This window comes from Mesocricetus auratus, unplaced genomic scaffold (assembly GCF_017639785.1).
Source record: "Mesocricetus auratus isolate SY011 unplaced genomic scaffold, BCM_Maur_2.0 Super-Scaffold_100033, whole genome shotgun sequence".
In the NCBI taxonomy this organism is placed as follows: domain Eukaryota; kingdom Metazoa; phylum Chordata; class Mammalia; order Rodentia; family Cricetidae; genus Mesocricetus; species Mesocricetus auratus.
In genome coordinates, this window is record NW_024429213.1 from 11104046 (window position 1) to 11337438 (window position 233393).

The 233393-nt window shown below is 38.5% G+C and overlaps 2 protein-coding genes and 1 pseudogene across 6 annotated transcripts; 1 reads left to right on the forward strand and 2 right to left on the reverse strand.

The window, feature by feature from the left end:
* Positions 1 to 43848: 43848 nt before the first annotated feature.
* Positions 43849 to 146933, reverse strand: Otc (ornithine transcarbamylase). Of its 2 annotated transcripts, XM_040733691.1 has the most exons (11): positions 146805 to 146933; positions 144257 to 144387; positions 101570 to 101708; positions 99602 to 99683; positions 86099 to 86186; positions 68350 to 68503; positions 59175 to 59297; positions 54193 to 54246; positions 53956 to 54105; positions 50764 to 50901; positions 43849 to 44032 (listed from the first exon to the last, which is right to left on the reverse strand). In XM_040733691.1, exons 2-11 carry the CDS (start codon positions 144355 to 144357, stop codon positions 43973 to 43975), a joined length of 1089 nt encoding a protein of 362 aa, XP_040589625.1. In that variant the 5' UTR covers positions 144358 to 144387; positions 146805 to 146933; the 3' UTR covers positions 43849 to 43972. The 2 variants fall into 2 exon arrangements, with proteins under 2 accessions (XP_040589625.1, XP_040589626.1); XM_040733692.1 differs by lacking the exons at positions 144257 to 144387; positions 146805 to 146933 and adding an exon at positions 114326 to 114488.
* On the reverse strand, positions 124412 to 125141 carry LOC101832921 (annotated as a pseudogene).
* Positions 146656 to 203051, forward strand: Rpgr (retinitis pigmentosa GTPase regulator). 4 transcript variants are annotated; one of them, XM_005080572.4, is made up of 18 exons: positions 146656 to 146901; positions 150336 to 150461; positions 151176 to 151268; positions 152956 to 153018; positions 153913 to 154071; positions 156110 to 156259; positions 157648 to 157806; positions 160725 to 160880; positions 163925 to 164049; positions 166302 to 166484; positions 167512 to 167680; positions 172667 to 172764; positions 177899 to 177964; positions 179423 to 180286; positions 189836 to 190048; positions 191502 to 191559; positions 195053 to 195141; positions 199148 to 203051. In XM_005080572.4, exons 1-18 carry the CDS (start codon positions 146760 to 146762, stop codon positions 199352 to 199354), a joined length of 3120 nt encoding a protein of 1039 aa, XP_005080629.1. In that variant the 5' UTR covers positions 146656 to 146759; the 3' UTR covers positions 199355 to 203051. The 4 variants fall into 4 exon arrangements, with proteins under 4 accessions (XP_005080629.1, XP_012976327.1, XP_005080631.1 ...); XM_005080574.4 differs by lacking the exon at positions 179423 to 180286 and having other exon boundaries at positions 146670 to 146901; XM_013120871.3 differs by lacking the exons at positions 177899 to 177964; positions 179423 to 180286 and having other exon boundaries at positions 146673 to 146901.
* Positions 203052 to 233393: the final 30342 nt, after the last annotated feature.

Genomic DNA, 233393 nt, shown 5'->3' on the forward strand with positions numbered 1-233393 from the left:
TGTAAATGTTTATTATCTACCTCTGTTCTTGTACTTTACATTTCTATTCATTAGTTTTAAGAATTAAGAAAATATGAAAACTTGAGAGATGTCTCAGGAGCTAAGAGCCCTGGCTACTCCTGCAGAGGATACAAGGTTCATTCCCATGATGTACATGGCTGCTCACAACCATATGTAACTCCTTTTCCAAAAGATCTGAAGCCCTTTATGGCTTCTGTGGGCATTAAATACACTTGTGCTACACAGACATATGTGCATACAATATAACCATATACACAGAATAAACTTTTTCTAGTTAAAAAACAGAAATGGAATGAGAAGCATCTCTTGGCTCACTGTCTTGCTGGGCTCTTGCAGCTCCTTGGATCCTCAATAATAAAGAGAATGTCACAAAGAGTTATGTCCTACATGGCTGAAGAGTTAGCTTATGGTAAAAGCAAGCTGGCATAAAGAAAAGCCAGACTTACCCCAAACACATACTCCAGAATATCTGAAGTTGACCTATACTTCATCTTAATACTAAAATGTACATCCCAGAGGCAAGAATAAGATGTGAATGAGACCTGTGATGTGGGAAGTTGTATGTAAAAATACATGTAATAGAGAGTTCTTGAGAATGGTCATGTAGTGCAAATGAGCCCATTGGCCCAGTGGCATCAAAGTCTCATCATATACACATGGCCCTTTGAGCTATTCAACTCTCTCTTACACCAGCCCATTTCACCCCTCGTTTGAAGCTTTCCTTTTCTAAACCAACCATCTCTGCTTTTACTGCAATTGTAAATCTCGGTTTAATTTCTTTTGTGTTCCAGACACAAAAACCTGGAATCCTTCAGGCAGTACCTTCTGACCCTTGATGTCTTCTGGTATCACTCCAATGAACCAAGACACAAGAGACCAGAATTGAAAGCATGCATGTGCAAATGTGGTTTGTCAATAAGTTTTTGCCTGTGGGTTAAAGTACTTGCTAATCTCAAGTAGGTTCTATTCCTTTTCTGGGTTTTCATTCTGAAAATTTGAGCTATACCTCTGTCGTGTCTGTGATCATCTCATAGTTGCAAAACTTCCAAAGAAGGCCACCAGGGATAGAGCTGTTTGCTCTCATTAGCAGGAAAACAAAGCTCTGTTTATTCCTCTTGCTACTGCCAGGGGAACCTTGGTTTAATTCCAACACAAGTCTTGGTGTTGATTTCACACAGAGGGATTACCTTGAGCATCTGTGAAATTTCAAAGGCAGCCTCCTAGGAGCCATCTGGGTCAACGCCTTGTGACTAGGGAAAACCGGGTATACATAATACATTATAAATTTCTCTTAGCATGTGATTAGCAAACAGTTGTGGAAGAAAATCATAAATAAAATACCAATGACACATTCTTATTTACTTAGAATAGAGTATTGCTTCTGCACATGGTCCCTAACAATGCCCCTGTGTATATTGCTGACCTCCCATTTGATGGACGTTCACTCATGGAAGAAGATGCTGCCAGAGTTCTATCCATAACTTTTTCAATTCCTTTATCATCTTCATGCTTCTTAGTTCCCTGCAGATATACATCTCCAATAGTCTGAATCTCTTAATTGGATTGTTATTGGCAAAGAGGCATACATATAGCTTCATGCTGTCACCTTCAACTACTCTAGGAATTCCCTTGATCTTTTAGGGATTTTGACTCAAGAAAACTCATGAGGTATGGCTTGCATCATAAGGGAAAATAATTCGGGGTTAGTCAGCATGAGGCAGGGTTAGAGTTGTACTAAAAATTAATAAAGGGGCTGGAGCTATCGCTCATCAGTTAAAAGTGTGTCCTGCTCTTCCAGAGGACCTGAGTTCAGTATGCAGAGTCAATGTCAAGAGGCTCCAAGGGGTCTGATGCCTTCTTCTGACCTCTATGGGCACCTACATAGCCACCTACTTGCTCTCTCTCACACATATTTAAAAAGGAAAGAATAAAATCACTGTCAAAGTATAAGTGTGGCCTTTCCAAGAGAGATTTGCAATTAGGTGCTTTAGCTTTAGTCATACATACCCATTTGGTGGCCTTTACAGTAAATCTCAAAGGGTTGTTAAGAAACTTTGCCTCCTTTCTAAAGACTAATGCAGAAGTATTTGATGTCATTACAATCAGATAAGATAAAAGCAGAACCAATTAAGTTTTCACAAAGGTGTTCTGGTGAAATTTCCAGAAAAGTGTAGATTTTCAGCTTGGAATGGAGAAAGCTCATAAACTATAAGTTGTTATACTGGAAATTTTGCTTCTCAGGTGGTGAGAGGCTTCAATCAGATTTCTGGTTCCCCATCTTTTGGTCCTGCTTGCAGATGAGCACCCTCAAGTGGCTAGGGCTTGATTTGCCTTGAGAGAGAGTCTGGATCCCTGAGGACTACTCTTAAGAAAACAGTGTCTGATGGTGAAGAGAATAAACATCCCAGATCTCTTGGTATCAGCTGGATACAACACTAAAGTGCATCTCACATTGTCTTTGCAACTCTCCTGAGTCCAAGCCAAAGCAAGATTCCTTGGACTTTTTCTTGCTCTCATAATTCAGGCTTCACCTCCTTGTCATCTTCTCCCCTACCTCCACCAACATGCTGCATTTTAGTGCACATATACCCTCATTTATTTCTACAGGAATCTGTGTCTTAATATCAGCCCTAGTAGACTTAAATTAAAATATCATTTACAGAGCATTCCAACCTCTAAGATCCCAGAGAGATGGATTGCAAAAATTGGCACAGAAAAGACCAATCAGCCTATGAAAACATTTTTTACAATAACCACGACAGAAAAGTGTATACTAAGACTATATTGAACTACCTACCATCTACTCCCTTGTGACATTAAATTCTATTTCCCCTTTATTGGACAGCCTCTTCCCTTAGTCATTTTTGAGCTACCTAACAGCTGTAGAGATTCTAAATGAAGCATACATATCAAAAGCTTAAAAGGAGAAACTAGAATAAGAGGATTAAATGGGAGTGGAATAGAAGGGAAAGATAAAAGAGGAAATATGGGAAGACACGACTAACATGAAAGGCCTTTTGAAAAGCCATAAGAACCTACTACTCTAGAAACTTTCTCACTGTATAAAGAAACTTAAATGCTATTACCATACAATGGGGGTGACAATGATCCCAACTATACATCGTATGCTGCCAACTGAAGCCCTCAGTACTGGGAATGAATTACATCTTCTCATGTAATTGGCCAAAGAAGTTCCAAACATCACAAGCAATTGCAAATGCTATTGATTACTCTCCACAACATGATGGTAATGCCTTATTACTGAGGACACCATTTCCTTATGTCATTGAACATGGATGTGATGGTTTGAATAGATATGGCCCATACAGATACATGTGTTTGAATATTTGGCCCATAGGGAGTGGCACTATTAGTTGTGACCCTGTTGGAGTAAGTATGGCTTTATTGGAGGAAGTGTGTCACTGTGAAGGTAGTGTTTGGATTCTCAAATGCTCAAGCCCAGGCTCAGTGGCTCACAGGCCTAGGGATCCAGATGTAGAACTCTCAGATCCTTCTGCACTGTGTCTGCCTGTGTGCCAACATGCTTCCTGCCATGATGCTAATGGATAGAACACTGAGTAAGATGATGGGGAAACTGAGTTGGTGGATTACTAGAAACTTCAATTCTACCGACTACCTTTTATGATACTAATAGGTATCTATTGGAAAAGAAAAGTAATCAATATCATTCAGCTACAAACCATGTGACCTTCAACAGCAACCTGCCTGAAAAATATACTGGTTCAATGGTGGCACAAAAATTATTGGAGTTACCTATCACTTTTTGATTGGATTTAAGGTCTACTCCATGAGATAGAACCCATACCTGATGCTACTCAACTAGCTAAGAATTTGAGACTAGATAGGCCATGGGCCCCAGAAGAAAATCTAATGCTATTAGCCTGATGAATAAACATAGCAATAAAATGACTTCCAATGTCATATTGCTAACTACCATTGATCAGTGCTTCTCTCAACTATCATCAGAGGTATGGTCATTAAAGAGACCAACAACTTGGCAATGTGAAGTGAGAGACCCTATAGCACTCAGATTAAATGGGAAGTCTTCATCACACACACACCCTTAAATCTCAAGGGTCTATGTGGAAGAGGATATGGGAAAAGGGTAAAAGCCAGAGGTAGTGGATAGCCTTCTAGACACAGCAGGGCTGATGCACATGTGAACTCACAGACTGTGACAGCATGCACAAGACCTGCACAAATTCAAGCCAGCCAACATTTCAACTTGGAAAGGGGACATGAACACAAAATCCCACCCCTAACCAAGAAGCTATTTGCAGTTGATAGCTGCTGGGAGAGGAAAAATCAATTTTCTCCAATATGGTATATCAATCACACTCCAGTGAAAACCTCGTGCTCATGAGCTTGATCAGCACTAAACAGACTCCATGTTTGTTTGGTTGGTTTGACTGCTGTGTGTGTGTGTGTGTGTGTGTGTGTGTGTTGGTATGTTTTGTTTGTCTGTTTTATTGGTTTTGTTTGCTTTTAAATGATTTTAACACAGTATTTTTATTGGTTATTTTGGAATTTCACATCATGAACCCCGATCAAACTCACTTCCCAGTCCTCCCAGGTTAAGCCCCTGCACTTGAGACCCCATTCCCCCAAAAGAAGAAGAAAGAGGAAGAGAAGGAAGAGGAGGAGGAGAAGAAAGAGGAAGAGGAGAGGAGGAAGAGGAGGGGGAGGAGGAGGAGGAAGAGAAGGAAGAGGAGGAGGAGACAAAGACAAGTCCAATTTGTGTTGCTCATACACTCACTGGGGCATGTTCAAACTCTAGGTGTCCAGACTCTTAAAGAAAACTGAGTCCTTCCACACCCCTATCCCATCAGAAGCCATCAGTTGTAGAGAGCTACACTGCAGTGCCTTATCACAATCTTTATTAACATAATTATTATTGCTCCTTTGGGAACTTCGCATCATGCACCCCAGTCCCACTACTTTCCCAGTCCCTCCATATTCTCTCCTTACCCTCATAGAATATTCCCCCCAATTTTTAAAAATATTAAAACCAAAACTAACAAACAGAAAATCAATTCTCTCCTCCATCTTTCCTGCATCTCCAACACCTCTTCATTCATCTTAGTGGCACTGGGAGCTGTGATGTGTCACTCAGTGTACCCTTTTGTACAGTCAGCTTTACTTGCAAATGATCATTGCAATGAGTTGTTGGTCTGGTACAAGGTCTCTGGTTTCTTGTACACCATCAATGCTGGACCCCCACTGAAGCTCTTTTCTGATATTCTACTGTTGCTCCAATTATGGGAATACTTCAGTTATTGTTCTGTAGGACCAGTGCCTTCACATGCTCTGCAGGTCATAGATGGGGTCAATGTTGAGGAGGGCCAATTCACATTGTCTATGGCATCAGTACGTGCTACCGATCCCAGCATAGTCTCTAGTGGCAGTACAGACTATGGATAACAATAGGGCCCTCTGCCACAGTACAGGTCACAGACACTATCAAAGCCCTTGACTGCAGCAGAAGCTAATGACATCAATGTGGCCTCTGGTGGCAGCACAGACCAGGGACATTTGCAGGGTCTTTGGTGGCAACTTGGGCCACAGACATCAATATGGTCCCCAGCTTAAGTAGAAACATGGACCCAAACTTGGCCCTTGGTAACAGCACAGACCATTGACATCAACATGGCCCCAGATGGCTGCACAGGCTACGCATATCAGCATGGCCCCAGCAGCATCATGGTCCATTCACATTAACATGGCATCTGACAGCAGGACAGACCAAGAACATCTACATCCAATCACCCAGTCTCATCCCCAGCTATAGAGCAGACCACCTGCTGTTATCTCCCTTTCCTCTTCTGATGTCTCCCTTTCCTCTCTGACCCCATCCCCAAAAGATCACACAAAGACTTTCTCCTCCACCTTCCTTTCTCCTAACCCATCCCAGTATCCCAGCCTCTAACACCAGCAGGCATTCCCTGGGAACACAGCAGCTGAGCATGACAGGGAAACAGCTAAGTTAACAGAAGACCTCTTCCACTCCTTCCTCTCCAAGCCCAATCTCCATTCACAAACCTAGCTCTGCAATAGAACACCATTGCATCCTTCCTCCCCCTCTGCCCACATCTCCAGTGGATCCCACAGACCTTCTCCCCCTGACATTCCTCTCCCAAGGATTGCTTCATCCCAGCCCCCAACTCCAGCAAGCACTCTCTGCTAACCCATAGGCCATTCCTACCAAGAAAGCAGGTAGGCTACCTATAGATCTTTCCTCTCCTTGTAATCCTCTATATCTAACCCTCCAGTCTCATCATCAGTACTATAGCAACCTTCTGAGATGACCTCTATTCACTCTCTCCCCCATTCCAGGGAGACAAAATCAGCAGATCTTGGTTGAACACTCTGCTCCCCTCCCTCCTTCCCTCCCTCCCGTGAACCCGTCCAGAACCCCAGCCTATGCCCATTCCTAAGGGTCAACTTCCAATACTCAAAAGCTAATGTTATCTGGAACACCCAGTGCCCACAACTATCAGATCCAAAGAAAATTTCCTACAAGGCAATGCACAGCCATATCACTCTCAAAATCCAGAGAGAAAACAGAAACCAAGGAACAAAATATCCAACCAACAAAGACAAACCTAGGTATCAGCACATAGACTGATAATCATATCAATCCCAGATACCTAGACATCAGCATCAGAAACCCAATAAATAACAGTCAGATCAATATGTCTTTACTGGAGCCCATAAACCCTACAACAGCAGGTCCTGAGCATACCCACATAGCTGAAGCACAAGAAAAAGACCTTAAAGCCACCTGTATGAATATGATAGAGGTCCTTAAAGAGAAAATTAATAAATCCCTTAAAAGAAATCCAGGAAACAAACCCAAAGGAAGGAAATGAATAAAACTGTTCAAAACCAGAAAATGGAAACAGAATAAATAAAGAAACTCCTGACTGAGGGAATTCTGGAGATGAAACATTTAAGAATTTGAACAGGAGCTACAGAGGCAAGATTCTTGAAGAGAATACAAGAGATGGAAGACAATCTCAGGCATTGAAGAAGATATGGACACATAGGTCAAAGAAAATGCCAAATCTAAAAATTCCTGACACAAGTCATATAGAAAATATGGGGCACTATGAAAAGACCAAACATAAGAATAATAGGTATAGATAGTATAGACACTAAAATCAACAATTAATAAATGGGTCCTCATGAAACTGAAAAGTTTCTGTAAGGTAAAGGACACCATCATTCAGACAAAGTGCCAAACCACAGAGTGGATTTTTTTTATCAACTCCACATCTGGTAGAGGTCTAATATCCAAAATATATAAATAATGCAAGAAACTAGATATAAACCCCCAAATAATCCAAGTAAAATTGTGTTATAGATATAAACAGAGAATTCTCAATAGAAAAATCTTACATGACTGAGAAACACTTGAAGAAATGTTCACCATCCTTAGCCATCAGTGAAATGCAAATCAAAACTGCTTTGAGATTGCATCTTATGTCAGAATGGCTAAGTTCAATTACACAAGTGACAGCTCATGCTGAAGAGGATGTGGAACAAGGGGAACACTCCTCCATTTCTGGTGGTAGTGCCAAATTGTACAGCAACTATGGAAATCAATATGGCGGTTTCTCAGAAAATTGGGAATTGATCTACCTCAAGACCCAGCTATACCACTCTTGGGTATACACCCAAAGGACAATCCATTCCACCAAAAGGATGCTTCCTCAGTCATGATCATTTCACCTTTATTCATGACAATCAGAAACTGGAAACAACCTACATGTTCCTCAAGACAAGAATGGATAAAGAAAATGTGCTACACTTATACAGTAGAGTATTATTCAGCTGTTAAAAGTTATATCATGAAATTTGCAGGTGAATGGATGGGACTGGAAAAAAGCACTCTGAGTGAGGCAACCCAGACCCAGAGAGGTGAGGAAGGACACATGGGTCTCTTTTGGAGGGGGAAATAAAATATATGTTACAGGTGGACTTTGGCAGGTGGGGAAAGGGATGGGAGTATCAGTTGGGGATGGAGAGGGGAGATCTGGTTGAGGGAGGGACTGTGAGGAAAGACAGTTGTAATTGAAGCTCGTTTAAGGGATGGTATATACAGTTGAAAATTCCTAAATATTTGAAGGTGATCCTAATGAGGTTACCTAACAATGGAAGATACTGAGTCTCAACTGGCCATCTCTTGTCACCAAATGAGGCTTCTAGAACGACGGCTAGGTTGCAGTCAATTGAGTTGTTGTTTTCAAGGGAGTACTATGGAAATCCTCAAGCAACCCAGGCTATTGCTAAGACAATGGTTGCTCCCTACAAACTGACAACAGGATCCCATTGCTACAGATACCACCCACACAACCAATTAAACATGGAGAAGTGAAGCTGGTGTCTACATGGAGCCTGCTCCCCTGTGTCTTTGGTGCCAGATGGCACTCTGCAGGGTACTATGAAAACCAATAAGCCACAAAACCTTTGACTTACAATCTGTTCCGACTGCAAGATATGATAGGGCAATGTGGCACAGAGCTTGTGGGAGTTGCTAATCAATGTCTGATTTGACTTAAGACCTAATCTACCAGATAGAACCCAACCCTGACACTTCTTGAGTGACCAAGAACTAGAGACTAGATTGCCCAGGGACCTAGGGTAAAATCAAATACTACTCATCTAAAAAATGTAGTAATAAAATGACTTCTAATGATATTCTGCTATACTCATAGATCAGTGAGTTATCCAGTCATCATTAGAGAAGCTTCTTCCTGCAGCAGGTGGGAGCTGACATAGAGATGCACAAGCAGACATTATAAGAGAGAGAGAGAGAAAGAGAGAGAGGCAGAGAGACAGAGAGAGAGACAGAAACAGAGGCAGAGAAACAGAGATAGAGAGTGGAATATTCAGCTCTAAAAGGGATATCTCCATCAAATCCCTTCCCTCAGAGCTCAGGGAACTGCTGGGGTCTGGTCTGTATCAGTCCTATGCTCCAGGTGTCATCTGTTCCTGACTGATGTTTTTGGGGCTGCAATAGGAACCAATCAAAGATCCCCGGGTCTGATGTTGAGTGGGGGAGTGTAAATGAAGGAAGGCCTAGTTACCCAATGACGTTAAGGAGTAGACAAAAACACCTGGTCATCTCAGGAGGGCTCCCAGTGAATACTGGAGACCATGGTTTATTCCAGCATCATCTTAAATTGGGGGTAATGGCAGAAGATAACCATTATTATGTATGTATAAAGGGCTGAATGGAAAATATTTCCTTTAATCCTAGAGATACTCCTAAGCTGCACGTACTCAAGCTCTCAGATACTTCATACCAACAAGGTCACTAGTCTTCAGGGTGGACGTAGGCTTGCCCAGGGCTAGGTCTGTTGTTACACAAACTAAGAGCCATTCCTCACAGAGGCCAGGCATCTAAAAGATAATAGGAGTTCTGAGCTCCTAGGATTTTGTGACTGAGCAGAGGCATTTTTCTGAAATATTATATTTGGGCCCCTACAGGGAACCTTGTGGAAGAGGAGACAAAAAGATTGCAAGAGCCAGAGGGTATAGAGGACACCAGGAGAACAAGGCCCTCTAAATCAACTGAACAAAGCTTATATGAACTCACAGAGACTGAAACAGCATGCACAGGGCCTGCACAGGTCTGCACCAGGTCCTCTGTGTATATATTATGACTTCCAGTTTAGTAATTTTATGGTACTTCTGAATGTATAAATGAGTAGGTCTCTGATTTTTGTGCCTTCTGTTGGGGCTGTTTTCCTTCTGTTGGATTGTTCTGTCCAACCTCAATGTGATGATTTTTGTCTTATCTTTTTGTATTTTCTTTTGTCGTGTTTGGTTGTTATCTCTTACAAGACTGTTCTTTTCCAATGAGAGACAGAAAAGAAGTGGATCCAGAGGACAGGGGAGGTGGGGAGGTACTGGGAGGAGAAGAAGGAGGAGAAACCGTAATCAGGATATATTGTGTGAGAGATGAATATTTTTTTTCACTGAAAAAAAAACCAACAGAGAAAGAACATAAAGTTGAGTGAGCAAGGAGATGGAGGAAGACTTGGGGAAGGAGAAAGAATATGATCAAAATGCATGGCATAAAATATTTCAAAACATAATTAAAAAATATAATTTTAAAGATAAACAAATATCACTTGGGCGTGGTGGCTCTTTTGAAGCACCAGGGAAGCTAAGGCAGAAAGAGTGCAACAAAGTAAAGACCAGCATGGGCTATGTAGTTCCAGTCCAACCAACGCTACAGTATAAGACTCAATCTCAAAAAAAATAACGAATTAAAAATAAAGTAAAAAGAAATAAAGAAAACCTCACTGCAATACTACATGAAGGTAAAACATCCAAGGTTTGACAACATACTATTTTGGTGAAGTTTTGTGTAAATAGGCATCCCCATCAGAACTGTTGGAAGTATAATTCATTTGAAAAATTTCTAGTATCTTAAAAACCAAGCATGCATTAATGTTTTGATGATATAATTTCCCTTCCGTGAGAATTTATAAAAATACAGGATGGAATTTACCAAATAGATCATTTTATTGTTATTTATAATAGCAAAAGGTTGGAAGTAACTAAGTACCCTAAAGATAAGACTGGTTGAATAAACCACAATAATTCTAAATAACGAAATATACGTTTACATTAAAAGGGGAGAATGTCTACATATTGCTCTAGAATATTAGTCAGGCTAATTGGCAAACAAGCAAAATGAAGGATGCTTTTTACCTTTGACAAAAGAAAGGTCTTGGAAACACTTATGTGTTTTCCTTTTCAGTAATACAAAATAGAGGGAAATAAAGAACTTACTATTTATATGAGGCAGGCAGAAATATATTGGAAAGAGCAATTAAAGCTAGAATTCTGTGAATGCAACTTGTCCTGTAGTTTCGACTTTGCATTATATAATTGTTGTAGAAAAAAGACAAAATTAAATTAGAATAAGAAACAAAGCAACCAATAAAATGTAAAACAATTGTAACCACACATCTAATTATAGCCAGATTGGGGCATAAAGCACAAGTGACTTTAAAATGTACCTCTTTTAAATCAACATTTATTCCTTGAGAAATACAGTCTGAAAACAAATAATCCCAAGATCAATATTACATTTCACACAATAGCCTTATTTCAATAATAATATTGTTATTTCTGAAACTTGATATGCAAAGTAGGAATATGTTACATGATACGTATGCCATTAGGAATACTTTTGATGTAAATTTATCTTGGATTGGTCAGTATACCTTCAGAATTATCTGTAATTTCTAAATATATACAGAGTTCTGAATTCTGTTCATTGAAAAAATATAGAAGCAATGAAAACCCAGTAGGAATGAGAATCCGCAATGGCCCAATTATGATCTCTAAATAGTATTTTCCAGAAAAAGAATCAGGCCTTCTCAGAGTAATGCTTGCTTCCAAGTTTGGAACATAAAATGTAAAGGGAATTTGAGGCATTACATTGTCCCAGAAAGCAAGAGAACTATCAAAGTGTTTTGGGATCATGATGAAATAGCAACAGCATGAAGGAACTGCCATTGATGACATGGGCCAATTTGAGCATCAAAAGAAGTAATGGAGCATTCCAGATACATAAATAGTTATGGGTTTGTAAGTTTTGAAATGGGAAGAGCTTCTTTGGAGGACCCTAGACCATCAATACTATTCTGAAAATTGATAAAGAAAAACAATCAATGATTTTTGATATTTCTTATACAAGCCATATTTTAAGAAGCTTCACAGTTAAGAACAACATACAAAAAAGAATCATCATAAGATGTCAAAATCATTAGGCACATCAACCAATACCTTAACCCTATGTCATCAGTAAAGACATGTCACAGAATAAAACAGCAAGGCACTGTCAAATGAGATAGGTAGAAAATAGTTTAATAAAAGGACTGCTTACCAAATACTAGTGCTACTTTTCTCATTGCTGTGACAAAATACCCAGGAGAAACCATGTAAGAAAGGAAGTATTTATTTAATTCCCAGTATCAAGATCTAAGTCCATTATGGTAGAGAAGACATACTAGCTGGGGTGGTTCAGTCCACATTGAGAGCATAAAGCATAAAGCATCATATTCTAATAAGCAAGAAGGTGCGACCCCAGACTGAATCAGAGACAAATATTACCTTAAAGAACTACTTCTGGAAACCCTCCTCTGCCAGTGAGGCCCTATCTCCAAAGTTGCAAGACCTCACCAGATAGCAACACTGGGGAGCAAGAATTGCAACATATGCATGTGTCCGGGGCATTACAAATTCAAAGAAAACCTATAAGGAATAATTATGTGTCTTAGCATTCTGATGATTGAGTCTCAGTAACCCAATGCCTAAATAGCAGAAAGGAAGGGCTACATTGCTAGAACCTAGACAGAGAATGACAGTTGTAAGAGAACATCACCTGGTGGGTGTCGTACCATTTTGTAGAGAAATTTAATCTAGGAAGGATAGAAAGGAAAGGAATTATGCTTACGAGAGAAGAGAAACTTGGAAGAAGGAAGGAACTCACTGTCCTGGTGTGTAATCTTTTTTTTTTTTTCTGCTGAGAAAGCCAAGAAGTCTCAGATGTTACTAAAAGGCTCATATGGCCCATGAAGGCAATGTAGGCTTTCCAAAAGGCATCTTGTCAAAGACACTCTTAAATTGTGTTTACTTAGACTCAGATAACGTGTCCCTGAAGACAGCTTAATCAAGAATGTCAAGAAGGGTAAACAAACTGTGCTAACTAAGGGCCAAAGTGACATATAACCTGAGGACCCTCTCTCTTTTCTATCTTTAAACAGTGTTCCTCATAAATCCATTTTACAGCTTTGTGAATGAAGAAAAATTCTTTAACTTTCAACGTTGTAGCAAACTACTCTCTGAGGGCAATCACTGAAGATATGATGTGCGAACCATCCACATCCTGTAAAGACAGTCGCATGCAACGTTTGTCTCGAGAAGCCATGCTCAAAGTGATGGATGTGCTGTTTTCTTTTAGGGTCACCTTTCTGTCTCTAATAAAATCCAGTTCTGCATTATATTGGCTTATCCTGATATTCATTTACTCATCAAGGTCACAAATCCCAGCTTTGACTGAATGGAGATTCCCTAAGGAGAAAGGGAACTCTTTAGAAGATTGTGGAGGTCAGGTCAACACAGAGTGGAACTGTGCCTCTGCCTATATCATAATCATTGCTAACAAAGAACGCAAGCACCTAGAGAGATACATACTCTCTTCTCTTTACTTTTCAGTCATATGTACATTTCTACCAATGGACAAGCAGGGGCTACAGCCCATTTAGCACCTGTTTAATAGGCATAAATGAAAGAAGCTATGCAATGATGCTTCCAGCACTCCAGACTCAATTCTTCTGCTTTCTAAAGACAAATTGGAAGGCCTGAAGGAATAGCATGGGGATGATGAGCCACAGAACATGTAATTGACACACTTAAGTGTTCAATTTCTAGCACAAAGTGAAAGGAGAAAAGGAAAAGACAAACAATATGAAACCGGTTGGTGTTGCAATCAATTCTATCAACTTCCTCAGATTGAAGGTTACAGTGACCTTGTTTTTGTACCTCGTCAACAGCAGGCAGACTAAAACACCTATAGTGAAATTAAGGAGATCTGGACAATTCTGAGCTCCGGGGACTCCAGAGAAAGATGAAACCTGTGGCAAAGTCTTTCTTGTTCTCAAACACTGAGGTTTCGCTTTCTTCACATCTTTTTTTTTTTTTGGTTTTTATGAGACAGGGTTTCTCTGTATTGTTTCGGAAGCTATTGGTCCAGCCTGGCCTCGAAATCACAGAGATCCGCCTGCCTCTGCCTCCCGAGTGCTGGGATTAAAGGCGTGCACCACCAACGCCCGGCTTTCTTCACATCTTTGTCCCTCATCTTCACCAGCATACAGCTTTTCCATGTTCCTAATCACAGGCCACATTTTAAGTAGCACATCTCCAGGCCAAAGAAGCTATTCACATAGTATTTAACAGAACAGTGAATTGGTAGAGATGAACCTATGAACAAATGTAACATAATGTACAATACATTATGTAGGTAAACACAAAACCTAGTTCAAAATGTTATAGACATGGATCTGAGTTTGGAGGAAGTCCACTGAAACTTCCAGGATCTTGTATCCCAAAACAAAATTCATACCAGGTCTACACGTTTAGAATAAAAATGGAGATAGTTTATTAAGGAAGGGAAATTATTCCTGGGAATGAGAATGGAGTAGTGAGCAGGGAAAAGGCATTGGTTCAAAATGTGTTGAGCTACAAAGCTCATGACTTCATGACGCTTATGTAACACTCAGCTCTACTATTTGCATATTATGGTTTGTTTGTTTTCCTGAATATGCTCTATCTGATACACACAGCTAAGTAGGGAAGGGTCTTCAGTCTTTCTCTGCAAATTGCCTTATTTTACATATTAATTTGTATGTTTCTTTCTCCAGTCCTTATTCTGGTGACATAATAGCACATGAACATATTTCCCTAAAACTTCACCTACTTGTATAAAATGACATATGCAATTCACAAAATGCCAAATAAACTATACTTGTATAAAATGACTTATGCAATTCACAAAATGCCAAATAAACTATTTAATGCATGTGGACTATTAGGAATGATTTTTAATTGATAAAGAAAAAAGATATGCTCAAATCAAAATTTTCTGTTTGTTTGTTTTGCAAGATGCATTGTGAAATTTAAAAAGAAACAAAAGACTCAGCTGGGCTTAGAGGTACGTATCTGCAATCCCAACACTGAAGGGGACAGACAAAGGAAGACGGTGAGGTCAAGGTCTACATGAGATATATGGTGAGAACTTGTCTCAATAAATCTGGGAGGGAGGGAGGGAGGGAGGGAGGGAGGGACGGAGGGAGAGAGAGAGAGAGAGAGAGAGAGAGAGAGAGAGAGAGAGAGAGAGAGAGAGAGAGAGAGAGAGAGAGAATTTTCTCATAGCTATCATCATGAATAAGTGAAGATTCAGAAAACTTCCAACTCAATTACTGTTGGATCTCTGGCTGATCAAGTAGAAACAGGGGCTATTATTATTACTAAGTGATATGACAAAAATGAGACTCATGGAAATGCACTAGGAACAAGTTTTAGATGCATCAACATGTAATTTTACAGGTAGATAGGAGCCTGATCATAGTGGGATAGAGTTTTGCTTCTTGAAACATGATGGTTTCTGGCCATTCCCCTCCGGATTTCCTCTCGAATGGGCTGTTCTCTTGTTGTCTTCTTTCTGCCCCCAAGAAGAGAATTCTGAAGACAGATTGGTTTGAGAGTAACTGTGTTAGAAAGCCAAAAGAAAGTGTTGAAATGAAGTACGTATGAAAGAGTTTCATAGATGTGTAAGAAGTGGATTGTTATCATCAAGTGTTGATGGAAAAGAACACTTTTGGGGTTTCCTTGTATATGCATGAAGAATAAAAAATTTTAAAGAGGATTGCCTAGAACTACATGCTTTCTTTTATGGAGTGAAATGTATTATACAGCTCACCTATTGTAGTTCTAGGAAATGGGCTCCTTTAAAGACAATGCCATGTGATGAATTATTTTTATCAATACTAGCTTATTACTTCCCTTAAGCCAGAAATATAAACTAGCAACATTTGGCTTGTCCTTATCAAAGTGTACATCATTCAAAGTACCTTCTACACCAGAGCTACTGCATCTTCTTTTAATAATGTTGAAACATTTTGCCACCATTCACCGAGGGAAGGGTACATCAGGGTTGAGGTGCAAAGTGATACTGGGCACTGCACCTGATCTGCAGCAGATCAATCAGACGACATTTGAAAAAGAAGTGCAGTCAGTTACACTTTGCTAAAACTTTTTTTCAGGGCATACACAAAATTAATTTGAAGTGAAGCTTGGTGGCACATACCTGTAAATCCCAGCATATGAGATTATGAGGCAGGGGTATTATGATGTATGGCCATACTGGGCTAAAATGTAAGACCCTATGTCTAAAAGAAAAGCTTTAAACCTATTTTGAAATTGTAAATACCCATGTTGGAGGGTCTGTACTTACTTTGTTTTCTCTTAAGAAAAGGTATATACACCCCTCGCCACTCACCACCTACTGTGGGTGACAAAGCTGGACCTGGGGTCACAAGAGTGGAGGAGCTAACTCTGCCCCTCACTGGCTGCAGCATTTGAAAGAGCAGCCATCGCATCTCACCTGGGCAACACAATGGACCTGACCCTGTTGACGGGGACACAGGTGATCTGGCCCCTTGAATGTGCATGGGAGATCCGACCCACCACTCATCTGGAGTGGGAGAGGGATAGTTGCCTTCCTTTGTCCTCCACCTCACCTGTGGCAGGTGAGAAAGATGCCTTGAGGTCAGGAGAATGGGAGAGCTGGTCTTGCCCCTCACTGGTGGCAGCAAAAGTGAGGGCAGCACATTAGAGCTGACTGCCCAGTTAGGTCTGAGGATTTCCTGTCTCTGCCACACATGCAACACCATACCTGTGTGTGTATGTGTGTGTGTGTGTGTGTGTGTGTGTGTGTGTGTGTGTGTGCGCACACGCACGCATTAGGGATCTAACATTAGGTCTTCATGTTTGCCAAGAAGCAATTTGCTGACTAAGCTATCTACCAGACATCACTGAGTTATTGCCTCCTCATAATAAAAGAATCTTCACAGAATTCTTAAATTTGAAACGCTGACCTATGAAAGAACATCAGACAAGAACTCAGGATTGCCCAGGAGGTAGTGGCAGGCAGGGTAAAGGTCCAATCTCCATGGAAAGGCTTTGTGGAAGCCTCTAATGGAGCTGTCAAAAAGATTAAAATCTCCTTCTAGAACACCTCATGCCAGCCCCAAGGTCTGGATAGTACAACTCTTCAAAACAATGGAATTCAGTTACTGGTATGTTAATTCATCACAAAAGTAAAATAAAGCTCAATCTTAAAATACTCAGTTTGAAAAACATTCCCAGTTGCTTCAAGGTTTAACTATCAAACACAAGTTCATGAATTTAAAAACTCTTGTTATCACAATTAATTTTCCCAGAACACATTGCATCATCACTCATGTTCCATGGTTGACACAAGACACGACTGTTCCTGGCAGCACTGATCTACTCCCGAGAGGATGTTGATAAGGTACTCCATATGGAACTTGTCTTCTTCTTGGCATAATGATATGTTGGGCAAAGAACTGCCCTTGCCTTGGCTTCTGACAGTAAGCTCACTGTCTATTCCAGATGAGCATGACACAAGGAAAAGAGACTACTGAACCTTGTCAAGTCAGGGTAGGACAGTCTTTCAAAATTTCCTGCTTCTGAAAATGGTCTGTCAGACATTCTGGACCTGTAGGCTGAAGTGGGATGTCCCCAAAGATGCAGAAGAACTTTGTGTGACTGTTCAGTCAGCCAGAAGTCTCTGTTATTTCTACAGATTTGTAACTTGCTTACAATGCACTTCCAGTTTACTTAGGTAATATTATATCCTTCTGTGGTCTTTGGTAGAGCTGAAGATTAGAAGTTATAATTATGGTTTCATTAGTTTTAAATTAGATATAAAGGTTTAGATTCACAAAGATATGATAGATGATAGAGTATTTTCTTTAATTTTGCTAAATACAAATAGACTAAATGTTGTAACTGTAATTCTTGCTTAATAACCATTTTGTTATATGTGATTTTACTATTTTAAAGTTAAAACCTTCCTTTTTAATTAGACAGAAAAGGGGAGATGATATGCGGTGTCCTTCTGTATGCTATGAATATATGTGTGTTGCTTTTATTGGTTGATGAATAAAGCTGATTTGGCCAATGGCCAGGAAGAACAGAATCAGGCAGAAAATTCAAACATAGGTATGGAGAGAGAGAAGATGGAGTCAGGGAGAGGCCACATAGTCACTGGAGAATCCAGATGTGATGTAAAAAGTCACAAACCTCATGGTAAAATATAGAATAATAGAAATGGGTTAATTTAATTGTGAGAGATAGTTACCAACATGCCTGAGCCATTGGCCAAACAATTACAATAAAAATGTTGAGAAAACAACTGCACAGACCTCTTTATGTTTGACCATTGTAACTCTGACTTGCTTAAAACTTAAGCGACTTTCCCCCATATAAACATTACAAAACAGAGAAAAGATAAGTGACACTGTACTAGTTTTAAAATGGATAAATTTAGACGTTAAAGATTAGATGCTTGATCTAGGGACACTAAGGGGGATTGAATCAATTCAATCACAGTGCTAGCAGAGACTCCTAATACATTTTTGTTGCAAAGAGAATGAACATGAATTTTAGCCACTGGAGCAAATAGCTATGAGCACAAAATAAGGAGGGTTTCCACTAGTGTTCTTTTTTCCAGAAGCCTCTTTATCCCCAAATATTGCTACTAGTGCCAAAATGTTTCACAGAGTTGTCTCTCTTAATTACAGGCCATTTATTCCTTTCTGTGCTTTCACAAAAACACTTCACTTCTTAGAATCCAGATCGCAGCCTCACCTTTCTTCCACCCACATATGACCCTAGAAAAGTCATGCAGTCAGTTACATGAAACTGTGTAGGCATCTGGAGGGGTTAGGCCATGAAAACACCATAGAGTAATATTTTCCCTTATCCTTTTCAAATGCATTTGCGAATATTTGAATGTGTGACCAGATATGTGTAGTGTTTGCATGTGCATGTATGGGCTCAAAGAAAACCTCAATCATCACCCTCAGAGAAGCCAACATGTTCTTTGAGACAGGGTATTTCATTTACCTGGAGCTCATCAATTAAGCTGAACTGGCTAGCCAGCAAGGTCCCAGAAATTCTCCTGTCTTTGCCTCCCCAGCTCACACTGCCACATTTGACATTGTAACATGGTTCCTAAGGATCAGAATTCATCCTTGTACGCACAAAGTGAGCACTTTATGGACCAATGTAGACCTTCAATGCTCTACTTCACTGTTTTGAAGACCAAAAACTCAGGAAACCTTACCAGAAAAAAATGGGATGGGATAAGCAGAGCATATGGAATTTGCTTGACACTACCCATATTTTATTATGCTGCAAAAACTTGGGATAATTTATAATAATATATACATGAATAATTATGTCAAATAGATGCATTCTGATTTAGCACTGCCACTAATAAGACGGAAGGAAGTTGCCAGTCTTGAAAATCCTCTCCTATGGGGACCAGATCTATTCAGTAGCTACCATGTCCACTCTTCCAGCAGAACAAAACTAATGTCATAGTAAATGTCAAGGCTGGTGAGAGAGAACACATTTTACATATATAAAATCCTAACTGTCTAAACTCTGAAATGTATGTATTTAGTTTTCTTCAGAAGTGGTTCCCAGTCATCTTGCCTTGTTACTGTGTTTCATATTTAGGATGGAGAAAGCTTGTGCCTTTGGTTTTGCAGTCCATTTTTAGAGAAACTGATATCACTACAGTCTTGGATGATGATGGGAGAATCTGTAGTCCTCTAACATATTATCTCAATAAGTTAATATAAGGCAGATTGTTTCTCTAGCTTAATTGCTTCTGTGACATTCTAACCAGTTCTAATTGTTCATACAAGGCTGACTTTGTTGGAAGGGTGACCTACCTGGTCAAAGGGAATAAACTTCCCTTTGGGGGGAAAAGTTTGGAGGATAAACTTCTTCCCAGCATTGACTCATTTTCTAAGATGCTGTAGTAAAGTGTTATCTTGCCTAGGGATTTAGCAAGAGCTGTCTACAGCTTGCTTAAGAACTCTTCCATATTCACTTTCTGGTTCTTTCAAGACAGCAATGCAAACTTGGCATCTAGCCAATGGGCCATCATCTGCTTTCTCTTTGTTGTAGACTTTTAAGTACATAAAACAATACATGAATTTCAGATCCTCTGAGAAAGAATTGACTGTGTAAGAGATTTATTTAGAGAAACACCTTTAAGGAAAAATTGGGTCAGGGGTAGATGTGATCTAAGGGAACCCCTATAAATCCATAGGCCAGATCTTCCTCCACGGTCAAACTCAGAAAGAGAAGGTTAGTGAGATGAATTATAAGCCTTGGGACTAGATTAGACTTGGATCTGAAGTCACTGTTTATCCTCTTCTCCTCTGCTAGCCCTTCTAATTTTCCATCACCCTGAACCCTCATCCACACAGGTCTTACTGGCTTTACCAAGTAGTCTGACATAAGTTGTCTTTCGTACTTGAGTGCTTTAAGTCTTTGGTGATCACACCCTCTGAGGCTAAAGCACTACACTTGCTTGTTCATAGTCATCCTTTGGCAAAGGAGTACTGAGAACCATCCCAGTGTATCACCTGGGTAACACTTGGACCAGAAAAATGTTGTCTTAGTATATGAGAACTGGCCACAAAGGGTTATGAGAACAACAATGGGCAAAAAGATACAAATTACAGATTTTGGAACTTAGAAATAAAAGTGTAATGTGGGTATTAGCAAGAAGCTTACATAGCATTTAGGATAAATGTGACTTTCTCTCAGCCTTCAGTCCCCTCCAGCCCCTGCCCTGTACTTGAGGTGAGTAGGGGCTTTGCTCTGGGGCCCAACTCCTTACATCCCCCTTCTGCACCTAGACTGGACCTGCCCTGCCCTAAGCCTGGCCACACCTCAGTCTTCTGTCCCCTCCTGACCCAACTCTTTGCCTGAGGTAAGTAGGGGCTCTGCTCTGGGCCCCAACTCCCAACATCTCCCTGCTTCCATCTCCCTGGGCATGCTCCAAACCTAGAGTAGACCTATGCTGCCAGATAGGACCACACTGAGTCTGGCCACACCTCAGTCTTCAGGCCCTTCCAGTCCCTGCCCTGTCCTTGAGTCTTCAGTCCTCTCCAGTTTCTGCCCTGTGCTTGAGAGTGTCTCAGACCTAACTGTACCCATCGTAAGACCCATTGGAGTATTGGACCTACTTGAACACACTGGAAGAGATCCTTAGACCCAAACCCACCAGGAGAAGAAGAGACCCCATGAGCTCCCACTGAAAGAAGGGATGGGAAAGCAGCAATATGAAAAGACAGTCAACAACAGAAAAACTAGTATGACACCACCAGAATCTAGAGACTGTACACCAGCAAGACCCGAACATATCAACACAGATGAAACAGAAAAGAATGACCTTCAAAAAAACCTCATGAAAATGATAGAGGCCCTCAAAGAGGATATGAGAAAATCCCTTAAAGAAATGGAAGAAAAAACCAAACCAAAAAGTGAAAGAAATCAACAAATCTCTTAAGGAAAGCCAAGAAAAAACAATCAAACAGATGAAGGAAACAATTCAAACAGTTCAAGACCTAAAAACTGAAATGGAGACAATAAAAAACACAAACTGAGGCAATGCTGGAAATAGAAAAACTGAATAATCAACCAAGAACTACAGATGCTAACCTAACAAACAGAATACAAGAGATGGAAGAGAGAATCTCAGGCGCTGAAGATACACCAGAGAAAATAGATTCGTCGACAAAAGAAAGTCTTAAATCCAACAAATCCTTAACACAAAATATCCAGGAAATATGGGTCATTGTGAAAATACCAAACATAAGAATAATATGTATAGAAAAAAGGTGAAGAAGCCCAGCTCAATGGTGCAGAAAACATATTCAACAAAATCACCGAAGAAAACTTTTGCAAACTGAGGAAGGAGATGCTTATGAAAGTACAAGAAGCTTACCAAACACCAAATAGACTGGACCAAAAGAAAAAGTTCCCTCACCACATAACAATCAAAACACTAAACATACAGAATAAAGAAAGAATATTAAGAGCTGCAAAGGAAAAACACCAAGTAACACATAAAGGCAAACCTATCAGAATTACACCTAACTTCTCCATGGAAGCTCTGAAAGCCAGAAAGTCCTGGATAGTCGTTCTACAAATGCTAAGAGATCACAGATTCCAGGCTACTACTCCAAGCAAAACTCTCAATCACTATAGATGAAGAAAACAAGATATTCCATGACAAAACCAGATTACACAATACATATCCACAAATCCAGCCTTACAGAAAGTTCTAGAAGGAAAACTCCAACCCAAGAAACTTTACTACACTCAAAATAACATGGCAATAGATAATCTTACTTTACCGTAAGTCAGAAATAGAGGAAAAACTCACACACAATACCACCACCAAAAATGGATCCAAAGCAAACAAGAATCAACAGTCAATGGTCATTAATATTCCTGAATATCAATGGTCTTATCTCACCTATAAAAAGACACAGGCTAACACAATGGATACGAAGTTAGAATCCATCCTTCTGCTGCATACAAGAAACACACCTCAATTTCAAAAACAGATGTTACCTCAAGGTTAAGGTTTGGGAAAAGATTTTCCAATCAAATGGACATAAAAAGCAAGCGGGTATAGCTATCCTAATATCTAACAACATAGATTTCAAACTAAAATTAATCAAAAGAGATGAAGAAAGTCATTTCATATTCATCATAGGAAAAATCCATCATGAAAAAGTATCAGTTCTGAACATATATGTCCCAAACACAAAGGCACCCACATTTGTAAAAAAAATTACTAAAACTCAAATCACATACCTTCTTCTCAGCACCACATGAAACCTTCTCTAAAATCGAACACATACTTGGAAATAAAACAAAACTCAACAGATACAGAAAAATGGAATAACCCCCAGTATCTTTTCGGACCACCACGGCTTAAAATTGGAATTCAACATCAACACAAATTGTAGAAACCCCACAAACACATGGATATTGAACAATGCTCAATTAGATTACTACTGAGTAAAGGAAAAAGTAAAGAAAGAAATCAAAGACTTCCTAGAATTCAATGAAATTGAAGGCACAACATATACAAACTTATAGGACACCTGAAAATCAGATCTAAGAGGAAAGTTCATAGCACTACGTACCCACATGAAGAAACTGGAGAATTGCCACAAAAGGTAATTAACAAAACACCTGAAAGCTCTAGAACAAAAAGAAGCAAACTCACCCTGGAGGAGTACATGCCAGGAAATAATAAAATTGAGAGCTGAAATCAATAAAGTAGAAACAAAGAAAACAATAAAATGAATCAATGAAACAGAGTTCGTTCTTTGAGAAAATCAACAAGATAGTCAAACCTTTATCCAACCTAACCAAAAGACAGAGAGAGAACATGCTAACTAACAAAATCAGAAATGAAAAGGGGGACATAACAACAGACACTGGGGAAATCCAAAGAATCATCAGGTCATACTTTGAAAACCTGTACTCCACTAAGTTGGAAAATTTAAAGGAAATGGATGATTTCCTGGATAGATATCACTTACCAAAATTAAATCAAGAACAGATAAGCAATTTAAGAAGATCTATAACCTTCAAAGAAATAGAAGCAGCCATAAAAAATCTTCCAAAAAAAGTCTGGGACCACATGGCTTCCCTACAGTATTCTACCAAAAATTCAAGGAAGAGCTAATACAAATACCCTTCAAATTGTTCCACACAATAGGAGCTAAAGGATCACTGCCAAGCTCTTTTTATGAGGCTACAGTTACCTTAATACCCAACCCCACAAAAACACAACCAAGATATAGAATTACAGACCGATCACCCTCATGAACATTGATGCAAAAATACTCAATAAAATACTGGCAAATCGAATGCAAAACCACATCAGAAAAATCATACATCACAATCAAGTAAGCTTCATCCCATACGAAAATCCATCAATGTAATCCACCACATAAACAATCTGAAAAAGAAAAATCACATGATCATCTCACTAGATGCTGAAAAATCCTTTGACAAAATCCAACATCCCTTCATGATAAAGATCTTGGACAGAGCAGGGGTAACAGGTAAACATAAAAAAGCAATATACAGCAAACCGACAGCCAACATCAAATTAAACTCAAGGTGATTCCTTTAAAATCAGGCGCAAGATAAGACTGTCCATTCTCTCCATATATCTTCAATATTGTACTTGAAGTTCTTGCTAGATCAATAAGACAACAAAAGGAGATCAAGGGAATACAAATTGGAAAGGAAGAAGTCAAACTTTCACTATTTGCAGATGATATGATAGTCCATGTAAGTGACAATTCTACCAGGGAACTCTTGCAGCTGATAAACACCTTCAGCAAAGTGGAAGGATATAAGATTAACTAAAAAAAATCAATAGCTCTATTATATATAGACAATAAAGGGGATGAGAAAGAAATCAGAGAAACATCACCAATTACAATAGTCACAAACAACATAAAATATCTTGGGGTAACTCTAACCAAACAGGTGACAGAACTGTATAACAAGAATTTTGAGTCTTTAAAGAAAGAAATTAAAGAAGATACCAGAAAATGGAAAGATCTCTCATGTTCTTGGATAGGTAGGATCAATATAGTAAAAATGGCAATCTTACCAAAAGCAATCTACAGATTCAATGCAAACCTTATCAAAACACCAACACAATTTTTCACAGACCTTGAAAGGACAATCCTCAGCTTTGTATGTAAAACAAAACACCCAGGACAGTCAAAACAACACTGTACAATAAAGGAATCAGGAGGCATCACCATCCCTGACTTCAAGCTGTACTATAGAGCTATACTATAGAGCTATAGTCCTGAAAAGAGCATGATATTGGCACAAAAACAGACTGGTAGACCAAAGAAATAGAAACGAAGACCCTGCTATTAACCCACACACCTTTGAACACCTGATCTTTGACAAAGAAGCTAAAAATATACAATGGAATAAAGAAATCCTCTTCAACAAATGGTGCTGGCATAACTAGACATTAGCATGTAGACGACTGCAGATAGATCCATACCTATCACCATGCACAAAACTTACGTACAAATGGATCAAAGACCTCAATATAAAACCAGCCACATTGAACCTCTTAAAGAGAAAGTGGGAGGTACCCTTTAACAAATTGGTACAGGAGACCACTTCCTGAACATAACATCAGTAGCACAGACACTGAGATTGATAATTAATAAATGGGGCATTTTGAAACTGAGAAGCTTCTGCAAGGCAAAGGACACAGTCAACAAGACAAAATGACAGCCCACAGAATGGGAAAAATATTCACTAACCCCACATCTGACAGAGGACTGATTTCCAAAACTTACAAAGAACTCAAGAAGCAAGTCTCCAAAACACCAAAGATCAAATTAAAAAGTGGGGTACAGAACTACATAGAGAATTCTCAATAGAGGAGTCTAAAATGGCTGAGAGACACTTAAGAAAATGCTCAACATCCTTAGCTATCAGGGAAATGCAAACTCTGAGATACCATCTAATTCCCTTCAGAATGGCTAAAATCAAAAACCCTAATGAAAGTTTATGCTGGAGAGGATGTGGAGAAAGGGGAACAATCCTCTACTGCTGGTGAGAATGCCAACTTGTGCAACCCCTTTGGAGTTCGGTATGGAGATTCCTCAGGACAATGGAAATCAGTCTTTCACAAGACCCAGCAATTTCATTCTTAGTTATATACCCAAAAGATGTGCACTCATACAATAAGGACATCTGCTCAACTATGTTCATTATGTTCATAGCAGCATTATTTGTAATAGGCAATCTAGATGCCCCTCAACTGAAGAGTGGATAGAGAAAATGTGGTACATTTACACAGTGAAGTACTACTCAGCAGAAAAAAAATGGAATCTTGAAATTTACAGGCAAATGGATGACACTAAAAGAAACCATCCTGAGTGAGGTAACCCAGTCACAAACAAACAAACATAGTATGTACTCACTGATATATGGATTTTAGACACGGAGCAGGGGATTGCCAGCCTACGGTCCCACCGCCAGAGAGTCTCGGAAGCAGGGAGGGCTGTTAAGAGACATATGCATCGTTACCTGGAGATGGGGAACGGGACTAAATCTCCTAATTGGATTGGGAGCAGGGGGAGGGGAGGAGAGAGGGATATAGGAGAAAAAGAGGGGGAGAAAAGCAGGGGAGAGGAGGACATGGGGGAGCAGGAAAATTTAGTCAGGGTAAGAATAGACGAGAGAACGATAAGAAATACCACAACAGAGGAGCCATTATAGGTTGGAGGAGAGACCTGGCACTAGTGAGATTTTCAGAGATCTACAAGAATGACATCAATAGGCATTAAGGCTACCTTAAATACCCTCCCCTGATAATGAGATTGATGACTATCTTATATGACATCATAGAACCCTCATCCAGTGGCTGACAGAAGCAGAGGCAGACGCCTACATCTAAAAATTGATCTGAACTCCTGGAACCCAGTTGCAAAGAGGAGTGGTGAGCAAAGGAATCAAGACCTGGCTGGCAAAACCCACAGAGGCAGCTGATCTAAACAAGGGGGAACACATGGACCCCAGACTGATGACTGAGAGGCCAGCATGGGACTGATCCAGACATCCCCCCTCCCCCGAACCTGGGTGTCAGGGAAGAGTCCTCGGAAATCTATTGGACCTTGGAGAGTAGATCTTCTGTCTGGGATGATATGACAGACTCCAAAAATCCCTCATGGAAGGCCTCACCCTCCCTGGGGAGTGGAGGGGGGATGGAGTGGGGTGGGAAGTTGGGGGAATTGGGGGTCTGGGGGAGAAGGGGATGGAGAGGGAACTGGGAGAAACACGTGTAAAAAGTTTTAAAAAATGTGACTTTCACCTGAGCTGGGATTTTATCTGACTTATTTATTTATCTGATTTATTTACTTACTCAAGATGAAGTAAAAAATATCAGGTACATTCTTGGTGCTGACAGCAATGGATCTGGCCATAAATTTCCATATACCACTGGCATGTTTTTATTTATTTACAATATGTAGGAAAACTAGGTAAAGGGAAAAGAGCAGGGATGCCCAGATGTAGTCATGACAATAACAACTCAAGATCACTGCAATCAGGTATAGCTGGATACAAAACACATCGTCTGTTATTGGATAAAGCCAGCCCCTCTTTCTCTTGAAAATAAGTTTTGCCTCAACTTGCTTAGTTCCCAGTTGGTAGAGCTATTTGTGAACAATTGAGAGGTGTGATCTCGTTTTAGGAACTGTGTCACTGAGGTCTCAAAAGACCATGCCAGGCCCAGTCTCTCGTTTCTCTCTCCCTCATGTTTGTGGATCAGATGTAACCTCTCACTCTCAGCTACCTATCCAGCATCATGCCTACTTGTCTGTTGCCATGCTCCCCACCAATGATCATGGAATAGCCTTCTAAAAGTGTAAGCAAATCCCCTATTAAATGCCATTTAAAATAAGTCTCCTTGGACATGGTATTCACAGCAATAGAAAACTAAGACTTGCCCCTTTTATAATAACTGTCTCCCAATAACTCAAAGAGTCAGTCTATAACTACCAAGGAATCCCCCATAAGCTGTCTCATACCCACAATGACACAAGAACCTCCTGTTAAAGTCATCCTCCCAAGGTTTCAGCTACTTTGCAACAGCATCACCCTAGGGACTGATTGTGTCTAAAACAATAGCACTTGTTCAGTTCTTATTTTACACGAGACTCTTTGCATATGAATCCATATTCCCTGGATGGGGATGTTGGGTGAAGTTTGGAAGCAGGAAAGACAAATTTATGTTGGAAAATGTATTCTTTGGTGTGAGGACAAATTGCTGTCCCTTACAGAAAGCCCCTTTATTGTCAACTTGAAACCAAATGACTAGGAGGAAGTGCTATGGGCCATGTCTGGGGAGTTCAGTATGGGTCACTGTTGCTAACAAGCTGACCATTCAGAAGCATCTTTAGCTAGATGAGCCTTGGAAAGCATTACTGGCCTATTTCTGCTACCATGAGCACTCTGTATATATGTCCATTGTGCTGGTTCTAAATGGTGTAGAAGGCTGTCTTAGTGGCCAAGACACTATGCCTCTTAGGTGACACTTTCTGTGATGAGTGCTTAGTGGTGAATATTTTTGTATGGTGCAGAAATCTTTACACTCTGAATTCACTTTCTTGGGTCTCTCCACCAGCCTCTATTCCAGAACTCCTCTTTTTATCAAGCTTTTTCCTTGGCCTTCTGATCATGTGACTTGAAAATATAGTCAGTCACCTATTAACCTATAAACACTGTCAACATAGCCTACCACTATTCCCCTACACAACGTATGAAAAATGGAACTACTTCAGTTCCACGTGTTTCGATTTTCCCTTCTAAATATCTTTCAGGCTACCAGCTATCACCATCCACCATTTACAGTTTTCACACACATGTTGAGCAGATCCATCTGAAAACAAACCAGGAGCTTTATTCTTCTCATTCAATTACTTATTTGTGTAAGACTCCATTCCATGTGAGTATAGGTAAGAGGCATAGGGGAAAGTAACAATATACTCCACAAGGGTGACATGAGAGATTGGTGTACTTGCTCATGCAACTTGTGTCCTCAGGCTTCATTCAGGCTCCATCCTGGATGTTTTATTTCCATAGTAAGATGGATTGACATTAGGCCTGCCTGACTTTCTCACCTGGTTTACTACAAAGTACCCACTCCTAAGAGGTAGCTAAAGGTACATTATTATTTGCTACCCATTGTCAAGTGTTCTATCTTTGTCAGAACCTAGTAATATACCAGGGCCTGTTTCTTAAAAGACACAACATTTATTACTGTAGACTGCAAGTCCTTCTGCATACTCTTAAGACTTTCCTTGCTTTTTCTCCCATTGGATTTTGAAATCCATGCTGCATAGTTCTCCATCACTGACAACTGTAACACCATCTGTTCTAGTACGTGACTGCACAGATTTGTTGGTTTGAATTTATTTTTCCACTGGAAAGTGCAGCCCATTATATCTCTGTCCACTCAATTCCTCTATTGGGACATTTTCTCAAGTTTCTATCACTGAAGTCTTTTGCAACTGATCAACAGCCTTGTTCCAGGGGTTAATTATGTCCTGTCTATCAGTTAGTACAATGTCCTTTTGGGGAAGGGTTCAAGACAGGCTTTCTTTGTATAGCCCTGACTGTCCTGGGACTCACTCACTCTGCAGACCAGGCTGACCTTGAACTCAGAGGGATCTGCCTGCCTCTGCCTCCCGAGTGCTAGGATTAAAGGCATGCACCACCAGCACCAGGCTGTACAATGTCCTCTTTACATACTGTATCATAAATGCCTGAGTTCCAATTTCACATCCTACTTCTTATATCTCATTCTATGCCTAGTACTACTTGCATGGTGCAAATTTTACATGAACAGACATTACAGTGGGATTAACTGCTCAAGATATGTAATATGAACAGTACCTATTAGGAAAGTTGAGAGGGAACCAGGAATAGCTGGAGGACACCAAGCATATCTGAAAAAGAGAGCAGTGTAAAATAGAAATAAAGGAGAGGAAAACTAAATGTAAACACCCAAGACTGAAGTCCAGTTCCTTTTGTTTGTTTGTTTTTAACTTTTTGAAATAATGTTTCTGTTTGCCTTGGCTGTTAAGGAACTCACTGTGTAGACCATGCTGGCCTTAAATTCACAGAGATCCATCTGCCTCTGCCTTCAGGGTGCTGGGATAACAGGTGTGCGCCACCACTATCTGGCACTCACGGAATTCTTATGACAGAGTTAATTAGAGTATCATTTTTGGGGAGCAGTCCATGGGATTATGGCCTTTCCTGAACTTGGTGCTGGATTTTAGAGTACAAGGGTCATCAGTTATGTACTACTCTAGGAGTAGACATGGCAGGTGCGTTTTTTGGAACTTCCATAAAAGCTTTGATTTCCTTCCCAGGCAAACACTAATATATATGTAAAAATGGTTAGGATCACTAGGTCCATATGTCCTTTTTAGAACATTTAGATCCAGTATGGGGGTTAAAAACTAGTTTTCACAGATTATTACTGATCTCACTGAGCAAGCATAGACTGATATGAGCTGAAAGATAAACATCTTTTTAAAAACTAGTGTTAATTCTTGCTGTTGTTTGAATTTGTGTGCTATTCCATATGCCTACATTAGGCCTACAACCCCAAGGTTGTTGTATTAGAAGATTAAGACTGTAGAAAGTAACTGGGTCATGAATACTTCTTTCTCCTGAGTGGACTCAGTGCCCTTATAGATGAGGATTCAGACATTCAATCCAAGTCCTCTGCTATGCGTTGACACAACAACAGGTACTATCTTTGAAGCAGAGAGTATACATCAATATGGCGGTACTTTCATCTTGAACTTAAAGATTCCCAAACTGTGAAAAATAAGTTTTTGTTATTTCTAAATCATCCAGTCTATGAGATTTGCTATAGCAGGAAGATGTAATAAGATACTTCAAAATGTGAATAGGCTGTTCATTAAAATGCAGGGAAAGGCTACATATTCAATATGAGGTGCAGTGACATATGTTGCAGGAAATTGGAGTACACTGAATGGGTGTCACACAGGAATGTCAAGTCAGTTAGTCCTATTTCAGAGATAATTTTGACAGAAAACACTCTATTTGTTATTATTATTATTATTGGTTTTTCAAGACAAGGTTTCTTTGTGTAACGCTGGCTGTCCTGGAACTTGGTCTGTAGACTAGGCTGGCCTCGAACTTGCAGAAATCCTTCTGCCTCTGCTTCCAGAGTGCTGGTATTAAAGGCATGCACCACCACACATGGCTTTATTATTATTTTTGTTTGACAATTTAATTGAAATAGGAAACAGCACATATTTTTCCATCTTGATCTTTGCTGTGCCCTTGTAGTCTGTAGAGCAGAAATTCGGTGAGTTGATAAATTGCCAAGGGTTCAAACCTCATTATTATAACTATTTTAATGTAACTATTTTAATCAAGTGGGATGACTTAAACACAATTCCTTTCAGATAGGCAGTTCAGTTGAAGCAGCAGAGTATAATACTTTTCTAAATCTAGACAAATGATGAATGTTGATGACTCATTTAGTTCCTATACTTTGATTTGGGTATCTTAATATTTAAAATATATAGTTATCTTTATAAATGTAAGTGAGCTAAAATGTAAATACACCAAATCCAGAAATGGTAAAGAAACAGTTCCATAATTTTTGTCCATATAGTCATGTAACCATCATCCAGAATAACTGGAATAGATAGATCATGGAAGAGATGTATGTTTAACACTGCTGATACTGTCAATAGTTCAGCACTGTGGCTACAACAATATATATTTCCATTGTTAAAGTATAAGAATTTTAGTTGTAAGCCAGGCAGCAGTAGCAAATGCCTTTAATCCAGCACTCAGGAGGCAGAGGCAGGTAGATACCAGTCCTACAGACAGCAGGAATTTTAATTTATTTCTTTGGATGTTTTTGTCTCTTTGGGTGGGTATTGGCCAGTTTTAGGTATTTAGGTAAGATCTACTGGATTGGGATTGGTTAGCAGACAAGTGCTCTGAGAGTTCCTTCACTTGGGACAGTTACATCCAGCTACAGAACTCAAACTGTGATGTGGATTGCTTTATTTTGTTTTACTATATATTAAGACACTCTTAGTGTTTTACAATTACAGATGCCATCGTATAGAGGCCATTGGACATGATCCCTGGAAACTGAAAGTCTACTGCTGAAGCTTATGTTGTGTAAAACTGAAAATAGTCACTTCCAGGACAAAAGAAGTGTTCAGGACAAGAGGAAAGAATAGATTATGTTTTTATTCCTGAGAACAATTTCCCATGCTTCCTTTACATAGCTATAATTTCTGATATTTAAAGGCATCATTATTTGATTACGAAAGAACTTGGACTTTTGTCAGATTAAAGAAAACAGAGATGTTCACTTAAGTCGTAATGCTGTTATTGAGCTTTTACTGATGGAAGAAGATACTAGAAAATGGAAAGATCTCCCATGCTCTTGGATTGGTAGGATCAACATAATAAAAATGGCAATCTTGCCAAAAGCAGTCTATAGATTCAATGCAATCCCTATCAAAATTCCATCACAATTTTTCAAGGACCTGGAAAGAACATTAATCAACTTTATATGGAAAAACAAAAGGCCCAGGATAGCCAAAACATCCCTATACAATAAAGGAACTTCAGGAGGCATCACCATACCTGACTTCAAGCTCTATTATAGAGCTATAGTCCTGAAAACAGCTTGGTATTGGCACAAAAATAGGCAGGTAGACCAATGGAACCGAATCGAAAGCCCTAATTTTAACCCACACACCTATGAACACCTGATTTTTGACAAAGAAGCTAAAACTGTACAGTGGAAAAAAGAAAGCATCTTCAACAAATGGTGCTGGCATAACTGGGTAGTGGTATGCAGAAGACTGCAGATAGATCCATGTTTATCGCCTTGTACAAAACTTAAGTCCAAATGGATCAAAGATCTCAACATACATCCAGCCACACTGAAACTCTTAGAAGAGAAAGTGGGAGATACTCTTCAACGAGTTGGTACAGGAGACCACTTCCTAAACATAACACCAGTGGCACAGGCACTGAGATCGACAATTAACAAATGGGACCTTCTGAAACTAAAAAGCTTCTGTAAGGCAAAGGACACAATCAAAAAGACAAAAAGGCAGGCCACAGAATGGGAAAAGATATTCACTAACCCTACATCTGACAGAGGGCTAATCTCCAAAATTTACAAAGAACTCAAGAAACAAGTCTCCAAAACACCAAAGGATCCACTTGAAAGGTGGGGTACAGAGCTAAATAGAGAATTCTCAGTAGAGGAGGCTAAAATGGCCAAGAGACACTTAAGAAAGTGCTCAACATCCTTAGCCATCAGGGAAATGCAAATCAAAACAACTCTGAGATACCATCTTACTCCTGTCAGAATGGCTAGAATCAAAAACACCGAAGACAATTTATGCTGGAGGGGATGTGGAGAGAGAGGAACACTCCTCCACTGCTGGTGGGAATGCCAACTCATACAGCCTCTTTGGAAATCAGTATGGAGATTCCTCAGGAAAATGGGATTTAATCTACCACTAGACCCAGCAATTCCACTCTTAGGCATTTATCCAAATGAGGCAGGTTCATACAACAAGGGCATCTGCTCCACTATGTTCATAGCAGCATTGTTTGTAATAGCCAGAACCTGGAAGCAACCTAGATGCCCCTCAACTGAAGAGTGGATAGAGAAAATGTGGTACATTTACACAATGGAGTATTAGCAGAAAAAAACAATGGAATCTTGAAATTCGCAGGGAAATGGATAGCACTGGAAGAAACCATCCTGAGTGAGGTAACCCAGTCGCAAAAAGACAAACATGGTATGTACTCACTCATATATGGATTTTAGATATGGATCAGGATAGTGCCAGTCTGCACTTCCACAGATAGAGAGTCTGGGAAACAGGAAAGAACCTAAAAGATATGCATATATGCATAGTACCCAAGAGAAGAGGATGGAGACAAGATCCTCTGAATGGATGGGGAACAGGGCGAGGGGGGTAGTGGGACCTGGGAAGAATAGAGGGGGTAAAGAGGAAGGGAGTTGGTCATGGGGGAACAGGAAGCTGAGGGGGTGGGGGTAGAATAGGGGGAAGAGGGAATCATAGGATCGAAGACAGATCAGGCACCAGAGTGACCTCGAGTGATCTAAAGGTATAACATCAATTGGCAAGCTAAGCAATAGTGGAAGGACCACCTCGAATGCCCATTCCTGATAATGAACTTGATGTCTATAACTATCCGGGAGCCTTCATCCTGGGACTGATGGAAGCAGAGGCAAACACACAACTAAGCACTGAACTGAACCCAAGGAACCCAGTGACAGAGAGAGAGGAGTGATGAGCAAATTGGCAAAGAATGGGCTGGCAAAACCAGCAGAGACAGCTGATCTGAACAGGGGAGTGCTCTTGGACCCCAGACCGACAGTGGGGAGGCCAGAATGGGACTGATCTGGACCCCCCAAATGTGAGTGTCAGTGAGAAGGCCTGGGCAACCTATGGGGCTCTGAGCTGTGGATCAGTGTCTATCCCTGGTATACAATCTGTCTTCATGTGCCTATAGCACAAAGAGAGATGCTCTCTCAGCCTGGACTCTTAGGGGAGTGCCTTGACCCTACCAAGAGTAAAATGATAGACTCTCGACATCCCCTATGTGGAAGGATTTGGCAATAGGGTGGGAGGGAGGGTGGAAGGGGAGTGCGGGAGGAGGGGAGGGAGAGGGAACTGGGATTGACATGTAAAACAAGCTATTTAAAATTAAAATAAAAAAAAGAAAGATAAAAAAAAGATTGACTTTCCCTGCAAAATCTATATGGTATTACCAGATCAACCTTGATGCAACTTTACTTTGATTGCATATTTATATTAGACCAAAGCTTGCAGTAAATAAATGCAAACTTGGTACTACCAAACGTCCCCAAATGCTTCCACACACAAACCCCCCAAATAAACAATGACATTCTTTTTCACATATTTGCTCACATTCCTCTCAACTTTAATATCTCTTTCTTGTTCCACTCAATTTTTGGCAGCGACTGACCTATATTCACCCACAGACTTATATTCACCCACCCACCTTCCTTCCTTCCTTCCTTCCTTCCTTCCTTCCTTCCTTCCTTCCTTCCTTCCTTCCCTCCCTCCCTCCCTCCCTCCCTTCCTTCCTTCAGTTTTTTTTGTTGTTGGTTGGTTGTTTAACACAGGGTTTCTCTGTGTAACAGCCCTGGATGTCCTCACTCTGTAGACCAGGCTGGCCTCAAATCCAGAGATCCACCTGCCTTTGCTTCCCGCATGCTCAGATTAAAGGTGTGTGTCACTGACACCTGGCGTTGACCGGTTTTCTTATTGACTTTAAAGGTGGTAGCTTTCCCCTCCTCTTGATACTTACTATATTTCCAAGTTTCATCAAGCAGACACTAATATTTACAGAGTGCAAGGTAACAGAGTAGATTTGAAAATGAATGCACATTCCTTAAGTTGTAAGAAGCCAAAATATAAGACATAATCATGGATATTTCAAATAGGGAACAAGGATACATTGTTAACTTTTTAGCATGTACTATATAGCAAGCCATGAACTAAGTATTTCCTTTGTATTTGCACGTTTATTTCTGTAAGTAGGCACAATAATTCCCTATTTATAGGTGATGGATTTGAAGCTTTAGGTCTTAGCAAAGGTCATCAAACCAGTAAGATGAGAGGTGGAATTTGAACAGCCCAAATTCTCATCACCTAAGCTGCCTGTAAGAGGGAATAAAAAGGTTCGAGTTCAGTTGCCTCATGAGGAAACCAGAGTGACATTCAGTGTGTTGAAATAGTAATAAAATGGTGAATAGAGAGAAATGGAGAAGTGTGTGTGGCAAGAAACACCAGGAATATTGGGCCTCTGAGTATGCCTGTGAGAGGCTATCTTAATCACATTGGTTGATGTGGGAAGACTCAACGTAAGTTTGGTTGGACCATTCACTGGGCAGAGGACTCTGGATTATATAAAACAGAGAAAGTGAGTTGAGCACTAACCTGCATTCATCATTCTATTTTTTGATTGTGGACACAATGGGACAAGCTGCTTCAAGTTCTTGCTGCCTTGATTTCCTCATCATGATGGACTATGTGTTAAAATACACATTTTCTCCCTTAAGTTTACTGTCACAATACTTTACCACAGCAACAGAAAAACAAACAAAGGCTGAGAACTAACACAACTAGAGTGAAATATAAGTCAGGAAAATGTTAGTTCTAGCATCATTGTCTCCCGCCCCCCCATACTCTATTTATAGACAAATTCATTTAGATTTTATCTTGCCTCAAATTTGGTAAGATATTTGTTTTTCGGTTTAAATCTGTGGAAATGCTGTTCTGTTTTATTGGCTTGACAGCAGTTAAGTAGACTTCAGGGGCTGTGTCATATCAATTAAATAGTTAAGAAATCAAAGTAATCATAAACTTAGCATATGGTGCATTAATTTATAATGACTAAATTTTATGATACATAATGACATACTTTTATGATACATTGACTCAAAACGTTCTTCACAGAACATTTCTAATAGATAGGCCCTATTGATGCTCTCTAATTGAATGGAAAATAAAAACAATACTTCTTCCATTATCCTGAAATGTCAACATTGGTTCAATTCTGACAGACTTCCCAGAGTGTCTCTGTGTTCATTTCTTCCTTGCTCACTGCATTTCCACTACGCTGTCCTCTCAGATCTTTGAAGAATACAATTCCTCTTTCCATCTCACACTAATCTATTCACTATTTTTCCCAGCTAGAATTCTCCTCCTCTTTATTCTTCACTTAATTATATGGGAATCAGAAATTAAATACTTTAATTTCTTTTACTGACCTTAGTTAAAGAAATGTGATTTTTACAACTATATTTAATGAAAAGACTTAAGGGGAGATAATCTTATTAGCACAAGTACTTTGAGAATTAATTTGAAATGCCATGCTGGTTGTTAACCTTATCAACACAATGGAGTGAATTTCAGAGTACATTTATAGTCTATTGAGCATGTAAAAAGACCCTATGAGGAAGATTCCTGTGTTATTGGTTGCTTTAAATCTTTTTACACTTTACTCTTTGCTCCCAAATAATTCACACACAGAGTCTTATTCTTACTTATGAATGCCTGACCTTTGCTTGGCTTGTTTCTAGTCAGCTTTTCTTAACTTAAATTATCTCATATACCTTTTGCCTCTAGGCTTTTACCTTTCTCTATTTCTGTATATGTTTGCTTTCCTTCTTATTCTGTGTCTGGCTCTTTGATCTACCAGATTTCTCCTTCTATTTATTCTCTCTGCCTGCCAGCCCCACCTATTCTTTCTCCAGTCTTTCTATTGGTTGTTCAGCTCTTTATTAGGCCAATCAGGTGTTTTACAAAGGCAAAGTAACACCGCTTCACAGAGTTAAACAATATACAAGAATGTAACACATCTTTGCATTAGTAAGCAAATGTTCCACAGCATAAATGAATGTAACACATCTTAAATTGATATTCCACAACATACCTCTTCAGGTAAAAGTTTTTAAAGATGTACAATCTATCCCATTTTTCTTAAAAAATATAGCTTTACATGTCTTTAAGCATATTTAAATCTGTTCCATATTTTAGATATGTGATCAGAATTCAATTTTTTTATTTTTGTTTTTGATATTATAATTTATCATTTCTCCCTTGCCTTTACTCCCTCTAAACACTACCATACAGTTTTCAATGTTCTGTCTCAAATTCATGGCCTCTTCTGTCATTAATTGTTGTTGCATATATATATATATATTAAATATAACCTGTTCATCAAGTATAAAGTTATTTGTATGCATGTTTTCAGGACTGACCTTTTCATATTGGATCCAATTTTAAAGAGACAAATCTTTCACAAAAATATTTTGTGTTAAGACTTGTGTATATCCAACATAACCATTTATGCTGAAAACTTCTATTTACTAAAGGAAACTGTAGCTGTTAAATAAATAATGTAAAAATATTTTTGTGATGAGAAATGCAATTCAGGCCTGGAAAGATGGTTCAGTGGTTAAGAGCACTGGCCCTTTCTGAGGACTAGGGTTCAATTACCAGTACCCACCTGGCAGCTCATAGCTGTCTGTAACTTCAGTCCCAGAGGATCCAATGTCCTCTTCTGGTCTTCATGTATACTAGGCATGCACATGGTGTACAGATTCACATGCAGGCAAAAATCAATATATGTTTAAAGAAAGAAAGAAATGGGCTCACCTAATAACTCTGAGCTTGCCAGTCCTACAGGTGAGCCTTCAGCAGAATAGCATCATCTCCAAGAAAACTGGCACAATCTCAAGTTGGTGTCATCACTCCAGATTCACTTTTATTTTTATACATATATTTTTATTTAATTTATAAATGATCTTATTTTACATATCAATCCCAGTTCCCTCTCCCTTCCATCCTCCCATGGACGCCACCAACGCCCCCATCCCAGCTCTCATCCACTCTCCAGGGAGGATGAGGCCTTCCTCCTTGGGAACGGGCTCCCAAATCCATTTGTGCACTAGGGATAAACACTGTTTCCACTGTCAGAGGTCCTATAGATTGCCCAGGACTCCTAACTGACACCCACGTTCAGGAAGATTGGTTTGGTCCTATGCTGGTTCCCCAGCTGTCAGACTGGGCTCTGTGAACTGCCACTTGCTCAGGTCAGGTATTTCTGTGGGTTTCCCTAGTATGGACTCTACCCCTTTGCTCATCACTCCTTGATCTCTAAAACTGGATTCCAAGAGTACAGTTCAATGCTTAGCTGTGGGTGTCTGCTTCTGCTTCCCATCAGCTACTGGTTGAAGGCTCTAGAATGGTATTTAAGGTAGTCATTAATTTCTTTATAGGGGGAGGGCATTTAAGGTACTCTCTCCACTACTTTTTAGATTCTAAGCTAGTGTCACCTTTTTTGAGAGGCTAGCTCTGGCTACTACATTTCAAGCAGTACTTGTAAAAATTTGGAAATCATTTTGTAGCACCATAGTGACCCAGACTCTCCCTTCTTCCACAAGTCAGAACTCCCTGTGGAGGGAGGGGAAACTGCAGTTAGGATGTAATGTATGAGAAAAGAATAATTAAAAGAAAAAGAAAATAAAAGAAATAGAGACGCCCAGGCCTCACTATAGATTAGTAGAACCAAGTTTGAAGATGAGAGTCAGTGATTGTGTGTTGTCCAGCTCTAGAGGATTCTGCTACATCATCAAATGAACAGACTACTAAGTATGCCAGTGCTATCCCAGAAAGGCATAGGGCAGAAGCACTCAACAGTTGTAAAGATTATCTAGCAATGCAAGATCACCATAGTAATACATCACAAGTACTCCATCAGTTAGCTTATTTCTGCTACACTGGAAGGAAGTACATTGGTCTCAGTCATTTCCCATCTAGGTGATACATTCCCTGTCATGGATTTGAACATTTGAGAGGAAGGAGGTATTTGCTATTACTAATATTCAGAATACTGATGTATGATGTTGGTAACTGAAATGCTTATTTCTAATTACAACATTGTCAATATTTATCTAATGGTCTCTTCTTACTTCTTCTTTGATGCCAGAAGGATGAGTAGTACAGTATCCTCTACATCCAAAAATATCTCATTCAAAGACATCTTAGATCCAATTTCCTGGAAGCAGAGCCTGGGATGGGAATTCTGGTGTAAGCGATGTACTGAGTAAGCATTCTCAGAAGAAAGGAAACAGATTAGAGCAATGAGGGGAAGCATATGTTGGTTACAGTGTGGCAGTGAATGTGACTTCCTGGCTAAAAGTTCCCTGAATCCTGAGAGCAGAACTCGAGAGAAATGGGTAGCTAAGAGCCATTATCAGAAAACTGTAACAGCCAGGGATGGGGGAGGTGAGTGGATAAATCCAGGTAAAGGGATCCAGATGGACTCTCACCAGCAATTATTGTATGGATATTTTTGTGACTGTTTATAGTTTTAGATACTGTTGTCTATCTCTGCCTCATGTGAGATCTCTCCTCCTGTCTTGCCTCTGACGTCACAGAACCATAACTCTGGACCGGCCAGTTTCCTATTCTCAGCCATATCTATGGATAAATCAAGCCAAGTATTTATATCCTAAACAGTTCATAAAGGATTGCTTAGCCTGAGAATCACCTTTCTCAGTTGAATATATATTAATTTTAGAAACACTTGCTATTTCTTATTTTTTCCCTGTAAAATGAAGGTATATAGTAAATAACTATTAAATACTGTTCCATTCTTTTTTAAACAAAATTTTATTTAAATTAAAAACAATCTTATCTTACATACCAATCCCAGTTCCCTCTCCCTTCCAGCCTCCCATGTCTCCACCAACCCCCCATCCCACCTCCCATCCATTTCATGGGTGAGGCCTCCCATGGGGATCATCAAAGTCTGTCACATCATTTGGCACAGGGTCTAGGCCTTCCGCCATGTATCTAGGCTGAGAGAGTATCCCTCCATAGGGAATGGACTTTCAAGGTCTGTGCTCTAGGTATAAATACTGGTTCTACTGCCAGAGGCCCCATAGACTGCCCTGGCCTCCTAACTGACACCCACATTCAGAGAACTGGTTTGGTCCTATGCTGGTTCCCCAGCTTTCAGAATTCATTTGCATGATAGTTTTTGTTCAGAAAATAGTTGTTTTATAAAAAACATGCATTAAAAACTAAATCTAGTATTATTGACAAAATCAAGCATTAGTAAGACTGGAATGTTTTAGTTCATGACAGGGAATCCCATACCATTTGATAGGAACTATGATTCTTTTATCAATAATTGACACTACTTTTTCTTGATAATTTTAAAGAAGAATTTCTTTATAATATCATAGAACTACAAAGTTGATCCTCAAATCTTTTTTTCGATGATTTGTGTAATGTATACATGCGACACAAAATCATCAAATGTCATAATTTTTCTACTGTAGGCTCTTAAAGAACACAACAGGAAATGAGGTGTCGTATCAAAAACAATTGCTGCATTATTTCTGTGTGTCTTGTCCTCAAGTGCAAGGTGAAATTGAAAAACTTCCTGAAGTAAATTGTAGATGGCTGATCTACTTACCAGAGGATACCAGTCTTTTGTGTTCATGAAAATAAAGCACCTATTCAGGCATATGTAACACTGAAAAAATGCCCTCACTGAGGGAAGAAGTTCCAACAGCAACAAAAAAGGCATTTCTCCTTGCTAAAAAAGCCTGTAAAGGCAACACAGGATTGTCACTGAGGCACAGATTAGATCTCAACCTTGACTTAGACTTTCCCTTGTGGTATGGCACAGAGTACAAGTTGCACAGCACCAATGACATTTCTGCTTACAGGACTCCTTGACTGACTTTCCATTTTCATTATGACTTGTCATATTTATCAAAGGTAACAGTCCTGAAGCACTGCCGAGTCATGCTATCTCTCAAGATGTGACTTGAAATCATCAATGAAAACAAAAATGTCCTGAAGGAATGTGTCCTGGCTATCTTCTTAATCAATATGCATTCTCCACTCTTATGATCATATGAGAATACTTTCCCTGGAAATTTAGCAACAGAACAAAGAATCCCCAGCATGCTGACTATGGTTCCAGGGTTATGTGCCATTACAGTTTGAATATGAACTATCACTCTATGGACTCATGTGTTTGAACAGTTGGTCCCTAATAGGTGGCATGTTTTAGAATGCTGTGAAAGTTACAGGATGGAATCTTCTGTGGTGATATTTTGTTTATACTCTAACAAATAAAGCTTTCCTGAAGATCAGAGGACAAAGGTAGCCTCTAGTTAACCATAGAGGTCTGGAGGTCTGTACATACAGACAGGAAGTGAGATAACTGAACAGAGAGAGGAATATAGGCAGGAGGAGACAGGAACTTGGTCTCTTTTCACTCTGAGGATTTCATAGAGCTAAGAGCTCTCTATTGGCTGGCTGCTCTGCTTCTCTGATCTTTCAGCTTTCACCCCTTAATATCATCCAACTCTGGGCTTTTATTATTAAGACCTACTATAATTCATGTTACAAGTTTCACAGATAAAGGTGGGTCACTGGTGATAGGTCTTAGAGGATCATAGCCTGGTTCTATGCCCACCCTGAGCTCTTTGATTCCTGAACTGTCCAGATGTGAACAAACTTCAAACTCCTGCCACCATGGCTGAGTATTCTGAGATGCCTTCTCAGTTGCACCTTCAGGATAATAAACATCTGTTTGAAGTTGCTTTTGTCAGTTATTTTTGTCATAGTGATACATGAAGGAACTAATACACATGCATAAGAAGTACAACATGGTGTCGGTTGTTGATCATCTGGGAAGCTGTGTCTACCCTGGGATTTTACATTAGTCAAATCATTAGACTATGTAAATTAGAAATATCTGACATTAAATTATTTTTATGAAAGTAACTAAAGATTGATCACCAAAAAAATAAAACACTACTGATGATTCCTTCCCAATGCAGAAATCACTGGAGGGCAATTAAGTATGCTTTTCTATTTCCAGTGTTACAGCAGAGGCAGCTTGGAAGAAAAAACTCTTTGGCTAGTTTTGCTAATTAAATGGATAGGGTTTCTTATATATGCCAGCGACCCAAGGGTCACTGTTAGAGTTTTGTTAATCTTTGGAGTTATAGTAGTTATATAAAGGGCAGGTAGAACAAGGAGGAAAGTATAAGAAGATAAAAATAGCATTGAAAAAAACTTGAAGGTCAAACTTTCTTCTTTCATGATTTTTTCTGATGATAAAAATAATGCTTTCTGAAAAAGAAAAGTTTTCAGAGCTAACAATCTCTTTCCATTTTTTTTAAATAGAAGTTAAATCATGTGTAACAGAACACTTGGAGACTTCTGAGGAAAAACTAACTACAGTTTTTACCAAAGAAAATGATTTTAAGCTATTTGTGGTTTAGGAACAACACTAGACCATATGTTTGACTCAGGTAAAGTATGAGAGGCCATCACATGGGAGACCACCTGACTCTTAGAAGATATGACTTTGTGTATATGTACATGTGTTTCTCTATGTGTGTGTATGAATGCCAAAGGTCAACATCTGATGTCTTCCTCAGTTGCTCTACACATTATCTTTTGAGATGGGTCCACTCACTAAATCTGGTGATTACCTACTGCCAAGATTGACTGTCCAGTGAATTCTGAGTATCAGCCTGGTTCCACGTCCCAGTTCTGCCATGGCCATGTTAGGGTTACAGAAACACAAACCACATACAGCTTTTTAAACATGGATTTGGAGATCAGAATTCAGATCCTCATGTTTGTGTGCTGGCAGGTACTTTACCAACATTGCCCTAGCCTCATTACTTTTAATGTAGTAGTTTGAAGGAAAGCCTTCATAGTCCATATAGTTAGTACGTGCCGGTTGAATTGTTCCAATATTCTTTTCTGAAAGAAGATATTCCAGTAAATCCCGTCCTATTTCTCTTTTAAGTGCTTCCAATAAACTTTAATAGATGTGAAGGTCACTTTTGACATTTGCTGGAAAGTTTGATATTTTTCATGATAATATAGAATAATGTTTTATTGTATCTACATTGTAAATCTAATTTTTTATTCATCTCTTACTTATTTATTTAAGTCATAAATGTCTGTTAAAGACTATCAGTCAACCAGACTGAAAACGTTTTTAAATAGAGAAGGACTATAAAGTAAATTAAATTATTTGGTCCTGTGTAAAATTGCTATTTAATAGAACAACTACCTGTATTATTTAAGAACTCAACTAAAAACACTTAAAATTATATCATAGTCATTTGAAGACACAATTTTTAATCATCCACAAAGGAGATCTATTCAAATTGTGATGATCCCAGGCATGGAGAAAATGGCAAGCTAATATACGGCAAATCAAAGATTTATGGAAATAGTCAATGTGTGTATGACTAAATTTGTGATAAATACAGATGTGAAAAATTAAATTGCTCCTCCGGAAAAACCAGAATCAAGGGAAACATCACTCTCTAATGGACCTGCATTCTTGGATGGGCAACCCACAGCTTTACCATATGCTAACAGAGCTTCTTTCCACTTGTAACGTGAAGTTGTCAATAAACAGAAAGATGTATGCTCTTGAAGGGCTCCCATCTTCCCATAAATGACTGCAAAAATACTTCCCTATGGTCAAGTTGTTATTTTTAAAGAATTTCATTATTTCTCTGTGACTGTTTGACTTCCTTATTTGATTGAAAATTGTACTCTATTTGCAGGCTGTCTGTCATTTAATTTTCTCTTTGGTCTTAAGGCCCATGAATTGACTGCCTGGCAAATGTTTATTTATAAATGAGCACGAATGATCATTTATTAAGGTAATAAGCATAGGTTAAATTTAGTGAGTAAGACATTATGCATTGTAAGTGTAGTGCTTTATGCTTAATAGAAGGAAATGTGTATGATAATTAATATGATACCCAAATGTAATTCAGAAATTGTGAAATAAAGAGTGAGCTTAAACCCACTCAAGCAGGATATTAAAGTGTCTTGACACTTAAACTAGAGGCTTCAAGAAAATCTCACAATAACACAGCAATGACACATGTTACTCATATCATGTATTAGGGATTTGTTTGCATTTTAAATTCTTCTCTTTTCCCATAAACTGACTTATTCTGTTGCTAAAGAGCAGTGTTGTTCTCTTGGCATCCATCACAGGGCTAAAATTTTGGCTTCTGGAGCACAGGTGAGTAGTCTGTCAGCAGGGACACCATGACAGCCTGGGATGACATAATAAAGAGAAAGAAATGGATAAGCATTAGCAACACTCTGCCTTAGGACCTAAAGCAAGAGAATTAGGTTTCAGTCTCTCACACCTAGAGTTAAACTATGTTTTCCCAAGGACATGATAAGAGAATAGTTCTCAACTGATACTCATTTTCGTTTGGACAAAAGACGGTTCTGAGGGATTAGACATACCCAAATATATTCATAAGCACCATGCTTACTTAGGACTCATTCCAGGTCAGAGACTGAAATGTGGAGTCATGGTGCTCACATGATTGGATGTTCCAGCCAGTAGTTGGAACATGCATACTGACTGGTACTGGCTGGTTTACAGTCATATAATCCCTTCTAGCTCCATTCCTCATGTTTACTCTGGTTTGGCCACTTGGAACCTAGAGAAGTTTGGGAGAAGCCATATGTAATAAGTGTAAACAATTCAGGCAGATAAATAATGCCTGGCCTCTGAATTTTTGTCCTCTGGAAAAGAGGGCTAGCTTTATAGACAAGAGTGTAACTTGGACTTGGGCTGTCAACCACAAATAGTTATTGTCAATTTTACCTTACTTGCCCCAATATCCATGCTAGTGACAGTAGAAAGTTATCAGAAACAATAATAGTGAACACACACACACACACACATCACACATCAAGTAATTTTTTGGATACTTGTCAGTATAGCATACTAAATAACTTATTATCTGTCAGTCAAAAATATTTACCTGCCACTAGGCTAGATGATTGGGTGAGTTAGAAATGAACTTTCGTGTATTATCTTATTTAATACAATGACCTTCTAAGGTGGGTGTCTGTCATCATTTAGAAATGAAAGAGCAGATAGGGCAGAAGTGGGTTTAAAGCTGAATTCTCCGGTTCTATTCTTTTTTGTATAGTTTTGGTGTTTTGTCACTTTTTAAGTTTTAAAAACAACATTTTCCAATTTACATACCAATCCCAGTTGCCATTCCCTCCCCTCCTCCTGCTACCCCCTCCTTCCCCTCAGCTAAGCACTGGGCTGAGCTCCCAGAGTCCAGTCTAAGAGAGGGAAGAGCAATAATATGAGCAAAGGGGTCAAGACAATTTGGGGGAAATGGGCATAGGTGGGTGACAGTAGTGTGGCTTGGACAATTTGTATGACTACTGGCAGTGGGAGCAGGATTTATACCTAATGCTTGAACTGGTTTTTTGGAGCTCATTCCCTATGGAGAGATACCTTGCTCAGCCCAGAAACAGGAGGGAGGACCATGGTGCTGCCCCAAATGATGTGACAGACTTTGTTGACTCTCCATGGGAAGCCTTACCCTCTCTCAGGAGTGGATGGGGGTGGGATGGAGAGAAGTTGAGGGAAGTGGGAGGAGGAGAGGGAGAGAGAACTGGGATAGGGCAGTCTGTGGGGCCACTGGTAGTGGGACCAGGATTTATCCCTAATGCTTGAACTGGCTTCCTGAAGCCCACTCTCTTTGGAGGGATACCTTGTTCAACCGACTCTCTTCTTAAGAAGCAATTTTAGGGCAGAGTAGTGGTGGTGCATGCCTTTAATCCCAACACTTTGGAGGCAGAAACAGGCAGATCTCTGTGAATTCGAGGCCAGCCTGGTCTACAAAGCTACACAGAGAAACTCTGTCTTAAATAAAATGATAAAAAGAAGCATCTTTGTTGCCTCTGAATTACATTATTCTAAACTTACTGTGTAAGTGTCCACAGGCTCCAGCAACAATACAGTGTTGTGTTTCAAAGAAGATTACCAAATATGCCTTAACAGATTTTGTTTTAATTGTGGGTATATGTATGCATCTCTGTGTGGGCATGTGCATATAATTGTACTTATTTGAAAGTACACACAGAATCCAGAAGAGAGTTCTGAAACCCCTGGAGCTGGAGTTAGTAGGTGGTTATCAGCTTTCCTTTGTGGAAGCTGGGAACAGAACTCATGTCCTTGGCAAAAGCAGTATGCACCCCTGAATGTACTTTTAATTAGCTAGCCCATGATGACTGGTTTCTGTACTTGTTATCAATTTAAGACCTTTTATATTATATGAAGTGGTAAGATACATGAACCACAAATAATGAATATAAGGTGCAGTTCTTCTGAACAGTTGGTGGTAAAAAGTGGGTTCCTCCTTGCTTGTCCTGGGAATCTCTGTGCTCAGATAACTCTTGCCTCATTAAATCCTCAAAACCATTGAAATCTGCTTCTTTTTTTTAGCCTCAGTTTTTTTCATGTGAGAAAATTTGATTAAATGAAGTTAAGATATTTCCTCAAGATCAGAGAACTAAATTTAAACCCAGACCAGTATCATGCATTGCCTTTCGAGAAAAAAGTGCTTCTAGTACATATTTAGGATATGTTGCAAGTACTCTTCTAGACATAGTGTAGAACATCACAGACCAGGCCATTATTCTTAGAAATTATCACTGTCTCTCATTTCAGTAGAAGAACAAGTAATAGACGAAGAAATAAAATATACAAGGTGTTACTTTTAGACAATAAACATTTAAAGTAGTTAAAAGGATGCCGAAGAATTAAGTAAGAGTGGATGACAGCCTAGGGAGGTGTTGGTAAAGAGAGACACTGATAAAATGGAAAAGGACCCAGGGAGGCCATTCTAGGACAAAAACATGTAACGGACAAAACTGTTTTAGCTCTTCTAGGGGTTATAGGTCTGCAATTTCAGTTTTCTTTTATTTCTTATAGTCATACAACATGTCAAACTGATCTTCACACACACAATTAGAAATGGGCAGTGTTGCTGGATAGACTCAAATTAAAAATTATACTTACATACAGATGTCAGCTAAACAATACTTTTTCTCTTTATTATAAGTATACTGTATAGAATATATTTATATTAAAATACATTGTTCATCTGAAATAGCAATTTAACTGGGCATAGTGCATTTAATCTGCCAATCCTAGCTTGGAGAGAAGTGAATGATTTCGAGTACTGTGAATTTTTTCCATATATATATATTATTTTTAAATTTAAATTTAAGTTATAAACAAGGTTGCTTCACATGTCAATTCCAGGTACCTCTTTGTTTCCCTCCCCTCCTCCCATGCCCTCCCACCAACCCCCCCAATATTCCCTCATTTCTCCAGGGAGGGTGAGGCCCTCCATGGGGGTGTCAATAGTCTGTCATTTCATCCAGGGCAGGGCCTAGACCCTCCCCCAAGAATTCAGAGTGAGAGTGCATCTCACATTGCTGGATGGGAGTCCAAAGTCCATTTGTATACGCGGGATAAATACTGATCTACTGCCCAAGTCTCAATAGATTACCTAGGCCTCCTCACTAACACCAACATTCAGGGGGTCTTGATCAGGTCCCATGCCAGATTCCCAGACATCAGTCTGGGATTCAATAGATAACCCTTGTCAGGTCAGCTGTTTCTGGGGGTTAAACCAGCCCAGTCTTAACCCCTTTGGTCATAAGTCCTCCCTCTTTGTCACTGGATTTCTTGAGTTCAGCTCAGTGCTTAGCCATGGGAGTCTGCCTCTGCTTCCATCAGCCACTGAATACAGGTTCTGTTTCCCAGACTCTCTGGCCATGGGATTGTAGGCTAGCACTCCCCAGATCTATGTCTAAAATCCATATATGTGAGACTACATGCCATGTTTCTCTTTTTGTGACTAGGTTACCTCGCTTAGGATGGTTTCTTCTAGTGCCATCCATTTGCCTGCAAATTTCAGGATTCCATTGTTTTTTTCTGCTGAATTGTACTCCATTGTGTAGCTGTACCACATTTTCTCTATCCACTCTTCGGTTGAGGGACATCTAGGTTGCTTCCAAGTTCTGGCTATTACAAATAATGCTTCTATGGACATAGTGGAACAGATATCTATATTGTATGAATGTGCATCTTTTGGATATATGCCTAAGAGTGGAGTTGCTGAGTCCTGTGGTAGGTTTATTCCCATTTTCTGAGGAATCTCCATACTGATTTCCAAAGTGGCTGTACAAGTTTGCACTCCCACCAGCAGTGGAGGACTGTTCCCCTTTCACCACAACCTCTCCAGCATAAATTGTCGTTGGTGATTTTGATTTTGGCTATTCTGACAGGAGTACTGTGCATTTTATTTGCAAAGGTTCCATACTTAAGGACCCTCCAGATAACAATACTATTAAGTATTTTCATTTTTAAAGGAGTTTCTTTAGGTTACTTTAGTAGTATGGGTTAAAAAATATAGACAGAGGGAAAAATATACCAGGAGTTTTGCAAGTATTGCTTTCTTACTAATCACATAAGAATACAAAACCAAACCTTCTGGAGAGGAAAGGGTGTCTTTTATTAATGTTTTAAAGTGAAAGAGCCTAAAAGTCTGTGCACTGTGGAGAGAATGATGTGTTCAGGAGAATGCTGGGAAAGCATCCATGGCAAAGTACTTAGTGTGGAGGTCTTAAAAAGGAACTGAATGAGCACACTTCTGCTTAAAGATCTTATACCTTCTAGGAACAGGCTCTACCTTCTGTGAGCATATACCTTCTAGTAGTCATTGTATGCATCTCAGACATGGAAGCAAGGTCATATCTTTTCTTCTTCCTTCCATTATGATTTTAAATGAAGTTAGATAGTAGAAAATCATTCCCCAGTGTGGAGTTGTTCAATAGAACTGTCTGCAGTGATGAAAAGACTGCCTTGCTATCTAATATGCTAGCCCCTAGCTCCATACAGTATTGAACACTTAATGTGGGTTTTGAGGTTAGTTTGACCGAGAAATTGAATCTTCAATTTATTAAGTTTAATATAAATTTAAATAGCTATGTGTACCTAGTGGCTCCTGGATTAATAGAACAATTGTAGGGTATTGTCCATTTAGAGCATTCTGTCAAAATTATCACAGCGGTGCTGAATCTAAAGGCCATTCTAAACAAGCAGAGAAGAATTTCACTGCCTGTAAAACAGGAATGCAGTCTAGATGATCTCTCAGGTCTCATTCTGCTTGCAAATGTTCTGCACTTTGAATTGTAACAGGCTGTGTGAGGGTTGCATATTATCCTCTCATATTTTCATTTCAAATTCCCCAGTGCCTGGCAGAGCATTTGGCAAAGCTTGGAAGCTAACATCATGTGACTGAAATGAACAGAACTCCAATGGACCTCCAAATCCTGCAGCATAGCCACAAGGAATACAGCCATGTGCTGCCACCTTTTCAGCATTCATGTCAAACTTCTTAAATAATCAGTTATGCCTTAACTGATTTATTTGGATCACCTTGGAACTTCAATTGCCCTATGATTAAAATAATGTGTGGCTTGGGCAGTATGTGAAGCCACTGGCAGTGGGACCAAGATTTATCCCTAGTGCTTGAACTGACTTTTTGGAGCCCATTCTCTATGGAGAAATACCTTCCTCAGCTTAGATATAGGGGAGAGGACCTTGGTTCTGCCTCAATTCATGTGCTAGACTTCATTGACTCCCAATGGGAGGCCTTACCCTCTCTGAGAAGTGGATGGGGAATGGGTAGGGAGATGGTGGTGGGATAGGGAGGGTGGGAGGGAGAGGGACTGGGATTGCCATGTAAAATGAGAAAAGGTTATTTTAAAAATAAACAATCAATAAAGATAAATAAATAAAATTATCAATAATAGTATTTCAATGATAAAAAAGTAGAGTCAGAGGGGAAATTTGACTGTCTTTTCCTAAGGTGAATGTTGGAGAGCGTCCATTTTTTATTTTTTTATCATCTAGATCTTTACTACTCAAATGGTGCTCCATAATACAATGGCACCTGAGTTCTCTAGGTCTTCATTAGAAATACCAACTCTTCAGCCCCATCTCAGAACCAGTAAGTCCAAACTCACCTAGCAAGATACTTGATGAGTGAAATGAACATTAAATATTCAGCGACTAGCCTAGATGACAGAGCAATTGCAATTTTAGCCAAAATAAGTGTCCCGCTGTTCACTGAATATTGCAAAGCAGTTTTAAGGCTGATATTTCTTAGCATATCGGTGACAAAGATGATCAATGGCTTCATCTGAAAGGGACTAAAATTTGACCTGAATTTTGGAAATGTTCTGTACCTATAAACACACACACACACACACACACGCACGCACGCACACACACACACACACACACACACACACACACACACGGTAAAACTCAAGCAGAGAATTACAATAATTTGGTTAAGGTATCAAGAAAAGAACAATAAAGGAAAAGATGAGAAGAAGGAAAGAGTAATTTTTGAATGCCCATTTTACACCAGGAACTGAATTAGCTTCACTGAACACAGACAAATTAAAATCGAAAAATCTGTAACACATTAACACTTGGCCAATAATAGTAGCTCCTTCTCACAGCACTTAAAATTTTGATTAAAATCGATGAATTTGGAAGGGGATCAATTTTTGTTCATTAAAACATACTATGTGTGCTAATAAGAATTACTGACTTATGAAGTTCCTGAGCAAAAATAGATACTAGGCTGGCAAAATGGCTCAGCAGGGAGGAGCTGAGTTTGGCCCCCAAGATCCACATGGTGAAAGTAAAGAACTGACTCTTGCTAAAACCTCTCCTGGCCTCCAATTACATGCCATGTTAAGTGTATGCCATCCCTGCACTCAGAAATAATTAAATAAAATATAACCTAATAATACAAATAGATGCCATATGAGCAATCAGTACAGTTGGATAGACTTGGTTGTTTATCTACCCGAAATCCTGGATTAGCCAAGTTGCAACCACACTTAGAGTCTCTTACCCTGCCCCCCCTTTCCTTACCATGATTGTCCACTTCCTATTTTCTGCCTCTGGGAACACTAATGACCGTGGAGAATAAAACACTTCATCATCCACTTCTTCTGGCTTCCTAGGCAAGCAGTGTAAAAATGTCCAGTCAGACGCAGCGACTTTAGCAGTCTAAAGAGACAGGGATAAGATCACATTTTAAGTATTAACATATATATATATATATATATATATATATATATATATAATCTTCTTCAGTATTTAACTGCGCATTTGTCCTGGCATAATGTTTCACTACAAAGTAAAGGGGCAGAGTGAAGCTCTAAAACACACTAGGGATAAAGAATTAGTACCTTTAATCTATGGCACTTTTGAATTGGGGAGATCATCATGCCAAGTTAAATCAGTAATTCACTTTTCTGGTATTCTGTCTAGCAGGGTAATGGACATTTTTAGTAATGAACTCTCCTAATATGCAGTTGATAGCAAAAGTTGCCAATACAAGGAAGTTACTCTGATGCAATGGTATTATATTTTGAGCCTTTTTCAAATTACAAGTTTCAGCATTTGATGCATACTTTTTCACAGATTAAAATAATTTTGAGGAAAGCAGTGAGGTAGGAGTACATTAAAAAGGGTTCTGAAAACTCTGCACTAGTTATTTTCCTCCCAATTCAAATTCGCTACCACTCGCAATTTTTACCCACAGTTAATTCCCCAAAGTACCATTCTCCCATCCATTTCCGTTTTTCCCTTATAGATTCAAAACTATATTGCCTCATGATTTCTTACCTCAAAATTACTGTCTTTGTACGGAAATTTTATTTCACTTTTAAGTTGAGAATAATTGAGCTTCTAAACTACTGGCAAAATGAGATTGAGTAACATTTATACTTGTCATACATCAGTAAAATTATTATTCTGCAAGCTTACAGTACCAGAATCAGACAATCACCCAAGGCAACAGGAGGCAAACCATAGGTAAGTTAAAATAGCTCCACCAAATATTTGAAACATATATGACAAAAGATTAACCACAGTGTACAAAACCTCCTAAATACAGTGATAGAAAACAAGTAAAGATATGATAGCAATGTAAAGACATAGAAATGGAAATGACCAATAAATATGAAAAAGGCTTAGCATAATCAGAAATAAGGCAAGTTTTAAAATGACAAGATACTATTTTATCTTTAATTTATAAGATACAAAATATAAATTGCTAAGATGTATGGAGAAAGAACAATAATATTCATCTAGAAGAGTTTAAACTATTCACCCTGTTGGAATGAACATCAGTGGGATTTAAAAAAGTATATAACACATCACACAAAAATTTTTCCTTCAGAAATGTATGATGGGGGTTCACACCCATGAGGAGGAGTGGACTGGGGATGGGCTGAGGGGAGTCAAGGGGGGTGGGAAGAGGGGTGGGAGAGAGAATTGTGGTTGGAATGTAAAATGAAATTTAGAAGAATAAATTATAAAATAATAAATAATTAAAAAGAAATTATTCTCTAGTAACATTTCACAAAGAAATATGAATAAGGTAGAATTGTTTGAAACTAGGATTTTAAATATATAGATTAATATATAAATAGGAATAATTATGAATAAATTATCATTCACTTGTACTTTGGAATTTTATGTGCAATATAAAATATCTAAATAGAATTAACATTTGGAATTGAGTTTTGGCTGGAAGGAAGTATCAGGGATACTGGTGATGTTTCTCCATCTAGATGCTGGGAATAAATCCACTTTGTGGAAGTGGAATCATCTTTTTACTTAGGCTTGTGCTTTCTTCTTTACATGCATGCTGTTCCTTCCTTCAAAAATGCCCAGGGGTTGGAGAGATGGGACAGCAGTTAAGAGGAGCCAGGTTCCATTCCCAGAACCTAGATGGTGGTTCACAACTGCCTATAACTCCAGCTCTAGTGGATCCAATGCTCTTTTCTCATCTCAATGGGCATTGAATGTAAGTGATACACAGACATACATGGAGGTAAAATACCCATAGACATAAAATAAGAATTTTACAAATTCAAAATATCTAAATGAATTGATAAGAAAAATCTAAATTTTGTCAAGTGAAAAAAGCAAGTGAGAATAATATGTCTAAGTACCATGTATCAAAAATCAAATCAGTATTCATATATAAATAGGCAAACATATGTAAATGTGCAGAAAATGACTGAAAAGAATCATATTATATAATAGCTATTTGTGAAAATAACTGCTGAGAGGTAGAGAGAAAGAAAAATAATCATGCTGTTTACAAAAGTTCTTAATGAATGAAACAGTTTTGCTGTGTTTTCCAAACTTCCATTCTATTTGATATGTAATGTAAAAAATTGTTTCTGTTACTTTATTCATACTTTTTCTGCATTTGTACAATCGTTTCTCCACCCCAGTGTGCTCCTGTGATTTGGGGTTTGCTTTCAACAGAGGTCCTCTAAGTGTGGCCCTCAAGTAGCAGAATTGCATCACCTAGGAATCAGATTGAATACAAATTCTTATGTGCATGATCTACTGTGTCAGAACCCCTGGGGTTGGGGCCACCCAGCTGAGGATTAGCAACACAGGGGCCATTCTGATGATTGTTCAAGATTGATGGAGGCAGAGAGTATATGGAGGAAGATCTAATTGAGTGATGGAGTTCTTTGCCTAACATGAACTAGGTCCTGGATTCTATTACAAAGTCCAACACAAAAGTAAGGGTTGAGGGAAGGAAGAAGGCAATCAGGAATAAAAGATTGATATGCAGCTTTTCTGATCTTCCCGGTAGGCATTAGATTGAAGTGGTGTCCCTTAGGGATCCCTAGGGAGAGTTTGCAAAGCTATCATAAATTTAAGAGACAGTAAATAAAAGCAAGAATCAACGTGGCAAGCACAGTTATGGGGCTCTCCTTATGGGAGAAATCTTAAGAAACTGTATGTTCTTGAAGAACCCAATGTTTCCAAACTTGCACACAGTAAAGCATTTTGGGACCTCTATTATTGTTAGAGGGGGGAATCTTAATTTTCTCTATAGCTGAGGTTTCACAAGTGTTTTTCCAAAGGATATCACTAATGTTTCAGAGGAGGGGGATCATTTTGAGACGCAGTGAGTTCTTAATACGGTATGAAAGGCCAGTCTACCATCCCTAAAACGAATGAGTGCGAAGGTGGTTCTAGTCTTTATGAATGCAATTAATGAACCTTCAAAGAAGCAGCATTTTATACCTTCATTGTAACCTGGTAACCCTGGAAAGCCTTAAGGCGCTTCTTCTTCTCTTCCTCTTGTCCCATACTTATCCAAGTGTCTGTAATTAATACATTGCCTCCGCGTGCTGCTTCCAATGGATCATTTGTCATTGTCAACTTGGTACCATTCTAGCATAGAGAAATTCACTGGTTAAAAAAACAAAAACTTCATGGGAAAGTGAAAGTCAATTCAAGTATTGTAAGTAAAGAGCATACCTCCTTGGCATACTGCTCTGCCAGCTTGACTATATTAGGATCTGGCTCATAACCCTATAAGAAGAAAAATAGCTGTTATTTAGGCAATTAGATAGTTTAGTTACATATGACACTATTATATCATTTACCTACCACATATCTAATGGCTTAAAACCAATTAAAGCTCAAGAACAGTCTCTCTCTTTGCTTTTAAAAAGATGTTGCATGTTCCATGTTCAGTAGAGAACATTAGCTTGCGTGCTGTCTTCTGACCTTTAAAAAGGCAAATAAGTGTTCCATATTTCCTGTACTGTCTCTGTCTTCCTCAGGCGTAAAGACAAATATAGAGCATGACATTTTCTACCTCATGACATACCTCTCTTTGACATTTTAATGGCATAAGAGGGTTAGGTACATAATTGTACAGCGTAGTGCATTTTTATCTGTGCCTTTGTGCACATGGCTTTTCCTCACCCATTCCATTAACAATTTTTTGAAGTCTCAGTTTGAATGCCTGCTCCCCAGAAAAGTCCTCTGTGACCAAGCAAGCTAAATACTAAAGGACTCTTGCATTACTCTTTTCCAAGGGAGTGTGACTTGTTTTGAAATGTCATTGATACATGTGTTTAGAATTATTTGGAGAGGTAAGCAAGTTGCCTATAAAGAGGTACTCATTCTTAGAATTAAGTGATTTTGCATCCTGGGGGTCTTGTCTACTAATGGACATTCTGCGAGCAACAAAAGTGGCTAAAGATATTGCTATGCTGTGATGAAGAGCTTTCCCCAAACTCTTGTCTGTTTTGTACGTAACAGTGTGAATTGTTTAGTACTTGCTTCTTATGTCAAAGCTCATTAAGAGTCTCCAGCCCCTCTGGCTACATTTCCCCACTGCCATGTCCTTTAATTCTTCTCAATGTCCTGTCACAGGCAAGCTGATCTTCTTGGCGTCCCTGTACACATTTGGTCCCTTTCTGTCATTCCAGCCTTTCAACTTTGAACACCTCCTTCAGGTGAGTGTCTTCCTCAGAACATGTCAGCTCACGAACTCAAGTTGCATCTCCAGTTCCTCAATATAGCACTGTGTCTGTTCAAATCCCACGCTTATGATTACCCTCCTCCATCATCCTCAGTTTTGAATACTTAGCATTTATTATGAATCAATTTTTATACATGATTGTATAAAATCATGGATTCATGATGAATATTGTGATATCCCCTTCACACCCCCACCAATATGGATAATCATGATTAAAGGTCTTACTATTCTCAGTTGCTATGGCGGTGCCCGAAGGTGGCCTCATCTGTTAGCCCCCTTGGGACACTGACTCAGCTACAGAAGATCACCTCACTCAAACAAACATAGCCTTCTAGAACCCCATATATTCAAGGAGTGATTGATAGGAAGATATGAAAACCAGAGCCTCTCTGCCCAAGTTCAGACAGTATTAAGTGGCCATTCCATATAGAAAATGCTCTGTAGGTCGACTGAAACTGTAGGTTGGGAACCACATCAGCTTCTCCTCCTGAACACTCCTGTGTCTTTACTCAACCCTTTTCCACAATCATTTATTTCAAGGACATATACTGTCATGGGAATCTTATATACCCTACACACTGAACTCTCAGATTCTGCTTTTCAAGAGCCTCAACTTGTTATAGGCATGCTCAGATTCATTCATTTGAAAGCTGGCTTCTTTAGAAATACTTATCTATCACAGTTTGACCATCATCAAATTATGGAGGATAGAAACCACCAAGATATTGAATATGACAGGTGCAGACATTTTAAAGCATGTTTTGATATGCTCACACAGCCATGAGCTTCTGGAATCTGGGGTTTATAGGGACTTGAGGAATGTAATTAATAAAGGTTTGTGAGTTTGGTAACAAATGTTGTGAACAATCATACCAGTAAACATGAGTAAAGAGACTTGTATATTACACCAGGTGCCTACTGCTCTGAAAATGTAGTCTTCCTTCCAGAGAACTGGTTTTGGACTCTCTAAGAATAACTATTCTTAGAGGAGGAATTGTAAGTACTTAGACACTGGAGAGAGAGACTCTCTTAGGCTTGGAAATTAGGAAAACACTCAACCTTGCACAACCCTAGCCATGATATAGAATGCAAAGACAGATTCTTCTCTCGTGTCTCAGTTTTTAATGCTAAATCCCCCAGTGACTTCTACAAAAATCTTCGAACCAAATGGAGAAGATGATTAAGAAACCTAGTCGAGGGCTGGAGAGATGGCTCAACTGTTAAAGGCTAGGCTCACAACCAAAAATATAAGAAACCCAGTTGAAATATTCACTTAGAACAATGTTAAAATGCATTACCATTGCTGGCTTATGGAATACTGATGCAAATCATTGACAGAATAATAATTTTTGAACTTGTAAGTTATTCTTGGATGAGGCATGAGGAAATGGGTAACTTATCACTGGAAGCTGTTGTGTTTCTTAAATTTGCAACAATTCTCCTAGCTTTATCTAGGAAGGAAATAGTTCCACTAACAAGCAAAGATTTACAAATTGATGGAACAACTTCTGCACTATTAGACTTAACAGCAAGATTGGTTTTCGTGGTTTTTGTTTAGAAAAACACACCTTGCTGTAACAAAGATTTAAGTTGATTTTGGTATACTTTCAGTGAGTTTCCATAAAAGAACAATACTGTAATTACTCTATAATATTAGAATTTTTCTTTTAATGTTGACATACAATATAATGTTTAATCTGCATATTTCTTCAAAAGAATGCAGCCATTCCAAAATCACTTTACAGGAGGGAACAAGTATTGTTAGTGTGCATTGTTACTGTAAAAGCAAATGCAATCACATGTTGCCTTAATGTGGAGCCCTTCTGCATATCAGTGTTCTAGTGAGAGTGTGTTCAAACATGCCACATCTGAGTTTTTACTTCAGTGCATGCTAAATGAAAGGAGTATGATGATTGTTGCAAGGGTCAACTCTCTGAGTCAGTAAAATTTAATGTAATAGGAGAGCTTCCACAGCATGCTATTATTGCACGTGTTTGCCATTTGTTCTACAGTAGGACAGGTACATTTAGGCAAATAATATCCTTAGAAAAGTCATGCACTAGAGACAGGGCATAACTCAGTGACAAAGTACTTAGGTAGAATAGATGAGGCCCTGGTTTTGATCACATTGCAACACACACACACACACACACACACACACACACACCAATGGGCAGAATGTAAATTTATTTGGAAACGGGGTCTTTGCATATATAAGGACTTTAGATGAGGTCATGGTAAGTGATAGTAGATCTAAATTTAATATGATATTATTTTGAAGACGAGGAACATTGCACATAGAGATACATGGACACAGAATGAAGATGATAGAAGAAAGGCTTTTAATTCAGGAAGAAGGCAAGTAGCAAATGGAATATGGCTGTGCCAAAACCTAGATTTCAGACAACATATTACTGTGTTTTTGGAGTCACCCATTTGTGGTAATTTGTTTTAGTCACTGTAGAAAACTAAGAGAGAAGGATGCATTGACCCAAATTGACTCAGCTAGAAGAATAGAGAAACTGCTAAAGTGTTTTGTGTTAACTTGTTTGGGATTTTAACAGGCCATGCAAGTATGTTTCCACCACAGAACAGAGCTTGCAGCTTTTTTCAGAAGGCCACTCTCTGGCTACCAGGCTTCTCTTCTCACTGTAAGTATCAGAGAACTTGCCACTCCACTATGCCTGTTATCACTCAGCAGTAACCGGTCCAGAAGGATGGAAAGCTACTCTCATGCCTCCATGTTGGGACAATTCTAAAGCACACCTTACACCCTGGAGGTCACTTAATGTCAAGTTAAGCTTCTTTCTATTGGACTGAAAATATCATGATGCTAGGAAGACCAAATCATCCTGGTTTTCCAAATACTCTTGAAATTTTAGCAATTAATGACTCTCACTTCCAGAAATACCTCAGGTCTAGGGAAGCCAGGATAGTTGGTCCCCGTAAATTGTACCCTTTTTTGATTCTTCCCTTTCCCTGATCTTCTCCTACTAGTTCCCTGTAAGTTTCCTAAATCCCTACCAGGGATATGTTAGGAGGAAACTTAGCCTAAAACACTGGTCTGGTTTGGTTTGCGTGAAATGTGCATGAGATACTCAAGGACTGGGTGCCTACTATTCAAAAAATTCAGTTAGTTATCCTTATGCTGTCATTCATGTCCTTGGAAGTTGATAAATAAATGTCAAATTCAAAAAACAGAAGCAGAGAGAAAAAAATCGAAGTCCCCCTACACTCATGTCAGAAAGAGCCACAGGTGTGACTATTGAGAAACAGCAAACATCCCCTGGGGAAAACAATCTCCCTTTTACCTCTACTATTGAACCTTCTAGAGGCAACAACCATTACCATTTCCTTATATAGCAAGAGTTAAGATATGAAAGCAAGGATTTCCTATACATTCTATGAAAGTGTATAATCAGTATAGGATACATGTAGGGATAGTTTTCATAGGCACATGAGACTCAGATTTAAAACTCCCAAAAGACCCTGGAGATGAGGTTTGAAATCTTAAGCTGGATACCAACAATATGTCCTTCACAGAGGACTGACTTTTTTCTTTCTTTAATTTTTTTTAAATCAAATTGCTGTATCGGAGAGATTACAGAACCATTTCCAAGCACTGAGGATCTTACATTGTCTGCTTTTCACTGCATTTTTCAGACTGTGTGATGATAGATAATACACAAAAATGCCATTCATCATAATGACCAGTATTAGGGCATTCAAAGATATAATTTGGATGTGCTTTTATCACTGACTCAAGGAATAAAAGGCATCAGCCAAGACTAGCTTCCACTATAGAAATGGAAAATTGAGCTCTTAAGAAGCCAGATAGCCATTCAACAAAAGTGTTCCTCATATAGCTTAAATTGGGTGGCCTCAGCTATGCTGTCCCTGATCACAAGCTTTGGGTAATAGCATCTGATCAACAAGAAATTTCTTTCAGGGCAGAAAGTTTTCCTACCTTTGGAGTAGCAGCTTGAAGGTGCATCCCAAATTTTGCAGCACTCATCATGATGGAGTGCAGGATGTTGTTCCCATCTCCTATCCAGCTGAGGGTAAGGCCTTTGAGAGAGCCATAGTGTTCCTAAAAAACAAGAGGTAAAGTGGATTAGCTACGGGGAGGAAACTTTTATGGAACAGTTACTAGAGTTAAGATAAAGGAAACAGTTTTCCACTCAAAATAAATGCCTTGTTGGAATGAATAAACTGTATTTTGCACTAAATTAAATAACATGAACTACAAAACAGTAGTTCAAAATGGTCTAATATCTTGATCAGAAATCCATCCCCTAACTGGGTGGAAATCCTCTACTCAACCTAAAACCACCCTGGACAAGAGAACAGAGAATAAACAGAACCAAGGAGCAAAATAACCATCCAACAAATACAAACTCAGAAGTCAGCACCTAGACCTATAATCATTTCAAACCCAGATGCCTAAATGTCAGTGTAAGAAGAGAGCCAACAACAGGCAAGGCAATATGTCACCACCAGAAACCAGTTATCCCACTAAAGAAATCCCCGAATATTCCAGCACAGCTGAAACATAATCAAAAGACCTTAAACACAAATTTATGAAGATGATAAAGATCCATGGAGAGGAATTGAACAAATTCTTTAATGACATCAAGGAAGGAACAAACACAAAATTGGAGGAAATGAATAAATTCCTTAAAGAAAGTCATGAAAAAGTTTAAGTAAAGTTTAAGTAAATCAACAAAATTGTTTAAGACCTGAACATGAAAATAGAAGCAATAAAGAAAACACAAACTGAGGGAATTCTGAATATGAAAAAATCTAGGCAAATGAACACCAATAGACTACAAGAGATGGAAAAGAGAATCTCAAGCATTGAAGACACGATAGGAGAAATTGATATGTAGGTCAAACAAAATGTTAAATCTAAAAAATTCCTGACACAAAACATCTGGGAGACTGTGAAAAGACACAATGAAGAATAATTGGAAGAGAAGAAGGAGAAGTCTAGCTCAAAGACACATAAAATATCTTCAACAAAGTCATATAAGAAAATTTTCCTAGTCAAAAGAAGAACATACCTATAAAGGTATGAGAAGCTTAAAGAACAACAAATAGATTGGACCAGAAAAGACAGTCCCCTCAGCACACAATAATCAAAACTAAATACATAGAACAAAGAAAGAATATTAAAAACTACAAGAAAAAAAGACCAACATATAAATGCAGACCTATTAGAATTACACCCAACTTTTCAATGGAGATCCTAAAGTCCAGAAGGGCCTGGACTGTAGACAGACATTGAGTTATTTTCTGCAGACTCTACGAGGCCACATATGACATCCTAGACTAATATACCCAGCAAAACTTTCAGTCACCATAGACAGAGAAAACAAGATAGTCCATTAACAGGTCAAATTGAAACAATATCTATCCAGCCCTAGAACCAGAAGGAAAACTCCAACCCAAAGAAATTATCTACTCTCATGAAAACACAGGAAATAAATATTTTCACACAAGCAAAACCAAATCAAGGGAAGCATGCGCACATGTGTGCATGTGTGTACACACACCACCACCACAACTATCACCACCACCACCACCAAAATAACAGAATTAACAATCACTGGTGATTGATATCTCTCAATATAAATGGACTCATTTTCTCAATAAAAGGACACAGACTAACAGAATGTATTTCAAAAACAGGACTCATCCTTCTGCTGCATGCAATAAATGCACCGCAACATCAAAGTTAGACATTACCTGGGAGTAAAGGGATGAAAAAAGATTTTTCCATGCTAATGGACCTAAGAAAGAAGTTGCTGTAGCCATTCTAATATCTAACAAAATTGACTTCAAATCAAAATTAATCAAAAGACATAAGAAAGAAAATTCATATACTCACACTTATCAAAGGAATATTCCAAGATGATCTTTCAATTATTAATGTTTATTCCCTGAACACAAGGCCACCCACATTTGTAAAGGAAACAATACTAAAGCTTAAATCACACATCCAGCCTCACACATTGAAACAAAGTTGTTCTTTGAGAAAATCAACAAGATAGACAAAAAGAATGTCTAAATTAACAAAGCCAGAAACAAAAAGAGGGACATAACAACAGATATCAAATAAATCCAAAGAATCAATAGGTCATACTTTAAAGACCTGTACTCCACAAAAGTTAAAATCTAAAACAAATGGATGATTATCGTGATAGATAACACTTACCAAAGTTAAGTAAAGATCAGATAAACTATTTAAATAGACTTATAACCCCTAAGCTAATAGAAGTAGTTATTAAAAGCCTCCCAAACAACAAACCAACCAAACAAACAAACAAAAAACTGAGACAAGACAGTTTTAGCACAGAATTCTACCAGACTTACAAAAAAGAGCTAAAACAAGTACTAGTCAAATTATCCTACAAAATAGAAACAGAAATAATTTCGCCAAATTGTTTTCATGAGGCCACAGTCACCCTGATACCTAATTCACACAAAGATTTATCAAAGAATGAAAATTACAGAACAATTTCTGTCATGAACATAGACACAAATATAATAAAATACTTGCAAACCAAATTCAAAAACACACAAAAAAAGATCATCCACCACGATCAATTAGGCTTCATCCCAGAGGTGCAGGGGTGGTTCAACATATGAAAATCATTCAGTGTAATCCACCATATAAACAAAGTGAAAGAAAAAAAATGATCATCTCATTAGATGCTGAAAAAGGTTTTGTCAAATCCAATACCTCTTTATGAAAAACATCTTCGGCAGATTAGGGACATACATAAACATAAGAAAGGCAATATTCATATTGCAAGAACTTTGAGTCTTTAAAGAAAGAAATTAAAGAAGACATCAGAAAATGGAAAGATCTCCCATGCTCTTGGAAAAGTAGGATCAATGTAGTAAAAATGGCAATCCTGCCAAAAGCAATCTACAGATTCAATGCAATCCCTATAAAAATATAAGCACAATTCATCACAGACCTTGAGAGAATAATAATCAACTTTGTATGGAAAAACAAATGACCCAGGATAGCCAAAACAAGCTTATTCAACAATGCAACATCTGGAGGCATCATCATCCTTGACTTCAAGTTCTATTACAGAGCTGTAGTCCTCAAAACAGCTTGGTATTGGCACAAAAATAGACAGGTAGACCAATGGAATCAAATTGAACACCCTAAAATTAACCCATACATGTATTAACATCTGATCTACAACAAAGAAGCTAAAAATATACAATGGAAAAAGAAAGCATCTTCAACAAATGGTGCTGGCATAACTGGGAGGCTGGCATGTAGAAAATGCAGATAGATCCATGTCTACTGCAATGTACAAACCTTAAGTACAAATGGATCAAAGTCCTCAACATAAATCCAGACACACTGAACCTCTTAGAAGAGAAAGTGAGTGGTACTTGAATGAATTGGTACAGGAGACAACTTCCTGAACATAACACCAGTAACACAGAAAGTGAGGTCAACAATTAATACATGGGACCTCCTGAAACTGAGAAGCTTCTGTACAGCAAAGGACACAGTCAGCAAGACAAAAAAGCAGCCCATAGAATGGCAAAAGATATTCACTAATCCCACATCTGACAGAGGGTTGATCTCCAAAATTTACAAAGAACTCAAGAAGCAAGTCTCCAAAACACCAAAGGATCCAATTAAAAAGTGGACTACAGAACTAAATAGAGAATTCTCCTTCAACTGTTTGAGTTGTTTCCTTCATTTGTTTGGTTGTTTTTTCTTGGTGCTCTTTAGATTCTTTGAGAGATTTGTTTATTTCTTGAATTTTCCCCCATTTCATGGATTTTTTTGTTTGTTTTTTCTTCTATTTCTTTAAGGGATTTCCTCGTTTCTTCTTTGAGGGTCTCTATCCTCTTCATAAAATAATTTTTAAGTTCTGTCTCCTGTGCTTCGTCTTTGTAGTGCTTTTCAGGTCTTGCTGGTGTTGGTTCCCTAGATTTTGGTGGAGTCATGTTGGTCTTCTATTGCTGAGTGAGCTCTTATTCTGTCTTCTTCCCATCTCTTCTTCCAGTGGGTGCTGGTGGGGTCTTTCCATCTCCACTGGTCTCCTTCCTTCCTGAAGCTGAAGCTGGGGATGCAGACACTGAAGCTTAAGCTGAAGCTGGGGCCTGGAATGGCTGATGTCATTCCTGTGTGGGCAGATCTTCTAGACACCAGGAGCGGCCCCGGAAGATCGAGGGGATGGGTGTTGGGCAGGGGATGGATTCTCAATAGAGGAGTCTAAAATGGGCTGAGAGGCACTTAAGAAAGTACTCAACATCCCTAGCCATGAGGGAAATGCAATTCAAAACAACTCTGAGATACCATCTTACTCCTGTCAGAATGGCTAAAATCAAAAGCACCAACTACAGGTTATGCTGGAGAGGATGTGGAGAAAGGGGAACACTCCTCCACTGCTGGTGGGAGTGCCAACTCGTACAGCCACTTTGGAAATCAGTATGGAGAGTCTTCAGAAAAATGAGAATCAGCCGACTACAAGATCTAGCAATTCCACTCTTAGGCATATATCAAAAAGATGCACATTCATACAATAAGGACATCTGTTCCACTATGTTCATAGCAGCAATATTTGTAATAGCCAGAACTTGGAAGCAACCTAGATGCCCCTCAACTGAAGAGTGGATAGAGAAAATGTGGTACATCTACACAATGGAGTATTATTCAGCAGAAAAAAACAATGGAATCCTGAAATTTGCAGGTCAATGGATGGCACTAGAAGAACCCATCCTGAGTGAGGTAACCCAGTCACAAAAAGAGAAACATGGTATGTACTCTCTCATATATGGATTTTAGACATAGATCTGGGGAGTGCCGGCCTACAATCCCACTGCCAGAGAGTCTGGGTAACAGAACCTTCATTCAGTGACTAATGGAAGCAGAGGCAGACTCCCACGGCTAAGCATTGAGCTGAACTCAAGAAATCCAGTGACAGAGAGGGAGGACTGATGAGCAAAGGGGTTAAGACTGGGCTGGTTTAACCCCCATAAACAGCTGACCTAATGGCTGGGACTCCAGCATGGGATCAAGACCCGGTGAATGTGGGTGTCAGTGAGGAGGCCTAGGCAATGTATGGGGCCTTCGGTAGTAGATCAGTATTTATCCCTGGCATACAAATGGACTTTGGGTGCTCATCTAACAGTGAGAGATGCACTCTCACCCTGGACACTTAGGGGGAGTGTCTAGGCCCTGCCCTGGATGAAATGACAAACCATGGACAACCCTATGGAGGACCTCACCCTCCCTAGGGAAAAGAGGGGGTATAGGGGTAGGTGGGAAGGCATGGGAGGAGCGAAGGGAAAGGGAGAGGGACCTGGGATTGACATGTGAAGCAATCTTATTTCTAATTTAAATTTAAAAATAAAAATTAAAAAAAGAAAGGCAATGTTCAGCAAGACTACAGCCAACATAAAATTAAATGTAGAGGAACTCAAAACAACACTACTAAAGTCAGGAACAAGACAAGGCTGTTCATTATTTCCATATAGTACTTGAAGTTCTAATGAGAGCAAAAAGAAAACTGAAGAGATCAGGGGGATACAAATTTGAAAGGAAGAACTCAAAGTATTGCTATTCACAGATGATATGATAGTGTACACAAACAAGAGGAAAAATCTAGCAGGGAACTCTTACAGCTCATACATGGCTTCAGTGAAGTAGCTAGATACAAATTTAACTCAAAACTATCTGTAGCCCTCTTATATACAAATGATAAATGGGTTGAGAAAGAAATCAGGGAAACAGCACCCTTAACAAATAACCACAAATAATATAAAAATATCTTGGGGGTAACTCTAACCAAGCAAATGAAATACTTGTAAGTAAAAACAGTCAAGTCTTGAAGAAAGAAACTTAAGAAGATACCAGTAGGAAAGATGACCCATGCTCATGGATCAGTAAGATTAACTTAATAATAGTAGTCACCTTACCAAAAGCAATCTATAGATTCAGTGCAATTCCCATCAAAATTCTAGCACAGTTCTTTACAGCCCTTGAAAGGAGAGTACTCAATGTGTTATGGAAAAACAAAATAGACAGGATAGCTAAAACACTCTTGAACAACAAAAGAACTTCCAGAGGCATCACCATTACTGATTTCTGGCTCATCTACAGAGCTATAGCAGTAAAAGCAGCATGGTATTGGCATCAAAACAGATAGGTTGATCAATGAAATGTAATCGAAGACCTAGATGTAAATTCACACACTCATTAACACCTGATTTTTGATATGGAATACAGAAATACACAATGGAAAACAGAAAGCATTTTAATAAATGGTACTGGTCTAACTGCATACTGGCATGGAGAAGAATGCAAACTGATCCATACTTATCACCCTGCACAAAACACAAGTTCAAACAGATCAAAGACCTCAACATAAAACCTGATACACTGAACCTAATAAAAGAGAAAGTGGGGAATAGTCTTGAACACATCGGCACAGGAGACAATTTTCTGAACGCAACACTGATGCCACAAGCACTAAGATCAACACTTAATAAATAGGACCTCATTAAATGGTAAACTCTGTAAGGCAAAGTGCATCATCAATAGGACAAGACAGCAACCTACAAAATGGGAAAAGATTTTCACCAACTCTACATCAGACAGAGGGCTAAATCCAGTATATATATTTCAAGAAACTAGACATCAACAAACCAAATAATCTCATTTAAAATGTACACAATGGGTTACACCTCAATCATTTCATTTTAAAATAATAAATAAATCCAAAGTAATTGCTTTAGCACCTTAGAATTTGTCATAAGTGTCTGAAGACGGGGCTTACTAGTAAAGTTCTTTCCAAACATGAATGAGGCTAAAGGTCCCATCTGTATCCAATCCCCAATACCACAAAAGAAAAAGTGATAAAGTATTATGATGAAACCCACAAAGACAGCTTACCAGATAAGAGGGAGCTTTGAATCCCAGAATGATGGCTTTGAGGCCAACAGGGGACTGATCCAGACTCCATGAATATAGTGCCAGGGAGGAGGCCACAGAAATCATTGGGTCTTGGGTAGTAGATCAGTGTTCACCATGGTTTATGAATGAGCTTTGGGAGCCCATTCCAAATAGAAGGATGCTCTCTCAGCCTGGACACATGGGGAAGGGCCTAGGTCCTACCCAGGATGAAACGACAGACTTTAGAGATGCCCCCAAGGAGGGCCTCACCCTCCCTGGGAAATGATGTGTGAATTTGGTGGGGGGCTGTGGGGCTGGTGGAGGGACAAGTGTGGAGGGGTGGGAGAGGGAGCTGGGACTGACATGTGAATCATTCATGTTTCTAATTTAAATAAAAACATATATTGAGAAAAAATAATTGGTTTTCAGTTTTGTTTTTTAAGTTTAAAAATATTTATTTTATGATTTATTTTATGGAGGAATGACAAGCACATGCTATAGCATGTGTGTGAGTATCATAGGACAACTTCCAGGGTTAGTTGTCTCTTCCACCATGTGGTCCCCCAGAATTGAAGTTGGGATTGGTGACAAATGCATTTACTCACTGAGCCACACCACCATCCCCAGTTTGTCTTTAAATTTATGTAGGCTTAATATATTAAAAAAGTTGAACATTTGTAAGATCAAAAAAGGAGAAAGACTAATTTGGAGATCATGGAACTACTATGTGGCTAAGCTAGGATGTGAAGCCAGATTCATGTCACTTAGACTTCATGCTCTTAATAAAATGTTCTTTATTCACCAAAACCCCATTTTAGTGTCTCCGTGGTAAAAAAAAAACAACACTGCCCAGGGGTCAGCAGGAAACCCTATGATGAACAGAACAGCTCACCCCCACCCCCAGTAAGCTCATGATTTAGTAATGATAAAGTCCCAGGGAGAAACATGAATCCATCTAGTGTCTATATATAAGGTTTCACCAAAAAACCAGCAACTATCCATCTGACATCAGTATTCCGTCTTCTCTGTGTGGATCTTGTCTTCATTTCTGAACAGCATTTCTTTTTGTTTGACCTCTCATTTCAATCTTCCCAGCTTATTCAAATGAGAAAGAAGATTAGCTAATCCTGTTTGTCCTGTCTCCTCAAAATCATCCAGAAACAAAGAAACCCTGATTGTTGAGAATCCAAGAGACAAAAAAAACCATGTAGTTTGGCTGTGTCTAATCAAATAACGTCAACATTAAAAGTTATTCAAGTTCCTGGTGTGAAAGCACACGGCTGAATAGGACCCATAACTCTAGAACAGCTACATATTCTTCATTCTCTTTGTAATCAATTTATAAAATGACAGACGCTTCACTCTTTTAATTACTAACCATTTATAGACCATCTCAAGCATCTGCACTGAACTCCTCTGATCTTCATTTCTAAGTTACAAAGTCTGGTGAATGTAGGATCACTGCATTAGTTACTTTCCACAATGCTGGGATGCAATACCTGGCAAAAGCAACTTAAGGAAGGAATGAAGGCTCATGGATACTGTCTTTCACTGTGGGAAAGTCAAGACAGCCAGAGTTTGAAGCAGTGACATAGCATCCATAATAAGGAAGGAGAGAGAAAGATGAATAACAGTATTTAGCTCACTTCCTCCTTTATTTTCCACTTCAGGATCTCAGGTCATGAAATAGTACTGCCCATAATTAATACGACTCTTCCCACCTCAGTTGACCTGTTGTAGACAGTCACTCACAGAAATATCTAGAGGCTTGTCGTCTGGGTGATTCTAGATCCTACCTACCTTCCAAGTTGACAATCTTACGCAGCAAAAAGTAGTGTCAATTCTACATGTAATTGCAACCTTTATTCATCAACTGTTAAATGGAGCAAAGTGATTGAACAGAAGATGAAAGTGAGGCTAGAAGGGCATTGGAAATGGGATTGAGAAGAAAAGGATCATACAATCTGTTTACAGCAATGCACGGTTTTCTGCATCTATAACACTCACATATATGCAATAGTTATTTCTCAAGATAGTGAGAAGCAGTGCTCGCTTCAACGGTACACAGAAGATTAGCGTGGCCTCTGCACAAGATAGTGAGAAGTAATTCATAATAATGATTAAACATCATTTAAGCAAGTAGTTCTACTTGATGATATCCAGGAATTATTTTTTTCTGCTTTGTAAAGCAAAGAAATACACCAACCTGGAGTGTGAGGTAGTCAGCCAGGATCTGGATGGGATGATACAAGTCTGAGAGTCCATTGACAATTGGAATGGATGATTCCTTAGCCAGGATGTCCAGATCTGATTGTTTATACACTCGAGCTAACACTGCATCTGTCATGCTAGATAACACACTGTGGCAAACAAATAAGAGAGATTCTAAGCTTAATAACCCCTCCTTTAGTACAAGGTCCTTAAATATATGAATAAGTACTAACAAATGAAAATGTGTATTACACACCTATGAACATGACAGATTGAAAAGCTAACACTAAACATATAGTCATTGTGGAAAATAGATCTTGTTTCAACCACATCCTATCCATTGATCATGTTACATTTTTTTTGGAAATAAGACATCAATTTGAGCCCCCCAAACACAATGAGGTATAATGAATGAATGCCAGTTTGTCAGTTTACCTCAGTATAAAGGGAGAAGACCAAACAGGAAGACATTCATAGAAACATTAATGACCTGATATGTGGCTAATTTTCTCTTACATTAGCCCATGGGGGGTGGATTTTCACTGTTTCCATAAAATATAAAGTATCCATGTAGCAGCTGTGGAAACACACATACAAACTGTCCTACAAGAGAGAACCTGCTGTATAGGAAACCTTCCACTGACAGACTCTTGATGTCATACCTTCTGCATCTGCAGCATCAAGGCCAAGGCCACCTTCTCCACAGCTGTTCTGCCCAATGGCTTAGTTCAGCACAGGGGAATGGAGCTGGACTATTTAATCTTTCCTCTGAGGTTCCCCATTGCCAAGGCAAGCATTTTTCATAACTACGTTGCTACCTGGATCTCTTCTACTTCTGCCTAAGTCTTCTTCCTTACTTTCTCCTGTATCCAGGTCAATCTTCCATGGGTGTTTCCTCTAATAAATGTCTTGCATGGCTAATTCCATCTTGGAATCTGCTTCAGAGTAGACCTGTACTAACAGCTCAAAATGAACTCTGGTGCTAATACAATTCAGTTCAATCATTCCCCCAAGATTCCTTGCTTACAGCAACAAAGATTGAAAAATATACCCACATATAATATAAGCATTTCCTAAACATTTTGATTCTTTCAAATGTTTGTAGACTGTTCACAGCTATGATTCCTAGACTTCCAGATGCTTGTTTGAATCAGCAAAGTTTCTAAAAACATCTGGAGATCTACAAAATATCTCCAACTCCCTGATTAGTAACTCAAAGGTATTTGAAATAAGTAACTATAATGTATTGTTACCCTTCCCTAATAAAGCAGAGAGCATTTGAAGACAAAAATGTGTGGGGATTGATCATTAAAATCTGTAAACTGAGCTGCCTGAAATTTACTTTATTGTTTTACTTCTTTTAAAAAATTTTGTTATGGATGGGGGCTTTTCCATAATGGGAACTCAGGAGAGGAACCCAAGTAAATTGTAGCTCTGAACTACATAAGTAATTCTGTATTATAACATGAGATAGGTGAATAAAAAGCCACTTTATAGTTTAGGCAATATCACTCCCCCTCAAGGCTCAGGGACCATTGCAGAGGAAAGGGTTGGAGAGAATTGCAGGAACCAGAGGTTGGAGAATACCAAAGTAAATCAGTGTCCTCTGGAAATGACAGAACCACTTCACCCATGAACTCACAGCAGCTGCCCATAATTAAGGCAATCAACATTCTATCAGGAAATAAGAATGATAGCCCCTACCACTGAGGCTGATATATACAGTTTATGGCTTCTGGGGGAGAAAGGGTTAATTTTCTTTAGATGTGGTTCCTGGTTCCTGATTCCAGTGAATAACACTATCCTGAGAGGTATATAGGCAGCACAAAATGAATTCTGCGGGTATTTTTTTTATAATGAAACAAAAGTTGGGTATTAGTTTGGTAGGTGGGGTGGATTTTGGAGGATTGGGAAAAGAATGAGGTGTAATATTATCAAACATATCATATTAAACTCTTAAGGAATCAATAAAATATTTTTAAAAACACATAATATCTGTTATCCTTTGGTGGTGTACTAAGACAAGGCATTTCAAATCTTGCTCCACACGAAAATAATTTATTTTTGATGCTCACTCTACGTAGTATATATTATGTAAGAAAAATCAGAATTTCTAGGGGATACTCCTTTTTGATCAGTGTTTTTGTTTGTTTAATTTCCAAGGAAATCTCAATTTTAAATTAAAGTGAAAAGCAAAACTAGCACACGGTTTTTCATATTAATATTGACAGCACCTGGACCCTTAGCGGTGACAAAGGACCTCAGAGTCCACTGATGAAAGATGTCCACTGTAACTGGATGTCCAAGTCCAAATTCACACATTAAAGTTGAGATTCTTACTAAAAATGGAATGAAAGCTACCATAGAATCCTAACAAGTTAGGGGAAAAATCAAAACTAAAAACATTATTCTGAGGTAAGATAAGAGCCTGTAATAAATGGTAGAGAATGCTTTCTGAGTAACTTAAAATCAAAAGGTATCTCAAATTCTCTGAGTGTAGAATGATTCACTAGTAAATATTTCCCAGTAAAGCCTTCTGCATTAGAGCAACCAGCTAACCCAGCTACCCACAGATCTGATGAGCTGAGTCATTTTTGAGCTGTACTTTGTTGAGTAAGAGAATTTTCCCAGATATAGGGGATGACTTCTGAGTCCTGTAGGTGTTTCAGATAACCATTCAAAGTTTAAGAACCAAGGCATTAATAGCTATGTTAAAATAATTTTACATCTGCTTTCCCTTTCTGGGGAATCATAATGCAAATCTTCTTCCCAGTAGAATGCAAGTTTCTAACTCTACTTTGGAAAAGTAACTCAATGAAAGTAGACAACTCAATAAGATCTGAACCATAACCAACTAGTAAGTTCATATTTAAAGATAATCAAGTTTATGATACCTATAACCTTGTAAGAGGAATGTAGAAGTATGTGTGACCTTACATATGATACTTTAAACTTCTTTTCACATACATGACCTCTTAAAGTGTATACAGATGCTACCAAACCCAGAGACTTTATACCTAGGTCTCACCTCTTAAATTTTCATCACCTCCTACTATCCCAGCAGTTTATGATTCACCAGTGAATGTGTTAATCTACTGATGAGTCACAGCATTCATGACTCAATCACTCCCCCATGTCCCACATCTGAACATTTCTGTAATACTGACTAAGCCATGAACCTTTTGGGATATATCAAATCCAAACCATAACAACCCCTGTGTGAATGAGTAGCCAGGCATGGAGAAGAAATATATATGGTTTGAAGACATATGTGGTTGAAATGACAGGACAATAGCACTGGGCATGTTTATAGATTTGGAGCAGACAAATACTGTGTAATATATCTTGGGAGGATTATACTCTAGAAAATTCTCTATGCTGTATGATCGCAAAGAACCTGAGAGTGGAATCTTGTAGTTACACTACATACCAGCCTTCAGAAAGCAAAATCAGCATATGCAGTATTCCAGCTGTTGAGCCATTTTGGAGAGGTATGAATGAATTTATGAAATGTCTGCTAACATATGCTCTACAAGTTTGATACTACAATAAAGGAATGTAAAAAAAATAGCTTGCAGAAAGAACTGGGAGTATAAACCACAAAACACCACCACCAGCACTGAGGGAAAAGTCAGGTATGGTGGTGCACACCTTGAGTACAACACTCTGAAGGTTGAGATAGGAGGATCATCCCCTGTTCAAGGCCACAAACACACACACACACACACACACACACACACACAGAGAGAGAGAGACAGAGAGACAGAGAGACAGAGAAATAAATCTGCATTCTAATTTCTAAAGCAGGGTACAAATAAAACAATCATTTGGGATAATCTCTTCATGATCATGCATAGTTCCGCATCAGAATAGAAATTTGTAATGAAAAAATGGTACCCTACCCTTATAGCTATTCAAATACAAGAAAGAACCTGGGGTATTCTGGTAAAGTCTCTCTTGTGTTAAAACAGAGGGAATGGGAAAACAGCATGATATGATAGACTGGAAGGATTAAGATTTTATACAAACATTAAGTATTTCCATTTCAGCTCAGTCAGTTACCACAGGCATCAGTACAGAAGCTGTTATTTTTGTTGTTGTTGTTACCTAGATTCCTGCAAGCATCTTTAGCACAAAGAATTTGGTCTTTAACACTACTCTATTTTTTTCAAAAACAGACAGAAAACCATTAGAGGATATTCAATTCAATGTCCTTGGCAGGATAAAATCAGAACAGGTCTGTAACATCACATTATTGCCAGGAAGCAATAGAGGCTTTTAAATGGCAAGGGCACAGCTGATGAGGAGGGAGTCAACTTAAAGGAGCTTCCATTTTCTATCTATAATTATTGATAGCAGTAAAAGTTATTAAATGAAACAAGTTCTATTTGTAAAAGGCAATAAATGGCACTTGTAAGAAATGGATTAATAGGAAGAAAAGCTACAAACATAAAAGAGAAATATGAAAGAGAAATGAATTATTACCTCTGCATTTAAATTTATTTAAACAAGTAGGAATACATAATGTATGCATGTTTGTATTTTCAGATAGATATTTTATGGGATTTTTGTTAAATATATTTTCTGGATATTAAGCATATATCTATTATTTTCAATATGCATAATCCATAACAAGTTACCATAATTTATCAGCAAACTGTCTCTAGAAACAGTAGAAACTTTTCCAAGAATGTGACCTATCTGCATTTGAGGCTTTGTACAAATAGAAACAGCAGAGACCCCATCAGTTAACTTGCACCAGTTGTCATGTGACTTCCCATAGAAATGGGATAGAACTGTCATTCCAAAATAATGACTTAGTTAACTGTCACTCTTAAGTTTCAGATTCATTTTCCTGTTTCTCTGAAGGGGAAATCTTTTCATGACTTAACTAATTCTAACCCAATGCAAAGAAACAAGGTGTATACTTTAACATATTGAGAGAGGACAAGAGTGATATATTACTAGGCCGTGACAAAGGGTCATGTCAGAAATAAAAGGCAAACTTCAGAATGGGCATGAAATATAATAATAAGGATCTTGTGGCAAACAGAAAAATGGGTTGCAAAGATACCCATGTTCCAATTCTCAGAACCTTCACAAAATGAACTGCACAGATATAATCAAAATAAGGACTTTGAGAGGAGAAAATTCCACTGGGTTGTACTCAATAGAATGTCAGATGCCTTTATAAGATAGAGAAAAGACATGAGGAATGGAAGAGAATGAGATGGTGAGAGGTTTGGAGATGAGCTGAAGGATGTGGGCAATCTCTGGGAGCTAGAAAGGGCAAGAATTCAAATCTTTCCCAGAACATTCAGAAGGAAGCATCTCTTCTAAATTTCTGACTCCCAAATAGAAGTTTGTTTTAAAATTTCATAAGCCATGACATTTGGGACAGTATGTTAACAAAGCAACAAGAAACAAACAGCCCCATGACAAAAGTGAAAACTATTGTGATAACAATATACACAGCCCAGTTGCCTACAAGTGGAGTTCAACTCACCTTGAGCTTAGCAACCAGTTCTCATTAACCAATCGGAATCAAGCGCTTAACAACCCATATAAATTGTAACCCTGTGTTCCTGAGATTATTTTTTTCCTTTCCATCCTGGCCAAATTATTTAAACCCTGAGAGGATGGGAAAGCATGTACACCCCAAATAATGCTTAAATTCCAAGACTGTGAAAGAATAAAAAAGAAGGTATAAAAATAAATAAAATAATATCTCTGAAACTAATAACATTACAGACTGATTTATCATCAAAGTATTAGCTGACTCTGTAATCAACGTGATATTTTTCTGTGTACATTTTCCTTTGTAAAATGCTTAGAGCATTCAGGGGGATATGAAATGTTAAATGTTGAAATCACGTGATTAAGTTTGCAGTCAACACTGAAATGTTTGAGATGTGCTTTGTTCATTTATTGCACTTCTTACACATTTGATTGTATAAGCAGTATGGATCTTTTTTCTGTTTGTAATGCTAGGGATAGAACCCGGGACCTCATGCATGCTATACAAGGGCACTACCACTGAATATACAGTCAGCCCTTCCATACACATCTTTAAAGAAACACAAGCCTGAATGCACATTAGAGTCACCAGGAGGGCTTGCAAAGCACCATCGACTCTATTTCTCATTCAGAAGGTCTGGTTTCAGATCTGAGAGTTTGCAATTCTAACAAGCTCCCAAGGGTTGCTTATGTTTTGCTTTGGTAGCCACATTTAGAAAGAAAGTGATTTACAGGAATACATTTTGTATTCTACTTAAAGGATTGGAAAATGCTTAAGAAAGTCATGTGGTTAACAGACTGGACCATAAACAAAGAATAATGTAAGGAATATTGCAAAAAGGAAGTATGTCAAAACTTTATTGAAAACACTGCTTGGTCCCCCTTTAGCCATAAAAGGTGCAGGTCAGGTGGCATCCAATGATGTGGCTATGATGTGCGCAAACTGGGAGAAGCAGTACCCAGAATGTTTTTGCATTAGAAACACTTGGGGGGAACAAAAGATATGGAAGACACTTTAGGAAATTAGTGCATATGATTTTGTCTGTGGCATTGGTTCCTTCGTGCTTATAGTTGCTAGAAATAGAGAAATCACTCTTTTTATGCTTCCATGCTAATAAAATTAATTCTAAAATATAAACAAACCCTCTGATTGAAAACAATGACAAGCTTGCAGCTAGAGCTGGGGGCTTCATGCAGCTCTCTAGTCATGTAAAACCCCAGCTTTAGAAATCTTAAGATCTTGATTGTACTTGTTACAGATGTAAGGCTGACAAGTTAAAAATACTTCCTGGCTCTGTAAAGATTTCTCATTTTGGTCTCTTTTCATTTCTACTGAGCAGAGATGGAGCTCTGCTTGATTTCCAGTGGATGCCTGCAAGTTTTCAAATGCAAAACAGCTTTGGCAAAATCTGTATTTCCAGTATTTGTGATGCCGCTATACACACCTACATGCCATAGGTATTTAATACCCAATATTGGAACTTTCAAAGATAGATACAACTTAAAATATTTCTACATCCTATTTTGTCTAGATGTTTGATATGGAAATCATCATTTTTTCCTTTCTGTTCAGTGAAAGAGGAATAGTTGAAGACTTTTAATGGAAAGATGGTAAAGGGCAACCAATGTTATTGATGGTGGTAAGTATCATTGCCAATGATATCTTTGAGTGGTTTTTATCAAAAGGAGTTCTACTGTAATAATCAGAAAATACATGTTGATATGATTGTAACAAAAATTAAAAAGTTTATAAAACTTATCATTCAACAAAAGAAACTTTTCTACTTGTGGTAGTGGGTGCATGCCTGTAATACCAGCACAAAAAAATGTTGAGGCTGGAAATTTACTGAAAGTTCAAAGTCAATTTGGTTTACATATTTATCTCAAGGCCATCAAATGATACATACCAAAACTATGTCTCAAAGATGGAGGGGCAGGCTAGGGATACAGCCCAGTGACAGGGTGCTCATCATATGCAAGGCCTCAACATGGCATTAAGAAAATTTCTTTCAAATATGATATTAAAAATAACTGAAAGTGGCATAGAGCTTCTTACATTAATGGCTAAATCTTGGCCCTGTTAAAGAAATGAGATGATTCTGGATTGTCTTGTCATCAAAGATGAATGGGATTTGTTTCAAAATGAGCCAACTGGGACACATACCACATTTTCCAAATATGGGACAATATATACATCCATTAGGATACCAACCATTGTATACTGAAACTTTCAAATATACTAAAATCCCTGAGTTTATAAATATGTTAAAAAAGAAGAATATTAAGAATTATAAACTGGGTGGTGGTGGTGCATGCTTTTAATCCCAGCACTCAGGAGGCAGAGGCAGATGTCTCTGAGTTTGAGGCCAGCCTGGTCTACAGAGTGAGTTCCAGGACAGCCAAGGCTACACAGAGAAACCCTGTCTGGAAAACAAGAGCAAACCAAAAAAAGGTATTATAATAATAAGCAAGCCAGACTACATAAAAATGAAAGAAGGTTGTTCAGTATGTCAAGAGTGCCCTTGGGCTGGAGAGACGGATCAATGGTTAAGAGCACTTGTTCTTGCAGAAGAGCCAGGTTTGTTTGATTCACAGCACCCACAGCACCCACAGTATGGCTCACAACTATTTATAATGGGGCCAGATGCCTTCATCTGGTGTGCATAGAATGCATAAGTAGATCTTAAAAAAAAGAATGACAACACCAAAAAACGAATGCCCTAATGATTGGCATATCCATGCAGTACCCTCCTGATGATTGAAAGAATGGTATGGAAGAAACCATGGTTGATCTAAATACATCCTTTCCAGGACACAGTATCTGTTGTTCTTTGGTATATTTTGATTCTACGTAAGACTGTAAACTTACATGGGAATTAACTTAAACACTTTTAAGTCCAAACAAAACCAAATAATCAAGTCTCCCTATGGTCCAATGGAAGTCTGGTGCAGACTCTGTAGGATTTAGTGAACACATTTTTAAAAACACAGGTGATGGGTGAAGTCCTTCTGTGTATACATTTGTAGGTGGGACTGGGAGTCAAGGAGGATTCTGGGAAATTCAGTGAAGAGTAGGAGTCCGCATGTGATCCCGGAAAGAGAAGATGTATGAGGCTGGTGTCCCCAGTAAGATAAGACCTTGTAGAAATATATATATATATATATATATATATATTAGTAGTTATTGGTAATACTTAAGACAGAACTCGCCAATGAGAAGCCCCGGACATTGGCCGAGAGCATTGTAATTAACAGAGTCTCTGTGTATTATTTGGGGTTGACACAGCTCTGGGACGAGACTGGTGGGAAGAATGCTCTTTATACACAGGTCAGGTTTTGAGGCATGTCTTAAGAGCCAATGAGGGTGTTGATGAGATGGACAATCACATAGCAGTTTTCATGCCCTCAAGAAATTGTTAAGGAATATCTGACACTGGTATATGAAAAGCAGGCACAAGGTGCTCTGAAAAGGTAGAAAGAGGTGGAGACATCAAAGACTGCTCGGGACACAATTTCCTGGGGGTTTGCTGAGGGTCAAGTGAAGAGGAAAGATTTGAGTAACAGGGAAGTTGCTCTTAAATGTTGCCAGGGCAAAGGTGACTGGCAGTCAAGCTGAAATGTACCTGATCATATGCTGACATAGTCTAACTTAAAAACAAAACAAAACAAACAAACAAACATCAGTCACATTCCAGTGCCTAACGTGCCAGGGTTTGGTTATAAAGTTCCATAATACTCCTTATGTGGTTTTTGTGTATTTATCAAAAGGCAAGAAAGTTTTAGGGAACATTAAGGATGGCCACAAGTTATTTATTATGTTCACAGTGAGTTCAAGATAGTGCCCTACAAATTTATAAAAAACCAGAAACAAACCGAAGTTTAGTCTCATAAGGTCCTGCAATTCACATCTCCATTTTTTCCTATCCTACCTTCACCAAGACTGTGTATCTTCTGAACTCCAGTGTGTTACCAGTGACACATATTATTTGAATAGCTAAGTAGGAAACAGTGGGAGGAATTTGGTTGTATGTAATGACAACAGTGAGAAATTTTGTAATCAATTTCAAGGTGAATATTCCTCCCCCCCCTCTCTCTCTCTCTTATTCTAAAACCATCCAAGGTCCTGCAATGGACATAGGCGGTCTCTCTAGTGTAAAATGATCAATACTCTGTAATGAGTATGTTCCAGGAAAGAAAATATCTCAGCCCTCTAGCATTTCTAGCCAGGTTAGAATAACTTTCGCCCCTTTGGACTGCGTTAATAAAAATTGATAAAGAAACAAAAATATAGCTTCAGGAAACCTAAATGCAATCTTCTCAAATGGATTGGTGTTGAAGGACTAGGGATGAATTCAATTTTCATATTTATTTCATTATGAATTTACCTCTAATGACCAGATTATTTTGGCTTAGATGTTAGATTCTGAGTCTGAGGACTCCAGAGGGAAAAAAACCCTCTAAGGTGTAACGGTATTTGGAATGACCTCATCACAATGTGCCCTAGTAATTTCAGAGTTGAGTCTGTGAAAACTGTCCAGGAAACCACAGAACTGGCTAAAGTTGAGTCATAGAGTGTCCTGAGATTGAGTTAAACCAGAACTTGCTTCAATCAAAATTGCATGAACTCCTTCTGTACCCATATCCTTTAAAACTTGAACTCATTACTCTTAATGAAACTCACAAAATAAAATCTTGGTTTTACAACCCAGAAAACTGGAAATGAGAAATAACTGAACCAACCCATGAGGGCTAGTATGTGCGAAAGCTGTGAATTGAATTCAAAACTGGTTCTGCTTCAAAGTCCTTGATCTTTACCCCATACTGTGCTTCCTCTAAAAGAATATAGCATGATTCAAGCTTGAAGAAATTGGCCGATATGACAATTTAACCAAGGCTACACAACTGTCCTGGGCATGTCACATAGGTCATAGCATTTTATTAGCATCTAATTAGGCACCTATTTATTGTTATATGTAATTTTGGAAATGTTTTACCAAAAGCCTCAGAATTTGACCTTTTCTGATATTAATATTGCTAACATAAATACATTAATGATAATATTTCATCCTTTTATAACATTATTTTCAATAAGTTGATGATTTGCTATTCCCATCTGTTTCTCATGCTCAAATCCTTCCCCGAAGTTCATCATTTGAAGTATCAGCACCATACTGATAGGAAAATCTTGCATGCTGCTGCAAGGATAAATGTATATGTGGCCAGAGTGGTTTCACTGGTGTCCCTTCAAAGCATTTGTCCATCCATAAATGCAGAACATGACTTTGCTTGCAAGTAGTGTCTTTGAAGACTAAATTAGTTAAGATGCAATGGTACTAATGTGAGAGAAATCCTAAAGTCAATGGATGCTGCTCCTCAACACAAATTCAACTCTTCTCCTTTTTCATCTCCTTTTTCTTCTTGTGTGTGTGGGAGGTCACAAGGGTGGGGGTGAACCTGGGAAGACTGGGAAATATGTGCTGAGTGCATGCTTGGAAATTCCCAAATAATCAACAGTAATATTATGTTGAAAAGATAGGACAGGATACATAGAAACACAGAGAGAATAAAGCTTAGAAAAAATAGAGGCTGACTTAGAAGTGATGCAGCTTCAATTCAAGAAATGTGAAGAACTGCTGGGAGACAGCAGAAAGGGAACCAAGATGTTGGTGACACATGAATATGGGTTTTCTATTCTCTATAATTGTGAAAAAATAAAGACGTCTTCTAACTTTATGGCAATTTGTTATGGTAGCTCAAGAAAACTAATATAGTGGTTCATGCTAGCTTTCTTAGTGTCCCATCAGAAGAACACTTTAGCAGTCACTACCATGACCAAATGACGTCTGTAGTGAAAGTCATTAAAGTAGAACATCACACTATTTATTTTTTATATTGAGCCTTTCGTACATATGGTTTCTGAAGCCATATCACTAAGTACTGTATTAAAGTGAAAATGACTGTGAAGCCATTATACACCTTTCATTAGTGCACTCAGAACATTAGGCATGAACAGCTGTCATTATGGAAGAAACACAAAGCCTCAGAACTAGAGAGATAATGTCCTACTGTTGTAGCTGAGTTCCATCTGATTTTAAAATTCCAAAGACTTGAGTCATAGTTAAGTGTCACTCCTGGTGTGACACCTAAAAGTACAATCTCAGAGCAAAGAACAAAATAGAATATCTAACTCTTAACCCCAGTGGAACACCAGAGAATCTGAAAATACCTTCAAATATGAAGCAAATATCAGGGAGCATCCACAAGAATGTTTTGTGTTTTCTCATACATTAAGAGGTGGAAGAGAGTTGCAAAGAAAGATTTCAAGAAAGGTCAGAAAGCAGTGGGGCAGATTTTATTCTGTGGGATGCAAGTCCTTCAGTGATCCACGCTCCATTACGGAAATGTCAAAGTTTAAGGCTGTCGTTGCATGATAAATTCAAGTACTCTGACCAGTTTTTAAATTGAGTTTTATTTGATCACTGAGAACCTATCTCTTTATCAGTGAGCACTGGAGAGGGAGACTGTCTATCCTCTAGGGCATGCTGTGTAAAATGAAATATAATAGGGGACAATTGTTCAGAAAATTATTACAAAGCTCTTGAAGGTATTATTGTGCATGGCCAAACTTCTTCGGATTGCTTCCTGGTTAGCAAGGTTGAAAAGCATGGTTATGTAGGAAAGAGCTATGTAGCAGTCCTGAAAATGCTATCTTTTGAAATGGCCTGCTCACAAGGGTGACCCTGGGCTGGCAACTGGAAATGTATCATTTAGGAGAGTTTTCCTGAGCTGGTAAGTATATACATGTTGGGGTCATTTGGAACAACTTCCTTCTAAGAAGTTGGTATGTGGATTTATGCAGATTGCTGAAGTGACCAATCTCCAATAAAAACCCTGGGATCTGATTTTTTTATGAGAGAGTAATTAGGTGTCTTTATGTGACCAGTTTCCAATAAATCCTTGGGAACTGTTTCTCTGAGTGATTTATGTACATCTCATGTGAATTAACTTAGTGAAGACTTAGAAGCTTGTGACTAGTCTTGTCCACATTTCACTCCATATGCTGTTTCCCTTTGTAACTGTTTTTGCCGTGTTGGAATAAAACTCAAGGCCTTGCACATGCTAGGCAAATGCTGGTTCACTGACTTGTACTCTCAGTAGTCATTTTGTGATTTTCACTTGTAGTTTGTAGTTGCCATGAATTTTGGCCAAGAAGCAAGTGAACTCTCCTAATGAATCATTGAGCCTGTATGTTGTGTTGAGAATCTTCAGCATAGCAGCTTCTCCCCAATATCACTGAACAGATTATTCTCATATTCTCTCTCTCTCTCTCTCTCTCTCTCTCTCTCTCTCTCTCTCTCTCTCTCTCTCTCTCTCTCTCTCTGTGTGTGTGTGTGTGTGTGTGTTTCAAGACAAGTTGTAACAGTCCTGCCTGTCCTGGGATTCAGCTCTGTAGATCAGGCTGGCCTTGCACTCACAGAGATCCATTTTCCTCTGCCTCCTGAGTGCTGGGCTTAAAGGTGTGTGCCACCACCTCCCAGCCCTCATTGTATTTCTTAATTTACCTACCTTCAGATTAGCAACTATTCAACTCAGGCTTAGCTAAGGAGAATTTATCCTCAATATCTTGTATGATAAATAGATATATTATTACACATCAGAAAGTAAAATATTTGTTCATTAATTGTAAAATCATCCTTGGCATATTTTTCTACTAGTCTTTAAGATCTTTCTTAATGACAAATATAAGTTTTTAATGTAGGAAAACCAATCATAAGAGCAAAAAGACAATCTTTAAGAAAAGAAAAATATTTGCAAAGCATGTACCTGAGTACAGGGGTCAAGTGCAAAATATTTAAGGAATTCCTACAACTCAATAACAAAACAAACCCCAATTTTCAAAATGTGCAAATCATGTGAGTTGATACTTCTGCAAAGAAGCTACACACTGGCCAACATGTATTATGAAAACATGTTCAGTGTGATCCTAAGGAACACTCAAATCAAAGCCACACTGAGCTATCACTTCACACCTGTTAGAATTGATGGCATCCAAAAGACACAAGGTAAGTGGAGGTGAAGGTGTAGAACTCAACAAAGCCTTGTGTTGATAGGGTAGTCCTTCTGTGTATATGTTATCTTATTGGTTGATAAATTAATAACTTTTGGCCAATAAGGAAGCAAGATAGGTAGGACTAGAAGTAGAGGAGGATTCTGGGAAATGTAGTCAAGATTAGACAGTCACCATGTGATCTCTGGAGGAGAGGGCACAAGTCTGGCATTCTTGGTAAGATAAGACCTTATAAAATATATATTAGTAATTATGGGTTAATAATTAAATCAGGGCTAGCCATTAGGAAACCATAGCGAACAGCCAATAGTTTCATAATTAATGTAGCATCCTGCTTGTTCATTTGGGACTGATGTGGCTCTGGGATCAGACTGGCAGGAAGAATGCACGTTACATTGTATACTGGGTGAGGATGTAAATAAGTGTTGAACTTAGGGAAAAAATAAAAAGTGCCCTTGGCATATTAAAAATTAAATTATCTATCTTTTAGTATTAACAATTGTGGGTATTTATTCAAAATAATTGAAATTAAGATCTAAAAGACCTTTGTATTTTCATATTCTTTGCGGCATTAGCCACAAGAATTTAGATGTGGGCACCACTAGATAAACATATGGCTGGAAAATGAAATGTGGCAAATACACACAATGGAATGTCGTTCAGCCCTCAGAAGAAGGAAATTCTGCCACTTGCAAAAGTATAGCTATACCTAAAGACATCATGACCAATGAAATAGACCATATGGTGCAATTCCCACTTACATGACACATCTGAATAAGTCAAACTCATAGAAATAAGGAATAACATAGTGCTTTCTAAGGAGCTGAGGAAATATGAACATGCAAAAAATCAGGATTGCTATTCAATAGACCTAACAGCCTTATAAACAAAATGGATGAATAAGCTTCAGGGAAATTCTATATGATGTACTTTGTGATGTTTAGGTAGTTAGTACCTGAGTAAGGAAGCCTCTATGCCACTGGCAGGTCACCCTACCTTGTCTTCATCCTAGCATATAGTTCAGTCTACTCTGCTATTCTTGTTTGTTTACCTGTTTAATACAGTAATAGCACATATCCTCACCACAAGAAAGATCTTGTTTGACCTGATCAGCATTTGATTCTCAATGGTAAAGCAAGGTTTAGTAGAAAAAATCAGACATTTACCAACTGCTTTTGAATAACTGAAAAGTTAAATCATTTGAAAGACTGTTATATTCTGGAAATTGCATTTAACAGTGATCAAGGACCCAGCCAATTTCGCTTTTATTCCCCCATCTTTTGATGGCGTATCTATTGAATCCCGCCCCCAGTTTCATCTTCCACCAACATAGGGCATTTTTTTATTGTCCCAGGCCCCCAAAGCAGTCAGACAGGTAGATTAGAAAAGCAGTGCCATCAATCAGTGTCAGATGTGCACTGTTCTCTTGACTAGAAAGGGCGAGCACTGTCATTCAACCACCACGCAATGCCTTTACATGTTCCGAAGTGAAACTTCTACAAAAAGCAAAGGATCCAATTGCTAAGGGTTGTTTGGTGCATATTGCAGAGTAGATGTCATTAAGATTCACTTCCCTCCTCCTGTTCAATTGCTTCTGTGGAAGGCAGTGGATTTCTCTTGTCTTTTTCAATTTGGGTTTATTGAATTTCTGAATCTCAGCATATCTTGTTTGTCAGATATTTTGGCAGATTAAGCAGTAATGGGATACAGAGAAGATAGTCAAATGTCTACAATAACCGCTACTCTTTCCTGACACCCCCATCTCCCAGACCAGCTTCTTTTTATATTGGAGTACACATACACTTATTTTTTTACCCTAATTGCATTTGCCCTTGAGGTACAGCCTTCCACAGTTCTCCCATAGTGAACCCATGGAATTCAATTTGAAACCACTGAAACAATAATACTTCTCCAGCTCTCAATGTCACCCAAGGTTCTTATATCCACTAGCATGTATATACATGAGCTTGGAAGTTCAACCTTTAATGCAATATGCTCAAAAAGCTAACCTATTCTTTTTTCCAAAAGCAAACACACACACACATACTTCATTAACAGGAAATCTGGAATAATTTAACAACAATTATTTTTCATCTTTTATAATAAATTGTCATGAAACCATGTGGATTTCTTATCCATCCCTTTATTTACTATGACTTCATTAACAGATCAGTGCACAACAGCCTAGCTTTCCCACACAGCTTCCCAAAACTTCTCTCTCTCTCTCTCTCTCTCTCTCTCTCTCTCTCTCTCTCTCTCTCTCTCTCTCTCTCTGTCTCTCTCTGTCTCTGTCTCTGTCTCTCTCCCTCTCCCTCTCTCTCCTCTCCTCTCTCTCTCATACACACACGTGATATATGCACATTTTCATGTGTGTACATTCACACATGTGTGGGGACAAGAAGTTGACCTTGGTGTCTCATTCGCTTGCTCTCCACCATATTTATTTGATATAGGGTATCTCACTAAACCAGAAGCTCATTGAGTTAGCTAGGATGATTGGGTGTCTAATGAGCTACAAGAATCTACCTGATTTCCCACTAGTGCTGGGGTTAAAGTTTCATGCCACAGTACCTTGCTTTACTGTGGTGCTGGGAATTAAAACTTGAGTCCTTATGCTTGCACAGCAGGCACTTTGCTGAACAAGCCTTCTCCCTAGCCCTCAAGTATCTCAAAGTGAATCCAATTGCTCTTATGTCATCATTAGCGTCCTCCAAACCAGCTTAAACTTAACTGGGGAACAAACTTGTAAGTACAGGGCCAGAATTTCACAATTTTAACAAGCTTACCAATTCCAAAACTAGGTTTTAAAAGCCTTGTCATTAATCTCTTTACCTTCCATTTCTACTGTAATCCAAATTACATCTGTTCACATATGTACAGATGTTTACATTGGAACACACTTCTGTTTAGTGATCACCCCTTAATATGTTATACATTCCATGCATTTGGTAACGGGGTGAGAATTTTAGGATTGGTACGTAGGCTCAGTGGTTAAAGACACTCACTTGCTACCAAGTCTGATGACCTGATTTCAGTCTTAAGAATCTACATTATGAAAGGAAAAAAACCAACTCCCACAAGTTGTTTCCCAATTTCCACATGCACAAATGTATGCTTACCTACACACACACACGCACACACACACAGACACACACACACAGAGTGACAGAGACAGAGAGAGAGCTAGTCACACAAATAAAAGAAACAGACAACATCACCGTTTAAAAAATAAAAACCCAAACTCACAGAGGAGACAGTGTTTGAATTACCAAAGCAGACCTGACTGTTATCCTTTAACAGACTGGAATCTAAGGCTGACTCTTGGAATAACATCTGGGAACTTCATTCAGGGAACTGATTACTGTCTGAAATGTTTTTATAAACAATATAGTTTGAAATAAACACACGTTTGCTCTTGGCAGGTGCAGGAATTTGGTAGGAATGTGCTAATATGATTAATTCAGCAAAAATTGTGAGCTGAGCTGACTGTGGGCCTCTTGTCAGTGTGTCACACTCAGTGGCACATGTCATTACTCAGGGCATTAGGTATATCCTGTGTGGCTCCATTTTAATCTTTTAGGTTGGATTTAATGATCAGAAAGAATTATATGGGGCTGGGCGTTGGTGGCTCACGCCTTTAATTCCAGCACTCCGGAGGCAGAGGCAGCAGAATCTCTGTGAGTTCAAGGTCAGTCTGGTCTACAAGAGCTAGTTCCAGGACAGCCTCCAAGGCAATACAGAGAAACTCTGTCTCAAAAAAGAAAAAGAAAACAAACAAACAAAAAAGAATTATATGAATCCAATATTACACTTATTCTACCATATACAATAATAGAAGTAACTGTATAAACTAAAAAGGCCACAGTTACATTTTAATGGCCTGTCATTTTCTTTCACTAATCAGGAATATCTGTACTATATTAACACCTTGACATTTGAGACTCTGTTATCTCAGCTAGTATGTATGCTACTGATTATATCATTTCACATTTGTGTGTCAATCAGTTTGGACTGTTACTAGAGTTAAATAAGTTAGAATAATACTTGTCCAGGTAAGTCTCTCCTATACGTATTATTGATAGAGATGAGCTATGAGCCACTTGCAATTAATCCATTAGCTTTTGAAGTAACATTTGGAAAGAAGAAAATGTTTACAAACCGAGCTGTGTCCGTGAGACTTTCATTCACACCCAAATGAATGTCTTGCGTAGTAAGAAAACAAGGGTGTCCTCCCAGAAGAGCAAAGCCTACAATGAAAGAAAAAAGAAAGTGTTTTTTTGAAAATAGAGCTAAAGTGAAAAACAAAATCATGAGGCATCAGCACTAGTGCCATCTCAATAGAAAAGCTTAAAATCTGTACTCCACAAAATTTGAAAATTTAAAGGAAATGGACAATTTCCTGGATAGATATCACTTGCCAAAACTAAATCAAGAACAGATAAACAATCTAAACAGACCTATAACCCCTAATGAAATAGAAGCAGTCATCAAAAGTCTCTCAAACAAAAAAGCCCAGGCCCAGATGGCTTCAGTGCAGAATTCTACCAGAAATTCAAAGAAGAGCTAATTCCAATACTCCTCAAAGTATTCCACACAATAGAAGCAGGAGGCTTACTGCCAAACTCTTTCTACGAGGCTACAATTACCTTGATACCCAAGCCACACAAAGACACAACTAAGAAAGAGAACTATAGACCAATTTCCCTCATGAACATTGATGCAAAAATACTCAATAAAATACTCGCAAACCGGATTCAAGAACACATCAGAAAAATCATCCACCATGATCAAGTAGGCTTCATTCCAGGAATGCAGGGATGGTTCAACATTAGAAAATCTATCAATGTAATCCACCATATTAACAATCTGCGAAAGAAAAACCACATGATCATCTCACTAGATGCTGAAAAAGCCTTTGAGAAAATCCAGCACCCCTTCATGATAAAGGTCCTAGAGAGATCAGGGATAACAGGAACGTACCTGAATATAATAAAAGAAATACACAGTAAACCAACAGCTAACATCAAACTAAATGGAGAGAAACTCAAAGCAATTCCTCTAAAATCAGGAACAAGACAAGGCTGTCCACTCTCTCCATATATCTTCAATATTGTACTTGAAGTTCTAGCTACAGCAATAAGACAACAAAAGGAGATAAAGGGGATACAAATAGGAGAAGAAGTCAAACTTTCACTATTTGCAGATGATATGATAGTTTACATAAGTGACCCAAAAAACTCTGCAAGGTTACTCCTACAGCTGATAAACACCTTCAGCAATGTGGCAGGATACAAGGTAAACTCAAAAAAATCAGTGGCCCTATTATATACAGATGATGAAGTGACTGAGAAAGAAATCAGAGAAACATCACGCTTTACAATAGCCAAAAACAGCATCAAATATCTGGGGATAATGTTAACCAAGGAAGTGAAAGACCTGTATATCAAGAACTTTGTGTCTTTAAAGAAAGAAATCAAAGAAGATACTAGAAAATGGAAAGATCTCCCATGCTCTTGGATTGGTAGGATCAACATAATAAAAATGGCAATCTTGCCAAAAGCAGTCTATAGATTCAATGCAATCCCTATAAAATTCCATCACAATTCTTCAAGGACCTGTAAAGAACATTAATCAACTTTATATGGAAAAACAAAAAGCCCAGGATAGCCAAAACATCCCTATACAATAAAGGAATTTCAGGAGGCATCACCATACCTGACTTCAAGCTCTATTATAGAGCTATAGTCCTGAAAACAGCTTGGTATTGGCACAAAAATAGGCAGGTAGACCAATGGAACCGAATCGAAAGCCCTAATTTTAACCCACACACCTATGAGCACTTGATTTTTGACAAAGAAGCTAAAACTGTACAATGGAAAAAAGAAAGCATCTTCAACAAATGGTGCTGTCATAACTGGGTACTGGTATGCAGAAGACTGCAGATAGATCAAGGTCTATCGCCTTGTACAAAACTTATGTCCAAATGGATCAAAGATCTCAACATAAATCCAGCCACACTGAAACTTTTAGAAGAGAAAGTGGGAGATACTCTTCAACGAGTTGGTACAGGAGACCACTTCCTAAACATAACACCAGTGGCACAGGCACTGAGATCGACAATTAACAAATGGGACCTTCTGAAACTAAAAAGCTTCTGTAAGGCAAAGGACACAGTCAAAAAGACAAAAAGGCAGGCCACAGGATGGGAAAAGATATTCACTAACCCTACATCTGACAGAGGGCTAATCTCCAAAATTTACAAAGAACTCAAGAAACAAGTCTCCAAAACACCAAAGGATCCACTTGAAAGGTGGGGTACAGAGCTAAATAGAGAATTCTCAGTAGAGGAGGCTAAAATGGCCAAGAGACACTTAAGAAAGTGCTCAACATCCTTAGCCATCAGGGAAATGCAAGTCAAAACAACTCTGAGATACCATCTTACTCCTGTCAGAATGGCTAGAATCAAAAACACCGAAGACAATTTATGCTGGAGAGGATGTGGAGAGAAAGGAACACTCCTCCACTGCTGGTGGGAGTGCCGACTCATACAGCCTCTTTGGAAATCAGTATGGAGATTCCTCAGGAAAATGGGAATTAATCTACCACTAGACCCAGCAATTCCACTCTTAGGCATTTATCCAAATGAGGCAGGTTCATACAACAAGGGCATCTGCTCCACTATGTTCATAGCAGCATTGTTTGTAATAGCCAGAACCTGGAAGCAACCTAGATGCCCCTCAACTGAAGAGTGGATAGAGAAAATGTGGTACATTTACATAATGGAGTATTACTCAGCAGAAAAAACAATGGAATCTTGAAATTCTCAGGGAAATGGATAGCACTGGAAGAAACCATCCTGAGTGAGGTAACCCAGTCGCAAAAAGACAAACATGGTATGTACTCACTCATATATGGATTTTAGACATGGATCAGGATAGTGCCAGTCTGCACTTCCACAGATAGAGAGTCTGGGAAACAGGAAACAACCTAAAAGATATGCATATATGCATAGTACACAAGAGAAGAGGATGGAGACAAGATCCTCTGAATGGATGGGGAACACGGCGAGGGGTGGGGGGGAGTGGGACCTGGGAAGAAGAGAGGGGGTGAAGAGGAAGGGAGTTGGTCATGGGGGAACAGGGGGTTGAGGGGGTGGGGGTAGAATAGGGGGAAGAGGGAATCATAGGTTCGAAGACAGATCAGGCACCAGAGTGACCTCGAGTGATCTAAAGGGATAACACCAATTGGCAAGCTAAGCAATAGTGGAGGGACCACCTCGAATGCCCATCCCTGATAATGAACTTGATGTCTATAACCATCCGGGAGCCGTCATCCTGTGACTGATGGAAGCAGAGGCAAACACACAATTAATCACTGAACTGAACCCAAGGAACCCAGTGACAGAGAGAGAGGAGTGATGAGCAAATTGACAAAGAATGGGCTGGCAAAACCAGCAGAGACAGCTGAACTGAACAGGGGAGAGCTCTTGGACCCCAGACAGACAGTGGGGAGGCCAGCATGGGACTGATCTGGACCCCCCAAATGTGAATGTCAGTGTGAAGGCCTGGGCAACCTATGGGGCCCTGAGCTGTGGATCAGTGTCTATCCCTGGTATACAAACTGTCTTCGTGTGCCTATAGCACAAAGAGAGATGCTCTCTCAGCCTGGACTCTTGGGGGAGTGCCTGGACCCTACCAAGAGTAAAAGGACAGACTGTAGATATCCCCTATGGGGAAGGATTTGGCAATAGGGTGGGGGGGGGGGAAGGGGAGTGCTGGAGGAGGGGAGGGAGAGGGAACTGGGATTGACATGTAAAACAAGCTATTTAAAATTAAAATAAAAATGATAAAAAAGAAAAGCTTCCACCTTAAATCTCTTCAACCATTCTATAGGGAATTTCCAAACCTAGCGAAATGACAAATCAAGGGATGAATATGAAAAATATGCAAAATTGAATATGCAAAACCACTTCACTTTCCTTCAAATGCATGCTTTTTCCCCACCTCCTTCGTATTCACGAGCTGGTAATAATGGGACATTGCTCCGTTTGGGGAACTATGCCTGCTTTTTAATTCTTCAAATTATAGAAAGGTATTCTTCTTAGAAGGACAGAAAAATAAACTGGAGTTGTACAGGATGTCCTGGGTTACAATGGAGCATTATTCAGTAATAAAAAAGGAAAAAATACCTTTAGAAATGTTATGCTAAATGAAAGAATAACTACTTAGTGTAGGGAAATGTCTAGGAGTAAGTATCTGGAGTAGAAGTAATTAAAACAGCTGTTGCTGTAGCTAGGAGGGTGTGATTGACTAGAAAGGGGCACTGCAATATTTTCTGTGTAAACTGAAATAGTTTACATCTTCGTAGAGTTTATAGCTTATACAGACACGTGCATTTGTCAATGCTGAATGACACATTTAATATTAACCATTTTCTAGACATAAATTATACTTTAAGTTAAAAAACAAATCAAGCACTGAGATGGAGGTTTAAAGTCAGTAAGAGATAACAGGTTACTAGCCCTCATCTTCTACTGAAGACAAAGCTAAGTACCAACTGGGCCATTGCCCTCACTGCTTTCCATCATATGTGTACTTAGAGTATTACAGATGCTGGAGCACAGGAGCCTGGCTCCTGCCCTATTCTCCCAATACATTCTATTTAGAGGTTGAAGGGGATTAGATACATACAAGTCAGCCCCAAGCCACAGTTCACCTCTGTGACAACAACAAGCAGTCTCTTGACACAGGATCAGAGGCAAATTTGTGGGAGGTGGTGACAGCTGACCAGAACTTTATTATGCCACTTGAGACAGAGTCCATGGGCAGCATTGCTCCAGTATATAATGAAAGGCAAAGAAGCATAATTTTAAGATAAATACTTGTATTTTGCAAACATGCTTTGCCTTTTATATTAGGTGTCAGATTTATGTCCTGGAAAACATATAACTTTCAAAACTTGCTAATCTCATCTGTTTAGGGGATTAGTTTATAAGAAGGAAATCATGAATCACCCAATGAATTGGGTGAGAAATTCTGGACCTACAAATGGGAGTTTGATTCAAAATTTCCTGAAACTCTCCACTGATGTGTTAGTATAATTTGAATAATAATATTTCAGTATGGACTATGTACTGGTTAGACATTGTTTTATCAACTTGACACAAGCCAGGTTCATTTGGGAAGAAGGAACTTCAGTTGAGAAATGCTTCCATAAGATTGGGTTGTGGCCATGCCCTTAGGGCATTTTCTTAATTAGCAACTGATGAGGGAGGGCCCAGCCTATTGTAGGTAGTGCCATCCGTGGTCCTGGTTTCTACAAGAAAGCAGGCTGAGCAAACAATGGGGAGCAAGCCAGTAAGCAGCATTTCTCTATGGCCTCTGCTTCACTTTCTGTCTTCAGGTTCCTGCCTTGAATTCCTGACTTCTTCCCTTCATGATGGACTGTGACCTGAGAATTTTAATTAATATGAAATAAGCCATTTCCTCCCCAAGATGTTTTTGGACATAGTGCTTATACAGCAATAGAAACCCAAACCAGGACAGATTGTTATTAAATGTCATTAGGTATCATTTAGTTAATATTCTGGGTGTTTTAAATAATGTAAAGGAGGGTTTGGGAGATAAAATGTCATAATTTTAATTTATATTAAAAATAATTTAACAATGAGAAGAAATAGACAAACAATATGCTAACAATTGTTAGATATAAGGGTTATTGTATGTCCTTTATGCTAATCTTTCTACTTCTGCATTTATTTGAAAATTTCTATAATAAAAGAAACCATCAAAAGCTACAATAATCATTATTTATGTGAGTAGGTCTGTCATTTTGCTAGGAATCAGTGTGTCCTGGATCTTATAATACAAATAAAGAACATTTACTGGCACTTTATATACCTTTCTCCATTGATTTCCTCTGAGGAACAGTCTAGTAAATGCTATTAAATGAATTTCATAAAACATAACTTTTTGGTTTTCTGTAATTTATATTCTAGTGGGTGAAATACTGATTATACAGTGAGTGAGTAACCTCATACATATATTAGATATTAGATAATGATAAGTATTATAAGATTTGAGTAAGAAAAGGCAACAGGAAATGTAAGATAGGAATTGCCATTTTAAGTGTCATGGTCACTGAAGAGATATTTTAGTGAAAGTTGAAGAATGCATGAGTGTGGACCATGACAAACATATAAGATGGGGGGAAGACTAGTTATTTGTCCTGTGTAAGGCTCACATGTGGGTGTAGAAAATACAGTGTGTGAGGAGGAGTAGAAGGGAGGCTGCATAAGGAAAGTAGGAATAAAAGGTAAGAACTACGTTTGTCTGAGGGAAATGGAAATCTACTGATGGCTGGAGCAGATGAGTAAGACAATTAGGATTCAGTTTTAATGAAGTATATAAATAATAGGACAGAGTCAAAGAGGCCAGAAGGAAAGACATTTATAAAATTTGGATGGAAGTCCAGAACTCAGACCATAATGACAGCAGCTGGAGTAGTAAGAAAGTGGTGTACAATTGTTATAATCGTAGTTTGAATGTAGTAACAGCACTAAACTGCTGGGCTTGTTTCCTCCCTCAAAGAGTATATTACAGCTATCAGAGGACTTCCAGGCTCCTTAGCCACACTCTGCTTACCTACATCTGTATCCATATACTCTGCTTTATTTCTCATTAAGAATAGATGAACTTCTCATCTCTCTCATTTCCATGTGTCTTCCTACCATCTTAACATGCCAAGTTCATTCATATTCTTTAGATCTTTACTCAAATGCTTAACAATTCATGTGTTATCTTTTTCCCATGCTCCCCTTCATATACTACAATTCAACCCCTTTGACTGTTCATGAATACTATCAATTCTTTTTGTCTCATATCATAGACCTCAAGAACTATGCTCAATCATTAATAGAAACATTTTTCTTGGTACTACATTCACTTTCAAGTATCACTTTAGTTTCTTGCTCCCCTCTAATTAGTCTTTCTCTCTTCTCATTTCCTTCAAAGCTCCATAAAGATTTACTAGTCATCACTTCAGCAAAACTCCTCCCATCAATGTTAACATGACCTCCACATTGCTCCATCTTTTTGTTCCTCTTTCTTCTCAATCTCATTAACAAAATGGAACACCAGTCTCTCCTTAATAGTCATCCTTTATATAAACTCCACGATACCACACCTTCTTCCTTTTATATCCAGCTTGGCAATTATTCCTTCTTGGTCTTTATTTCTGGTTTCTACTATTTTCCTTGACTTCTAAATATTGGTGCATTCCAGGGGCAGTTCTTGGTCCTCTTTTCTCAATCAACATTCACTGTATCAAGTTTTATGGATTCAAATACCATCTCTATGCTGATGACTGTTAAAACCCCCTTTCTAGTCTCCCTCTTCAACTCTAGACTCATATTCAAGAGCTTTTTTAAACATCTTTCTTTGTATGTCTAATGAACGTCTCAAACTCAATATAAACGACAATGAATATCTGGTCATTCCTTTTCAACCTATTCCACCTGCAGTTTTCATAATGGCTCATGCAGAAATCTTGAAGTCATATTTGACATCTATCTTTTGCCAAGAAATTTAATCTCTTTGGATATCATTTTAAGGCATATTTAGAATTCATCCCTCTTAGCTTGCTCATTACTCCCACACAGGGTCTAGCCTTTCTGTCTCTCCAACTCCCACAACACTGATGTATTTCACTGCTTTTGTCTTATTTCCATTTCCCTTACACACACAGTCTATTTTCAGCAGAGTATTCATTGCAACTTTATAAATGCAATATAAATTATGTCCACCTTTCCCCAAGACTCTCAGGTGATCTCCTATTTCATTCAGGGTAAAGGCACAAATTCCAGTAATGGTGCAAACCTTTCTGCTTTGTCAGTAGACACATTCTCTATGCTGAAAGTACATATTTTCATTCAACATATCCTATAAGTTGCTTATTAATTTTGTCTATTATTTGTTATCTCTGTACCCATTAGAAAGTAAGCTTCATGAGAGAAGGGAGAGGACCCATTTCCCAAACTGTTAAGCCTTCACTCGTTTCATCTCCATCAAACATCTCTGTAGTGTTGATGAAAGAACAGAAACTTCTTATCCATGGAATCAACTACTGAAGGTCAGTGATGATTGTAAACGATATTCATCCTTGAACACTACATTTGTGTGTAAACAAGTAAAGTTACACAAACCAATTTTAATACTGCAATTTATCAAGAAAATATTTATTGTACACCTCTACCATATGCCAAGAAAATGATAAGCACTACTGAGTGTTGTTACTCTGAAGAAAGAGGGCAAAGAAAATTCAATGACACTTACAGGATAGCTCATTTGATGCATGAAGACCTCAGTTTGATGCCCAGAACCCATGCAAAAAATACTGGACATGGTGGTATGTGTTTATAATCCCAGTTCTGGGCAAGTAGAGACAGGCAGATCCTCAGGGTTCACTGGCCAATCAGCCTAGCCTATTTGTGGTCCAGATCAATAAGATTCTTGCTTTCATAAAAACAAACATACAAAAAGAAGATGGCTAGTGGGTGAGGAATGACACCCAAGGTTGTCCTGTGCCTTCCACAATTATATATACATACACATGCACCCATTCACATACAGACATCTGAGCACATGTGAAATACACACGTCTATGCAAAGAGAACGTTTAAAATTGCTTGTCATGTCTGATTCAAGTTTTATTGCATCAGGTAGAAGCCAATCTGCTGCAGAAACGTGAGACTAATCTGATGTTCTAACACTTCCTTCCTTGTGCTGCAAAGTAGATTCCTGTCCAGCACAAATGCAGGAGGCAGAAGTAGAAAGAAAGGTCACTGGAAGTGTTTCTAATTAGGAATCAAGGATTTCAACAGCTCGTGAGAAAGAGCAAAGGCATGGGTCTGTCTTAACTTTGGTTTCTATTGTAATAAGACACAATGATGATAAACAACTCGGGGAAAGGGTTTATTTCAGTTTAGAACTCTCACGGCACACTCCATTGCTGAGGGAATTCAGGGCAGAAACTCAAATAGGGCAGAAACCTGAAGGCAGAGCTGACACAGAGAGGATGAGGGGACACTGGTTACTGCTTGCTCAGTCTGTTTTCTTAAAGCACCCAGGACCACCAACCCAGAGATGGCACCACCCACAGTATGCTGGTCCTACCCCCCATCAATCTTTAACCAACAAAATGGCCTACTGACTTGCCTACAGGCAAATCTTAGGGAGGTATTTCTCAACTGAGAGTCCCCTTTTCCAAACAACTCAAGCTAGCAAGGTTGAATACTGCTTCAGAGAAGACCTTTCACTTTTCAACTGGTCAAATAGGGGATTTGGACAGCACTAAGAGCAGCCATGGCAGAGAAGAAGGAAGAGGATGGTTCTCCACTATCCCTCCACACTTCATTCAGACAAATCCTTTTACCTCTTACATTTGTTCCTGCTTTCATATCAGATATTTTCATTCAGTGGCTTTTCTCCTGTTAATTTCTCAATATCTGTTTGATAAAACAAAGTAAGCTTATATTTCTTTTTGTTTTCTTTACATATCCCTGTGGGCTTTGGAACAAAGGGTATAATAGAATCTATTCGGTATAAACAGGAGAGATCTGATGCCTCTTTCTGGTAGAACCGAGGCAGTCATTAACCTCTTTGTACCCTGCTGCCTTAGCTTTTGACTAGAATCCCAATTTTCATATTTGTATCTTTGTAAAGATGATGAATTTGAAACATCTGCTACAGTACCAACTTCAATTTCACCTTGAAGTGACATGCTCATGTTATATAATGGGAAGAACCATCACTTGGAATTCCCTATGTGTTTTTCTCTCCGCTACAGCATTTACTAAGATTAAAAAAACATGTATCTGTCTATCAGCTCAATTAATTTGCAGTAAAAGAATACAATTGCCAGTAGATACACAGGAGAATTGTCTGGTTTGCCAAGGAGACATACACTGAGGGATGCAGTGTGAATAGTCTAAAACTACACACAAACATAATGCAGAGGAAAGAAGCCATACTGAATGGTTCCTTTAATATAAAGGTTGAAAACAGGCACAGCTAATCTGTGGTAGTAGATGCAAAGGGCTTCTGAGTCCTGTTAGCATTCTGCTTTCTTGGGTATTTGTTACAATTACATATTTACAGTAGGAATTCATTGAATTATCATATACTTAATGGTCTGCACACTTGCCTGTGTGTTAAGCTTTAATATACATGTTTCATAAACAATTAATATGGGTGGATAATCATGTTCTATTTCCTAAAATAAGTATAAATGTTGCTGGGTCCCTGAGTCTTAGGCTTAAGATGGAATCCTAAGGACCATACTATAAGAATCGCCTCATCCCAGAGGTGGTATAATTCTGTGGCAGTAAGAGACAATGAGATACAACATATTTTCATTCTAAATACCAAGGGCATATGCTGCATCTGTTGAAAAAAGTATGGTAAAGGACAGCCATTAATATGCACATGAAGAGGTTGGGATGCAGTGCTGTGACAAAGTGCTCAAACAAGATCCTGGTGTCTATACCTAATGACAATACATTTACACAGCAGAACTGTTTTTCCATGGCTTTGTCATTTCTGCAATCATTTAAGGCAGCTTCCCACCCTGATTTGTCTGTAATTGAGTTTGGTTGGCAGCATGCCATATCCAATTAGGCCCATAGGGATTTACTGAGGATAATGACAAATACTCTGTAAACCAAAAAATTTTTAAGGTCAAATATTCCTGTCCTCATGAATTTGTTGATGAATTTGTTGAGTTTGCAATTTTGCACAGGTTTTATAGCACTTCTTTTTATTTTATTTTATTAACATTTTCTTAATTTATTTACATACCAATCACAGTTTCCCCTCCACCCTCTCCTCCCATTTCCTCCCCAATGCCTACCCCCTCCTCGTCCACTCCTCTTGCATCTCCATTCAGAAAGGGGCAGGCTGCCCATGGTCTTCAACAAATCAGGAAACATCAAGTTGAGGCAGACCAAGGTCCTGCCTTTGTGACAAGGCTGGGCTAGGTAATCCAGCCTGGGAGCAGGTTCCCAAAATCCAGCTAAGCCCCAGAGACAGGTCCTATTCTCACTACTAGGAGACTTGCAAACAGATCAAGCTACACAACTGTCACACATGCAGAGGGACTAGGTCAGTCCCATGCAGGCTCTGTAAGTGTTGTCCAGAGTCCACAAGCTCCCAGGAGCTCAGGTCAGCTGTCTCTGTGGGTTCCCCATCATGATCTTGACACCCAACCCCTGACTTCTACAATCCCTCCTTCTTTTTTTTCAGGATGACTCCTAGAGATTTGCCCAGTGTTTGGCTGTGGATCTCTGCCTCTCCTTCCATCAACTACTGGACGAAGGCTCTCTGATGACAATTAGGGTAGTCACCAATCTGATTACAGTAGATGGCCAGTTCAGGTACACCCAGAGCACTTCTTTAGAGACAGTTGTCATCTAACAAAATTTTTAGTGCCATTTGTGAAAAGTATTTCACTAGAATAAAATGTGACCATCTCATGCTTCAGTTAAACTAGATTTTTTCAGAAATAATTGCATCCAGTCACATGTCTGCCATATGTTAGCTATATGCACTTGGACCTGAACCTAGGTCAAGCTGCTCTCCTTCATCTTACTTTCATAGCATTGTCATGGGGATGAAGTGAGGTGATGCATATAGTTAATATGGAGCATTTGTCACAGAGTCATTATCCAAAACTGTATCATAGCCCCACTCCCCCCTTTAATGATAGCTTTAGTACAACATTATGGAGGAAACTATTCAGGAATATTTCAATATCAAGTATAATATTTAAACAGAAAATTATGGAACAACCAAGGCACATTCACTATAAATACTAAAAATTGAAAAGGTTTTATGAACTAATTCTTTTGGTGGCTTGAAAAAAGTCTATCTCTCTTGAGGTACTAGTAATTTTTTTAAGATAAAATAAAATTCTGCCCAATTTCTAGATCAGTGTTGGAAGGAAATAGAGTTTGAGAATGACTGTCAGGTTTATTCATTTCTCTCCACTATGGCTCAGATGCCAAAGAAATGCCTTACAGGAGCCAGATTTAAAGGGGAAGATGGAGCCATCTGTTTCCTTCTGAGGACTTTTAAGATTAGGTGACACCTTACATATTTTCCTCTTTCCGTTTCCTTCTCTCAAGGGAAAAGGTAAGTATTTTAATAAGAAGAGATCCAAACCTCGGTGCTACTTTTATTGAGTAAACTTAGAGGTCACTTAATCTTTGTGGAATTCTTTTTTTGGGAGTGGTGACTACCTATTTGATGAATTTCATGATTAATCAATATGAAACTAAACCTTATGTAATAGAGTAGTAGCTCACTTTGAAGTCTGAGAAAGTACTCAGTGATGCTTATAAGGTAGGGTAAGGCATTTGAGGAGTGAAGAATCAGTCAATGTTTATGTGGTACTTCTTTCTCAACCCTGATTGGTCTCTCAGGTCACATTATTGACTCAGCTGAATTCTGATAGGGGAGAAATACAGAGGAAAAGAAACGAGGTAATTTGTGGCTTTCAAGTTTCAAAATAGACTTTTGGAAACTCTTTGTGGACATAGTAGCTTTAGAAAAATGAAAACAACTTGAATTTTGACTGTCTGGCTTCTAGGCACAGACAGTGGTACTAGATTTGGAAGTCAGAGCAGGTTTACTTCTAACTTGTCTTTTCCTCACATGACCTCTAATACAGGAACCTGGAAGGGAAACAAGGAGAGTACTAAAGAAGAGCTAATAGCAATAGAAAGAGGTGGGCCTTTGTCACTGTGCATGCTGTGTGCTCCCCAAACCAACTTCCAAGGGATGAGAAACATAAAAACCTCATATGAGTTTGAGGAACTCCAATGCTGTTTTCTGCTGTTACGACAGAGCACTGGGAGGCAGTAAATGGCCTAGAGTTCCTTTGCACTGTCTTTGAGAAATGCACAATTAGGTAAAGATGGCCTGCCTTATGGTATCTCTGTTCCAGTGCAGTATGGAGTACTACCAGGAGCTAGAACAAGACAATCTTAACAAGTTCTTGTACTCAAAATGAGACAAGCCCTACAGCAAACTGCAGAGCTAATAGAGGTACAAAAGTCCCAAAAGCTCCAGTGTAAACATTAGATGGCCATGTCCTGATGACCAAGCACTCTAGCTGATCCCTACCTATCTAGACATTCAAATATTAACCAGGGCTTAGGTATAGTAACTGGATAAAGGGAAAGGAGACCCAAGATTCACAACATAAACCTCGAGACAAGTAAGGACTGCCAAATTCAGAAGAGGTTAAGTTCCCACAATCTAATTGGCACAGAAGGAAATGTTCATGAGTAAAAATAGACACATTTCTCACATGAATTAAGGCCTCATGATTTGTGTTCACGTATACTTGGCCATTAACATGAAGAATATCTGAAGATTGAAGATTATAGTCAACTCTTCACAGGCTTCCTACAGACCAGGCTAATCTTTCTGCCTACAGATTTTTACAAGAATTGAAGGACACCCTTGCACTGCTGCCCAGGGTGAAACACTTGCTCACTGTGGTTCCTAAAGAGACACAAAAAACTCTCTAATGACATAACCTTCCAAATGCCCATACTACAGCCAGCTCTTCAACACAAGTGTGGGCTTGTCAGTGGACTCACCTGTTTCTGTGGACAGTCTTGTTCGAGTACTTCTTTTCTCAAAAATCATTCCTAAGGATTTCCCTTGCAATAAAGGCAAATACTGAAAACCAAGGACAAAAATTACAATTAAAATGCAAAGTATATTTCCTATGCAATATCAAGGGTTGTATTTCAAAATACTAATAAAAATACAGACCAATTGATCACTACTTCTGAAGAAGTGGCCACGATATTATTTACAAATTAAAAGATGCTTCACATTCAATACACACAGCTTATTAACATGAAATTAGGAATTAAGAATGGCTTGGGACTAGGCCCTGCCCTATATGAAATGACAGACTATGGACACCCCCATGGAGGGCCTCACCCTCCCTGGGGGAATGAGGGGATAACGGGGGGAGGGATGGGGGGGAGGGCACGGGAGGAGGGGAGGGAAAGGGAGAGGGACCTCGTACTGACTTGTGAAGCAACCTTGTTTCTTATGTAAATTTAAAATGGAAAATAAATAAATAAATAAATAAAAAAGAATGGCTTGGGATATGGGTGTAGCCGGGGCTAGCCTTGAACATGTAGCAGAGTCAGGTTTTGAACTTGTGATCCTCTTATTTCCATTGTTTAAGGCCTAGGGTTACAGATTCACTTTGCCTGCATATAATATTACTTATGAGTGGATTCAATTTGGGAGCTTATCCAAAGCATACTATTTCACAATGGAACCATCATCTTACTGAACTCTATTGCATCCCATTCAATCTTCAGTGATGCTGAAGATGTTTTATTCAGAGGAAATTTCTCGTCTATTAAGATCATACTCTTTCACAACATGGGACACTAAGAGTCTTACTTAGGACGTTGATGAACCTCAGTTTTTCAGCTTCATATTCATCAGTCTCCCTCATGAGAAAACAAAAAGGCTTTGTTCCTAGAAGTCATTTGTAAACACTCTGGGAGTTTGAGTATTGGGTGGAGTTCTTCTTCCTTCCTCTTGTGTTAGTAGACTTCCTGTTAAGATGCGCTCTGGTCTTCTGGTCTTCAGTCAGCAAATCATGAAAAGGCAGAGGTTTGTAACCTAAGGAAATCTTTCCCCCTATTTTAGGTATTCTACAAGAACATCAGCACATAGAAGTTGGAGCATTGCCTGAACTCTTCAGGGCTTGGAGAACTAGCTATCTAAATAAGAAAACCAGAATCATATCAAACTTCCTCAGCTTGAAACCAAATCTTTTAAAAAACACTTTTGAGCCAGGCAAAGTGACACATCCCAGCACTGGGGAGGCAGCAGCAGGTAGATCTCTGTGAGTTTGAGGTCAGTCTGGTTTACATAGTGAGTTCCATGTCAGCCAAAACTATAGAGAGACTCAGTCTCAGAAACAAACAAACAGTATTTGAACAAATTCGTAATACAAATCTACTTTCACAACTAAGACCTTTAAATAAAGCCACTGCATTAAGCATTTTGAAACAAATTGCTCAAAATGCAGAACAATGCCCAGAGTTAAGCACCACATTCAATTTCTTCCCCTATTTGACTAGCATTTACTTGTTCCTTCATAATTGGGATGTTTTTAAAAACACAACCTCATCATTGTGAATATTGTCATAATGATGACATATCTGACATATATCTAGAACAGAAATGTATTGTTAAAAACCAATATATCATCTTTAACTGATAGAAAACACATAGAGAAAAGGGACGTATAAGAACAAAATCTTTCTAAACAAATGATATCTCAGTTTCTGATCCAGTTACTAATGAACTTCAGAATTCTTCTGGGGGGGAAGTGCAAGGACTTGTCCTAGAATAACTGCTTTTCATGATTATTTATATGCCTGTACATTCGTTGCTAATCAATTACCTTGCCTGTGAGGTTTAATTATTTAGCTAACACTCAGGAATTTTAATGTACTTTGTTTCCCTCTGCCTTAGGAAAGCTGTATCCCAAAGGTAATGGAAGAGAAGAAAGAAGGAATGTCACTTACTTCTCCTTTGTGCTTTATCCGGAATTTCAAATCTGCAGATAACCATAACATGTACTGAATCTCCTCTCCGGTGAAGTTCTTCAGGGTGAGGAGATCACGGCCTTTCAGTTGTACTTGGCTCTGTAGTGGCTTCCCACACCTGCAAAAGAAGAGAAAAACCAAAAGAGGACAATATTTATTCAAGAAAATGGTGTTATGGGGTAGTCCTTTGGCCTATTCTTAAAATCAAACATAGTAAATCACATGGCATAGCATGTCTCTCTGCAAAGTGTTAGTGAAACTGATATGGTTGTGATTTTGATTTTATTGTTACGTTTAAGAGAAAAGAAAAAATTATGGACATTGAATTCTGACATACTTGAATTAGCTGGATGGACAGTTTTGCCATTTATTAAATCACACAGCTTCAGGCAAGTTATCCAACCTCTGTCTGCAGACGTTTCTCACCAACAAAATGAGTGTAATAGTTCTATAGTGTCAATGTAAAAATGAAATTATTTAAGTCATGCAAACCAGTGCTCAACATAATATGCAATAGGTAGACCTTACCTACTCTTACTGAAATCTATGCAAGCAAGTTTTATTATGCAGTACAGAAAACTGTGTTGTTTACCCTCTACTCTTTTCAGATCACTTTGTAAAGACTGACTATATCATCTATATAGTCAGCCCTGTAGCTTTTTTAGAATGGTGCAGAAAGAATTTTTAAATTTCTCTGGTTACTTTTGCACCCAGAAGAATGATAGTAAAGTAGCAAACAACAATATTTTACCAATTATAAGCACTTTTTAAGTTTGGGAAATTCATTGCAAGTTGACACCATTTGCCTTCAGCTCATGTGTGATTCATATTGGTCTCCTTTTTTGGGGAAAAGACAAGTCAGAACCTGGTTCCTCTATTTCCTTGCATCAGTCCCTCAAGGTGAGGTCAACAGGAGAGCAAATCTAGTTACATTCTAGTTTCCTAGTATTGGTATAGGTGTTTGAGGGTGACTGTTTATTTATGGGAACCCTCTAGAGAGATATTCCCAGAAAAGCTTTTGATATGAATAAAAGCAGTTCTTCAGGTATTAATGGTTTTATGTTTATCCAGCCACCACCACTCCAATGAGATCTTTACACGTCTCCAGGACATCTCTTGTCACGGCCAGAAACAGTGCCACGTTACCAGTTCTTTTTATTATTCCATCCTGTCTCATCAGCAGCACTCCATATTGCTGACAAGATTAATGTCCATTCTATTAGAGTCCTCTTTTAATCTGCCATCAAGAGAGTGAACTAGTCAGTACCTCTTACTTTAACCCCCCTCTTTCTCTCTCTCTCTCTCTCTGTGTGTGTGTGTGTGTGTGTGTGTGTGTGTTCATGTGTTCTAGAACCTACCTAATTTTGTACCCTTTAATTGACATCACTCATTTCTCCATCTACTATTTTCACCTTCATCCTTTGGTGACCACTGTTCTGCTCTCAATTTCTGAGTTCAACTTTTGTTTTTCAAGACAGGGCTTTTATATGTACCCTTGTCTGTCCTAGAACTAATGAGCTCTGTAGACCAGGCTGGCCTCAAACTCACAGAGATTCCCCTGCTTCTGTCTCCCAAATACTGGGATTAAAGATCTGAGCCACCACCGCCCAGCTGAATTCAACTTTTTTACATTCCACATACAAATGAGATCCTGAGGTATATGTCTGTCCTGTTCATGGTTTATTTCACTGAACATATAATATTCTACATTATGGTGTTGTCCCAAATGCCAGAATTTCTTGCATATTTACACGATGAATAGTATTTCAGTGTGTGTATATATATGCCACGCATCTTAATCTAGTCATCTATTGATGAACACTTAGGTTGTTTCCTTATCTTGGCTTTTGTGACTGATGTCTATCATGATGGCTAGACTACCATATTTTAAAAAAATCTTCTGTTAATCTCCATACCCTGGCTTGGTTTTTGTAATGCATTTAATAATATGCTAGCAATAACATGTTTTAAAACTGTCTGTCTTATTTGCAAGTCTGTTTTGAGGAATCTGACTACTCACTCTGACTGAATGATAGTTAAGTCAACATTGGCTTGACCTGAGTAAAAACTAAACAGAAATATATATATATATATATATATTAGAATTCTGTTGCATTGTGTTTATTCTTGTTATTTGAGGTAATCACTGTCTAAAATGACAGCTTTTATTTAATTAGTCCAGTGTTACCTGTATTTAATAATAACTGATATACATCACACTAGGGGGTGAGTACTAATTATAAAGGATGATAAACAGAAGGAAATTGATTTACCATATCTATTAAACATTAATTTTTACTAGGAACATACTAAATGTCACAAACTAATACTTTTCTATCATAAGAAAAGAATTAAGGTATATATTCTGTTGAGGTAGATTTATGTATATATTTTTTCAGTAGTGACATGGTCATAGGTCTGAAAATCACAAGTTCATTCCAACTGATTTCACTTTGTGATATCTGAAAACATGGACAAATTTCACTAAATAACTTTCTAGCAGGGTGAACTTGTTCATACATAGTTCAAAAAGTGAGCACATTTTTTCCAGAACACATGATAAAAACTGTACATTTCAGAGTTTTGAGTTGATAAAGAAGATTATTCCACAAGGATTGAGAATTTGTGGGCAGGCTGGCTAATTAGTTGCTGTATTAATATAAGATACTAATGGTGTATTTCACTACACATAGAAAGAAATTCATCTTTTCAGTTTTTGTGTGGAACAAAATTTTGGTCCATTCTCCTATTTCAGAGATATAAGACTGTCTTCAACTTCACAATACATGAAAAATACTCTACAAATGGGAATTTATTTCAGTTGTCTTCAAATTTTTAGCTAACTTTCAACATCGGGCTGGAGAGATGACTGAATGGTTAATAGTGCTTACTATTCTCTGAATTCTGGTTTTGTTCCTAGCACACATATGGTCACTCAAAATGCCTGTAACTCCAGTTCCAGAGAATGTGATGTGCTCTTCTGACTTCTGCAGGCTTATGCATGTATATAGTGTAGGCGTCTTGTCAGTGAACTTGTAACGGTGGCCACACCACAATGTGGTGCACAGACATACATTTAGGTGCAAACACATACACATAAAATTTTAAGATATTCATAAAGAATTTTAAATATATTAAAAAGAATATAAATCTGTAACATATGCTTATTTATAAAATATGAGTTAGCATAGTAACATTTATACAACAAAGCATAATAAAAATAAAAGGTAAAATGTAAGTAATAAAACAACAAAATACTAAAAAAATAATTTACAACAAAATACTAAAAAATAATTTCTAAATGTGCAAAACATTTTGCTACCTAAGAAGTTTCTAAAACAGAATGCTATTTATTTCCTTCTACTGGAGTCCTAGTTAAAAGTATATAAAACTATATACAATATCTCCATGCTAGTAAGTCATTCACTAGACGACTTTGGTTCATACTATTTATGTAGAAAATTAGACTTCACATAATAAATTTGGTTATGCATTTGGCTCTGCTAATATTAATTAATGATAATATTAACAAACACATGGTATGTATAAGCACTGATGCTGTTGAGAAGAAAGGCTTTGACTAATATTTATGCAGTTCCAATATCAACTGAAAATTTCTTATGGAAATCTGTCTTAAATAGACACATGGCAGCATAATCTTAACCACTTCACATTTAGGGTAGATTTAAAAATACATTTTCTTCTAGAATATAGTCTAAGTAATGTATGATTATAAATGACAAACTCTTTTGACTCCTTGTGTTATGATAACACATAACCATTGTATGAGACTTCCTCCGACATTATTTTTAAAGGAAAAAAAATGTTCGGTTGGAAAACACTCCCCCTTCCCCCGGGTTTCAGGGAATATAGGAAATGTGACTATAGCTGTTGGATTTTCATCTGCCAACAACAGGAAAACATACTCATGGGCTCATTTTAAGGCCGTACTCTTGACATGACATTTAATCTGTCTTCTGGTTATTTTTGGAATACACAGAAACTGGCTTTCTGTCCATAAGGATTCACTGCCCTCATTCTTACTATCATCCTCTGAAGGATTTTGATATGCAGTTTCTTCCTGATGTCTATGAAAGGAAGCAGAAAAGAGGACCAATGCCTTTTAATGATACAAAAATTATAGCTTCTAGATCTGATTACTGCTCTTTCAAAAAGACAGGTTGGAGGGGGTATGGAGTCTTCAGGTCTTCCTAACATTTGTTCTTGTGTATTTCAAACCCTATGTTAACACAGAGGGTACATGTCTTGCTGTTGAGATTCATTGTAAGATGCTGATAATGATATTTCTCCACTGATAGAAGATTTGAGTATAAAGGTACAATTGTAAGACAAATATCATGTTTGGCTATCTTTTGGTCAAGCCCTTTAATTTATAAGTGTATATACAGTAGATACCATTCATTTTTCTTGTAGAGTGTGAGAGACATAAAACTCTATTTATTACAGAAGGCAGATTTTCTGTAGCATCAGCTGATAATGTTGCCCTGACTCCTATGGCCCAGAAATTGTACTAGCAACAACAATTCACAAATACACTTTCCTGATCAAACAATCCTTGTGTCCTCTGGTTTTGTTTTGCAGTAAGGAAATCTAGTCTCTTCACAAATACTGAAATGGAAGATCCCATTGTAGTCATTACAACTACTACACTAAACAGAGTTCTCAGAACTTGTCTGTTTAGCATAACTAAAGCTTTATATTCATATTCCTCATTCTCCACCCTCACAACCATTTCTGCAATCTCTGATTCTCCAAGTAGGACTATCTTCAATGTGATGTGTATGTGAAATTACATAGTAGTTGTCCTTCTGTGACTAGCTTAACTTACTTAGTGTGAGGTCCTCCAAAACTTACTTTAGAAAACAAGCAAGGGTGTTTTCTGCCTCAGCATGCTTATGTTAGGTCATAAATAACCATTAACCTGAATCAAGACAAACTAACCTTAATAATTAGTGGGAAATTAATATTATTCTGTGACTTCTAAGAAATCATTGCCAAAGCATTAAAAGTTCTTTTATGTCCCACCATAATCGTGGAGAGAATTGCAAAAACATCACAGCAGATGCATCTTTAATGCACTGCAATTCTGAAGGAAACAGTGAAACTTGCAATGCTTTGTTCCTTTGTAAAATCCATCAAGAGCAATTTTCACAGTGCTTGATTTTTTATCATATATCTTCCCAAACACAGCAAGGCTCTCTTCTATTCTTTGAGGAATTGCCATATTCTTTCCTCAGATTGGATTAACTTCTAATGGTTTATCCTTTGCACTTTCAATGTTGTATATTATCTCTCAGAATTCTTTAATAACAAGTGTGTAGTGAGTATCACTTCCTCATAGACAACTTTGTTCTTTCCTTACAACCATTTTCTGCATTTATGTCATTAAGTTTCTCTGGCTGTATAATTAGTGTCTTTCAAAATATAGGCACAATCAACAATTCTGTAGCCAGTTGTTTATTCTACAATTTAATATGGATTCAACTCAAAGACTTGTGAGGCATTGAGAATAATTAGGATATTGCTAAAGCTGAAACTCCCCTAGGACTCAGCTTCTCTATGACAGGATTTGGTCTACTGAGAACAATGAATGGGCATGTATTCAGAAATGAGCATACATGCTAAGTATATCTCTTAAACTGAGGTGCCCAGACCTAAACAAACCTGATGGGAAAAACGGGTGGCATCAATGTGTGCCCACAGCACCAAGATGAGTTTTAAGGATGGTAATAGAGACCCTTAAATTCCCTTTGGACAGAAAAGTTGCCATAGTTCTCAGTGCCAAAAAGTGTATATAAATAGACATGCTACATTTTGAGACACCAATAAGGGAGGGTTTGACCTATTGGCTAGAAAAAAAATTAAGATTAAATGCACCTCAATCTGTTTATACCATTGAAAATTCATTAGAGTAGTCATTACCCTTTTGAATTCTATCCAGGAGGTGGAGTAGGAAATGTTAGCTTGGGAAAGAGTTGTTTTTCATAGATATCAACAACTAACCAGGAAAATTTATCATTAAAAGGAAAGCAAACACAATGGTCTTAGTTTAATTCCTATCCTGTTTATTATCAACTCATAGAACATGCCTTGGCTACAAAATGAAATTGCCACACCTCTTCCCTAAGCTAATAAAAATTAGAGAAAAGTACAAGAGCTCCACAATTGGGCCACATTGAGAAAACTCACACACAAACCTCTTTTTTCTTGGTCCTTGTTAAACATTGTCCTGTTTGGGGTGATAAAAGCACATTCTAATTAGCCATATAAAGGGACTGGCATAAAGTTCCTAATCTCCAATCAGGCACAGCCTGCTCTAGCTCAGGAGAACTGAAAGCAAGGCACGAATCACTCTTTGTAAAAAGAGAGGTATTTTAATTTGGGTTTAGTGGGTGGTGGAGAGGTATGTGCATGGAAGTATAGGTTCCTGCTTGGGGTAGGGGCCTTGGATCCCCCCACCCCCACTCCCGCCCCCACCCCCTGGCTGGAGTTATGTGTTCCTAAGCCACCAGATATCTGTGCTGGGAACTGAACTGAGATCTCGTGCAAGAGCTGTACAGGCTCCTGACCACTGAATCATCTCTCCAGTCACACACAAACCACTCTTCATTTTTTCTCATGAAGAATTACCCTTATTGTGCTACAGTATACAAGAAAGAAACTAAAAATAAGCAAGGCACCTCTCAGATCAGAAACAAACTACATTATCATTCTCAATTTTTTAGAAATATATTTTATTTATCTTATTGAAAAACTGGGCCAGAACCTTGTGCATGCCAGGAAAGCCCCCTGCCAGTGAGTTACATCTACAGTTCCACATTTTCATTCTTCAACTCACATACAACAGAAAGAATACAACATTGGGGCAAATGAGAATTGTGGACAGATTTCCCATCAATGATATCAAGGTGACATGTGTACCAGTTACCTGTAGTTGGGCTTTACTTAATATTAGATTCATAGACATGAATCTAAATGTATTGCACCTTGTAAATATATACAAATAGTATGTGCCAATTCAAAACTAAATTCAAATAAGATTTTAAAACCAATTTGCAGTCTAATTAGAGCCAGAACCTTTGAGAAATGCATAATTAGTTCCTTAAATTACATGATTTGAAAAAATAAATGAAGAGCTTTCTTAAGCCCAAATCACTAAATACTAAGAATTTCAGTAGAGAGTCACATATGAGCTTTACCTAAATATCTTTCTAACTAGGAAATGGAAGCGTATGGGCTACTGGCAGAATAAAATCTTTCATCACTACACTCTGCATTTTCCAATTCTAACACATTAGTTGTGTGTGGGGGGGGCTTGGATGTGTTCTCTGGAATAATTGTATTTCATTGGAATAGAAACTGCTTGATTTGAGTAAAATGTGTTCAGTTAGGAAATGACTTTTTTTACACTTTTTTATTATATATTTAAATTAGGAACAAGCTTGCTTCCCATGCCATTCCCAGATCTCTCTTCCTCCCCTCCATGCCCACTCCACCCCCAGACCCCCCGGGCCCCCACCCAACCCCTACCCCATTTCCCAGGGAGGGTAAGACCCTCGCTGGGAGATCTCTAGAGCCTGTCATTTGTTCCGGGGAGGGCCCAGGCCCTCCCCAAAGTGTCCAGATTGAGTCAGCATCCCTCATTGTGGGATGGATCCCCAAAGTCCATTTATGTGCCAGGGATAAATACTGATCTACTACCCAAAATCCACATAGATTGTCTGAGTCTCCTCACTGACACCCACATTCAGGAGGTCTGGATCAGTCCCATGCTGGCCTCCCAGCTGTCGGTCTGGGGTCCAAGAGCTCCCCCCTTGTTCAGATCAGCTGTCTCTGCTGGTTTTGCCAGCCCATTCTTTGCCAATTTGCTCATCGCTCCTCTCTCTCTATCACTGGGTTCCATGGGTTCAGTTCAGTGTCTAATTGTGGGTGTTTGCCTCTACTTCCATTAGTCACTGGATGAAGGTTCTAGGATGGCTTTGGCATCAACTTCATTATCAGGAATGGGCATTTAAGGTGGTCTCTTCACTATTGTTTAGCTTGCCAGTTGGTGTCATCCCTTTAGATCACTAGAGGTCTCACTAGTGCCAGATCTGTCTTCTAACCTATGACTTCCTCTTCCCCCTATTCTACTCCCCACTCAACCTTCCTGTTTTTTTTTTTGGTCTTTTGAGGCAGGGCTTGTCTGTGTAGCTTTGTAGTCCATGCTGGCCTCGAACTCACAGAGACCCTCCTTCCTCTGCCTCCAGAGTACTGGGATTAAAGGCATGCACCACCACTGGCCAACTCACTTTCTTTCTTTATAAGGCACATTAGAAAGCAGTCAAGGGTTTTTATTTTCACAAAACTCCGGAATGGATTCCATTGGTGTGAACAGATAACAAATTGTTTTCCAAACTTAGAAACTTTATCATTAGCAGTTGTAATAATTTTTAATACAATTATTTGAAACCTTCTTTCTTGTTGTTATATACACATGTGTGCCATAACTTATTGTTGATAAAATTCAATGACAATTTCTAAAAACATTTTAGAACATCATTATTGAAAAATTGTGGAAATTCTTTGAGCACTGAAGAATAGAGACCTGCAGCAATTTTGTGTGGACCTATTACTAAAAGCCTGATGACTTTTCTTAACTAGAAACACTAGAATGCTTCCATTATTTTCATTAAATTACTAAATGGCAGATGGGGGTGGGGAATCCACTATTGGCCAAAGGAGAGCCTGTTATCCCCATTTCAATTTGGTTCTACGCCTTACATATGGTTTTCTGAGATCAGAATAGGAAAGCCATTTTAAGGTATTTTAATTTTTTATATTGAAACACAATCAAAATCCTTGATGCTTGTCTCTCCTCTGTGCACTGTTTGTGATCACTTTATCTGAGTGTCTGTGTGTGTGGGGTGAATGCATGTATGGGATGAAGGAAACATAATGAGTCACGTGAGTCTTTGTGGAGGTCTGGAATGAAATACCCAAAAACCAGTCACCTCCGGCTCCAACCCATAACCTCCACAGAATTGGCTAGCTTAGCTCAATATTCTTTGAAGAAATTTCTATTTGAAAGATGAAATTGAAGTGCACTTATAAATTGGTCTTCTCTGACAAAGAAAGAGATTTTTAGTGGTTTCTTTAAAAGCTATAAGTGGCTTTCCTAACTGGCAACAAATCATAGAACACTATTATCGAAACCCAGCCAGGCTCCACAGCCTTGGGCATGAGATGGAATGCCTGATGATTTGCTGTTTTCACCATTCTCGGTGTCTGAGCCTATTGATTTTGAAAAAGAAACGAAAAGAAAAACATGAATTGCCTAAAACTGATTGATCCAGGTGTCTGTGTGGATGACTTCAGCATTACTTCAGCTGTTATTTTCTTATGTACATTGTAGTATGTGACTATATACTTCTGTTGAATCTCAGTTTTGCGGCACTGCCAAAATCCTAACCACACATTTCCTGTGAGACTCTAATGGTAAATTCATATGATCATGGACCCTCCACTTTCCCCAGTGATGGAAAAAAGAGAAAGAAGTCAGATGATGGCCAAAAATCTAAGCAAAAGGTGTAACAGTGAATACAGGGAGCTTTTCTCTGTTGTTAACGAAACTTGTCAAAGTGTGAGAGACTAGTAGTTTGGAATTAATCTATATGGGGTGTAGTATGCCTAAATAATTAAACAGGAATGCCAAATACACACACTACATGAGCGTACCCCACACAAAGCATTTCAGTGTGTGTTCATAGCCTTTGTGTCATTGGGATGAAACAGATAATATAAACAACTTAAGGGAAATATCGTTTTGTTCAGACTTCCAGAAAGTTCAGTTCATTGTGTTGGAAAGGATGGGTCAAAGAAGAGCAACTCACATTATGGTGGCCAGAAAGCAGGAGAATGGGAAAGTTTTCCTAATGAGTTAATTCTCTCTGACACACCTATAGTGCTGTGCTTTACTCAAATCCTAGATGCTCCTCAGTGTGGCTAAGTTGAAGAAATTAACCATCACATAGCATTATCTTATTTTTGATAAGACATATACTATTCAGTTTTTCAAAAACCTAGCTGACTTGTATTCAAAAAGCCAATACAGATGTGGGCTAATTTAGCTGATCTTTGCTCCAGATCCTATTTGGTTTTAGAAATGGCTAACTAGGAACTTTAGAAAAGCAATGTCCAGAAGACAATATTAGTCCCGAGGCTAGTACATATGAATAAGAGAATATCAGCACTGGTCAAAGAAGACAAGCATTTGGGACAGGTTTTACTTATAAAATTCAACCTGCAGACTTTTATGATCCCTCATGGGAGGCGTCACTGAGGAGTGGATGGGGGGAAAGGATGGGGAGTTGGTGGGGGAAATAGAAGGACAGGAGGGAAAGGGAGCTGGGATAGGTATGTAAAATAAGGTGGTTTTTACTTTAAATAAAAATTAATTTAAAAATTCAACCTGATATTAGTATAAAATTTGAGTATAAAATTTTATGAGTATAAAATTAAAGCAGCATATAACCTGCTAAAAAGGACATATGTCTAAGTTCTAAGCACTGGTTATTTATTCACCATAGTATTTTCAGTTCAGTGATTTTTCTTTGTTGAAAACCACAGCGTAAAGTGGAATCACCCTTTTATCTAATGTTACTCAGTGATGTGGAATGAAAAACAGAGAGCACTTATCTGTTATTTTACAGGTTTTGCACAAATTATCTCATTGATTATCACTAGAGTATGACTTCATGTGACTGAAATGAAGTATCTTATGTCCTAGTTAGGGTTTCTATTGCTGTGATGAAATACCATGGCTGAAGCAACTTGGGGAAGAAAGGGTTTATTTAGTTTATGCTTCCACATTGCTGTTCATCACTGAAGGAAGTCAGACAGGAACTCAAACAGGGCAGGAACCTGGAGGCAGGAGCAGGTGCAGAAGCCATGGAAGGATGCTACTGACTATATTGCTCATATGGTTTTCTCAGCCTGCTTTCTTACAGAACCCAGGATCACCAGCCCAGGGGTAGCATCATCCACAATGGGCTAGGCCCTTCTCCATCAATCACTAATTAAGAAAAAAGCCATGCAGGCTTGCCTACAGCCCCATCTTGTGGAGACAATTTATCAGTTGAGGTTCCCTCCTTTCAGGTAACTTAAGTTTGTGTCAAGTGAACATAAAAGTAGCCAGCACACCTTATGTGCCATTGCATTTCTAACATAATGCATACTTAATGAACCAAATTGGTACTAAATAAGTATTTGTTGAATGAATGATTGTCCCACCCTCTAATATGGAGCATATATTATATCCTCATCCATTTTATAGTTGAAGTACATTGCAGAAAAAAAGACAGTCAATTAGTATTTCTGCCAAGCCTGGAGAGCAACTCTATAGATTCCAAAACCTCAGGGCGAGAGTATACATTTGGGAATTATTTCTGTAGTTGCTAAAACCTGAGGATTTTTTCCAGGTGCTTTTTCAGATTTGTTTATATGATGGCACTAGTTAGTAAGACACTACAATCTCTGGGCTCCACTTATCCTATCTATAAAACAAGACAATGCATGATTAGATGATTGAGTTATCAGCTGATCTGATAACATGAGATTAATTTACAATATCATGTATAATATTTTTTCGTCTGAGAGCCATATAACGAAGAAGGGGTTTGAAGATGAGGCCATTGAACCTAGATCTATCAGGTAGTTGAGAGCAAGGAAACCCAAGCATCACTGTCACACATACATTTATTTTTGTTTGTTTTACTGTGTTGTATAGCCTTGGCTGTCCTGGATCTCACTCTGTAGACCAGGCAGGCCTCAAGTTCAAAGAGAACTCTGCCTCCTGAGTGCCAGAATTAACTGCACGCAACACCACTGCCTGAGTGTCGATATATCTCTTAATAGGGGGGAGAAAACGGCCAGCTGGAACCTCCCCTTAGTAATCCAGGGATGTTGTTTCACTGGTAGGTTTAGATTGTTAAGTGGTTCTGAGGAAATTCTGATTGTCATCAGACAACTTTTCTAGAAGCTTTCTGGTCACCAGGGTTTGTACCTCATGGCTTTGCTAACCAGCTAACTCCCCTCCCCTCCCCCCTTTACCACTGGTGCAGTGCATGCCAACTTCAGCCATGTGCTCTGTGGCTGGGAGTGGTCAATGGATAAGCTTTTGTACTGCACTCATTGAAAACAGGCTCTTTTGCTGTACATAGCACCAACGATTTCAGAGATGAATTTCAATTTTTTTTTACTTCACTTAAAAAAAAGCCATTGTAGATACTGGTAGCCCCAGATACTTAAGCTTTATCTGCAGCAGCTCTGTAAGTATTTGCTTCAATTCCATTTGCAGCTTTTTTGTCTTTCAAGGCTGAATTAGTCCCGACACCCTAGAGTGACATATTGTTTTCCAGAAAAATCAAATAAGAGTTGAAGGCCCTTGTAAATTACTGCCTCTAGTTTCCTTCAGTCAGTAGCAAATTTAGAATGTACTCAAATAGGAGATGTCAAGAACATTTAGTCTAGTGTACTTGCCTTGGTTAGCATGGTATAATTCAACTGCATAGTGATGGAGAGATGAAAACCCAGTTAGAATTAGAGGCAGCTGTCTCATGCAACTGTTAACTATGGCACTGCATTTACTCAGCAGAAGGAAGCACTGTGTGCACTCCCCTGCAGAACATAATTCCAGGGTTCAGTACTGACCAGCTCCCATTCTCTGTTACTTACCAGAAATTTCGAACCACAGAATTGTGACCCTTTCTAAGAGTTGCATTGTTGAAGAGGATCCTCAAATTAGACAGCATCTTCCTTTGCTAGTGCAAAAGAGGAAATCTCTGCTCTGTAGAGCTCCTCGGCCAGGCAGGCAGTGGGGCCACTGGAAAGCTGAGAACGATTCAGTTGCAGAGAGGGAGCAAAGGTCCTAGCACCCTTCCACTGCCTTATCAGATCAGCCTGCTTAGGATAGGGCAGGGCATGGTGCGGGGCCACTTGGACTTTAAGCCTAACTCTGGCATTGTTTTTTTAAAGAAAGAATCCTAACTCTTTCAGAGCCCAGCCTCTTCTCTTTTTTTCAGTATGTATTTATGCTGTCACTTGCTTGTATAAAATCAGTTGACAAGTACCCATTGAGCATACAATATATGCAAGGCACTGCCGTGCTGGATGCTGTGAAGGTACACAGAAATAACACATTCAGAAAATGGGAATTGTCAGTACAAAACCCCAGATGGAGATATGACAGCCCTGAGTATTTCTGTTGATTTCACTTTCCTACCTGGCACCCCCATCCCTTCCACAAAAACAGATATGAAAAAGGGCAACTTGAAGTTGGGTTTCCATGGCAAAAAGCTAAAGAGGCATAGAGGTATAATAAAAAGATCTCAGTCCCAGGGTTCCTTTTATGTCTTGCACATTATAGGTCTTTAATAAATCAGTATGAGCTTCCATTGAGTAGCAGTGCCTCCCCCAGCAACTCCCCAGGTCACTGAGGTCCACGGCTTGACATCCATTCCTTTATCCCTAGCTTGAAATTTACACGTTTTAAATTCTCATCTGTGTCACACAACAGGGTAGACTAGAATTTCAAAAGAGGAAATGATCCCATCACTGCAGAGCTTAAGATTTCAAAAATGTTTCCGGCATTTGTAAATACTATTCCTAGTACAGTCCCATATGAAAGGTCCAGATAAAGTTGTCCTGCATAACACACAAGAGGGAAATCTTTAAGCTAGGAAGGGTGGATGACAAGGGAGGAGGGAAAGGGGCAGGTGCCTCTTCTTGTCAGTTCATATGACTTAGCACCCCACCCTGGTATGCACCTGCTGGAAGTCTGTAGAATAATACAAGTAAATGTCACTTGGAGGCCTGCTATGGCTACTTCCAGAGCAGAGATGGTTATGCGATCATCATTGATATTGCCAGGGAAATAATCTTGACACTCTTCCCTTCTATCTATGGAGAATGATTTTGGATAGACAGAGAGAAAACTGAGCTTCCAAACTTCTTCTATATCTTATGTTCTGGAAAGAGTACTCCAGGTAGAACCGATTGTTTGTAAATGTACAGGAAAGAAGGGAGAGAGTGAATGTGCCAAGTAGAATAGACGACCGCGTGTTTGCAAAGATGGTAAAGCACATTTGAAGTAGAAAGGCGGGCCAGCTGGGCAGGGCTCAAGGACTGAAAGTATTCTCATAATACAGGGAGGGGAAGTGCATTCATGTACAGACCCTGAAGAGCACATGCTGATAGGAAGCTCACAGCATCACCCCCATATTGTTAGGAATTTGTGCTACTGAACAAACAGCTCATATGTGAAATGTTTGGGCAAAAGGCAAAAGGCAAGACAAGTAGTTTTAGACTAGAGAATGTGGGCAGCATTTCAGAAAGTTAGCCACCAGCCCTTCTACTTGTAAGGAAGTTGAAGCCCAAAGTCAGAGAGGACTAAGAGAAACTGAAGCTACCACAGAGTCTTGGTTAGAGGCGATGCACCACAGTTGAGAGGGTACTGAAGTCTATTTCATTGAATCTCAAAAGGTAAGCTGTTTCAGTGGAATGGAGAGGTACATCTCAACCAGCCCACTTCTTCTGATAGAACTGTACATTGGGTTTTGTGTTGTTGTTTCTTTTGTTTTGTTTTGTTTTGACCTTATAGGCTTTTGGGTTTGTATTAGTTACTTGTCTCATTGTTGCTGCAAAACACCAAGAAAAGATAATTTGAGGAATAAAGGGATGATTCTGTTTCACAACTTGAGGAGGATAATCATCATATGGTGAAGATGACATGGCTACCCGAACTTGACGTAGCTGGTCATATCGCATACACAGTCAGGAGGCACATCTCCTTCTCTCCTTTTTATTAACCTGGAACTCAAGTCCTTGGAATTGTATTGCTCACATTCAGGGTGGGTCTTCTGCACCAAATAACTTTTTAGAAATTTCATCTGAGATTGGTTTTCATGGTGATTGTAAATCCTATTAAGTTGATAATCAAGATTAACCATCATACTGGTCATGCTCAGAACTCACCCATGCATACTTAGTGATCCCTCCATTTCTCTGATTTAGCATCAGCTGCCTTCTTTGGCTCCCTACCTTTCCATTTTCAGACATTTATTCATTTATGTCTACCACAAAAAAAGAAATAGTCATGCTAAATCCTGTCCTTGATGAGCTCTGAGAATACAGTGATAAACAGGGAAGGTGAGTCACTATGTAGACTTCATGATTTGAAATGATTTAAGAATACAGCTTCTGTCTCTGTACATATATCCTAACTGAGCCCAAGTGACTTGTCAATTGTTCTTTTGCTCCAGGACACACGAGACACCCACTTCCCTAGATTCAGCTGGCAACAGTGTGGTATAGGATGAGTTTCCTAAAAGGTATTATTGATCTTTGATGGTTACAAGAATTGGGGGCTTTCCAGAACTTAAAAGAACTATAGAAGATCATACAGCAAGGTAAGGAAGGTGATTGTAGACTCAAAGGAAGGAACAAGTGGCACACATGGGTAATTACAAATGAACACACCAGGATCACACCACCAAGCATACCAAACCAAGATGTACGTGTCCTGTTTCTGTCCCCCTATGGTCTCCTTCACCACACTCACAAATATTATCCACTTTGTAGTTTAAGATTTCTGCTTGAAAATACATTTCCTATTTTTCTCCCTGCCCCCTTTATGAATAGTTATGAAGTGTGTTCAACAATGCTCTTAACAGTCTTCACTGGAATTCATTTAATTTCCCTTATAGTACATGGCAAGTTGGTCATCAGTATACCTAGTTTAGGTGGCTTTCATGATTCATTTTTCTCTCTGTCCTGCTCCTGCTTTCAAAGATTTGTACTGGACACAAGCTAAAGTCATCTGAGGGGAGGGAACCACAATTAAGAAAATGCCTCCATAAGATTATGCTGTAGGCAAGCCTACAGTGGTACTCAAGCTGTGGGTTGCAACCCCTTTACTAACTTCTATCTTCAAAAATATTTACATTAAAATACATAACAATAGCAAAATTACAGTTTTAAAGGAGCAATAAAAATAATTTTTATGGCTGGAGGTCACTACAACATATTAAAGGGTTTCAGCATTAGGAAGGTTGAGAAACACTGCTTAGTGATTGATGGGGGAGCTCGCAGTCCATTGTGGTGGTCCTGAGTCCTACAAAAAAGCAGAGTGAGCAGCACCCCTCAATGGCCTCTGCATCAGCTCCAGCCTCCAGGTTCTTGCTGTGTTTCAGTTCCTGTCATGACTTGCTTCAATGATGAACAGCGATATGGAAGTGTAAGCCAAATAACACCCCCAACTTGCTTTTGTTTATGGTGTTTCATCACAGAAATAGAAACCCTAACTAAGACAGGTTTCTTTCTTGGTGTCTGCTTTCTGATTACATCACCTTCCTCTAAAGGTTAGAGTTTAAAGCATCCTATCTTGGACTTTGAGGTTATCAATGTCATCATCTTGGTCTCCTATACCTGCCACACTCATTCTCAATTTTAATGAGTTGGCTTGAGACTGCTGGGAAATGCTTAATATCTACTTCTTTCAAAACAAAATGTTATGATTCGTACCACTCTCTTTTTGTGTCATATGAATATTCCTAAACAACCAACTTCAAGCTATGAATGTAACTTCAGTAATTACAGAGTTTGGAAAAACTGAGTGGAAAAATATTTCCTGCAAGCTGCTGTAAGTAGGCATCAGTAGTACACTGCTGCTTACAGCCAATTTCTACCCTTTGTCCCAGGCTTGGAAGATATTACTAAAGTTACATTGTCAAGGACCTTGAAAACCAGGTGAGGAAGTAAATGTAATCTGTTGTCCAGGAAAGATTGTTAAAGTTTTAAATCTGGGATAGACTAGAAGACATACATCATTATCTTCATTGTGTACCAAAAACACCAATCTGGTACTGTCTTTTGAGATATGCTGTAAGGAGAAAAATGGAAGCAAAACATAAAGTGGTTACTGTGGAGTAAGGAGGAGGTGAACATATGAAGGGGCTGCAAAAAGAAATATAAAATAAGAGGCTTGGTGAGATACAGATGTAGAGATTAGAACTCATCTTTGTGGAAACATGATCAGATATTGAAGGAAGGGATACTGAGAAGTTGAGATGACAAAATTTCAAATCTGTACTATGATGTTTGAATCTAAAATTACAAATATCTCCAAATTAGCACTAGACATATGAAGAATGCTCACTTTGCTGACATTTTCAACTTGTAACACTCAGGTATGAACCTGAAGTGTTTTTGTGACATTGCCATTATGTTTCCCTAGTCAAATTCAAGCACCAAAAAGGGAATGAATGTGAGCTTGGTGAGTTTGTCTCAGTCCCATGAAATTCTGAGTCTGCATCTAAAGTTCTGATTTTGTGTGTGTGTAACCAGTTATAGAGCTTGGAGTAGGTTTAGTATGCTTGCTATATATGAGACAGTATTGAATAACCTGATGTAGTTTACAAAAGGAAAGAGTTGCCCATAAAGATATCTCTGGTTAAGTGCACATATTGTTCTTTCAGATAACCCAGGTTCAGGTTCCAGCGCCCACATGATGGCTCCCAACCATCTGTAACTCCTGTTTCTGGTGAACTAATGACCTCTTCTGATATCCAAGGGCACCAAGCATGCACATGCTATACAGATGCACATACAGGCAAGACATCTATACACACAAGAAAATCAAAACAGATAGTTTTAAAAGTTACATTACTGTAGTGATACGTTCTGATTTATTTCATTGTGTTACTAATAGCATAAATAATTTTATAGCATGCTCTCTGGAAGCTTTATGATCTCTAGAAATCAGGGCTAGACAGATGGATCAGTGATTAAAAACATGCCCTGCTCTTCCAGAGGACCCAGTTTCAGGTCCCAGAACTTGCTTTGTATGGAGCTGCCTCTAAGTTCAGGTTCAGGAAATCTAACACCCTCTACTGGCATCTGCAGGAATACACACACACACACACACACACACACACACACACACACACACACACACACAGGCACACACAGGCACACCCATGCACACATAAACATGCACATGACATACATTCCCTACATGCACATATAATAATTAATACTTAAAGAGTTAGAAATCACAGCATTTTCTACAGTACACGTCTAGATCTTAAAAGTTTTGTCAAATTGTTGAGGGTGATATACCTTAAGCTGGATTTGAACAAAGAGGGTTTGTTTTGGTGTCTGAAATGAGCACATATCATGTGAGCAGGAGGGGAAGCAGCCTTAGAATGGGGTTGTGATAGGCAGCATTAGAAGGAGGACATGAGTCTTAGCCATTCATGACCTTATTAAATTTCAGTACCAGCCAACCTCATGACCTTCCCTACCACTGAACCCCCTTGCAATGTAAAATAATAAATGTCTTTACTATTAAAGCATTCTGGACTTGAATGTTTTTTAAATTGTGCCCTGGTAGTCAAATGCTAACAACACAAAATTAGCTTAGTGTTTGAAGGTTTATTTTTCATAGAACAATACAGAAACAGCAAAATCCTTCCAAGAGGTGTGGATTCTGCTTCAGATTCATATATATTGGTTGAATGATCTTGAACAAGTAAGTTTCTTCACTTGAAAATGGAAAAGAATATGTAGGCAATTTTATTTTTGTTTAAATTAATGTATTTGATCTTTAAAGATTTGATTTTTTAATTATGTGTTGTGTGTTTGTGTGTGTGCGATAGTGTGCATTTGTGTGTGGTATGTGCATGAGCAAATATGCAGCACCCATGGAGGTCAGAAGACAGTGTTGGACCTTCTGAATGTGGAGTTACAGATTGTGAGCTGACTAATGTGGATGCTGGGAACCGAATTCGGATCCTTTTAAAGAACAGTATGGACTTTTCCTATCTCTTGTTTCTGTCTCTGTCTTCTCCCTCTCTCTTCTCTTCCCCCACTCCCTTACCTTTCTCCCAATAAAACTTCCCACTTAAAAAAATAAAGAACAGTATGTATTCTTAACCAGTAAACCATATCTCTGGCCTGATATATTCTATTATTGATTAAAATTGTAAATTAGTATATCATAACCTTAACTTTGTTCTGTGTTTACATGCATTTTAAGATCTACCTACATTTGAGAGTAGACTATTGAAGTACCCCACTATATAATTGTGTGAATTGTACAGATTGGATAACCACCACTGCAACCTGGCTACAGAATAGCTCTAACAACAGAAGACTACCTTTTAAATGAACGGGTAATCACATTCCCTTCTCTCCTAAGTCATGAAATAGTAATCTTTTCTCTCTTCCCTATAGTTTTGCTTTTTCATAATGTAATACAAACAGAACCATACAGTATATACTCTTTTGAGAGTGGCTTCTTTCAATCATCATAATGCCTTTGAGATTTATCATTTATCCATACTATTATCCTGTCACACTGTGTTCCTTTTTTATTAAACAGTATCTTATTGTGTGGATATATCAGTTTATTTCACAATTTCTTACATTGAGTAACATTTTGGTTACCTCTTGTTCAGGGAGCTTCTGCAAACATCTATGTATAGATTTTGGTAAGAATATAAATATTATCTATGTAGGATAAACACCTACAAAAGAAAGGCTTTATTACACAGTAGACATGGACTTAACTTTTGAAGAAACTGTCAGTGCTCTCTAGGATGACTGCATGATATTGCAGTATCATAAGGAATACAAGGAAGGTTTAGTTGTTATACATCCATGTCAGCATTTGGTATTGGCAGCATTTTTCATGATCACTATCCTAAATGGTGATAATAATTTCCATTTCACTAAAGGATAATCATGTCAAATGTTCTTTCCTGTGATTGGCTGTCAGCCCTCTATCTCTTACTGAGAAATATAGGTTAAATCTTTTTGCCTGCTTTTGAAAACTGACTTGTTTGTTTTCTTAGTGTACATATACACGTGTGTGTGGAGGGCATGTTTCCTTGGTATGAGACCTTTAGTGGATGCATTTTTAAAATTCCTTTAATTGTTTTAAGTCTCAGAACAGTACCTTTCATAAAACAAAAATTTGTAATTTGATCAAGTTCAGTTTACCATCTTATTTTGCTGTCTTCTAAAGATTTTATAGCCTTACATTTTATATGCAATTCAGATCCATCATCTACTCTTAGTTGTTTTATCTAAAGATTTAGGTTTATGTTGAGTCACTCCCCTCATAAATTTGTGTTCAATTTCTCTTTTCTTATGTTCCGTTTATGTCCTAGGTCATACCCACATGATGGAGTAATTCTTATTATCTTGGCAGTGCTTCATAAGCTGCAAGTAGCTTGGATGTGCACGAGAACTGGCAATAGGAAATAAAATTGAATTAAGATAGTGAAAAAAATCCAAATTACCTATCATCTGGCTATATTTTTCTTTCCATATATAAATATGTCATCCAAGGAGCTCATGATTTATAGAAAATCTGAAAATTACTCTTCAATTAACAGATGGTAATGGGACTTTGACTAAAAATATTGACTCAGGGATGTTTTCTTTCTATGTCATTGCTAAATATTTGTTCAAACAGGCAGGCCTTAGGGAAAACTGTGAAATCAGTAAAGATTATCTCCACCCCTTCCTCACCATACCCTTTCAATTGAGACATTTAAAGATCAAAGTTCTGAACCCTGTGCAATGCTGATCAACGGATTGAGTTCTACTATTTCTTATCTCGTGTGAAATAGAATGCATTACCATTGAAGGCAATCTCCCTTTATCATTTAGTCTGGCAGTTCTTGATTTTGAGCAGAGCTAAGAATTTTTCAGAGTTCAGAGACCAATAGGAAAATCTCAACTCTTCCAGAGTGTTTTTCATTCTGTGATCTGGTAAATTTCAGCCAAACAGAAGACTGTGAAATGCACAGCACAATTTATGAGATTGGAAAAAGGCAAGTAAGTATGGTAAATAATCCAAGTTTGTGTCTGAGACAGATGAGATGCACAGGGCCAATTCTCTTTCAAGGATACCTTTGTTAGCTCAAGATCCCACTCAGAATTCTCGAGTCATCTCTTCTCCCATAGGCTGATTCCTATCCCACCCCTTAGAGGTTCAGAGATCAACCTGTGCATAAAGCTGATTTATTAGCACACCAAAGGCTATCAGGCATTAAGCAAACAAGGAAATCACAAAGGTTTAAAGTTCATCAAACATCTAAGTGACTAACAGACACTTCCATGGCCAGGAGAATGGAGGCCCTATGAGAACCTTGTCATTGTTTTCTGTTGACAAAAGTTTAGTAGAAAAGCACTGGTTGGGAAATAATTTCCATGACAATATTCTCTCTTGGAGCCCAGGTCACATGTGCTTAAATGCCCACAAAAGTTGCTGGTTGGTGAATGCCCTCTTTCCCAATTTTAGTTCTTGATGAAACCTGTACTCATCTTTCTGGGTAATCTCTCTCTCTCTCTCTCTCTCTCTCTCTCTCTCTCTCTCTCTCTCTCTCTCTCTCTCTCTCTCTCTCTCTCTCTCTCTCTCTCTCTCTCTCTCTCTCTCTCTCTCTCTCTCTCTCTCTCTCTCTCTCTCTCTCTCTCTCTCTCTCTCTCTCTCTCTCTCTCTCTCTCTCTCTCTCTCTCTCTCTCCTGTTTAAGAGTGTCAGGCGATAACTTTATTTCAGTTAGCATAACCAGCCCCCAATACAGCACGTGAAATCACAAAGTAAATTAGAGCAAGGGAATACCATTACTAAGTCACAAAGTTTTGGCAAATCAATACAGTACCTGATAATACAGTAAAATACTGTATTGCTGGAGTCGTATATTACTTTAGTGCTAATTTTCACTCCAAAAAATGTCATTTAAGTACCAAATTAAAACACTGGTTTTCAATGGGGCAAGTTACTTTATACAAATTAATGGCATTTGCAATTGTACAATTTGTCTTTTTCAAGTGAGTTCCTTACACAGACAGTTGTAGTTGACAGCACTGGGCAACTATTTGGACTCTAGGGCAGCTGGACTGTGTTTTGGCTGGTCCACAGCCAGACAGTGTTCCAGTACCTGAAAGGCTATAAGATTCTACTCAAGGAGTCTCAAGATCAACATCCATTTCTTCTAAGTACTTAAACGACAACAAACAAACCTGTGAACTGTTCACATGAACACAAGACTCTTCAATCAGTTCCCTCAAGCCCTTCTACCTCAAACGATCACTTTGGTTTAGAAGCACTCCATGTTTTGCTTTGATCAAAAGTTACAGACTTACCTTAGCTCACTAAAAAATATAATAAAATCTACCTAAAATAGCTGCATATTTCTTATAACTTTTTTATTTAGAAACATCGCACCCCCCCATCTACTCCCCAGGGGAGGGTGAGGCCTTCCATGAGGGATCATCAAAGTCTGTCAAGTCATTTGGGGCAGGGCCTGGGCCCTCCCCCGTGTATCTAGGCTGAGAGCATAGCCGTCTATGGGGAATGGGCTCCCAAAGTCCATTTGTACACTAGGGATAAATACTGGTTCTACTGTCAGAGATCTCATAGATTGCCCAGGCCTCCTAACTGACACCCACATTCAGGAGGATTGGTTTGGTCCTATGCTGGTTTCCCAGCTGTCATACTGGGGTCTATGAGCTCCCACTTGCTCAGGTCAGTTGTTTCTATGGGTTTCCCCAGCATGGTCTTGACCCCTGTGCTCATCACTCCTGCTTCTCTGCAACTGGATTCAGGGGTTCAGCTCAGTGCTTAGCTGTGGGTGTCTGCTTCTGCTTTCATCAGCCACTGGATGAAGGCTCTATGATTACATTTAAGGTAGTCATTAATCTCATAATAGGGAAAGGGCATTAAAGGTAGCCTCTCCGAAGTGTGAATCAGGGGAAGAATAGAGGAGAGTGAGAAAAGAGATACTTTAATAGAGGGGGCCATCATAGGTTTAAAGAGAAATCTAGCACTAGGGAAATAGTTGTATCTTTAAAGAACAAATAAATATGATATGAGCTTGCAGAGTCCTGGGGGCCTTGTAGTTGCACAACAATTTCCATTGTCATTTTTCCACCAACACTGCTGCAACTGCCATTGGCGTTCCTATGCTTCCTCTTGCTGATGCTGTCTATTCTCCAGTCTCAGCATTCAGCTTATGTAGCATCCATTGCATTACTTCTTGGCCATTGTTAGCATTGGAAAATATGGTGCTTGCCAAGGTAGCGGTTGAGGCTGACCCCTTTCACGATGGTGATGGCTCTCTGGGTAAGGACTGTTTTCTCTGGGTCCTGGGAATATGGCTTGTAAATGAGACTCTTATCTACTGAAACCATATTTGTAAATTAGATGTTTGTGAACTTGAGCTCTATTGTCTTTTTTACTGGGTCAACTACAGAATGCTCTTGCATATGTTTTTGTTCTTACTGCACCAGTAAGAGACTTCACAATGGAAGGCAGGGCCCACCCTGCTGAGTCTTTGGCTGTGCAGTTTTCTAGAGGGATCGATATGTCTGTCCAACATGTGGACGCCAACCATGCTTGGGTTCATGGGGTTTGGGCATTTCTGCATTGCAGTGGTGTCCATGGGTGCGGTCAGAGACGTGCTCCAAAGTCCAGTTCTTCATGGTGCCAGCCACCTGCCTGGTGCCCCACAGCATCTGGGGGACAACAAGACACAGAAGTTCACTAGCTCCATCCAGTCCTGGCTGGCCAGCCTTGCATGTCACCTACTTGTGAATTCGTCTTTGTCTTCTCTAGATTGTCTTAGATCATATCTACTAGGCAAGGACATTGCCTCACCTTAAGCTGTTGGTTTGCTCCAGCCATCTTTTCTTAAGGCTGTTCCACTATTAATACCTCTGTTGCCTATAGAACCTGGCATAGACATATCTAGAAGACAAATTTCATGAAAACCTTTTGTATCCAATATTAAAGTTTGCATAGAACTTTGTTGAGGCTTGTTCATTGGACTTGGATGCTCACTATCTCTGATTTCCTCCTTCACAGTTCTTCAGTGGAGTTCAGTTAGACAATTTCTTCCAGGGAATCAAGTAGCTCACAGATTGTTACCCAGTGTACTTTCATTAAGGAATATTCAGGTCACATGGGAATAATTATAGGGAGAACTGATCAAAAGGTTTGGGAGTCAGTTATGGGTTGGAGAGAGTCTTATCGTACATGAATTATTCAGTCTCTCTAAGGCTCAGTTTCTTCCCCCATTAATTGGTAGATTTGTTATGAGAATTAAGTATTGTAGTAGACTGTAGAGTGCTATTGCAAAATGCCCATTCTAGTCATTGATAAATACTAGCTTCTGAAAATTACTACTACACATATTCAGGGAGTCCACCCTGTCCTAGTCCTAGGCAAGCTCTAGTTATTTCCTAGTAATACAAGTATTGATGGCTGCTTATTTCTTTCATCTGTTATTTGAAATTGTATTTAAAAAGTCACTTTAAATCTAATTGCCAACCTCTAAACTAATCAAAGATCAAAAAGAAACAAATTCAATGTTTCTCAGTGGGAAATGGTGTCTTCTCGTGGTTTCTTTTTTCCATACATAATGTGAAAACAAAGAACACTGTTCTTAGTACATCAACTGCCTAACATTGTGAGTTTCTAATCTCTTACTGTTCTTGCATAACCTTGTCATGCTAATCAACCTACCTCATTTGAGATAGAAAGGAGATAATGTAATTAATGATTGCGAAGTGCCTCAAAAGTACAAAGCACTCTATAATGCCAAGAGCAATTTTTTTGCCTGCCAGTGGAAAGTTGAAGTATAAAACTGGCTCACAAAATCACTTCCCCACTATGGCCACAACCCTACTCTTCCAGTTTAAATTCACAATTAAAGACTGCTTATTCAAAGCAACGAGAAACATGAAAGCAATCCAGTCATTTTCTAAAAGTAGACTTCTCTCAAGCAAGATCAGATGACAGTAATGTATGAAGATCACCTTTCATTCCTGATGTCATTGAGCCACCTAACCCAGAGTCCCTCTCTGTAATTAATGAATGTGCTGCTCACATCTCTTTTGCATGTGTTGGTTAGCTTTCCAATGTTCCTCAACTTATAATGGGGGTTATGTCCAAATAAGCTCATGCATTCAAAATGCCTGCTCTATGGAAAGTCGTAGCTTAGCAACACGGTAAACTGCTGGTTATTTCCCTTTGTGATCATGCAGTTGAGCAGGCACTGTGACTTGCTCTTGCTGTCTAGCACAGGAGCTTATTGGACTTTATGATATTCACATAGAAAAAGGTTTAAAAATTGAATGGCATGCACATTTCCTGTTAAATTTGTATTGTTTCATACACCGTAAAGTTATAAATCACAAACTAAGATATTACCACCATGTGCTTTTTTCCTAGTGTGTTCTTTGAACCATAGCAGCAGGATCCCAGACAGAAAGGATAACTAATCAAGGCAATCTGGTTTAGGAAGGGATGAAAGGGAAAGTGCACTATCTAGTTTAAGAGAGACTATAAGATTGACTTAAAACAAAAGCTATTTGCTTGTTGTCCTACTATAATTCTAAGTGGAACAGCACTTTAAACTTGCCAGATGAAACTGCCTGCAAGCCCATCCAATTTTGTGTTTGAAGGAACCTGGGAACTTTCATAGGAGTCTACAAAGATCACAGAATATTAAAGGATGAGAAAAAAATCATGTTTTCATTGACAGGAATGAACATGTCCTTCACTCATGATTTAGAGCTACTCTGGAATCAAAGTCATATGAAAATATTTCACGATTTTGAAACTGACCAAAATTTTCTGAACACTCTGTGCTGTTTTCTTGTTTTCATCCTGACACTGCCCTTTGTTTTGCTAAAGTGATGCTGGCACCTGACATTGTTCCTTAACTCTATTAAGTAAGTATAATTAAAAGTTATTTGTGTTCAATTATTTGCTTATCTGCTTGTCTGATTGTGCTTTCTCTTTTCATCAATACCAATTTCACCTTTATTTAATCAAAGTGGTAAAATAATTAGATAGATAAGAGATTTAAATAAAGCTGATGTCTCAACCTTGATAAGACCTTTAGGCCTCCTAAAATATCAACTTCCTTTATCATTGCCCTCCTTTAGATTCACCTTGGTTTTTATATGCATTTTAAATTGGTAGAGAAGAGGTAAGATATTAAGGAAGCTACTGAAATCAATAAGCAATGTGAAGAAGCAAGTGAGGAACCATGCTTCTGTATTTAATATTATAAAGAATTTCAATAAATACATAGAATCTGGCATGTATAAAAGCCTCACAGTCAAGGAGGAACTGGTTTAACTCGAGCATTTGAAACAACACATTGAATAAAAAGGAAAATCTTACATGGTGTATTTCTTAAACTCTTAATGTGAGCATAGTACCTTCCAAACTACAGTCAGGAGATGTCAGTAATCGTGTTTTAAACAGATGGATCCTGAATATCTTAATCCAATTCTCTTCTCCAGGCATATTAGAAGTACAGTGACATTCTCCAAAGTTGAAAAGGTAGGGAGAAAGTGAGAAATAAAAAATAACTTTGGTGTTCCTAATAAAAGCTCTTCCACCATGGATTGAGAAATAAAAGGAGTCTTTAATACATACCATCAGAACCTCACATGTAGTTCCCCATTGTGTGCCTTACTGAATCGTTTTGCTTCCGTCTATAACCTACAAAGCCAGGCTAAGTGCAGAGGACCCAGTGGATGCTCCCAACTAGGACTTTGAACACTTGGGCCACTGAAGAAAAGATGCTGATGAGATGAGATTTACTGTATTCTTAACAATAAGCAGTGCTGACTGTGTCGAGGTCTTAGCCTGGCTTTGCCTTGGCATTCAAAACCAATACCTGTAGATTATGCAAAGGCATCAACTTTATCCAGACCCAGGCTTCTGTTGCTCTTGCTTTTCTTCCACAGTTTACTATCTTCACCCAAGCACTTCCATCAGCTGTCTGTTAATTCTGAGTTATCAGATGTTTTCTTACGAAATCCTTTTCTTTCAAGAACTCTGATTCAGAAACTGCTATCATAAACTAAGATGCAGAAAAACTTGATAAAAATCAGAATTGACTGACAGGCAGTAATATCCCTCTTCAGAAAGACAGCAACAAATTAGCTTATCAATTGCCTATAGTCACCTGCAATGACTGCCATGTATTTAACTCAGAAAGAATAGTATGACAGCTAAGGAGGTGGCTGCTCTTTACAATGAATACCTTAATATTTTAAAAATGTCATTTACCTTATTAGAACTGAAATGGCCAACTATAAATTCAGAATTTGATCCAGTGTGCTGATATAATATCTGCGGTATTCACAGCCATGACAGGTTTCAGAAGTGCACATTGTGGTGTTAACAGGGTGAGACTGAAAGCTGAGAAACTGACACAAAAATATATGAGAGGACTGAGAAGGTCCTATGAAGGCTGAATCCTTAATTCCCATTGGATGTCCCTTGCCAGATGAAGAAATCTCTCCTATCTTGCCTGATGAAATTGTTGTTACCCTGATTGAAGATATTATTTCTCCTGAGAGAGTTACCCCACAATGTGAAGCCAGTTCTCTTCATCCACTTCGCTTCCATATTGGATGTTGGATTTAACATGACCCTGAGGAGGTGACATTAGCAAAGGTAAAAGTCAGAGAAAGCAAACACATTTCTAGTTTTCTAGTTTATTCTGTAAAACCCTGGACGTGTACACAGGGAAACAGAATGAAGACACTTGATCGAGATTGAGAAATGCAATTTTAGATTGCTGTGGAACTACCACCTCAAGATTCCTCATGAATCATGAATTGGGCAGCTATCATGAATCCAAGCCATGGGTAAAGCAAAGGATGCAGTGAACAAAACATCCCTCAGAACATTTTTCTTGGAGGGAGAGATGATCTGGGGCACTAATCCATATACTGTCATGTTGGGAGCACCTCAGGTACCTTGACCCTTTGGAGTCAAACCTGTACTTTCTAAAGACTAAATATTTACCTAATTGGCCTATAGCCCTGACAAAAGAGCCTTCTGGGGGTACTCAGAAGAGAAACTACAAAGGTATAACACAGGAATACCATGACCCAGAAAGCTTGTCCAAACTCAGCCAACCCTAACCATCACCTAGGCAATGGCCGTTAACCCACCCAGACCTCTCCCTCCTGAACTTTTTACCTTGCCAATATCCTGCTCTATGTGCTTAAACAATACACTGCTACGTTCACACCTAGTGCGCAAAGCAACCCTCTCACCCCTCACCCCCTCCTGTTCTCCTGCTCTACCAAGTATATTAACTGCCCTGAGAAAAATAAAAATTGGCCACTTGATCAGATACTTGTCTTATGGTCCTTCTTTCGTGTTTCTTGTCCCCATGCCCGGTCCTCAGGTCTCTTGCTCCAGGTTGACGTCCTGCGGGTCAGGACACCATCATGAGTTAATAGTTCCAGAAAAGTGAAAAGATGGAAGGAATGAAATTAAGGGCTAGGGGCAAGAATGTTTTGAGAAGAATGTGAATGAACTTTTCATAAGTAAGACTGTTGATGGTCCTGTGGATGGACACTAGAAGATACACCATATGGAGGAACCTTCAGTGTGCCTTAGTTATTACTACTATGTATTTCCAAAATAAACCACCCTGGCTCTTACAAAATGTTACATTGCATTTTAAAGCTATAAGCATTTTATAAATATTTGTGGAAATGGTGGCTAAAAAACCCACAATATTATATTGAAAGTGTGTTCATTGAAGTTTAGAAATCATTACTCCTGACCTCATATATGTATTTCAACTGCCCAACATTTGGGTTCCTAACTGGATGTGTAAACTAGCCCTGCCTTATTGTATAAAGATCTAGAATGATTAAGGTGGAGGGGCATTCTTGAAAACAGGAAATGGAGGAAGGAAGGAAATGAGAATTACAACTTGAAACTGCAAATACAAAATCAGGCACTCTGTATTCTCTATTGTTTTAAACTGTTGTAGATTAAGGATTTAAGACATTTAATTGTGAAGCCTTCTTTTTAAGGAAGGGACATAATATTCTTTCTGAACTTCATTTATTTACTTGCACTGAAGATCATTCCTGGTACCTTGTACATACTTAAGCAATTTACCACTGAGTTGTAGTCCCAGTCCTGAGATGTTTTTTAATATCTAGAAATCTCCAGTTATGTGAGGTTTTTAATATGAGTGTTGAAAGAAGGAAAGCACATGGATTCCCAGCAGAGAATTCCAAGGTTGTTGATAGTGTCTACTACTCAACAAAGATGTAGGCAGGAGAACTAACTTACCCAAATGGATGTTCTCACTCAGGACTTTGCTCTTGAGAATGTGAGCAAAATATAAAGGGACAATGACAATAAAATTGGCATCATGCTGAAACCAATTGCTGTACCTAGCACTGATAGCCTATCCAGGTTGGGCCTGCTAGGTGGCTGTTAGATCTGTCTTTTCTTCTGAGTCCCGCCTTCTCCTTTAGTCTGGATATCAGCTGCTAGCTTCAAGTGGTAGGTACAGTGTCTATGAAGTACATGCGCATGGGCTATACCAAGAGATTATCATGTATTCCAGCTTCTGGCTGGGCTTGGCCATTAGAGTCATACAGGGAGAATGGAGGGATGGAATGAAGTGAAGTTACATACTCTAATTCATTCTTCCACCCTTATGTTGACACCTTGGTTTGGCTTATTCTCAACAGAAATGCAGTTTTTCTTAAGGTAGTGCCACTCTGGCTCTCTCTTCTTTTGGGTTTTAACAAATTCTCTATTCCTTCATTGCTTGGGGCCACACCAGAGTGACAGTCTCACTGATGTTAACCCTGAGTACTCGCATCATTTGTTCCGTTTGTTCTAACCACCTTTAAAATGAATTATTTCTAAGTAAATGCTTCTCAAATTATCTTAATAACAGACTGCTATTAGTTAGTTGGAAACTTGGCTGACAGATATACAAGTGTGTCTCTTCTGGTTAATATTCTCATGAGGAAACACAACAGATTCATCCTAGAAGAGGATCAAGAAGGAATAATACCTCAGAATTGACATGAAAGGTGAAAATTTTAGTGAATGGTTATAAATGAAACTGAAGGTATCTAAAGGACCCTGTTTGACAAAAGTCATTAATGACCAATAGGAGAAGAAGGGGACAGGATAAAATAATAGGACACGAATATGGTAAAGTATATCATGTACTTGGATGAAAGTATCATTTAGGAAATGTATCATTTCACTGAATATATATGCTAACAAAAATGTTAATCACACAAAGGCACAGATGAAAGTAGTTCAAAATACACTTAGAAAGTTTAAAAGCCTGATTTTCAGTTAAAAGGGCAATGACTAATAGCTGATATATAAGAGTGTGTGTTCATAAACACACCATTAGTCTACAGTTGGGGTACTCATTTTTAATTGTCTGACAGCCATTAGGTTCTCCCTCCCGATTCCTATAGTGCCTTTCAAAATGTAAAATGCATGCATGTTTTTCCAGCTGCCTCCTCTCCAGTTTTCTTTGCAGTCAAAGAGAAAAGCTTTGCTGTATTTGGAATGATGCAGTATGAGAAAGCTATTAATCTGGCTCCATCTAGATGCATCAAGTTTAACTGCAGGGCTGCCTCCATTTGAGAATGGGAGTGTGTGCAAGCTGTGTTATGTAAATCACACAGGCCATGAGACACAAGAAATGGGAATGAAAACCAAGCAACAGGGGAAGGAATGTGTGAAGAGGTTGCTGAAAGCAGACACTGTAGACTTATCCACATCCTCTCATCTTAAAACACATAATCATGCAAGTTGGAAGTTAGAGTCCAGATTAAACAGATGAAAAATGAGAGATAGAGCACAAACAACTTTCCCCTGCTACTAAAGCAGAAAAAAAAACAAAAACAAATCATGTGTTTGAAGCCTGGCTTGTATCAGGCTTATTCTCTAAATTGAGTGAACGACTCCTCTGGAAGAGCACAAGCCAATCTTTCTTGGTAGAAGAACGCAAATAATAGAACATTTAGTTATGTTTATCATCCTAGTTTGCTTTCTAGTGTCGTGATAAACACCATAATCAAAAGAAATGTGGGGAGAAAAGGGTTTGCTTCGCTTACAAATCATGATTACACTCCCTCATCAAGGGAAGTCAGGTCAAAAACCTGCAGTCAGGAAGCACAGCAGACACCATAGAGGAACTCTGATTACTGCCTTGCTCCTTTTTGCTTAGCCTGCTTACTCATTCACCCAGGACCATTTGCCACAAGGGCACTGCCCACAGTGGATTGGGCCCTCCCACATCAATTACTAATCAAGAAAATGTCCCACGCTGATCAAGACCCACTATTGAGCCTTGGGCAGTAGATCAGTATTTATCCCGAGTATACACATGGACTTTGGACTCCCATCCAACAATGTGAGATGCACTCTCACCATGAACTCTTGGCGGAGAGTCTAGACCCTGCCCTGGACGAAATGACAGACTATGGACAGCCCCAAGGAGGGCCTCACCCTCCCTGGGGAAATGAGAGAGATATTGGGGGGGGGGGGGTTGGGGGAGGGCACGGGAGGAGGGGAGGGTAACAGAGAGGGACCTGGAACTGACTTGTGAAGCAACCTTGTTTCTAATCTAAATTTAAATTTAAAAAGAAAAAAAAAAAGAAAAGAAATACAAAAAAGAAGAAAATGTCCCACAATCTTGCCTACAGTCCAGTCAGAGGAAAGCATTTTCCCATTTGTGATTCCCACTTCTTGAATGACCCAAGCTTGGGTCAAGTTGACAAAAATCTAACCAACACAATGATCATTTTTTGTTTCTTCCTGATGATGTTCTAAGTGCCCATCAGCTCAAGCTTCAAAGTATTCTTTAAAGTAACTTTGTTATCTAAACTTTAATTAAATCTGTTCTTTTAATTGTATTTAAATGTGAAGACTGAGTATTCTCCATATCTGTGGCTTTTGGTAACATATCAGAATATATCGTATATTCTAGCACCTGTCTAAAACAAAGAGGCAAAATTCTTAGTAATCAAAGCAATGCTAAGCTGAGTGATCTTCTAAAAGACAGTAAATGTCTTATTTGGATACATCAATTATGCCTGTAAGGAAATCTCAAGGTACCGCAAAAATCTCACTGTTTTATTTTATTAGCGAATGGTGTAATGGGAGAAGTCCAGTCATCTGTGTCTAATAAAACTAGGACTGAATCATGGCCCAATACTTTCTAATAGAATCACTTACAAATCACTAACCACTATAAAGTGATTTCATAGTTCCTAGGACATATTTATTAAATCATGCCAGGTGGTGCAAGCCCATAATCTCTGCTACTTGGGGGGCTGAGGTACGAAGATTACAAGTTCAAGGCCTGCTTGGCTGACATGGTGAGACTCTCCACCAAATGGAGAGCTAAATGATGACTGAGGAGCAACTCGGTGACACAGCATTTTCTAAGTCTATGCCAGGTCCTAGGTTTCATTTTCTGTACCACAATCCCCACTACCAAAGAAAACAGGAAAGGGGAAAGAAAGAGAAACTGAATTGTTCTGTTATTTTATTGAAGTCATTTAGACATCTTTAATTTTATTCTAACAACTATATGCTTTAAAAACATTCTTACAAAGATTATTTGCTTACAAATAATAAGGTTTCATTATGACATTCTGCAAAAGAAAATAGTTTCCATACCCCACACCCTTCCTTCTTTCCCATGCCCCTCTGTGTGCCTCCCAGGATCAGTATCCTCCTTCCCATATTTTTGTCTCATGTGACCTTTTGCCCCCTTGCTCCTCTTTCTCAACACCTCTTATCTGCTTGTGGTATCCTATTTAATCTCATATTCTATACCTCTTTCGCAACTTCTTATTTAAATAAACACACACATTAAAAGTTAACATCATGCCGGGTGGTGCTGGCACACACCTTTAATCCCAACACTCAGGAGGCAGAAACAGGGTCTCTCAATATAGCCCTGGCTGTCCTGGAACTCGCTCTGTAGACCAGGCTGGCCTTAAACTCATAGAGATCCGCCTGCTTCTGCCTCCCAAGTGCTGGAAGTAAAGGCGTGCGCCACCACACCTGGCGACTTTTGTTTTGTTTTGTTTTGTTTTTCACAAACTCCCTATCTCATTTGATACATTTGGTTGCGGTGTTTAATCAAGTAATAATAACCTTAACTAAAACAACTCTAGTCCTCTGGGAGAGCAGCAAGTGCTCTTAACCACTGAGTTGTCTCTGTAACCACTTAGATAATTTTTATATATCATATAATGTGCATAATTTTTTAAATTTATTAATAGAACATTACATTTTTGAGAACTCTTCCTGTTCACAGATGAAAGGTAGTTCACTAATTTTAACTGCTCTCTAATATTCTGCTATGCAAATAAACAGTCAATCAATATTCCTCTACTGATGAAGAAATTGGTTATGTGTGTTAGTTTTCCACCACTGTGACAAAATATCCAATATAAGAAGCTTACATGGAGGGAAATGTTTGTTTTCACTTATAGTTTCAGATGTATTGGTCTATGTCTGGTTGACTCTATTGCATGTGGGCCTGTGACAATGAATGGTGGTTTGTATCACCATAGTAGAAGCCTGTGACAAAGAAAACTGCTCCAGAAGAAGTCAGGAGGAGACCAAGGACCAAGAATCCTTCAAGGACACATTCCAAATAAAGTAGCTTTTTGACGCTATGTCTTGCATCCTAAAGTTTGCACCACCTCCTGTTAGTATTTAAAGCTGGCATCTGAGCCTTACCATATGGGCCTTTGGAAGACATTTATCTAAATGGAGCAGGTTAGTTCCACATTTTTTAACTAGGATAAATACCATGATGAGGCTCTTCATTCCTGCCTCTTTGTAGACAAATTATCTATTCAATTTTGCTTAGTTTTGTGAATTATTTTCCAATATGAGTCTAATAATCACCAGTAACATTCCTGCAAAGATTACTACCTAAAATGGGCTCTCAAAAGCACATAAAGTTATGTGCATTATTATGTAATATTTTGTGAATTTAACATTTTATCTTATCATTTATTTTGCATTTCCCATGTTTCAAGTAAAATTGAACACCCTTTTCAGATTTTATTAGTCATTTAGATTTTTACCTCTGCAAAAGCAATTTTCTTTACCCATTTAGAAATTTCTTATCTTTTTACATTTTTTACAATTGATCTTTGATGTCCTACACATATTCTTCTTCACCGTAGATCCTTTCTCTGTTAATATGAACAATCAGCTTATCAAAAAAGTCTTTTCTAGTTTCTATAAACTAGTTCATGTGGTGATATATTATTTAAGATCTAATAAAGCTATTGGAGATCAAAATGCAAAGCTAGCTACAGTAAGAGCCAGGCAATGGTGGTACACACCTTTAATCCCACCTGCCACACTAGTTATCTATAGAAGATGGACAGTGGTAGCACACACCTTTAATCCCAGGAATCAGGAGTCAAAGGCAGATGGATCTCTGTGAGTTCAAGGCCACCCATGGTTACACTAGAATGAATCAATCTAAAAGAGAAATAGCTCATACAAAGGAGATCTCAGAACTTGGGATCCCATGCCTTTAATCCCAGCTCTAGAGAGGTCAGTCTTAGAGATTTATTCTCCAGCCACACTGAGGACAAGGCAGTCCTTTCAGACTGAGGTGGAGGTAAGAGCTAGTGGCTGGATGCTTTGTTTTTCTGATCTTCAGCTTGAACCCCAATATCTGTCTCTGAGTTTTTATTACTTGTGTTAAAATTTCATATGCCTTTCCACACCCCATGATGGTATGACCAGAAGCAACAACTAGGGACTTTTTTAACTCGAAGATTCCTTGAGCCTACCCTAGATATGTGGGATCAGAGTCTGTATTATGGTTTAAAAAATCACTACAGGAGTTATACTCAAGTTAAGGATAAATACTGTATTTAATAGAAAAGAAACAAAGGTGTAAGATTTTCCTTCTGAAGTGGTAGCTCACTAACTCCTAGCTACCTTCTCTGTTTCTTTTTTAAAAATTATAATATAATATAATGACTTTATTTCCTCTTTCACTATCCTCCATCCAAACCCTCTTATGTATCTCTCCCCACTTTCTTGAAAATTTGTGGCCTCTTTTTTCATTAATTGCTGTTATGTACACTGTTGGGGAAGTCCTGTGTATATGTTAATAAATTACTGCTGGCCAATAGGAATCTAGATAGGTGGGGCTAGGAGTCCAGGAGGATTCTGGGAAGGAGAACACAAGAGTCGACATGTGACGCCATAGGGGTAGGAAGCCGGGAACTATTCTCCGGTAAGAGACATACTTAGATTAACAATTATGGGGTAATTACTTAAGGCAGAGCTAGCCAGTAAGAGACAAGCAAGGCCAACAGCTTCATAATTAATATAGCCTCCTGTGTGTTTATTTGGGACTGATACGCTGCAGAGCCCAGGCGACTGGCGGGTGATAAACCAAAGCGGCTAGCAAAAGGAAAAGCTTCTCTTTACAGTACACATATGTTATATTTATATCTATATATTCCTAAATACAATATTACTTGTATGTATGTTTTCATGGATGTACATTTGGTATTGGGTAACCAATTGGTGTGCTATTCTCTGGGGAAGACAATTTCTTCAACATAAAGCATTCCTTAATTGCCTGTAGTTATTTATCTAGGGTTGAGACCTCCTGAGCTTTCCCCATTCACTTTGGCATGTCTACTGTTGTCCTTTTCAACTAATGTTGAAGCAGGTGTGTTGGTGAGACTTTATGTGTGTAGCTTCTGACATTACTAGGAGACACAGTCTCACATCAAATGTCCTGTTTTTTTTTTTAAACTCTTACAGTCTTTCTCCCCCTCTTCCAAAATGTTCCTGGAACCTTAGGTACAGGAGTTATATTGTAGATGTATCCATTTGGGCTGGCCTCAACAACCCTGCATTTTGATTGGTTGTGGTTTTCTTTCATGATACCCATCTGTTGCAAAGAGAAGTTCCCTTAATGAGGGAAGAAGATATACTTATCTGTGGGTATACGGACAAATATTTCAAATATAGTTAAGGATTATGCTGGTTTAGTAAAGAGGTGGCTATACGTTTTCCTCCAATTCCCACTAGCCCTGGGTATTTGGCTAGGTTTCCAGTACCAAGCATGACTTTCTTCTTGTTGAGCAGGTCTTAAGTCCAATTAGAGAGCTGGTAGTTACCACCAGGGTACATGCATGTGCCACTACTGTACCGTTGATGTTATGTTGCCATGTTGGTTTGATGGTTCATAAGTGTCATAGCTGCGTAGGTCTGTTGGTTGCTTCTATCCTTTGGAAACTTGTGTGGCTCCTTCTGATACCATGAAAGTAAGTCCTCAGGGAGGAGGCATTCGGGTCAGTGCCTAAATATTTTTTCACCACTAAAAAACAATCAACCAGGTGAACATAAATCCCACAGAATGGGAGAGAATCTCTGTCATCTATACACCTGACAGAGGATTAATATTCAGAATATATAAATAACTTTAAAATACAGAAGAATAAAAAATAATGCATTCAAAAATGGGCCTGGACTCAGATAGGGAGTTCTCAAAAGAAGGGAAAAAAGACAAAGAAATGTCTCCAAAAGTGCTCATTATTTCTATCAATAAGGAAAACATACATCAAAACAACATTGAGATTTTTGTTACCCCAGCCAGAATGGCAAAGATAAACAAAACAAGTGCTAGAGGAAATATGGAGAAAAGAGAACCTTCATTTATTGTAGGTTGGATGATAAAATGGTGCAGCCACTTTGGAAATCAGTGTGGAGAATTCTCCACATTGAAAAATAAGCCTACTGTACAACCCAGCTATACTACACTTTGGTATATGCCCAAATAACTTGACATCCTATCCCACAGCTTCTTGTTCAGCAATTGTATTGTTGCTTTATTTGCAATAGCTAAGAAATGGAAACAACTTAAAGTTCTTCAAGCAATGAATGGATAATGAAAGTGTGACACCTATACACTATTGAATACTGTTCACTTATAAGGAAAATGAAATCATGAACTTTGCAGGTAGATGGATGGATCTAGAAAAGATCATACTGAGTAAGGTAACCAAGGTCAAGAAAGATACAAATGGTGCATAGTCTCTCTCATCTGAGGCTCCTAGCTCCAAATCTTCAGAAATAAGTACATATCCTAGAGTAATTTCAGAAAACATGGAAGTTAAAAGGGATCATTTCCAGTTAGGGTGATGGGAGAGGAATAGAGTGGGGGAATATCAGGGTTCAAGTATTCTCAGTGATGAAATGGAAAAAAAGGTGACTCTAATTAGGTATGCAGAGGGAGATAAACACAGAAGAAGGATGAAGGAGGGGAAAATAACAATAAGGATGTCTGAAAAAGTCATAAAGAATCATATTATCTACCTTAAGTCTGTATATAAATGCACATACATACATACATTTAAATGAACATTTCTCATCTGGTCTGCTAAAGTTCCCTCCCTTCCAAGAGCCAAAGACCATCTAACAATATTAGACACAAGAAGCCCTCTTTTGGGTGGTTGGTCAGGGTTGTTCATAAGATTCCCAAAACATTACAGAAGTCGAAGTCCCTATTTTTGAAGACACCATGTACTTCTCTGTCTTTTTCACAAATGAAATCCCATAGTTTTGGACCTGTAAGTTTTCAGTTTACAGATGTGAGTGCAGCTAAAAATTTCAGAAATCACTCTGACCAGGGAAGCTGGGAGGCTGAGTGCAGGTCTTCACCTCTGCCTCCTCCCCTCCAAATCCAATCCTCTAGTCTCATCCCTAGCTCTGTAGCAGACCACTGCTGCAGCCTCTCCACCAACCCTCCCAATCTCCAGTGGATCCCACAGATCTTCCTCTACCCCAACTCATTGCTGTATACCAGGGTCTAACTCCAGCAGAAACTCCCTAGGAAACTGCAGACCACACCAGCTAGGGAAGCAGGCAGGGCAACTACAGACTTTCATCTTTCTCTCCATTCCTCTAAGTCCAACCCACAGTCTCATCCCCAGCTCTGTAGGAGACAACCTGTTGCAGCAGCCCTTTCCCCACCCCATCAATCTACAATGGATCACACATAACTTCCCCTCCAAATTTCCTTTCCCCAGACTCACTGCTTTATGTCAACCCCAACTCTGGCAGGTATTCCCTGGGGACCCACCAGCCAATCCTGCCAGAAAAAGCAAGAAGACTAGCAAAAAGGTAGACAGGCAAGCTTCTCCTCCATATCCAATCCCTCAGTCCCAATCACAACTCTGTAGCATGCTACTCTCTACTCCTATTTTCAAGGGAATTAGCAGATCCTGCTGAAACACCATGCTTTCCTCCTTCCTGTGGCCTCCTCTTGCTGTCCCAGCTCATCCATATTCCTGATAGTTCCCAATACTAAGAAACACATTTTACCCAGAGGCCACACCTATAAGAACCCTAGAAGAATTTCCTACAAGGAAATATATAGCTACCACATTTTTCTAGGAACCAGAGAGGGCAACAGAAACCAAGGAACAAAATGTCCACCCAACAAATAAATCCAACCAGCTATCAACACCTAGAATTATAATATACCAATCCAGGTGCCTAGATTCCAGCAAAACGAAACAAACAAACAAAATAACCAAAAATAACCAAAAAAGCCCACAATCAAGAACAGCCGGGATAATATGTATCCACTAGAGCTCAGCAATCCTATGACAGTAGGCCTGGAATTTTGCAACATAACTGACACACAAGACAAAAACATTAAAATAGCCTTTAAGATTATGATAGAGTGCTGTAAAGAGGAAATGAAGAAATCTATAAAAACACAAAGAGGGAGGAAATAAATAAAACCATTGAAGACTTGAAAGTGGAAATAGAGTCAATTAAGAAAACCCAAATAGAAGAAAAGCTGGAAATGAAACATTTAGGAGCTCAAACACATACCTCAGAAAGAGAGCTTCACCAACATAATACAAGAAAACCTCATGCACTGTAGACATGATAGAAGGAATGATTACTTCAGTCAAAAAAAATGTTAAATCTAAAAAAAATATCATGGCATAAAACATCCAAGAAATATGAGACACTATGAAAAGGTCAAATCTAAGAATGAATAGAGGAAGGGGAGAAACTCATATCAAAACAACAGAAAATATTTTCAACAAAATGGTAGAAAAAAATCCCTTATCCTAAAGAAGGAGATGCTTATCAAGTGCAAGAAGCATCCAGAACACCAAACAGACTAGATTAGAAAAGAAAGTCACCTTGGCACATAACAATCAAAACATTAGACATACATAATAACAACAACAAAAGAATATTTAAACTGCAAGGGAAAAAAGAGCAACTAATATATAAAAGCCAGACCTACTAGAATAACACCTGACTTTTCAACAGTTATCCTAAAAACTAGAAGGGCCTGGGCAGGTGTTCTGTAGATTCTAAGGGACCCCAGACTACTAAATCCAGCAAAAACTTCAATCACAATAGATGAGAGAGAAAAGACATTTAATGAGAACCATATTGAAGCAATATCTGTCTATAAATGCAGCCCTACAGAAGTTGTTGGAAGGAAAACTCCAACCTAAGAGGTTAACTAAACCCAAGAAAACACAATAAATAAGTAATTCCAGGCCAGCGCGCATGCGTGCACACACACACACACACACACACACACACTAACACACACACACATATATATATATTGAGAGAGAGAGAGAATAACAACAAAAAGCATCATACTAGCAAAATGACAGGAATCAGCAAACACTCTCAACCATAATGATCTCAATTCCCCAATGAAAAGACAAAGACTTACAATATGGATGCAAAAAACAGTATGCATCCTTCTGACACATCCTTCTGAAATACACATTAACATCAAGGCTAAACATCAGTTCAAGATAAAGGCTTGGAAAAAGATATTCCAAATAAAGGGACCTAAGAAACAAGCTTGTATAGCCATTTTAATATCTGACAAAATAGACTTCAATCCAAAACTAATCAGAAGAGACAGGAAGGACACTATAAATTAATCAAATGAAAAATTAACCAAGAACACATTGTAATTATTAACATCTATGTCCCAAACACAAGGGCACCCAAGTACATAAAAGAAACACTGCTACAGCTTACTTGACATATTGACCCTCACGCACTGATAGTGGGAGACCTTAGTACCTCCACTTTCACCAATGGACAGGTCACCAAGTCAAAAACTAAACAGAGAAATATTTGAGCTAACAGGTGTTATAAACCAAATGGACCTAACAGATATTTACAAGACATTTCACCAAAACACAAAAGAATATACCTTTTTCTCTGCACCTGACAGAGCTTTCTCCAAAATTGACCCCATTTTCAGACACAAAGCAAGTCTCAACAGATACAAGAGAATTTAAATAACACCCTTCATTTTATCTGACCACCATTGATTAAAGCCAGATATCAACAACAACAGAAAGCTTACAAATTCCTGGAAACTAAGCAACTCTCTACTCAATGAAAAACAGGTCAAGATAGAAAATAAGAAAGAAATGAAAGACTTTCTAGAGTTGAATGAAAATGAACAGACAACATATCCAGCCATATGTGACACAATGAAGATTGTTCATAACACTAAGTTCCTACATACAAACTAGGCAAGATCTCATGCTAGCCATTAAACAGCACACCTGAAAGTCCTAGCACCAAAGGGAGAACTCACACCCAAGTGGGTTGGATGACAAGAAATATCGGATTCATGGCTGAATCAATAAAATAAAAACAAGAAACAAAGAATCAATGAAAGAGACATTTAGTTATTTAAGGAAATCAATACGAATGACAGTCTTTTCCAAATTAACTAAAAGACAGGGAGAGAATATACGAATTAACAAAAATAGAGATGGAAATGAGAAGGAACATAACAGACATGAAGGAAATCAAGAGAATATTAAGGACATTCTATAAATAATCTATTCCACCAAGTTGAAAAATTAAAAGTTAAATAGAGATCAGACAAGCAATAGAAACAGATCTATAACCCCTAGTGAAATAGAAGCAATCACTAAAAGTCTCCCAACCAAGAAAAGCCCAGGGTCAAGCAGTGTTAGTGCAGAATTCTACCAGACTTTCAAATAAGAGTTAATGCAACACCCCTCAAATTATTACATGAAATAAAAATATAAAGGACATTGCCCAGTTTTTTATGAGGCCATAGTTACTCTGATACCCAAACTTTGATACCCGAACAAAGAAAGATAATTATAGACCAATTTCTCTTAAGAACACAGATGCAAAAATTCTCAGTAAAATTCTTGGAAACTGAATCCAAGAACACATCAAAAAGGTCATCCACCATGATCAAGTAGTCTTCATCTCAGAAATGAAGGATTGTTTAATCAATGTATATAAACCTATAAATGTAATTCACCATATAAACAGACTGAAAGACAAAACCACGTCTTCATTAGACGCAGAAAAGGCATTTGATAAAATCCAAAAGCCCTTGATGATATAAAAGTCCTGAAGAGATTAGGCATACAAGGGGCACACCTCAACATAAAAACACAGTTTACAGGAAGCCCATAGCCCTTATCAGCTCCAATGGAGAGAAACTCAAAGCAGTTCCGCTAAAATCAGGAGGAAGACAAGGCTGTCTACTCTCTTCATACTTATTCAATATAGTACTTGATGTCTTACCTGGAGCAATAATACAATTGAAAGAGGTCAAGGTAATGTAAATTGGAAAGGAAGAAGTAAAATATCTTTATTTGCCCATGATAAGCTAGTAAATGTACATAAGTGACCCTAAAAATTCCACCAGGAATCTCCTACAGCTGGTAAACACTTTCAACAAAGTTTCTGGATACAGGATTAACTAAAAAAATCAGTAGCCCTTCTATATACAAATGGCTAACAGACTGAGAAAGAAGAAATAGGGGAAACAACACCTTTCAAAGAGCTGCAAATAATATAAGCTATCTTGGGGTAACTTTAATGAAGCAAGTAAAATACTATGATAAAAAATTTAAGACATTGAAGGAACTGAAGGAGGTATTTGAAGATGGAAAGATCTTGAATGTTCAAGGATCAGTATATGATTAATATACTATTATGTATAATATATTATAGTATAGTATTATATATAGGACTAATATGTTAAAAATGGCTGTCCTACCAAAAGAACAGATTCAAAGCAATTCCCACCAAAATTTCAACACAATTCTTCACAGATCTTGAAAGGACAAATTTTGGCTTCATATAGAAACACAAAAAACCTAGGATAGCTAAAATTATTCCAAATAATAAAAGAAGTACTCGAGGTGTCACTATCACTGACCTCAAATTTCCATAGGAACTCCCAAACAAACTAGGTTCTTCTCCTTAAGTGGACAGCAAAGCCACACTGATGAAGACAACACCCACACAACACATTGAACATGGAGACATCACTTCGGTGCCTACACAGAACCTTTACCCCTGATTTCTAATATTTTTGGTACAGGGAAGTACTCTCCCTTCTACCAAAGTAGAAACATAAATTCCAAGCCAGCCACTAACCCTTTGATCCACCATGGTGCCAGCCTACAAGATAGGCCAGTGTAATTGTGGCACAAAGCTTGTAGGAGTAACCAACCAGTATATTATTTGAATTAAGGCCCACTGCATGAGATGCAACCCATATTGGACACTCCTGTGTGACTGAGAATCTGAGACCAGATAAACCAGGTACCCTGGGGAAAACCAAATAATACTTGTCTTAAAAAGAGAAAGAAAATAAAACATAGTGATAAAATGACTCCTTATACTCATAGACCAAAGCCTTGCTTACCCATTACCAGAGAAGCTCCCTCTTGTAGCAGATGTGAACAAATACAATATGCAGAGAAGGAGAGACCTTGGAACACTCAGCCCTAAATGGGATGTCTCCATCAAATCGCCTACTTCAGAGTTCAAAGGACCCTAAAGAAGAGAAAACAGAAAGAGCCTGAGGGAATGAAGAATGCCTAGGAAACAAGGCCCTCTAAAGTAACATGATCAAATCACATGTGAATACACAGAGACTGAGGGAGCATTCCCAGGGCTTGCACATATATATTATGGCTTATAATTTAGTGTTCTATGGGATTCCTGAGTATATGAGCCAGTTGTTCTCTGTTTCTCACACCTTTTCTTGGCCTCTTTTCCTTCTGTTTGTTGGTTTTTGTTCAATTCCAATATGTTGGCTTTGTTTTATCTTATTATATTATATTTTATTATCAAAAATTCAGAAATCAAATAAAGCATTAGAATCTATCATGCGTACGGTAGAATATATATATATATATACATATATATATATTGCCGAATTCAGATGATATTTAGGTTTCACCTTACTTAATATGTCCACGTTATGTGCCCAATTTGACTACATCCCCTTTGTTGGCACATAATTCTGCATGGTCTCTCTGGTCACTTTTTAAAAAGTATTTGTTGCTGGGACATTATACTTTGACATTCTTCATGATCCATCTTAGTTTCATTTGCTTTTCCTTTTCATTCTCTCTCCTGTTCCCTAGACTGCCATGATCATGTTTATTTAGGCATTCCATAAATGTGAGGCTCTATCTGGAAGTTCTGCTCACTAACTGTAGGCTCGGCACCTCCACAGTGGTGTCCTGTGTTCAAGGGCAGAGCCCACTATCTTCTCCATTCTCTCACTGCCCTAATTGCACTTGTCCTTCCCATCTCTGGAAATGACATCACCTGTCCTGGTTACTGATGTTGGAACCAGCATAAGTGCTCTGTCCAACCTTTACTTTATTATCTTCTAAAACTTATTTTAAAAAGCAAATGAAATCACATTACAATCAACAATAGTCTTTAAATATTCTCATTTTTATCTCATTCCAATTGTTATGAGCCTGTAAATAACATGAGCATCAATCAGGTACTCCTCAAAATAAGCAAGCTACTTTTTTGTTGGTGGTGGTGGAAGTTATTTAATAGTTCAGCCTTTTCCAGGAGTTGATAATCAGACGATATTTGCTGTGTGCCAAAACACTGGACTCCAAGCTGCCTGCACACTTTTGTACCTAAATATCTGCAATAACCTTTTAATTCTCTCTCACTGCTCACATGTCTTGTCAGAAAACAGCTAGGACAGGCAGAATGACTTCAAGAGTAAATTTAACTGATCTTGTCTTATCACTCCATTTCTTAAAATTCCTCCATGCTTTCTCATGGACTTTAGGATAAAAACTCAGATTCCTTAACATGCCCCAAACTCTGCCATCTCACCTAGAGTCTGCCTCTTCAAGGCCCTGGAGAGAACCAAGCTCCCATGAGTCTTTGAGTGTTCTAAACCCTTTCAGATTATTTTTCTTCTTTTTCTTACACTTACCATGTTTTCATTAGACAAGCTTTTGTCTTTCTTAAACTCCTGTTCCAAGTCAGTGTTCCTTGTTCAGCTTGCTATTAGCACCTCCCCCTCAATTTTAGTTTGTATAGAAAGGACCAAATTTGATTCCTCACTCTTTAAGTAAAATGCCCTTCATAAGTGGCAGGTAGTAAAGTCATTCAGGGAGCCCTAAATCCAAATGTACTCGATTAAGACCCAAACTACCACAGGTGTACACATTTTCTTATCCCGGAAGAATTTTGTTTGCGTGTGTATGTATTTTGTTGTGACTAAGTGTTATGCATGAGAAACCAAGGTTTAGCCAGAAAAATATAATAACTTAACAGGAAATTTTATATATCTAGGCCTTTTCCTTCTGTAGGAGCTACAGGCAGCCTGTTCAGTCCTCAGGATTGGCTACTTGAACTGGGATTCCCTTCCCACGTGTAATCGGCATAAATCTGCAAACAGGAGTGATGTTACCTAGATTACATGACTGTAATAGCATTCATTTATTCAGTAAAGTTGTAATGTGTGTATCTAGTTTTGTTTCTGGGAATAGAAATGGTATTTCAGATGTAAAACTTTTAGTGTCTAGCTCTGTTGCAGATTATCACTGTTACTTGTGTAGCCAAAGCTGTGCGCTGACGTTGGCGTGTGTCACAGAAGCTATGTTGTCACTATGCCCTCTAGGGCCCTGCAGGGCCAACTTCTCGGAAGTAGATGTGCTCCCAACACCTCGCAGTGTGCGGCGTGGCCGCTCTTCCTATCACAACCACTAGAGGGTGCGCGGCCACCTACAGCATCCACCAGGACATCTACGCTTGCGCCGCATTGATGCGCAGCTTCCGCATCCCTCGTTCCAACCACCTTTAGACCCGCCCCGCGCCACAACGTCCCGCCTCCGTTGCCCCTAGCGTCTGTTTGTTGACTTCCGGGAGCGCGGTAGTGGTCGATGCCAAGAGGGTCGCCATGGGGGCCCCAGGAGCTAGGGCAGTACCTTAGGCCTAATAGAGTCGCTCCTGCTGTCTTTCCGAAGCAGGCACAGATTCCCTTCACGGTTTTCGGCATGGCGGAGCCTGAGTCGCTGGTGCCAGGTGAGTCGCGCCTCCGTTGCGGCTGGCCGGGAGGGAGGGTCCGCGGGCGGGCGGGCGGGCGGGAGGCCAGGCCCCGCCTCCAGGCCGGCCCTGTCGTCGTACAGGCCGCAATCTGAGCCGCTTTAGCGAGACAGCAGCTCTAGCCTTGCCTCTGCGAATAAATGGCTTGGTTGGAACCGGGAGGCAGGGGCAGGGAACGAGGGGGGAAGGACCCTCTATGTGGTTTTAGTAAAGCGTTCTATGACTTTTCTCGGAGGCTGTGGCCGCCATTATTCTCTCGCTAAGCTTCCCAAGGTCTCTACTTAACACTTAAGCTTATGGGATGTCCCCAGGACCCACTTAGATGCTGAAACGAGTGGATACGGAAAGTTTAAAAATGGATGGAAAAAACGAACTGGACAAAGGGAGAAACAAACCCTTCAATAAGCGCTTAAGCGCTAGTTTGACGTATGTTAAAATTATGACCCAGTATGGCTTCCGTACCGGGTAGCACAGGTAGACATTTTCTGAAACAACACTTGCTACAACCATTTGGAAGGTAGAACTATTAAATAATCTGTTAAAATGGTGGGCATAATGCACGGAATTGGTTTCCACATGCATTATAATGAGTCACGAGTAACACTGTGAAAAATAACCACTAATATTAGAACAGAATTATACATTTAAATATGTGTTGCACTTTCTGCCGTGTTCTTGCCTCAAATTGGATTTAATTTTATGCTTCCAGGAGTTCATACCTTAGTGAGGGTACAAGAAAATAAAGAAATTGACAATAGGCTTGACATTAGAAGCCAGCCAAAGAATAGAACAGAACCACCAGGTTTGGTTCTGTGACTAGGGAGTGTCTGAAGAGGCTTTCTAGGGAGCCAGAATACAACAGTTAAAAGATTCCTTGTAGGGAAGTCTTGAGTCGTTTCTAGGTCCTGGCCTCCCAAGGCTCAGTTTGGAACTGGTTTGCCTCGCAGTTATTCACAGGTGGCATTGCCCCTTGCACATCTACTATGGTTTCTTAGAAAATTTCCCAGAATCAGGGTCTTTATTTCAGTGTGTGTGTGTGTGTGTGTGTGTGTGTGTGTGTGTGTGTGTAGTTACTGGGAACTGTTAATAGACTTTTAGTCTTTTGAGAATGGTGCTGTGTGTGTGTGTGTGTGTGTGTGTGTGTGTGTAAACAGTTACTGGGAAGTGTTAATGGATTTTTAGTGTTGAAAATGGTGATGGTGGTGGTGGTGGTGGTGTGTGTGTGTATAAATAGTTACTGGTAACTGTTAATGGATTTTTAGTCTTTTGAGAATGGTGCTCTGTGTGTGTGTGTGTGTGTGTGTGTGTAAATAGTTACTGGAAACTTAATGGATTTTTAGTCTTTTGAGAATGGTGCTGTGTGTATGTGTGTGTGTGTAAACAGTTACTGGGAAGTGTTGATGGACTTTTAGTGTTGAAAATGGTGCTCTGTGTGTGTGTGTATAAATAGTTACTGGGAACTGTTAATGGATTTTTAGTCTTTTGAGAATGGTGCTGTGTGTGTGTGTGTGTGTGTGTGTGTGTAAACAGTTACTGGGAACTTTTAATGGATTTTTAGCGTTGAAAATGGTGGTGGTGGTGGTATGTGTGTGTGTGTGTGTATAAATAGTTACTGGGAACTGTTAATGGATTTTTAATGTTGAAAATGGTGCTGTGTGTGTATATGTATGTGTGTGTGTAAATTGTTACTGAGAACTGTTAATGATTTTTGGTCTTTTGAAAATGGTGTTGATGTGTGTGTGTGTATGTGTGTGTGTAAATTGTTACTGGGAACTGTTAATGGATTTTTAGCGTTGAAAATGGTGGTGTGTGTATGTGTATATGTGTATAAATGTCTGTGTGTAAATAGTTAGTGGGAAGTATTAATAGATTTTTTTAGTCTTGAAAAAATTACTGGGAGATGATAATAGATTTTTTAGTCTTTTGAAAATGGTTCTGTGTGTGTGTGTGTGTGTGTGTGTGTGTGTGTGTGTGTAAATAGATACTGGGAAGTTTTAGTGGATTTTTTTAGTCTTTTGAAAATGGTGCTCTGTGTGTGTTTGTGTGTGTGTGTGTGTGTGTGTGTGTGTGTGTGAGAGAGAGAGTGAGTAGTTACTGAGAACTAGGAACTGTTAATGGATTTTTAGTATTGAATATGGTGCTGTGTGTTTGTGTGTATGTAAATAGTTACTGGGAAGTGTTAATGGATTTTTAATCTTTTTAAAATGGTGACCCCCCCCTCTCTGTCTCTCTCTCTCTGTCTGTCTGTCTGTCTGTCTGTCTCTCTGTCTCTCTCTTTCTCTGTCTCTGTCTCTGTCTGTCTCTCTCTCTCTCTGTGTGTGTGTGTGTGTGTGCAAATAGTTACTGGGAACTGTTAGCGGATTTTTAGTCTGTTGGAAATGGTGCTGGTTAAAAAAGCAGTTGGTGAATGCTCCCCAAATCAAGTAATGACAACTTCAGAATGTTACATCTCAGCATCCACTTCCATGACCTGACCCATAAATTGAAGTTTCATGTCTCCTCAGTAGGAATAGGAAAGGTTGACGTGTTTCCATTTGTTAAAACCTGAAAGTATTGAGATCTGTGTTGGGCTTCCTATCCACCATTATAGTGACATACAAACAGTCACGAATAGTGTAGTATGGAACTTTTCTGTGTGAAAATTAGAACAAACTTCAATGTAACTGATATTTATTAGAGGAACACCTGGTGCAGTAGGCATAAGTAGCAAGGAGAACTACACTATCAGTAATATAGTTGAGAAAATAAAATACCCATCAATAAACATTTCGGTAATGATTTGAGAGATTGCTGTGTAGTGCATAATTGACTTTTAAAGCCTTATATGGCTTCCTATGGTGCAAGTAAGACAGTATGTAAATAATGTTTATTTCTGCTCTGCCCCTAGTTTTAATGGACAGTCAACTGGCATTATCAGTAGAGTTTGGTATCTGTAGTAGCATTCATTTCTTGAATGCAAACACTGGCAGTTACTTGGAAGAACTAAAGAAAATCCAAATTTCACTTAAAGAGGTCCTCCACAAAAATTTCCTGTGATGCTAAGGAAAAATCTGCAATACTATTTTGCTTCTGAGTGTGGCAAAAGATCCTTAGTCAGGGAACAGACTATGAGGCCTTAGCCAGAGTGAGTGAAGGCAGAACAATGAGTAATGGATGACGACTTTCCTTGTCTTTGTATATATTTACTTGATACCACTAAATGAGTAACACATACCCAAATTAACAGATGAAACTAAATGAAGTATGAGGAATAGGACTGAATTAAGGTGCAAGAAGGAAGGCTTATTAAGTAATGTTTAAGCAGAGCCAACGCTGTCTGGGGGAAAGGGGTTTATATGCATGTTACTGGAATGTGTTTTAATAACAGGCATTATGGTTCAATTTGTGAGATGAAAACTCTTTTACATTTACAGACACAGGCGCTGTGTTTACATTTGGAAAAACTAAATTTGCTGAAAATATTCCTAGCAAATTCTGGTTTAAGAATGACATACCTATATGTCTTTCATGTGGCGATGAACATACTGCTATTGTTACAGGTTAGTATTACAATCCTAAATGAAGACAGTAGTTATCAGATAATCCAAAATATTGTGTGTCATGTTTAACAAAAATTGTTGTTGCCTAATGTTAGAACTCTTTACACTTAATAGAATCATCTCATACATAGGACAAGGTAACCTGCTTGAACACAGTAAGATACATTTTAAGCTTCTATTTTTATTGCCTGTAATATATTTGTTTTATATCTAAAAAATGTCATTGATTTGGAACCCAGGAACCCCAAAGGGAGTGATGGTCTTATAGCATTGCATTTTACTGTACTTTTACTTTTTAAAAAACTACTTAAATGTTACTGCTATTATATATACTTAGAGAACAGGTTTTCTCATGTGTTGAACATATTGGAAGTGTATAGAAAATGGCTTTACATTTGTCAGAGAATCCTTTTCAAATTGTTTCAAGAGTCTTTTCAACTTTAAGTTACCTTAATATACATAAAAGATTTTCTGCATGTGAAACATTTTTGAAATCTATTTCATTGCAATAAAAAATTGTTAAACATGGAATCTTACAAACTCTTTACACTGAATGGAATGTGTCCATACATGGACAGAAAAGGTAACCCACTCCTATTTTTGGTTCTTTGGTATTTTTAAAATGTATGTCTTTTATTTCCTTGTGGTTCTTTCATCTACTGTTATCTATGTGAGGATTGCTTTAATTTGTTGCTTCTTTTTCCCTCCCACTAGGAAACAATAAACTTTACATGTTTGGCAGTAACAACTGGGGTCAGTTAGGATTAGGATCAAAGTCAGCTATCAGCAAACCAACATGCATCAAAGGTTTGGAGCCTTTTCTTCTTTATGTTATTTATATTCTTTTTAATATTTTCCAGATGACATTAAATAACTTTAGTACTGATTCTTTGGCTCTTTAATATCTTAAAAAGTCTTTAATATTTTACCTTATAAGATTTGACCTTATTAGAATATTATTAATACCTACTCTTGTTCTTTATGGGAAACTCAGAAATACTTTTATGGTGGAGTCCAAAAGTCTCTTTGACTCAAAACCCAAGGATCACAAAGGAAATAATGATCCTTTAGTATCGAATTTGACTTCCAAACAATTGATTGTTTGGAAAGTGGCTTAAATATTACTACTATTTTTTATATTTATGTGCATATATATGGAAATCAGGCTTTATAATGCATTGTGATTTGGAGTTCTGTCTCATCTTAGTTATATGTAGTTATTGGTTATTAAAATTCTACAGTGCAGAGTAGTAATGAAATGACCTAAACAAAGCCTTAAGACTAGGGATTGATGAATGGTCGCATATAATAACAACAGAGCAAGGTATTTCACATCAGTATTGTCTCAAGTATATGACATGTATGATATCACTAGAAAACTTTCTCACTGTCATTTGAAAACTTCTGGATGTAGCTTATGAACATTAAATAAATTAACGAGGTAGTGGAGAGTCCTGGGGATGTGGTAAGAACACTGTTCTCTAGCTCCACGGCCCAAACTTATATTTCAACTTAAAATTTTAGTGTGATTTTATCATAACCATGCTATTTATAGGCATTGTTATAAGACATGATTAGAAGGTATTTAATCGGGCACAGACTACTAAACACTTGGTATTCCCAGTGTCCATGACCTTATAAATACCTAATAGATATTATCATAGCCTGTGAGATCCTGGAGGCAGACTCTTAGCCAGCTGTGCAGATGCTTTGAAAGTTAATTAGGAGATATTTGTAAGTGCTTAAAAATATGTAGATGAAGCCAGGTCGTGGTGGCACACACCTTTAATCCCAACACTCAGTAGTCAGAGGCAGGTGGATCTTTATGAGTTTGAGGCCAGTCTGGTCTATGTAGCAAGTTCCAGGACAGCTGGGGCTACACAAGAAAACCCTGTCTTAGAAAACCATATAATATGTATTAATGTATGTATATATTTACATAGTGTTATATACATAATTATATATAAGTATATGTTTATATACATATGTATAGTTATATGTATATTTGTAGATGAACAACTTCAACCCATGTGTGTGCCTATGATTATTAGTTTTAGGGTTTTATTGAGTGTCCTAGAAGCTTGTGGCAGGTTAGGTAATAAAGTTTGTAAAAAGCAACATAACGGAATGTACTGGATCTTGATGTATTAATTTCCAATAGTTTATTTTTTAATTAGGTGCCTTGACCCTACCTTTGACCCAACAACTCACTGTTTACCATACTCCACTGATTTTCATGCTGCACAGTGCACTCTGGATAAACGTCTGTGTTAGTAGTTATGATCATTGATTTGGAGTCACCAGGTTTATACCAGGTTTTCAGTTTCAGTTGTGGGGTTTCAGAGTACATGCTGAGCATGCTCAAATTCCTGGATCCCATCCCCTGCAGTGCACTAAAGAAATGTCAGTTCTACCAGTTAATCATCATTTGATATAGATTATTGATCATTTTCATATCCATAAAATATTGTAATTGTCATATTCTCATGTCTAGCTCTTAAGCCTGAGAAAGTGAAGCTGGCTGCCTGTGGAAGGAACCATACCCTAGTTTCAACAGGTACAGTATTCATTCTGTGTAATTTCTATCTAGCCTTGAGAACTGATGTCTGACTTCAGTAGTAATTGTGGCTTTGTAAAATTACTAGGCATGATAGTTTGGTGGTGGTTAGAATAGAGTTTTAACAATGTAAGTGTTTAGTGCATGCCTTTGCCTTTGTAAATATACAAAGAAATGCCAAGTAGCTAAGGGTCTTTTCCCTGGGAGCACGCCTAGGCCTGCTTCCTCCTGTTTCTTGCTCTTCCTTCTTTACTACAGAATTTGAATGGAAGTCACAGGAAATGCTTTGGGTAGCAGTCATCTCAGTTTCAATCAAAATCTAATTAGGAAGTCTAATGTGTCTAAAAGTTCCTAAAGTGATTCTTAAATTTATATAGAAAATCAAAGGAGATACACAATAGTCCTAACAATTTTTAAAAAGAACAACGCTTGAAGCTAGCAATATTCTGATTCCAGTCCCTCTCATACAGTTACAATAATAATGCAATGTATATTGACAAAGAGTAGATGAAGGTTAGTGAAATAAAATAGTGTCAAGGAGCAGACCAGCACATATATCTGTAGCCGATTTCTGCTTTCTGGTTCGTTCCTACCAAACTGTAGCCCCAGCAGCTGGTTTCTAAGAGTTTTGAAGACAGTTCAGTGGAGGGAAGGCCATTTTTACCACATGCTGCTGAAGAGTTAGCAGTGCCGTATTTACTAGTCTTACCTGCACCCTGTTCTCCCCATCACTCTTGTTTCCTAGATGTCCTCTGTACCTTAGCTGTCTCTACTGCACTCCCATTTGCTCATACCCTTTTCTCTGTTAATATAGGATGTATCTGCTATTTGCCAGCATGTCTCAAAAGCTGGGTGACTTCAGTATGGTAATTAACATTTCTTTTATGTGTACAGATAGAGGCAGTGTGTACGCAGCTGGAGGAAATAATGAAGGACAGTTAGGACTTGGTGACACTGATGACAGAGACACTTTTCATCAAATTTTCTTCTTTACATCTAAAGATAACATCAAACAGCTCTCTGCTGGGGCTAATACATCAGCTGCATTAACTGGTAAGACTTTTTTGTGCTTCTGTCTGGACACAACGTTTCTTTTAAGTCATACAAATTTAGTAAATGTGTGATAGTATTAGCATTCTGTGGAGCTTCAGAAGGCTTTAAAAATGGAACTTGGAGTCTATATGCATATTTTGAGTGAGAGACAAATACCCGTGATTGCTACATAAGTTCTCAGCTCTGCTAGCTAGCTATTCTTTCAGCTTTTCTTTTCTTTTTGTTTTTCTTTTGTTTTCTGAGACAGGGTTTCACTGTGTTGTACAGTCCTGGCTGTCCTGGATCTCACTCTGTAGACCAGGCTGACCTGAAAATTACAGAGATCCTCCTGCCTCTGTCTCTTAAGTGCCATCACCACCCCATCTAAATATTCTTAAATGTTATCTTCACTGTATATTCTGAATGGTGCACTTGTGGCTTTAACTGAAGTTTGTATGAGAAATATTGGTAGAAGCGGCTGGGATGTGTGTTGTTAAAGTGTGGGTTATAATGGGTATTATATAGCTCTGTCTTCCTTCTCAAAAGTAGATATGAGAACTTGGAGCCATGATCCATGTGATCTCACTGAAACTACTGGCTTACAGCTTTCATCCAAGTAGAGAGAGATAAAACAACATCTGGTGTTGTTTAACTATATAGTTTATTATTCAATGTCACTCCTTCAGTTTTCATTTTCAGTTTTAATTTTGATGTATTATTATTATTATTATTATTATTATTATTATTATTATTTTGGTTTTACGAGACAGGGTTTCTCTGTTTTGGAGGCTGTCAGTCCAGCCTGGCCCTACTCACAGAGATCCGCCTGCCTCTGCCTCCTGAGTGCTGGGATTAAAGGCGTGCGCCACTAACGCCCAGCTTTTTGATGTATTATTAAATTGTCTTGAAGATAAATTTCTTAAAAAGAAGTTGATGGGCATTGTTGCACTGTTAATCTCTTTAACTTCAAGGTCAGAGCCATAATGGGCATAAGTTCATGGCTAGCCTATGCTACACAGTTAAGATGCTGTTTCAAAAAATAGAAATAAACAAGCTTAACTATCCCCAACACTGAAACCTTATCAGCAAGGACATAAGTGAATGTGTTTTTTAAGATGATGTATGCTAATATGTCTCATTCTCTGAAACTAGGCAGGCTATATTTTCAGGTATTCAAAAGTAAAAACAAAGATTAGTGAGATTCATTGTGTGTTTTGGTTTTTTTTTTCTTACTCCTTTGAAGCATTTCCATGTTGTCCCCAGAGCAAGTTTTTATTTGGGAGCTTGCTCTTTTCATTCAGAGACATGTAGTTGCTTTCTGTTGTCTCTCAATTCAGTGGCAGGCGCACTCCCTGGAGGGAGGAATCGTTTCTGTGTGGAGACCTTAAAAGGGTACAAAGTGACTGTAGGAAATGTTATCATGTGTTTACTATTGAGATGAAAATATGAGCATAACTAAAGTGATTTGGCATCTACTACTCATTCTCTGCTCTTTACCCTTATAGAGCATATGACTGTAGAAATCGAACGTGCAGGCCACAAGCTGGTATAAATGGCTTTTATGACTTACCATTTTCAGGAACACATAATAATGTATTGTGTATTTATTTTTTCTCCTTTTTGTTTGTTTTGAGACAGCCTTACTTTGTAAATCTAGCTGGCCTGGTGTGTATTTTGTAGCTTAGAGATTGGCTTTATTCACAGCAAGCCCCTGCCACTGCCCCTGAGCTCTGGGATTAGAGGCATGAGCTGCCACACCTGGCTGCATTGTTCATTTCTAACAGTGGTTGGCAGAGGATTTTGAGTGTTCTAAACCCAAGGAAAAGATAAATGTTTAAAGTCCTGGATAAATCACTCTGTATTGATCATTATATCATATATATGCATTTTGAAGTATCATGTCGTATTCCATAAATGCCTACAGTTATACATCAGTAAAGAATAAAATAAGACTAAAGAAGTATCAACCAGAAGACAAATGATAGTCTATAGGAAATGTCATAGTTTGAGAGCTCAGTTCAATTTTGAAGACTTTTCTTCCCTTGTGCTTTCTTTATAGAGGATGGAAAACTCTTTATGTGGGGTGACAATTCTGAAGGGCAGATCGGTTTAAAAAATAAAAGCAATGTGTGTATCCCTCATGAAGTGACTGTTGGGAAGCCAATCTCATGGATCTCTTGTGGATATTACCATTCAGCTTTTGTAACAAGTAAGATGAACACATTGTTTCATTCGTCAATCATTACTAGTAATGATGAGTTACATTTACATGCTATTAAAACGAGTTATAGTTCACTGGTTGTTCAGCTACTGAAATAATGTATGTTTTATGAAGTAAAAAATGATCATTGAAGGCATAGTCTTTAATGTATGTTTTCATTCAAAACATTTCTCCATTTCTATATTGAAATTTGTAATTTCAAATTTTCTCTGACATGCCAACTTTTTAGGAAGTGAATACTGGGTCTATTATAAAAATTAAATTGCTGTTTTAGAAACCTTTCTAAATTTTAGTTCTCAAACTTCTTAGCCTTGTTTGCCATTAAAAACAACTCATGAGTCACTTTCTCCTGGATTCACTTGCTTCTCTACTTTTCCTGCTCTATTTTTCCTGTCCTGGTAATTTTTTAATTGTTTCAAAAAAGTGAGTCTTAGAGTATTCTTGGGAGTACCAGGGTGAAGATTATATGCAAAAGGATGAGACCTTCGTTGTTTGGTAAGACTTTTCTCAGTATCTACAGCCCATTAAGTCTTCTCTGCTTGGAATTGTTGAACTGTTGGAATTTACATGTATGTTGATATCTACATTTGCAGCTATACTAGTAACAATAGAAGAATGGTCATGGCTCTCCTTCTAACCAACTATTTATTTTTTTGTTTTTGTTTTTTGAGGCAGGGTTTCTCTGTATTTTTTTTGGAGGCTGTCCTGGAACTAGCTCTTGTAGAACAGGCTGGTCTCAAACTCACACAGATCCACTTGCCTCTGCCTCCCAAGTGCTGGGATTAAAGGCATGGGCCACCACTGCCCAGCAAAACCGACTGTTTCTTAATAATCAGATGCCCAGATAAAATAGTGTACCGGATACCACCAACGCATATGCACACCTACATGCCATAAAGGTATAGAGAATATGAAAGATAGTCTTTGCTATATTTTCTGGAGAAGCTAAAATGATTTTCTAGTTCTTTATAGTCATGAATTCTTTGTGAAGGGCACTGGATTAAAATAGCAGATTAAAATAACTTCAAGGTGAAAGATATCTTAAGCAAGATCATATTGACTACATTACTGACTGAGCTTTTTTTAAAGATTTATTTATTATGTATACAGTGTTTTGCCTGAATGTATGTCTGCACACCAGAAGAGGACACCAGATCTCATTACAGATGGTTGTGAGCCACCATGTGGTTGCTGGGAATTGAACTCAGGACCTCTGGAGAAGCAGCCAGTGCTTTTAACCTCTGAGCCAACTCTCTAGTTCCCCTGACTGAGTTTTTACTGACTGAGTTTTTATGGAGTATGAGAACATGCACCAAAGGACCAGTACTCTGTTTACGTTTATGTTCCCATTAATCTTTCTACTTTTCTTCTGACAGTGGATGGAGAACTGTACACATTTGGCGAACCCGAGAATGGGAAGTTGGGCCTTCCCGATCAGCTGCTGATCAATCACAGATCACCCCAGCGTGTGCTGGGCATTCCCGAGAAAGTGATTCAGGTAGCCTGTGGTGGAGGACACACTGTGGTTCTCACAGGTATGTGTGGAGCTGTCTCTGCTCCTCTCTGTATTCAGTAGTAGCTAGTGACACTCTCATGATCCTCTTTACTGTGACAAGCGAATACTTGGGGCTCCAGAGATGGCTCAGCAGTTAAGAGCACTGGCTCTTCCATCATGAGGAACCAAGTTTGGATTCTAGCACCTGAGTTGACCGGCTCACAGGTTTTTGTGTAATTCCAGCTCCAAGGGACCCAACAACCTTTTCTGGCGTACACACACACACACACACACACACACACACACACACACACACACACACACACACACACACACAAATAAGTCTGAAAAAGAATATTTAACATGAGCTCTAACTTCTAAAAAGATTTTAAAGTTTATAAGGTGCGATTGTTACATATACATATGATGTCGTATCTTTAAAACCTTTCTTATATAACTGAGTTATGTGTCTGCTCTGTAGTGCATCCTCTTTCCCATCCTTTGGTTCCTAGAAACCACCATTCTTAGTCTCTATGAGTTTGATTCCCTTAGGGAAGCAGTCTTTGTATCTCTTTGGATTATGATTCCTGCCTTTCATTTATATAGTTAAGACATATTTCTGGTTCTGGAAGACATTTTTAAGTAGGAAAAAATTGAATCTTAATCATTCTGCTGATCGACAATTCCCCAGCCATCAGATGCTTAGTGGCAGCAAACTATATTCATATGTATATCTCATATTCATCTGAAAATTAATATATTCCCTAAAATACTTCCATTTTAAGAAGCTGTCTTCCTATTTTCTGATTTTGATGTTTTATGTTTATAATGTATAAACTTAAACATTTCTTTGTGATTTTGATAATCTGCTCTAATAAGTCATTATAAGGTGGTAAAGTTTCAGATTACAGATAAAATGAAATATAAAACCTTCAAAATAATATCTTTGGCTTATGAATTTCCTATTTAGTATAATATGCCATATTATTTTAGTTTTCTAGTCAATATGTTGAAATATACTCACTATTTTGTAATATGAAAACCAAATAGAGGTCTCCAAATTTGTTCAGCATCAGATTTTATTTAAATGAATATTATTATATTTAGATAATATATTTTATTATGGGTTTTTAGTAAAAAAAAACTAATAAGGGCTGGGGAGATGGTTCAGCATTTAAACCACTAGCTCTGGTTTCAGAGCTACAGGAAGTTGTGAGAAACCCAGTGTGGGTACTGGGAACTGTACTCAGGTCCTCTGTAAGAGCAGCTACTGGCTTAACTGCACTCTTCTGGCCTCTGCAGACACGTGCATGCATATGGTACACCTGCATTCATTCAAGCACACACACATAGAGATATAAAAATAAAAAATAATAAGTCCAGCCATTGCTTAATCTGTAGCAACTCACAATTAGAAATGCTCTAGAGAATTTTAATAGCCATTTCCTGTCTGTCTGTGTCAGGCAACTTTGAATGGGGAAATTCAGGAGAAAATGTTGTGAGAAAGGAAAAACAGAGAAAATTAGCGCACTTATTGCAGACAATATGATATATGATCTACTAATTAAGAGATAATATTCAAATAACAAAATTATATTGTTATATTAAAATATTAAATATTCAAATAAGAAATCTCTTGTCATTACCTCAATGTGCCTTCATATCCTTGGTAAAGATATGGTTTCTTTAAGGAATTTTATCTCTACCTTATTTATATTTCAAGCGTGTATATACTCTGTGTGAGGGTGTTGGGTCCCCTGGAACTGGAGTTAGAGACAGTTGTGATCTGTCATGTGGGTAGTGGGAATTGAACCCAGGTCCTCTGGAAGAGCAGCCAGTGCCCTTAACCACTAAGCCACCTCTCCAGCCCTCAAGCATTCTTATTAGAGAGAAAATGTAAAATATGTGACAATAGTTAGGTGTTCATCAGTACCCCTCATTTTCAGATGAGCTAAGTAGATACTTTTCAGAAAGATAATTATTTACAACTGAATCTTCTTACATTTGCTTGGATGGAATTTGCATAGGATGTATTAGCTATGGTTTTAACATCAGGTGGTGTAGGAACCTGCCCACTGGCTGCAGTTAGGGATAAGAAGATTCATTTCTGCCTTTAGTGAGGGGATCCTACTCTCCTTCCTATGAGACTCCACTGAAGACAGTAACTTGACAAGCATGTCTCTCAGTATACTGATCAGCCAAATTGTTCCCACAGTAACTCTTCCGTCATCAATCATATACCTTGCTTTGTGCTCAGCTTCCTATCTCTACATGATAAATGAGCTCAAATTTACTGAATTATTGATGGACCTTTGGAGTCACCTAAAAAACATCAATATAGAGGAAGGCCGCCTGAATTGTAAAGACAGTTTGTTTATGAATATATCTAGCACATCTACTATAATTTTTAATTCTTTTGCAAATAATTTTCTGAAGTGTGTGTGTGTGTGTGTGTGTGTGTGTGTGTGATGTTCTACAGTGAGAATCTGTGGCCTTGTACATGTTAGGCAAGTACTTTACCTCTAGCTCACAAAATGTGTTTCATAAAATAGCTTTTATTCAACTAATTTTGAAAGGACTATCTTTGTAGGATTGTTTTAATTCTGGCAGTGAAAGCAAATAGTTTAATAACATTTAAGATTTTCAGAGCTGATGCAGTAATTAGAAATACATGTCAGGAAGTTCTCTGAATTATATGTCTTGTAACCCACCTGATGATTCTAATAATTCCTTTTATGGTTATTCATAAAAGACAAAGTCAGACCCAGAGAGTTATTGTATAACACTTAAGTTTTCTTTCCTTTCATCTTTGGAAATTTGCACCTCATATCAATATTTTTCTGAGTAGCTCTTTCATAGGCAGTTAATGTCCCTTACAAAAGTTTGAATGTCACAGTTATTTCAGATATGATATACCTCCTTACAATTCTTTTCATTTATGTGTTCATTTCCTTTTAGAGAAAGTCGTGTATGCCTTTGGACTTGGACAGTTTGGCCAGCTGGGCCTTGGCACTTTTCTTTTTGAAACATCGGAACCCAAAGTCATTGAGCATATTAAGGATCAGAAAATAAGTTATGTTTCCTGTGGAGAAAATCATACTGCTTTGATGACAGGTATGAGATCATTTCTCCAATTTCTGTTTATAGAATTGAATATAGCTCATTATAAAATGAATGTATAAGTCAGATGAAAGCAAATGTCGGGGCAGGGTGTAGCTCAGTGGTAACACATGTTCTTACTTTTATGAGGCCTTTAGTTCAGTTCCTAGCACCCAAACAAAAATGACCCACATTCCCGAATCCTAAAGTAGACCTAAAGACAGTAAAATCCTTTTGAAATTGTATCAGTTGGAAGGCTCTTAACTCCAAACTCTCCTCAAGCCAGAGAGAAAAATCACACAAGCTTCTTTCTACTTACTCATTGTAGAAGAGTGACATTTTTTAGGATGTTTTGACCATCGGGCGTTTCACGACTCACTCCTTCCCTTTGCAAAGTAGTAGAGAAAAGGGCACTGTGATGACCATCAGGGGGCATTTCAGGATTGACTCTTTCCTTCCCTTTGGAGAAGGGCACTTCAAAACCCACTGAGCAAATACATGTCTCTTTGTTGTCTTCTGCATTACCAAGGAGATGTTCTGTTGGCCCACTTCTCAGTCTCATAAATTAGATGCTGTTGATATGTGGGACTCAATAAACTTCTCCCTAGGAATGACTTAGCCATTCGCTGCAGGGAACTTATTGAAAATTTAAATGCTTTGTAACAAAAGAACCTATAATTCCTGTTTCTTCTTAAAAAAAGTAAAACATGAAAAAGTCAAGAAATGATTCTAGCATATTTGAATAACACAGACTGTCATACTTTGTTTTCCTCCCTTTAGAGAAACTAGGAATTAGAAAATGCAAGCAACTACCACAAATAGTTCCCTCTTTCCCACAGAACCCTTCAAGAAAAATGACCTGCCATCATCAATATTCCCCATTGCATATCATGTAACAGCACTATGTAGAATCAAAAACAAAAACAAAAACATATTATTCCTTCCTTGTCACATAGGAGCTGTTGATATATGTCCCTTACTGTGGTGCCCCAATAATAGCTTTTCTGTACACAATGCCATTTTTCATCAACCCTAAATTGTCATTGATGATAAACATACTTTTTATGTATCATTTGTCTTACTATAGATGGTTCAGTTAATTTTGCGTAGTACTTTTTCTTTCAGATGAAAAGGGTTATGGCACTAATAACTGAATATTAAGTTTGACTTTTTTCACCTCCCCAGGGAACAAGTGTTAGATATTTTCTTTCTCTAGTACACCTAGTACAATTTTACCTATTGAATTTTCTTAAATTCTTGCCAGTTCCCTATCAATAGCTCATATTTTCACATGTTCTTTGAACTTGGAAATATAATCAAGCAAATGAGATAAGGGTTTACTTTTTCAGGCAAAAGAAAATCATCCTGGAAAAGCACACATTAAAGGAATTTGCTTACTTTTGTAAATTACAATAGTAACTTACCATCTTACTGAATTTTGGTTATTATTTCAAGTCAGTATTCAGTTAGGGGTGGGAGATTCTCTTGGTGTACAACCACTTGTCTTCTTCAGTCAGAAATCCCCAGATATGAGCTAATCATTTCCCAGCTTAAAGCCCTTCACTTAAAAAGCTTGCAACTGTTCATCCGGCATGCTGATTACAGCCTGACCTGTTATTATGCAAGCTTTCCCTTGTACTGCTGAGTCTGCCTGGAGGATACCATGCTTCCTTCATTTTTTAAAAGGTAATTTTTATTTACTTTTTTCTCTTTTTTTTTCATCAACTTCTTTTTTTCTTCCTTTATTTTTATTTAAGTTAGAAACAAGCTTGCTTCACATGTCAATCCCAGCTCCCTCTCCCTTCCCTCCTTCCCTGCCCCCCAGTCCTCCAACCAATCTCCACTCCCATCTCCAGGGAGGGTGAGGCCCTCTGTGGGAGATCTCCAGAGTCTGTCATTTTTTTCAGGACAGGGCCTAGGCCCTCCCCCAAGAGTCCAGGCTGATAGAGCATCCCTCATTGTGGGATGGGCATGCAAAATCTATTTGTATGCCAGGGATAAATACTACCCAAGGCACTATAGATTACCTAGGCCTCCTCACTGACACTCACATTCAGGAGGTCTGGATCAGTCCCATGCTGGATTCCCATCCATCAGTCAGGGGTCCAGGAGCTCCCCCTTGTTCAGGTCAGCTGATTCTGTGGGTTTCACCAGCCCAGTCTTAACCCCTTTGCTCATCAGTTCTCCCTTTCTGTAGCCATACCACCCTGAACATGCCCGATCTCATCTGATCTTGGAAGCTAAGCAGGGTCTGGCCTGGTTAGTACTTGGATGGGAGGCCATATTTCCTTCTTATAGCTAAATTCTATCTTTTAGGATTCACTTTGAAAGCCTTCTCTAATACATTGCCTAGAGGGAAATTCCCTCACCCATACATATCCTGATTGACCTCAGTTCTGTGGCACTTACCACACACCCTTTAAATGCAGGCTATAAAGGAGGAGCATGCGAAGAAATGCAAAAGTTAAATGCAACTGCTGTGTCAATACATGATGGTATGAGAGAGAAGTGGCAGAATTGCTCATCATTATGTGCTGATCAAGACAGCCAACACCCAGATATTGACCTGGGAATTGGTCAGAATGCTTAGGTGACTCCTGGCATTGCTTAGGTAGCGTCCCATAGCCCAGGATCCAAATTAATAAAAGTGACACCTGCGTTCTGCATGACATAGTTCTCCACCAAATGATAGATTTGCACCCTGGAAGAGAAGGATGATATCTGGAGACATTTTTTTTTTATTTTCACTTCTTCAGAAAGGGGCTATTGTACTGGCATGTAGTGAGCAGAGGCCAGTGATGGTACTAGATAGACTACAGTGCATAGGACAGACACATAAGTCTTTGACCAACAAGACTTAGTGATTCATTCTCAGTTCTATTGCCTACCGTTATATGAAGAACCACAAACACTATACTTTGCACAGGTCAGTAGACCACAATGAATTTAACTCAGCATTCTGTGAAAAGATTTTAACTGTAGTAGAAGTTAAGGTATTTGTCTATAACTAGATCTGTACAAATGGAACTTGAATAACTTCAATTTTGTTTGCATTTTAGATATAGGCCTCATGTATACTTTTGGAGATGGCCGACATGGAAAATTAGGACTTGGAATGGAGAATTTTACCAATCAGTTCTTTCCTACATTGTGCTCTAATTTTTTGAGATTTACAGTTCAATTGGTAAGGGTTTCACATTCCCTCTCGCATACTTTCATATGTTTAGAGTGGAAGGAAACTTTTGTTATTTTCATAAAAATATATATTTTATGTTTGTTATGAGCATTTCATGGATATAGCTAATAACAACTATAAGCAATTTTATAAGAGCCAAATGGTAGACACCATACTACTCTGAAATTTTTGTTTTCCTATTTTGCTCCCACAACAACATTTTTTTTTTGGTTTTTCAAGACAGAGATTCTCTTTGTGACTTTGGAGGCTGTCCTGGCACTCACACTGTAGTCCAAGCTGGCCTTGAACTCACAGAGATCTGCCTGCCTCTGCCTCCTGAGTGCTGGGATTAAAGGTGTGCACCACCAGCACCTGGCTCTCAACAACATTTTTGTACAAATATTGACTTATCTGCTTCATGTTCTTTTCTCTTGAAAACTGGGACTGGGCCATGCTTGTAAGCTTTGTGTCTCCTGTAGCATGTACACAGTAGAAGGCCTTGCTCACAAGGCTAATAGGGCAAATGTAACGTGACTGGAGAAGGTTGGACACTCTCAAACCCTGCACAAGAAGAGACGTGATAGTAAGTGAACAGCATTGCAAAAGATTTTCTGGCTGAACACTCAGATAAGAACTTACCTATGCAGTGTCACGTCGTCATCATTCTTTCTGTTTTCTTGTTTCTAGTCTTTTTGCCAGCTAAGCGCTGGAGACATGAAAGTGCTGCATGTGCTCATTCTGCTTCTCTGAAGACATTGTGTCTCATACTATTGAATACTTCTCTTATTAATTTGATAACTGTGATAGTCTGAGTTGCCAACTTGACACAATCCAGAATCACCTGGGGAGTGAACCTAAATCAGGGCTTGTCTAGATTAAGTTCGCCTGTGGGCATGCCCATGGGAATTTTCTTAATTAGGGTCAGTGAAGTCTAAAAACCCATCCTGAATGCTGACAGCAGCATTTCACCAGCTGCAACTTGAACTTCATGAAAAGGAGAAAGCAAGCTGAGCGCTTACTAGCAGGGGATTAGTCCCTCGAGCTCTGCCACTGGGATTCTCTTGTTATGACTGGCCTCACCCTGCACCTGAGAGCTGAACTAAACCCCTAAGTTGCTTTTATCGAAGAGAGAGGAAGAGAAGCTAAGATAATAACCATTTAATGAAAACTTACTATGTATAAGATCTATGCATTAGGAATACAAATTATTCAGTGATAGACAAGATACCAACTGCTTACTTGGTGATCTTTATTGAGAGGATACTTTTAAAGAGGAATATGCAAAAAGCTAGAAGAAATTTTAATAAAAGCCAGGTGCAGACTATGCATTCTTCTAATATCACCAGGGACAGCACTGCAAAGGGCTAGAATCTGAGTCTGAGAAAGAGTATAGGCTCCTTTTCCAATGGCTTTTATTGACAACTTAAGACCATTTGTATTTAGGATTACTATTGAGATAGATTTGCTAATTCCTATAATTAAAATATAATTTCATTCCTTCCCCTCCAATTTTCCATGTCTCTTCTCTCCCTAATTTGCATCCTCTCCTTTATATATTTTCATATATACATATAAACAAGTAAGTATATAAGTATAACCTCCTGAGTTGTTCACTGGACATATTCCGGGGCTGGCCACTGGCATTGGATAAGCAGTGAGAGGGCTCCTTTCTAGAGAAGACTAATTCTCTCTCTTACTGCAGTCATTAGTATAGGTTTTTTTGTTAAAATTTGTGTGAAAACTAGTTACTACTTAAAACTCTTTGTAGGTTATTTTTCATTATTTTTTTTCAGTGTGCTTGTATTTTCCTCTAAAGACTTGTAAGCCTTTAATTTAGAAAGTTTTCTTTCAAAGGCTTAGAGACATAATCTCTTTTATTTTTGACAATTGTGTGTGTGTGTGTATGTATGTATGTATGTATTGTGATTGCATTCATCTCCTTATTCTCTCATATCCTTTTTCCTCTCTGTCTCAATACTTTCTTCTTTTCAAGTAGCACATCTATTACTCTCATGCCTTTTTGGTTCATTGAATTTAGGATTGCATGTATGATAATGGGCATATGTATATGTGTACTTATACCTATGTAAATATGACATATATACATATAATATATGGGGAGTGATAGAACAGAGAAAAGCCATGAGCCAGACAGTCTCAGTTTAGCTATAAATTAATGTCTTGTTGCTGATCTGACAACTGTTAGCCCATTTGTGTTTGATGTTAACATTAATTAATTTTCTGTGGATTCATGCTTGCAGATTGCCTGTGGTGGATGTCACATGCTAGTTTTTGCCACCCCACGACTTGGTACAATAGAGGAATCTGAATTTGAAGAAGTCTATGAGCCTTACCTAAGTACAGGTTCTATTCCCTTCAGTGAACTTGCCCCAGGAACTCCACTGAGTAGATCTTTATCAGCGCGTCTGCGGCGAAGAGAGCGGGTACAGTTGTGGTTTAGTCTGTGTAATAGTACTATATACCACTACAAAGAAAACAGGAACAACTCTCTTTTCTTTTAAGTCAAGGGAGGGTCTTTCAAGATGAAAATGGTCAGAGGTAAAGGTTTTTAAACTTTTGTAGTAAGTTCAGAGTTAATATTAAAGAATACAAATTGGAAAATTCAAACTACCTAGAATAACCTTTGTTTATAATCCTCAACCACACAGCACATTTGTGTAGATCTTCCTACTTTAAAGTGAGTGATCCCTTGATCTTTTCTTAAGCTGTATGTGGATTGACTATTTGTTACATGCTTTTTTAAATACTGTGTTAAGAACATTTCTACCCATGTAACACAGCTTTAAGAATGTACAAACAGTGTTAGTATAAGAGATTGTAAGCAGATATGGGACATTCAATCATTAGCATTATGTGACCTTCTGTTAATTAAGCCTCCTAAGCAGTAGAAGGTTATAGACTATAAACAATGAAACATGGGAAACAGAGAAATCGGTCCTTCACTTAGAGACAGAGAATGTTTCCTACCAATTACATTTAGAGACTCTATGCTTCAACAATGCTATATAAGTTACATGTCTTTAAAAGAAAAATATTTAAATACTGAAAAGCTTTGAAAATTGTTTTAAGTTCTAAAATGTATTCCTTTTGAAGTAAAAGTGTTACATCTGTATTTTATTATGAAAAAAGTATATATGAAATATTGAAGACTGTCCCATCAGCCTACCTTATGAGCAACTTTTTGTTTCTCAGAGTAGGTGATGAAAGACAAACACACTCCCTAACACATGACAAATAGACTTTGATAATGACAATTTAGGATACCCAATGCACTAAGACAAAAAAAAAACCAGAAGGCTTTTGAGTCCTTGGGAATACGAATACCTATGTTCAAGTTGTGGTACATTGGCAGACTTTAAGGCTTTTGTCTTAACTATTTTCTGTAACCATAGTAAACTGCAGATATTATATGTAACATCATTTGACAGTTTGCTTAACCTTCTTTTGAAGGAGAGACCCCCATGTCCTGCTTCAATGGTGGGAGCACTGCCTCCATTAGAGGGGACTTCTGCTTCCACTTCAGCGGGTTATTTTTCCCCCAGTTCAATCCCTTTCCGTTTGTCTATGGATAACTACGAAGAGAAAAGCCCCTCTGACTCTGTGGAGCCACTGGACTCAGGTAATGTTGGCCTGCTTTCAAAGGAAATGGAACTTGCACTCCTGTCATTTTCATGCTTATCTCAAGATGTTTTCTCCTGGGCCAGGGACCTAGGTTTGTGGTGTAATTATAGTACTTGTTTGATTTGGGTAAGGCCCCGAGATTCACTCCCATAACTGGAAATAAATGAAACACCTGTTTTTTTCCATTTGTTATATTATCCTCCCCCTAGTTAGAGTGTGGCATTTCTAATTGGAGCTAAAATCTATATACACCACACAATACACACCACAGCAGCAACACTATGGAGCAATGGGTAAATCACATAGATTCATTCTAGGCCTGCAAATTTCATGACTTAGGTGGGAATATAGTCTTTATTTCATGGCTAAGAAAAGCAAGGCTCAAAGAAATGAAGTGACTTTCCTATAGCCATTCAGCTGATGAATGTAGTGGACAGGGTATAACTGGAAGTTCTCTACTGTCACTGTAATGCACCGTATGTGCTTCACCATGGAGTTATGCAACTCAGTTAATGTAAATTGCATGCTAAGTCTGGCACTTCTAAACTATGGAACCATTTTAGTTTCTCAAAGCCATGGTTTCTTTATCTTTTAAATGGGTTTGATGATACTCAAAGTTCTGGCAAGATCACACAGACGATAAAGGCCCTTGCTATATATGACTGGCAACCTGAGTTTGATCTCTGGGACCCACATAAAGGTTGAAAGAAAACCGGCCGACTGCATTAAGTTGTCTCACATGGCACATATGTACACATACACCATGCATACATAGTAAGAATAATTCAGAAAAGTTTGAAAATACATAATTAGGGCAGTAGGTGTAAGCTTAAGTGAGATCTAGCATGTAAAATACCTGGTAATGCATTCAGTACCTCTGTAAACCCCTTTCTAAATATACCTAAAATCATTAACACCTCTACCTCATTGCATATTAGCTATAGATTTCATAATTTAAATTATAGCCCCAACTCGTTTACTGTTATACAATGATTATTCTCTGTTTTTTCTTCAGGACATATAAATATTTCACCTTTAACTATTCTTACCTCTTCTACATAATTTTATTAGTATACCTTAGGTGAAGCTGTGCATTACTACAAATGTATACTTGAATATAGCCTCATGACCAAGAGATCAGAGAAACAAGAGTTAGGAGATTAAAATATGAAACAGAATCTGGTGAGGTGGATCAGAGGTTAAATGCATTTGATGCGAAGGCCCTAGTGACCAGAGTTTATTCCTGCTTTTCACATAAAGGTGCAAGGAGAGAACTGCCTCCACAAACTTGTCTTCTGACCCTCACACATATACCATATCATGCAGGCACACACACACACACACACACACACACACACACACACACACACACACACACACCAATAGTATTGAAAATGAAACCTAAGAGTCGAGGATAAAGCATGGCAAAGATGATTTTTTGTATCTTTGAGGAACCTAGGCAAATGCCTGAATTAGTAAAGGGCCATGGACCCAGAGCAGACATGGAATAGTCACTATAAGCAGGACATCAATAACGAGCTAGTTTAAACATAAGCGTCAAGGCCAGGTGGTGCTTTTTAACCTTAAACATAAAAAGATGTGAAGTAGGGAGGGAGCATGGGAAGAATTAGAGGAAGATGTGTGGAATACAGATGATCATATTTCATTGTATACATGTTTAAAATTCTTAAAAATAAAAATTTCAAAAACATTTAAAAATGTTGAAAATAATAGCAGATTGTGTCAAGCAGTGTTCTCAGAAAAAGATGAGTTAATAGTGTAGGAAAATGATTTCAGACTTCAGGAGCTTGCAGCATGAATTGATATATAATTTTATAATTTTGTGGTTTGAATAAATAAGAATTAGATTTAAAGTTTAAGTTAAACTTTTTATGACTAAATTTAATGAAAATGTAAAGTATCGAAAAGAATCAGCCACACAAAGAGACAGAATGTACGCATTTCAGACAGAAAATATTAGAGACAAAGATTTGGAGGCAGTGTATAAGAAAAGACAGCCAGTATAATTAGAAGATGGGAGAAATTTCAGGTGAGTATGTTGACAGAGAAAGAAACAGTAAGAAAAATATTCCTTTCATGGGTTAGAAGAGACCTATTTGGATTGAATATTTTTCTACAGTCTAATGTTTTTCCCTGATGTGTTCCACTCCAATTGACCTTTTAAGATAGCCACTCCTGTGTTGCTGTGGATTGTAGGGAAATCAAACTGCAAGTGGGAAGAACACTTGTCATTTAGAAGGTAAAGGAGGAAGGACCAATGTTAGTAACAATGGACTCAGGAAATTAGTATATGACAGAGTTGTGTTTTGCATGCAAACTACTGGTCAGAGCTCAAACAAAAACACTCACACAGTTCCCAGTGCATTTGACATCAGTGAGAGTTCCAGCAACCTCAACCTGAGAAGCTCTAAGGAAAGATCTGGACAGAAGCCAGAGTGTTAAAATTTGGGACAGGAAAGGAGAATAAGGAAGTGAAGAGGAACTAAGATCTGTACATCATTATTTTGCCTGTTTGGTTATGAGGCAACCCAAAGAATTCAGATAGCTGCTGGAGCGAAGTCTGAGGCCAATTTAGGATACAATGGGGTACCACGTGTAAGCCAGTAAAGGTGAGCCAGTAGTCCAGGAGATCATGGTAACACTTGAGAGGCTTGCATACTAAACAGTCTTTGGTAGCAAGGAAGATAAACTACACTTTATAGAAAAATGATAAGTTGGGTACAAATATATAGAGATATGTGGGATGTATGGATAGAGATAGATAGGTAGATAGATAGATAGATAGATAGATAGATAGATAGATAGATAGATAGATAGATAGATAGATAGATAGATCAGGTCTGGTGACGACTTACATTTTCTCAATCAAACCTGAGGCAATGTCATATCAGTATATATAAACCGGTATCTTTTCCAAACCTACATTCTCTGATTCTCCCATCTATCCTTTTGTGAGAGTTTCCACATTAATCTTTTTTAAAAGTGCAGTATAATGCCTATCTGTTCTTTATCCTCTAAAGATTTCTGATTTTTATAAAAATAAGTATAAAATTCCCCATGTGAGCCCCACCTACTCTTCTAACTTCATCTTGCAATATTTCCTTATAATATCATCTAGGTTAGAAGATAACAAGCTATGGTTCATGGGCCAAATCTACCTAGTGTCCTATTTTTATAAGTGGGAATTTATGGAAACCCACCCATCCCATTTGCTTCATGTATTGTGAGTGGCTGCTTTCATGCTAAAATGTCAGAGGTTGAGGGCTGGAGAGAAAGGCCAGCAGTTAAGAATACTTGCTCTTGCAGAGGACCTGAGTTGAAGTCCCAGCATCCATGTTGGACGGCTCACAACCACTCCAGCTTTGGAGGATCAGACATCCTTTTCTAGCCTCTTGCTACAGGAATAATAATAATAAAATCTTTATTGAAAGTGATGTTAAAGACAGCTATACACTCCCTGTGCTTACTTAACATCTGAAACTTTCAAAACATATTTTCAGATGTTAAGTTATGGTCTTGGTATTGATCAAACCAAGTGATTCAGTTTGGCTCACTGAAGAGAACATGGGCTGCAGAGTCAGATAGAACTGAGATGAGAACTAGGCACCAGAAGAGCCAGTGAAGCTTACTTTCCTCTCATTGTCATGGGGTTAACCCAACACTGGTTAAAGTATATGCTTCAGACACACAGCACATCTTCAACATAAGCTACCTCCTTGTGTCTCCCTACTTCTTTGTTCTATTGGGCTTCACTTTCCACCTATACCTTCACCTATATCTCAGAATTCTATGCATCCTTTCATGTGGCATGCAAGGGAAGTCTTTCCTGATTCCCAATATCCACATTAAGGATTAACAGTTACATTACTATTTCTTAATGAACACACACATACACATGCCCACACACACCATCTGCCTCATGCGTTAAATATAGATAATTGAAACACAGAAATTATTAGCAATTAAATTTTCTCTGCATAATATCTCATGAAAGGAATGTAAAATGAAGAATTTACAATTATTTATATTTAATTACAATCAATCGAAAGGATTTAAAAAGAGCAATGAGTGTATACTGACATTTTTAATGGAGATTTCATCAAGGAGCACCCCAAAGATGTTCAGGTGACCAGAAAGGGCATAGTGACAAATCAACAAAAGTATAAGTTCAATAGAGCCAATCGATTTGGAATTTTCTCCTTTGTAATAATACCATTTTTTGAGTTCAAAGTGCTTATAGTAATTCTTCATTGCTACATTTAAAAATGACCAAAATTAGCAGGTCAAAATCATACATATTTCTTATTTGATACAACTTCTAAGAGTCAAGAATCTAGGAGCAGCTTGGCTGAGCATTTTATGCTCAGGCTCTCTCATGGGCTTGCACTGTTAGATGGTATGGTAGTATCTGGAAGCTTGACTTCTAACTCATTCATCTGACCATTAGCAGGGCACTCACTTCACATTCTTGACATAGAGGCTTCTCCATAGAAATGTTCACAATATGGCTTCTCCTAGAGCAAGGAGTCCAAAGAGAGAAATAAGGCACACATGTGTGACTAAGAAACTATAATCATGTCATGTGATTCATCATACACATAGAACTCAACCCCATATCTTATGCATGGGGAGCTACACAGAGATAAGAATACCAGGGTGGTGTGCATCATTGGGACTGTCTTAAGGCTAGCTTGCAGTACTTGATACATACAGCTCAACTGAAAAGTACTTATTCCAAAGGAATAGTGTTTGCATGTCCTTGTAAATGAAGTTGTTGCTACTTTCAATTTGAGATTTGAAAATGTGCTGCTACTGTGAATGACTGCTATTTATCTCCAACCACAAGACTAAAGAGCCTTGGATGCAGTTATAGCCCAAGATGTATCGAAGAGCAAGTTTTTGTTCACTTGCTTTTCTCATTTCTGTTAGATCTAAGCCTGACTTTTCGCTTTTATTCATTCAGATTATTTTGAAGATAAAATGAACAAAGAGACAGAGACAGAAAATTCTTCAGTAGTGGATTCAGAAAACTTTGGTGAAACTACTGATATCTTAAATATGGTAATTATTTCCTGTCTATTTAGATATGAGTTATGTGAATTTTAGTTCCTTTTATGTTCTTTTATTTGTAAAAAGCTTGTTTTGCTAATATTTAATAGTACATAGTAATATTATTAGGTTTCACTGTAACATTTCCATACCTTCATAAGGCATGTGTATTCTCCCTTTGACCCTCTCTTACCCTATGCTTACTCTCCTCTGCTAGGCCACTCCCTTTCCCTTTACAGTCCACCTTCTGCTTTCAGGTCGTCTTTCCCTTTAGTTTTTGTTTGTGAGAGAAAACTTGTAATATTTGTCTATGTTTGATTTATAACATATGTCCTACAGTTACATCGATTTTCTGAAAATGACATGAGTTAATTATTATTTATGGCTGAAGTAAGCACTCTGGGGTGTGTGTGTGAGAGAGAGAAAGAGAGGGGGCGGAGGAAAGGAGGGAGGGAGGGAGGGAGGGAGGGAGGGAGGGAGGGAGGGAGGGAGGGAGAGAGTGTGTGTATGTGTGTGTATTTTTCTTTATCCATTCATATGTTGACAGAGTCCGTAACTTAGCTATTGAATTCCTGCACTAAACGTGGGTATGTGCACTTCATTTCTTTCACATATAAACCTCAGACTAGTAGAATTAGATTATTTTATTTTTAAATAATAGTTTTAATGATGAGTAGTACTTAATTATTAGTAATTTAATAGTAGTTTAGTTCCTTTTAAATAATAAACACTTCTATTTTTGGTTTTTGAGGAAACTTTGTACTTTTTTCCATCATGGCTATACTACTTTCCATTGCTACTAAGGGTTTTAAGTTTCCTTTTTCTTCACATTGTCCCATTTTTATCTCTTATTTTATGTGTTTGTATCTGTTTTCTCTTTGGTTAGTTTAGTTAAGGTGTTGTCCATGTTATTTATGCTTCAGTCGTGTAGCTCTGTTTCATTGATCTTTTCTGCTGGTCGCTTAGTCTCCATTTAATTCATTTCTGATCTGATCTTTATTTTATTTACATTTCAGTCATGTAGCTGTTTTATTGATCTTTTCTGATGGTCGCTTAGTCTCCATTTAATTCATTTCTGATCTGATCTTTATTTTATTTACATTTCAGTCATGTAGCTGTTTCATTGATCTTTTCTGCTGGTCGCTTAGTCTCCATTTAATTCATTTCTCATCGGATCTTTATTGTGTATCACTTCTTTCCTTCTGATTGGATTTTGCTCTTCTTATTTTTCTAAGGCCTTGGGATACATTGTTAGTTTTTGTGGTTTCCTTGGTTGTTTTGTTTGATTGTTTTCCTTCAGCACTAACTACTATAAACATTCTTTTTGTACAGCTGTCTCTGTAGCCCACAGGTTCTGGTATATTGTGTTTCCATTTTCATATATCTTACTAATTTTAAATTCCCCTCTTCCGAATTTTTCAGGGGTCTGATGGTCACTGAAAACAATTATTCAACCTTCAAGTGTTTGTGTAATGGGTATAATTTTTCTTTCTACTCATTTCTATTATTGTCTTTTTATTCCATGTGGTCTGATAAGATGTCAGAAATTAAAATGTTTTTGAATTTTATAAAATTTCATTTATGACCTTACATGTGACCTATTTTGGAAAAATTTCTATATGCTGATGTCAAGAAATGTACTTTCTACATCTGCTGAAATATATGTAACATTAATGTGTTGAGTGTTTGCATGGGTAAGAATACAGTTCTGAAATCAACATTATTATTATGTTGTAGCCTATCTTTCCCTTTATCTATAGTTGTATATTTTTCATAAAATTGAGTGCTTCAGTATTTAATATATATTCACATATATATATATATGGTTAGCATATATGCATATATATGTATTTAATGTCTTTTTCATAAATTGTTTCCTTGATCACTATGTTGTAGCAGTCTTGGTTTCTAATTTTGGCATTCAATATATTTCGTTAGGTATTAGTGTAGCTATTCCTGCTTATGTTCAGAATGTATTCACTTTGAAATAAATTTCTATATCTTCCAGTTCTCTGTATGTTTTCTTGATGCATTGTTTTTGGTTTTTTGAGACAGGGTTTCTCTGTGGCTTTGGTGGCTGTCCTGGAACTAGCTCTTGTAGACCATGCTGGTCTCAAACTCACAGAGATCCACCTGCCTCTGCCTCCTGAGTCCTGGGATTAAAGGCGCGCGCCGCCACTGCCTGACTTTGGTGCATTTTTTTGCATAAAGCATTTAGCTCTTTTTTTAAAGTACGGTCATCCAATTGGTGTCTTTTAGTTGGTAAATTGGCACCATTTATATTAAAGTTATTATTGAAAGGTATGTATATGTTACTGATTTGCTTCTTTCCAAAAATATTTTTCTTCTTTTCTTAGAATGTCTTCCTCCCATTCTAGAAGTAGTGGTTAACTGTTTCTCATGAGTATGCCTGTCTTACAGCAAAATGTATTCTTTTCAGTACTCTCAGGATTGTGTGTGCTTTGCTTTCTCTTCTAGGTGTAGGATTGCTTTGTCTTCTGTGATGCTGGTTTATTACTCATGACTTCCATTGGTGCATACTTATCTTGGAAGGTCTATATTTCTCCTATGATTTTGAAGGATAACCTTGCGAGGTGTCTTCAGGTTACTATTGCTGTGATGAAACACCATGGCCAAAAGCAGCTTTGGGAAGAAAGGGTTTATTTCACACTTTGCTCACAGTTCCTTATAAAATTTTGTCATCAAAAGCAATGAGGACAGGAACTTAAGCAGGACAGGAACCTGGAGGCAAGAAATGATGCAGAGGCCATGGAGGGGTGCTGCTTACTAGCTGGCTTCTCATAGCTTGTTCCTCCTGGTTTCTTACAGAACCCAGGATCACCAGCCCAGGGGTGGCCCCACCCACAATGGACTGGGTCCTCCCCCATTAATCATAAATGAAAATGCCTACAGGCTTGCCTACAGCTGGATCTTCTGGAGGCATTTTCTCAATTGAGTTTCCCTCCTAGTTTGTGTCAAGTTGACATAAAATTAGCCAGCATACTAAGTATGAAAATCTTGATTGGCAGTTATTTTTTCTATTAATTGAAATACATCATTATTCCATTCTCTGTAGTCCTTAATTTGTGCTGATAAATCTCTTATTCTACTTGATTTGCCTTTAAATGTAACCAGGTGTTTCCTCTCATAGCTTGTTTGTTGTTGATTGCTTTGAGATGAGATCTCATTTTGTAGCTATTCTGTCTTAGAATTCACTCTGTAGTTCCATCTGGCCTTGAATTTATGATGGTCTAAAGGCTACAGCCTTCATAGTATGCTTCTGTTTTGAGATTTGCACATTTGTTGGAATGGATGTGGGTTACACTATCATATGAATCCTCCTCAACTAGCACCCCTTTCCTTATATATCTTGAGGTATCAGTTTGTCCTGTAGTGTTTAGTTGCAATTGGGTGGATTATTTAGCAGTGATCAGTAAGTTTTGACATGATTTGTGCAATGTGAGTCTGTACACACACCTGGCTATCATGCAGAATCTTGCACAACTCTTTGGTTCTCTAGTTTCTGAACACTGGGGATCCTACTTTCCAGGAAAACACCTTCCTTTCTACTCAGCACTGCACTCTAATTTCTCACTGCACAGAATTCTCAGGGGGATTGTGTCAGAATATCTTCCCCCAGGCCAACTTGACTCTAGACTACTGCCTACCAAACTAATGCAGTTATTGCCTGGAAACTGTTGCTCAGCTTTTGTTTGGGACACATAAACGAACATGCAACCATTCCATACAGGGAACTAAAAACAGACCAAATTAACAATACCACCAAAGTCCAACTTGATAAGCCAATGGTTTATTGTGGGCTACTTACAGGAATGTGTGTGAGGGGTTACTTATAAGTGCTTAGATGACTCCACTGAAAATCTCATCCCAGTACATGTGATGCTGCCCAAAAATTACCTCCTTGGAACCCCCTATATAGCTTGAAGGCAACTCAACAGGTCAGAGAGCCTCCTCTCACCAGTACTCCTTACTGCTTATATAACCTGGAAGGAGGGACTGTGTGGATCTTATATGTTTCAGTGACTTCTTGAAACTTGTGATTTGCTTAATTCCTAAGTCTTAGTGAGCTTCCCTTCAAGATGGAATGTTTCAAATAGGAGGAAATTGCTACACAGCATGGTTGCAAAGATAGGAAAATATAGTAACCTTCAATTCTCATTGTACCTAAGCATATACAGTAAAACCCATCCCAAGATGACTGGCCAATTACAGCACCCTGAGAATAATCTTGGAAATACAAAGAAATTCTCCAGAATGAGTTTACTGTGCTGATTTCAAGTCTCTTGTCTATCTAGACTATCTTCCCCAGCCCCACACTGTAATGTCTTACAGTTCTAAAGCTGATTGGTGAGTGGTAATTAGTGCCACAGCTCAGAAGAAACCAAATATAAGCCCACAGACTCAGAAAGACAGATACCACATTTTGTCTCTCATGTGTGCAATCTTGACTGAAAAGAAAAAAACGGATACGAAAGAGGAAGGAGAACTATGCAGGGGGACAAGGACAATGGGGCCGAGAAAGGGTGGTAGAGGGGTAGTTTGGCTGAAGTACATACTATGTATGTATGAAATGTTATGAGGCATAGTATTTTGTTGAATTGATATATAGTTTTATCTTTTTAAATCCAGGCCTATAGAGGCTAAATTCAGAAGTCTGTTAGCTCATGCCAGGATTTCCATAAACCCTGAGTACAAAATTCTGCACTAGCTGTGCTCACTGAGGCATTTTTGTTTTTCACTCTTACCATCCCTTGGTGCACCTGCCAACTGTCATGCAGTTGGTCTTGGGACACCTCTTTTCTCAGAATTCTGTCTCCAAACTCCAACCATCTCTAAGAATCTGTCACTCCAGTATCACATTCCACCACTCTCTTTTACCCACCCATCTACACAAGCAGGAAGGGCTCCTGTTTGCTGCTAATATGGAGAAGCTGAAAGGCGCTGGGTTGCTTTATGCTGTATCTTGAGTATCAGGTCAGTATGTGGAGTTCTCAGCAGCTTTCCTATCCTGACATCATTAACATGGCAGTTGTAAATAGATTGTAGTAATGTCTGAGTATCTTTGCATTCATTAGTCATATAGTTTTTCCATATTATCTAGAACATATATTTTTATTTATTTCAGACACATGGGATGAACCTGAGTTCCAATGAGAAGTCATTAACATTTTCACCAATTCTAAAGCGACAGGTATAACACATAGAGTTGATAGTCTAATTATGGTGGGTAAGAACAGTTTTAATTGCCTTTCTTTGAAATTTTTTGGAAAAAAAGACAAAAAAGTAGAAATTCACTTACATTAAAAATTAAAAGACAAGAATGCAATGTAGATGGCTTCCTTTTGGTTTCTTTTATTAGTACAGATTTTCTCATAGAATTTTATGGCTAGAACTTGCTCATCCACTTGTTGACTAAAATTATAATGGTCCTTTTCCGCCAAGCAATAGATAGTCATCATGGCTACTGTTTATCAAGGTGTATCTCTTAATTTGGTTGTATATGACTTTACTTGAGTCACTATGCAGACTTTAGTGGATGATACTCACATTTTGCTAGCTCTACAATTTTGTGGATCTTTTTAGTGTAAACTATCTGATAATCATTTACAAGATTTTAATTTGACTTTATTTATCAAGGAAGGATTAGAATTAAGCAGGATTTAAATGAAAGTTAGAAATTAGTAAGCAGCTGTAGATAGGTGAAAAAGAGAGACTTTAGTTAGTAACTGTGACAGAAGCAAAAACCAGTCTGTGCTTTACATAACCCTAGATAAATGAAGACCTGCTCTTCATTATTTTACTTGTCCTGACTTTAGAGGCTAATGAAATAAAAATAGGAGGTATTTAGAAATTACTAAAGGAAAGTAATTTGTGTTGAGTTTTGACTTTGGAAATCATTTAATTTCTATTTCTACTGCCTTCGCTACATTATTAGGTTAAAAAATTCTTAAAACCAGATCCTTTAAAATTCAGTAAGATCTTGCTGAATTATAAAAACATATAGGCAGCCCACTAAAATGAGAAGCACAGTGACAGCCTGTCTTTGAACATGGGAGCGCTAGTCTCATGCCTGACTAAACTCATGAGAGCTCACTACCTCAATGGTTTGCTGTGCCTCAAGCAGCCATCTTTCCTGTGTCTTTCCTTCCCACTGTCTTAGATGCTAGGCTTGAGTTTTCCCGGGTTTCTGCGAAAAGAAAGGCTCATTCATATGGTTAGAAGTAAGTTCTGGCAGTTGGGCCTGTCTCCTTGAGAATTCAAATTTCAAAGCTTTCTAAAGAGCAGGCCTAGAAAGAGTAGAAATGGGAACTCCTTCTTTGTAAACAGACATGTAGTCCATATTTCACATACTGCTTTTATGTTTGGTCTGTGAGGCTGTCTTTAGTGAGGGAAAAAAAGGTTATATTTATTATGCTATTTCTGTATTTTAGCCTGTTAATTTATAACTCATGTTGTAATAATTTATTTGGCAAATTAATGAACCCCCAGGCCTAGCATCTATCACAGTTTATAAAGTTTGAATTAGTGAGCCTTCACCACCTGTTAGCTTATAGATGCAAAATGTAAAATCTTTACAGTGATTTATATAACCAGGACGACGACTTTTTCAACTACTAATAGTTTGATGGTTGCTTTAAACACTTTACAGAATCAAGACATGGTTGAGAGTATGATGGAAAATGAAACTTATACTGAAATTGATGATAGTTATGAATATGAAGAGATGTCAAAAATAAAAGAGGGGACAGTATACAAACAATATTTAGCAAAAGGGATCTTCATGATACGACCACGTGAGATTATGGGAGCATTTTCAGATGAGGAAGTAGATAATGACATAGACTTGGCAGGACTTCAGATCACCACCGATGAAACGGGTTCACAAAAAGAGGAACTAGAACAGGAAAGTATTGAAGAAATGGTCCCTGAGAAGAACGTGAAAGTGATTGACATGGCATATGTGACAGATTTTAGAGAAAGGGAAGAAGACATTGCAGAGTCAGATACATTTTTTGATGACTTACAAGATAAAGACATGACTTCTGAGAGTGAAGAGAATAAAGATATTGCAGAGGAAAGGAAAATCGGTGAGCAGAATTTGATCTTTGACAGTGAAACGGAAGTGTTAGAAGAACCAGACAGTTACATGGAATTTGAAAGTTCAAGTCAGCCAGACAGAGCTGAGGAGTTGGAGCAGCTCAATCCAGTAGAGCCTAGTAGTGATGAGAAAGATGACGATGAAGTGGAAACTGAGCATTGCTTATGGTACAGCAGGCAATGTGCTGAACAAGCAAGTGAGAGTGACCTCAAAGCAACCAGATTTAATGCAAAATATGATCTTATGCATGACCACTTGTCAGGAATACCAGAGGAGCAGGAAGGACCAGAAGACACAGAAGGGATTGCAGTAGTGGAGCAAATGATTGAGGTACAAGAGGAAAATGTGGAATTCGAAGGAGAAATAAAGGAGGTGAAAACAGAAACCCTGTCAGATATCAGTACAGAAAAAGAGGTGAGTGGAAGTGAGGGAGAGTCAGGGAGAGAGGTGGAGGATGGATCTGAGGGTGAAAGGGATCAAATGTATGAAAAGGATACTTTAAGAGCACAACAGTGGCAAAGGGTGCAGGAAAAACAAGAGAGGAAGACAAGTAGGAGTAAAGGAGAAAGGCACATCCTGGTTATGGAAGAAAAAGACACGGGAGAGGAGGGAGGATGGGAGGAGGAGGGTGAGGGAGGAGAGAAAATGGAGAGCAATGAAGAGATACAAGACAGAGAAGCAGGAGGTGAAGGAAATGGAGAAGAGGAAGAAGGGGAAGAAGACCTAGAGGAGGAGAGCGACAAGGAAGAAAGAGAGGAAGAGGGAGAAGACACATCAGAGGAGCAAAGTGGGGATGAGGAAGGGGAGGGAAACGACAAGGAAGGAGATAGGAGAGAGAAAACTAGAGAAGGGGAAGTGAAGGGAGGTGAAGATGACAGAGAAGAGTTGAAGGGAGGAGAAGAGGGAGGGCAAGGAGAAGAAGACGGGGAAGGAGAAGAAGAGGGGGAAAGAGACAAAGAAAAAGGAAAGGAGGAAGGGGAAGGAGAGGAAGAAGAGGGAGAGGAGGAGGGGGAAGGAGAGGAAGAAGAGGGAGAGGAGGAGGGGAAAGGAGAGGAAGAAGAGGGAGAGGAGGAGGGGGAAGGAGAGGAAGAAGAGGGAGAGGAGGAGGGGGAAGGAGAGGAAGAAGAGGGAGAGGAGGAGGGGGAAGGGAAGGAAGAAGGGGAGGGAGAGGAGGAGGAAGAAGGGGAGGGAGAGGAGGAGGGGGAAGGGGAGGGAGAAGAGGAGGGGGAAGGGGAGGGAGAGGAAGAGGGGGAAGGAGAGGAAGAAGGGGAGGGAGAGGAGGAGGGGGAAGAGGAGGAAGGGGAAGGAGAGGAACTAGAAGAGGAAGGAGAGGATGCAGAGGAAGGAGATGAGGAAGAGGGACAGGAAGGGGAGGAGGAGGAGGAAGAAGGAGAAGAAAATGGAAGGTGTGGTGATGGCAATGAGGAGGGAGAAGCATACAGTGTGGAAGAAGGGGAATACGAGAAGAGGGGTGGGAAAGAACATGAAAATGAAAGTCAGGAAGATAGAGAACAGTCCCAAAAAGTGAGTAAAATCAAAGGTTCTATGAAACATGGCAGATATGGAACATATTCGGAAAAGCCCATTACTAACCCAGGGAGAAGGGGAAAAGAGCAGAGGTCTAAAATGCCAGTGCAGTCAAAACAACTTTCTGATAATGGACTCCCATGTTCCAAAAAATTCTGGAATAACATTTTACCACTTTATTTGGAATTGAAATAACAGATTAAATTTGACCTAATTATGGACAGTGAAGTCATTTGCATGCCTCATGTATAATAGATATACTCACTCCAAATTATTAAACTGATCTGTTACTATGGTACTTTTGCACATGGTTAAAAAAGCAACTGATGTCAGTTGCACTAAGGTATCAAAGGCAACAGGAGGCAATGTTAAGTCTTGATTCCTCCTAAACTCATACCTGTTTTTTCCCACATTACTAATTTTCTACTAACTAGAAAATATTAAAAGGCTATTTGTTATAGTTAATAATGTATATTCCTCATGAACGACAGATCTCTATACTAGAAGCATACTGTAAGTACTATGTATATTAAAGTCTTTTTAATACAATACAGAAGCTTAAGGGCTATCAAAACTTCTGACTTTTTAATAAGTATTTAAGTACCCCTTTTCAGTCTCTGCCATCTAGAATATTTTTATAATAATTGATGATATTGATGATAATTGTAGATAATCAATAATAGTTGATGAAAACTGAAATGAGAATGAATTTCCTATTTTAAATGGTTGACATTTCCCTTTACTTTTTTGTCTCAATTCATGAAAATCTATGAAGCAACAGCTGTTTTCAGGCCTTAGAGGCTAATGATGTTATCTCTTGCAATTGCTAGGCATATGACAACATAGCTCATGAAATGAAATGACAGTCAACCTCAACACAGAATATAGGGGCTCATATGAGTTTAAGTGTTTCAAGGAAGAAAATTATACATTCAAAATATTTTTTCTGCTCTTAAAAGTTATGATAACTTTAATGTCTCTTGTGTTTTATAATTGTAAATTTCCGAGCTCAAGTAATTTCTGTTTTAGCTCTACTGTCAGAGCTTTCATTCTCCATGTGTGTTATGTGTCCTCAATGTATTTTCATTGACTTTTGTAATTCTGTTTGTCTGCTTATCAGAATGTTTCAAGTAAAATAAAAATTAAAATAATATACTCAATATTGTTTGTGGAAAGAAAAACTATCTAACATTGGATACTGAATTTTTGAGGAGCCAGGCTCCACTAGATTTATATAATATAGCTAGTTTAGTTGTGTAATCATAACTTCTTTTTCAGTTGATTTCCTTTCTCATCCTGTTCCATACCTTGGGCATGAGTGATTTTTTTATACATTTTTCAAGGAAGACTTTCATGGTAATGGTTGTGGGTTTTGTGTAGTTGAACTCCATACATTTGATCCTCTGTGAGAATGAGCATGAGATAAAGGACAAGAATCACATGATGTAGCATTTCCTTAGAGAAATCTTTAAATTATAAGTTGCTGCAAAGATAGTTGGTAGCATCCCCTGAGTAATGGACTACATTGTTTTAACACTGCAGCCCTTTACCAAAGTCTAGCATATTCATTGTTTCTAGAGTAGAATTAATAGTATGATAAAGTATGTGTACCAAAAGTGATTATTTAAAAATAGATTTCAAAAGATTAAATAAGAGGGATATCAGTACATGATGACCATAAAGAAAATTCTAAAAGAATTCCAGGGAGATGAGAATCTAAACTTCCATTCATGGCAAAGGCATGGTCTTCCAAGAAGAGAATCAGCCAGCAATACCTAAGTCATGTTCTTGACTGTACCCATTTCACCATTTGAACTGATATAGATAGCCACTTTTGAGCAGCATTTCTTACCAATTTCTTTTCATTTTCCTACCCTAAAACTTGGTATACCCTTTAAAAGTAATAGCTCCTACAAATTACAGTCAAGAGCACTTACATAATCATTTCGTGTTCAAGGCCTTACTGGCGTGTGCTTTCAAGCTGTATGAAGTTACCACCAGCTTATTTGCCTCTGTAAGGGTCCTTTGTTTTCTTCTAGAAACATACAGAATTGGAATGGGAGACCTAAGTGATAGGAGCAGCTTTGTTACAACTTTTTCACACCAGAATTTCTGGTATCCCTGTTCCTCAATTTACAAAAGGCTCGTTTAGTCCCCCAAATCATCCAGTCTTCAGGCAAATGAACAGTTATATGAAGTGAGCAACAGCCTAAACAAAGCATCCTAACCTTCTCTGCCCAGTGTTCAGCTGCCACATACTAAATCCTACATGTGGCAGGCCTAATACCCTCTAAAGTTTATGGATAGGAGTTTGGTGGTAGTTAGTGATACATTGAGGCAGAGTGTAAAAGAATATAAGCTTTCATAAGAAGAAGTTATTCCATATGCATACATATCATTATTAGAGAAAAAGAAAAGTGAGGAATAAGACCAACTGATCCCTTGAGATTTGATAGCTAGTTACATAGATTTTGATAGCTAGTTCTTATTGATTTTGTTTTTGAGACAGGTTCTCTCATAGCCCAAATCTGTTTAGTATTTTGCTCACTAAGTAGCCAAGCGTGGCCTTGAACTTCTGACCCTTCTGTCTCTACTCCTCCAGTGCTGGGTTTACCATGACCTCCAGTCATGGTAAATCTGCTAATTGATCAGGTGTCTCCTATAGTTTTCTAATTATTGCTGTGAGGAATGTGAGGTCTTGTATATGTAGACTCCCTTTAGTTACAGTTTCCTAATATAGACTCTGGCAGAAAGACTTTCAGGTAAGCTGAGGGGAATTTCTGCAGAGCGTCTATGGCTGCTCAACAGCAGCCATCAAGGTGAGTGACACTGAAGTATGTTTTGATTGTAATGATTTGCTATAGAGATCAGCTTATATGGCATGTGCTCTCTCCCACCAATGCAGCAGTGAAGGAAGGTGCTGTAATCTTTTTCTTCATTCTTTTCAGTGTGGAAATTCAGTGTCATATGGCATGATTAGTTCCTATCATATAGTTTAATAGCTAGTACATATTATTGGATCAAGTATTTATGTATCTGTCACCAAAAAAATTGAGTGGGCTTCCTCAATATGATAGACCTGAAGAAGTGAGGGCAGGTTACAACCTACCTCCCATAGCCCTCTTCTCCCCCATCATAACTGCAGTAAGACTAAAGATATATTTCTCTAAAGAACACTTGGAAACACCAAGGCATCTCTGCCACGATTATTTCATTATTCATCATGTTTTTTCTAAATGATATGCATGACTATTTCTTAACGGTGCTGTTTGTTTTTCTACTCCTGTGTCCTTAGCCAAAGTTACCCTAAGATGAAAATTCACCTTCAAAATACATGCGTGGCTTGCTTTTTTTTAAATGAAATAAATAAAGAGGAAAAAGGTTTTGCGTCTTGATTATGTAAGACATGAGATATGGCCCCTGATGTTAGAGGACTGTATAACCCAACAGGAAAATTCATAAGTACAATAGAGTATATTAGCAGAGTCACTTCAGCTCCCATGAGAAAGGGTTAAGAAAGGACTTGCCAGCAGTGAGTAAGGAAACTTTGAAATGAGTCATGTTTAACTAGAACTTAACAACAAAGGGCCTTACATACACATACATGATGTTACAGGAAAAATAACAAGGTTTTATAATGTTATTCTCATGGCAATATGAAGAATGATTTGAAGCAGACAGGACCACAGGGATGGAAGTTAAGAGCCAATTATAATGGACCAGGTAAAGAATGAAATAGACATGGGATAGGACAGTGGGGGTGAAGGATGTGAGGATATGTATCAGGCAGTTGGAGGGCTTAGAACAATGATGTAGCTGGGAGGGAAGAGGAAGGTAAAACCTTTCTTTCTTCTGGCATAGAGAACTGAGTGGAAAGTGCTGTTCACTGTGACTATGAAAAAGGGAGTAGGAACAGTTCAGGAAGACAGTTCTGCATTTGCTATCTTTTGATGATGTTCAGCAGATGTTCATTGTGCAGGCCACCATATGTGTCTGGAGCTCAGTAGAAGTTGCTGGGGATCACTAGCTTATGCATATAATTAATTGGATCTAGTGAAGGCAGCCCTTTTGTGAGGAGAGCACTTCAGACAGGATTCAGGGAAAACATCAGTAAGTGAATGGTTAGATGAAGTGGTTCTCCACCCCTGGGTCATGACCTATTTGGGGATCACATATCAGATCTCCTGCATATCAGATATTTATATTACAGTTCATAACAGTAGCAAAATTACAATTATGAAGTAGCAACTAAGTTTACGGCTGGGGTCACCGCAGCATGAGGAAGATTGAGAACCACTGGGTTAGTGTAAAAGAATAGTGATGAAGCTGAGGAAAAAAACGTCAATAAAAGATGTAGGGTGTATTCTAAGAAAGAAAAATGCTACCCAAGCTAAGAATGGGTTTCAAGGAAGAAGAATTAGTAGTAACAAAATCGATGTGGCCGCGTAGAGGGCTAGAGCTAACACTAACAGGGAAAAAAAGCAAAAGAAGTCCAGGAAGTGTGTCTTGCAGAAAAATAGAATCCAAACTACACTTTGCATTCTGAAAATGATCAGCCAGAGCTGCTAGCATGGTTCTCAGATCAGGATGGGAGGGAGATGTACAATGCAGAGACGTGGATACTGCAGACAACACTTCCTAACTTTTAATTTGCCGTTGATGCAAACGATGAAACATGAGATAGGATGTCCTTGTTGGGAACTCAGGGAATAAAATAATCTGCAATGTTTAAAACATCAGTGAGTGGGGAGGACATGGCTCTTATGATCTTCAAATTATTTGAACAGAATTGGGGAAGAACAGAGCCTCTACAGTTCAACAGTCATGAACTCAAGCACAGCCCTCCACTGATTACCTTGTAGGTACTGGGAAACAGTTGTAGTTTCTACTGCATGAAGCACAGAGAAGTTGATTCCACTCATGTGGTTAGCATAAAATGTATGTCTACTAAAAAGGAAATAAATTGTCTAAGGAAAAAGAATGAGAATGGCATAGAATAAATATAAATATGAGAATAGAAATGCCTACCACTGCAGTGTACAGTTCTCTGAACATTACATTCACTTTTGTAGGCTTGCTTCTCCATCAAACGGGTGTATACAGTAGTTACAGTAAAAGATTAGGAATAAAATAAGGAATTCTGTATAGAAAGATACAAGACTTTTTGTTTATAAAGTCATGTCCTAAGAAGATAAGAATCCAGAGATCAAACTGGCAGTTTGTAGGTATAATCTGGCCTGTAGACTGTATTTTTGCTTCCTGTACTAGTGATTTCTTTTAATTAAAATTGTTTGCCAGTATTAAAATAAAGCATATTATATACAATATATAATTTGAGAGCAAAACAAAAATATGTAAATGTTTATTTGTTTTGTTTTCAAATAAATTATTGTAATAAATCAAGACAAATTATTTTAAAAGCAAAGTTCTATAGATCACCTAAGCAAAAAATAGCTAATCAAGTAAAAGAAATGTTTGTTTGATTTATCTCACCATCTAAAACACTGTTTACAGCAACAATGAGATGTTACTGATACTTGTTGCAATTTCCTCTAGTGAAAAAGCACCATGCTAAATGCTAGCAAGAATGGAAAACCCTAGGAACTTTGATTTTTTTCATTAAAATACAGAATTTAATATGAACAACTTGATACTTCTCTGCAAGGTCTCATTTGTTACCTTAAGCATCAAGTCACACTGATCAGTTAAAAAGCTGAACCTATAATAACTTCATTTAAAAAAGAAATATTCCATAGTTATATGCCAAAAAGTCTACAGTGTGTAATAGCATGTTAAAAAGCTTTAAAAGAAACTCCACAACTTTTTCCAAACTGTCTTAAGTTTTTGATTACAGAATCAGTTTTTTGAAATTTAAATATAGTCACATTTCTCCCTTCCCCTTCCTCCAAAACTTCCCATATGCCACTCCTTGGTCTCTTTCAATGTCATGGATTCCTTTTTCATTAATTATTAGTATATGCATATATGTGTGTGTATATACATATGTATTCCTAAATATAACTTGTCAACTCTGTATAATGATACAGAGTGTATGTACTCAAATGTATGTACTCAAATGTTTTCAGGGCTGATTATTTGGTATTAGATAACCAATTGGAGTGCACTTTCCTTGGGGAGACTAATTCTCCTACTCTGAGGATTTCTCAGTTGCCTCTAGTTCTTTGTGCAGGGTTGAGGCCTCGTGGACTTTTCCCTGTTTACGTTGGCATGTCTATTGGTGTCCTTTTCCAGCTCATGTTTAAGCTGTCATGTTGGTAAGACTTTGTGGGTGTCACTTCTCACATTACTAAGAGACAGAGTCTCAAAGCAACCTACCTGATCCTCTGGCTCTTTTGGTCTTTCTGTCCCCTGTTCCAAAATGTTCCCTGTGCCTTAGGTGTGGAAGTGTTTTAAAGATATACCTTTTGGGACTGGGCTTGCCAACGGTGGATTTTGATTGCTTGTATTTTTCTGTAATGGTCTCTCCATTGGTTTCAAAGAGAATTTTCCTTGATGAATGGTGAGGACTGCCCTTATCTGTGGGTATAAAGACAAAAGTCTATATTGCTGTTAGTGATGGTTAATTTAACAAAGTAGTGGTTATAGGTTGTCCTCTAGTATCTGTGACTTCACTAGCACTGAGTAGTTGGCTAAGTTTCCAGTATCAGGCATGGTTTCCCTCCTGTTGAGCAGGCCTTAAGCCCTATTAGAGAGCTGTTGGTTATCGTCAAGTATGCGTGCCACTACAGCACCTTTAAGGTTGTGGAGCCATGCTCACCATTGTTCTGGTTCACAGGCACCATAGCTGTCTAAGAATGTTGGTTGCTTTTCCTCCTTTGGAAACTTGCCTGGTACGTTGTAGTACTATGAAAGCTAGTCCTCATGGAGTGTTTTCAAGTCACTTCTAGATCTGAGGTCTTTAAGGCCCTGAAATTCTGGCATCTTCAGCAATAGGGAAATAGCAACAACCTATATGTTTTGGGAGTCTCTTGGGCAGCCCTGGCAAACAGCTCAAAGGAGGGCTTCTCATGTCTGGTGTTGGGATTTTTGTTAGTTGACCTTTGACTCTCAGAAGGAACATAGTCAGCCCAAATGAGAAATTTTCATTTAGCCTATATATGTATATTTATACACATAATTACATGTATTGTAGATTCTTTTAGTTAATAGTATGATTCTTTTGATGTTTTCAGGAATCCTTATTGTTAGTTTACCCTCCTCTTTGCTTATGTATTTACCTCCCTTCCCTTCTCCCTAAAGATCCCTCTCTTGGAGGGCTTTGGCTTCACTGAGCAATAAATTTTAAGGCTCCTGTAGCCTAAAGCTTTATCCCAGGGTACCCTACCTTCATTGGTCACTGTGGTTTCTATGGCTGTTTCTGGTAAGCACAGGACAGCCTTCTCCTTGCCTGTCTTAGCAGCCAGGGTAGTAATCTAGAATAAGGATTTTGGAGACAAAGGGAGAAAATGTGAGTGGGTAACTGGTTCGTTTTATAGTGATAAGATCTGGGACATTGTGGCGAACTAAATCATCACAAGGAACATTGACTTTTTTATATCCCTCACAAAAAATACAAAGAATATTGCCCTAAGCCAAACCAAAGACCAGAGCTCAGTGTGACCAATGAAGTGATGGTTCAGTTATATTTGTCTTGACCCATTGACTTCTTCACATTGCTCCTAAGACAAGACATGTGCCTGACCATTCCAGACTATCTTTCTAAGAATGTACTTAAACTTTATCATTTCTTTTTATAAAATGACAGTATTCTGCCAATCGCTCCTAAGTTATCTCAATTTTAAAGGTAAGTGTTTTCTGTGGTTTATAGTAGTTATCCAAGTATGTTTAAAATTTTAAATGTGCTTAAAAAGTTCAAAGTGCTACTACAGTCTATGTGACTTCTAGTGAAAATGCCATGTTTAATAGCATTTAAAATGTGTTCATTATCTTTTTCTGGGTCATAAGTAGCTATGCTTACCTCACTCATTAAAAGAGAATTTTAAATTTGGGGTGGGAGGAACTCCAAATACCTGTTTTAGAAAATGAACCTGATATATGTATGTATGTATGTATGTATGTATATATATATATATATATATTAGAATGTTGTAATAAGGAAAAACTTTTTTATTTCTCTGGAGCTTAAGATCATTCTTTGGGGAAGGTCAAGAAGATATTTTTTTTCTAGGTTGGCCTTAGCATAGTTACTAACAGATTTCCAGGAACACTAGGCATCGGCATATAACAGCAGACATAACCGGAGCAGCAGCCATGAAAGTATTAGTGATGCAATATCATGATGTTCAGCATGAATTCTACAGTATTTCATGTCTTCGGTTGCTAAATGCCATTTAATACTGTATACATTCATTGTTACAAAACCATTATCATATCTATTAATTGAAAATGGAAATTGTATAATCACTTTTGTCACAGGATCAGCAAATTTCAGAAACTGTGAAACCAGAACCAGGAGACATGTCTGAGCAAATTAGTGCCCCAGATGTAGAAAACATTGTAGAAGAAGAAGGAAAGGAAGAAGAGAAGGAAAGTGTAGAAGGAAGCTTCCCTGAAGATGGCCTTCCTGAAATAGAAGGCTCAGAAACTATTGATGCCATCGATGACAACCCGGATGAAATCATTGAAGAGGTATAATGACAAGGGTTTCAGTCCTAAGACAACACCTAAGAGAAAGGAGAGGATGTTTTGCAGTTTCCTATGGGAGCAGAAGTATATCTTTGTGTCAATTCATTTAAACTGAAAAAGTGGGTTTATCTAGTCTAGAAATTAAGCAAACCTTATCTCTAGCAAACTTGCCATTCTGCTAGGTAGGATTTTATTCCCACATGAGTGGTAATGGGTACAGACAGTATAATCTTGGGAAGTGAACCAGAAAGTTGGGTATCTGTCTTTGAAATGCTTATGATAAAAAGTTGGGAACTTAGGTGCTGGTTGCAGAAATGATATGTATTATATGCATATATTCATACATATACACATGTAAATGCAGAAGGCTGCAACAGTATTGGAGTTCATAACCTGTTTGTCATGTTTGCTGACAGTATTTGGATTGATTTCAGAGAGGTAGAATGCTAAAAGCCAAATGGAATGGCGTTGTGTCCATTTTCACCCTTCCAGCTACTGTCAGAAAACATTGAGTTAGCCATGGTTTCCAGTTAATGAGATACTCTCATTACCGCTCCATCAAATTCTTAAGAAAAAAAAACTCATTCTCTTTCTTACAGAAACAACTACCAAAACAGTTAACATTAAATTAGAATGTGTACTTTAAAAGCTTTCATTGTGTTCCTATTTTTTCTTTTATTTTTCAATAGTGTCTCATAGCTCAGGTTGGCATCAACTTCACTATGTGGCTGACGATGGCCTTGAACTCTTGATCCCCATGTCTCCACCACCCAAGTGCTGGGATTAAAGATATGTTGAGCTATGTGCCTGACATTTTTAATTTAAAAGATACTATTGTCATATAGAAGCTGTATTTTCTTTGTTTCTGTATATCTCAAGACTCTACCTAATTGTTCAGTTATTGTTTTCTTACAGAAAGAAATATTATCCAGCTTGTGGGAATTTTTATTAGCTACCGTTTTGGTGGTCAGTAAAAAAAACGCATTAAATACCCATTTCTTATTATAAATTTTTGACATAAATTGTGTGCCATTTAGCATTCTATAGTCATTTTATAGATGATGAAATCTTACAGCTTTCTTAAGTCCGTAAACTATTTTTTTAAAGATGAGATCTTACTATATAGCCCTACCCATTCTCAAACTTGCTATGAAGACCAGACTGACCATGAGCTGTGAAAACTATCTGCTTCTGCTTTCTAAAGATTACAGACATTTGCCACTGTGCCTGGTTTAGAGTCACTGAGGGCATTAGCAATCACTGAGCAACCTGAGACATCCTATTTCATAATAGCCCAGCAAAGTGAAGCATTTATCACATGCCTATGGTATTAATTAGAGACAGATTCTAGAAATGTGCTTTTAAACCAAAATTAGGTTTTCTAACAAAGCACAAATATGGGAAGAAAGTTCTCCTGTTTGTGCGTTTGGTCATACTGTTTGTTTATTGTTTATAGGAAGACAATGTCAGCCTACTGAAACGGACTCTTCGTGAGTACAATGAAAACCCAAAAGGTATGAGCACATTTGATTTTAAAATGGCATTTTGAATTCATCTTATTTTTAATTACATATATATGTATATGTGTCTGTGTGGAAATCCTCAGGACCCAGTATTCAAATGGGCTGGAAGTTGTCTAATGTGGCTGCAGAGTACTGGATCTGAGTCCTCTACAAGAACAGTATACACTCTTAGCATCTGGTCCATCTCTCCAGTCCCTCAACCCTCTTAAGAATATTATTTTAGTCATCAGTCAAATATATGATGTGGACAAAAACTGCTGTTCCAATATTACATCTGTCTCCCATATTTCTCTAAAACCTTGAAATTGGGAGATTCCTGAGCTAATTCTATGAAAAGGAATGGAGGAAAACAATGGTCCATGTCATTCTGGTGTTGGAAGTACAAATGATAGTATTGCTTGAGGATGTTTGAATGAACATATAGAAAGAAATTTCCATTTTCTTAAGTAAATTGTGATGGACATAGCATGGCCCAGGTCAGAAGTAAATCACAGATGATAGCTTTAAGAGGCAAGATTCCTACAATGTTTATTTTCACTTTTACTTTCTTGGCTTCTTCAGATGCACCACTCGACATTCATTACTCATGGGTGCTTATGTGTCACTGTGCAAGGATTTAGAACGAAATCAACCTCTTCTTCCCACTGCTCAACCAGTCTTAGGTTGGAACTTTGCCTCAAATCACAATTTAATCTCTGTCAAATACTAGGGATTTCTTTGACAAGTTAATATGACTAGGTTATCCCGGAGCCCAGTTATTTCCCCCAGAATCTGGACCTGTGTCTAATGTCACCATAGGCCCTGAATAAATATATTAAGTTTGTCAGTGTAGCAGCAGGTGCTCATAATGCAGGGGACTGTGATTACACTCTATGTTTACACTGTAAGTCATGTTTGTTACATTTTTATATCACCATTTTGTAAAAAGGAGTTCTTTTTAATGTACTTTTTCAGGTTTTTTATTTAAATTAGAAACAAGCTTGTTTTACATGTCAATCCCAGTTCCCTCTGCCTCCCCTCCTTATCTGCCCCCTACTAACCCCCCATCCCATCCCCTTTCTGCTCCTCAGGGAGGGTAAGGCCTTCCATGGGGCATCTTCAAAGTCTGTCATATCATTTGGAGCAGGGCCTAGGCCCTCTCCCATGTGTCTAGGCTGAAAGAGTATCCCTCTATGTGGAATGGGCTCCCAAAGTACATTCGTAATCTAGGGATAAAGTGATCTACAGATTACCGAGGCCTCCTCACTGACATCCATGTTCAAGGAGTCTGCATCAATCCTATGCTGGTTTCCCAGCTATCAATCTGGGGTCCATGTGCTCCCCCCCTCATTCAGGTCAGCTGTTTCTATGGGTTTCACCAGCCTGGCCTTGACCCCTTTGCTCATTACTCCTCCTTCTCTGCAACTGGATTCCAGGAGTTCAGTTCAGTGTTTAGCTGTGGGTGTCTGCTTCTGCTTCCATCAGATACTGGATGAAGGTCTAGGATGGCATATAAGATAGTCATCAATCTCATTATATGGGAAGGGCGTTTGAGGTAGACTCTCCACTATTGCTTAGATTGTTACTTGGTGTAGATTTCTGGATACTTCCATAGCACAAGATTTCTCTTTAACCCTATATTATGGTATCTCTTATCTTGCTCTTCTCTACTCTTCTCCCGACTTAACCTTCCTGCTCCCCTCAAGTCTCCTCTCCCATCCTCTTCTCCCCTTCTCTTTCTCCTAACTCCCTCTCCCCATGCTCCCAATTTGCTCAGGAGATCTTCTTCCTTTCCCCTTCTCGGGGGGACCATGTATATCTCTCTTAGTGTCCTCCTTGTTTCCTAGCTTCTCTGGCAGTGTGGATTGTAGGCTGGTAATCCTTTGCTCTGTGTCTAAAATCCATATATGAATCAATGCATACCATGTTTGTCTTTTTGTAACGGGGTTACCTCACTCAGGATGGTTTCTTCTAGTTCCATCCATTTACCTGAATGTGGTACATTTACACAATAGAGTACTACTCAACGGAAAAAAGGAGTTATTTTATTTTTATTTATTTATTTTTGTTTTTTCGAGACAGGGTTTCTCTGTATTGGTTTGGAGGTTGTCCTGGAACTTGTTGTGTAGACCAGGCTGGCCTCAAACTCACAGAGATCCACCTGTCTCTGCCTCCTGAGTGCTGGGATTCAAGGAGTGCAACACCAACTCCCGGGTTTTTCGTTTGTTTTTTGGGGGAAGGTGGGGAAGGAGTTCTTAATTGTTTGAAATAATAAAAACCCAGCACTTTACAATGTGCATTCTACTGTGTTCTCATTAGAAAGAACTGTTCATGAGCTTGGGATGTAGCTTTGTAGTAGAACCAAGACCATGGGTTTGATCCCCAGTACCTCATAAATAAATAAAATCCATGGTAATGACTATATGGTATGAGCTAAAGAGGAAAAAAAACTAGTTTCCTCAGTTGCCTTTTTCATATGACATCTAATTAAAGGATACTTTTAGATTATTTTTAGTAAAATGCTGTTTCATTATTTAAGGATTCTTAGAATATAATTTAGCCAGTTGTGTCAAGAAGTAACTAAATATAAGCTTCGAATGGTTAACCATATCAAATCAGAATAATATAATGCTTCATGAGTTCTCTCTTAAAGATTATTGTTCAGCTATATTATATATGGATTAGCTTGAAACATCAAAAGTAACATGTTCATTTGAATGCAAAGTATCAAAATTAAGTGACTAATAAAATCAGTAATGTAGGGGCCAGAAAAATAGCCTGGTCATTAATGCCCTAGCCATGTAATCACGAAGATCTGAATTTGTAGTTCCAGCACCCACATTAATGTTAGGTGTGATGGCATACTCCAGTATTCCTAGTGCTGGGAAGGCAGACACAAGAGGGTCTCAAAAGCTCTCTGGCTAGCTAGTATTGCCCAGTGAGTGTACTTCAGGTTCAGTGAGAAAACCTGTCTCAAAACATAAACTGGAGAGCATAAAGGAAGACATAAACCATTGTCCTCTGGCCTACACACACACACACACACACACACACACACACACACACACACACACACACACACACGCAAGCACATTCATAGATGACCCCATTCACAGACCTTTTAAGATAGTTTATGATGTGCTGGAGAGATGGCTCAGCCGTTAAAGGCTAGGCTCACAACCAAAAATAGTTTATGTTTTCACATTTTCTTCTAATATTTCTAGTATATATTTCACATCTCTAGCATTACCTGATAACTCTTCATAGCAGGAAATATTTGGATACTCATAATCCAAATGTTTTTGTGCTGGTTAAGTTATTCTGGGCATCTAACCATAACTGACTCCAGTTTGCAGGAACTGTGTGGTATGACATTGCCCACTTCTCCTGTGGTGAACTCTTTTTCTATAATCTCACAACTTAGGGTTGATAGAGTTTTCCTGAAAACATCAAGACTTTTCTTTCTCTTTAGTTAGAATAATTTTTTACATGTATCCAATTGTAGGACACATGTATGATCGTATAAAGAGCAGTTCTTCAGAAATTCTGGGAGTTATTGAACCAACAAGTAAAGACATAAAAAAGTCTAAAAAGGTAAGTGAAATGAATTTTTACATTTTGATGTTAAGACTGAAGTACTGAGTTCACTTTCTGCTTTTCCTATGCTAATCCACATACCATGAGTTCCTTAATTTGTTTTATAACCCCAATATATACAAAGGGTTTAAAATGGTGATTTATGTGTTAAGTTAGCTTTCTTTTATTATCATTTGCCTGGTAGAAATATTTTACCCTTATTTTTTTGCTTGTATTTTAGATGGGTGCATTGTAAGCAGCCTAAACAGCTGGATTTTTACTTTGAATGTTTTCCATGTACACCTAATGTTTAAAACTAACCAATATTCTTATCTGTTTCTCAAATAATATCAAAATCTTAAAATAATCTTCGGCCTTGCCATCCCTCCTTTCCTATTTTACAAACTACTGTACCCACAGTGTTTTAATTTTATTAATGTCACAAACATTGTTATTACCTGTGTTTTATACCATATACTCAGCTCATCATTACTTTTTACTTCTCAGATGTCCTTTCTAGGATCCTTATTCTTCCTGAAGAAATCCTTTGCAAGATGTCTTTTGGTAGTTCATACTCAAGTCTCTTGGCTTGAGTATATTTCTATTTAATCATAATTCTTGAATGATAAGTAGTATGGCTAGTTGGCTAGTCTTGTATCTGTTCTAATTGTTGCTATTAAGAATATTAAGAATATTAAGAATATTACTGTAGAAGTAGATTAGAGGTATTGCTTAGGTAGACCAGATGCCTATTGTGCTTGAGACCCTGTATTCCTTCCCCAGCGCTGCAAAATGAATATTATTTTAGCATAATTGTAGAGAATAATTTTATCATTGCTTCTTTTTGAGACTGTCTTTGTCCATTGTAGTATGCATATATGTGTATTTTTATTTTTAACTTACTTGAAATTTATTATGACCTGTAAACCTGAGAAGACATTGCATTTATATTTTTAAAATTTGTTTTTGAACATTTGTATTTGAACATTATACCTCTGTTTCATCATACCTCTGTATCATCATACCTCTGTTTCATCATACCTCTGTTTCATCATACCTCTGTTTCAGAATATGGCACAAACATTTTCTTTCTCTTGTTTGTGATTTTTAACATCAATTTAATATTTCTAAGTCTTTGGATACTTTGGACAATTTCCTGGTTTATATTGACTTTATATTTCCTCTTTTGCTGAACCTGTTCTGCTTTATAGAATACCTTTTGGCTACTAATTTCAGTGAGTTCTTTGCATTTTAAAAATATTTTTCTGCTTATGAATGCTTTAACTGCATGCATCATATGCATCCAATGCCCATAGAGGCTAGACAAGGTTACCAGGATCACTGGAACTGGAGTTAACAGAGGATTTTGAGCCAATAAATGGGTGCTGGGAATTGAACCCATGTCCTCTAAAGAACATCATGGCTTGACTGTTGAGCCGTCTCTCCAGTACCATTTCTTTTAAAGATTTATTTATGTGTTTTGCCTGCATGCATGTCTGTGCACCATTTGTGTACAGTGCCCTCAGAAGCCAGAACATGGCATCTCATCCCCTGGAACTGGAGTTATAGACTATTAGTTGCCATGTGGGTGCTGGGAACCAAACCTGAGCCCTCTGTAAGATCAACAAATATTCCTACACCATATCTTCAGCCTTTTTCACTTGCATTTTAAGTGAACTTACATTTATTCTATTTAAAAATTGTTGCAATATGTTCTGCTTTAAATAAATTAAGTATACTCTTTTTCTATTTTTTTACTTCTCAATTTTAATGTCAGCCATACTCCAGTGTCAAAAATCTATATGTTGTTTTGGCTCACTTACTAATAATAGTGATTAGTTTCTGTATATGTTTGGAAATTGGGATTGAATGTATGTTCAACCAGGACAATTTCATGTAAGTCCTCTAAAGCCCAGCTAAGCGTCAATCCACCCATAGAGAAGACTTTGTCTGAAATGGCTTTAGCTTAGTGTCTCTTTTAAGGGTCGCCTGTCCACACCATATGAACTTCAAACTTACCTCAGCAAACCATGTTTCTTTGTCATTCAGAAACCAAGGACACATGCTATTAGTTTTCTCCTGCTATTTTGATGTGGACTCACATAGAGCAAGCAGTCCTTTAAGGAATCCTACAGCTAAACACTGAGCTGAACTCAAGGAATCCAGTGACAGAGAGGGAGGACTGACAAGCAAAGGGGTTAAGACTGGTCTGCTTTAACCCCCAGAAACAGCTGACCTGACAAGTGTTAGCTCTTGAATCCCAGACTGATGCCTGGGAATCCAGCATGGGACTGATCAAGACCCCCTGAATGTGGGTGTCAGTGAGGAGGCCTAGGTAATCTATTGGGCCTTGGGTAGTAGATCAATATTTATCCCAGGCATACAAATGGACTTTGGGTGTCCATCCAACAATGAGAGATGCACTCTCACCCTGAACTCTTGGGGGAGGGTCTAGGCCCTGCCCTGGATGAAATGACAGACTATGGACAGCCCCATGGCAGACCTCACCCTCCCTGGGGAAATGAGGGGATATTGGGGGGGTTGGTAGGAGGGCATGGGAGGAGAGGAGGGAAAGGGAGAGGGACCTGAAATTGACATGTGAAGCAACCTTGTTTCTAGTTTAAATTTAAATTTAAAAATAAAAATTAAAAAAAAGGAATCCCACATTATGTAAGGGCTGGCTCAGTCCAATTCCCTACATTTTGTGAACTCAGAGTTCTCAAAAATCCCAGGATCTAGGTTACAAGGTATACAAACGCTGTTTCAGTGCTCACCCCAAAGCTTGCTTCTTCCTCCTTTTAGGGCCCACAGAGGCCTTCTTTAAAATTTTTAGGAATTACTTACATAGTAGAAAATTACACTTTCCTACCTTAATGAGGTTTTTTTGATGTTTTCTGGTGGAAGTTTTTCAGGATGGGTACCCCGTAGTATAGCAAGTGAAGGAGTGGTTCCACTTTAATTCATAACCCTTAAGCTACAAGTCTTTATAGTTGCATTTTACTCTGCTTACTGCCATCTTAATGTTAAAGATTAATTATTATTGTTATTATCATCATCATCATCATCATCATCACCATCATTATTAGCTCCATGTTGATTTCTGAAAGAGCTGCACACATCCTCATGAAGATTTCATTTCCTGTGTTTTTCCTTGTTTTGCCATCTCATCAAAAGCATTATTTTTATGATAGCTCTATGAAAGATACCAATTTCGTCCTGGATAAGTCTTCAGACATCCTAAGTCATATGAGCCTTTTGTCCTCAGATGACAGTTTTCCTGCTGTCTCCTGCACATGGCCCCATAGTCCACGCCCTTATTATATTTTCCTTTCCTGACCTTCATTCTGCTTTAGTTTTCTAATTTTGACCATATAAACCTCATTCCTCAGAGCCATCTTTCCGTGTCTGCCTGCCTCTCATTCATTGCTCCCCAACAACCTTCCTTAGAGTCTCTTCTATGTCTGCCAAAGAGCCCTGCCATCTTCATCTGTTATCTGTATTCTGCATGTCCTAGTGCTGGCCTCCCAGAACACCCCCCCATCTCTCCCACTGATGTCTCAAACCCACAAGCATCATCTGGCAACTCTAACAGTTTTTCAGAAGTTCTGGTCTCAGGAATATGAAAGTATGTCCTCCTTTTCTAGAATATCACAGCATAAATGATCTATAGTTAAGGTACACTAGTGATACCAGAAAAGTCCCCAGATGACCCAATCTTCTCACATTTCAATGTTAACAGTGAGTGATTTCACCCTTGAAGAAACATGATGCCATATTCTGAAGATATTTTTAGTGTTGAAAGTTATATCCTGAAAAGTCGTACTTTAGTCATGACTGCATTCTGATAAAAGGGAAAAACTCTATTTGGATGCTAAGGACATAAAGGATATATTATTGTATATATATTTATGTACATTAAATGTGACTAATGTATGCTCATACCTGTTATAAATTATATTCCTGTGTACTTTCTGAGTATTTCACTTACTGAAATGGAATCTTTTTGTTTGTGTGTTTTTGCTAGATTTCCTTCTTTAATCGGATGTCATTGACAGGTCAGAAAGTGATGCAGAATACTAACGATCCGCTTCCAGAAATAAAGCCAATAGGAGATCAAATAACCTTACAAAGTGATAAGAAAGATGCCAACCAGAACCACATGGGTCAAAATCTTCAGGATACTGCAACACCAAATATGGAGGGAAAGTCCAAATCCTGTACAATACTATAAATGTATGTTTATGTTTCCATGGTCACCGAGCACATTTGTTCTTCATACTTGAAAAATGTTATGACTTCTGAAGGAAATTTCCTGATAACACTGTTTAAAAAAAGATAAAAATTAATGTTTGGCTTGGTTTAAACATTATGAAGTTTTACTATTTATTTATGCTAATATTCTTAATAAGCAGTTTCCAAAATACTTGTACCTCCAACTCTCCTTGAGGTGTTCAGCCTTAACTGTTCAGTGTTGCATAAAACAATATATTTTTATATTTGAAAGTTGAATGAAGATATTTCATAGTTTTGCTAACACAGTTATCATTCTTTGTAATTTCCTAATCCAGTGTTTACGATCTTACAACACTGAAACAGTTTTGAATATACTTACAACATTTAAAAACAGGCAAAATTGTGGATGAACTTATTTTAATAAATTATAACTGGTTGGGTCTGCTGTTAAAATGGACAAGGTACTTGACCTTATCAGTGATGGACAAAAACATCTAATTTTGAATGTCAAAGGAGGGGGCTGGAGAGATGAGGCATTTAATGTTCTTACACAGGACTTGAGTTTGGTTTCCAGCCCCTATGTGGGGCTCACAACTGCCTATAACTCCAGTTCTAGGGGATCTGATGCCCCGCTCTGATCTGTATAGGCAACAGTCAGTCACATGGTTTACAGACATGCATGTAGGCAAAACAATCTAAAGAAAATAAATCTAAATGTTTAATCAAAGGACACAAAATATCTTTAATCCTTAAGAAAGATGTGGATCATCTGTAAAATTTGAACTGTCACCAGTTGCCACTCTGAGACCCCAAAATAGTCAGGCTTGCTTGTTTCAGCTGTCTGTACCCATTTAATGACATGCACTGCCTCATGACCTGAGCATCATAAAATGCGCAGGACAGATACATCTACCAATATGCTCTGATTGGAGCTTTGCTTCCTTGCTCACACTGTATATTTAAAAAGTGGACCATACTCACTTCCCCCATCCTCCCTTGTAAATGAAACATGTCATTCTTTAGCCACAGTGACCATTGTCCCATTTAAACAAAGAAAATTTTTCTTTGTATTTTTACCTACAGGGTAAAAGCAAAAAAAACAAAAACAAAAACAAAAAACAACAAAAAAACAGTATTAATCCAGAGTAGATACAGTTTTAATATCTTAAAAATAGTTTTCTGAGTGAACTTTACACTTAATAGATATCTTATTTTATTAAAGGTAAATACAGTTTCAAAACTTGGGTTATTGAAACTACGGTACTAGTACGATATTACAGAAGTATATTAAACATAAACTATAAGGGCTGAGTGGAAGTAAAACTCAAAAATGCTACTAAACCATGCTATTTGTGGGAGGTAGAATTCTAAGGTGACCCCAAGTTTCGTATTGGTGTCACATGCCTGTAATCCCTTCCCTCTGAGTATGGGTGAAACCAGTGACTGTGATAAGATGTCACTCCCTTGCTTGTGTTACCAGGGTCTCTTAGAAAGATTTTGCAGATGTAATGAAAATTCACTCACTTGACTTTAATTTAGACTTCTAAAAGGAGTTCATCACAGATGTCCTTGAGAGGACCAACATAGAAAGAGTCAGAACAATTCAAAGCAGCAGAGACCCTGCTGTCCTAGCAAATGCCAACTGCCATATTTATGGAGAACACATATCAGGAGTATGGGATAGCCTCGAGGATTTGGGGGCTTGCCATTCTGCAACAGTTGGGAACTGAATTCTACCTACAACCAGTGAGCCTACGAGAGGAACACAGTTCTCAGACTTGATCCTAGCCCTGGCTAGCACACTGACTGCAGCCTTTTGAGAGAGACTCTGAGCAGAAGACCCAGTGGAGCAGTGCCCACACTCCTGACCATCCAAAGTTGTGAACCAGTAGTGGTACATGTAGCGAGCTTTCATCTGCTAAGTTTATGGTGACTTTCTTTAAAATTGTTATAACATTTACTGTGTGTGTGTGTGTGTGTGTGTGTGTGTGTGTGTGTGTGTGTGTGTGTGTGTATAAACTTGGAAAGGGCTAAACCATAGTTACATACCAAATTTGGTCAGTCAATTTGTGATCTCTTTTTTTATTTTTTCTTCTGTTCTAAGTGAAGCGCATTGCTTTTCTAAGAGAAAATAAGTTTACAAATAAATTATACTGAAATAATTAGGCCTTAGTTTTATCTTGGATATAACAATCACTAATTTGACATTAAATTGAATCAAGAAGTTATAATTTCATCACTAGCTAGAAAATTATGGTTCACCTACAATAATTTCAAATTTTTCAATGCATAAAATACTTTAGGCCAGTCAGGACTATATATAGTGATACCCTGCCTCCAGAGCAAACAAAAGAAAGCAAATATAGACGATACACCCATAAAATCTCACCAATGTGATTATACAAATGTGACCTGAACAAAGATGACATCAATGAGCATGCCAAACTGCACAGGGGAAAAATGCCCCTGAGGCCTCAACTCTACACAAAGAACTATAGGCAAATGAGGAAAGCTGGGAGCAGAAGAATTGGCCCTCCCCAAGGAAGGGCAGCACATCAATTGGTTCATCAGTGAGTGCCAAGTGACCTGCCCTGAAAGCATACATACAAGTAACGTTCTAGTAACTTCACTCACAATCCCCAGACCCAGAAAGAACTGTGAGTGGAAAGTAAAATGTAGCAGGTTTGTAGAACAGAGTACTTCACTGTAAAAAGACATCCACTCTTGATATAAGCACTCACCCACTCAAGTGAATATGAAAAGTATGCTGGCCTTAAAAAAACTTTCTCCACAGCTTACCTGCTATATGATTCTGTTTCTGTGACATTATCCCAAATGCAAAATTGTAATAATGGGAAATGAATCCACGATCAAAGGGGACTAAGGATGTGACTTCAAAGAGCACTGGACAGTATTTTGGTGAAACTGGTCCCTATTCTGACCTGTCTGGTTACTGTATGAAACTAAAATGTGTGCAGTTTGTGAAACTATAAAGCTAAACTGGTACAAATGTTGATTTGAAAATCCATAAAACAAATAAACCTTAAATAACTCAGTTCAATAAATTAAATAAAATGGATTCAAAGCAATGAGGTAAGAGTCATAAAACTCAAGGAAGTGATAAACATCTATGCCTTGCTTGATTCTAATTCAATAGACAAAGTCATTTAGAAAATATGTTCATTGCATTAGCTTCATATAATGCAGCAATGTGACTAGAGAATCATCATGAGCTTCCAGAATGTTGTATCTCACAAGCTGACTCTTACTAATAATTAACAAAATGTCCATGTTACTGTCCATGAAAAAGCAATTGCTACATTAATGTATGCTTAAATACCATAACAAAGTATTTCCAAATCTGAGTTGTTTAGCATTGTAAAATTTGAAATGTGGGATATCATAATTCACCAAAGGTTTAAGAGCATGGCCTTGTCATTCAGGAACCTGGACTCTGACCATCCAGTAACTTTGGCATTTTCAATGGGCTTAATCTACAGCATGTGTGCTTTTGTCCACATTCCATGGAAATCTGCTCAACATTCTGCATGGAAAAATCTGAAAACTTAGGCTCATTTGTAAGTTCAGGAAGACAAGAAAATTGTCATCAATATTCTTACTCTATGTGCCAATGAAAAGTAAATCTATGTGCTTTCACAATAAGCTTAATAAAGTCGTACAAAATTCTCACTTTATATAAAGTTTTATGATATAAACTTCATTTTAAATGGCAAAATATACGATAGTTAACTTCCAAAGCATAATTGTATTGTTGTGGTTTCCCTGAGATCTCTCTGGAAAATGGCTGTAGACTTTGTCCCACCCTCAAGCAAAGATGACCATCGTTGTGTACAGTGTGCCTTTCATTGGATTCTTCCTACTTGACCATGTGTTGTTCTAGAAGCTTGTTTATACTAGTAGATATATTGGTGGCTCTAGTCTGACCTGTGTCTTATCTATAATAAGAAAGGTACTCTTGAGGAGAGCCTTGACCTAGAAAGTGTTGGGGTTAGGTGTGTGGCCTGGTGAGGTACAGAAGAGGCAACATGACAGAGCGTGTGTGCATTTACAGACCCTACAGAGAAGAGGGCAGCACACCCACCGTGGCAGTGGGGAGTGGCCATCCAAAGCTTATATTTTGCCAGCAATGAGAGAGACAAAGGACCCTAAGGACCACAGCCTTTATTGTGATCAGGACATTATCGCCAATGCAGCCTTCCCAAAGAGAATGTGATGGATGGGAGTGAATAGACTCAAATTCTTGGGAGTCCCACAGTGGCTGAGCTGATCCCTGTAGCCTGTCTGCACAGTTACTATAGGGTATGTGGGTTAGTAGAGCCATTCAGCAGCTGTATGATACCTCAAAAACAACAGCTGTGTAAGCAGATATCTGAGTCAGCCACCCCGTGGAGCTCGATGAGGTAGACTGGGAATTTGAGATTGTGAGGTCTGAAGCCTACTAACATAACCCCTGATTATTTCCTATTACTCAAGTGAAATACTTTACCTAGAAGGGTTGTTTGTTTGTTTGTTTTTCTAGCTGTTTTGCCCCAGGGTAGTCAATGAGTATCCAAACAGATATGTTTCCACCCTCTCTACCTCCCACATTGAAGAATATCCCATTCATTACTGTTATGATAAAGCGCAAGGAGAGTGTTGGCGGATTCCATGGTAGATGAGGGTGACCTAGAAGGAGGGACAAACATGCCAAGCAGACATCTTAATCGAAAAGTTTTATTAGAAAGGGGAGGGAAGGGGAAAGGAAAGAGAAAAGAGGTACAGAGACACAGACAAAGAGAGGACAGAAGAGAAAGGAAGACAGGAAAAGTCTTGTCTGCCCCAGGGGAACAGAGGGGGGGGAAGGGAGGGAGAGAGAGAGAGAGAGAGAGAGAGAGAGAGAGAGAGAGAGAGAGAGAGAGAGAGAGAGAGGGGGGGGAGAAAGGGGGAGAGAAGAGGAAGGAAGGAAAAGAGTGTAAGTGGGGGGGGTCCTTTCTTTTAAAGGGGTCCCTTACACCTTCATGTTGACCAGGGTACTGCCTGAGTGCATTCTGCCTGGTGACAGGGGCAGGCCACCATAATTCATGAATCTATATAACTACTATTATTGCATGTGAAAATACCCCTAACACAAATCATGGACCATATATGTTAGTACATACAATAAATTGCATGTGGCTGACAGGATGAGCATCTCAGTGATACCCCAAGAAAATACTTTGGGTATCCTTTAACTTATTCTTTACTCTCTCCTGAACACCATAAAACCGATTTTTGGTTTGTCTGGGAAATGTGAAATACATGTTGGGAGCAGAAGTGAAAAGATGAGAAGAGACAGTCCCAGAAATTGACTATGCTCCACCAAGGAGGAGAGGGAACAATACCAATTGTCTATTCTCTGATCATTAGAAGACCCTGTGGCTTCCCTTGACTTCAACAGACAGAGTTCATATTGATTTGAAAACAGATGTTGTATCTGTATTCGAGGTTGAAAAGAGAAATGTAAGGAAAGCATGCTCCACCCCAGTTGGCTTGGTTCCTCCAGAAGCTGGGGGAATGACTTTCAACATTTTTCATTGGCAAGAACATGGTACTATTTCTACAAGGGAAGCTAGAAAATGTAGTCTTTTGTCTTGAAAGCATTGTCCCTAATTAAAAATAAGGGATTTGTTTATTTACTGTCAGAAATCAAAACCACTGCCTGTGCATGTACTTCTCCACTGAGCTGCACAGCTCGCCCCTTAAGACTCTGATTAAACTGAATTCTTTATCTTACTCATCTTTCAGCTTTAAAAAGAAATCCACAGATGTATGCAGTGACACACAACTGCCATTCCAGCACCCTGGAGACCAAGACAGGAGGATTATTACATGTCAAGACCTTGGCAAAAACAAAACAAAAACAAAAACAACTAACTTCACTGGTCTGGTTTAAGCTGACAAGTTAAAGAATGAGAAAGGGGAAATATTTATTCCTACAGGCATGTTAGAGATCTCCTTTCAGACAACTAATGAGAGATGGGATCCATGATTATCACATCCTAAAGAGTCCCCCATTACACACACCACACACACACACACACACACACACACACACACACACATACACACATTCCTAATGAAAATTAACCCTAGATCTAGAGTTGAGCCTGATGAAGCACACCACACTTGCTTGAATAATTTGATTTTTGCCTATCCTATATGGAGGAAAAAGCCTTCTTTGTACCCACAGCATAGATTTGATTTGATTTTGTCATAGTGGTACTGAACCTAAGGCCTAGCAAATGCTACATGTGTGCTTTGCCATGGAAGGCTGTAGAAGACTTAGTTGTTTTGTCCTCTAAGCTTTTTTGGTTTTTCTCTGATTACTCACAGATGTGAACACATCTGCTATCTAGCTTAGGAAACCTGTGTCTGTGCCATATTTGCATACAGAGTGGGTGGCAGTGCGAAGGGCGTTGCATAGCTGGCTGAACCGTGCTTGCTGCCCAATACCCCAGCAGCAGGGCCCTGGTTTCGAGCGACACCACCTTTCAGGACGTAGCTACCACAGACTGCAGGACTGGCTCTATCTGAGCTACCATCCCTGGGATCATGCTTCATCATCATGACACAGCAGCTGCTAAAGATTGGCCCAAGTATTCTGTGGTTGACTGAAATTTGGGATCTAGAAATGTTCTATGATCTGAGACTTTCTGTTGTAGGATGGCACACACCTTTAATCCCAGGAATCAAGAGACAAGCAGATGGATCTCTCTTAATTCGAGGTCACACAGAGCTACACAAAATTGATCCAGTCTAAAAGAGAAACAGCACACACAGAGGTGATCTTGATCTCAGCACTTGGGATCCCACACCTTTAATCCCAGCACTAGGGAGGTATAAAAAGCGAAGGGTCTCATGTGGAGATTGACTCTCCAGCCACGTTGAGGAGAGGCAGAAGTCTGAGGATTCGTGGAGCCAGGCTCACCCTTTCAGTCTGAGGTAGAGGTAAGAGCTAGGGGCTTTGCTTATCTGATCCTCATCTTGAACCCCAATGTCTGTCTCTGGGTTTTTATTAACCGTGTTACAATAATTAATGCTCAAAGGAGAATGTGCTACTAAACCCTTTCTCCAATGGGAAGCATTTATCAATGAGACTGCAGCCCTGGCTTTACCCATTCTAAACATCAAAATCTTTGCCTACAGACGTTAGGCAGAGGGCCCCCATTCCAATTTTCTAGTTGCTGAAAAAAATGGAAGAAGCAGTTCCTCCAAACCCTAACGAAGCCCACTTGGAGGTTACTGACAATCAAAATGTGTTTTATTTGAAATTGAAATTTATGAAGCATTAGCAGCATGTGGTTCTCAGTGCTATGTCTATAACTCATTTAATGTTCCCAACCCCATGGGGAAAGTTTTGCTATCCCCATGACTCACAGAGAGCTAAGTAACTTGTGTAGGAGCACACAGTATATGTGTTTGATTTCTAACTTGAAGAAACCTGTCCTCTTTTTTGAAGATTAATTTATTTATTATGTATACAGTGTTCTGCCTGCATGTATACCTGCAGGCTAGAAGAGGATGCCAGATCTCATCATAGATGGTTGTGAGCCACCATGTGGTTGTTGGGAATTGAACCCAGGTCCTCTGGAAGAGCAGCCAGTGCTCTTATAACCTCTGAGCCATCTCTCCAGCCTGAAACTTGTCCTCTTAACCAGCACATTTTATGTTGTGAACAGCACTATTTGATTTCTATACTAGTTTACCTCCTACTTTTCTCAGTGAAAAATTGATTATTTTCCTAGTCAGACATTGCTAAAGAACTTATCTTCATTTTGATACTTCTGGACTTAATTTGTGTTGTCAATATCCACATGATAAATCAGCTTCTGAGTGTCATATTACCATTCCTGTTAGGATTTATTAAGCTATGCTGTGTGTGATAATATCATTTATCAACATAGCTAGCCCAAAGCTACATTTCCAAAAAATTTCTTTTCCTGTGTTGTTCTTTCTTTATAGTCAGCCACATGACTGGTGAACTTCTTTTACTTTTTTTATTCTTTGAGAATTTCACATGTAAGTACTTTATTTACATCATTCCCCTCTCCTCCTTCCTCCAACTCCTCCTCATGTCCCCACAACTCCTCAAACTCCTGACCTCTTCCTCTTTAATAATGCTACATATATCACATATGTAGATACACATGAACAGTCATGATATTCTAAATATAAATGTAAGGCTCTATGCAATGCTGCAGGGTGTCTGTATTACTCCTGATATGCTAGCTGATTTTGTTTATACAGGACAGCAACTAGGCCTATGAAATCTTCAACTCCTTCCTGACATCCTTCAGCTTCCTTGAATCCTTCATGACCTTCAGTCTACCAATGTCTGCCAATTATTCATGACATTGCAGCTGGGGATAATGTCTAAAACATAGTTTCCTGTTTGTCCTTATAGGTTCCAGCTTGTCCTTGTTCTTTCTTACTCCACCTGTAACTTTTCATTCTGACTGCTGGACCCTACTATCTAGAGGGAACTCAGAGTTGTCACCTTATGACAATAAATGAGGATATGGAACATCAAGGGTAGTGCTTGGGGGTTGCTGTGATACATTAGTCACTGAATGACACAAGATGATGAAAGTGTTGGCTTGTTGATACTTGGGCTTTATTACTGCTAATGCAGGAAGACAGAATGACCATGGGGCTCTGAAATGCTTTGGCTTGAAAATGACAAATGTATCCACATGCCTTTAATCATGGTAAGATAATTAGGAGTCTGAGGCAAGAGAATGGAAAGTTCAAGGCTTGCCTGGGTTACACAGTGAATTCCGAGTCAACCTGATCTACATAGCATTTGCCTATCTCAAAATAAGGGGGTCAAGCCTGGCATAGTGGTGCCTGCCTTTAATTTCAGCACTTGCAAGGCAGAGGCAGGAGTATCTCTGTGAGTTCTAAGCCAGTGTGGTCCATCTACATAACAACTTCAGGAAAGCCAGGGCGACATAGTGGAACCCTGTCTGAAAACACCAAAATATAAAAGATAAAAAAATAAATGGATTGGGGGTTAGAAGATGGCTTAGTGGGTAAGAAAGAACTTGAGTCAACATCAGAATAAGTATAAGAAACCAAGTTCAAATCCTCAGAACCTACATAAAAACTCAGGTATGGTTTTGCATGTGCTTGTATCCCTACCATTGTGGGAACACCGGAAAAAAAATAATCACTAGGGTTTGGAAGCCAGGCAGCCTACCTTGCGGTTCAGTGATAGGTCCTGTCTCAAGGGAATAAGACAGATGTGACAGCACATGACACTGATACCCTCCTTTGACCCCCTTGTGTCTGTGGACCTGAGTACCAGCACACACACTTAAGCACATACAACACATATCATGACATGAATATACACAAAATATTCCCCCAAAGAAAACTAGAGTATTTCTTCAAACCCTTTGAGCACATTGTCTTTACCCATAAAGGGTACTTGGAATATAAGGGAACACAGATATTCAATGAAGAGTAAATCTTTGTGTCACAGTTTATATTTCTCCCAGTATTGCTTGGCTCCTCCTTTCCCTGTAGTATATGCCATACTACATGTACTAGTCCATCTTCATGCCTTTTATTAAACAGGCACACAAATTTCTCAGCCACAGTAAGTGTTGGAAAAAGATTCACAGGAGATTCTGTTTATGGAATGTTACCATTGGCCAAAGAGAAGGTCTCCAGGAACAGAAGACGATATGTGTATCCCTTTGGGTTGAACTTTTACAGGACACTGAATAACATGAGGTTCTGCAGGGCAGAAACAACAAATCCAGGGTTATTATACACTTCAAGCTGAAGTTATCCTGTGTAATGTCACATTTTCCATTTAAACCTTCTCTCTGAGTAATGCTCTTTCCATACATTCCTTTATCCAGAGAAAAAGACTCCCAATAAATTATTTGAAATGAATATTAGGTACTATTTCCAGAAAACATGATCTGAAACATTCCCACATATAAACTGCCTTCTGCCATCCCCTAAGAGTGTACCCTAAGTATCAATTAGTAAACAAATCCAGTTCATATTTTTTCTTTTTAAATTAATTTTTATTTAAATTAAAAGCAATCTTATTTTACATACCAATCCCAATTCCCTCTCCCTCCCATCCTCCCATTCCCCCTACTGTCTCCCCATTCCACCCCCCATTCACTCAGGGAGGGTGAGGAACATCTGTCACATCATTTGGGGCAACTCGTATTTTTTTCATCTCTGGGTGATGCATGGGTGTCTTTACAGTAGAGCCATTCCTGGTTTTTCTTGGTCCAGAAGGCAAAGAAGAAAAACAAGTTATCTGGTCTTTCTCTCCATCACATATTTAGTAAACGTTGTTCCTACAAGGAAAAGAAAGGGACACAGAACAGTCATTAGATACAGTAGTTCCAGCCCACAATCCCACCGTCAGAGAGTCTGGGGTGCAGGGAGGACCCTAAGAGAGATATGCATGATAACCCAGAGAAGGGTTAGGGGATGCGATCTTCTAATTAGATTGGGGAAGGGGAGAAGGGGAGGGCAGAAAGACATGGGAGAAAGAGAGGGAGAGAAGAGGAGGAGAGAGGATGACACGGGAGAGCAGGAAGGTTGAGTCAGGGTAAGAATAGGGGAGAAACAGATGGGAGATACCATAAAAGAGGGAGCCATTATAAGTTGGAGGAGAGATCTTCACAGATCTACAGGAAGGACACCAACTGGCATTAAGGCTACCTTAAATGCCCTCCCATGATGGTAAGAATGATGACTGCCTTATACGCCATCCTAAAACTCTCATCCAGTGGCTGATGGAGATGTAAGCAGACACCCACAGCTGTGAACCAAATTGAACTCCTGGAACCCTCTTGCAAAGAGGAGTGATGACGAAGGGAATCGACATCATGCTGGCGAGGCCCACAGGGGCAGCTGACCTAAACAAGGGGCATCACAGGGACCCCAGACTGATGATTGGGGGGGCCAGCATGGGACTGATCCAGACATCCTCCCACCGAACCTGGGTGACAGAGAGGAGGCCTTGGCCACTGTGGGACCTTGGAGAGTGGATCAATATTTATTCCTGGCATACAGAGGGACTCTGGGAGTCCATGCCATGTGGAGGGATGCTCTCTCAGCCTGGACACATGGGGAAGAACCTGGGCCCTTCCAGGGATGATGTGATGGACTCTGGAAATCCCTCATGGAGGCCCTTGCCCTCCCTGGGAAGTGGAGGGGGGATGGAGCGGGGTGAGGGGTTGAGAGGACTGGGGGGGTGGGGAAGGAGGGGAGGGAGAGAGAACTGAAAGTGACATTCATAACAGGTTAAATAAAAAATATGGAAAAAAAGATACAGTAATTCCCAAATCTTACCCTGTAGATAAGTGGAGGCATTTCTGAATCAGGCCCTAACACCTAATCCTATTATGGTCCTTAGATCTTCCTTTTGGCATTTTGTTCTTCCATTCTGCTCTTTGTCATACATAGATTAGTTATTGAAGGTCATATATGCCATCTTTCCATATGTATAGTTTTTCTGCTGAACTCTGACAACTAGATAACCAACTGTAATGTTAAATATAGTAGATATATTTAAGTATATATGTTTGTATATATACTTAAAGAAAAATTATATATGCACATGTATCTTAAAAGACAAAAATTATAGTTTCAAGATGGTTATTAAGTCTTTAGTAGTTAAAATATTCTTTTACTGTTTCATTTGTTTTGCCAAAACTTGTGACTACTCCAGTAATATACAACTCTTCAGTACCTGGTAGAAGGAGTGGAGAAATGTCTCAGCAGTTAAGAGCATTTGATGTTGTTGAAGAGGACCAAGGGTTGGGCCCCAGCACCCACATAGCAGCTTATAGATGTGTGTAACTCCAGTTTCAGAGAATTTGGCACCCTCTTCTGATCTCTGTGGTCACCAAGGATGTACAGAGTGCATACATATAGGCAAAACTCTCATGAGACAGTCTCATAAACAGATGTAAGTTCCTGAGGAATGACATCTGAACTTGACCTCTGATCTCCACACACAAATGCACACATGTACACACACTTGTGCACACATTCACATCAGCACACATGAACATGAACCCACACATGTTTGAAAATGTGCTAAAATGTGATTAGACTTCGATGATATATGACTATTGAATTTCTCAAGTTCATGGTCATTTTAGAGAGTTACAGCTCATAGATCTGGCATATGTTTTGCTGTTTTTTTCTCTCTCTCCATATATGACAAGTAGATAAAATTCCCCTCACCATGAATATAGATGCAATGTGTAGAGCATCCCTCTGTATATATACACAGTAGTGAGGGAATTCAGCAGAGGATAAAGAAGGCCATAATTGTCTTCAAAATTTTCCCTAAGATTTTTTATGCAAATAAAGTTTTGCTGATACCAGCACTCTTATTTTGAATTTTGCAGTAATTAGGGGGATACTTTATTGAAATACAATTTGAATAAATATATCAGAAGCATCTGAAATGTACATTTTTATCAAATTTTGGCGTATGTTTTTATAATTTGTTCATGTTTTATCTTTCACTACTAAAGTTTACTTACACCTCTTTGTGACCTTTTCTTCCCCTCTTCATCCCCTCCCCTTAGCAATCAGTAAAAATGGTTTCTGTCTGTAGATTCATTTGCATAGCCTAGAATACATGTAAACAGGGGTCAGACAGTATGTGCCCCTTTCTGTGCAACTTCATTCATTTAAAATAATTACTGTGTGTAGACTGGCTGAATTATATGCTAAATACATATGTATTAAGACATTAGAAAACTGTCTATCTCTTTTAGCTGTGCCACTTGACATTGTCCATAGCTGTGTATGACGATTTCACTTGAGCCATATTTTCTCTAACAGTTGGTATACCTGATTACTATTTTATATCTTAGTCATTGTAAATAGGAATACTATAGGTATGCAATGATCCCTCACCATGGTTTTCATTTGAATTTGGGCATTGTTTTGGTGTCTTATTTGCTCCATTTACTTTGGTATTTTTTTCTCGTCAAAGTTCAGCAGGAAAGTCTGTTTATTTTCTTGTAATTGGTTTGGACAGTAATTCAAATGTGATAAATATATGACTGTAAAAATGTCCTCTCCATCTACAGTTTACTTTCTAGTTCTCCTAATACTGTCTTTTGAAGAAGAAAAAAATTTCACCTTGATTAAGTCCCTTTATCATTTTTTTTCTTTTATGGGTTGCATTTTTGTGCCATATCTGGAATCTTTGCCTATCCCAGATCCAGAAAGATTTTCTTCTCTGTCTTATTATAGATATGGGTCAAGGGTTTCTTTTATTATTGGCATGAAGTCGCTTAATTATTTTTAACATCATTTGTTGAAAATATTATCCTCATATTATTACATCTTACCAAAAAGCAATTGACTATACACACACACACACACACACACACACACACACACACACACGCACGCACGCATGCACACACACATGCATGCACGCACGCACGCAGGCACAATTTTTATTCAGGTAAATGATTATTTGTGCTATTGTGGATATATATGAATTTCCTATTCTGCTTCACCCACCTATTTACTATCTTTACTTCAATACCACACCACTTTCATGAATGTAGTTTCAATAAATCTTGAATTTACAGGATGCTATTATACTATTTTTTTATTTTCTAAGATCTTTTTGCGCTAGGTACATTATATTTCCAAGTTCAACTTAGCAATACTCTGTTAACTTCCATCCCCCAAAAATTTCATTGAGTTTTATTGGATTCTATTCAATGTATAGAAATTCAAATCTTCTGACAAATGAACTTTAATTTCAGCAACATTTTATTGGATTTACATGTCTTGATATTTTTGTGCAGTTGAAGGAGACACCATTTTAAACATACATTTCAAATCGCAAGTACATTATAGAGACCTTATTAGTTCTAAACGCATTTTCATAGATACTTCTTGATTTTCTTCAGAAAGTCATGCTATTTTTGAATAGGCAGGTTTACTTTCTTCTTCCTGTTCTGAAAATGTTAAATTTTCTCTTCTTCCCTGATTTCGTTGGCTAAAAATTCTAGTACAATCTTACATAAAAGCAACAAGAGTGGAATATTAGGAAGGTGTGTTTAAACACCATGACCAAAAGCAGCTTGTGGAGCAAAGGGCTCATTTCAGGTTATAGCTTATTGTCTGTCACGAAGGGAAGTCAGGGAGGAAACCCAAGGCAGAAACCTGGAGGCAGAAACTGACGAGGAAACCATGGAGGAGTGCTGCCTACTGGCTTGCTCTTCATGCTGTACTCGGCTTGCTGCTGTCTTGTGTATCCCAGGGCCATGTGCACACAGGCAGCACTACTCACAGTGGATTGGGCCCTCCTACATTAATGATTAAGCAAGAAAATGCCCCACAGAAATGCTCATAGACCAATATGATGTAGACAATTCTTCAATATATGTTCTCTCTTCCCAAGTGACTCTAGTTTGTTTTAAATGAAAAACCCCTAACCAGTACAGAGGAAAATGATTTTTTTCTTCAAGTATGGTATCTTTGGTAGATTGAAGTTTCCTTCTAGCCTTATCTTGCTGAACTGTCTTACCAGAAATACAATAGTTTGTATGTGTTGATAGCATAGATTTCTTCGTTGCTGGTTTGTTAATATGGGTAACTATTTTGATTAAGTAACAAATGACAAAATTCATTTTTATTCCTAGACAAACTCTGATTGGTCATAATGATTCATTTATATTAAATATTTTTATTTAATTTCCAAATATTTAAGAAATTTTATGTACACTTACATAGGATAAATTGGTCATGGTTTTCTCTTTAGTAATGTCTTTTGCTATCAAAATTACTCTGGGCTCCTATAATGAACAGAGAAATATCATTCCCTCTTCAGTTTTCTCTGAGAGTTCATGACAATTCCAAATTCTGCCTTAAATAATAGGTATAATTCATGAATAAAGTCAATTGGGTCTGGGTTTTCTTTGTGGAAAGGCTTTTAGCATCAGAATCATCTGTGTGGTTCCATTTAACTGAAAGAACATCCAGAAATATGGATTCATTAAGTATCTGGGTCAACAGGCAAGAGTGCTTATTGTGCAATTTGAACTCAAGACCTAAGTTCAAATCTGCAGCATCAGTGTGAAAATCCATGTATGGCTGCACATGCCTATAACCCAAACACAGTAGAGGATAGAGACAGGTGTATCATTAGGGCTTTCTGGCCACTAGTCCAGCACCAGAAATACTAACCAACAAGGCTGGGAGTGGTGGAGTATGATGCCCAATTTCCCTTTTTTGCCTCTGCAGGAATGCAGAGTCAAACATAACTGTACACATATGTGTACATGCACCACACACATGCATATATGAGCAATTTAATAAAATTGTAAAAAGAACACTTTATATATTTCTGAATATGTATAAAAAGTTATGAACACAGAAATTGCTCAAAGTCTGCTTTAATCTCTGCTGAATTAGCAGTCATTGTTATGTTGGTTTCTCCCCTCCAGGGCTCTGCCAAAAGACCACACTTTTATCATGCAACCCCGAAAATAGTTCATTTCCTGAGCTGTGGCTCTGTTCTCTGCTCAGTGGAAACTTGGTTTTCTACTCCTATGGCTTCTGCTTGACATTTGTAAAGGACTTTATCCAAGTTTGGCTTTGGCAGGGAAAGAATTCTAGAGTTGATCCAAGATAAAAATGGTTCCTTCATCTTATGGAAACACAAATACCATGAGTCTTCTTGCCTACTACTATAAATATTCCAGTGTCTGTGGCAGCTTCTCTTGGCTGCAAAACTGTTTAAATATTTCATATCCACCAATATTTGGACTTCAAAAGCCCACAGATATTTAAATGTTAGTAATATTTTATGTTATTACTATTGATTTATCACTCATGCCAGATAACTTTATTTTTTCATGACTGATACTATATTGGAAACAATCTTACTCAGGTAGATGGCATGTGCAGAAAAAGGGATCTACTGTGTCTTAGTTAGGTTTCTGTTGCTATGATAAACATCATGACAAAAAAGGCAACTTGGAGAAGAAAGTGTTTATTACATATTACAATTCCTAGGTCACACTCCATCACTGAGAGAAGTCAGGCCAGGAATTCAAGGCAAAAATCTGGAGACAGAGACTGATGCAGAGACCATGGAGAAGTGCTTCTTCCTGGCTTGCTCCTCCTGACTTGCTAGTTTGCTTCCTTATACATCCCAGAACCACCTTCCTAGAGCTAGAACCACTCACAATGAGCTGGGCCCTCCCACTTCAATCATGAATTAAGAAAATGCCCTTCAGGCTTGCCTACAGGCAAATCTTATGGAGGCATGTTCTTAATGGAGTTACCTCATCCCAAGTGACTAACTTGTGTAAGCTTGACAAAAAAACTATCACACTCTATTTAGTTGCTTATTCAAGATGTATGATATAAGCTTAGTAAAGCTACTCTGAAATCCTCAATTTAGTGCATCCATTTCAAGACAGTTGTGTGTCACCCATTATGTTCCAGCCAAGAATAAAGGGAAACACTCAGGAACACATATAGCACAAATAATAAAAACCCAGAAACAGATATTGGGGTTCAAGCTGTAAATCAGAAAAAGCAAAGCAGCCAAGTCACCAGAGAGCTCTTACCAAGGCTGGGGAGATCCTGTCCTCAATATCGCTGGAGACTAATTGCCCTAAGATTTAATGCCAGGTCTGAGACACTGCTCCTATCTTGTATACATTTCTAGTGCTGGGATTATAGGTGTGAGCTCTGTTTCTCTTTTAGACTGATTCACTCTTGTGCAGCCCTTGGTGGCCTTGAACTCACAGAGATCCATCTGCTTCTGTCTCCTCAGTCCTGGTATTAAAGTTGTGTGCCACCACTGCCTGGCCTCTATGACTGTGGCTAGCTTTGCATTCCAATCTCCAGGCAAGTTTTATTAGTCAGTATACAAATATAACCATAAACACACATGAACTTTCTTTGTGGAGTGTCGCATTGAAAGTAGCATAGTTTTGCTTACCTGCAATGAGAAAAATTTAGTCTCATAAGAACATCAAGTTTCAAAAAAGTATGAAATATCATCATGAGTTAGAAACCTGGTGCCTGGCTAAAACAAGGTAGTTATGTCACTAAAGAAAAGGAGACTGGATGTTAGTGAAATGGAAGTAGGATTTCAGGAGGGTACAACATTGGCAGGAAAGTAGAGGGGAAGCTATGGTGGGAGGGGGCATAGGACTGTTATGTAAGATCTATGGGGATAATTGGGGTGCTGCTATAAGAGTTAGAGGCATAGCCACATGTCATTCCTTGGTTTGGGGCATAGATTCTAAGTCCAAGCAGTCAAGAAAATGCAGCTGTCTTGTGTTGTATTGGAGAAATAAGGAAAAATAAGATGGATGCCACCTTTCTGAAAATCCCTAATCTTTGCTCATCAATAAAGAATACATGTTGCTCATCTAAAGGACTCGGGTCGTTTCTCAGTACCTGAGTTGAGGCTCACAACCATCTGTTACTTCAGCTCCAGAGAATCTGGGATGTCTTTCTGGCCTCCATGGGTACTGTACACATGTATCAATAGACAGATGCAGGTCAAACACTTGTGCATACACACAAAATAAAACAAATTACATTTAAAAGGTTTTATCTTTCACAGTTTAGAGAGGAATACATTTGGGTTCTCATATCACCATATTTTTTTATTACGAAGAGAATGTTTTATAAAAAGAACCGGGACACATTGGGATAGGTACATGACTATGTCCAAATATATATCTGTTATAGCAGCCACTTAAGATAGTTTCCAGAAGAATGAATCTATTGTTCACTTTCTTTGGTAGTTCCAAATACAAGTAATACTGGGGCAAAGACATGACCATTGTACCACATACACTGCCACAAACTAGATTTGGCTGAGGTCACTGTAATGATTTTTATTTTGCTTTTCTTCCCCTCAAGTTTTGTATGTTTCCTAAGCCACATCATATTGGACTGATGATTTTGGCTAGAATCATTTTTTATCATTTTTCCTTTTTTTTTCGAGACAGGGTTTCTCTGTGGCTTTGGAGACTGTCCTGGAACTAGCTCTTGTAGACCAGGCTGGTCTCGAACTCACTGAGATCCGCCTGCCTCTGCCTCCTGAGTGCTGGGATTAAAGGCATGCGCCACCAACGCCCGGCCATTTTTCCTTTTTTTATTCATCTATTTATTTTACATTCTGTCCGCAGCCCCTGCCCCATCCTCCTCTTGAAGTCCCTCACCCCTATTGTTCCTTCTCACCCCATAATCCCCTCCTTGTGGTAGTTGCTTTTTTTTTTACTCTTTGGGGGCTCACCACCAAGCTCTCAAATAAATACAAGGAGAATTATTCTTACTTATGAATGCCGGACCTTAGCTTGGCTTGTTTCTAACCAGATTCTCTAACTTAAATTATCCCATTTCTCTTTAACAATGCTTTGCCTCTGGACTTATAGCTTTCTTTATTCTGTATATCTTTCTCTCATTCTTACTCCATGGCTGGCTGTGTGGCTGGGGGGCTCACCCTTGACATCGCTACTTCTCCTTTTCTCTCTCTTGCTCTTTTTAGAGTCTAGATATCTCCTCCTATTTATTCTCTCTGCCTTGTTAGTGGCCGTTCAGCTCTTTATCAGACCAATCAGGTGTTTTAGGTAGGCAAAGTAACACAGTTTTACAGAGTTAAACAAATGCAACATAAAAGAATGCATCACATATTTGCATCATTAAACAAATATTCCAAAACATAAACAAACGTAGCACATATTAAAATAATATTCTACAACAGCTCCTCTTCCGTCTCCATCCAGGAAGGGGCAAGGTCTCCTATGAGTATCAATAAAACATGGCACATCAAAGTTACAGTAAGATTAAACATCTCCCCATGTATCAGGGTCAGACAAAAGAGACCAAGTAAGAGACGTAGGATCCCAAAAGTCAGTAAAAGAGCTGGAGACAGCCCCCTGTTCCTGCTGTTAGGAGTCCCTCCTCCTCCTCCTTCTCCTTTTCCTCCACAGGATTTCCAAACTCAGTCTGATGTTTGGCTGTGGGTCTCTGCATCTGCCTCCATCAGTTGCTAGATGATGCATCTCCAATGACAATTGGGCTAGGCACCAATCTGGCCCTGGGAGATGACCAGTTCAGGCTACTTATTCACTACTGTTAGGAATCTGAGTTGGGTCCTCCCCATAGACTCCTGGGGGATTCCCCCAAGCCAGGCTTCTGCCATACCATGAAATGCCCCCAACTGTCTCCCTCAGTACTCTCCCCTGCTATGCTCCCCAAAACTGATTGCTCATGTTCCCATCCCCACTCATGCTCAATCCACTCACAAAAATCTCTTCTATTTCCCCTTCCCAGTGAGATCCAGGCATCCCCCCATGAACTTTCCTTGTTACCTTGTCTATCTGGGTCTGTGAATTGTAGCACAGTTCTCCTTTTTACAGCTAATATCCACTTGTGAGTGAGTACATACCATGTTTGTCTTTCTTGATCTGGGTTACCTCACTCAGGATGATTTTTTTCTATTTCCATCCGTTTGCCTTCAAATTTCCTGGTGTCCTTTTTTTTTTTAACATTGTGTAAATGTACCATATTTTCTTTATCCATTTCTTAATAGAGGGGCACCTAGATTGTTTTCAGGTTCTGGGTATTACAAATAATGCTGCTATCCACACAGCTGAGCAAGTATCCTTGTGGTAGGAGTGTGCATCCTTTGGATTTATGCCCAAGATTGGTATAGCTGGGTCTTGAGATAGAGTAATTCCCAGTTTTCCAAGGAAGTGCCACACTGATGTCCAAAGAGGCTGTGCAAGTTTACACTCCTACCAGCAATTGAGGAGTGTTCCTCTTGCTCCACATCCTGTCCAGCATGAGTTGTCACTTGTGTTTTTGATCTTAGCCATTATGACAGGTGTAAGACAGAATCTCAGAGTTGTTTTGATTTGCATTTCCCTGATGGCTAACAATGTTGACCATCTCTTTAAGTATTTCTCTGCCATTTGAGAATCTTCTATTGAGAATTCTCTGTTTAGATCTCCACCCCATAACTATATTTATTTGAACTATTATTTCAAGTTTTCCCATAGAAGAATTTTCAGAACTTATACAAACAATAGAATTAATAACTAAATAAATAAGAAAAATGATTTTGAGCACCACCATATTCTCTTCACTGATTCTGAGTACAAGGTCAATGATAAGCAAATGGGACACTGTCTTCATTTACACCCAATTTAACCCATTAGGAAATGCAAAGAAAAATATTATATGTTGGTTCCAAATAGTTTTTACAAATAGATTCATGGTACAAAGCAAGGATTTTGGTTATCTAGTGCTGTATATGAATCAACTGAAAATTTAATCAACACTGATTGTGTCTTGGCTGTAGGTCATTTTGGCTTACTTGGACAACTTTTACTCATAGCTTTTCATGCTTCTGAAGTGAAACAGTGATTGGAGTTAAGGTAATCTTGAGTATTTCCTTATTCCCATGTCTTAATACTAAGGAAAAGAATATAGAAACCCTGCATAAGAAGAGTGACAATGCCACAGGTAAGAGTAGAATAAAGAGCTCTAGTGATGGTTACAGCCACTTTGGAAAATACACAGCATGATATGCTAGTATTGGGGCAAGTTTTCTGAAAAATCTAATTTAAGATCTGAAAACAAGAAGTTGTTATGAAGGAAAAGTAACAGGAAAAATGAACAGACAAAATACATGCAGAGAAAATAATGGTCATGTCATGTCCTAGAGACAACTTTTCACAACACAAACAAGGAGTTTAGACTGCTCCATTTGAGTGTATTGTATAGTGGATACACAGACTTCAGATTAAACAGAACTTTCTTGTCAATGTTCAGAGTTTTGTTCTTTAATTCATAAACATATCAGAGTCCTAAGCAGGCAGGTGGCTATGATTAAACCAAGTGGAGAGGATACTGAAGTTGCAGAAAGAACAGGAATGGATGCAGAGAATCACTTAGGTGACTATGGATGGCACTTCAGGTGAGACATGATTGGAGCTTGCATTGGCTAACTGAGTTGCAAAGTAACTAGAGAGACATATCTGGATTCAAGCACTATAAGGAAGAAAAATCAATGGGACTTTCAGATGGGTTTGTGGATAACATATAGGGGGAGGCAGGAGTCAAGGGTGGATTGTGATGCCTCAGAGACAGAGGAAAAATGTAGATTTGAAATGTTGAGGTTCAGTATATGTGGAGTTGGAGGCAAGCTTAAAAATCAAAATGAATATAATCAGTAGAACCAAGAACACAGGTGAGAGCCTAACTATACATATTTATGAGTGTGTGGTGTCTAGTTAGTAATTAATTTCAAAGTGTGGATAAGATGATGTAGAGAGAAGATAGTCTTTCTTGTGCAATACCTTTGATGCTTTTCCAGAGAATGATAGGTTCCAAAATGAATGCAGAGGGAATAAATATTCTAGTTTGGTTTACTGACAGCTTAAAGCAGGTCATATTACTAGAAGTGGTAAGTTGTTCTTAGTGGTGAATGCTCTCAAGGGGTATAGAAGAGCAATGATTAAAATATGTCTATGGGCATATCATAACAGCAGGGTTTTTTCTTAGGAGTATGATGCTGGAAGTTATTGTGCCAACTTTTCCTGAGGAAATGAACAGATGTGTATTCATCCCTGACCAGGCACTATTTATTGACAGACCAAAGAAACAATTCCATGCAAGTCCAACTTGGTAAGTCAATGAGTTTAATTAAGGTCATTTAAAAGAGCGTGCATAAGAAGTTGTTTGCAGGAGCCTAGAAAATTTGGGAGTGGCTATACCACTGGGGAAAAATATCTCTGCCTCCCCTGGCAACTGGTTAGCTACTTGTAGACCCTTAGGGAGAAAAAAGACCTTGTGAGTCCCTTTCCCCTCTGTGAAGGCATGCTAATGAACGAAATTTTGTGCAGGTATTCACAGTTGCTGAGGTATCAAGAAAGTAATAGCCATGTCATGACCTAGAGACAACATTTAACAACAGAAACAAGGAGTTTAGACTGCTCCGTCTGAGTGTAGTTGAACATGAACTGAGCAATGAGGCTATTGGAAATAAGATATATACTTAACCCTGGATTTCACAGTACTAGATCATATGTGCTAAAGACATCATTGTATATTCTTTTTAAGAGAAGAGAGCAAGAGAAAAACAGGGAACTGCATGCATCATATGTGACACAGACAAATGTAATATGAACCCACAATAGCCCTGGGCAAAAGTTGGATATAGAGCAAATTATGGAAACTTTAGGACATTCTATGAAAAATATTCTATGCCAACAAATATAGCGCCAAATCTTTATTTGGCTTCACAGAGTTCAACTCTTGTGCAAATCATGTAAGCGTTTCATGAATCAACTTTGCTTTGGCTATTTACTAGGATCATCTAAAGACTGATCCTTGGAAAATGGTTGGAACAAAAAGTCCCACAGGATTTGGTTAAATGAAGCATTTGATTAGTCATCATTAACATCATGGTGCAAAGCCAGGAAGGACTATTAACTCATTGTTTTTAAACTTGGCTTTGGTTTTGTACTTGGCTTCAGCCCTTGAAGCTCTGGCCAAACAGCAGTATTTCTGTGTGTCGTCTGTCTTCCCTGAGGACCTTCCAATGATTCAGAGATATTCAACATCCAAGGAAAGTCTTTAGGAAAAGGAGGAGAAAGGTCATGGATGCAAGCTTGAGTGGCCACCTATAAAGCATGCATACAGAGGAAGCAAGAAGGATGGAGTAAAGTGGTGATATATGTTGCCTGTTGTTGCAGCTAGAAGCCCTTTTATATATTCTACAACTAATTTTCTAGCATAAGACCCAGCACTGATACTGACTTTTGGATTGATTACACAAAGGGGCATCAAAACTTTCCATCTCTTCCAAATTATCTTTCTTTGACTTCAACTATGTCATAAGGCTGTTGCTTCCAGCAAATTCTTTCTGGATAAATCACAATTCTAAAATGCTAAGCTCCAAGGGATGGACCAAAGCATCACCAGAATCAACAAAGCTTAGGAGGAGCAGGGAGTTTGGACTGCCAACTGAAGATGGTGGAGCTGCTTTTCTACAGAAGGCTACATCCTTTCAACTGCCTCTCCCTGCTCATCTACTACTTCTGTAAACAACTGAGCCAATTCCATTAGACCTACAAATGGTGCTTGTGGAAGAGTATGGGGTATGCAAATCAATATAATTGAGACACACCTCTGAGAAAAACCTGTATGCATAGAAGTCCTTTTCAAATTCGGAGCCTCAAGGGCACAAACTGATTATTTCGTCATTTCCATTTTAAGCTATTTCTGCCTGTGAAGTATTCTGATATCCTGTTTCACTGCTATTCTGTGATAAGAGGAGTAACTATGTTAGAAACCAAATTACAACCTAGGGTGTATGAAGTCAATACAGTGCTCAATCTTTAATCAAGAAAGCATTTAGCCTATATTTCTTCACTTTATTCTATTTTTCTCTTATCCTTCCTGGCCCTAGGTCATGCTCCCATATGTTCTTTGTCCTGAGTCATGTTCCCTTGTGTATTTTCTCCGGGTCATATCTGGAGTCAAACTGATATGAAACACAGATGTTCCTCCACCATTGCGATACAGAAGTTAGTGCTCACCATACCTTCCCTGTATGACTATGCTACTTTTCCCCTATCTGTTTTCCAACATTTTCAAGGATCATATGCACTGTGATGAGGACGGCTGTGACCTTCATATCAAACATTTCACACCTACGACCTTTCTCCATCCTACAGAATGTCAATTTGTCTCATTTCTAGTTGTTCCACTTGCATTTTAATCTTGACATGTTCAGAATTAAATGTATTTTTTCCTCCATGCTGGCTCCAGAAAAGCAAAATCAGCAAGGAGTACATGAATCCAATCTAACATGGATATGCTAAAGGCAGCTGTTTCCAAGGAACTCTTGAGAGCTGGCTGGCAGGCCTCTGTATGGCCATTGTCTCTGCATCTGTTCATTGCCAAAGCTTGAAGATCATGGGAAAAACAGTAGGGGCAGAAAGACAATACAAAGTGGAAGAGATCAAGAACAGGTCAGAATGAACAAGGATACGCTGGGACCCCATAAGGAAGAACTGGAAATCAGGTTATTTCTCATTTTTGGCCTTAGTGGTGAGGACATCTAGATGAAGTGGGATTGTATTTTATCTTAAAGATAAATACCACACAAAGGCACAACTATGAAAGAGAACTTCAGGCCAATATCCCTCATGAACATTGATGCAAAAATACAAAATAAAATACTGGCAAATCAGATCCAAGAACACATCAAAACAATTCACCACGATCAAGTAGGTTTCGTTCCAGGGATGCAGGGATGGTTCAACATACAAAAATCCATCAATATAATCCACCATATAAACAAGCCGAGAAACAAAAATCACATGAGCATCTCACTAAATGCTGAAAAAGCCTTTGACAAAATCCAACACCCCTTCATGATAAAGGTCTTGGAGAGATCTGGGATAACAGGAGCATACCTAAACATAATAAAAGCTATATACAGCAAACCAGCCAACATCAAACTAAATGGACAGAAACTCAACACGATTCCACTAAAATCAGGAACAAGACAAGGCTGTCTACTCTCTCCATACCTTTTCAATATTGTACTTGAAGTTCTAGCTAGAGCAATACAACAAAAGGAGATCAAAGGGATACAAATTGGAAAGGAAGAGGTCAAACTCTCACTATTTGCAGATAATATGATAGTTTACATAAGTGATCCAAAAATCTCCGCCAGGGAACTCCTACAACTGATAATACCTTCAGCAGAGTGGCAGGATTCAAGATCAACTCAAGAAAATCAGTAGCCCTACTATATACGGATGATAAAAGGGCCAAGAAAGAAATCAGAGAAACATCAATCAGAGAAACAGACAATCCTTTACAATAGTCACAAACAACATAAAATACCTTGGGGTAACGCTAACCAAAAAAGTGAAAGACCTGTATCGCAAGAACTTTGAGTCTTTAAAGAAAGAAATTGAAGAAGACATCAGAAAATTGAAAGATCCCCAATGCTCTTGGATAGGTAGGATCAACATAGTAAAAAATGGCAATCCTGCCAAAAGAAATCTACAGAATCAATGCAATCCCCATTAAAATACCAGCACAATTCTTCACAGACCTTGAAAGAACAATAATCAACTTTTCATGGAAAAACAAAAGATCCAGGATAGCCAAAATAACCTTATTCAAGATAAATTCACTCCATGGCCTAGGAGTCTGAGACACCGAATGAGGAACTATCTGGGAAAGGTAGATCATTTGCAGGCCCAGTTGTTATTTCACACAAATGAGCAGAGCAGGAACATGCACGTCTCAGAATGTTCAGTACTTCTCTAAAAGTTTTAAAATCCCTGAAGATTTTCCCCATGGCTGATAACTAAAAACAAACAAGAGAGTGAATTCTGGGAAATGCACCTTAGTTGATACATTAGGAAACCATTGAAGTTTACCCCTAGTCAACCTTCAGTCCATATACATCTCCTAAATATATATTTAATCTCTGAATAAAGATAATATTAGTGCCTTCTGCTGCCTGATACAATTATCACTTACACAACTGAGAAAAAATTTCTTTCCCAAAAAGATTACAATATTTATTTTATCTTTGAGTCATGCTCATTTTTTTCCAAGCTGATTCACACTTTTCCTTTGATATCTTGTTCCTTGCATATTTAAGTTGTGATGTCTCAAGTAAACGTCCTAAGATTTTATTTTGTGCTAATTAATATATGACTACTATATGTGTAAATATGTTTGCATTAAAATAAGGAAGTACAGGGAGGAATGGTGACCAAATGGGTCAAGACCAGACTGGAAAACCCCACAGAAACAGCTGAACTGAGCAAGTGGGAGCTTATGGACTCCAGACTGACAGCTGGGGAACCTGGATAGGAACAAACCAGGATCCCTGAAAGTGAGTGTCAGTTTGGAGGCCTGGACAGTCTTTGGGACCTCTGCCAGTGGAACCTGTATTTATCCCTAGTATATGAATGGGCTTTGGGAGCCCATTTCCCATAGAGGGATGCTGATACTGAGTTTCAGCCTAGAAACTCAGGGGATGGCCAAGTCCTTGTCCCAAATGATGTGACAGACTTTGATGATCCTCCATGGAAGGCCTCACCCTCCCTGGCGAGTGGATGGCCTGGAGGTATCGGCGTTCAGTAAGGACATGGGAGGATGGGAGAGAGCAGGAACTGGGATTGGCATGTAAAATGAGATTGTTTTTAATTTAAATTAGAAAAAGAAAAAGAAAAATAAGGAAGTACAATATTCCTTCTCTCTACAAAGCTCATATGCTCATAGATGTTACCAATGAGAGCTTTCTTACCATATTCTCCTTACTCCTTTTTATTTTCAGCAAGTATCTCAGCTATTCATTGTTTTTTCTTTGATGGATAGGCATGAAATATTGTTCTCGAAAGCTCTGGGCATATTAGCAGCCTTGTATGAGTTAAATTACAACTTACTATTGATTTTAATATATGGCAGGAGACTATTAAGAGACACAATTGAGAATATCTTATATTCCATGCATGCTGTGTTATACACCTATTGTGTGATAATGGCAATCTAATATATCTCTGGTAGCCTTAAACACACCATCCGGACAGCAACTTTCTTTGCTGCTTGTGAATTCAATGCTATGCTGTATCTAAAGTGGCCAGGCAACAGTCTCAGCTTTCACTAAATGGAATTTGTGTTGGTCCCTTTGGAACTGGAATCTCTTGATCAGCAGATATGGGAAGGTACATTTTGCTAGCAGATCACTAAAGATAATAGTAAATGTTGTCACTACAATTTTCCTTCCTTTCCCTTCCCTTCCTTTTTTTCTTTATGTAGCTCATTTTGACCTGTACCTTGAAATTCTTCCTGTCTCCATCTCTCATCTTCAGGGAATGTACCATGCACTGACATAAAAACTATCTCACTTTTAACCCTGGCCTCCTGGATTTATGAATATTGGCTAAGTGAGAAAACATCTGGGAAGACATTGTCCAGGCCTGTAAGGTGATGGCCCCTGTCTCATGCCAAAACTATGTCTTCAGAGGACTAGTCCACAGCTATGAAAACAGAATAATGAAAAACATGATAAAACCCTTATATGAATATGGCCCACAGCTGAACCTCATTTGTTGTTATTTGAGTTTGAGTTTGGTATAAAAGTTCTTCTCTGTAGAGGGTGACAGTGTATTCCATCAGCTTATAAATGGTAGTTTTGGCAGAAGCATTATGGGTAGAGAAAATCAATCCATATCCTGGAAGTGTCCATTCAAGTGACCAGGCAGGTATTCAAAATTGTGTTTATTGAGAGGAATTCTTATGTCTGTCTCTCAGAGATGCTGTATAGGGATATAAATGCTGCTCCTATTTACTTTCAGGTAGTGCCCTCATGTCATACAGAACAACCTATAAACCAGGCCTGCCATTCTCACTTCTAGTCAATTTATCACTTTAATTCTATGTAGCAGAAGTAGGGGTCATGAACATAGAGCTAACTCTTTATGCACTTCACTTATGCCTCAGATCTGCTAGAGCTTCATATCATTTTACCTGTGCCTTCCAGGCCTACTAGAGTCTTATACTATCTATGCCTCTTCCATTTGATGATGGAGTGATGCTATGCATGCATAGACTTACTGCTTGACCAGTTTGACACTATTCCATTTATGATAGACAGTTGAGTTTGTATAACTTGCAGGCTCATGGCTAGGCCACATACTTTCAAATGCATCAGTCTGCAACTTCTAGCACTGCATCTTCTGGGGTGTATGACCACAAATGGCCAAGCATCTTATACCTTGACCTATACAAAACTCTTATCTTGTTTTGAGCCCTCATTTAAAACCAGCATTTCCTAGATCACAGCCAAAAAGGAAGGTAAAAGGCATTCACTCAACAGCTTCTATTTTTAAAGATCACTGAGCAAGAGTCCATCTATTGGGTACCTGGGCTGGCTTTTCTAATTGCAACTTGGAAGCCAAGTTCTATTAGCTACCTGGAATAATTTATGTGTCCACACTTATGACAAGGGTTTGAAGGATCTGTGGTTGAAGAAGTTCACAAATGGCAATGTCTTGCAAAAGAAATCAAAGTCTATCTGAGCCAGGATTAAGCTCCTACTCATCTACTCATCTTTACTCTCTTCATCTATAGAGACAATGTCTCCATTTCTTTAAGTCCTCCTCTAAATCTCTTAGGTTAAACTTTGAGAATACACAGAGATTGGTTACATGATGAAACTGTTAATCAGCATACATTTTCAACTTGTGTGCTTTACTGAACTGCTGTGGTAGGCAGAATTCTGAAGTGGCTATCTTTACCATTTCCTCCTAAAGAAGCTACTCCTGTGCCTATGTTATCTTATATGACAATAGAAAATGTTTTTGTGTAATTAGGAGTACAAAGCATGTCTCCTTCTGTATAGATGAAGCAATCTACAGGATATGGCTCTGGGGGTGGAGTCTACTTCCTAAGAGAAGTTCTAATGTTGTCTTTAAATGGAAAGGACCGGACTGTCTAGAACCTGGGCCATGACCGATGTTTGCTGTAACCACTGATGCTGGATGCATTTTCTTTCTGTTTCCTTTCTTGACTTCGTGCTTCCCCAAACCCCCTCACTGTTTCATCAGCTCAGCTGAAATCCAAAAGCCCTGTTCTGCTGTCCTTTTGGTGTGATGGGAATGTGTGGGGAGGGCATGTGATCTGTCCTTTAAAGGTTCGGTCTCAGACATGTAGTGTGTCTGTGTCCTTGGGCTGTAACCTTCACAAGCATTTCTCCTTTTTTTTTTTTGGTTTGTTCTCTTATAGGTAATACAAGATGTAACTAAGAGACCCAAAAGCAGGAACACACCCTTCCCTAGATGGAGTAAAGCTGTGGTTGATTGAGCCTTTCCCTTTTATGTAGAGTCATCCTGGACACTTGGATGATCTGTCTTCTCTTCCCCCTGCCAGAGTAGGAAGACTCCTTCTTAGACCACCATCAAGGAACTGGGGCAGGCCTTCTAAAGGAAAAGCCCACAGGAGTGAGGTTAATGGCTATGACCCCTCACTCAGAGCTGTATTCTCACATTATCCCATTCTAAGTGCCCAGCGAGTTTTCAATTTGTTATTTAAATTAGGAACACCACATGTCTTCTGTTTCAGATTTCAGCTGTGATTCTCTGACTTGCCTGTCTTTCCAGGTGTTATTGAAAGATGGCAATTTGTCCTGAAAACCAAGTTCTCTTTAGGGTAGAAGAAAATTGGTCCATTTTCAGGGTATTCAGCCCTCTTTGGTTGTAAAGGTAACTTTGACGGTTTCTAAGCAAAGACAGCCATCACCAAAAGTTATCTGCTTTTCTTTTTTTTAATTTTACCTTCTTGTATGCCCCTATTCTCTGTATGCGTTCCTTCTTGTCCTTTATAAAAAAGAACATATTTCTTGAATCTTCATAAAAGCATCAACTGTTTCTGAAATTGTTTCTGCTTTCTCTGCTTTTCTATAGTTTATTTTTATGTCACAGGTCTCTTTCCTTTGAATATTCAGCGTGGATGTAATCACTATTTCTTGTGTTTGGTCATTCTAAGTATTAGAGAAGAGAAGTCTATTTAAACCAAAAGATTGTAAACAGGTTTAACTCTTAGACTGGCATTAATTAATTTGAGCTGGCTTTTGGACATTCTCACCATAACCCTCTCAGAGATGGACTTTTAAACAGAAACTAATAATCACAATACAAACCTAATTTACCCAATCTTGGTTTTTAATTTATTTTTTCAATTTCATTTTGCATTCCAACCACAGTTCTCCCTCTCACCCCTCCTCCTGCCCCTCTCACCTCCCCCCACCCCACCCCCATCCACTCCTCCCAAAGGATAAGTGCTTCCATGGGGAGTTGACAAAATCTGGCACATTAAGTTGGGGCAGGACCATGTATCGCCACTGCATTAAGTCTGAGCACGGCATCCGACCATAGGGAATGGGCTCCAACAAGCTAGCTCATGCACCAGGGTTACACCCTGGTCCCATTGCCAGGGGCCCCTCAGATAGTCCAAGTTACACAACTGTCTCCCACATGCAGAGGGCCTAGTTGGGTCTCATGGAGACTCTTCATTTATCACAGTTCCAACAGGCACATGTCAATTCACCTCATACTTCTATTCTTTGGAAAGTCTAATACAGTTTGCAGTTTGTATAGGTGCTGCTTTCTGGAGTGCTCTGTACTAACTGCAATAACTAGGAATTGTCACAGCAATTTAACAGTTACTTGATATCTGAGGAAGCTAATTTTAAAATATTCTTTTTTAATCGTATGTCAGATTTTATTTTTATGTCGGATCCATTAAACAATTTGTTTCTTGGAGGTATTCAGTTGAAGAATCTGGCCATGGATATTTATACTAAAAAGTAGTAGAATTAAAAGCTAAAGCATCCTATCAGTTAACAGGAAATCTTTATTATATATGCAGTAAGCGCTGCTAGCAAGAAATTGATCTACTATACCCAGAAAACATTATTTTCCAGTTTATTGTGCCCAATAATTAAATTTAGTCAAATCTCAATCCAACATATCATAGAAAACTCCTCTTACAGCCTTATACTTAGTTTTCTATCCATTCCAATAGAAGTCAATGTTTTGGGTCTGTATACAAATTAATGGTACAAAACAAAACCTGGGATCATTATAGCAGACCTGAATGTGGTGGAAGCAAGGAGAAGTTACTGGCTTTCACCATCATGATGATTCATTTTCTAAGGAATAATTGGTGATTCACTTTCATTTCCCCCTAAATCCATTTATCATGAGAAGATGTGGAAAGGGAGGAACTAAAGATCTGGTGTAAGAGGTTGTGGGATGGAGGAGGTCTGGAGTTGAGGAAGATGGAATAGGGAAGAGCTGGCCTTAACTTTTGACTTTCTTAGGCACCCCTTTCCTGCAGTATGTGGATGACTGCCAGGTCCTCCTCCAGTGCTGCCTCTGAGTGGACAAGTTCAAGGAAAAAAGAGGGAGTGAATCTTGGGAATCCATTGCTTTGTTCTTCACTGAGATCTATTCTGCTATGGTCCAGGGAAGAAGACTGTGGTTGAATTCTACCTCTTGGCATGGCAGATGACTGTCGTGTCTGTCAGACTCTGATGTCTGTGTTTCTTTCTCACTCACTCTACCACTTTTCCTAGGCTTAGGAAAATCTTCAGAAGACAGGACAGATGTCTGTATACCCCTGAGGTGGCTTAAAATTTTCATGTGGGCAATTCTGTTGATCCTTTTGCCCACCTAGACAAGGTTCATATGTAGCCCAGGCTGGCTTTACACGCACAATCCTCTTGCCTTAACCTCCTGATGTACATACACATCATATAAGCTGTGTGTTTTCCAAAAACACTTTCAATCCTTTATTTTTCTAATAATAAAAAGAAATATCACACACTTAAACATTTCAGTAGTACAAAGAATTTTTTAATAATATCAAGTTTTCCACTCTGCCTTCCCGACACTATATTATGTTACCCTGCTTTTGCCACATCCCAAATGCCAGCCTAATAGAAGCATTATTTTATTTCTTGTTATTTTATTACGCAGAATGTCTTGAGGCCATTTTGTGTAAGTACATAGTCATCTTGTTCATTTTTAAAGGTCACATGGCATTTAGTCACATACATGCTCATAATTGCTAAAATAATTCTCCCGTTAAGGGATATTGATATGTACAGAAACCACTAAACTTTTGCTACTATGCATATTGCTAAATAAACACGTTACACACACATCTTTATATGCTTGATAGAGAAAAAAACTTGAATTCTAAAGATCCTTGGATTTTTCATGTATAGTTGATTTTTAAAATCTCAAACAGGGCATAGTATTTGTCTCTTTATGTTCTGAGGTTTCAAGTGAGTCCAGCATTCCTGCATGTACAAGTATCTGGAAATTATGTATTATCTTCATAGCTTCATGCAAAAGACCACAATGCCCTTTCCCCATTCACTAATAGCAATGCCGGGCTCATCAGGTACTCTTTGAGTGGTTCTTTTTCATTTAATCAACTCATTAATCTATAACATATTTAACAGATTATGAACCTAATTAACTGTCGGGTTGTCTGTCAAGATAGTGTTATATGGGTTTATAAACTCATTTCCTCACCTTACTTCTGCCCTCATTCCTTCTATTAGCAGAATGATAACAATAACAACAACAACAATAATAGACGAAAATCCAATTACAATTTGGTCTGAATAAGAATGTGAGAGATAGGGTCTCCCTATGTAGTCCATGCTGGCCTCAAACTTGTGATCTTCCTGTAATTGCAGACATGTATCACTACATCTGGCTAAACTGACTGATTCCTAACACTTAGTTTCTCATTTCCTCTGGGTAAGACAGGGGAGAGTGAGCAAGCCAGATATTCCCTCTCAATGAATGCTGATCTTCATGAAGATACCCTACTTTAGAGGCCATATCAGAAAGGACGGCCATTGGAAAAGCCTAATTTAGACCTGGAATTTAGGGTGCATATTAATCTTTGCTTGTGGGCTTAGAATAACTGTTCTTAACTGGGAGCAATTTTGGTATGTGGGACATTTGGTAATGTCTGGTGACAATTGTTGGTTATCACATATGGGGGTTGGGATTGCTCCTGATGTATGGTGATTGATTGGTGCTGAGTATACTGCTAAATACCTTTTAATGCTCAAGGAAGCCCTTTCCCAGCGAAGGAGCCTTCAGCCCCAAATGTCCACAGCACCCAGCTTGAAAAAGCCTGGTCACGAAGTTCTCCTATTCTAAAACCAGTGCCACTGAGCAATGAAGACTAAAATGGTACACGGACTCAAACACTGTGTTACATATCTGAGGATTCGTATTTCGTTGGTCCAGACTAGTATCTTAAATAGCGGCTTCATGAAGCTTCTTTGGGGTATGGCCAACCTGTGACAGGCAGGACTGACAACTGCTTTCTGAAGAGTCTGATCTGAGGGTGGCCACAAAAGGTCCCAACCTTCCCCATATTTTGCAGCTGAAGGATTACTGAAGGAAGTAACATCAATGGCAAAACCCAAAGGAGGCAGGAAGTGAGGGTAATATGGAAGCCCAAGTTTGGGGCTTTAGTGAGAAATAGGAAAGGCCCTTTTGAATAAACAAATTAAAAATCTTCCAGGTCAAGTCTACTCTCCCACCAAAAATAAATGAAAGAAAGAGAGAGGGGGGAGAAAAGAAAAGATCTGGATCATTGCTCCCAAAGACCTTGACCATGGCAAGAAGAAAGATGTAGTTCTGCGGTGGGTATGATTCTTATCTAGTCACATAACTCTGTGAACCCAATGGCAACTATCTGGCTTGTTTCTTCCACAAAAGCCTCAAAGAAACCATATCCAAACTGGGGGCAGCCTAGAAACCCTATCCTGATGCCAGAATGTAGCCACACCTGCCCACAGGGTGGAGCCTCTGGGCTGTTCCTGCTGTTCCTGGGATGGTTTACAGCTCTGGAGATGGACACATCTGGATGCAGGAAACTACCACTGAATCTGCGAAGTTGTAAGTAGGCAGAGAACGTCCTGTGCCTTGTGCTCCCCATCAGCTGATTCCTAAATATTCTAAATGGCAGCATAGCAGATGGTCACCAGACCTGGCCCTTGATTCGTTCCTTTGCAAAAGAGAAACATAAAACCCTGTAGTATGGCCTTGGTGCTCCTGTAATAGCGCACCTTGGTTCCAAACCCAGGTCTGTCCATAACACGTTTCTGGGCCACTGTTGTTTTTTCCCTGGTACAGTGGGCCTAATAATAACGAATTTTGTGCGTTGTTGTGTCAAACCAGCGAATGTGGCCATGATATCCAGTTCTAGAGGGCAAGTCTGAACCCCTAGGTTGCTTCTTTTTCTATGTGACCCACAGGGACTTCAATCTTTAGCACACACATATTTGTTGTAAGGGCCCAGGATCCCTGAGGTCCTGGAGATACTAGTTTGTGTGTGGGAGCTGAGGGGCGTGCAAAGGGAGCAAAGGA

Bases quoted from the DNA above. Each gene is read 5' to 3' on its own strand.
- Rpgr (XM_005080572.4), top strand. From the start codon at position 146,760: ATGCCAAGAGGGTCGCCATGGGGGCCCCAGGAGCTAGGGCAGTACCTT. The intron at 157,807-160,724 runs GTATGTGTGGAG...ATTTCCTTTTAG, and splicing joins ACACACTGTGGTTCTCACAG to AGAAAGTCGTGTATGCCTTT. The intron at 167,681-172,666 runs GTAATGTTGGCC...TTATTCATTCAG, and splicing joins TGTGGAGCCACTGGACTCAG to ATTATTTTGAAGATAAAATG.
- Otc (XM_040733691.1), bottom strand. From the start codon at position 144,357: ATGGAGACATCCCATTTAGGGCTGAGTGTTCCAAGGTCTCTCCTTCTC. The intron at 59,298-68,349 runs GTTGGTGTATTT...CTTGTTTTTTAG, and splicing joins CTGACTACCTCACACTCCAG to GAACACTATGGCTCTCTCAA. The intron at 54,247-59,174 runs GTAGGAAAACTT...TTCTTCTTATAG, and splicing joins TTCAAGCTGCTACTCCAAAG to GGTTATGAGCCAGATCCTAA.